Raw genomic sequence first — 288,358 nt, forward strand, 5'->3', positions numbered from 1 at the left:
TCTTTAGGTATGTAAATAGCAAAAGAATAGTTAAGACCAAAATTGGGCTATTGAAGACAGAAACGGGTGAATTTATTATGGAGAACAAGGAAATGGCAGATGAGTTGAACGGGTACTTCGGATCTGTCTTCACTGGGGAAGACACAAACAATCTCCCAGATGTAATAGTGGCCAAAGGAACTAGGGTAAAGGATGAACTGAAGGAAATTTATATTAGGCCAGAAACAGTGTTGGATAGACTATTGAGTCTGAAGGCTGATAAGTCCCCGGGACCTGCTGGTCTGCATCCCAGGGTACTTAAAGAGGTGGCTCTAGAAATCGTGGACGCATTGGTGATCATTTTCCAATGTTCTATAGATTCTGGAACAGTTCCTTCTGATTGGAGGGTGGCTAATGTTGTCCCACTTTTCAAGAAAGGAGGGAGAGAGAAAACAGGGAATTATAGACCGGTTAGCCTGACGTCAGTGGTGGGAAAGATACTGGAGTCAATTATAAAATAGGAAATTACGACACATTTGGATAGCAGTAGAAGGATCAGTCCGAGTCAGCATGGATTTATGAAGGGAAAATCATGCTTAACTATTCTTCTGGAGTTTTTTGAGGATGTAACTATGAAAATGGACAAGGGAGAGCCAGTGGATGTAGTGTACCTGGACTTCCAGAAAGCTTTTGATAAAGTCCCACATAGGAGATTAGTAGGCAAAATTAGGGCATATGGTATTGGAGCAGAGTACTGACATGGATTGAAAATTGGCTGGCGGACAGGAAACAAAGAGTTGTGATTAACGGGTCTCTTTCGGAATGGCAAGTGGGGTACTTGCAAGGTTCGGTGCTGGGACCGCAGCTGTTTACAATATATGTTAATGACTTAGATGAAGGGATTAAAAGTAACATTAGCAAATTTGCTGATGACACAAAGCTGGGTGGCAGTGTGAAATGTCAGGAGGATGTTATGAGAATGTAGGATGACTTGAACAGGTTGGGTGAGTGGGCAAATGTATGGCAGATGCAGTTTAATGTGGATAAATGTGAGGTTATCCACTTTGGTGGCAAGAACAGGAAGGCAGATTACTATCTAAATGGAGTCAAGTTAGGAAAAGGGGAAGTACAACAAGATCTAGGTGTTCTTGTACATCAGTCAATGGAAGCAAGCATGCAGGTACAGCAGGCAGTGAAGAAAGCTAATAGCATGCTGGCTTTTATAATTTGAGTATAGGAGTAAAGAGGTCCTTCTGCAGCTGTACAGGGCCCTGGTGAGACCTCACCTGGAGTATTGTGTGCAGTTTTGGTCTCCAAATTTGAGGAAGGACATTCTTGCTATTGAGGGAGTGCAGCATAGGTTCACAAGGTTAATTCCCGGAATGGCGGAACTGTCATATGTTGAAAGATTGGAGCGACTGGGCTTGTATACACTGGAAGTTAGAAGGATGAGAGGGGATCTGATTGAAACATAGAAGATTATTAAGGGATTGGACACACTGGAGGCAGGAAGCATGTTCCCACTGATGGGTGAGTCCAGAACTAGAGGCCGCAGTTTAAGAATAAGGGGTAGGCCATTTAGAACAGAGATGCGGAAAAACTTTTTCACCCAGAGAGTGGTGGATATGTGGAATGCTCTGCCCCAGAAGGCAGCAGAGGCCAAGTCTCTGGATGCATTCAAGAGAGAGTTAGATAGAGCTCTTATAGACAGTGGGGTCAAGGGATATGGGGAGAGGGCAGGAACAGAGTACTGATTGTGTATGATCAGCCATGATCACAGTGAATGGCGGTGCTGGCTGGAAGGGCCGAATGGCCTACTCCTGCACCTACTGTCTATTGTCTCTCCATCAAAATGTCTTTTGCAGGAGATGTCGGAGCGTCAAAGTAAAATTAAAAGATATCCATTTTTAGGTTTGGTTAATATCTGGGCTGTGAAATTGAAACTGATTGAGTAAGACATAGCTGACCAAATTTGCTTGCCACCCATTCCTTTTTGGCTTTTGCCAGAACCAGAAGAAGACCTATTCCTCCTTTTCCAGCTTCAAGGAAGCAGAGCAATTTCAACAGCGTTGATCATAAATGAATATTTAAATAATGGGGATCTTATCTGAAGATTTTTACCGATGGCTCAGTGGACCCAGAGAGCAGTACAGCAGGATTTGGGATGTATGTGTCTCAACTTGGAGTTGAAATTGGTCACTGGGTCTCAGATGGTGTTTCTGTCTTTGCGGCAGAATTATTAGCAATCCTCTGGGCCTTATGTGGATAGAAGACTCTCGACCACGCAGGGTTATCATCTGTTCGGATTCTGCTGCTGCCTTAGAGGCTATAAAAGGGAATAAATCAAAAGCTTGTCCTGACATAGTTATCTCTTAGTTTTGTTTAGAGAAGGGAAGATGGATTGTGAAGTCAGATTTACATGGATACCTGGGGTGGAGGGAAATGAAATTATGGATGGCATTGCAAAGTCTTCCCTACAGAGCTGGCAAGTAGGAATTAGAGTACCCCTAGGCAGAGCAGAATTGAGAAGCAGGATAAAGAAAGGCATAAAGAAGAAGTGGCAGGAGGATTGGAAAAATGAATTAAAGGGAAGGCATTTCTTTTCTAGTCACCCACTAGTTAAGAAGGTCTCAGACTGTTACTCTTTAAATCGTAGAGATATTGTGAAATTAACAAGACTTAGGTTGGGGCATTGTGGGCTAAACTATTATTTAAAGATAATAGGAAAACATCCTACTGGATAATGTGACAGTTCAGCATGTTTTTCTGAGTTGTAATTGATATAAAATTGAAAGAAGCATATTGTTCAAGAGGCTGACTTAAGTGTATTTTGTTTTTCTATTAAATCTTTGGCCACCAAGAGAACCACCATCTGATTGAAGAGTTTATTATTCCGTTTTTACGTGCAACTAGTTTATATTTGAGAATTTGAGTTTCTTGAAATTCTATGATTAATTATATGTCCTGCAGAGGGCAGTAATACACCTAGATGCATCTAAGCTGTTGGACATGGAAGAGGAAGCGTATTCTTGGCGACCATCCGTTCAGGCGCATGCGTGTTGATATATATTGCCGGCTCTACCTCATCAAGGGCGGCACTATTTGTTTCTAAGGTTTATTTGCTGTGCCTTGGGGTTTATATTTTCCTCCAGAATGACATAGAAAATAAGTGCAGGAGTAGGCCATTCAGCCCTTCCAGCCTGCACCGCCATTCAGTATGATCATGGCCGATCATCCAACTCAGAACCCTGTACCTGCTTTCTCTCCATACCCCCAATCCCTTTAGCCACAAGGGCTCTTAATATATCCTAAGGGCTCTAACTCCCTCTTAAATATATCCAATGAACTGGCCGACTGTTTCCTGAGGCAGAGAATTCCACAGATTCACCACTCTCTGTGTGAAGAAGTTTTTTTCTCATCTCGGTCCTAAAAGGTTTCCCCTTTATCCTTAAACTGTGATTCCTTGTTCTGGACTTCCCCAACATCATTAACAATCTTCCTGCATCTAGCCTGTCCAATCCCTTTAGAATTTTATGTGTCTCAATAAGATCCCCCCTCAATCTACTAAATTCCAGTGAGTATAAGCCTAGTCGAACCAGTCTTTCTTCATATGAAAGTCCTGCCATCCCAGGAATCAATCTGGTGAATCTCCTTCGTACTCTCTCTATGACAAGAATGTCTTTCCTCAGATTAGGGGACAAAAACTGCACAAAATACTCCAGGTGTAATCTCATCAAGGCCTTGTACAACTGCAGTAGAACCTCCCTGCTCCTGTACTCAAATCCTCTTGCTATGAATGCCAACATACCATTCGCCTTTTTCACTGCCTGCTGTACCTGCATGCCCACTTTCAATGACTGGTGTACAGTGACACCCAGGTCTCGTTGCACCTCCCCTTTTCCTAATTGGCCACCAAATAATCTGTTTTCCTGTTCTTGCCACCGAAGTGGATAACCTCACATTTATCCACATTAAAATGACAAATTAACACGTTTCAGCAATTCTCGGAAGTTCTGTTTGAAGATCTGGTGCTTTAACAAATTACTTTATAAGTTGAAACAACACACACAAAATGATGGTGGAACACAGCAGGCCAGGCAGCATTTTAAGTGTGTTGTTTGAATTTCCAGCACATGCAGATTTCCTCGTGTTTACTTTGTAAGTTGGCTCAGTTGCAGCGGTTCATGGTTACAGGTAAAAATTGGTAAACTAAATATGATAAGATGGTTTATTGTTGACACTTGTACCAAGGTACTTTGAACAACTTGTCTTGCATACTGATGAAGGGTTTCAGCCCGAAACATCGTCACTACCTCCTCCCATAGATGCTGTCTGGCCTGCTGAGTTCTGCCAGCATTTTGTGTTTTTATTTATTTCCAGCACCTGCAGATTCACTCGTGTTGTCTTGCATACTGTTCAATTTATTATAATGGAGTAATGAAATGGTGTAAAGCAAACCTTTAATTATAACACATTAGTCTGCATCACAGAGCAAATACAGTACAGGTAGACAGTAAACTGCAAAATCATATTGATGTACACTGAGAGGTCAAGTCGATTTTATTGTACTATGTATTTATGTACTTAAATATTGTACTATTTAACACTCATAACAGGATAGAAGTCATGATTGAGCCTGGTGGTACCTGCTTTCATATCTTCTTCATGGGAGATGCTCTAACCTGCATCTCCACCATTTCTCAGACATTCACACTCACCCCATCTTCCCGCTTGTCTTTACCTACCACCCTATCAAGCTCTGCATCCAACACATCATTCCCCGGATGTTTGGAGTGGGTGGAAGTTTTCATTGTGTTGGCTGCTTTTCTGAGCAGCAAAACATGTAGGCAGAGTCCATGGTGGGGAGGTTGGTTTCCATGATGTGCTGAGTTGTGTTTGCAACTCTCTTCAGTTTCTTGAAGTAGTTGTTGTACCAAACTATTAATGTATTTGGTCCATTTCTGACACCTCTCTCCACTTTCTTGATCTCTGGCTTCAGCATGGGAGACAAACTTTCTACCAATATCCCTCATAAACCCACCAATTCCCATGGCAATCTTGACTATACCTCTGTCTGTAAAAATACCATTCCATTTTCTCAGTTCCTTCTTTACCACGTCTGTACCCAGGATGTGGCTTTCTTTTCCAGGACATCAGAGAAGTCCTCCTTCAAAGAATGGGGGTTCCATTCCTCCACCATTGATGCTGCCCTCACCTGCACCTCCACCATTTCCCAAACATCCACACTCTGCCCATCTTCCCACTTACCCTTGCCTACCAAATAGAACTTTACCTCCCCCCCCAACTCTTTGTTTTCTGCTGCATTTGCTTCCACTGGCACTTACCCTGACAAGTGGCAGAAGTGCTACACATGCCCATTCACCTTCTCCCTCACCTTTATTCAGGGCACCAACCAGTCCTTCCAGGTGAGTTAACACTTCACCTGTGAGAGTTGTCTGCTGCATCCAGTGCTCCTGATGTGGCCTTCTCTACACCGGTGAAACCCGACGTAGATTGTGGGCCAGTTTGTTGAGCACCTCAGCTCAACCTGCAAAAAGTGGATATTCCTAGTGGCCAATCATTTCAATTCTTATCCCCGTTCCCATTCCAACATGTCAGTTCATGGCCTCCTTTTCTGCCACGTTGAAGGCACTCTCAGGTTGGAGGGAAAATGGCTCATATTCTGTGTAAGTAGCCTCCAACTTGAAGGCATGAAATGTCAATTTCTCAACTTCCAGTACTTTTTTTCCTCCTCCTCTTCTTTTCCTCACTCTTCTCCTCACCTACGTATCATCTCCCCTGGTGCTGTTCTTCCTTCCCTTTCTCCAATGATCCACTCTCCTCTCCAATCAGATTCCTCCTTCTCTAGCCCTTTGCCTTTTCCAGCTATCTCCTCCCAGCTTCTTACTTCAAATGTCCCTCCCACAGCCACCCAGCTTCACCTATCAGCATCTAGCTAGTCCTCCATCCCTTCTCCACACCACCTTATTCAGGCATTTTCACCCTCCCTTTCCAGCCATGATGAAGGGTCTTGGTCCAAAATGTCATCTGTTCATTCATTTCCATACATGCTGCCTGACATGCTGAGTTCCTCCAGCAATTAGTATGTATTGCTCTGCATTTCCAATATTTGTTGAACCTCTTTTATTTATGAATCTGGATAGGATGTTTTCTGTGGTGCATTGATAAAATATTTTGAGGGTCAAAGGACCAAGTTCTTCCTTCTGAGGAAGAAGATGATGAACAAAATTGGCTTTTATTTGTCACATGTATGTAGAGGCGTACAGTGAAATGTTTTATTTGCATCAACAACCAACAGTCTGAGGATGTGTTTGGGACAGACTTTAAGTGTCACCATGCCAACTTAGCATGCCCATAGTTTACTAACTGTAATCTGTAAGACCATAAGATATAGGACCAGAACTAGGCCATTTGGCCCAACAAGTCTACTATGCCAATTCATCATGGCTGATCCATTTTTCCTTTCAGCCCCAATCACTTGCCTTCTCCCTGTTTCCCTTCATGCTTTGACCAATCAAGAATCTATCAACCTCTGCCTTAAATAAACATACAGCCTTGGCTTCCACAGCTGCCTGTGGCAAAGAGTTCCACAGATTCACCGCTTCCTGGCTAAAGAAATTCCTCCTCATCCTTTTATTATGGAGATATCCCTCTATTCTGAGGCTGTGTCCTCTTGTCTTTGACTCTCCCACCATAGGGAACATCCTCTCCACATCCACTCTATCAAGGCCTTTCACCATTCGATAGGTTTCAATTCATTTTTCTGAATTCCAGTGAATACAGGCCCAAAGCCATCAAACGCTCTTAATATAACAAGCTGTTAGATCCTGGAATCATTTTAATGAACCTCCTTTGAACCTTCTCCGGTTTCAGTACAACTTTTCTAAGATAAAGGGTCCAAAACTGTACACAATACACCAAGTGAAGCTTCACAAGTGTTTTCTAAGTATCAATATTACATCTTTGCTTTTATATTCTAGACCTCTTGAAATGGATGCAAACATCAAATTTGCCTTCCTCATCACAGATTCAACCTGTAAGTTAACCTTTAGGGAATTCTGCACAAGGACTCTCAAGTCCCTTTGTGCCTCAGATTTTTGCATTTCCCCTCTATTTAGAAAATCGTCGACCCTTTCATTTCTTCTACCAAAGTGCATGATCATACACTCCCCCACACTGTATTCCATCTGCCATTTTTTGCCCATTCTAATCTAAGTCCTTCTGTAGCCTCTTTACTTCCTCAAATCTACCTGCCCCTCCAACTATCTTTGTATTGTCTGCAAACTTAGCAATAAAGCCATTAATTTTCCCATCCTAATCATTGACATATAGCGTAAAATAATCACTCCCAACACAAACCTCCATGGAACACCACTAACCACCTGCAGCCAAATTGAAAAGGCTCCCTTTATTCCCACACCTTGCCTCCTGCCAATCAGTCACTACTTTATCCATGCTAGAATCTTTCCTGTAATACTACGGGCTCTTAGCTTGTTCAGCAGCCTCGTGTGGCACCAGAGCACTGGAGGAAGCCCACGTGGTCATGAGGAGAATGCACAAACTCTTTACAGACGGTGGTGGGAATTGAACCTCAATCTTCTGATCGCTGGAGCAGTAAACTGTTACACTAACAGCTATGCTAACCGTGCCACCTGGAAGTACAGCTGGTGAGTTTTCTTGGCTGTGGTGTTACAATGATTGGACCAGGACAGGGCTATTGGCAATGTTCACTGCTAGAAAATTGAATCTCTCACTCTTCTTGTCCTCAGCACTGTTGATGTATTTAGAAATATTTGCATTGCTCTCCCCTCCCCCTTCCTGAAGTGATGCAGCCTTGCATTAATAGAGCTCTGTCACATCCTATAGAGGGCAGCCCAGGGATAGCTGTGCTCTATTATGTGGAAAATGAAAAGTATCCGTAGATACCGATGCTGACTGTAGCTCATATCAAGAACTTTAGTTGCAGTACATGCTTAAGTGGTCATTTACATAGGCTTCCTGATTCTCAGCCTCTACACGGAGCTAAACTTCTGCTGAGATAGCATGAACAATGAAGAAAGGACACCTTAGAGATATTTTTTAGCCATTTAAAAAATGGCTGGAGCATAATCAATGCCACAAATTTGTGTGCAGCATGCTGTTACAGAGCCATGACAATAGTAAATCTATTTATTATAGGAATTGAAGGAGTGTCTAATTTGAATGCATGAAATAGCTTTGAAGAGTAAGGAAAATTAATCAGTCAAAATGTATTTGGAAAATGGAGTTCTAATTATCCATTGACTTGTATCCCTTTGTTCCATATAAGATGGGCTGTGTATTACTGAGTACAATCCTCCAGTACTGCTCTGATATCCAGTAAATCCCATTAGCTTTGAGATAGATTATATTTCACTACCTGCCATCACTGATACAAACTATTGGAGCCGGAACCAAGATTGGGAACAGTGGGGAGGGTTGGGAGAAATGGTCAGTAATACTGACTGGTGTGAGAGTGTGCAATGTGTTTGCCCATGTTGAAATTTCTTCATATCTGTGAAGGACTGGACTGCTGATGATCATTGCAGCCTTAGTGGTCTCTGCAGAGTCTGTATTCCATGCAGCTGAATAGAATTTGGTGTATTTGCCAGGGCAGTAGTATCTTCTGTACATTGGCTGGACCTTTTGGATGCCATTTTTAACTCCCCTTCCCATTTCCAGGCTAACCTGTTAGTCCCACTGCCAGGACAAGACCAAACACATACCTCTTCCTCTCCCATCTATCCTTTATTCCCATCCTCACATGTTATACCTATAGGCTTTCAACCTCTGCCTCATCCCTCCCTGTACTGTCATCTCCCATCTATAATCTCAATCCTGTTGTTAACCCAAAATGCCGACTATCCCTTTGCCTGCACAGCTGCTGTTTCTCAAGCAATTTGCTTTTTATTCTTGATTACTGCACCTGAAGTCTCCTGTGTCTCCATCATTCACCATGTATGATTTTGATATATGCATCAAAATGAAAATCACCATACTACAAAAATACATTTATAGGACAAAGCTACATTTATTGAATGAAGATACATCTCAAACATTGCATGATATGTACAATTTACTGTGCACACAAGTTTCAATATTGCAGTCTTCAGGTAAAAGAATTAGACATTATCTACTGAATATAATATAACCAGTTTAAATTGTAAGTTTATTGATATGCATTGAGAGACATTCTAAAGATCAAGAGACTTATAAAAACTATAAACAGCCAAGTTACCACATTGAAACATTGCAGTTACGATTTTGTAAACACTGTTTAAGTTCTTGCAAAATACATGTTTGCTGCAGCTTTATTAGAAACCACAGAAGTCAGTGGATTACTCAACAGTTACAGATTGGGAGTTTGCACACCAGCAGTACCATACTTGCACATTGACAGTATTAAAATTCAGTATATGATTAAGAGTTATATGTGGAAGTGGTGTATTCAGTTGAAATGTAACTAGAGAATTTTTAAACAACTATTCCCCATTGTACCACAGGCAAGAACAGCAGCAACAAGCATAATATTGCTTTTTGGATATCAGTAGGACTATCTAAAGCAAGGCTGCAAGGTTATGAAATTAAACTTTTAGCATCTGTAGTTACATTTTCCACTTTTCACCTGATTGAAAAGTCTATTCCATTTTCAAATTGTTCTGAATGAAGTTCAAAAATGGGAAATGAGGATAATTTTTAACATATCCAATGAATTACCTGATTATTTAATACATACTTTAAATAGATCACATGGTTTATGGTGTTTTTATTTACTACATTTGAATATATAGACGTGCAGCCAACTGCCTATTTAGCACAATTTCATCAAAAACCTGAACATATACTTGCATCATGGAAAACCAAACAAATGTATTAAAATTATCTGAACATGGGTCAGGTTTGGGAAAAACAAAGAATAGTTATAGTTCCTGATCTTATATAGAATTGAGTCTTATTCAGTAGTCCTGTTCCACCATCTGTCACAGTCTTGGTTTTACTCAGATTAATAAATCCTTTGTGAAATGTATTCTTTGATAAACAAAACTACAGTCTAACTAAATCACAAGTAGGCACAAATAAGTTACATAAATGTACATATAATGACAGAAATATATTATAAAATTAACTTTGATAGGTATTTTACAAATTTTTAGATGGGATGGGTAGGGTATAGGCTAAGTGTGCTTGTTGTGTATTAGGAATGACTACTTTTGGATTTTGAATAAAAATTCAAGTTTTAGTAAAATATAGTTTACCTTTGAAGTAAGTTTAATCTTGGAAATGTGAAAGGACATTGCATGCAGGGTCATACAGTAAATTAAGAACAAAATATAATTTTGCAGTTGGTGTTATGAATTTTTATATGGAAATATCTGTTGATAAATATGGCTTAATTGTCAAGCAACAAACTTTACATCACAATAGTAATTTGCTATTTTTATTCTCCAGATAGTGATGGAATATAGGCAAATTGAGCTTTTGGGCTTCAATATTTAGTAGCAGAATTTCAAGGTACCTGTGGCATCTGAGTCAATATAGTAAAGCATATATGCTGTTTATTTTCCTCAAATCTACCTTGCAAATAGAGCAATTCATTTCCACTAACAGTTCTGTCAGTGAACCTGTTAATTTAGTTCCTATCATTTGTTGCATCTTTGAACTTATTAGGTACCATCCAGTTTTAGTCACAAAGGCCAAAAATATAATTTATCCCATTAATAGAATTAAATCCACTGTGATCAAAACAGAGTGCACAATATTAGTCGAATAAACTACTTGATAGATTCCATAATAACTATTAGACACAAGCTGCACAACAATTGCAACCCTTTTGTTTTAAAATATACAGTATAACTACAACTATTGCAAAGGAAACTGCCAGTTTGATTGTGTTACTCAGAGATTCTGATCCAACTTAGTGACAAATTTTGACAATCTAGTCAAAACAACTATATAATCGTGTTAAGAAATAAATCTGTTTCACTTTCACTGTGCAGCAATTGTAATAATCCTGTTCATGAGTACAAAGATCTTTTAACCACACAATCGGGTGCAGCAAGATAAACAAAAGCACAAATATTTTTTTAAATCAGCAAGTATTTTACATAGTAATGTCTCCTCCTTTACGACAAAAGTAGTAAAATCTTGAGGCATTAAAATGAATGCCAAAATGAATCTGTTGTATAGGATGAAAACAATAAAACACACAGAGCTATGTGACTGTTACAAATTTTAACCCTGATGCAAAGTTATCACAGGACAGATTTGAACAAGGTTTCTCAGGTGGGTTTAGGATTATACATTTTACTTTAACCAGAGTGATTCACATTGATTAAATAACTCATGAATGATATCACTTAAAGCCTTAGCACTTCTCCTTGCACAAGTCATTTTAACTACATCTTAGACCAGGTCATTTCCTAAAATGCCATTCACTTTGTTATCCAGGAAATAATTTTGAACTTGGACCCTTAACAAAATATTGTAATAATCTGTCGACCATTCAAAACTATTACCAATATTTTAAAGCTAATACTGATCTTGTACAAGAGATACCAGGTGTTTAATAGTATTTCAAACACAACATATTGCACATGTAATGTCCCAATAAAGAACTCAATTTGCAAATAAATCAGCCTGCCTTGTTAGAATACCTTTCATCTTTCAGTGAAGTCTTGCTTTGATAAAAAGGCAGTTGCCTCCGAATTAAATGGCAGGATTGGTATGATGGCATTTGATCTCTGAGGTATAGGAGGTGGTGCTCTTCGAGCTGGTGCAGGTATTGATGCACCAGAAGCTGTGCTACTTTTGTTCCAGTCATTGCCAAACCCGAAATCTGTACCTGGAAATAATTCTTCTGTGCTCTTTTGTGACAAACTGCTAATATTTTCATTCCATAGGTTCTGGGTATCAATTTTTTTTGTATCTGTTGATAAGTTTCTTTCTTTTACACCGAAGTCATTATCCTCAAAGGTCACCCACCCACTAATTTGCATTTTGTCATTTGTAAGTTTGCTTTGAAGGGTATTGTCATCTGCGAAAGGATTTGATGAAAAGGCAGTTTTGCCAATTTCCACTGCAGAAGTCATTGTGTTAGTGGATAGAACAGGGTAACTACTGCTACTTTGCACAGACAGCTGTGACGCAACAGGTTTCTGAACAGTATTTTGAGCATCAGTCCTAAATGGATTGTAACTGACTTTTCCAGTGAAAGGATTTGTGCTGGAGGCATTTCCATCAACTGAGAAGTTGAAAGCAGGTGGAGAGACTCGGAAGTTCTCCTGTGATTTACTTCGGGGAGGAATAGGAGGTGCAAATGGCATGCAATCAGGCAGTCTTGATACAATGGGTTGGATGGATTGTTGCTGGCACAAAGTCGGAGATATAGAAGCAAATGCTGGCCGCATTCTGGTGTTTCCACTTGATAACTGGGTCGTTGTCCAAGGGTCAGCAAGCCGGTCAAGTGAAAAGTCAGCAAAAGGGTCAACGGTGGATGTTTCTCCATTGTTAATTCCATTAATATTGGCTTTAAGCTATAATAAAAAAAAACATAATTACTTCATTCCAACCAAAATGAGAACAAGGCTAACATTTAAGTTTCTAAAAATTATGACTGCGACTGACATCTACAAGTCCCTCCCTACACTATAGCCAACAAATACATAGCAGCAAGAGTTGCTTTTCCTTCCTCTCTTTAGAAGGGGACTTCATGTGGTACTATTTCACTGCAATGTAGCCAATGTTATAAATTACTGTACTTGTGACAGTAATTTTAAGTCCTTTTGATTATTTCTGTTTGTCTACTATTCAGACCAAAACCCATCACTTCTTTTTTCCTGTTTTCTTTCCTGATTTCCCTCCCTGTACCATCTGTTACCTCTGCTGGTATGCTCACTTTCCCCAATTCCAAATCTTCACTCACTTTCAGCCTTCCTAAAACTTACCCTCTGTGCTGTTTTGATGTTCCCAAAGGACCCTCTGGAACATCTGACACGCTACTTCACAGCAGCAACAGTACATGTCATCTGTTGAGGCCTTGTAAACCTTTTCATTTCTGTCCACCAATCCACCACCATGTCATTCATTACAAGGCCTCTCCACATTTGGCTTCAAGCTGTCTTCTTTAGCATCCATATGTTTAAGAATTGCATTGGTGTTTGTTCTTGATGGAATCTTGGCAAATAAGCTACAAGCTTCGTAGTTTGCCCTATTATCAGTAGTAGTACTCAGCACCAAATCACTTGATCCCTCTGAATCAATAGAGGTAAATACAAATGGGCGCCTAAGTTATGAATACATTTAGCACTGGTGTTCAGAGAATAACTTCTCCTTGTTCCTCACACCTATCTAAACACCTTAGCATGTTTCTCACTTTTTCACTCCTTTCCTCACTTATGAATCAGTACTGAGCAATTTTCATTGTGTTAATTGCATGCAAACTTGTGTCTTTTCTAAATTCACTGAAATTCAATATAATTTCAATCCCTTCTCCAAGCATTGTTAGAATATTCACAGCCATCCTCCTCGATCCTGCCATCTTTAAGAACCTGCTGTTTCTTTATGAATCATGTCAGATTCCCTTGTACCCCTCAATTCACAATCATCTTTTATGTCTGGTATATTTCAAATCACTCGGCATTTCAAAGGCGGTTGGCTCACTAATAGAGAAAGCTTGGAGACAGTGTGTGAGGGAGGATAGGCAAGTGCTAGAGAAGGGACGCACTCAGATTGACCATTTGAAATGTGTCTATTTTAACGCAAGGACTATTGTGAAAAAAGCGGTTGAGCTTCGAGCATGGATCAGTACTTGGAGTTACGATGTAGTGGCCGTTACAGAGAGTTGGATGGCTCAGGGACAGGAATGGGTACTTCAAATACCAGGTTTTAGATGTTTCAGAAAGGACAGGGAAGGGGCAAAAGAGGTGGGGGTGTGGCACTGTTGATCAGAGATAGTGTCACGGCTGCAGAAAAGGTGGACACCATGGAGGGATTGTCTACGGAGTCTGTGGGTGGAGGTTAGGAACAACAAGGGGTCAATAACTTTAATCGGTTTTTTTATAGGCTGCTCAATACTGTAGTAACAGAGATATTGAGGAGCAGATAGAGAAACAGATCCTGGAAAGGTGTAATAATAAGAGTTGTTGTGACGGCAGATTTTACTTTCCCAAATATTGATTGGCATCTCCCTAGAGTAAGCAGCAAGGAGTTTAGATGGGGTGGAGTTTGTTAGGCGGGGGATATTGGTGTGGAGTTCTGCAGAGGTACATTCCAATGAGACAGGGAAGTTATGGTTGGGTACAGGAACTGTGGTGTACAAAGACTGTAATAAATCTAGTCAAAAAGAAAAGCTTACAAAAGGTTCTGAGAACTAAGTAATGTTAGAGATCTAGAAGATTATAAGGTTAATAGGAAGGAGCTTAAGTAGGAAATTAGGAGACAGAAGGGGCCGTGAAAAGGCCTTGGCAGGGAGGATTAAGGAAAACCCCAAGGCATTTTACAAGTATGTGAAGAGCAAGAGGATAAGATGTGAAAGAATAGGACCTGTCAAGTGTGACGGTGGGAAAGTGTGTACGGAGAACCAGAGGAAATAGCAAAGGTACTTAATGAATACTTCAGTATTAGCTATGGAAAAGGATCTTGGTGATTCTAGTGATGACTTGCAGAGGACTGAAGAGCTTGAGCATGTAGATATTAAGAAAAAGAATGTGCTGGAGCTTTTGGAAACCATCAAGTTGGATAAATCACTGGGATTGGATGAGATGTACCCTAGGCTACTGTGGGAGGTGAGCGAGGAGATTTCTTAGCCTCTGGCAATGATCTTTGCATCATCAATAGGGACAGGAGAGGTTCCGGAGAATTGGAGGGTTGCGGATGTTGTTCCTTTATTCAAGAAAGGGAGTAGAGATAGGCCAGGAAATTATAGACCTGTGAGTCTTACTACAGTGGTTGGTAAGTTGATGGAGAAGATCCTGAGAGGCAGGATTTATGAACATTTGGAGAGGTATAATATGATTAGGAATAGTCAGCATGGCTTTGTCAAGGGCAGGTCATGCCTTATGAGCCTGATTGAATTTTTTGAGGATTTGACTAAACACATTGAAGAGCAGTAGACGTAGTGTATATGGATTCCAACAGGCATTTGATAAGGTACCCCATGCAAAGCTTATTGAGAAAGGGGACATTGCTTTGTGGATCCAGAACTGGCTTGCCCACAGAAGGCAAAGAGTGGTTGTAAATGGGTCATATTCTGCATGGAGGTCTGTGAACAGTGGTGTGCCTCAGGGATCTGTTCCAGGACCCTTACTCTTAATGATGTTTATAAATGACCTGGATGAGGAAGTGGAGGGATGAGTTAGTAAATTTGTTGATACACAAAGGTTGGAGGTGTTGTGGATAGTGTGGAGGGCTGTCAGAGGTTAGTTATTGATAGGATGCAAAACTGGGCTGAGAAGTGGCAGATGGAGTTCAACCCAAAAAAGTGTGAAGTGGTTCATTCTGGTAGATCAAATATGATGGCAGTATATAGTATTAATGGTTAGACTTTTGGCAGTATGGAGGATCAGAAGGATCTTGGGGTCCGAGTCCTTAGGGCGCTCAAAACAGCTGCGCAGGTTGACTCTGATTAAGAAGGCATACGACGCATTGGCCTTCATCAATCGTGGAATTGAATTTAGGAGCCGAGAGGTAATGGTGCAGCTCTACAGGACCCTGGTCAGACCCCATTTGGAGTACTGTGCTCAGTTCTGGTCGCCTCACTACTGGAAGGTTGTGGAACCACAGAAAGGGTGCAGAGGAGATTTACAAGGATGTTGCCTGGATTGGGGAGCATGCTTATGAAAACGGGTTGAGTGAACTCAGCCTTTTCTCCTTGGAGCGATGGAGGATGAGAGGTGACCTGATAGAAGTGTATAAGATGATGAGAGGTATTGATCGTGTGGATGGTCAGAGGCTTTTTCCCAGGGCTGAAATGGTTGCAACTAGGGGACACAGGTTTAAGGTGCTGGGGAGTAGGTACAGAAGAGATGTCAGGGATTTTTTTACGCAGAGAGTGGTGAGTGCGTGGAATGGGCTGCTGGCAATGGTGGTGGAGGTGGATACCATAGGGTCTTTTAAGAGACTTCTGGGTAGGTACATAGAGCTTAGAAAAATAGAGGGCTATGGGTAAGCCTAGTAATTTGTAAGGTAGGGAGATGTTCAGCACAACTTTGTGGGCTGAAGGGCCTGTATTGTGTTGTAGGTTTTCTATGTTTCAAAGTACCAAGTATCAAACCTTTATCGCTCACAACACTATAATATTTCCTAAACTTCTACTTTATTTGATATATCCGTTAACTACACCTTCATGCCATAGTCTCCATTAAAATTATATTCTCATTCTCAAATAAGAGAAAATCTGCAGATTCTGGAAATCCAAGCAACATACACAAAATGCTGGAGGAACTCAGCAGGCAGTATCTATGGACAAGAGTAAACAAGTAGACAGAGTGGGTTTCTGTCCGAAACGTTGACAGCTTACTCTTTTCCATTGATGCTGCCTGGCCTGCTGAGTTCCTCCAACATTTTGTGTGTGTTGCTCTCTCATTTCAGTAGTTTCCCCAGTATAATCTGTACCTCCACTTCTAGGAAATCCAAAAGATGACCATCCAAATATTATTGGTGAAAAAAAGATTGAGCTATTCATTATCAGAATTGTCTGCAAGCAATGAACCACTAACCCTGCTTTCCTTTGGAAAATCTCCTTACTATACCAGAATTGTCCTGGAATACAAATAAATGCCAGCTTCTCTTCGCCACTACAAAGTAAAATTATCACTCTTTATCACTGTGACCATCCCATCATCATTTCACTCCTTTCCCTAGTCCAGAAATCAAATATTTCTGTGGCCTCAGAGATATTTCTGAACATTCTGAAGGAGAAGGGAGAATAGCTGGAGGTTTAGGTATGCATACTAGCATCAGAGGTAGAAAGAGAGTTGACATTTTCAGGGTGAAATTAGGGAGTTAGGCACACATTTACAAAACACCAGCTTAAGGGTTGTAATCCTGGTAATATTCCTGTGCTTAAAGGTAGCTATAGAAGGACAGATGAAAGTATGTCAAAGGAACTGGTGCAGGAGAGAGAGGCTTTAGGGACTTGGATAAATAGGATTGTTTCTGGGGCAGATGTGTCTTGTATAAGGAGGACTGTTACATCTAAAATAAAAAGAGACCAATATCAACTGCAGGGTGATTTACTCGTTCTACTTGAGGGGTTTCACTAATTTCGCAGAGGGAGGGAAACCCAATAGCAATATGGCAGTTGGAGTGAGTGACTTAAATGTAGAGGATAAATCAAACGAGTCCATTTGGCAGACTGGATAAATACAGGCTAAGTCCACTGTAGGCCTAACTGCATTATCTTCAATGGAAGAGCTTCAAGGGGAAGTTCGAAAAGCTTTGAGCATGATTAAGCAAAGCAGTATTACCACAATGATAGAAAACTGTTTGAGTAAAGTACAGGGCTAGAAAGTTAATGTTACACTGTGCAGAAGTTTTGGGCATGACAGAAGCTGATGCAACAACAATGGGAAAATTGGCACTGAGTAAGAAGCACATCACAGCAGTATGTAGGAAGGATCAAAAATCAGGTTGGTTATCATTAACATATTTCATTAAATTCATTGCAGCAGCATTAAAGTGAAGGAGAAATAAATAGTGCAACAGTTGAGTAATGAGGTAGTGTTCATGGCTTCATGAACTGTTCAGAAATCTTATGGTGGATGAGTAGAATGCATTCTCAAAACATTGAGTCAAGTGAGCAGCTTTAAGTTCTTGGGTGTCAACATTTCAGGATTGATCGAGGGCTCAGCAAGTTAATGCAATCATGAAGAAGGCATGCCAGCACCTCTACTTCATTAGGAATGTCACCAAAGACTTTTGTAAACTTGTTCAGATGTGGAGAGCATTCCGATAGGCTGCATCACAAGCTGGTACGAAGCCTCTGATGCACAACATCACAAAAGGCTGCAGCCAGTTCCATTCTGGGTACAACCTTCCCCTCCACTGAGGACATCATCAAGAAGTGGTGCCTCAAGAAGGTGCCATCCACCATTAAATGCCTTCACCATTGGTGCATGCCCTCTTCACATTACTACTATTAGGGAGAAGGTACATGAAAAAGAGAGGTGATTACTTTGATCTTATACTATAGTCCTCTCAATAATCAGTGGGAATTCGAGGAACAGCTATGCAAACAAATTCTAGAAAGGTGTAAAAAGAAGTAAGGATTATTACATTGAGATACAGTGTGGAATAGGCCATTCCGGCCCTTTGAGCCGCACCACCCAACAACCCCCAATTTAACCCTAGCCTAATCACAGGACAATTAACCTACGAACCGGTCCATCTTCAGACTGTGGGAGGTAACAGCAGCACCTGGAGGTAACTCATGCATTCCTTGGGGAGGATGTACCCAGTCCTTGCAGATGATGCTGGAATTGAACTCTGAACACCAATACCTCGAGCTATAAATTGCGTCCTACTAACTGCTAGTCTACTGTGGTGCCCAAATATTGACTGGAATTGCCTCAGTGTATAGGTCTTAGATGGGGCAGAATATAGTAAGCATGCCCGAGACAGTCTGAGGTTCTATGCAGATAGTACCATCAAAGAAATGGCTGTACTTGACCTTATCTTAGGAAATGAAACTGAGCAGGGAATGGAAGCATCATTTGGAGAACACTTTGGAAATAGTAATCCCAATTCTAAGGTTCAAGGTAGTTATGGAAAGAGATGAGGTTGGTCCTCAATTTGGGAAGATTGATTTTTTTCAGGTTACAATTGAGAATCCGGCTAAAGTAAATTTGGAGCAAACGCTTGTGGATACAATGACATCGTCGAGCGGGCAGCGGAGTCCGTGGAAGCAGAGTCCTGGGCTTTGGCTAAGTGGGCTTCGGCGTAAGGGGACTTCGGTAAGGCTGTGTGATTGCTCGCTGAGGGGAAGAAGGTAAGGTCGCTAGGTGCTTTTTAGACATTCTATTAATTCAGTTCAGGTATGGGGGAGACAGTCAGAGCAGTGGTGTGCTCCGTATGCAGTATGTGGGAAGTCAGGGTCAACACAGTTGTCCCTGATGACCACACCTGCAAGAGGTGTGTCCAGCTGCAGCTCCTATCAGCCCGAGTTAGGGAGTTGGAGCTGGAGCTGGATGAACTATTCGGGAGGCAGAGGCAGAGATAGATAGGAGTTATCAGGAGGTAGTCACACCAAAGAACCAAGATTTAGGCAGATGGGTGACGGTCCAGAGAGGCAGGGGGAGCAGGCAGAGAGAGCAGAGCACCCCTGCGGCCATTCCCATTAACAATAAGTATACCGTACTGGATACTGTTGATGGGGATGACCTACCAGGAATGAGTTGCAGTGGTCCTGCCTCTGGCACAGAGGTTGAACCCTCAACTAGAAAGGGGAGGAGGGAAGAGAAGAGAGCGATAGTTTTAGGGGACTCTATAGTTAGGGGGGCAGATAGGAGATTTTGTGGGCAGATCGGGAGTCTCGGATGGTATGTTGCCTCCCTGGTGCCAGGGTCCGGGACATCTCAGATCGGGTGCAGGCTATTCTTGAGAATGAGGGCATGAACCCAGATGTAGTGGTCCATGTAGGGACCAACGATGTAGGTAAGGTGAGTGAGGGGGTCCTGCTTAGAGAGTTCAGGGAGTTAGGAGTGAAGCTGAAAGGCAGGACCTCCAGGGTGACAATCTCGGGATTGCTACCTGTGCCACGTGCGAGTGAGGCGAAGAATAGAATGATTATGCACATTAATACGAGGCTGAGAGCATGGTGCAGGAAGGAAGGGTTCAGGTTTTTGGATAATTGGTCTTTGTTCCAGGGACATTGGGATCTGTTTCGAAGGGACAGTCTACATCTGAACTGGAGGGGTACTAGCATTCTAGCATTCTTGCAGGAGTGTTTGCCAGTGCTGCTCGGGGGGGGGGGGGGGGTTTAAACTAGATGTGCAGGGGGCAGGGATCCAGATCCAGAGGGTTGGTCAGAAGGAGCATGGGATTAAATGTGTAGAAGGTTTGGGTAATCTTGAGAAGGTCATCAAAATTCAGGGTGCAATTAGCCCGATGGAAGTTCAAGGAGCTGGGTTAGGTACAGTAGACAGTCTTTTAAGCAAAGAGAGGAGGAATGGGCTAAGAATTCTATACTTGAATGCACGTAGTGTCAGAAATAAGGCAGATGAGCTTGAAGCTCAGATGAAAATGGGGAACTACGATATCGTTGGGATAACGGAGACATGGCTGCAAGGGGATCAGGCCTGGGAATTGAGTGTACCAGGGTATACGTGCTATCGTAGAGACAGAAATATGGGAAGAGGGGGTGGGGTGGCCCTGTTGGTAAGGAATGAGATTCAGTCCTTAGCAAGAGGTGACTTGGGAACAGGGGAAGTAGAGTCTGTGTGGATTGAGCTGAGGAACAGCAAGGGTAAAAAGACCCTAATGGGTGTTGTGTACAGGCCCCCAAACAGTAGCGTGGATATTGGGTACAAGTTGATTAGGGAGTTAACATTGGCATGTGCTAAAGGTAATGTAGTCGTTATGGGAGATTTCAACATGCAGGTGAACTGGGAGAATCAGGTAGGTGCTGGACCCCAGGATAGGGAGTTTGTGGAGTGTCTAAGGGATGTATTTTTGGAACAGCTTGTGCTTGAGCCAACCAGGAACGAGGCTATTTTGGACTTGGTGATGTGTAATGAACAGGAATTGATAAGTGATCTTGAAGTAAAGGAGCCATTAGGAAGTAGTGATCATAACATGATAAGTTTTTATCTACAATTTGAGAGGGATAAGGGCAGATCAGAGGTGTCAGTGTTGCAATTAAATAAAGGAGACTACGGAGCCATGAGGGAAGAGCTGGCCAAAGTTAAATGGGCGGATGCCCTGGCAGGAAAGACAGTGGATCAGCAGTGGCAGATATTCTTGGGCATAATACAAAAGATGCAAAAGCAGTTCATTCCAATGAGAAGGAAGGATTCAAAGAGGGGGAAGGGACCACAGTGGTTGACAAAGGAAGTCAGAGATTGTATAGCATTAAAGAAAAAGAAGTATGACAGGGCTAAGATGAGTGGGAATACAGATGATTGGGAAAGTTTTAAGGAGCAGCAGATCTTAACTAAAAAAGCAATACGGAGAGAAAAAATCAGGTATGAGCTCAGTCTAGCCAGGAATATAAAAGGGGATAGCAAAAGCTTTTTTAGCTATGTGAAGAGAAAGAAGATAGTTAACAATGTTGGCCCCTTGAAGAATGAATTGGGAGAAATTGTTATGGGAAACAGGGAAATGGCAACAGAATTTAATGCGTACTTTACCAGGGAGGACACAAGCAATCTCCCAGATGTATGGATGGGCCAGGGTCATAAGATATCAGAGGAATTGAGACAGATTGACATTAGGAAAGAAACTGTGATGAGTAGACTGGTAGGACTGAAGGCTAATAAATCCCCAGGTCCAGATGGTCTGCATCCGAGGGTTCTAAAAGAGGTGGCTCAGGAAATTGTGGATGCATTGGTAATCATTTTCCAATGTTCCTTAGATTCAGGATCAGTTCCTGAAGGTTGGAGAGTGGCTAATGTTATCCCACTTTTCAAGAAGGGAGGGAAGGAGAAAACGGAGAACTATCGCCCTGTTAGCCTAACGTCAGTCGTGGGGAAGATGCTTGAGTCCATTATTAAGAACGAAATAGTGGCACATCTAGATGGCAGAAATAGGATTAGGCCGAGCCAGCATGGATTTACCAAGGGCAAATCATGCTTGACTAATCTGTTGGAGTTTTTTGAGCATGTAACAAGGATGTTAGACGAGGGTAAGCCAGTGGATGATGTATACCTAGATTTTCAGAAGGCATTCGATAAGGTGCCACATAGGAGATTGGTGAGTAAAATCAGAGCTCATGGCATTGGGGGCAGGGTTTCAACATGGATAGAAAACTGGTTGGCAGATAGAAAGCAAAGGGTAGCAGTGAATGGGTGTTTCTTGGACTGGCTGGAGGTGACTAGTGGGGTACCACAGGGCTCTGTATTGGTACCACAGCTCTTTACGATTTATGTCAATGATTTAGATGAGGGCATTGAAAACTATATCAGCAAGTTTGCTGACGATACTAAACTGGGTGGCAGTGTGACATGCGAAGAGGACGTTAGGAGCATACAGGGAGACTTGGATAGGCTGGGTGAGTGGGCAGGTACTTGGCAGATGTCATTCAATGTGAATAAATGTGAAGTTATCCACTTTGGAAGCAGGAACAAGAGGGCAGAGTATTGTCTGAACGGTGTAGAGTTAGGTAAGGGAGAAATGCAAAGAGACCTAGGAGTCCTAGTTCACCAGTCAATGAAGGTGAATGAGCAAGTGCAACAAGCAGTGAAGAGGGCAAATGGAATGTTGGCCTTTGTTACAAGGGGAATTGAATACAAAAGCAAGGATGTCCTTTTGCATTTGTACAGGGCCCTGGTGAGACCACACCTGGAATATTGTGTACAGTTTTGGTCTCCAGGTTTAAGGAAGGACATTCTGGCAGTTGAGGAAGTGCAGCGTAGATTCACTAGGTTGATTCCTGGGATGGCAGGGCTGTCTTATGCAGAGAGATTGGAGAGATTGGGCTTGTACATGCTGGAATTGAGGAGATTGAGAGGGGATCTGATTGAAACGTTTAAGATAATTAAAGGATTTGATAGGATTGAGGCAGGAAATATGTTCCAGATGTTGGGAGAGTCCAGTACCAGAGGGCATGGATTGAGAATAAGAGGTCAGTTATTGAAAACAGAGTTGAGGAAAAGCTTCTTCTCCCAGAGAGTTGTGCAGGTGTGGAATGCACTACCTCGGAAGACGGTGGAGGCCAATTCTCTGGATGCTTTCAAGAAGGAGCTAGATAGATATCTGATGGATAGGGGAATCAAGGGATATGGGGACAAGGCAGGGACTGGGTATTGATAGTGAATGATCAGCCATGATCTCAGAATGGTGGTGCAGACTCGAGGGGCCGAACGGTCTACTTCTGCACCTATTGTCTATTGTCTATCTAACAAGTAGCACTTAATTTTTCCCCAAAAGTTCAGGGACAGCATTTCCAACAAGGGAGAGAATAATAAATGGCAAGATTAGGGAACCTTGGATGGCAAAGGTTACTGAAGGTTTGCTCAGGAAAATAAATTAAGCATATGACATATAGGTAATTACAATCAGATGAACCCCTGAGGAATATAGTGTAAGAGAGCAATTAAAAAAGGAAATTAGGAGGGCATAAAAAGGTAACGAATATCCTTGGTAAGTAAGATTAAGAATCCCAAGACATTGTTAGTATGTCAAAGCAAAGAGACAGCAAGAGAAAGAGTGGTCCTTCTTTGGAATCAGAGGATAGGTGGAGCCAGGGGATTTGGAAGAAGTCTTAAATGAATACTACTTGTCTGGAGAAGGATAGTGAGTTCAGCAAGGAGTATGCTGATTATCTGAATGCACATAATTATTAAGGTGGAAGTGTTAGATGTCATGGAATGGATAAGGGTGAATAAATCTCAAGGGCAACAAGGGAAGAGATCTCTTGGGCCCTGTTGAATATTTTTGCATCTTTAGCAATCCTTCAGTTTTTTGCTACTCGTATGTGGCTAATGCTATTCCTTTATTTAATAATGCTAGGTGAATACAGGTCAGTAAGACTTGGTTCAATGGTAGAGAAATTATTGGAGAAAATTCTAATGGACAGGTTATACATACATTTGGAAAGGTAAGGACTACTTGGGAATAGCCAGCATAGATTTCAGAAGAGGAAATCCTGCCTCTAATTTGATTTTTTTTTAGGAGGTTAACAAAGGAGTTTGTTGAAGGTAGGTTGGTAGATGTTGTCTATATGGAATTTAGTAAAGTAATTGATAAAGTCCCATATAGTAGGCTAGGCAAGAAGATTAATGCACAAGAGATCCAAAGGAAGCTATCTCATTAGATGTAAAATTAACTTGGTAATAGGAGGCAGAGGAAATTGGTGAAGGGATACTATTCCTGATTGGAAGTGTGTGACAAGGGATTGGGACACTCTGTTTGTGCTGTATATAAATGACAGGTGTAAATGAAGGAGGTGTGATTAACAAATTTGTGGACAACAAAAAAATTGAATTGATAGCCTTAGGTCCAACACCACCAGGTTCAGGAATAGTTATTACCCTACAACTATCAAGCTCCTGAACTGGGTGGATAACTTCATTCACCAATAATCATGTTCTCAGTATTATTTTTATTTGCACAGTTCGTCTTTTGCTTATTGTTTCACTATTTGTCTCTCTTTGCTTATGTATATTTTTTAATAAAATGTATTTCTTTTTGTGTGAATGCCTGTAAGAAAATGAATCTCAAGGTAGTATACTGTAACATATACGTACTCTAATAATGAATTTATTTTGAACTTGAAGAATGTTTGTGCAAGGATAGAGCAAGACATAGACGGAATTTATTCCTGACTAGTATGAAGTGATACATTTTAGGGAAATTAGATAAAGACAGGCTACTTACAGATAGATATTAAAGAATGTTGATGAACAGATATTAGAGGTTCAAGTATATATTCTTTGACAGTGGCAATATGGGAGAAATACAGTGACAAATAAGGAAAATGGTATGCTTGCCTTCAAACGTTAGTGTTATATTTCACTCAAGTTTACACAATACTGACTAGACTACCTTAGGAGCATTATGTACCACCCAAAGGAAAGGTGGTTATGCTGGAGAGTACAGAATGGTGCCTGATATTGGTGGACTACTTCTATGGGAAGCTAAGGAGGCTGAGGTGATTTGGTTAAAACTGTATATAAAATAAAATAATTATATATAAAATGAGAATTCTAGATTAGATTGTTGGAATCCTTCACAGTTGGGACATCAAAATCACAAAGGCATAGGATTAAGGTGAGAAGAAAGGATTTTAAAGGGCCTCTGAAGGGTGTGTTTTCCATATATAGAGTAATTGAAATGTGGAATGTACTGCCAGCGAAGCTGGTGAACCAGATACAATTACTATATGTAAGATGCACTTAGATATATGCTTAATAAGCAAGGCAGAGAAGGATACAGTCCTAATGAGGGCAATTAGGATTAATGTAGATGGGTAAAAAGGCCAAAGAGCTCATTTTTACATTGTACATCTGACATTACCCATAAATCTCTTCTACTTTTACAGCTATCTCTGTGCTATGAAGCACTAACCATCCATGTATATCTGATGATCTAGACTATCTCCAAGTATACTTAAGCATTTTAAATAGTCAGTTTGTTTCCACTATAGCTATGCAATTCTATATTTGTTAACATCCTTAATTCCTACTAGCCTTCAAGCCTACTTTGCATTCTTAATACTCAAATAATAATCTTTGCCTTCGTTTATGCCTTAAATTATGAAATTCCTTTTCTAAACTGCTCTCAGCTTTTCTTTTTTCCTTGAACATGCTTTTTAAAAGCAAGCTTTTAATCACCTATTTGCACAATTTTGAAATTTGTATAATTATCAGATAAATAAGGATGCTTTACTGCATTAACAAAAGTTGCAGTGTTACCAAATTAAGTGACAACTGAAGAGAAAGTCTCTTCTCATTCCTTACCCATGTTGTAATTTGTCTCTTGAACCGGAATATTACTGTTAGTTTTTGTCTCATTTGGGAAATTACCAATAGTACTATCATTCTCTTTCAGACCTTTTTCTCAGCATCAGAAAAAGCTGAAATTTTTATGTAATGAACTAATGCCAACAGGATATTAAAATGGATTGTGCTATTTCAATTTGATTGGAATCCTTTAACATACACAGGAAAGTTGGATACTATGAACCTAAATAAGGAGAGGGCTCTAAATCCAAGAAAAAGAAAAGCAGAAAGGTCGAGGTATTGTCAACCAAGCATGTCTAGATTTTAGAAAAGCAGGACTAACGCGTTATGGGAAACAAAACAAAAATTATGGAATTCAATGGGATGAATATTCCAGTAGTGACTGAAATGATGTTGATTAGAAGATACTCAGTTGAAAAACATTCATAACATTGTGTTATAATACATTTTTGAGTTAGACATAAGCTCAATCCCTGGAGGCCAATTCTGAAAAATAAAATCTTTGAACCAATATTTTATCTAATATAATGAGAGTAAAGTTATTAAGTATGTCCCAAGCATGTTTGGTATAATTTGGAAGTATCAATTGGCAGTAGTGTAGAATTTTAAAAAAAGCTTATGCTTGCATTTTATTTTGTTCTTTAATTTCAGAAGATACTTTGCTGCTCCAACTTGATATATCAATTGGGAGATAACGTTTTTGATTGGAGAGGTGGAATAATATACATCTGCCATTAAAGGAGGCTTAAGTAAAATGCTAACCCATGGGATAAATTGAAGGTTCAAATTTCAAGTTGTATATAATTTATTTCCAAAATTTACAAATTTAGAATGCACTGTATGTAACTTTGCATTATTGATCTGGTATTAAAAATTCAATTGTACTTTTAAACAAAGGCTTTGTTGCATTTTTAGATAAGAAACTCTGGTTAAAATGTTTATCTTTAAACATGAAATCATGCATAGTAATTGAGTTCATTTTCTCATGGAGAGATGCTTTTGAGTATTTTCTACTGTTCCATGTAAACTAAAAGCAATGAGTTTCATAACTAAATCTAACATACATGAATTTTACAAAAAAGCATTGTAATTACTCCACAAAATAAAAAGTTCACTTCACGAGACTGGTATAATTGCTGATGTATGAGGTTTCAGAATTCATACATCAGAAATATAGTGAATAAATGATTAGACCACATAGAAAATTGTAAATTAATTCAATACCTTTCACCCTGATGATTGTTCCTGCTTGTGAGAAAGAGACAGTATATATAAGAAAGAGGAAAACAAAGTCATTATCCACTGGACAGCTACTGCTTTAAGTCGAGTCACAGGTTTCCTTGACAATTTTTTTCCAATATTTTATAGTTGCATCATACACCAAAATGAATATCTTTTGAAGATACACATTATGAACAAAGTTTAACTAAACACAAACATAATGTGGTGTGCTTTGGTAGGGAGTTATCATCTCCCTTAGAAAAGAAGTGCAGAAGGAAAAGAGGCATTAGACATATATTCAGAAATCATTACATGGTAAGAAAACTACCAAAGGTAATAACATTACACTGCAGTTCATTCCTAGTAGGTTAAAATTGAAGAAAGCAGTTGTACTGTATTTCATGAGAATGAGCTAGACCATACTACTTAGTGCTGTCACCATATTACAGAGGCACAAGAAAAGGTATGTATGTTAATTTCAAGGATACACCAGAACTGAGTGATTACATTATCAAGAAAGATAAAATGGGGATCATCAACATAAGATGGCAGGCTAATAAATCCAATTAAAAAGGAAAAAAATCTAGGATCTCTTTAACCAGAGATTGGTTGGAATGTGATTTCTCCTCTACAAGTGACATAAATACATTTAAAGGAAAATTCAGTTCGTACTTGAGCATCCAAACACCAGATTCATCCTATTAACCCAAATGTCTTGTTTCAGTATTGGGAAGTTAAGGATAAACGATTTATTCTAATTCCACCAATGTAAGTGACTACATTTTTCTATCATTTTCCTCAAGGCAACTCCAATATATCCACGGAAGCCAGTAGGCCTCTGATAATTTACCCAAGCAATCTACATAAGAAAAATTGCAGAGGGCTTCATACTTGAGTACCTTTTAAGCTCGCTGGATAGCAGTCAAATTCAGAAAGACCATTCAAATCCAACTCTTTATTGAGAAAACTGAGGAATCACCAGTAAAATGCAGGTTAAGAATTACTAAATTCCTATCACTAGGAAAAAATTTGAAGTAAAATATCAAACAATTGGAGACTAAAGGATATGCAATGTAAATTTATACATAGTCGTATCTAAAACTTGTTTAAAATATTGAAACAATTACAAAGCCAGAGATCTGAGATAAAAAATACAATACTGGAAATGCTCAGCAGGTTAGGCAGCATTAGTGGAGAGAGAAACGAAGTTGAATCTGGTCAATGCTCTTCTCTCCATGGACTTAACCTGATCTGAGGAGTATTTGGTTTTAACATAAGTCAGTTTCCCCTTATTGCCTCATCCCCTAACAAGTGGTCTCTTATGTAACTATTCCCTTTGAGACAGATTTGGTTTTCAAACATACAAAAAATTCTCAATTTTGCATGTGAAGTAAATTGACCATTCTAAAATATTTTGATCTGTAAGATACAGGCAGAATTTCTGCTACATTCTTTATCGGTAAATTTTTTATCTGAACAAAGTTATCCTCTTTTGCAGTCTGCTCATTTTTGCTTCCATGAATACTTGTGATGGTTACTGCATTTCTACCCCGTCTCCTTGGGTATGTAACCTAGGTTGCCCAACACTGTCCATTTTCTCTTCCCTTTTTTTTTAGAAATGTCAGAAAATAGGCAAAGTTTAACTTGGTTTTCTTGACAAGTGAATTAAAATAATGCCTTGTTAATCCATAGTGTAGAATATTGGTACATTAATAAGATGCATGTTACCCAATGTGTAATGAATAGTTTATCATTCTGCTCCATAGTATCAATAACAAAAGGAACTTCACAACAACCACGAGCAAATTTTGTAAAACACAAACACACACTCTCTTTAGTTGGTCTGTCTGCCTCAGAAGTCAACACAAATTGTATGGAATACAGACTAATTCTGTCAAGGCATACATTTACCCCAGGAGCTCAGAAATCAGAGCTCACGATCCCAGAATACTGTTGTGATTTAAGCAACTGAACCTGTTCTTTATTACCAAAGAACAGTAATCCATTTACTTGTATGCAAAGCCAAATGCCCAGTGTATGGTTGGCAGGGTTACTTCAGATGAATAGAAAACTCCACTGCCAGAAAAAAGTCTGCTCCTTCCACAATATAGTAATACCTGTTTGCTCACTTGCCATGGAATACTTCTGTGGCTCAGCAAATGTGTTTCTGAAATATGGTACTACTTTAGTTCTATTTTGCATCTGTCACCACACCTCATAAAATTCACTTAGCGAAACATCACCAGTTCATCCTCCCACAAGATTCCTGACCTCCCAAGATTTAGTGACAGTCAAATATTTCATGGTACATGATAAAAGCTTCACTCTGGTGACATATTAGGAATAGTAGCTCTAAATCAGTTATTTAAAAAAAACATTAAAACTATTTCAATTACCGGAATGAAAGTGATAAACGACAGGAACTAAAGAAAATTTAGTGGATCATCCAGAGGGCTCATCAACTAGCCTTGAAGAAGCAGCCAACAATAAAAATCAGCACTGCTGCAGTCTCCTGTGCCTATTCGCTTGCCAGCATTTCAAATCCGAGGCTTGGGAATTGCCAGTGGCTCTTATTCACGAGGCTTATACCTGTCTGCACTACGTTGAAGTGTCCATGCCACTTGGAACTCAGAATATGATTATAAATGAGACTTGCCAAATAAATGTACTGCCTGTGGAACATGTAAGGAAATGTTGAGTTTCCTCTATCCATGCATCACCATCAGGTATCCTTGAAGACCTTGATCTACCCACACCCTACCATTATATGTAATGTTACTAGGGCACAATTCCTCATTTCTTAGTCTATTTATTTATTACATTGGTGCATGGTAATCAGCCCTCCAGTAATTATCACTGGTTTTGTATAGGAATCTTTTAGATGAGAAATTATGCAAACATGCTATTTCCTTCCACTTTAAAGTTGTAATCTTGTACAAAATTAAAATCAGCGTTAGTAACTTTTTCTGTTAAGAACAGAATAAACTGAAATACCAGAAATACAAAATAACTGAAATGCTCTGCAATTATTTCACAGATCTGTTCATCACTGCCTTTAATCACACAAGATGAAGAAAAACATACAAAGTTCTATGCAAAATTATTTTTGTTTATAATCACTAAATCAGTGTTATTTAATTAATACCACTGTTTCCACTTACCTGCACTGCAGTAACAGGTTCTACTGGCAGGTTTTGAGCAGATTTGCTGCGGGGTGGAGCTTGTGGTGCAAGATGATCTACATTATGAAAAGGGGGCGGTGTCTGAGAAATGGGTTTCAAACCAGCTGGTTTAAGAGGTTCTTGCAGCTTCTGGGAACTTATTGAGGAGGGTTGAGATGGAAGTGGAGTAGCAATCTTTGGCTTGAGTGGTTCTGGCAGGAGCATTGGCCCTAATTGACAAAGAATTAGATGACATTCACTTTTCATGCATTTAAAGATCCCTCAACATCAGGCGTTCCCAACCTGAGGTCCACGGACCTCTCTATTAATGGTAGGGCTCCATGGTATAAAGGTTGGGAACACCTGCTCTACACATACACATTGGCAGATCAAAGTTTCTTAATGACCACATTCATATTAATCAGGATCTCTGATCTGAGGATTAGAAAGAAGCGTGGCCAGTACTTTCCCAATTAACTTTACTTAAACATTTTTCAAAATTGTACTTTATTTTTCTTAAAAGCAAAAACAAACCACTGAATGTTAAAGATATTATAAACACTTACAAAACCTCATAGACTTTGACATTTAAGGCACCTTACCAGTTCCTGGAGCAATCTTTCACTAATTTTTCCTGTAACCACTCCTTCCACCAGATTGTACCATCCAGCTATACTAAGGGAAATTTAGTGGCCAATTAACCAATCCACCTGCCCTTGGAATAATTGGAGGAAATTAAGCATTTTGGAATCCCATGTAGTTACAATAACAATTTGCCATCTCCACACAGAGAACACGACAGATCAGGGCTAAACCTGAATTACTGTAAGGCAACAGCTTTACCAGCTGAACCAAAGTACTGCCCAACCCCCCCCCCCGGCTCATGTGTACTTAATTATATTATTTTTTTAATCTCATCTACCCTCTATACAGTTAAAACTTTAAATATCAATATTTTATAGGAAGGGATAGAATATAGATCCTAACCCTATAAGATGCAAGAAAAATAAATGTGAGGAATACTTTTTGGTACAACTAGTGGTTATGATCAGGCATTCACAATACATAAGGGTTGTGTAAACAAAGTGATTCAGCCATCAAATGATAATTGGGCAAACATTTAAGTGATATCAATATACAGGACTCGGGTGCTGGGGAGAAAAGCAGGGGAACTGGAACTAACAGGAGCTGGCAGAGTTTGAGTCTGGCTTTCCATAGTAGTTCTAAGTACAAACCTTTTAGAGGCTCTGGTTTGCTCAGAACGTCTGAGAGTGGTAGTCCTACAGCTGGTTTGATAGGCACCTGATTTACTGGTGCACTGATTACACCAGCACGTGGTGGTATATTCTGTAATGAAAAAGAATTGATAATGGAACCAAAAGCTTCAAGTAATTTAACTTGGCAAATACTCTTGTCACAATACATGCACAATTCCATTTGAATATTAGACTATAATGATGAATATACCGGTCTGGAAGCTGCACCAGCTCCTGAACTAGTGACTGCATGTGGAGGTGGTTGACCACGACCTGCAGAGAAAAGGAAAAACACTGGGTAGTACAAAATGGTATTTACTTTTGTCCCTGCATTTAAAGATATTCCAGATGAGATAGAAGTTTACCTTCTGGTTCTTTCCTGCCTTGTGCTGGGCTCTTTGGCACTATGCAGCATAAAATGGAATTGAGCAAATTTCACAATATTTCAGTAACGTGCAGATTTACATTCAACACCAAAGAATATTCCAAGTTTCAACTTTATTCAATAATCATATTATTCTCTTATTGAAACAACTCAGGCAATCAATTTTCAAGCAATAGGAGAAATGCTACATAAATTGACAACACTATGCTTAGACAGAGTAGAAATGATTTGAACAATTTCCCCATGGAATAAAATTAATAACAGCACTGTTGTGAGTGACCTGAGGTTGATTTTGTGTGTACTGTATATATGTAATCAATGTTCCCTCTAATTTGTAATGACCAGTGTGGGCAAAAATCTTGTGCTGTGCAATTTTTTGTCCAGTTACAAGTGTTCACTGAACAACTTCTTCAAAAAAGCAGTATAAATAAGCCAGTTCTAAATCTGAAGACAAATCATCGCAAGCTCTACATTGACCACACCTTCTGCATCAGAAACCAGAAAAGGAAATGTGATTGTGTATGATCGCAAAATATACTTAACATGCTAATAAGATAGAGGGTGACAACCTTTCGCTCACAGTTTAAAGTCCTTTGTGTGCTTGTAGTAAAAGATGTATGCACACACACCTCAGAGGGAACATGTATGTAAATATCATTAAGTTCATGGAGTATCTTTAAGAAATGTGTCTGTTTCATTGTACCATGTTTGAATCCTCACTTTGGATATAGAATAAAAAGTTGAGGGCACAAGATATAGGAGTAGAAACAGGCCATGGTGCCCCACTATTTTTCTTGTATTTTTATTTACAGATACAGCACAGTAACAGGCTCTTCTGGCTCAACAAGCCCGCAACTCCTAATTACACCAATGTGACCAATTAACCTACTAACTTGTCTTTGGTGTGTGGGAGGAAACTGGTGCACCCAGAGGAAATCCATGCGGTCACAGTAGAGTGTACAAACTCCTTACAGGCAGCGGCAGTACTGAACCTGGTTCACCAGCACTGTAATAGCATTACACTACTGACAACGCTACCATGCCTGTGCTGCCCCAATGAATAAGCTCATACCTGATTTGAACTTGGCCTAAGGTACACTTTCCCACTTGTTCATTCCTTGTGTATGCATATAATTAAAACATATATCCATCTCAAGCACTGTAAATTATTTCAAAGATTACCAGCCCTCTGAAGAGATTCCTCTCTTCACTTAAATGCATGATTCCCTAACTATGTAACCATACTTCTTGACTTCATATCTTCCAATGAGTGGAAATATTCTCTTAGCATTAATCCAGTAAAATTCCTCAACATCTTATGCTTTTCAATACGATCATCTCATTTACCTAATCTCCATTAAGTTACTGTATAAACCAATTTTTAATCCTCTTGTACTGCAGCATTCTTTAGCCTCTGTACTATAAAAACCTACTATCTTTCTAACAGTTCTGAGTAATACTTTGCCTAATTTTTATTCATTCACATTGTATCTTCTTTTTGCAGATTCTTTGCATGAGAACATCTAAATCAGGTACAGGAGAATACTTTATCCCTCAGCCTACATCCAGCATTTACTAAGATCATGGCTGATCTGACTGCAACCTCAGTGGCACATTCCTGACTACCTGTGGTAACCTTTCAACCTTTCCCTGTGATACAAGGGAAGAGCCAACACTGCATCAGGATTGAGTGTGCAGTGGGGAGATAGCCAGTATAAAGAGGTGCGGGGAAGTGGGGGGAACAAGAACTGGCAGGTGATAGGTGGAACCAGGAAAGGAGGGGATGATGTGGTAGAAACAAACACTTGAAGGTATTAAATCAGATATGGGAGGGATGATGGGCAGATGGAAACAGGGGATAAGGAGGCCCAATGGGTTAAGTATGTGGGTTAAAGAGAACCAAAGAATGATTTTGAAATTAAATATCAAGTATCCTTTCACAGGTGCTACCTGATTGACTAAGTTTTAGTAGCAGTTTTTTTGCTTCAGGTTCCAGCGCCTGTCAGTCTCTTGTGTCTTCCTCAGGATATTCGATTATACTCTTCTGAATGCCAATACATACCATTTTCCCCTCCCCTGTCCCCTCTTATTCTATTCCTAACTCTAGATTCTTACCTCTTCTGACTTGCCTATCACATCTCAGCCTTTCCTCTATAGTGTACTATACAAACAGATTGCTTCCTCTCCAGTCCTTTACCTTTCCCACCCACCTGGCTTCACCTGTCATCACTTAGTTATCCTTCTTCCCCTCCTCCTTCCCCACCTTTTGCTCTGGCATCTTCCCCCTTCCTTTCCAGTCCTGAAAAAGGGTCTTGGCCTGAAATGTCAACTGTTCATTTCCATACCTGACCTGCTGAGTTCCTCCAGCATTTGTATCTTTTGAATAGATACAAGCCAAGTATGTCCAATCAACCTGCTCATTCCAGGTATTATAAACATGAGATACTGCAGATATTGGAAGTATGGAGTAACACACAAAATGCTGGAGGAACTCAACTAGTTAGGGAGCACTTATGGAGAAGAATACAGTCGATTTTTTCGGACTGAGATCCTTCATCAGGACTGGAATCGAAGGAGGAAGCACCCCAGGTTCATTCCAGGTATTACCTTTGTTAACCACCTCAGAGCTGATTCCAATCATTTGCTAAATAAAGTGATAATTACTGTAATCGCCAAAGCACTATATAACTGAAACAAAACCCTCCTATTTCGTTAGTGAATTCTCTAACATAAAATGGGGAAGATTTCCAGAATATTGGATCTACTTGCATACCAGCATTTCTTGAATCATGCACTCTGCAGCTCTGAGGCCTGCAATCTTAATAATGATTTTCTATCATTTGTGCCAAAATGAACAAATTTATTAACATTCCTCATTATAATCCAGTTGTCAGATATTTTCCCACTTGCCTAAACTATTTAATCACTTTGAAGCTTCATTATGTTCTTTCCCCAACCTATTTTCCCCATGTATTTTTGTGTCATCAGCTAATTTCCCAACCACATTTTTGGTATCTTTATCCAGGTAATTTATATAATTTGTTTAAAAACACACCAGCTCCAACACTGAATATTACACCTTCCGAATCTGAAGAAGATACAATGATTCCTACTTCTAAATCAGAGAATTTTGGAAAATTTTCTCCTCCTGCAATTTGCTGTTTTTGTACATCAAGAAAATTTGGCTGCAATATACGCCACCCTTCAATATAATTCTCAATGACTCTCTAAGCCATTAATATGGATCATAAATTGGAAAAACAATTGTGCTGTCCCATTAATTTTATTGGTAGTGTATAGTAATCAGGCAAGAACAACTTAAGACAAATTGTGAGTGATTTTCAGCTAATATCCTTTTCTTGAAGGACTATCTGCTGGTCTGAGAGAAATTATCCAACAATTGTTAGAGGCAGAAAAATAGAAAATAAAAAAGCATTTGAATTGGTATAATAACTTTTGGCATTCCACTTATAATGTCCTAAAGCACTTCATTTTAAGTATAGTTGCTGTTCTAGAGTGAACATGATAGTCAATTTGTGCAGACCAAGCTCTCACAAACAACACCGTGGCAATGACTAGTTCACATGTTTTTGTGAGGTTGGTTAAAAATAAAAATTGGTCAGAAATTGGTCAAGAGTAGCTTGCCAGATAAATGGAAGCAGAGGGAGAGTTGAGTATTGGACAGAAAGGCAGGCAGAGGAATTGAAAAGGAGCAAACAATGGAGAAGGAGTGAATATTTCTGTAACCACCTTTAGGAAGCAAATAAAATTGCTGCATTGCATTTTAAACAAAGAGTTAAAATTTACTACATATACACTTGTTTGTATAAATGCTGTTCTGCTACTTCACTTCAGAAAGTTACTAGAGAAAATTTTCAAAGGAACACAAGCTGATGAAGTCCCCTTGACAAAGTAATCACAGCAAACTACATGCAGATACCCATTATTTATTATGTAATTTTTTATTCAAAATTGCAAACAAAATTACTTCATTTAACTCTAATAATTTACACAAGTTATGTCATAGACAAGAGTTACCTTCCATTTCCTTTCTAGCTAACCCTGGACTGACAGGTGCCCCAGGACCTTATGAGGGGAAAAGAAAGAAAATATATTCTCTACATAATAACCATCACAGTAGACACAGCAAGAGTAGAAAATACAAAGCAAGAAATTGAAAAACTTTGCTGAAGAGCCATATACCTAGTAGCTGGTTTAGCCACTTAGATTTATGAAAGCCGAATGCAGAGCTAGCCTTGTAGCACTGTTTGTGGAACAGAGTTACCTGTGGACAATTACCGAAGTCACTATCAATTTAAGCAGAATTAAGCACAAATGGGGAATGATCTACTTTGTAGTTTATTGATAATATTACCATGGTTACATTAATTTTGTTGTCTTTTTGTGATTGTGCAGTTCAGTAAATGTGGTGCAATGCCAATTGACTACAATTACAAAATAACAGTATAATATTAATTGAGACAGTGTTCCTGCAAACCAAAGTGAATGGATTAGCTCTGAATGTACTGTACAGGAGTTGAAAATAATACTAAAAGGTAGCCTTTGATAGGAAATTTTAAAAAATAACAGATTTCAAGACAATCAAGAAAGAGGGTTAAATGACATCCATTGCTTTGTCTTAGTCTCACAAGGCAAAAAATACACAAAGCAAAAAATGTAAACTATCCCTGTGTAGTGAAAACAATTCAGTGGTACTGACTCTTCCTTCAATCAATTTTTATAGTATTTTTTCCAAGTGCAAAGGAAAAATAAAGTAATAACTTTACTCAAGGGTTTACATTAACGTAAGATAAAAAAAAACTATATAGCACATCATGCAGGGATTACTGTTATATATAACCGGAGGTTAAGATTTAAGGAAGTATCAAATATCATAATTTTTACCTTTCAGCTCTTTCCTAGTGGCTGCTGGACTTCTCGCTCCTTCACGAAGCAATACAATTATAGTGCAGAGAAGGCCATTAGTATGTATGAAGCAAACATGAGCTTAGTGTTAGTGTACACAAATGTATGTGCATGCACACTATGGTTTATTTAGTTAGAAACATGTTCCTACCAATAAGCTATATAAATTGTTTTTCATTGATTAAGTAGTTTAATAAGGCTGTTAACAAAGATAAAACACTGATGCTAGAAATTTGAAACAGTCTGGAAACACTGAAAAGGACAGTATCTGGGAAAGGAGAAGCAGGATCAACATATCTGGTCAAAGCATCAGAACTGGGAAAGAGATAAAACATTTAGTCTTAAGTTGTAGAGAGTATAGAGGTAGGATGGAAAGGTTAAGGTAAATACACTATGAAGTGCAAAGCTGTAAGAAGTATCCATCAAGTAAGGCTTTCTACAAAGTAATCCAAGAGAATGGCCTGATGAGCATCCTGTTATGTGCTCCTTTACAAAATCAATATGAAACTTGAACTTACAGAATCTATCCTACTGCTAAGACTCTTGAATGGCCTCTATATACTATGAAGAACTTGTGATCTCTCAATCAACTTCATCATGCCACTTATTGTGTCTTTATTTATCTACCTGCACTTCACTTTCTCTGTGACATAACTTCATATTCTGCATTTTTTTAAAAATTGTTTTTCCCTTTCTACTTTCTTGATGTACTTGTGTTTGGAATGATCTGCATGGGTGGCATGGAAACCTGTTTTTCACCTTATCTCTACATGTCACAATAATAAACCAATTAAATAAGGATTTTCAATACACGGGGAAATCACATATACGTTGTTGTTTATGTAATGAAATTGTATTGGTTTAAAAAGAAAACAAACTGCAGATTTGTACTTAATTGAAGTTGCAGACATTGTTATAATGTCTACAAGTATTCAACCCACAAGATACTATATTTCTGAAGATGACCACCAAGTATTACAGGCTTTCTCACTTCTCCCTCACATTGTAACCCAGACATAGCTAACAAAAATTAGTGGACTGTAGCGGTGTGCTTCACGCAGCGCTAAAATTACGACACGGAGTCGGTAACTGCAGTCGAAGGAAAAACTTTATTCGAAATCTTCAGCCTCACTTTTAAGCCTCCCTCAACCTGCCCCCCATGGCGCAGAGGCTCCAAAGCTCTGTGCTCCCAAACCCCCGCAGGCCATCTAATTGTGAGTCGGTTCGGACGTGCCAGGAAATGGGTCGCCACATAACCCCCCCCCCCAGAACCGGCAATACACCACCCCCCAATGTCCATAGTCTGGGCCAGAACCTGCTTGGGAGGTCGGCCTCTGCGCCGAGGTGCCGGAAACTCGGCCGGTTGCGCCAGGTCCACATGGGCCGGTTTGAGGCGGTCCACTGTGAAAACCTCCTCTTTCCCCCCAACGTCCAGCACGAACGTGGACCCGTTGTTCGGGAGCACCATAAACGGCCCCTCGTCTGGCCGCTGCAGTGGTGGCCTATGCCCGCCCCTTCGTACAAACACAAACTTACAGTTCTGTAGGTCTTTGGGTACGCAGTTCGGGTGCCGCCCGTGCTGTGAAGTGGGTATGGGGGCCAGGTTACCGAGCTTCTCGCGTAGTCTGCCCAGGACTGCTGCGGGATCTTCCTCTTGCCCCCTTGGGGCTGGTAGGAACTCCCCGGGGACGACCAGGGGTGCGCCGTATACCAACTCGGCCGACGAGGCGTGCAGGTCGTCCTTGGGCGCTGTGCGGATGCCGAGTAGGACCCAGGGAAGCTCGTCCGCCCAGTTGGCTCCTCGCAGGCGGGCCATGAGGGCCGACTTCAGGTGACGGTGGAAACGCTCCACTAGCCCGTTCGACTGTGGGTGGTAGGCAGTGGTGTGGTGCAGCTGAGTCCCCAAAAGGCTGGCCATAGCTGACCACAGGCTGGAGGTGAACTGGGCGCCTCTGTCGGAGGTAATGTGGGCTGGTACACCAAAGCGAGATATCCAGGTGGCGATCAGGGCTCGGGCGCAAGATTCGGGGGTGGTGTCGGTGAGCGGGACCGCCTCTGGCCATCTTGTGAACCGGTCCACAATAGTCAGGAGGTGCTGCGCTCCTCGCGACACTGGCAGGGGGCCCCCAATATCCACATGAATGTGGTCGAAACTCCGGTGGGCGGGATGGAACTGCTGCGGTGGGGCTTTGGTGTGCCGCTGCACCTTGGCCGTCTGGCAGTGCATGCACGTTTTGGCCCATTCACTGACCTGTTTGCAGAGTCCGTGCCAAACAAACCTGCTGGAAACCATCCGGACAGTTGTCCGGATGGAGGGATGCGCCAAGTTATGAATGGAGTTGAAAACGCAGCACCGCCAGGCTGTCGGGACGACTGGACGGGGCTGGCCGGTGGCGACGTCACAGAGTAGGGTTCTCTCACCCGGGCCCACGGGGAGGTCCTGGAGCTGCAAACCGGAGACTGTGGTTCTGTAACTCGGAATCTCCTCATCCGCCTGCTGCGCCTCTGCCAGTGCCTCAAAGTCTACCCCTTGGGAAAGGGCATGAACGGTAGGGCGAGAGAGCGCATCCGCCACGACATTGTCCTTACCCGAGACGTGCCGGACATCCATCGTGTATTCAGAGATGTAGGACAGGTGGCGTTGCTGGCGGGACGACCAGGGGTCGGACGCTTTCGTAAACGCAAAGGTAAGCGGTTTGTGGTCCGTGAACGCGGTGAAGGGCCGACCTTCTAGGAAGTACCTGAAATGCCGGATTGCCAGGTAGAGCGCCAACAGTTCCCGGTCGAAAGCACTGTATTTGAGCTCGGGTGGTCGCAGGTGTTTGCTGAAAAACGCCAGGGGTTGCCAGCGACCTGCGATGAGTTGCTCCAGCACCCCACCGTCTGCCGTGTTTGATGCGTCCACTGTGAGGGCGGTAGGGGCGTCCATTCTGGGATGTACTAGCATTGCGGCATTCGCCAAAGCTTCCTTCGTTTGAACGAAAGCGGCGGCGGACTCCTCGTCCCAGGTAATGTCCTTGCTCGGACCCGACATCAGGGCGAACAGGGGGCGCATGATCCGGGCAGCTGAAGGGAGGAAGCGGCGGTAGAAATTGACCATACCTACGAATTCCTGAAGGCCTTTGATCGTGGTGGGTCGGGGAAAGAGGCGGACCGCATTTACCTTAGCGGGGAGAGGGGTTGCCCCGTCTTTAGTAATCCTGTGGCCCAGGAAGTCAATGGTATCGAGTCCGAACTGGCATTTGGCGGGGTTGATTGTAAGACCGTACTCACTCAGTCGGGCGCAGAGTTGACGGAGGTGGGACAGATGCTCCTGATGACTGCTGCTGGCTATGAGGATGTCATCCAAATAGATGAACGCGAAGTCCAGGTCCCGTCCCACCGCGTCCATTAACCGCTGGAACGTCTGTGCGGCATTCTTCAGGCCGAACGGCATGCGGAGGAACTCGAAAAGGCCAAACGGGGTGATGAGAGCCGTTTTGGGGACGCCGTCAGGATGCATCGGGATTTGATGGTACCCTCGGACGAGGTCTACCTTGGAGAAGATCCGTGCGCCGTGCAGGTTTGCTGCAAAGTCCTGAATGTGCGGCACAGGGTAGCGGTCCAGTGTGGTAGCCTCGTTCAGCCTGCAGTAGTCGCCGCACGGTCTCCAGCCTCCCGTCGCTTTGGGCACCATGTGCAGGGGGGAGGCCCATGGGCTGTCGGACCGCCGGATGATCCCCAATTCCTCCATCCTCTGGAACTCCTCCTTCGCCAGTCGGAGCTTGTCCGGGGGAAGCCGCCGAGCGCGGGCGTGGAGGGGTGGTCCCTGGGTCGGGATGTGGTGCTGTACGCCGTGCCTGGGCATGGCCGCTGTGAACTGCGGTGCCAGAACCGATGGGAAATCCGCCAGGACCCTGGTGAAGTCGTTGTCGGACAACGTGATGGAGCCGAGGTGAGGGGCTGGCAACTGGGCTGCACCCAGGGAGAACGTCTGAAAGGTCTCGGCGTGTACCAGTCTCTTCCTGGGCAGGTCGACCAGTAGGCTGTGAGCCCGCAAAAAATCCGCACCCAGAAGCGGTTGGGCTACGGCGGCCAGTGTGAAGTCCCACGTGAACTGGCTGGAGCCGAACTGTAGCTGCACCTGACGGGTGCCATAGGTCCTTACTGTGCTGCCATTCACGGCCCTCAGGGGGGGACCCGGTGCACTGCTGCGGGTGTCGTAACTCGTCGGAGGTAAAACGCTGACCTCAGCCCCAGTATCGACCAAAAACCGGCGTCCCGACCTTCTATCCCACACATACAGGAGGCTATCCCGATGGCCAGCCGCCGTAGCCATCAGCGGCGGCTGGCCCTGGCGTTTCCCGGGAACTTGCAGGGCGGGCGACAACGGCGGGCTTCTGCGCCCCACCGCTGGTGGTAGAAGCACCAGTGTTCATTGGGCCGGGGGTTGGTGGGCTCTGCGGCCGGGCCTGGACTGGTTTGCTGCCGGGAGCTTGGCTGGGAGATCTGTGCGATGGACGCCCCGCTCACCTTTTTGGCGTTCCACAGCAAGTCCGCCCGGGCTGCCACCTTCCACGGGTCACTGAAATCCGCGTCGGACAGCAGCAGGCGTATGTCCTCGGGCAGCTGCTCCAGGAATGCCTGCTCAAACATGAGGGAGGGTGTGTGTGTGTCGGCGAGAGACAACATCTCATTCATTAAAGCCGATGGAGGTCTGTCGCCCAAGCCATCCAGGTGCAGTAAACGGGCAGCCCACTCGCACCGTGAGAGTCTGAAAGTCCTGAGGAGCAGGGCTTTGAATTCCGTGTACTTGCCGTCTGCCGGGGGCGACTGTACGAACTCCGCGACCTGGGCCGCTGTGTCCTGGTCGAGGGAGCTCACCACGTAGTAGTAGCGGGAGTCTTCTGAGGTGATCTGGCGAACGTGGAATTGGGCTTTGGCTTGCTGGAACCATAGGTTCGGGCGCTGTGTCCAGAAACCCGGCAGTTTCAACAAAACCGCATGAACAGAGGCGGCGTCGGTCATTTCTGGTCCAAAAATCATTTGGACCGTCGGGGTCACCAATTGTAGCGGTGTGCTACACGCAGCGCTAAAATTATGACACGGAGTCGGTAACTGCAGTCGAAGGAAAAACTTTATTCGAAATCTTCAGCCTCACTTTTAAGCCTCCCTCAACCTGCCCCCCATGGCGCAGAGGCTCCAAAGCTCTGTGCTCGCAAACCCCCGCAGGCCATCTAATTGTGAGTCGGTTCGGATGTGCCAGGAAATGGGTCGCCACAGGACAGCATTAAATCAAAAATGAGTCAAAGTTGTTTGAAATATTAACAAACTTGGTTATTGTGACCAATTTAGAAATCTGCAAAAACACCCTTACAGATTAAGAGTAAAGGCAGAGTAGGACAGTAAATATGCAAGAAATATAACAATGGGTAAAAGAAATCTACAAGATTGTTTCCAAAAACAAAAGTAAGATTATTTAAGACTGACTGGGATGCCTTAGAAGGGAAGTTATAATTGGGAAGAAAGAAATGGTAGAGTTAGAAACTGGTACTTTGGTTCTACCTTCACAACAGGACACAAACAACTTCCTAGAATTGGTTGGGAAAGAAATACTTAAGAAAAGGAGGAATTCAAGGAAATTAATGAGGCTTTTTGAAGTACTCTTAACTTTAAAACTCGGATAATCTGCATCCAAAAGAAATAGCCATTAAAAAAAAAAGTTAGTTGAGATCATCCAAAATCTGATAAATTATGAAACAATACCTGCAGATTAAAGGAGGACTATTTTAAAAAGGAGTCAGAAAGGAACTATAAACTAGTTAGTTTAGCATCATTAGAAGTGAAATTGCTAGTCTAATAGCAAGGCATATAATATAGAAAGTGTCATTGGGATTAAACACAATTACCAAGAATTTGTGAAATGGAAATTGTGTTTGACAAACTTACTTGAGTTTTGAGGCTATAACGAGTACTATAAACGGAAAACCAGTGGAGGTGGTGCATTTGGATTTACAGAAGGTCTTTGAAGTTCCACAAATAATTGGTGTGCAAAATTAAAACATGGACAAGTGGTAGTAGTACACTCTTATAGACTGAAAACAGTGTGGGAGTAAATGCCTTTCTCAGGATGGTATGCAGTGATGAGTTTGGGATACTGCAGAGATTCTTGTTCGATCCCATAAATTCAAAGATTCTCTATATCATTAATTTAGAAAAGGAAATATTTCTAAATTTAATAATATAAAAGTTGAGATTACATATAAAATTATATAAATAATATAAAAATTGAAATTGTGAGGAAAATGCGAAGAGGATAAAAGATGATCTAGACATTTTGAATAAGTTAGTAAGTATGATGTAAGTAACTGAACTCAAATCACTTTGAGATCAGGAATCTCAGCTTTTTAAATGGTGATGACTGAGAAACTGATTTAAAACACAAGTTACTGAAAGTAAACATGCAGGTATAATAAGCAGTTAAGACAAAGGGTAGTTTATCCTTATTAAAAGAAGTTTTGAGTACAAGACCAATGATGTCTTTCTGCAAATATGCAGGATCTCAGTGAGATTGCACCAAGAGTACTTTGCATAGTTTTAGTCTTCTTGCACAAGAAAGGATACAATTTGGTAAATGCAACAAAAGTTCACCAGTAATTGGCATGAATTTCATACAAGAAACTGCATCTCCAGATCTAGTCTTACCTTTGCAATAAATAACATTCTGTCTTTCTAGTCACTTGTAGAACTTCCATTCTAGGTTTTTGTAAACATGTACAAGAACATCTCTAAATCCCCCTACATTTCAGAACTCTGATCTGTCAGTATTAAGAAAGGTTTCTTAACTTTACCTGCCAAAAATGAACAATTTTGCATTTTTCTATATTGTACTCCATTTATCAGATTTTTTTTCACTCATGTTTGGAAAAAGTTCAAAGTTAATATAGTAAAGAATAAATTAAGGAAGACAATTGCAGATAAATGTGGTGGGCAGAATGGAGAATGGGTAAGAAATAACTATCTACCTGTAGGAGGAGGAGGCCTTTGTGGTGGGACAGGTCTTGAAGGAGGAACTGCAGGACGTGGTGGTGGTGGCCGTTTTGGTTCCAGAGTCTGACAACTTTCCTTCTGTGCTGGGACTTGTTGGAACTCTGAAAAAGCTAACAATAAAATAATATCTCATTATTTCTTAGTACAAAACTGGATACAGTCCTGGGTATTATCATAGTAGAAATGGTAAAATCAACTGTAATAAAACCCCAGGCAACTAATTGCAGAGAAAAACTAGTAGACCACTCAGCCCTTCCATACTGTTCTTCAATTCAATGTTAATATCTGATTATCCAAATTAAATACTTTGTTTCTGCTTTCTCCCCAGAACCTTTGATTTCTTTGGCTTGAAGAACAACATCTAATCCCACCTGCCTGAACATATTTAATAATTTAACATTAACTGTGATTAAGAATTCCAGAGGTTCACTACTTTCTGGGAGTTTTTTCATATCTTAGTGTTAAATGGCCTATCTTATACCCCTAGTCTGTGTCCACTGAATTCCCAGCCATCAGGAACATCTTACAATCCAGTCCTGTCCTCAAATAAAGAGGTCCTAACTGCACACAATATTCAAGGTATAATCTCACAAAAGTCCTTGCTGTACATGGCAGCAAGACCTTCCTGCTGCGGGACTCAAATCCTTACTTTTTGCTGGGCAACGTACCATTTGTTGCCTTAATTGCTACTGTTCCTGCATGTTTAAGTTCAATATTTAGTGCACAAGGGACAGCCAATTCTCATGATACTGCCCTTTTCTTATCTATCAGTTATCAGTTATTTCTGAAAACACTACATTCTAGATTCTTCAAGTAGCTAGAGAATTAAAGTAAATTTGCTCCTTTTCCCCCCTTAAAATTAGCTGGAATACCACATTTTAAATAGCAGGTAGCCTACTAAACATGTGTCCTGCCTGGTGGCGCAATAATATCAGCGCCAGACTCCAGAGTTCAAATCCAAGTCGGGTGGAGTGTCGAACTAGCAACTTGGACTCGTAAAATCAAGAATAGCTTGCTACGGAAGCACCGTCATGACGATGCCCCGATTACTCCACTGCCGAGTTAAGGGGTATTCTTCTTCTTCTTCTACTAAACAAGTGCATTTTAAACTCAATGTGTTTATATAGCTTTTTAGATGTTATAATTTAAAGATATATCTGCCTTGTTTTGGGGTTTCATCAATTAGTGTAGAAAAAATGTTGATTTTAAAAGGGTAGAATTATTTAACAGATAATAGAAATAGTTAAAAGATATGATTATCAGTAGTTTAAATGAATAAAGTGAGGAAGATCTAGGGATCATACCATATTTTGCCAGAACCAGGTTGGATACAAGGTAGTGTTTTTTAAATTGCTCAACAACATTAGTTAAGAGTGTAATTTGATACATAAATATAAAAAGGTAGCAGGTATTAATTTTTAGGGGGAGAGATTTTAAGTAATTTTCATATAGAATATACAAATCAACTTGAGTGAAATTTCTTATATAAATGGAATTGGAGTGGAGACTCTCATATTTTACTCCCTATTTTGATGTGGATTTTTTTCTATGCTTTCATAAGGTTAGGCATTAAGGGAACCAGGCACTATGGAGTTATATATGGAGTCATCTGACCTGCTGAGTCCCTCCAGTGTTTTGTGTGTGCTGTTTGAATTTCTGGCATCTGCAGACATTCTCATCTTTATACTACTACTACTACTACTGCAAAGTCTCTTCCAAGGATGCCTACCCTGAAGAAGTTCAAATTTTCCCTTCAGCACACCCTCTCTCACTGCTCCCCCAATGTGCTCTCCCCTCTGCTGCTCTCTAATGAAGGTTCTCTCTTTCCCATTGATATTGTCTGACCCACTGAGTTCCTCCAGCATTTGGAATGTCTTGCGAGGATTTCCAGCATCTGCAGATTTTCTCATCAACATGGAGTTAGTTCACAAAAGTGGCACTTCGATAAAAGATGAACCATGATCTTATCTGAATTGTGAATCGGACAAAACAGGCTGAATAGCCTACTATTTCTTTACTCTCTATAGCATAAGAAGGATATTTGAAACATGTTGTCTCAAGAGCAGTGAAAATCTTGATGAAATAGATAGTCTTTACCTTCCTGTAATTTCTAAATCCATCTACAAGTTTGCAAGTGACACCAAATATCAAATGATGATGAATCCACACGGTAGGCTTATTCAAAAAGTCAGAAGGCATGGGATCCAGGGAACTTTAGCCAGGTGGATTCAGAATTGGCTTGCCTGCAGAAAGCAGAGGGTCATGGTGGGGGGAGTACATTCGGATTAGGGGGTTTCACTAGTTGTGTCCCAGTAGGATCGGCTCTGGGACCTCTACTTTTCATGATTTTTATTAACGACCTGGGTGTGGGGGTAGAAGGGTGGGTTGGCAAGTTTGTAGACGACACAAAGGTTGGTGGTGTTGTGGATAGTGTAGAGGATTGTTGAAGGTTACAGAGAGACATTGATAGGATGCAGAAGTGGGCTGAGAAGTGACAGATGGAGTTCAACCCAGAGAAGTGTGAGGTGGTACACTTTGGAAGGACAAACTCCAAGTCAGAATACTAAGTAAATGACAGGAAACTTGGGAGTGTGGAGGAGCAGAGGGATCCGGGGGTACATGTCCACAGATCCCTGAAAGTTGCCACACAGGAAGACAGGGTAGTTAAGAAAGCTTATGGGGTATTAGCTTTCATAAGTCGAGGGATAGAGTTTAAGAGTCGCAGGGTAATGATGCAGTGCTATAAAACTCTGGTTAGGCCACACTTGGAACACTGTGTCCAGTTCTGGTCACCTCGCAATAGGAATGATGTGGAAGCATTGGAAAGGGTACAGAGGAGATTTTCCAGGATGCTGCCTGGTTTAGAGAGTATGGATTATGATCAGAGATTAAGAGAGCTAGAGCTTTACTCTCTGGAGAGAAGGGAGATGAGAGGAGACATGATAAAGGTATACAAGACATTAAGTGGAATAGATAAAGTGGACAGCCAGCACCTTTTCCCCAGGGCACCACTGCTCAATACAAGAGGACATGGCTTTAAGGTAAGGGATGGGAAGTTCAAGGGGGATACCAGAGGAAGGTTTTTTTACTCAGAGAGTGATTGGTGCGTGAAGAGCACTGCCTGAGTCAGTGGTGGAGGCAGATACACTAGTGAAATTTAAGAGACTACTAGACAGGTATATGGAGGAATTTAAGGTGGGGGGGTTATATGGGAGGCAGGGTTTAAGGATCAGCACAACATCGTGGGCCGAAGGACCTCTACTGTGCAGTATTGTTCTATGTTCTATCATAGCACTGAAGGAAATAAAGAGCTTTGTAACAAGGAGTCATCACAACATTCTTTTCCCTCAATGTCTTGTTGACCAGAATTTGTTTCGGTTATTGACTTGCTCTGCCCGAGATCACAGGAAATTGCAGAGTTCTGTGCGCATCTCAATACATCACAGAAAGCAAAGGAAGCCTCGTGCAGAACTGGGAGTGACAGATTTAAGATAGGAGCTGTTGCAGGATTTTGGCATTTGTTGACGGCGCAGTCACAATTCATTAGCAAGGGCAAATAAAAATACAGTAGGGCCACAGTTAGACCACAGTTAGAGTGGGGAGGCTTTGGTTCATCAGGCCTCGGTGACACCAGGCTTGGCAGAGGCAAGTATATAGCTAGATATAGCTGTATAATATATAATATAATATATAGCAAGTATATATTAGTGTATAGCTAGAGCAGTGAGAATTGCTTCGGAGCTGTGTTATGTTCATTGTGTGACATGTGGGAATTCTGGGAGACCTCCAGTCTCCTGGGTAATCACTTCTGCATCAAGAAGCTACTCAGAGAATGTGTTAAGAACTGGAGCTGAAGCTTGATGACCTTTGGTTCATATGGGAAACTGAGCTGGTGATGAATAGGAGCTACAGGGAGGTAGTCACCCCTAAGCTGCAAAGTGGGTGTCTGTCAGGACAGGAAAGTGAAATGGGCAGCCAATACTGAGTACCCCTGTGGCTGTGCCCCTCAATAATAAGTATATCTGCATTTTGAATACTGGTGACCTACCAAAGGGAGCAACAGTGACTGGTCTCTAGAACTGTGGCTCAGATGGAGGACTTCATAATTAGAGGAGAAGAAACAAGATTCTGCGGACTTGATAGAAACACCTGGATGGTTATTGCTTCCATCAGGAATGTCTTGGATTAGGTCCACAACATTCTAAAAGGGAAGGGTGAGTAGCCAGAAGTCTTGTTACATAATGGCACCAATCACACCAGTACGAAAAGCGAGGAGGTCCTGAAGAGAGGATATAGGGAAAGCTGAAAAGCAGGACCTCAGGAGTAGCAATCTCTGAATTTCTACCTATGCCACATGCCATGGAGGGTAAGAATAGAATGAGTTGGCAGATGAATATGTGGCTGGGAAAATGGAGCAGGTGCAGGATTTCAGATTTCTGGATCATTGAGATCTCTTCTGGGGAAGATGTGACCTCTACTAAAGGGACGGGTTACACCTGAACCTGAGGGGGACCAATATCACTGCAGGCAGGTTTGCTAGAGCTATTGGGGAGGATATAATTTGGCAGGGGGATGAGAACCAGAGTGATAGGGCTGTTAGTTTACAAGAAAGGACGGCAGATGTTAGGACAAAATTGCAGTCAGTGGGATAAGTTGCAGTGTAAAAGTGGTACAAAATCAAAGGGTGATGGATACAGCACTGAAAGTGTTGTATTTGAATGCCCACGGTGTACAGAATAAGGTAGATAGATGAATAGAGATTGGCAGATGTGTGTTTTGGAACACTGAGTTGAAGCTGAAAGAAGATTAGAGTTGGGAGCTTAACATCCAGGAATACGCATTGTATCAAAAGGACAGGCAGGTAGACAGAGGGGTGCCGTGGTTTTGTTGGTAAAAAAAAATTAAATCAAATCCTTAGAAAGAGGTGACATGGGACTGAAAGATGTAGGACCTTTGTGGGTAGAGGTAAGAAACTGCAAGGGTAAAAAGTCCCTGATGGGAGTTATATACAGGCCTCTGAACAGTATCCACGATGTGGACTACAAATTACAAAAGGAAACAGAAATAGCATGTCAAAAGGGCAATGTTGTGATTGTCATGAGGGATTTCAATATGCAGGTTGATTGGGAAAATCAGATTGGTGCTGGATCCCAATAGAGAGAATTTGTACAAAGCCTACAAGGTGGCTTTTCAGAGGAACTTGAGGCTGAGCCCATTAAGGGATCAACTTTTCTAGAGTGGGTGTTGTGTAATGAACCAGATTTGATTAAGGATCTTAAGGTAAAGGAACCCTTAAGAGAGAGTAATTATGATAGAATTCACCCTGTGATTTGAGAGGGACAAGCTAAAGTCAGATGTATCAGTAATACAGTGAAGTAAAGGGAATTACAGACACATCAGAGAGGAGCTGACCTAAGTTGAATGGAAGGAACACTTGCAGGATTGATGCCAAAACAGCATTACTGGGAGCAATTCAGAAGGTGCAGGATAGATGCTTTCAATAAGGAAGAAGTACGCTAAAGGCAAGATGATGGAAACGTGGCTGACAAGGAACGTCAAAACCAGCAAAAAAACAAAAGCAAGGCATATAATAGAGCAAATACTAGTGGGAAGTTAAGGGATTGGGGAACTTTTAAAAGCCAACAGTAGACAACTAAAACTGCCATAAGGGGTAAAAGATGAAACATGAAAGGTAATCTAGCAATGATATCAAAAAGGATACCCGAAGTGTTTTTCAGATATTTAAAGAATAGAGAGATGAGACTAGACATTGAACTGCTGGAAAATGACAGTGAAGAGATAATAATGAGGAACGTTTGACCACTCTTGGACTGTACTCCTTGGAGTTTAGAAGAATGAGGGGGGACCTCATAGAAACATTTCGAATGTTGAAAGGCATGGACAGAGTAGATGTTGCAAAGTTGTTTCCCATGGTGGGGGAAACCCTAGTACGAGAGGACATGACTTGAGGATTGCAGGGCGCCCATTCAGAACAGAGATGCGAAATAATTTTTTTACCCAGAGGGTGGTGAATCTATGGAATTTGTTGCCACAGGCAGCAGTGGAGGCCAAGTCATTGGGTGTATTTAAGGCAGAGATGGATAGATATCTGAGTAGTCAGGGCATCAAAGGTTATGGTGAGAAGGCAGAGGAATGAAACTAAAGGAGAGATTGGATCAGCTCATGATGAAATGGCAGAGCAGACTCGATGGGCCAAATGGCCGACTTCTGCTCCTTTCTCTTATTGTCTTATGGTCTAATGGGGGACAAGGAAATAGCAGATAAACTGAGTAAGTACTCTGTATCAGTCTTCACTGTGCAAGACACTAGCAGTATGATGGAAATTGGAATGTATCAGAGGGCAGAGATGAGTGCAGTTGCTGTTACTAGCAGGAATGTGCTTGGGAAACTGAAAGGTCCAAAGGTAGATGTCACCTGCACCAGATGGACTACATCGCAGGGCTCTGAAAGGGAGATTGTGGAGGCATTAGTAATGATCAATAGTTCAGGCATGGTTCTGGATGACTGGAAAATTGCAAATGTCACTCCACCCTTCAAGAAAGGAAAGGAAATTATAGGCCAGTTAGCCTGACCTCAGTGGTTGGGAAGATGTTGGAATCAACTGTTAAGGATGTGGTTTCAGGGTGCTTGGAGATGGATGATAAAATAGGCCAAAGGCAGCATGGTTTCCTTAAGGGAAAACCTTACCTGACAAATCTGTTGGAATTCTTTGAGAAAATAACAAGCGGGATAGACAAAGGAGAATCAGTGGATATTGTGTACTTGGATTTTCAGAAAGCCTTTGACAAGGTGCCGCTCATGGTATTACAAGAAAGATACCATTATGGATAGAGTATTGGCCGACTGGCAGGAGGCAAAGAATGGGAACAAAGGGAGCATTTTCAAGTAGTGTTGAGGAAGCAGGGTGGCTGTAAAAGGACGTGGACAGATTAGGAGAAGGGGCAAAAAGTGGTAGATGGAATAGTGTCAAGAAGCATAATGGTCATGCACTTTGGGAGAAGGAATAAAAACAATTCATGTTCTAAATGGAGAGAAAATTAAAATATCCAAGGTGCAAAGGACTTGGGAGTCCTCATGCAGGATTCCCTAAAGGTTAATTTGCAGGTTGAGATGGTGGTGAGAAAGGCAAATGCAGTGTTCAAGAGACTGGAATATAAAAGCAAGGATATAATGCTGAGGCATTAGAAGGCATTGGTCAGACCATACTTGGAGTGTAGTGAGCAGTTTTGGGCTCTTTTTCTAAGAAAAGATGTGCTGGCATTGGAGAGGGTTCAAAGGAGGTTCATGAGAATTATTCTGGGAATGAAAGACATCATATGAATCAGAATCAGGTTTAATATCATTGGCATTATGTCGTAACATACTTTATCTTTGCAATAGCACTCCAATGCAATACGTAATACTAGAAGACTGAGTATAAAATAATTAAGTGTGTATAAAATAAGTAGTGCAAGAATAGAAATTAAAAAGAGTAGTGATGTAGTATTCATGTCTATTCAGAAATCAGATGATTGATTCTCCTTATAGTTACTGTTCTATAGATGTGCTAAGTCTGTCCGCAGGGAAAAGAACCTCAGGTTTTATGTGGTGACATGTATGTACTCTGATAATACATTTTACTTTGAACATTTGAACAGCAGAGGGGAAGAAGCTGTTCCTTAATCGTTAAGTATGTGCCTTTTTCCTGATGGTACCAATGAAAATAATGTATGACCTGAGTGATGGACGTCCTTAATGATAGACATCACCTTTTTCAGGCATTGCTCTTTGAAGGTATACTTGATACTATGCAGGCTAGTGCCCATGTAGGAGCTGACTAAGTTTACAACTCTCTGAAGTGATCGACTGCTCTGCACCTTTACTCAGTGGAATTCAGAAGAATGAGGAAGGATCTCATTGAAACCTATTGAATGTTGAAAGGCCAAGATAGAGTGAATGTGGAGAGGATGTTTCCTATGGTGGGGGAGTTTAGGACCAGAGGGGCCAGCTTTGGAATGTAGGGATGTCCTTTTAGAATGGAGATAAGGAAAATTTCTTTAGCCAGAGGGCGGGGAATCTATGAAGTTTGTTGGCACAGGCAGTTGTTTAGGCCAGGCCACTGGGTGTATTTAAAGCAGAGGTTGATAAGTTCTTGATTAGTCAGGGTGTGAAAGGTTATGTGCGGGGTGAAGGCAGGAGAATGAGGTTGGGAGCGAAATGGATCAGCCGTGATGAAATCGTGGAGCACACTCAATGGGCCAAATGGTCTAATTCTGCTCCTATGTCTTATGAACATTCCTCTCCCCCACCCCTGTTGGGCAGAAGATACAACAGTCTGAAAGCACATACCACAAGGCTCAAGGACAGTTCTATCCTCCTGTTATAAGATTACTAAATGACCCCCTTTATGACAAGACTGACTATCTACCTTATCACTGCCTTTCATCCTATTCTATTCCTGTAATGCACTTCCTCTATAACTGTGACACTATTCTCCATTGTTTTTCCTTCACTTGTATCAATGCACTGAAGTGATTAAATTATCTGTATGGAGGATGTGCAAAACAAATGTTTTCACTGTACCGCAGTAAATGTGCCAGTAATAAACCAATTTACCAAATTTGCTTCATAATATTAATGCAGAGTATTGTTTACCATTGTGCATTAATAGTGTGTACTGAATAATGGTAACAACTGAAAGAATTGGTAAACCTATAATTAAATTGTAACACACACAAAATGCTGGTGGAACACAGCAGGCCAGACAGCATCTATAAGGAGAAGCACTGTCGACGTTTTGTCAGGACTAACTGAAAGGAGAGATACTTTGAAAGTAGTGGGGGAGAGGGGGAAATGCGAAATGATGGGAGAAGACTGGAGGGGGTGGGATGAAGCTAAGGGCTGGAAAGGTGATTGGCGAAAGTGATACAGAGCTGGAGAAGGGAAAGGATCATGGGACGGGAGGCCTCGGGAGAAAGAAAGGGGGAGGGGGGAGCACCAGAGGGAGATGGAGAACAAGGCAGGGTGATGGGCAGAGAGAGAGAAAAAAAAACAAATAACTAAATATGTCAGGGATGGGGTAAGAAGGGGAAGAGGGGCATTAACCGAAGTTAGAGAAGTCAATGTTCATGCCATCAGGTTGGAGGCTACCCAGCTGGTATATAAGGTGTTGTTCCTCCAACCTGAGTGTGGATTCATCTTGACAGTAGAGGAGGCCATGGATAGACATATCAGAATGGGACATGGAATCAAAATGTGTGGCCACTGGGAGATCCTGCTTTCTCTGGCGGACCGAGCATAGGTGTTCAGCGAAACGGTCTCCCAGTCTGCGTCGGGTCTCACCAATATATAAAAGGCCACACTGGGAGCACCAGACGCAGTATACCACACCAGCCGACTCACAGGTGAAGTGTCGCCTCACCTGGAAGGATTGTTTGGGGCCCTGAATGGTGGTGAGAGAGGAAGTATAAGGGCAGGTGTAGCACTTGTTCCGCTTACAAGGATAAGTGCCTGGAGGGAGATCGGTGGGAAGGGATGGGGGGGGGGGGGGGGGGGGACAGTGGACAAGGAAGTCGCGTAGGGAGAGATCCCTGCGGAAAGCACAAGGGGGGGGAGGGAAAGATGTGCTTGGTAGTGGGATCCCATTGGAGGTGGCGGAAGTTATGGAGAATTATACGTTGGACCTGGAGACTGGTGGGGTGGTAGGTAAGGACAAGGGGAACCCTATCCCGAGTGGGGTGGCAGGCAGATGGGGTGAGGGCAGATGTGCGGAAAATGGGAGAGATGCGTTTGAGAGCAGAGTTGATGGTGGAAGAAGGGAAGCCCCTTTGTTTAAAAAAGGAAGACATCTCTTTCATCCTGGAATGAAAAGCCTCATCCTGAGAGCAGATGCGGCGGAGACGGAGGAATTGTGAGAAGGGGACAGCATTTTTGCAAGAGGCAGGGTGGGAAGAGGAATAGTCCAGGTAGCTGTGAGTCTGTAGGCTTACAGTAGGTATCAGTAGATAAGCCATCTCCAGAGATGGAGACAGAAAGATCAAGAAAGGGGAGGGAGGTGTCAGAAATGGACCAGGTAAATTTGAGGGCAGGGTGAAAGTTGGAGGCAAAGTTAATGAAGTCAACGAGCTCAGCATGCATGCAGGAGGCAGCACCAATGCAGTCATCGATGTAGTGAAGGAAAAGAGGGGGACGGATACCATTATAGAGTTGGAACATGGACTGTTCCACAAAGCCAACAAAAAGGCAGGCATAACTGGGACCCATGTGGGTGCCCATGGCAACACCCTTGGTTTGAAGGAAGTGGGAGGAGCCAAAGGAGAAATTATTGAGAGTAAGAACTAATTCCACTAGATGGAGGAGAGTGGTGGTAGAGGGGAATTGGTTAGGTCTGGAATCCAAAAAGAAGCGCAGCGCTTTGAGACCGTCCAGGTGGGGGATGGAGGTATATAGGGACTGGACGTCCATGGTGAAAATAAGGCGGTGGGGTCCAGGGAACTTAAAATCATTGAAAAAATTCAAAGCGTGAGAAGTGTCATGAACATAGGTGGGAAGAGATTGAACAAGGGGGGGATAAGACAGTGTCAAAGTATGCAGAAATAAGTTCAGTGGGGCAGGAGCAAGCTGAGACAATAGGTCTATCTGGACAGGCAGGTTTGTGGATCTTAGGTAGGAGGTAGAAACGGGAAGTGCGGGGTGTGGGAACTATGAGGTTGGTGGCAGTGGATGGGAGATCCCCATTAAATTAAACTAAATTGTAACACTGTCACCATCAATCAAAATGAAGGTGATTTCCTTGACAGATAATTACAAGAGTCAGGTTACTTTCCAGTCCATCTAGTTTTAAATTTATAACATGTTGATATTCATGATAAACCTTTACCTTGATGTGACTGTTCTTGTGGTAACGTGGAAGCTCTTGGAGTTGCTCGACTTGGTCTGCTAGGCAGTGACGGTGGAAGCACCTCTGGTATTGTGGGTGATGGACAGGGACTTGTCCTGGGAGTAGAACCAGGAGAAGTCCCTGAACCTGAACTAGAAAGAGGCTGCAAATGCTGAGGGATTTCATATACTTCAGCACTATAGTCATCCACATCACCTACATTAAAACAATGCAAAAGACTTGATAGGCAATACAAAAAAAAAAGTGTAATAGGTGGATTTTAAAGTGAACTAAACTTAACTGTTTCTGGCATTGTTCAATATCTGGCTCTACATATTTCTGTTCAAAAGCAAATTTTTTTTGGTTTAAATTTATAGATTTGATTCCCAGATATTGATATGTGATTTTTTTAATGTAGCTGCAAATCCAAAAACATTTACTAATAAGTTACAACTTGTAATTATTAGCTACCTTTCTGATTTTTTTAAAAATCAGAATATGATAAACATATAAACAAAATAAAAGGATCTAGTGCTTTCCTGGTGTTAACGAATAAACTCTTCTCAGGCTTCCAGCCGGGTACAAGTATCAATTTTTACTGGTGTTCCAATGACAAATTCTGCAATCTTCATCAGGGATGATGCCTGGGCATGTTTAGTCAGGTGGTACTTAATACCCCGTCATCTCTCCCTTTTGATTGGATGATTATTAACCAATTAGGTTCCTGCTGTTCCCCCTCATTTACAATCTAATTCCAGTTCTTATTTGCAGCGAGACCTTCGTCTGTTAAAATTCTTTTCATCTAGTTTTATTTCAATGGCTTCTTTCACCAGGTGGTCCCAAAAGCCATTAGTACAACACATTAGATTGTGCAGTTGAAGTCAATCCCACGGCCATTATGATTGCAATGGGAGTCCAAGAAGAGTTTAAATATATAAACAGTCAATATCTGACTGATACTTGCCTGTGGATCATTAATTTATTTGTAGCCAACTGACTACACATTTAATAAAGTTGACTGAAAAGGTTAACAAATTTACAAACATGACAAAAGGTCACTTGATAAATTTAATAATCTGATTTTAAAACAACTTAATACTAAGGCACCAGAATTTTTTTCTACATACCTTCCATATCATAGTCAGCAGTAACAACTGTATCCTCTCCCAGCAGAGTAGAACTAGCAGAGACCGGTAAACCAAGGCCAATTCTTTCAAGATTAATTTCTTCCTCCAATTTACTGCTCCAATCTGGATTCCTTAGACAGATGGCAATTTTCCTGCCCAAAACCTGCATGGATACAATGATTTTTTTCCCTTCGTAATCTTTAACTTCAACTTGTATTCTGTGATTCTGGTCAATTGGTTATTTCATCCAGCATTATTCAGAAAACACCTACTTATTCTAATAGCAAGATTTAGGAAAATATAAATTTATTTTTTATGATTGATAAAAATATTTTCCAAATACTAGTCTTCTGCTCTTTTCTTTTCAACGATTGATTGTTCGTCTACTATGCCCTACCATTTGCTATGTATGCCTGTGTCTGATATTCTTTTTCTACATTTTTTTCTCTGATAGTCTGCCTGGTTCTATTACTCTCGCTGCTTAACTCTTTGTTACTGCTCTTACAGGTTTCTATCTTACCCAAAAACTAATCCCATTTTTGCTTAAATATCCCACAGATTGAAAGGTAGCAAAAGTAACACCACTGTTTAAGAATGGAAACAGGGGGAAAATGATGAACTACAGGCCAGTTAGCCTGACATCAACAGAAATGAAATTGCTAGAATACACAGTGGGAGTGGAATCACAAACATAAAAACATTTGCAGATGCTGGAAATCCAAAGCAACACACACAAAATGCTGGAGGAACTCAGCAAGCCAGGCAACATCTATGGAAAATGGTAAACAGTCAACCTTACAGGCTGAGACTTTTCATCGGGTCTGGAAAGGAAGGGGAGAAAAATACACAGTGGATTCCGGATAATTGGACCATCAGTTGAGCTTATTTCAGATAACTCTTAAAGAACAAAAACTAATTGAGAAAATAGCTGGGATTCTCTTTGTTTATTTGGAACACTGTAGCGCTTAATTGGGACTGAAGACTGTTGTTGAATAGTTTCAAACTAGTATCAGTCGCAGGCACTTGACTGGCCACTAGGCACTACACTGCTTAGACTGAACAGTTTTTAAATAGCATTAGTTGCGTGTGTTTGTATTCAAAAATCAGCTGGTGAGAAATAAGCAATAAAACAACTCAGAACCATTTTGCTCACTGCAGTTTCAAACATTCAGGCTTGGAGATGCCAAAAATAGCTGGGTGTGAAAATGAAATGATTTCACTACTTCAACAAGTTAGGCATTATGAAGAATTTGAAGGTGTCAACAGTTTCACAATGAAAATGAAGATTTGGAGGATGCAATCGTTGAAAGCATTGTATGAAGGCAGTCCATTATCTGCACCAGATGTCAGCGCATTTACAGTTGATCGAAAGAACGTGACAGATGAATTCTTTCATCTGCTTCAATTGCTTCATTTAAGAAAGCAATTCAGATTTATAGTACCGTAGAGGTTTTGAAAGTATTCTAACTTGTTCTGTATTCTATTGTTACTCAGTTAAACAATAGTTTGTCTTTTTTATACCTTTTAACCATTTCCATTAAACCAGCTAATTGGGCCAAAATGTACAATGTGTTCCAATTAACCAGAATCACTGTATATCAAAGTTTGAAGAAGTGAAAACAATAGATGGAACATGACATCCATAAATGCAAGGTCATCCACTTTTAGGAAGAAAAAAAATTTTCCCCCCAAGTTCAGAGGTTTTTTGGTATCTTGGTACATGATTCATTGCCATTGTGCATAGAATACCAAACTCTGCCTGCTGTAAAGCTTAAATTGCTAAATTAACTTTTCTATTTCTACAGCATTTTGTCTAAAATAACCAATAATGAAGCAGAAAGGTTTTTTTTTAAATATTTAGACCAGCGCAGAAGAAAGTACAGCAACAGCTTCCTTATTAGGACATTTGCTTACCTCAGTACCACTTAACTTCTGTACTGCAAGAGCAGAACTGCCTTCTAAGAACGTCACCCACATTTTGTCTTCTACAAACCTAAGGGGAAAAAAAAAGTGTTTCTGCAATCACATGTAATGTATGCATTATTCAAACAGGGAAGGCTAAATTCTGGTGACATTAGTTGCAACAATGATTAGCTGTAATACATCATATTGTATTTAAGACAATTAAGACAATAATTTTCAAGTTCATTTGAAGTTGCAATAATCACATTCTAATGCTGACACAAATTATATCCAAAATCCCATTTGAGTATCCTAGTTTGAATATTATTCCCTGTACTGTTCTTCAAAATGCTATCAGAAGGTACACTTGATGCAATATTTGCACAGATCCTGAATGTGTAATGTTGATTAAGCAAAATTACTGAACACCTTTTTGCAGAGGATGAATTAACGAATATTTTCAGACATTGGTTTTATTGAAACCAAGTTCTGGATTTGAATATAACAGCATTGTTCAATAAAGCCAAAAACACAAGAATAAATTGTGTTTTGTTTTAGTTATGTTATAGTACAGAAAAATTCCATCAGAATTTAAGTAAAAGCTTGTATTTTTCTTCTATAACACGAGTGAATCTGCAGATGCTAGAAATAAATAAAAAACATGAAATGCTGGCAGAACTCAGCAGGCCAGATGGCATCTATGGGAGGAGGTAATAACGTTTCGGGCCGAAACGTCGTTATTACCTCCTCCCGTAGATGCTGTCTGGCCTGCTGAGTTCTGCCAGCATTTCATATTTTTCTTCTACTTGAGCTACTCTGCTTAATTTAACTCCCTGGTTCTTTTCCTATTCTTAAACTTCTAGATTCTAACAATATTTATATAAAGCCTTTACTAAAAACTACCTATCAGACTTTCTGCACAGATTTTATTCTGATTGCAATGGGATTACCACTCCTAATTGCCAACCATGTTTCTGTACACTTCTTACTAGTACAACATTAGATCCAGCAGTGATACCATCTTCAATTAAAAGAACAGTCAACAAAGGCAGGAACAAAAACAATTAATATATGGGGGAGAATCTGGAAGCATACATTTTCAACCTCCAGATTTTGGTGAAAAGAGAGAAATTAAGTATATTAGTAGAATAAGATTTATATCCCTGTGGCACAAGATTTATCTCCTTGCTTCCAATGTATCTAACATAACAGAATTTTGTTTCATTTATTCCACTCTCATTCTTCCAACTTCTACAGAATGCAAATCAAGACAGCCTAATCTCTCTCCACAAGATGATTCCACCATTCCAGGAATCAGTTCAACCCTCACAGTACTCCCTTAAATGGCAATGATATCCATTATTAAAAAAGGAGACCAAACTGCACACAATATTTTAAGCATGACCTCACCAATGCCCTGTATAGTAGCAATTTGTCCTTGCTTCTCTCCTCCTATCATCCTGCTACAAAGGCCAACACACTCTTTGCTGCATCTGTGCGTTTTCACTGCTGTACAAGAATGCACAAGTCTCTTTGCAGATAAACAAGAGATTCTGCAGATGCTTGAAAATCCAGTTATTCTTTGTTGACAAACACTCCCCCAAAATAATGTCACTTAAATAATACACCTCCATTCAGTTTTCTTACAAAAGTGGGTACTTTCACACCTTTGCCATATTTTTGCCCTGTCACTTAAACTAAGTCACCCAGAAACATCATTTGTATTTTCCTACAAGTCCCCACTTAGGTTAATGTCATTGTCTACACAGCTTACAAACTAAAAAGTGTCTAATAATATTTAAAAAGAACTTGGTCAGGTACATGGACAGGAAAAATTTGGAGGTATATAAGCCAACCATAGGCTAGCTCAGGAAATCATCTTGGTCAGCATGGAAAAGTTGGACTTAAAGTGCCTGTACAGATTGTTTGGCCAAATAACCTCATCAAGAGATTCTGAACACTATAGGACAGCACTGATGGACTGGTATTTCATATTCTGTAACCGTGCTCCCTTGCCTCCAGCAGTACGAAATAGAGATGTATAATTCTACTTCTTATTTGGAACTGTGTGTCTTTAAAACCATAAAACATTACAAACTACTCAACACAGAGAAAATCAAAATCAGGTTTAACTATCACTGGCATATGTCATGATATTTGTTAACTTAGAGGCAGCAGTATAATGCAATATATAATAATATTAAAAACAAGTAAATCAATCACAGTAAGTATATATGAACATCAAATAGTTAAATTAGAAATAGTACAAAAACAGAAATAATAATAGTGAGGTAGTGTCATGGGTTCAATATCCATTTGGGAATCAGAAGGCAGAGGGGAAGAAACTGTTCCCGAATTGCTGAGTGTGTGCCTTCAGGCTTCTGTACACCGCTTCCAAAAAGAGCATTGAAATCTCCCACAGCAGATAAAATGGATTGCACTTAGCTGCGAGATATTCCACATTTGGTGAGCAGAATTGGAACGTCACCAACACATTAGTACACCACGAGGAGTTGATCACGAGGCATACACCTCCACGTCTGCTTTTGAGAGACTTGACAGTCTTATCCTGATGGTGTATAGTGAATCTGAATTGCTGCATCAAGTACGGAAGAGGTTAACCAAGATTCCGTAAAACAAAATATGCGGTCCTAAAATCCCTCTGAAACATCACCCTAACTCTGAGATCATCAATTTTATTTACCAGGGATTGTACGTTTGCCAGCAAGATAGTCTGTACTGGTAGTCAAAAACTTAGTTATTTTTTATATAAACGCACTTGTAACCCCAAGAGACACATTTCTGATGAGGTCTACCTAGCGAGGATATAGTATGGTCAGTCAATTTTAAGCAGCGATAGATTGTTCAATCGCATTAAAACATCTTTATTAACTGTACAGACTTCAGATGCAGTTGTGATTATCAGCTGTAGCAGGCTGAAACATGAGTAGTGAATTGTATACATTGAGATGTGCCGCCTTGAGCTCACCCTTTTGAAAGCGCTCCATATGACATCTTTCAGAAGGAATTAAATTTATGCCTAGCACAATGCTTTGACAGCTTGGGTGTTCCGGGGGTCAGGGTTTAATTTTGGCTCCATCTGTAAGGAGTCTCCGTATATCCTTCCTGTGGATTGCATGAGTTTTCCCCAGGTGCTCCAGTTTCCTCCAACAGTCCAAAGATCTACCAGCTAGTTAAGTGGTCATTGTTCTGTGATTAGGTTAGAGTTAATCAGGATTGTGAGGTTGCTGGGGCAGTGTGGCTCAAAGGGCCTACTCTGCATTTTATTGCTAAATAAAATAAAAATAAATAAGTAGGTAGAGAAACAAACCGGCACAAGACATAGGTGGTTACCTTATCAAAATAACATCACCATACGCAGCAAACTGTTGAAGCAAATGGTCTATCAAATTATCATCAAAGCAATTCTGGTCCGAGGAGGAGCTAGTCAGTGACACTACCACTGTGCCATCCGGTGGTCCTTGCAGAGCAATAACATCCTTGTAAACTTTCTGTCGTGCATCGGGATCAATGTCAAATATGTCTATATCAATTATGGCAACCACAGGCCTAAGTAAAATAAAAATAATATTATATATAATTTGTAAAGTATTGACAAAGGAAATTCAACCTGGGATAACTACAATGAAGCAAGCTCTTATTGATCACCTCTCCCCCAATCCATGCACAACTACACAGATGTATGTTGCATTCATTGAGAGGTTCTGAAGACCATAGAACAGCATTGCTGGATTGGCATGTACTTCACATACTGTAACCAAGTTCCTTTGCCTCTAGCTGTATGGAATAAAATTTTATAATTCACAAGCATTTTGTCCAATTAAAAATATAGTTTAAGCTGTGTTTACAACCCCTATATGTCACAATATAATCTGCAAACTTAAAGCATTTCACTAAGGTAAAAGAAAAGTTCTATCAGCTGAGGTTAAAAGGAAGTAACTCTTTAGAATTTCTTTCCTGATATTAAATTCGTGACAGCCACAAAATTAAGGCAGCTTTCATGTTCTGTTATATGACTGATCACAAATGTTTTCATTATTGGACTATCCAAGAGCACTGGTAGAATGTAGTGCAGTAAATCCTTAAGAGTTTCTTTATGTTACAGTCACCCATATTAAATGTCTATTTTAAAAATATAATCACTTCTTAATTCACAAATAGAATGTGTTCATAAGTAGTTTGTTAAGCAAAATTTTGGAAATCAAAGTTTGGATGAAATCCATCACTTTGGTACAGTCTACTCCAATTCTCTGAGAGTAGTATGCTTTTCCTTCCAGTGAAAAATAGCTGTCAGTTGTATACCTGTATCCCAAGGAGTCAATTTTGTTATGTTGAAAATTCATTAAAACATTCATAAATTCTCTAATCATCATCCATAATTTACAAATGACCATTGGTCAGGCAGCCATTTAAAAATTAGTGTTACTTATGGGTGTACAGCTTGCTAAAACTGGAGATCCTTACTCACTTCACTTGTGACATTTTTTTTAAGATCAAATTTCAAGTTACTTCAGCACGCAAATGGTTGGTGTACCTATGATCTGATGTTTTTAATTCTGCTCGTCCATAATAAACTAATGTTCCAGGGCTCCAAGAATTAGTTAGCTTAGATTCATCCTTAATACTTGAATTCAGCAAATCCAGGTCTTCAGCTATAAAGAAGCAGAAATAATTAATATGGTTTAAAATTTCTCACTACAAACACCTGCATAATAATAGTCAGTGATGCTGGAATTCAGTAGATAGCTTTTCAAATTTGAACTGGAGGTTTACCTCAAACACCAGATTCACAAATTTATTTGTTCAACCTATGATTTAACCAAACAGAATAATTCTGTATTCCCTCTGGATACTTGAGTTCGTACGAAGCACTGGCCAGGGAACTGGGGTTATATTGGAGCATCATAATATACATTATGAAATAACTGCAAAAAGCATAATTTTGGAGTGGGAGGATTCAAGTATAAAGAATATTCTGTAATTTTCCCAATGATGCCCAGGAATGAAGGAAGTAGTAAGTGTCTTGCAAGGAAACTGGTTATCATACCTGATTTGTCAACAGGCCACTTTCGTCTTTTCCAAAGAACTCGATCTGTCCAAGCTGGTGTCCGACATTTTTCACTTGTATCATAATCATCAGAGAACAGATCATATTTGTAAGTTGGAGCAAAACTTATCCTACCTTCCAGAAAATCTCGGAAAATCTACAAAAGAGAAAAAAACAAAGGTTATTTAACTGTGAAACGGATGAAGCATTCACTTTCCACTTCAGAATTATAAGACAGACTGCAGAAAATTTAAATTGAAACTATAAATATAACTACAAGAGTATTATAAAATTTCCAGTGAACCCAGAGAGTTTAAAGTGAGTGTGGAAACCCGGGTAAGTCAACAATTGGGATTTCCAAACAAGTGTTTTACTTTAAATCTTATTGTATGAACAAGGTTAATGTAAACAAAAATTGATCCTTTAGGGCAGAAAAAGGATAATTTATATTTTTGTTCTGACTTCTGAAGAGAATACACATAGCTTACCAGGAATATTAGGAAGGCAGGAGGCAAGTGGAAAGAAGCAGTAAAAGTAAAATAAAAACTTGAGAAGTAAGTTGTATTAGAGGCTATAAATAGAAATGAAGGCTAATCCCCAGGGCCTGATATGCTACAGCATTCTAGAGTATCAGAAGATGGAGTAGTGGGTGCATTTGTTGTCAGCTTCTAACGTTCCTTAGCATATGACAAATGCAACTCCACTATTTAAAAAAAGATGGAAAGAGAAAACAGGGAATTAAGGATCTGATAGCTGGGAAAATGCTCCAGTCTATTACAAAAGACATGATAAAAGAACACTTAGAAAATCTCAACAATAGTAGACAATTCAACCTGAATTTATAAAACGGTAATTGCTATTGAAATCAACAGGATTTTTTAAATTGAGGATATAAGAGGAGAACTAGCACACATAATAGATCTGTATTCCCTTGTACAGTGGTCTCTCAAGTAAACTCGTAGGTGCTGCAAGGAGTTACAAAAGCAAATAGGATGTTGCCTTTAATTGAAAGAGGTTTTGAAGTTTGGGTGTTGACAAAACCACGTATTTTATGTAATTTATCTAAGAAGGGATATATCTGCAATAGACATAATGCAGCTTAGTTTCTGAGAAGGTAGGTCTGCTGTATGAGGATAGATTGGGTAGATTATGCTTATGTTCACTACAGCTTAGAAGAATGAGAGGGATTTTAATTACAATGCAAACATCAGACTGGTTTGGACAAATTTGATGCAGAAAGAATGTTTTCCTTGGCAGGGAATCTTGAATAAAAAGTTGAAGTCCCATGATATAGAGCATATCACTTAGGGCTGAAATGAAGAAAGATTGGACGAAACTATGGAATTTGTCACGATAGAAAGCTGCAGAGGCCAAATTGTTGAATATATACAAGATATGTAGACGGATTTCTAGACAGACAAAGCATTAAGGGATATGAGAAGTAAAAAGGAATTGGGCTTTGAGATATACAGTCATCCAGCCATGAATGAATTTTCCGGCAGAGCAGGCTTGAGAGGCCGAAAAGGCCCATCCTGCCTTTATTTTTCTATGTTTCTCTGAATGTGACGTTGTAGGCTAACTATGGGTTTTTGGGGACTAAATGGGGATCAGTAAAAGAATACCCATGTATGTTTGCTTTGTCAAATGTGCAGAGGCTTGCTTGATGAAGAATAAAAAACAAAGTTTGTTTATTAAAACAGTTTTGATTTTCTTTTAATGGTCAACATGGAAAAACATGAAAATTGCTTAAATTTCTCCTGGAGGTTTAATGGACTAACTGGAAACTTACAATATTCCATAAGAGTAAAAACTTAAGATGAGTTGAAACAAAAGTGGCAGTATTATGTTCCATAACCTCTGAGATAAACTTACACATATTTGGCACATGTTTGAAATTAACCTAATTTTGCAATGATTTGTATATTTTTAAATTCTGCTACAATTTGTCAACTTCAGTTTCAGACTTCTTAATATCCTTAAGCCAGCTGGAAGTCTTTCACCACACAACAGCAATTTACGCAAGCCAAAATAAAATGCTTTTCAACTTAAGCTACCTTTCATGATACATTAATGATCCTGATGGCAAGCTTAATTCTTGGTAATCCATGTGAAATTACAAGATAGATCAAAAACTACTATTTCTAACTGCACCACTCCCCCTTCTCCATAAACACCATGCCAGGATCAATGGTTATTCGACAAAACAAATCTACTGCAATTACACCTTGTCCACGATAAGCAAGCTATGCAGTATTGATAAATTTTAAACATATTTTTAAGAAACTTCAATCTTACATGTCCAGCATTCTTCTGATTAATAAGTTGATCCCCTGACAGAAGAGAGTCCCAATTCTGTTGTCTTATCAGCTCTTTTACTTCTTCATTTGGAAGATCAATGCGGTAATTGAAATCCCCACACCAAAATATATAATCATGAGAAAACAATAATCTGCCCTACAGAAAGTGAAAAGAAGATGATTTTAAACTATATTCAAAATTAACCACAAAAGAACATTTTTTTTCTGGTCTCCAAGGATAGTTAAACACTATCTTGGTTGGTAATTTTTGCTAACTGGATTTTGGATTTACTTCATTGACTTCAACAAATTTCACCAAAATAACCTCTTGCCGCGTTCCACAATCCATCTCATCCTCCAGGTTTCCGCCATCAAGAATTCAATTCAGCTCAGTTCATTCTACATGGCATTAAGAAAAAGAGCGCACAGAATGCATAAGTATCATTTGGCCCAAGACCCAAGTTGCAGTGCACAAGGCAGCCAGCCTCCAAACAGGACTGTTCCTGTACATGCCCAAACACAAAAATGATAGAGTGTTAAATTGGACAGCTATTCTTGTTCACATAAAGCAGGATGTTCAAATTAGCTACATTAAAATAATGGAAGATGTCACTGATGTTTTCAAGCAGCCAATAGTGACTTAGTTCTAAATTCCAGAGGTGAAGCAAAAGTGACTGCAGCTGATATATCCTTAAGCAATCCTAGAATAATTGATGTCATGGAGAGGAATCATTAGCCCCATAACATTATTTATAGTAAGTTATTTCTTGGCCCTCTGTACAAAAAAAGTGAGTACTGGAAATGTCAATGATTGAAGAATTTCCAATTCAATTAGCTACTACTTAGGAAATCACATAGCCCTTAGCTGCATGCAGCAGTACTTCAGAAATAATATTCAGTCTTGACTGTTAGTAACACTTAAACCAAATTGATACCAAGCAATGACCATCATCAAGTGCCTCCTCAAGTGACTGCCTCCTGTCACATTCTTGGCATTGCCTATGGCACGGCTCCACTATTAACACATTGAGAGTTTAGAATTGATCAGAAATATGAATACATATACATTGCAGCCACAATAATAGATCAGAATTTAGGTGTTCAGAGCAGAAGGAATATCTCAAATATGCTGACCCCAAAGCTCAGCATCTACAAGGTAGTCCAAAACCATTAAACAAAGTTAGCATCAGAACAAGTTGTTGCCCTAACATATCAGTGCAGTAAAATTGCAGTACTGAAGGATCAAGTGGATGCCCTGCAGTAATTCAAAATGCCATATTTATTGTTAGAAGGACCAAGGCAAGAGGGACACGGGTATACCATCACTAAAATTTTCCATCATAAGCCAGCCAACTATATAAAAGAAAATGGTAGAAAGAATCAGCAAGTCAGGTAGCACCTTTGGAAGAAGAAACCAAGTTAATATTTCAGATCAAAGATGCTATATCAGAACTACTGGTGGAGGAAGAAAACAAGTTAGGTTTAAGTTGCAGAGAGATAGCAATATGTGTGTATATACATGTTTGTTTCTGTTGGATGGAGAGGGTCTTTGACTTGAAACATCAACTCTGTCCCTTTCCACTCTAACTCATGAATGCTTCCTGTTTCAGTTCCAAATTTTTAGCATCTGCAGTTTTTCAATTTAAAAAAATATTACTTTTCTTAAGTAAAATCATGGAACAAATTAACAATTATGAGAATATAATTACCACAGTGTGGCACAAGTTCAAGGCAGCCAATAATGACCATCTTGAAAGCAGATAAGAATGAGATCTACTATATGTGCTTGTCTCCCAGTACACATTACTATACATTCCCTTCTCATAAAATAATGGTTTTATTTTTAAGAATTATTAAGGATGTGCCCTTCACTGACTAGGTCAGCACATACAGTGCCTATAAAAAAAAATTCACCCCCCCCCCAAGGAAATTTTCATGTTTTATTGTTTTATAAAATCAAGTCACAGTGGATTTAATTTGGCTTTTTGACACTGATCAACAAAAATACACTCTTTTGTCTCACAAAGAAAACATCTCTACGATTGCATAAGTATTCACCACCCAAATCATCACTGCACAGTCAATTGGTTTTAGAAGTCACATAATAGGATAAATGGAGATTTATTTTATGAGGCCTGTTTGCAGTCAAGTTGTTTCAATTGACTGTATTAAAAATACACCTATATCTGGAAGGTCCAACTGCTGATGAGTCAGTACCCTGGCAAAAACTACACCATGAAGCCAAAAGAACACTCCAGGCAACTACACAAAAAGGTTATTGAAAAGCACAATTCAGGAGATGGATAAAAGAAAATGACCAAGTCACTGAATATCCCTTGGAGTACAGTTAAATCAATCATCAAAAAATGGAAAGAATATGGCACAGCTGTAAATCTGCTTAGAACAAGCTGCCCATAAAAACTGAGTGACCATGCAAGAAGGGGACTAGTGAGGGAAGCCACCAAGAGATCTATGACAACTTGGGAGGAGTTACAACTTCAGTGGTTGAGATAGGAGAGACAATACATACACCATCTGTTGCCCAGGTGCTTTACCAGTCACAGCTTTATGGGAGAGTGACAAAGAGAAAGCCACTGTTGAAAAAAAATTCCCTATATGAAATCTCGGCTACAGTTTGTTAGAAAGCATGCAGGAGACTCTGAGGTCAGATGAAAGAAGGTTCATCGAAAATTGAGCTTTTTGGCCATCAGACTAAATGCTATGTTTAGCATAAGCCAAAGACTGCATATCAGAAACACACCATCCCTAGCGTGAAGCATGGTGGTGACTGCATCGTGCTGTGGGGACGCTTCACTGCAGCAGGCCCTGGAACACTTGTGAAGGTAGAGGGTAAAATGAATGCAGCAAAATACAGGGAAATCCTGGAGGAAAACCTGATGCAGTCTGCAAGAGAACTGTGAATTGGGGAGAAGATTTGTTTTCCAGCAAGACAATGACCACAAACATAAAGCCAAAGCTACACAGGAGTGACTTAAAAACAACAAAGTTAATGTCCTGGAATGGCAAAGTCAGAGTCTAGATCTCAATCCAATTGAGAATTTGTGGCTGGACTTGAAAAGGGCTGTTCTCTCATGATCCCCATGCTTGAGCAGTTTTATAAAGAATGGGGAAAAATTGCAGAGTCCAGATGTGCAAAGCTGATAGAGACCCATACAATGCAGACTCAAGGCTGTAATTTCTGCCAAAGGACAAACTATTAAATACTGACTTGAAGGGAGTGAATACTTATGCAATCAATTATTTTGTTCTTTATTTGTAATTAATTTGTAATCACTTTGCAGAAATCTGTTTTTCACTTTGACATGAAAGAGTCTTTCTGTTGATCTGTGTCAAAAAAAGCCAAATTAGATCCACTGTGATTCAATGTCGTAAAATATGAAAACTTCCAAGTGGGGGGGGGGGGGGGGTGAATACTTGTTAAAGCCACTGTATTTTCTAACATGGACTGCCTAAGGAAAGTCAATTTTATAAACTGCAATATTTCTTTCGACCGGCTTTGAAGAAAATGAGTCCTAGTTCAGACATTGATTTAAATCTCTCCTATATTTTTAAATAGGATGCCAATGAGATTTCACATGTCTTAATATAGTTATTGTTTATCTCTCAGTAGGCAGAATAAAGATTGTGCAATCTTATAACATAATTGTTTATGGAAACATGCTATGTAAAACTGGCTACCATGGTTTGAAAGCTCATGTGTACAAAGATGCAAAGAGTAGTGGGAGACTGGAGGATTGGAAAAACATTTAAAAAGCAACAGAGAACAACTAAACAAAAAATAAGGAAAGGGAAGATAGAGTATGAAAGTAAATTAGTACAAAATATAAAAACAGGTAGCAAAAGTTTTTATAAATATATAAAGCGGAAGAGGGTGGCTAAAGTCAGCATAGGTACCTTGGAAGACGAGAAGGGGAAATTGATATTCGGTGATAAGGAAATGGCTGAGGCATTGAACAACTATTTTGTGTCGGTCTTCACTGTGGAGGACATGTCTAATATGCCACAGATGGATGTTACAGACAAAATGGGAGGTGAGGACCTCAATAAAATCAGTCATGAAAGAGATAGTGATGAGCAAACTAGAGGGCCTGAAAGTAGATAAGTCCCCTGGTCCTGATGGAATGCATCCCAGGGTGCTGAAGGAATTGGTGGAGGTTATAGTAGACGCGTTGGTAATCATTTATCAAACCCCGCCAGACTCTGGGCAGGTACCAGCGGATTGGAAGACAGCAAAGGTCATGCCACTTTTTAAAAAGAGAATGTAGGCAAAAGACGGGCAACTATAGGCCAGTTAGCTTAACATCTGTAGTCGGGAAAATGCTTGAAGCTGTCAATAAGGAAGAAACAGCAAAACATTTAGAAAGGAGTAGTTCCATTAGACAGACACAGCATGGATTCAGAAAGGGCAGGTCCTGTTTGACAAACTTACCGGAGTTCTTTGAGGACATAATGAGTGCAGTGGATAAAGGGGAACAAGTGGATGTCATATACTTGAACTTCCGGAAGGTGTTTGATAAGGTGCCACACAAGAGACTTATAATAAGATACGGATGCATGGAGTCAGAGGAAGTGTATTGGCATGGATAGTGGATTGGTTAACCAACAGAAGGCAGAGAGTTGGTATAAATGGGTGCTTCTCCGGTTGGCAATCGGTGGTGAGTGGGGTGCCGCACGGGTTGGTGCTGGGCCCGCAACTGTTTACCAGTTACATTGATAATTTGGGAGGGGGACTGAGTGTAGCATAGCAAAATTTGCTGATGATACTAAACTGAGTGGAAAAGCAAATTGTACAGAGGATGTGGAGAGTCTGCAGAGGGATATAGATAGGTTAGAGTGGGTCTAGCAGATGGAATACAACGTTGGTAAATGCGAGATTATCCACTTTGGAAGGAATAATAGAAGAGCAGATTATTATTTAAATAGTGAAAGATTGCAGCATGCTGTTGTGCAGAGGGACTTGGGAGTGTTTGTTCACAAATCGCAAAAAGTTGGCTTGCAGGTACAACAGGTTATTAAGAAGGCAAACGGAATGTTGGCCTTCATTCCTGGAGGGATTGACTTCAAGAGCAGGGAGGTCATGCTGCAACTATACAGGGTACTGGTGAGGCCGCACCTGGAGTACTGTGTGCATTTCTGGTCTCCATACTTGAGGAAGGATATACTGACTTTGGAGGCAGTGCAAAGGAGGTTCACCAGACTGATTCCAGAGATAAAGGGGTTAACCTATGAGGAGAGATCGAGTCGCCTGGGACTATACTCTCTGGAATAGTAAGGGAATTAAGGGTTATGGGGCAAAGGCAGGTAGATGGAGCTAAGTTTATGGACAGATCAGCCATAATTTTATTGAGTGGCAGGCTCGATGAGCCGGATGACCTACTCCTGCTCCTATTTCTTATGTTCGTATGTACTCTAGCACTACAAAGGTTTGGAAAGTGCTGAGGGACTTTGTGCAGTTGTGAAATACATATACAAATGTTCCTTTCTTTAAAGATTAAAGTTATTTCTTAAAATTTTTTGGAGGTCCATATTGGTTTACATTTTAACACCTAATGTATTATGCAAACCTGCCAAGTATTTTTTTACAGGAACTAATCTAGCTTTTTTAATGTGGTTGAAGACATTTGCAATTTTAAAAAATGGCGATCATACCATTGGAAAACTCAGTTTACGAGCTATTTCAACGTAATCTTCATTCCGTTCCTTGACCTGTGATTGTCCTGCAGCAAAATGGGCACAAACAAAGCAAAGGCTGGTGGTATAGAACAACATGTGGACAGCAACTGCTCCTTTGTTACCAGTAGCTCCTCCCATTCCCGTCTTCACAGTGTCCACTGCTACATCCCTGAAACAGAATGCCATCACAGCGATTAGCAAAACCTAACAGCCTACTCCAATTATATTTATTTGAACAAAATAGCTTGATATCAAGGATGTTTCTTGAAATTTTATGTTATCATTATACACAACTGTCTAGCAACACAGTTTCCACCAAGGTATTAACTTCTAAAATCTTAGTATTTTAGAAATTCTGTGCTCGAAGCAATGGATAATTATGTTTTTCCCTTCATTTAGCCTTGGTCATAATCAGGTTACGTTAAGGTATAACAAAAGAAGAATCAGAATCAGGTTTAATATCACCAGCATATGTCATGAAATTCATTGTTATCCGGCAGCATTACATTGTAATGTATAACAACAAAAACTGTAAATTACATTGAGTGTGCACATATACTAAAAAAAAAGTTAAATTAAAATAACTAGAGCAGAACCGAAAAAAAAGTATTGAGATAGCGTTCATAGGTTCAATGTCCATTTGGAAATCTGAAAGCAAAGGGGAAGAAGCCATTCCTGAATCATTGAGTGTGTGCTTTCAGGCTCCTATACCTCCTCCGTGATGGTACCAATGAGAAAGGGCATGTCCTGAGGGTCCTTAATGATGGATGCTGCCTCTTTGAGGTATCACTCTTTGAAGGTGTCCTACATGCTGAGGAGGCTAGCGCCCATGTTGGAGCTGATGATGAATACATTCTGATAGAGTTTGAAATTCTACTCATTCTGGTTTAATACTGTACATAAGCCATAATCTGTGATGAGCATCTGTTATCAGACAATGTCTTATTTTCTTTATTAACCTTCAATTGCCTATGCTCTCCAAAATTACCAATGTCATGCCAAGTTTTGCTAAATTAACAACATCTTCATGTAATGGGAAATAAGATTAAAACTATTCAGCTGCTTTTCATATTAGTTTTAAAACCATTTTTGATCCTAATTGTAGAAGTGGAAGACCAGCATTTAACCCAAGCAACCAGCCAGTCTTTTAAGATAGTTATTTATATTTACAATCAAAAAGAAATGGATACAAGAACATAACATCTACAAATTTAATCATTTTCAAAAAGTCGGTAACCAATCAAACACTGAATTCTGAAGTAAAAGTAAAACAGAAACAGAAATGCACACGTCAATGCATTGACTAAATATAAATGTCTCAATTTCAGTTCAAACACTAGAAGTATACAGACAATACTGATGGCCAGAGGTATGACACTTTGGAAAGGAGCACCAAAGATATGATGGGCAAAGCCGTGAGAAAGCAGAGAGGAGGAACCAGAGTTGAGTAGAAAAGAGGCAGCAAGGGGGGCAGTGAGAGAGCAGCAAAACATGACCGAAATGATCAACATCTGATTGCATACAGTTCGGTTAATAAAGTTAAACTTTAAATTAGTTAATTTGTTAAACAGATCAATTAGATTCCTGGAAACTAGGAATTAAGGGATATGGGGATAGTGCAGGAAAATGGTGCCGAGGCAGAAGATCATCAATAATTGTCATGAATAGTGGAGCAGGCTCAAAAAGGGCCAAATAGCATATTTCTGCTCTTATTTGATCTGTAGGGTTTAAAGAGACAATTAAAAAAGCAATAGCAAAAAAGCAATTAAAAAAGCTTGGCTTATTACTGCATTACTAAATAGATTGTTTTTGGTTTTTATAGACAATTACTGTAATGTAACTTTTGACATTTATGTAACATTTAATGGGGAAGAGCAAAATCAGGCTAGTGGTTTAACTGTACTTCCACTCCTACATAGCCAAGGATTACTGCTATCCTTGTCATTTTTGTTCTTTGCTGAACTTGCAACTTAACACCCATTAAATCTTAAGCTCTCCAACCACCACATCCCTACTGTAACACTATCACAGTTTACTTGCTGCTGAAGTCATCTTATGATTCTACTAGTTGAAACAAGAGTAAATTGTTCACGTTTAGACAAGTTGTAATTTTTTTCCCCTGCCAAATTACAGTATCGGATCATCTTAGCATTTTTTGTAGTTAATAAAAAATATGAGCTAATAGCATATTTCCTTAATCAAATTATACTGAAAAAATAAACTTACCTGATAAATGCAGCATGTTGTGGTCGGATAAAAATAAATAGGCAAACACCCACAAGTTGCTCAGAAGCTAAAAGAACATACTTGCAGTCCCTGGAGATACTCTTCTGAATCTCAGCAGCCCATAATTTCTGATTGGTAGTGCTGTCAAAGAGTTGTAAGCAATGATACATAATATATACAGATGTTTTTAAACATATACATAATGAAGGAGAACTTGGGAGATCAAAGACAGCTGATTGACAACAACGTAACCAAAGTTCTGACTTCAGTATAACTGAAGTTTTACTCTTTCTCTCACCACAGATACTGCCAAACAGTTTGTGTACTTTTTGATATCTTTTGTTTTTATTTCAGTATTATTATAGTGGTGTGGAAGAACTAAAGGAAAATTTAGAAACAGGAAGATAAAGTCAAGGAAGTATTTTTAAAGTTTGTTCATGCAATATACTGTAGGTGACTGAGACAAAAATCTTATTGCTCATCTCTTACTGCCTTTGTAGCATGATGATGGCTTTTCTCGTGTGTCGTTATCATGGCAAGTTCAGGGATACAACAAAAATAATTTTACAACAAGATAGAATGTTTAGGGGTATACAAAATATGTTGGGAATTTAAGAGTCTCCCAAAAACAAAGTCTTCATATTTTAAGGATCTAAATTAAAAGTACTCATGCAATGTAGGCAACATAAAAAAAATAATTTTAAATTGTTATATTTAAAGCCAAAAAAAAACAAATTGTACAATAAGTTGTACAAATAAAAAAACAAATTGAACATATATATTCAGTGGCAATGAATCATTTTCCAATCCAAACATGCCATTCTAAAATAATTAAGTAAAATAATCAAAATTATTTAAAACTCTGTTTAACCATATCACTCAAGAAGTACTTTCGTAGTACGGTTAAATCAGCTCATTTCAGTAACAAGAAAACTTAAAATGACAAATATCAAAGTATTATTACCTACCTTGCACTTACAATATTTCCTGCATTCAGCTCAACCATTTCTTCAAATCCAATAGCAAATATGTCTACAGGTTTGCCTCCCCTATCTGAAATTAAATTAAAAGAAAATAAATACTCTTCAACGAGTGAAGCTCCCTAACATTGGGGAAATATAAAGATGCCAAGTGAAAGAGACTAAATTTGGAGAGGGCACCAATGGCTAGTTGGAACATGAAAGTTCTGATGAAAGAAAGAACATAAATAGATCATAATAGTAACGGATGAAAATGTCAGTGAGCTGATTAATAGGTTTGCAGATGACACAAGAATTGCTGGAGTTGTGAAATAAGGAAGATTATCAAAGAAGACAGCAGGATAAAAATCAGTTGGAAGTACTGCTGGAAAAATGGCAGATGGAATTTAATCCACAGAGTGGCATATGCCTGGAATATACTACCAAGGGAATCAGTGATAGAAATATTTAAGAGACATTTAGTCAGAAGACTACAGCAAAGTAACAGGTCTTTTGGCCTATCTAGTCCATGCCAAAGTATAAACCAACCTATTCGCATCAATCTGAATCCATTTCATACCCCTCCCACTTACGTACCTATCCAAATTTCGACCCCGTATCAACCACTTTCACTGCAGCTCATTCCACAATCTCACCAACCACTGAGTGAAGAAGTTTCTCCTTCTTAAACATTTCACCTTTCACTATTAATCCATGGCCTCGAGTTCTAGTCTCACCCAACCTCAGTGGAAAAAGCCTGCTTACATTTACCCAATCTATACCCCTCATTATTGTGTATACCTCTATCAAATCTCCCTCATTCTTCTACGTTCTAGGAAATAAAGTCCTAACCTATTCAATCTTTCCCGATTAATTAGGTTCACAAGTTGTGGCAACATCCTTCCAAATTTCCCCTGTACTTTTTCAACCTTATTTACATCTTTAGGTTATATCTATAGGTTGGTGATCAAAACTGCATACAATACTCATCTTATCAAACTTCATACTTACTTCATCATATTTCTTAATACAAACTTCATCATACATCTTATCCAACTTTAAATATAACATTGGAATTCCTGTACTCAGTACTTTGATTAATGAAGGCCAATGTGCCAATAGATATTTTAACCAGTGATGACACTTTCAAGCAATTATGGATCTGTATTCTCAGATCCCTCTGTACTACCACACTCCTCACTGGCCTATCGGTCACCATGCAAGTCCTATCCTGGTTTGTCCTCCAAAACACTTCCCACTTGTCTGTGTTAAATTCCATCTGCTATTTTTCAGCCTATTTCATTAGCTGTCCCAGATCTCACTGTAAGCTTTGATAGTCTTCTTTGCTCTCCACTATACCCACAATTTAGTGTCATCACAAATTTGCTCATCCAGTTTACCACATTATCATCCAGATCATTAACAAAGACGACAAACATCAGACCTAGCACCAATCTCTGCAATACACAATTATACAGACCTCCAGACAGAGAAACAACCACCACCTACCACTCTCTGGCTTACCCCGCGCAGGCCGTGTCTGATCCAATTTATTACCTCATCCTGAATGCCAAGCAACTGAACCTTCTTGACAAACTTCCCATGTGGGATCTGGTCAAAGGCCTTGCTAAGGTTCATGTAGACAACATCCACTATCTTGTCTTCATCAACTTTCCTGGTCATTTATTCAAAAAACTCTGTAAGATTGATTAGACATGACCTACCACACACAAAGTCACATTGACTATCTGCAATCAGTCCTTATACAAATGCTATACAGTCGGCCCTCCCCATCCGTGGGGGATCGGTTCCGACACCCCCCCCCCCCCCCCCCCACGGATACCAAAAAAAGTGAATGTTCAAGTCGGTGGGCTTTAGGGCCCAGTGGAGCTCTGGACCTTATTTAACCTTTCTTGGGGCGATGGACTTTAGGACCCAGTGGAGATCGGGACCCGCCGCCCACAGTGTTTCTGTTCCGGAAAACAATCACAATTGAAAGTAAAGTGGAAATAATAAGGCGATCGAAAAGAGGTAAAACACCATCAGTCATTGGAAAAGCGTTAGGTTACAGTCGGTCAACGATCGGAACAACTTTAAAGGATAAAGTGAGAATAATAGAGAAATGAAAGCTACAAGTATTACTAAGCAATGCAGTGGTTTAATTATTGAAATACATATGTTTCTTAAGTGTTTTATATGCATAGAAAGATAAAATATATACTATATGCTAAGACAAATGTTTGACTAACTGACGCTAAATAATACCGGATGTACCTGTTCCGACATAGAGAACTTCCATTTTTTTAAATTCCCAATCTGTGGTAACCTATGCACATCCTCCCATATACTTTAAATCATCTCTAGATTACTTATAATATGTAATACAAAGTAAATGCTATGTAAATAGTTGTTATACTGTATTGTTTAGGGAATAATGACAAGAAAAAAAGTCTGTAAAAACACAAAATGCTGGCAGAACTCAGCATGCCAGACAGCAGCTATGGGAGGAGGTAGTGACGACGTTTCAGGCCAAAACCCTTCATCAGGAGTCTGTACAAAAAAGGCTGTACATGCTCAAACAACAAATGCTGGAGGACCGACTGTATATTCAGTCCCTTAGATAAGCAGGCAGAAAATGAAGGGATATGTGCAGGAATTGTGGCTGTACAATTACATTCACAATGTGATTACATTCAAATTTCTGCATATTAAAGAATGCTGAAATAGGAGACTGATCACAATCCAACCTTTCAGAACACAGCGCAGGAGCAGATCCTTTGTTTCACGTGTCTGTGCTGGCCATAATGGTGAATTAAACTAATCCCGTAAGCCTGCACATGATCTATATCCCTTCACCCCTATTTCATGTCTGCCTACTATCTCCTAAATGTTGCTACTGTATCTGCTTCCCCCATTTGCCCTGGTAGTGAGTACCTGCAATATGTTCACTCTTTCAGATCCATAATCTCATCTCCCCATCCACTGATTGTCCTGCCACAGCTACACTAGATGCAATTCACTGCAACCAATTAATCTATCAACCAGCATGTTTGATAACTTGCCCATTCATCTCCTCCCTCACCTACATTGAGGCCCGAAATAGGTCTTTCCAGGTGAGACAACACTTCTCATGTGAACCTGTTGGGGCCTTCTACTGTATGTAGTGCTTCTGATGAGACCAAATGGAGATTGGGAGACCGCTTTGTCGAGCACCTCTAGTCCATCCGCAAAAAGCAGAATTTCCTGGTGGCAAACCATTTTAATTCGTAGCCCCATTCTCATTCTAATACGTCTGTCAATGGCCTCCTCTTCTGCCATGATGAAGCCACTCTCAGTTTGGAGGAGCAATACTCCATATTCCGTCTCGGTAGCCTCCAACTTGATGGCACAAACATCAATTTCTCCAACTTCCCGTAATTTTCCCCCTCCCCCTTCCCTCTTCTTCAATTTCCCATTCTAGCCTCTTGTCTCTTCCCCTTCCTTTCCTGATGAGGGTCTCAGCCTGACTGTTTATTTATTTCCGTAGAGACTACCTGACCTGCTGAGTTCCTCCAGCATTTTGCATGTGTTGTTCTAGATTTCCAGCATCTGCAGGAACTCTTATGTTTAAGAAACCATACTGTTTGATTCCTTTCAATAATACTATATTACAGCATTAAAATTATTTTAAAAAAATGTACACTATAAAATTCAGTTGAAGTTACCAAATAATCATACTAAATGCAAGATTTTACCTTGGAATTCTTGAGTATTTGCTTTTTTTGGCGCATCCAACAGCCAGTCATTCAGAGTTTGATTCTTGAAAGCAATACTGCGAAATTGCTTTCCACCGTTCACATTCCAGGTTCCAACACTGACTCTGATACGTTTTGGTTTTGTATATTTATGATAGTTTTCACACATGCCATGCAAGACTTGGGGTGAAGCTGTAAAGTTAGAAGACAATGTTCTTTTAGAAACATGTAATTATACATATTTATCCAGCTTCCAAATCCTGAGCTAGGACTACAGCATTATCTATTTTAAGATTAAAATAAATTTAGAATGGTTCTGACTTGTACAGTTCACTCTTTTGCCTTCACACAAGTTAGGATTTTAATCAGATAGGAGGGGCAAAGACTGGAGAGCATCATACATTAAACATGCAAATTCAATGCCTTAATCATGACTCAATTGCAATTTTCACCCAAAGTCTGTCAGTAAAGATTAAATTGCATGAAATGCATGGAAGTCCTGGATCACTGGGTTTCCGTTTGCTCTCTAACATTATTATCCTTTCTTACTTTCCTTGAGCAAGTATCTGGCTGCTCCAGTATTGCCTAGAAGTATAAGTCTTTGATGCACCCAGGTTTCTAAAATCTATCATTTGATGATGGTATCAAATAATTCTGATTCTAATAGTTCAATAATAGAAACAAATCAATGAATACAGTATATTTACAGCAGTCTATATGACCAGTCTAAACTGCTTGTACAGTAATTTCAATCCCAAATTTTTTAAAACAATTTAGCTCTGTAGAACAACTAGTCATATAGTTTAAATGATTTCACTGAAAATTGAATATTGTGGCGACCCACTTTCTGCGCAGGCGAACCGGCTCACAAATAGCCTGCACACGGGTGGAGAATTAGGTAATGCACCCCTGACGTCATTTCCGCCCGGAGAGGGCGGGCGCTAGGGATTAAATGCCAGCGCCGCGAAGTTTGAATAAACTAGTCTCAAAACGACTTACCGACTTGCGTGTCGTCTCTAGCCCTGTATGTAGTACATCGCTACATTGGTGACCCTGATGGTCCAAACGGGATTTGGACCAAAGATGACCGGCTCTTCATCTGTTTACGCAGTTTAACTGCCGACTTTCTGGACGCTGCAACCACGCGTGTGGTTTAGCCAAGCAGAAGCCCAGTTCCAGATTCGGCAGGTAGCTCCTGATTCCACGCGTTACTATCACGTGGTGAGCACCCTTGACCAGGAGACGGCCGCCCAGGTTGCAGATGCATTCAAAGCGCTGCTCATTGGGACCTTTGGCCTCTCACGGCGTGAGCTGGGTGCCTGCCTGCTTCACCTGGACGGTTTGGGAGGCAGACTGCCGTCAGCATTGATGAACGAGATGCTGGCCCTGGCTGATGGACACAAACCCTGCCTCATGTTCGAGCAAGCGTTCCTAGAGCAACTGCCCAAGGACATACATCTGCTGCTGGCCGACGCAGATTTCAGCGACCCTCGTAAGGTGGCGGCCCGGGCAGACGTGCTGTAGAAAACCAAGAGGGAGAGCGTGGCATCCGTTGGTCAGATTACCAGGCCACGCGCCCAACAGCAGACCAGACCAGGCCCGGCAAGGGGGCGCACACAACACAGAGGCAGGAGTGAGGAGGCCAGTGAACAGTGGTGTTTCTACCACCAGCGGTGGGGCACAGAAGCCCGACGTTGTCGCCCACCCTGCAAGGGCCAGGGCCAGCTGCCGCTAATGACTATGGTGGCTGGCCACCAGGACAGCCGCTTGTACGCCTGGGACGAGCAGTTGGGACGCCACTTCTTGGTCGACACCGGAGTGGAAATCAGTGTCTTGCCCCCAACGGGGTATGACACCCGCAACAGGGAGCCAGGACCCACCCTGAGGGCCACAAATGGCAGCACGATACAGACCTACGGCACCCGTACAGTGCAGCTGCAGTTCGGCGCCAGCCAGTTCACGTGGGACTTCACACTGGCCGCCGTGGCCCAACCAGTCCTGGTGGCAGACTTCTTGCGAGCTCACAGCCTGCTGGTCAACTTGCAAAGGAAAAGACTGGTACATGCCGAGACTTTCCAGACGTTCCCCCTGGTTGAAGCCAAGTTGCCGGCCCCACACCTGGACTCCATCACGCTGTCAGACAACAAATTCACCAGAATCCTGGTGGAATTTCCATCGATTCTGGCACTGCAGTTCACGCCAGCCATGCCCAGACACGGGGTTCAGCACCACATCCCAACCAAGGGACCACCCTTTCACGCCCGTGCTGGAAGGCTACCCCTGGAAAAGCTCCGGCTGGCGAAGGAGGAGTTCAAGAGGATGGAGGAATTGGGGATCATACGGAGATCCGACAGCCCATGGGCCTCCCCCCTGCACATGGTGCCCAAAGCAGCTGGGGGTTAGAGACCATGCGGTGACTACTGCAGACTGAACGAGGCTACCACTCCAGACCACTACCCCATGCCACACATACAGGACTTTGCAGCAAACCTGCACGGAGGCAAGAAACTTTTCCAAAGTAGACCTCGTCCGGGGGTACCATCAAATCCTGGTGCACCCTGAAGACATCCCCAAAACTGCTCTCATCACCCCGTTCGGCCTGTTCGAGTTCCTCCGAATGCCGCTCAGCCTGAAGAATGCCGCACAGACGTTCCAGCGGCTAATGGATGCAGTGGGACGCAACCTGGACTTTACGTTCATCTATTTGGACGACATCCTTATAGCCAGCAGTAGTCATCAGGAGCATCTGTCCCACCTCCGCCAGCTCTACTCCCGCCTGCCTGATTTCGGCCTCACGATCAACCCGGCCAAATGCCAGTTTGGTCTCGATACCATCGACTTCCTGGGCCACAGGATTACCAAAGACGGGGCAACACCTCTACGTCAAGGTAGACGCGATCTGCCACTTTGCCTGGCCCAACACGATCAAAGGCCTGCAGGAGTTCGTTGGTATGGTGAACTTCTACCACCGTTTCCTCCCCTCAGCAGCCCATATCATGCGCCCTTTGTACACCCTGATGTCGGGTAAAGGCAAGGACATTACTTGGGACGGGGAGGCCGCGGCCACTTTCGTTAAAGCCAAGGAAGCCTTGGCAGATGGTGCACCCCAGAACGGACGTTCCGACCACCCTCACAGAGGATGCGTCTGACACAGCAGTCGGTGGGGTGCTGGAGCAACTCATCGAGGGGCGCTGGCAACCCCTGGCGTTCTTCAGCAAGCACCTACGACCACCCAAACTCAAGTACAGTGCTTTCGACCGGGAGCTGTTGGCACTGTATCTGGCAATCCGGCATCTCAGGTACTTCTTAGAAGGCAGGCCGTTCACCGCGTTCACGGACCACAAACCGCTGACCTTCGCATTCACGAAGCTGTCCGATCCCTGGTCGGCTCACCAGCAGCGACATCTGTCCTACGTATCCGAGTACATGACGGACATCCAGAATGTCTCGGGAAAGGACAACGTTGTGGCGGATGCACTCTCCAGACCAGCTGTCCAGGCCCCGTCCCTGGGGGTGGACTATGCAGCACTGGCGGAGGCGCAGCAGGCAGACGACAAGATGCCCAGCTACAGGACTGCAGTCTCGGGTTTGCAGCTGCAGGACTTCCTCGTAGGCCCAGGTGAAAGGACCCTCCTGTGCGACGTGGCTACCGGCCAACCTCGCCCCATCGTCCCGGCAGCCTGGAAGCGGTGAGTTTTCGACTCCATACATGGTTTGGTGCACCTATCTGTCAGGACAACCGTCCGGCTGGTCTCCAGCAAGTTCACGTGGCACAGACTTCGCAAGCAGGTCAGTGAATGAGCCAGAACATGCGCACAGTGCCAAACAACCAAGGTGCAGCGGCACACTAAAGCCCCACCGCAGCAGTTCGAACCCACCCACCGGAGGTTCAACCATATTCACGTGGATATCGTGAGCCCCCTACCAATGTCCTGAGGAGCGCAGTACCTCCTAACTATGGTAGACCGGTTCACGAGGTGGCCAGAGGCGGTCCCGCTCACTGACACATCTGCCGATTCCTGTGCCCGGGCACTGATTGCAACCTGGGTAGCACGCTTCGGGGCACTGGCCCACATTACCTCCGACAGAGGCGCCCAGTTCACCTCCAGCCTGTTGGGAACGGAGCTACACCACACTACTGCCTACCACCCACAGTTGAACAGACTAGTGGAACGCTTCCACCGTCACTTGAAGTCGGCTCTCATGGCCCACCTGAGAGGACCTAACTAGGTGGACGAGCTTCCCTGGGTCCTGCTTGGAATTCGCACAGCACCCAAAGAGGATCTGCACGCCTCGTCAGCCGAGTTGGTGTATGGCGCACCCCCGGCCGTCCCGGGAGAGTTCGTACCAGCCCCAAGGGGGCAAGAGGAAGAGCCCGCAGCAGTCCTGGACAGACTACGCAAAAGGCTTGGCAACCTGGCCCCCGTGCTGACTTCACAGCACAGACTGACCCCGACCCTTGTACCCAAAGACCTGCAGAACTGTAAGTTTGTGTTTGTACGAAGGGGCGGACACCGGGCACCACTACAGCGGCCGTACGAGGAGCAGTTCAAGGTGATCAACAACAACGGGTCCACGTACGTTCTGGACATTGGCGGGAAAGAGAAGGTTTTCACGGTGGACTGACTCAAACCAGCCCATGTGGACTTGGCGCAGCCGGTCGAGGTTCAGGCACCGCGGCACAGAGGTAGACCTCCCAAACAGTGGCTGTTCCAGTCTGTGGACATTGAGGGGTGTATCGCTGGTTCTGGGGGGGGGGGGGGGGGGTTATGTGGCGACCCACTTTCTGCGCAGGCGATCCGGCTCACAAATAGCCAGCACGCGGGGGGAGACTTTGGTAATGCACCTCTGACGACATTTCCACCCGGAGAGGGTGGGCGCTAGGGATTAAATACCAGCGCCGTGAAGTTTTAATAAACTAGACTCGAAACGACTTACCGACTGCGTGTCATTGTCTCTAGCTCTGTATGTTGCACATCGCTACAATATGATGTTTTTAAATTCTACCCATATTCAATCCAGACCAATAGCAGATATTATAAGGACATTTAGCTTACTAAGTGCATTTGGCTTTCTACGAATACTGACTCTCAATCTGAACTTACTTTCAGAATTTTAGATGCAACAGAGCTATATGAATGCTTTATCTGCATCATTGGATTAACTTTGTGAGGCATGTAACTAATTGAAGGCCTCATAAACAGAAGTTATTTCAGACTCTGAAGTTACCAATAATGTGAATGTAAATTCATCTGCTCTATGCATCAGAGTTATTTTTAAGGAAGATTTTGCCTACAGTTTTTTTTTGTTATTACATGGTAGCTCCAATTCAGTGAAATTATAACTTCTGCTGTTAGTTCACTGCCCTCATTCTAGTGAATCAGGGCAAGATGTGTATTTTAATTAGACTTCTGCAATGGTTTTCATATTTTCCCAGATAAATTGCAAACCATATTTGCAAATTCAATCATTTCCACTTTCCTCACAGCATACTTATTGGCACTCCCAATCTCAAATTGAAAGTGTCAATTCTCTGCCCCTCAACTCATACTAACAAATCTTTGCTCTTCTCTTCCATTTGTTATTAGCCTTTTTCTGCTTCCTTCTCAACCCACCCTTTCACTTTTGCCTTTTGTGTACTATAATCCTCTCCTATACTTCACAAGTCTCGTGAGAAGTAATGGGGACTCCAAGGAATATTTGCATGTAACTCTTGGATACTCTGCACTTGCTTCTGATGATAGGAAATGATTCTAGTATTACATACAGAGTGTTAAAAAAGGAAGGTTCTACACACAATATGTATGCCAGATACATCATGAACTTCTGCCATCATGGGAAAATGATAAATCAGAATGCCCCCCCATCCAATATCTTAAGCAAATTTAAATGTTCACTGAGCAATTAAATGTATTTTTGTGAATAGGTATCAAATTAATGCCTTCAGTACAATTTTCTAAGAGACGACTTTTCTTGTATTTGTGTCTAAAAGTTCACTTTTTTTGCAGTATCAATTAATGGTAGGATTTGAGTCATGTAATCTAGAGCAAGAATACTCATTTAAAAAGATCAGAAATGTCCACTGTTACACAATAAACACAAGTTATCTTAGAACAATACAGAATGACAACTACATGGGTTACTTTTGCAAATAATGCAATTAGTAAAAGGCAGCATTTTTTTAAGAAAAGAGACATCTGATTTTTGCTGTTGTTATTTCAGAAAGATTTAGGCAAAGCACTATACCTGATTGAAGTGTCAATTCTGGAACTGCAGCCACAGCAAAAGGAGAAGAAGAAAAAAGCATTAAACGCACTTATGCACATCAAGCTTTTTCATAAATAAAAAGAAACCTCAACATGCATTACACAGCAGACGTTATACATTTGAACACATGGTACAACTTAGGTCTTCACACATTCATTGTTGTATAATCACATTAATTAATTGTATTTAAGTAGATCATACAGTTGATTTTAGACTGTATAACAAAGGATCTTTATTTTACTGATCTTCTACAGAATGTTAAAATGAAAAAAAAATTGTTTTAGCATGCCCTTCAAATGCCAATTATGATCTTGTGTTCAATGTGGTTATCAACAGAATCTAAACTTAGGGAGACATTAGTGCTGAGAAAACAATAATTTTGCCAGATTTTTCACAGATGTTAGAAGCACCAAGACACTATTTGATTCCGATATAATGACAGGAAAAGGCAACAGAAAGGGAACACAAAAATACTCAGAAACTATTAAGACGGTTTTAACAGTTTCTTTTTCCACAGATGTTGTCCCACATCCTGAGTGTCTCCAGAATTTTGTTTTCGGTTAAATCTATCAAAAAGCATACCATCCGTTCAGATTTCCACCAGACACAAACTAAATCTGAATTGGGTTAAGTCTCTGATGGAGTGAAATCCTCATATTTTCAGTCTGAAACCACCAGTGAATTTTACTTTCTAGTTTTTCCCACCAAAATGTTCCTACACATCTGGAAGACATTGATTCATTGCACAGACACACAGACATCTGCAAATACCGAACCTCCTGTAGCTTACCCAGGTGACTGTTATTTGTCATGTGGCTCACTGTATGTTCAACAATCAGTAACTTATTACCAAGTACAATATCCATGATCCGGATGTTTGCACAACATCAGAAATCTCCTCAAATCTCAAGTGACTTCCTGAACGGGAATGTATTATTTTTTTAAAAACAGGAATCTAACTGAATAGGAATTCTCACTAAACATAGTAAGTACTGACCATTATAAGCTGGACCTAGAGATAATATCAAGTAATACAAGATGGGCTCCTATTGTTATTGATAAACATGCCAATAAACCGCAAAGCTGTTGAGCTTTACTACTACTAATTTTAACAGCTTTTTTAACCCCCAGTTTGAAGCAATTCTTTTATATGTGTAAGACAAACAAAACATAAAAAGTAAAAACAAACAAAACATAAAAAGTAAACACAAAATCCACAGAAGTCAAAAAGTTTATTTTAAAAATCCAAGGATGGTATTAGCAATTTCATGTCTAGAAAACAAACCATGAACAACCCGTTGTTCTGCCTACTTTACACACTGCACAGGAAAAAAACAGAACATGTGATTAGATGGTGCCTTATCATGCCCTTGAAATATCCCAATATGCTTTATAGGTCAGGATTTTTGTTTTGAAATATAATCAAACTGCTATGTGGATAAGCAATGGCTAGTTTTGCAAACATGCTGTCCCCACTGATGAGAAATTAATGAATGGTATCTTGGGATCTATTAGATCCACTTGAAGAGGCACACTGTACCTTGAATTAATAGCTCGTGGCATTAACAACACTTCCAGTGCCAAAGCCTCATTCAGCATTGCATGAAGTGTCACCCAGCATTATGTATTTAAATCCACACTGGGGCTTGATCAGAGAACCCTGAGTTAGAGATGAAATTGTTACGAATTCAGTCAAGATTACACTGAATTACAAATGGAACCTTGTAAAGTAACTAAAATGTTTTAAAAATAATTCTTTTTCATTATTGGTTATGAAATGGAACTTCCTATAATCCCTTCCTCCCCTTTTAAAACTAAAACAATTGGGCTAGCTTACATGATCCAAAGCTTCAGTGAGCAAATTTCAAGTTCTTAAAGATTTAACAGGAATTTTCCAGTTAAAAACCCAAGACTAAATTGCTTAATTCTAGGAAATCTAGTTCTGCAATTTAATTATATATATATCCATAAAACATTTGCAGACAAAATTCAAATATACATTCAGTGGAGAAGATATCTCCTAACCCTGATTCTCTCAGCCATCTGCCCATGAATCATACCATCTTCTGATAAGAGGCTAAAAGTCCACACTAATTCAAGGCGGGGGGACAGTAGTATAGAGTCAACAACAAGAGCACAGCCACATGCAGAAAATCTGCCCCATTATTTAAAGAAATATTTAAATTTTAATGTTCAATATTAACAGTAAAACAGGAAAGGAAAATAAACAAAAATGTGTTACAGCTATTAAATGTTCATTTGTAAAGGGATGTTTCACAAAGCATTTGACCAGTATTTCTCCAGTATTATTTCTAGGGCCCACCCTGTGCCACCAAAGTGAAAGGGGAAGGGGGAGCTGTTCTGACAACAAAGATTTTTGCAGGATTGGCTCTACCTCCTGTTTTTGGAGTGACTATACTAACCACCTCCCAAATCATACAGAATTATATTTTCTTATATTGCCTTTCTGTTACGTATTGTAGTTTTGGTTTTCATTTACAGGCCTCAGTTTCTGTCCTATACCCCTCCCAATCTCTTTCCAGCTCCCTAATCATTGACCCCATTTCCCATAACAATCCTACACCAACCCCTACAATACTTGTCCACTGTCATCCTTCTCCTTCCTTACAAAATCCTCACCTCTTGGCACTCTCCATCACAATAAGAGATTGCAGAAGCAAATCCTACAAAATGTGCATACAAGGCTGGGACCTGCCAGCTCCATTGAACATACAACCACAGATATCATGCACTAGAGATATCAGTTTTATACAGCCTTGATCAAAAACAACTCCCCTTGCAGTGCTATTTGCACTGAAGAATTTCTAGACCAAAGACCTGTAAAAAGATATTTAACAAAACTTAACATGTGCAAATACTAATCTATGTTAGAGTGCAATTATATCTATGTTAGAGTGCAATTCAAGGCTATTCTCAGAAAAAAAGGATCATATCTATGAAAGGAACTAAAATGGATAAATGTACTTAATCTCTTGGAACTAGCAATGGGAGTCCAAGAATCTGGGTGGTCCATCTGGCTTGGAATCTAGTAATATCAAAACACATGTCTTATCTCACCGCTCAAGTTGACAATGCCTTGTAGAATCACGCTGGCTGCCCTAATAATTTGACTCACAAGAAAACAGTAAGGTTGCTACATAAGCACAGAACCCCTTTACTTTGCCTGGTGTCCAAGAATGACAGAATGGAATGCAAAAAAATATATTAACCGGTTGACAACTTCTTCTAAGGCAATGCCCCACAATCAAAGATGACTTACTTCCATTGTTTCAGTGGGTTCTAAAGTACTAAAAAGGCTAATGTGGGAATCGGTCTTCTATACAGATGCAACAGAAAGTATCTAATGGCACATTAAATAGATGGTTAGTTTGTGAGATGGCAACCTCCTTCTGCCATTGCTAAACACCATTTCATCAGGATAACTGACTTGACTTTTTCTACAACTAAGATCAAATCCATCTTTTTTTTTGTTTCCTTGCCAAGTCCCCAGTGGCTAAATGATAATTAAAATATATATGTAGACGGGTATCAAGCACTGTTTAAAATGGCCCAAGAAGAATGCGTAAACAGATGTAGTCTCAGGATTATGGGTAGACTCAGTATTCAAATAGCAGTGATTTTTTTGAAATTATCTTTACCTTGTCTAAAATATCTAATTTCCTTGAATATAATCAAGGCTGACACTGTCAGATTTCTGGTCTCCAAGAAAATCAGTGAATAAGGGCTCATATCAGAAACTGCTTTGCTCAAGGATCATCCACAATCTTACTGAAAGCAGCCACAATGAATCACATGACCCAATGTCAATCATACTTGTACAATACAGGGTTTGCAGAGGTACAAGCCAAACTCCACCCAACAGTAGGGCAAGTTTGCAGAAACTCCAGATTTACAATCCAGATACTTCCAAGTGTCATTCTCAGGAATCACATTTATTATTGCCATGCAAAACCAAATACTGATACTTCAAGTCACAAAAATATTATAATTCTTAATGCCTCACTGGACCCTTGCTGCTTTCTCACCATTTTCCTCTCTGCCCCACTTACAATGTTTATGCTATTTCATTTTTATTTGGCAATTATCTCATCTTAGCTTTTTCACAGCACCTAGCCTTCATCTGATTGGTAAGAAGAAGTGAGCCTATGGATGGCACTCCACAAGTTGCAGATTATATTGTTTTGTGTATTGAAGTGAAATAATTTCTAATATCAAAGAAGAATCAAAGCACTTTCACATATAAATTTAAGGTCTAATACCAGTTTGCATTACATGCCATAAGTGAATTCAAAATAATTTGAATGTCATTGCATGCATTGATAAAGTAAATCTTACCATGTAAAGAACTGGTCGTTAGGAGAGCTCGAGCTTTGTCTGCCAAGTCACTGTTCAGCGTATTACCAAGTAGCAAGATGTCAATAGCTTCCTGCTTGGAGCTATCAAAGAAATTATTCTGAATGGTTCTTGTCACTGAGCGAGCTCCATCCTTAAACTTTCCACCCTAGAAGAAAAAGTTAATACATCACTATGAATAATTAAATGTTACTTAACTTACTAAATCTGCCATTGACATTAGCTCAATATACTCTGTACTTTAATGTGTTACATTACATGAAGAATCTTTGATGTAAAAATATGCTTTGCAAATACATGTTGTTAGGTGAATTTTCCATTAACTTAGATTCATACACACAGACACGGGCCCTTCAATTTATTTAGTCCATGCAAATCACTGCATCCTTCTTGCCAGTCTCAATTTTCTATGTTGGGCCCATAAATAGCCAAGCCTTTCCTCTCTATCTATCTATCCAATGCCTCTTAAATGTTGCAGTTATACCTGCCTCAACTACTTCATCTGGCAACTCATTGCTGGTACTCACTACCATCCCATGTAACAAAAAGAATATTAACTTTCAGGTCTCTTTTTAATTTCTCTTATCTTGTATTTGTGCCCCCTAGTTTTGGACAGCACAACCCTGGAGAAAAGACCATCTACCCATATTATCTATACCCCTCATGATTTTATAAACCTCTATAAGGTCAACCCTCATTTTCTCTACTTTGCAAGGAATAAAGATCCAATGCGCCCAACCTCTCTCTATAGCACACACACACACACTCCCTAGTCTAGGCAGCATCCTTGTAAATCTCTTTTGCACCCACTCCAGCTCAACATTGTCTGTCCTATAAAAAGCTGACCAAAACAGTAACATCATACTTCAAATGCGGTCTAACCAACAACTTATGACAGCACCTGGAGTATTGGGTACACTTTTGGTCAGCCTTTTATAAGAAAGACAAGCTGGAAAGGGTGCAGAAGATGCAGAAGACTGAAATACAATATCTCTACTCCTAAATTTGATGTCTTGACTGACAAAGACCAGCATGCCAAATGCCATCTGCACCATGCTGCCTACTTGAATAGCCACTTTCAGCAAATTAGAGCATTCATACACTCAGGCCACCCTGTTCCACAACACTTGTCAACAATCTCCATACATTGTATAGCTCCTACCCTGGTGTGACTGCCCAAAATGCATCACATCACACTTAGACAAGTTGAAAGCTATTTGCCATTCCTCATCCCATCTCCCTACCTGATCAAGATTTCTTTTAATTCAGTATCATCAACAAACTTGCTAATTGTGCCATGTACATTCACAACCAAATCATTTACATATATAATACAAAACAGAGGTCCCAACAATATCCTCCCCCAGGCACCGGCCACCAGTCAGAGAACTGACCTTCAACCACCACACTCTGCTTCCTATCTTTGAGCCAATTCCAAACTCACCTTACTAACACCCCTTGAATCCCACACAACCTGGTTCTAACATTTAACTGTCATTCATTCTTTGGGGCACTCCTCTGTTTTTGTGGATGGTTGCGAAGAAAAAGAATTTCAGGATGTATATTGTAAACATTTCTTTGACATTAAATGTATCTTTGAAACCTAACAGATCAACAGGATCTTGTCAAAGGCTTTGCTAAAGTCCATAACTTCCCATCCACTGCCCTGATTTCTTTTATCCCCTCAGTTACCTCTTCAAAAAACTCCAAAATAATTGTCAGATATGCCCTCACACACACAAGACCATGATTATTCCTGGAATTGTATTACTGTCACATATTGAGATACAGTGAAAATATTGTCTTGCATACAGTTAATACAGAGCAAACCATTAAATGGTACATTGAGGTATTAAAAGGTAAAACAACAAAGTAATGCAAAATGAAGAATAATAGCTACAGAGAAAGCATGGTGCAAGTAGACAACAAGATGCAAGAGCATAACAAGGTAGATTCTGATTGGGCCATGATTACCCAAATGATGGTAGATCTGATATCTTTATGCTTCTGATATACTTAACTCACCATTAGGCCAACACCCAGAGAAAGCAATAATCAAGAAAGGAAAAATAGATCAATTACTGAATAATCTACACTCATAAATTTTTATGTATAGTACATTTAAACATTGTCATAAAATACTAAGGGAGTACCTTTCACTGAAAATGAAATCAAAGTTCAAAGTTTTGCTTAGAGTGAAACAATGCAAAGTTCTTAATGCTGTAGTGATTTTCTGCCAAGTATGCGTGTGAAAAGGTTAATTAGCAGGAACATTCTTATCTGCAACAACTTTTGAATTTGAAATTGTTACACAGGTTTTCTGTAAAGTCAATACAAATATTTGTTTGAATTTTAACATCTTATCATGGCACAGAATTGGCTTCATAAAATCTAAAGAAGAACATAACCTAATGGCACTTCCCCAAATACCAACAGAAGAAATACTTAAATAAGAGCCCTTCACACTTGTGAAGTATGGCAAAGTATATCCTCAAAAAGCAGTAATGGTGTAAACATATGACAATGCATCAGAAACACAGGAGTAGAGATTGACAGAAGAGATACTTCTCAAAGGTCCACTGAATTTCATATGCCTAATAGGCATACAATCGTTTAAAATTAGGAGGGGGAAATAAAGGTACATTGCACAGAAATTCCAACATGACACATTGAAAAATAGAAAACCTTGGGGAAACAATAGTTGCAGAAATTTCACCGTCAGAGAAAGAGACAGCCCTTGTGGAGCTACAGCTGAGAGCTCTGTACAATGTGCTGCAAGCTAACAAAGGATGGAAAGATTTGGTATGAGTGAACCAAAAAGAATGGTTCATGACAATATATATCAGGATCATCATCAGAGATTCTGCAGACGCTGGAAATCCACAGTAACACGCACAAAATGCTGGAGAAACTTAGCAGGTCAGGCAGCATCTATGGAAAGGAAATGTCAACTGTTTATTCTATTTCATACATGCTGCTTGACCTGCTTGACATTCAGCATTTTGTGTGTGTGTTACAAATATCAGGAAATTTGAAAGTATACTTCATGAGCCAAGTTCAGAACTAAAGAACAATCGTCTCTGAAGCACTTCCTCAAACTCAATTATCATGAAGTAATCATTATAAGTATCTGCATGTGGCTTTAGAGTACAATTAGGATCTCATCCAGAGCATTTGGAGGAGAAGGGGGAGCAGCCAGATGTCTTGGTACATATTGATACCAAAGACATGGGTAGGAAAAGCAAAGAAGTCCTGAAGAGAGAATTTAGACAGCTGGGCAGAAAACTGAGAAGCAGGACCTCCAGGGTAACAATTTCTGGATTGCTACCTATGCCACTTGCCAGTGAGGGTAGAAACAGGATGATTTGGCAGAAAAATAAGTGGCTGAGCTGGTACAAGGGACGGCTTCAGTTTCTTGGATCATTGGGATCCCTTTTAGGGGAGGTATAATCTGTACACAAGGGATGGGTTGCACCTGAACCCGAGGAGGACCAATATTCTAGTGGGCCAGTTTGTTGGACCTGATGGGGAGGGTTTAAACTAGTACAACACAGGGAGATGGGAACCAGAGTGAAGGGACTCAGGGTAAGATGGAGGGTAAAATAACAAAGATAGTGTGTAGTCAGACTGTCAGGAAGAGCAGGCAGATGATAGGACATAACTGTAGCCAGCAGGGTGAATATCAGTAGATTAGGGATGCAGAATTAAAAAGGTAACAAATACAATACTCAATGCACAGAGTATAAGAAATAAAGTGGATGATCTTGTAACACAATTACAGATTGTCAGGTATGACATTGTGGCCATCACCGAATCGTAGCTGAAGGATGGCTGTAGTTGGGAGCTGAATGTTCAAGGTTACACATTGTATTGAAGGGATAGGAAGGTAGGCAGAGGGGATGGCATGGCTCTGCTAGTAAAGAATGTCATTAAATCAGTAGAAAGATGTGACATAGGATCAGAAGAAGTTGAATCTTTGTGGGTTGAGTTTTTAAGAAACTACAAGGATAAAAGGACCCTGATGGCAGTTATATACAGGCCTCCAAACAGCAATTGGGATGTGGACTACAGAATGCAAAGGGGAAATAGAAAAGATGTGTCCATAGGGCAATGTTATAATAGTCATGGGAGAATTTAACATGTAGGTAGACTGGAAAAATCAAGTTGGTAATGAGCCTACAAGGGGATGAACTATATTGGATTAGGTGTTACGTAATGAACTGGGGGTGATTATGAGGCTTAAGGTGAAGGAACATTTAGGAGGCAGTGATCACAATATGATTGAGTTCAACTTGAAATCTGATAGGAAGAAAATAAAGTCTGATGTAGCAGTACTTCAGTGGAGTAACGCAAATTATAGTGGTATAAGAGAGGAGATGGCCAAAGTAAATTTGAAGGAGATGCTGACAGGGATGACAGCAGAGCAGCATTGGATTGAGTCTCAGGGAAGAATGAGGAAAGGGGAGGATAGATGTATTCCAAAAAGAAAGAAATATTCAAATGGCAAAATAGTTCAACCGTGACTGATGAGGGAAGTTAAGGCTAATGTAAAAGCAAAGGAGAGGGCATACAATGAAGCAAAAATTACAGGGAAGATAGTGGGAAGAAAAAGCAAAGCTTTTAAAAACATACAGAAAGCAGTAAAAGAATCATGAAGATGGATAGGATGAAACATGAAAGGAAGCTAGCAAACAATGTTAAGGTGGATAAAACTTTTTCAAGTCCATAAAAAAATAAAAGAGATTGAAGTGGATATAGGACCACCAGAAAATGAGGCCGGAGAAATAATAATAGGGAACAAAGAGATGGCATATGAACTAAATGAGTACAATACATCAATTTTCACTGTGGAAGACACTAACAATGTGCCATTTCAAGAGGTCTAGAAATGTGATGCTGAGGCTTTATAAGGAACAGGTGGGGCCTCTCCTTGAGTATTGTGCTTTATCTAAGAAGAGATGTGCTGGTTCAGAGGAGGTTCACAATGATGATTCCAGGAATGAAAGAGTTATCATATGAGGAATGTTTGATGACTCTGAGCCTGTATTCACTGGAATTTGGAAGGATCAGGAGGAGTTTCATTGAAGCCTTTCAAATGTTGAAAGGCCAAAGACAAAGTAGGTGTGGAAACAATGTTTCCCATGGTGGGAGAGTCTAGGACAAGAGGGCACAGCCTCCGGATAGAGGGGTGTCCATTTAGAACAGAGATGCAGAGAAATTTCTTTTGCCAGAGAGTGGTGAATTTGTGGAATTTGTTACCACAGGCAACTGTGGTTGCCAGGTCTTTGGGTGTACTTATGCTGGAGATTGATAAGTTCTTGACTGGCCATGGTATCAAAGGTTACGAGGAAAAGGGTGAGGAATTGGGCTGAGGAAAGAAATAAAGGATCAGGCATGACTGAATGGCAGAGCAGACTCGATGGGCCAAATGGCCTAATTCTGCTCCTAGATCTTATAGGATCAAGACTGGATTTGCAAATTAACTGACATCACAGTGAATACAAATAAAGTAGATAGCAGAAATAAATAAAGCAGATCAAGACAAAGGCTGGTAGATATTAGTTCAGGTCTAATTTACACACTTAGTTCCTCTCAAGATGTGAGCACAGGAAACTCAAAATATTCCTTAAGGTGGAGGAATAGATTCATCATTATTTCATATACTTGTTGAGCACTCCTTTTCCAAAAATCCAAAAAATTTTTTAAGTGCTGACATGACGCTACAAGTAGAAATTGCACAAAGTGCTGGGAAGATCCCCAGGTGATGCATGGGTCTCTGCACACCACAGGTAGCTCTGAGAAGTGACCTCACACACCCTGAGTGAGGCCCTGTTTTGCACCAGTTGTTTTCAACAATCATCATAGCCAGATCTTCATGCATTACTGACAGTGGTTATCAAGTGTTTTGCACTTATTCTCTACTCTGTGCTGTGAAGATATTGTTGGAAATGTTAAAAAGGTATGCAGTTACTCCTATGTGTAATAGTGAAAAGAAAAATTAGGAAGAATGTATGTTTATGTATAAAACAGAAAGTCAAAATGTTGGGAAAACTTGACAAGGGTGTAAGTGTGAAGCATCTGTCAGAGGAATGTGATGTTGGAATGACCACCATCTACAACCTGAAGAAACAGAAGGACAAACTGTTAATGTTCTATGCTAAGAGTAATGAATGGAATTTAAAGAATAATACAAAAACACTGCATAAAGCGAAAAATGAAGATCTCATCATGTATTGAAAGAACAGATTCATCAGCATCAGAGTGAACATATGCCACTTAACAGTATGCTGATCATCAAACAAGCAAAGATCTATCAGGATGAACGGAAAATTGAAGGTAATTGTGAATATTCAGCGGGCTGCCTGCAGAAGTTTAAGAAAAGGCAAGGCATTAAATTTTTTTAAAGATTTATAGTGATAAAGCATCTGCTGGTCACAAAATAGCAGAGATTAATTAGATTCAATCTTGTTCTTCTATTTTACATAAAGTTGCTGTGCAGCTCTTGTTACCCTGCACACATTATATTGTCATTATATTAAAGGTGTGTAATAATTTTTACTGTTAAGTACATATGCCTGATGAACAAGTGTAAGACAAAGACTGCTTACCGGTAATTCAGAATCAGGAATGATGGCAATGCCAAGCAGCCACTGACTGCCCACCTGGGCAAACAAGGTAGTGATAGCTTACCTTTCTGATTGTTCAATGTACATATTATTGTTACATGCACAAGATTATTAAAAATATTATATAAATCTACCTTCAGGGTATATGTATAAGCTGTATATGTAATGTAAATGGATTTTGTGTTTCGACTCTGTTCCCATCCCCAAGCAATCTCATTATATAGAATCAAATATTCCAAAATCTGAAAAAAATCTGAAATCCAAAATACATCCAGCCCGAAGCATTTTAAATAAGGTGTGCTCAACCTGTACTAAAAACCTTTATAAGCTGTAAAACTTTGAAGCTTTTGTATTGCATTGGTTTACTATTGTCATATGCAGCAAAATTCAACATAAAGCATTTATTTCACATGCCATCCAGATAGATCGTGCCACACATGATTACATCAAAAGAAAAAACAGGATGCAGAATATACTGTTGCAGTTACAGAGGAAGTGCACTGCAGGAAGACAAATACATGCAAGGGCCATTATAAATTAGATTGGGAGATCAAGAGTTCACCTGAAAAGCCTAGTTCAATAAACCAGATAATATGCTAAAATAGTGCATGAGAAAGCAGGTGTAGCCCTAACTTTCCTTGAGAAGGCAACTCAAATGTTCCGGAAAAACAGAAATAATCCACCAACTCATGTCAATATTCTCAGGTAATCCTCATATTGCTTGATTACTGCTCAAAATGTATATATAGAGTGGTATTAACAGACTCTGGAATATAGAATTCCAAAAAGTTACAACTCTTGAGACCATCTACTTTGCCCTCAAATTATAACCTTTAATCTCAGGATTCAATCTGGTGAATCCATGACACACTGTCTTTAAGTCAAGACCATACTTTCTTTCATACAGAAGCCAAATTATCATCGCTTATTAATGCATCGCTTATTAATAAACCTTCTGCAAATACAATAACAAGCCAATGCTCTTGAACCCCATTTTTCGCAATAAAGTTCACCCTCCTAATTTCTGACTGTGTAGTAATTGCTTGATTTGTAAATGTTCAATTTATGACTTTTTGCTAAAATGTTATGGCTTGAGGTATTTTTTTAATCTATATAATCATTTTTATTCCACTGAATAGCATATCACACTGTGCACAAAGGCCCTTAATACGTTTCACTTGGCTTTCCTGATTTATTAAATTGTGCTTAGCAGAACAGTTTTTCCAGAATGCATCCCCTTCATAAATTAAAGATCTTTTTTATTTATATTCCTCCAACATAGTGAATTACTTCAGTTTTCTAAATTGTGCTCCCACTCTTTTATACATGATTATACATTTATACATGCACACACATTCTTGTTTACTCACTAACAGGATATAATGTGATTCAAATGTCACAGAAAAGAAACAGTAAGTACGAAAAAAAACTGCACATTCCAGATAGATGAACATCATGTTTTAATATGGAAAATGCTAGTCAAAGGAAATAAACTAAGAATTCTCTACAAAACCATTCCCTCCACTGGTAAAAACTTTACCACGAGGAAAGGTCTGAACCAGCCTTTGGTCAATTCTTCTAATATCCTGATCATAAAGAATTTCCATTTTGCCTAATTACAATTCTGTTAAGTAGATAAACATATGTCTATGTTAAAAATGTGGTGAAGTAAAAGGTAAAAAAGTTAAAATACCAAATGTGTCAGATGTCAAGTTTTATGTAAAGCAATTTTTACTTTTGAAACAGAGAGCACAGTAGATTTTTGCAGAATAATTAGAAAAAAAATCTTTTGTATCAATCAATGGTAACACAATTTCATTACTTTTAAATTTTCCAGGGCCACGTACAATAATTTATACTATACCTTTGCTTTTCCTTCCAGTGCTCCAGTTCCAGCATAGATTTTACTTATTGAATCACCACACATTGACCACATGGAACGAAAAACCTCCTGAAATCTAGTGATCATCTGTTGCTTCTCAGCTAGCCCTAGAATTTCTAACTGCTTGTGAAGCATCTGTTGAGAAAATGAAGAATGTGGGAGGGCATAAACAGTCAAAATGCATTTTTTTTAATCAATTTGAATTAAACATTTAACATGATTTATTATTGCAGACTATTTTAGGTTCCTAAGCAGTTATCCAAGATTGTACAGTACTGTGCAAAAGTTTATAATCTATAAACATAGGCACTCTAGCTGTATATACGTGCCCAAGACCTTTGCACAGTATTGTATTTGTCAACGTGGAGCGGAGAGCATCTTGGTAAATCTGGGAGGAGCAAAAGATGTCACGAATGGCGAGGGTAAAGCTCCACATAAGGGGTGTGAAACAGGCAACACAGAAGGAGTACCAGGGGTGGAAGGGGTGGTGGTGTGGGTGTAGTCACACCCAGGCCTGAGTCGCCAGGCAAGGTTACTTGGTTCCAAACAATTGGTTTATTGATCATTTTGGAATGTCTCTCTGGTGCTTCCTGCCCCCTCCCCTCTCCTTTCCCCTTTTCCCAACCATGATTCCTCTCTCCCTGCCCCCTTCCCACTCTCAGTCCACAACAGAGATCCATATCAGAATCTGGTTTATCACTCACATGTCATGAAATTTGTTTTGTTTTGCGGCAGCAGTACAGTGCGATAGATAAAATTACTACTGTACTGTGTGTACTGTCTTAGGCACATATATACAGCTAAGGTGCCAAGACTTTTGCACAATGCTGTACAATGGTTGTCATTACAAATGCAGTACAAATATTTATTCCTTCCCTACATTTCATGACCATAAAACATTGCACTTCATGTTCATAAAACTGTGCAGGATCTAAAAGTTATTAACTTTTATCATGAATACCAGAATTTTCATTGCAATTCCAGACTCACATCAGGTAATGTTTCGGGTCACGCAAATATCGAATAATAAAATCTGTAGCAGTTTAGATTTTGTGCTATTGGTTATAGACTCAACCACCAAATACTGGATTTTGTCAAATAATTGCATAATTTATTTATTCACAAGGCCTAATTTTATTATCCACCGCAAACTGAGTCTGTGTGGTTTGAACTGAGTCTGAACTGAGTGGTTTACTAGCCCATTGCAGAGAACATTTAAGAAACAACCACAATGATGTTAGGTATAGAACACTTGACAAGTTCTCCACCTAGCAATTAACTGTTTCTGCTGCAATAGCATCCTGGGTCTGAAGTGAAGCATTTAGTGACAGAAATTAAGAAAACTGGTAGTTATACTTATTTAATGGAATGCATTAGAAGAATAAACAACCACAACTTGAAACATACCTCCAATCCAAAGAAAGCTTGCACACTGTTTGTTCTGTCTAAGCAATCAAGACAATTGGTTCTGATAGCACCAGTCTGGCACCTGTGGGAAAACATCTTATGCTCAAATTAAAATGGTTTAATATCCCTTTCAGAAATACTAACTCAAACTTCAATGGTAAAATGAGCTCACCTCTGAACTCCACGGGAATCACAATAAAAAAAGTCACATTCTTCCAGAAATGTCTCTAGTTTGGGTTTCAGCACAGTTATAAGTCTGTCTGTCTTTCCACCCTTTACCTGCTGGTGGTAGTCAAAATTCACCATTGGAACATCTGCAGCATGTTCAGATGCCTTCAAATGACTCTAGTAAAAAAACAATTTAAAGTTTGTAGAATGGTGCATACTTTTCATTTAACATCAGAAGAGAAGAAAACCAAAACATAGGAAGGTGTTTAATACTAACCGAGGTTACCCAAAAGCAGAAGATATTTCTTCAGCTCCAGCCCTTTATCTTTCCACCCACCTGGCTTCATCCATCACCTTCCTGCTAGTCCACCTTTCCCTTCCCCAACTTCTTTACTCTGGCATCTTCTCCCTTCCTTTCCAGTCCTGAAGAAGGATCCCAGCGCAAGATGTCAACTGTTTATTCATTTCCATAGATGCTGCCTGACCTGCTGAGTTCCTCTAGCATTTTATGTGTGTTGTTATAGAAGATATATTCTTTTCATTTCTGACGAAGGGTCTCGGCCCGAAATGTTGACTGCTTGTTTCAACGGATGCTGCCCGACCTGCTGAGTTCATCCAGCTTGTTTGTACGTCTTGATTTGACCACAGCATCTGCAGTGTACTTTGTGTTTACTATCCTTTTCATTTCCTGTCCTCGCAAAACACAAATTCTTTTCCTAGATACACACTGCATTAATCACCAGGTTAACATAATAAATAGCCCAACTACATTCTCACTTAATGTACAAATAGATTGACATCATGTGAATAGTAAAAACCTCCTGCAAAAGTTGTGAAATAAGCCATATAGATTTGTCCGGAGCCGCGTCTCAAAATAGGCACCCGTATCCAAACTAAGTAATTGCATTTCGTCTGCACTAACATCCATGGAAAATCACAAAGTGTGTGAAAGGGACCACTAGTTTGTACTTGATGCTTTTTCATTCCTGTCTGAGCTGAATATACATATCACAAGGTGTTTGGACACAGACAGGTTTTTCCACAGAGACACAAGGATTTTTTCCCCCCGACTTTTGTTTACATTAGAGATTTGGTAACTCAACAGAAGTCGATCAAAGATTCTCTAATCAAAATAGATCAACAGTTCCTTGCCAATCAAATGACGCAATGGAACCACAAACACTGTTTATAATTTACTGCAAGAAACTTTGGGAAACCAGAAAGGTTTTAGGAGAGAATTAAGGAAATTTGTTCAACAGGCTTGAAAGCAGGTCAATTTTTTCCTTGAAATACACATATTTAAAGTCACCATTTAAAATGAAGGTATTTAAGGAAGCAGCATAAATGTTTTCAAATTTCATTTGAAGATTTTGAACGAAGATACCAAACAACATTTAATTTCCTGAAAATAGGAGCATTGAGAAATTTATTTTTACATCAAGTTTAGTCACTTACCTGGAATGCTTTACTAAGCATGTGCTCTCCTTCTTTCATTCCTAGTAAATTGATTATAGTTTGCTTCCCATATAGCTTTTTCAGTGTTCTAAAATGTCTGTAAAAATTTAGTAGGTATATTTTGGGAAATGGAGATCTGAAAGACTAATAATCAATATACATTCTAAAGCAAGCAATTGTTTTTGAAAAACATTAATTGTTACTATTGCTCAACTGATAGTAGTAATTACTGCTAAATGCAACTTCAATACCTGTCAAAAGCTGGTGCATTAGCTTCAAACCCCCTGGACATCCGAACACGATGCGACCCAACCTAAAGCACACAAAGTAAACGATAGTTATGCAAATATTAAAAGGAAACTGCTGAAAGAAAGTTGATTAGCAAGAAAAAAAAAGTATGAATTAAATAAATGTTAAGTTGAATACATTTTTATCTAAATAAAAGAAAAACAACAGTAAAAATAGTTACGCCTTTTGAAATCTGGCTATTGAATAACCAACATAATTTTGGTACACTATTATTCTAACCCTAATCTTGATATTCTTTAACAGGCCATTATTGGGTTTAAGTTCTAATAGTCACTGCAGTAATTAAACAATGCCAGCAGTAAACACAGGTCACTTCAAAGCAAATCACATTTAGCAACATTCAAAGTTAAGATTACAACTATATTACAACATGATGGTTTTAAATATTAACTTCTACAATGAAGTACACATCTATTGCAATGGATGATCTCTGCTGGAGCAGTAGCGAGGATATTATGATCAGATAATGTCCATGGGTTAGAGATGGGAGAAAAGGAAACCTCACAAAAGTTATTACCTGGATGCAAAATACACATTCATCATTGAGATTAAGCTATAAGGTTTACTAAAGTCAGGCATGTTGTCAGCATTCAAAGATAAAGCTCATCCATGCGACACTGACAAAGGGTCCACAAAAACAAAGAGAAACAAGAATAAATAAACTAAAATAATAATCAACATTTTTCTCTAAAAATGTAGAAAGAATGGCAAGATATTAAGTCAGGCCAGTGCAACCCATTACTTGGAATTAATTACATTCATCTTTTCTACAGTAAAAGAACGTCTATTAGTAAACACATCCTTTGACGTAATAATGGCCTCTTACTGTAACATTAAATTTAAATCAGGTAATATCAAAGACCATTAGTTGGGAATGAAAGCAAATATGTTCATACAAGTCATAACCCAGTACTGGCAGATAACTAAAATGTCCTCTGAATTCATTGCAGAAAAATGTAGACTACAGATGTGAATTATAAAGAAATTTTAAAAGGCCAACCTGAAGGCCTGGTTGCTCCCAGAACAATGGGATGGAACCACGGATTTGAATAAAAGAAGACACACAGTCATCCAAGAATATCACCTTTGAAAAATAAAAGTAAAACATTACTGATTGGAGTGGATGATAAAAGTTTTAAAACACCAATAATGACTTTTTCATCATTTGCACAGAGCCTCTTAAAATATATAGATTAAATAAATATTTCACGACAAATAAAAAAAAGCAGAAGGTACAGATAAATGTATACATAATTAACAGAAAATGCTGGAATATCTCAGTTAAGACACATACACATAGCTTATGCAGAAACAGAGTTTGTTTCAGTTGGTGACCTTTTAGTTTTAATGAAGGATAACTGACATGGAATATTTTGTTCCCTTCAGATGTTAGTGGAGCTATTGTGTATTCCCAGGATTTTAAAAGAAATATCCAATATATTGGTTATACCACTAGATGGAAATATCCAATTTATGGTTAAATTTGATATTGCCTTCCCTGTTATATGCTTATTATTGTTTGTATTACCAGGAACAGTGGAAAAAAAGAGGAGATGAAGGAAATGGAATACAGATCAGATTGGCTGGGGGGCGGGGATTCTTATGAGCCCACCCTGACAATTTCAAAAACTACATCCATGTATCTAAATCCTCCAGGGTTGGGAAATAAAAAGGCACTGAAGAAAGTACAAAAAAAATTCTTATGTATGACCCTAGAACAGAGCTTTAAGAAAAGGATGAACAGGTTGTTATTTACTGTAGAATAAAGTGAACGCAACAATTGTCTTAACAGAAACCTTTAAAATTGTGAAGCAATTTGATCATGTGGACAAGAAACTAAATTTCCATTTCTGATAGAATTTCAGTGTTGTGGCCAAAAATATCAATAAGACATTCCTTGTCCAACAAAGAATCAGAGAAATTTATTTATTTATTCAGGGAATGTTTAATTGGTAGCTTTGACCTGAAGACAATCTACTAACCCAAATGAGTAATAGGAGATTCAATAAAATAGTGCTGAACTAATCAAAATTACAGGAGTTTCTGCAGGTGTTGCAAATCCAGAGCAACTCACACAACATGCTGGAGAAACTCAGCAAGTCAGGACCTGCTGAATTCCTCCAGCATTTTGTATGTATTGCACTGACCTCATCAATGCTGATTTCATTCTATGCCCCTTGATTCTCTCAACACACAAAATCTATCAGTGTAGTTATATTCTATTCAACAGGCTCAGCAAAATGGGAAAGTCCAAAGAATCACAGCCTACTCAAATGAAGGAGTTTTACTTCTCTCCATGACATTTCATTGCCTATGATATTCTGTCCTAGCCCCAAGTTCATTGAAGAATGTTATACATTTTAATATACAGTAAAGTTTCAGAAGATCAGGACATTGATGGATGTTCATCTTAATCACATAACAACCTCTTAATTCACTTTGGTTTTTAGAAATGACTTTGCAGGACAACAATTTTTCCAGTGAATCCACTGAGTTAATGGAAGCAAAGAAATCAGCATCTTAAAGGGAATTCAGAGAGCCAAACACTGAACCATTCAGATTTCTGAATAATAGGACAGGTATATTATATTGAATGTAAACGCCTTTTATTTACTCTCTCCTCATAGAAGGACATTCTCACTCCATAAAACAATCTGGTAGTAGATTAAGTGAAGAGGGCAGATGGAGTCTTGTATGGAGAATCAACACTAGCGTAGGCAGGTTGCAGGTTGCACTGAGTAACCTTTTTCTGTCATGTAAAATGCTAATATATTTTTAGCTAAGTAATTCAGAGCGGAACATTACATGAAGAAGAGAAATCCCCACTCCCTGCAGTTTAGTTTAAGGTAATAAGTGGCAAGGATTTGCTTAAAGAGTTTGGACATCTTGGAAGTGTAACATGAGTTTCCCAGTGACCACGTGGGTTTCCTTCAGTACTCCGGTTTCCTCCCACAGTCAAAAGGCGTACTGGTCAGTAGGTTCATTGATCATCGTAAATTGTCCTGTGATTAGGCTAGGGTTAAATTGGGGAATTGCTGGGTATTGAGGATCAAAGGGCCAGAATGGCCTACTCTATGCTGTATGTCAATAAATAAAACAGTTTATCATATTTGTAATGTTATGGGGGGGGGGGGGAGGGAAATACTAATGACCAACTCAACAACTACAAATTATTAATTTGAGATCTCACCACAAATTTAATCTGGGTAAATGGTTGTGATATATTCCAAAACAGTACAGCTCTGAAAACATGGAGCAAGATTTGATCACCTTCAGTCATAACTGTTCTACAGTTTACTATCATGTTTATAAATCAGATTACTTTTATACATTTGTATCTTTATAGTTCTACAAATTCTTTATTTTTCCTGTGAATAGGTTATTTTGTTTGCCATGAGATAACATGCTACACCTCAAACAAGAACCTTCAAAAGAAAGGAACACCTCAATAAGTATTGTACCTGTTCTGTTTCAACAAAGTTAGCTACTTGTCCGTCATCATTAGTTCCCCGCACGTTAAATCTTGTTCCCGCTCTTTCACAGCTGAGACGTGAAATTAAACAAGCTTTCGCTTGTTTGTGAGCAGCATAGATGGTCCTAATTTCCACTCCTCCACACATAAGTCTCAATACCCATTCATCACAATTCACATCATAATGCTTCAAGTGCAAATGCAATGCCTGGTTCCTAAAGGATATAGAAGATGAATTTATGAAGGTAATTTTTTGATTAAGTGTGATAATTCTAGAACAAAATATTAGAAGAGCATTTAATTCTAAAAATGCATCTTAGAAGTAATGTGTTGAGTACAGTGCAACACATTAAAATTTACATCATTATAAATTTGCCTGGAAATCATGCTGTGAAAATCATAGGTTGTAAACACAAAGGATCAATTAGCAAATGCAAATATATCTTGCATTTTTATATAATACAATATATTTTTTAAGTTTTACAGTTATTTGAAAGGACAATGGACCAAGTATTATAGATTAGTGGCTTTCAAAACAGAGTTCTACAGATTACTTTCAAAGGGTCCAGGAAAGCTGACTTTGCAAGAAACTAGGCTAAATCAGCAGCTTAAATGTTACCACAGTTTGGATTAGGATAAATGGCATGACACCCAATTAAAAATAAATACATTACGGTTCTAAACATTTCAATGCACTGCTTTGTTTAACCCATCTCAGCATATTCTCCAAGCAAGTATTTGTACCAAAGGTAGAAAGTAGAGTTGAGGTCAACCTCTGTCTTTTAGATTTGTGATAAAGGAAGGTGCAGGAAAATGGATGGGAGCTGGAATAAGACAACTTCTACTCTGCTATAATATATTTTTTCTTTTGCAGTCCACTATCTTCATAAATTGACTGTATCAGTTAGCAAGCTGGCAAGTGGATGAGAAAATGAATTTTTCAAGCACAAAAGCCAGAGTATTTTCAAGTCCTGGGACTAATGGGCTTAGAAGGCAGAGACTCAGGAAGGATGGAGTCTTGTTTCACTAAAGACAAACCAGGTCCAATAATTGTGGTTGGAAATGCAGTAAATGGAAGGCATTGATAGTATTTTTTTTGGTGGAGGACAAGGAGGAATACATTTCAATCCTACTAAATTGTACACAAACAATAAAACAAATGATGGTTTTGGCAAAGCAAGGAAAGAATTTCCAGACTTGTACCTGACCTTTGTTCCCAGTTAACAAGAATTTGGAAGCAGTCATTAATTTATTCTACTATTCCTTTACCAGCTGCCACTAACAGACATGTTTTGTTTCACTACTATGCAGTTCAGTGGTAGAGCCTGTGCTTGGCATGTTTGAAGCACCGGGTTCCGTTACCTCCAATCAAGGTGTTGAAAGTTATTTTAAAAAGGCCTCCTTGGGTATAGAGTCATTCAGCAAGATATTATTTATCACAATACCAATCTCAAGGTCCCTTTACATACATAGTTTTTCAACTTGAAAATTTTGTTAAACAGTTCTGTAATTTAAAGAGGTTAAAATTTACTAAGTACACCAATCTTTATTATGATGTTATGCTACATTAGTTTTATGGAACAACACAACTGCCAACTCACCAAAAGAAACGATTATCTGTTGTATGTTCTTGCATTCTACGATGAGCATTCAAGCTCAAGTCCAGACTAACACCACTGGGGGACCAAGCAAAGTAGAAGCTTCCCGAATTCAACACTTTTCGTACTTCAGAGATGCGTTCCTCATCCAAAGGCTCGTTTCGAAGAGAAATGAACTCAGTAGAAGTGACTCTGAAGACTTCAGAGTCCTGTATCTTTCCCACTGACATACAGCCAGTTACCAGCACAAGGTAATGCAACATATTGTCATCTATGAAAAAGAGACTCATGACTGTAAACAAGAAAATAGCTGCATCTGAAAACCTTATTGCCCATACACAACACAAGTCACACCAGTTGGAATTTTTTCAAATTAAATCATCAAACATTCCAGATGATAGATAAAAGCAGAAGAGCTTACCTAAGACTGGATAATATTTGTTAAAGGGTAAATGCCATTGCAGCAATATTGAAACTAACTGTAACTAAAATTCTACTCACAATCAAGGTTACTTACTAAGATTCAACTGAGCCACTTAGGCTACTTACCTAGATTCAACCTCAAAACACCCAAAAGGCCATAAGCATCAAGGAGCTTGGTATACATGCTTTTGATAGACTCCTTCTCAGCTGATGCTGTAGGAAGCAAAACAAAATTCTAAGTCAGAGAGCAAGAAACTGCCAACATAGTTTGCAGATCATTGTCATTAAAAAAAATCTTTGCCCATATTGGCTCCTAAGCAAATATTAGAGACAAAATGAATGAGAAAACTAATTAAAACAAATGATACTACAAGGATTAGAAAGGCAAGAAGTTCAAGAGGAAAGAAATGGGAGTGTGGCAGAAAAGCCACATCAGAAATGTGCAAAGTTCAAAGTTCTAAGAAAATTTTATCAAAGTACATACATGCACCATATACGCCCTGATATTCATTTTCTTGTGGGAATTCATAGTAAATACTAAGAAACATAATAGAATCAATGAAAACGCACAAACAGAAACCAATAAACAACCAATATGCAAAAGACAACAAACTGTGCAAAGACAAAAAGAAAATTAATAGATAAGCAATGAATATTGAGAACAAGAGTTCTTAAAATACCCTATTGATTCCTCCTCCACCACTACTGCCGACAGCCCATTCCGCACATTCACCACCCTCTGCGTAAAAAAAACCTACCCCTGAAACCCCTTCAAAGGTTTGAACGGGGGCACAACTGCACAACCGCATGCAGGTCGACCAGTAAGAACAGCGGGAAGAATTCAAAAAGAAGACAGCGTTACAGAGCGTGCGTCGGAGTAGAGAGAGACAGAGTAGGAAGGCTTTGGCTCAGAAGGGCTTAGGCGATAAGGGGTTGAGACGAGGTACGTTATCGTTATGAGACGTTATGAGACAATGTACGTTAAAAGTGAATCCAAAAGTTGTGGAACCAGTTCAGTGTTGGGGTGAGAGCATGATAGTTGTGGGGTAATAACTGTTCCTGAACCTAGTGGCAGTATGGTTCCTGTACCTCCTTCCTGGTGCAGCAGCAAGTACACAGCATGTCCTGATAGTGGGGGTCCTTAATGATATTGCTGCTTTCCTGTGACAGTGTTCCTTGGACATGTGCTCAGTAATGGGGAGGGCTTCACCTGTGATGGACTGGGATGGACTACTTTTTGTAGATTTTTCCCCATTCAAGGGCATTAGTGTTTCTACACCAGGCTGTGATTCAACTTGCCACCACACATCTATAGAAGTCGGTCAAAGTTTTAGATGACATGCCAAATCTGCTTAAACTTCTAAGAAAGTAGAGATGCTGCCGTGCTTTCTTTGTAATGGGAGTTACATGTTGGACCCAGGACAGATCCTCTGAAATATGATACCCTAACCTGATACACTAAAAATGGGTAAAACAAAATAGAACTGAGTGCTCCCTGACGCAAGTAATTAAATTTAGAACATTTTGGAGCTTTGCAGGATGGATGAGAAGACATGAACTGAGAAATCGAATTTGAAAGATGAAAAAAAATTAAGGGTGTAGTTAGTGAAAATCAACTAATGTTGTGGATGTGGAAATATATGCTCCAAATATAATTCACCTTAGCTCCATGTCAAACAAGGCTATACTCTAACAGATGATCTGGATAATCTTAGTATGTAGCTGGTTAGAGATATCGTCTCAGTACCAAACAGGTTATAAAATTCTATTCTTATTACATACCTAACAGAAATTCGGACTCACTTGTTTCAGGCAGCCAGATAACATGTTGCTTGACATAGAGTTAAGGATAGGTAGGACATTATCAGTATAAATAAAGAAGCTCTTATGAATGAAATAATTACATCAATACGTAATTTTTTCATTCATCCCAAATCAAAGGACTGAAAGGACATCCCAAAAGGATAAGAAAGGCAAAATAATTTTAGTATCTTTTTGATCAAAGATATTTTGGATTTTTAGTATCAGATTTAGCATTAGTGCTAAACAACATCTTTTAGACAAAAGACCTGAGCACATAATCCAAACAAATATCATTATTAGGAGAACTAAATTGGAAATTGCATTTTATGTTTGAAATGACAAAGTGAGGCTCTATCTGAATCAAAAAAACATAGGATACTAACTGAAAAATAAGTGTTCCCTGTATGTTTCTTTAATCCTCAATCAAAAGTCAAAATGAAATTTGATCATTTGTAGCAATTCTAGGTCCCCCTTACTACATATTTTCTTGTTACCATTTACTTGTATGACAATTACACTAAATTTTAATAGTATTTAAATAAATTCAGACCATTTTCAAGCACACACATTATTTTTCTTTAATTTTCAGTGTTTGGAAAATTTTGTGCAAGAAGTTGACTGATGTTCAGAAGTCAATATTCATAGATAGAACGCATTAAATCAAGCCTACCAAACAAATCCTACCAGAGTTTCAAACTACCAAAATTCCTAGGAGTTAAAATCACCAATAGCCTGTCCTGGTCTATCCGTGTAGACACCACAGCCAAGAAGAGCCTTCGATCTACATCATTATGATTTTGCACTTTATCGTCTACCTGCACCGCACTCTCTCTAGCTGTTACACTTTATTCCGCATTATGTTTTTGTTTTACCTTATACTATCCTCAATGCACTGCATAATGAATCCATCTGTATAAACAGTACGAAAGTCAGGCTTTTCACTGTACCTCAGTACATGTGACAGCAATAAACCAACACCAATTCCAAGAAAGCTCTCTAATGCCTCAACTTACTCAGTTTTTCTGCATTACCTTGTGTCTGGGAAGAAGTTTCCTGTATGGCAGGAGGTACACAGTGCGAAATGATGCATTGCCAATGCTGTTACAAGCAAACAGCATTTATACGAATAGCAAGTTGACTTCCAGTATCTTAATGAGTGAAGAAAAGAAATATTCTCATACTATAAATATGAAATTTGAGTGGAATAAATTGAATTACTAATTCCTCTCTCATTATTAGGCGTATGCCATGAGACAGCAATTAACTGCAAGATAGTACACAGTGAAGAAAGACAGACACTGAGCAGCTGACTTCCACACACGTAACCTGTATAAAGGATAGAGGCAAAGGAGGAAAGAGTTTAGACTATGACTACGGCAAATAAACCTGGACAGAAAAAAGTTAAAGTGTCATTCCATCACACTATTTACAGAGGAAAAAACTGCAACACGCAATTAGGCCTTCATATAGTGTATGACAACAGAAAATTCACTTGATGTGTTTACAAGTACATCATAAACAATCTAGAAATGAAATGCATTACTGTTATCAGTTACTTCCTTATAATAAAGAGTAAGCAGGATTCTATAATACTTTCCTAATGGAGCCAAGACTGTAAGCAGAGAAGTGGAGTTTCATATATAAAAAGGCTCACTCATCGGAAATCTAATTGCTTGTACGATCTCAGAGATCATATTGACAACAGTGAGAAACAGAGACAGGAGTACACAGCTGGGCCCCATATCTTCACCACCCTTCAATAACATTACACCTGATGTTTTACCTCAATATCACTTTCCTGCATTAACCCCATATCCCTTGATTCCCTAGTCTTGGTCAAACTGACTGAATGAGCCTCCAGAGCTTTTTTGGCCAGAGAATTCCTAAAATTCACTGCTTTCTGGGTGAAGAAATTCCTTCTTCTCTCCACCCTGAATGGTCAATTTTGTTCAACCAAGCCAAAAGAAACAGAATCAGAATCAGGTTTACTATCACCGGCATGTGTCGTGAAATTTGTTAACTTAGCAGCAGCAGTTCCATGCAATGCATGATAATATAGAAAGAATAAATAAATAGCACTAAGTATAATACCTATATTGAATAATTAAAAATAGTGTAAAAACAGAAGTAATATATATATTTAAAATATTTGTGGTAGTGTTCTCGGGTTCATTGTCTATTTTAGGAATTGTATGGCAAAGGGGAAGAAGCTGTTTCTGAATCGCTGAGTGTGTGCCTTCAGGCTACTGTACTTCCTTCCTGACTTTAACAATAAGAAGAGGGCATGTTCTGGGTGATGGGGATCCTTAATAATGGACGTTGCCTTTCTGAGGACGTTGCTCTTTGAAGACGTTTTGGGTACTATGGAGGCTAGTACCCAAGATGAAGGTGACTAATTTTACAACTTTGTGTTGCTTCATTCAGTCCTGTGTACCCAAAGGAAAATTGGCTGGTGCAAGGATGTTGATTAGGTACATTAAAATCAAAAACTTACAAAAATTAGTGAAAACAGTGAAAAGAAAACTGCCAATATTTACAAAAACATGTCTACCAAAAAAACACAACAGTAGCTCCATACTTTGTCGATATGAACTCCTGGCAGCCCCGATCTCTCTCACCGAGGGCAATGAGCTCCTTTTTATTTGGCACTAGCACATACTGTACCATCTTTAATTACCAACAAAGTTAACTTTAAGCTGCACAAGAATTAGAATATGATGCACCACACAATATAGTTATAATCCTATTACAAAATAAACAAAGTATCTACCTTAAATACAATATACAAACAACATACACACACTTACACATCCCCATTACTAAAGGAATAGAAAATTCCATCATAAATGGCAGGAAAGGCACCAGGAGGCCAACCCGAGTGCATCAAGTTGGCTTAGGACCCATTACGAGAATATACCGAGGAAGACATTGAAGTGCATACACTCAGCACAATTATAGCAGAATGACGTGTACGTGTGTGTGTGTGTGTGTGTGTGGGGGGGGGGGGGTGTGTGTGTGTGTGTAAAGGGTAAAAATGAGTATGAGTTAGGAGTACATTTACCAAGTGCTCTCTATCACACAACCCATCAAAATCAAATAAGTACTGTAAAAACAAAAATACGTGTTATCAAAGTACAACAGCAAACAAATTGATGCCATGGGATGGGGGAAGTACAGGTGAATCTCTGAAGGTGGAAACCCAGAAGATTCTAGAGAGCTACAGTATGGAGTTATTGTAGTATACCAAGAAATGTCACAGCTATACTTTTAAGTACTTTAGAACACTATAGTTCATCAATAGCATGGATAAGTTACACCATAGGAGCAGCATCAATAGATTTCAATACAAGCAATAATTTCAAATTAGCAACTCACTGATGACTATACAAAAACTGAACATGAAGTAGTAAAAGCAGAAGTGCAAAATTTTGCAAGAAGGAAGCCAAAAGAAGACAAATTACTTTAGACCGTAACACCATAAGATACAAGAGCAAAATTAAACCATTTGGCCCATCAAGTCTGCTCCACCATTCAATCATGCTAATCCTTTTTTCCTTCCTCAACCTCACTCCCCAGCCTTCTCCCCATAACCTTTGATGCCATTGTCTATCAAGGACCTATCAAACTCCACCTTAAATATGCTAAATGACCTGGCCTCCACAGTGCCTGTGGTAACAAATTCACTACCCTCTGGATAAAGCAATTTCTCCATATTTCTGTTTTAAATGGTTGCCACACTATCCTGAGGCTGTGTCCTCTTGTCCTAGAATCTCCCACCATGGGAAACATCCTTTCCACATCTACTCTGTCTAAGCCTTTCAACATTCAAAAGGTTTCAATAAGATCCCCCTTCATCCTTCTAAACTCTAGTGAATAGTCCCAAAGCCGTCGAACATTCCTCATGTGATTACCCTTTCATTCCCAGAATCATCCTTGTGAACCTCCTCTGAACCCTCTCCGATGCCAGCACATCATTTCTTAGAAAGATGAGGAGCCCAAAACCGTTCACAATACTCAAGATGATGCCTCACCTGTGCCTTATAAAGTGTCGGCATCGCATCCCTACTCATATTCTAGACTTCTTGAAATAAATGTTAACATTGCATTTGCTTTCCTCACCATTGACTGAACCTGCAAGGTAACCTTTAGGGTGTTCTGCACAAGGACTCCCAAGTCCAGACGATAACCTCATCCTTAACAATTGACTCCAACATCTTCATCAAGGAAGAAATACTGTATATTAAAAAAAGTGAGGTAGTGTCCAAAGTTTCAAAGATCATTTAGGAATCAGATGGCAGAGGGGAGAAAGCTGTTCATGAATTGCTGAGTGTGTACCTTCAGGCTTCTGTATCTCCCACCTGATGGTAACAGTGAGAAAAGGGCATGCCCTGGATGCTGGAGGCCCTTAATAGTGGACGCTGACTTTCTGAGAAACCCCTTTCTAAAGACGTCTTGGATACTTTGTAAGCCAGTACCCAAGCTGGAGCTGACTATATTTACAAACTTCTGCAGCTTCTTTCAGTCCTGTGCAGTAGCCCCTCCACACCAAACAGTGATGCAGCCTGTCAGAATGCTCTCCACGGTGCAACTATAAAAGTTTTTGAGTGTATTTGTTGACATGCCAAATCACTTAAAACTCCTAATAAAGTATAGCAGCTGTCTTGCCTTCTTTATGCTGAGACCAGGTTAGATCTTCAGAGATCTTTACACCCAGGAACTTGAAGCTGCTCACTCTCTCCACTTCTGATCGCTTTATGAAGATTGGTATGTGTTCCCTCTTCTTACCCTTCCTGAAGTCCACAATCAGCTCCTTCGTCTTACTGACATTGAGTGCCAGGTTGTTGCTGCTGCACCATTCCACTAGTTGACATATCTCACTCCTGTAAGGCTTCTCGTCACCACTTGAGATTCTACCAACAATGGTTATATTGTCAGCAAATTTGTAGATGGTGTTTGAGCTATGCCTAGCCACACAGTCACGTGTATACAGAGAGTAGAGCAGTGGGCTAAGCACATATCCCTGAGGTGCACTAGTGTTGATTGTCAGCGAAGAGGGTATGTTATCACCAAACCACACACACTATGGTCTTCCAGTTAGGAAGTCAAGGATCCAATTACATAGGGAGGGACAGAGGCCCAGGTTCTGCAACTTCTCAATTAGGATGGTCAATTAGGAGGTCTTAGGATAGTCTGCATTACAACAAAGGAAGTACTGAATGTCTTAAAACATATGAAATTAGGTAAATCTCCAGGGCCTGATTATGTATGTCCAAGAACACTGTGGGAAGTTAGAGAAGAAATATTCACACAGAGGATGGTGGGTATATGGGAAAAAGCTGTCAAAGGAAGTGGTAGACGAAGGTAAAATTACAATGTTTAAAGGACATTTGGACAAGTACATTGATAAGGAAAGGTTTAGTGCAGTATTTTTTTAATGCCATAGACCAACACCAACAAGCAAGTGGTTCATGGACCCCAGGTTGGGAACCTGGAGTTTAGAGGGACAAGACCAAATTGAGGCAGATAAGACCAGCTCAGGAAAACATCTTGGTCAGCAGGACATTGGGCTGAAGGAGCTACCTCCATGCTGTGTAACTCTTAAGACTTTATTTTGCTCAGACAAAAATTGCATACTGATAGTTGAGTAGCCATTTATAATTCTGACTCCACATCTGTTCAATTAAATGATGAGAAGATTTGACAGAATATATCATTCACTTAGCAAGTCGCTAAGCCATGAGAGGGCAGAAGTAAAGGAGAGAAGAACTTATTTTATTCCTCCATACAGAATTGTCAGTATCTTGAACATTTCACCTGGGAATCTGGGGTTCGGGGCTAGGAGTAAGACAAATCAATATCGTGGATGAAGTATTTATTTGTTATAGACAAAAAAGAATGGTGTGGGACTGGGTATTATCACTTTATCCAGGAGCCAACCTAGATGCAGCAAGTTGAAAGGTTTCCTTTTTGCTGTATGCTTATATCTTTCAGGAATTTACCATTTCTCTTTTTTTTGCCTCTTAAAAATTGACACTAATTTTATGGCAAACTTTATCAGAATTTAAAAATAAGTTCAGTGATACAATCGTTTCCTTCTTCAATGATTTCCAGATCAGTACAATTCCACATTAGTGGTTTTACACGCACAAGAATGGAAATAGCAATAAACAAATATAATTGTTTAAGTGCCCTCAAGATTATCCATCTCAATCTCAATCATTTTTGCCACTTAGCTCTGACTTTGAACTCTATCCCTACCCTTAGGATTAAGCTTCACATATAGAACTAAGATCATAGAGCAAGTTAACATTTTGATGTATTTATCAAAAATCCTTTCATAGTCCAGCTGCTACAAGCTGTCCATGACTGTACACAATAATTATACTTAAAATACAAAGATATTACAACTATATAATACTTAAAACAGGATTTATTTTTATTTGTCTTTCATAACCAATTATTTTTGAAGAGCAGTAATTGTAACGTCAAGAACAGCAACAGCATATTGCACACAGCAAGAACAGAAGCAGCAACTGAAATGAATTACCATTTGCCATTTTTGGCGAAAGTGGCAGAAGGAGGATTTGACCCAAATCCAAAAAGAGTTTTCTGACCTTTCTGAAATACCTCATAGGATTGTTGATTTCATCTGAACAGTTGGATGTCTCAAATGATGGGTGGCACATCTGACAATGTGACATTTCTTTAGTAATGCAATGTGGATAATACTTAAGAGGATGTGATATTTACTTAGAAACAAGTAGTGCAGACCAAAATAACAAGCCAGAAGAAAGACCAAACATATTACAAGTACATTTCTCACCACCAAAAAAAAAGATGCAGCTGGAAAAGAGTGGATTTTGTGGAATCATTCAGAAGGGGAAGTCTGTTTAACCTATAACCCAATGATCGTTCTATTTATTAATGATGTTGACTGGCTGTTATCATCAATCACTTCAAAATCTGTTACCTTTCCAAATTAATCCTTAATTTGACTCAACCTCAATGCTAGCCTAATAGCAGAAAATAATTAAAAAGAGAAAAGGGATAAAAATATATTTTACATTAAAGGTAAAGTGCAAATAAAACATTTAATTACTTCAATTATTTCTACAGAAATGTTAAGCTTTTGTTAAAAACAGGTAAGTGGAAACCTATCAACTTGAGGACAGTCTTAGGGTTTAACCCAGGTGGAGTGAAATCTTTTAGAAACAAAAACGTGAGATAAAAAGTAATGGTTATATGAATGAGGATGAATTAATTAATGAAATCAGTATTGATTGCCTATGGAGAATTATATCTAACTAATCAACTGAATCTTTTATGGAAATAACAAAGAATTATTAACAGTGTTGCTGTTAATATGGTATATATGAACATCCAAAGGACACAAAGGACATTATGACTACATAATCACCAGCAAGCTTCCAGACTAAAAGAGATAATGGTATTATGGGAAAAAACGGCCCGAAAACAGAACCATGGCAAACAGTTTCTTTACAGACCAGAGGAAGGGTGCATTTCATCTTTTCCTGATATTTATGAATGACAGTGTGCAAGAGCTAATTTTTTTTAATTTCAGACAATAAATTAGAAATACAGTCAGTGGTCACTTTATGAGATACCTTCTATACTTAGAAAAGAGGCCACTTAGTGTATGTTTGTGGTCTTCTGCTCCAGTAGCCCATCCACTTCAAGGGTTGGGGTGTTGTGCATTCAGAAATGCTCTTCTGCACACCACCTTTGTAACGCATGGTTATTTGAGTTACCGTCCCTTCCAGTCTTTCCATTCTCCTCTGACCTCTCTCAATAACAAGATATCTTTGTCCACAGAACTGCCACTCACCAGATGTTTCTTTTGTTTCTCGCACCAATCTCCGTAAACTCTACAAATGGTTGTGCATGAAACTCCTAGAGATTAGCAGTTTTGCACATATTCAGACTACCCCATATGGCATCAACAATCATTCTACAGTCAAGTCACTTAGATCACATTTCTTCCCCATTCTAATGTTTAGTATGAACAACAATGGAACCTCCTGATCATGTTTGCATACTTTTATGCACTGAGTTGCTGCCATGTGATAGGTTGATTAGATATTTGCATTAATAAGCAGATATACATATGTACCTAACAAAGTGGCCACCAAGTGTAGATCGTGGAGGAGGATAATGATAGAACACAAACAAATTGGGGGAAAAATACACTTTAGTAGAAAAAAAAACAAGTACAGTTTAAAATAGTATCAGACAGGTTGATATTCCTTGACTATTGAATATTACTGACATTAATACATAAACACACTTTAAAATTCACTTTACATTGCTGTAGAGTACATTTAAATATTAGATGCAAATCCTGACACCAACCCTTTCATAGTGACATATTTATTCCTCATGAAAGGCAGCGCACAAATTCATGTGGAGTTAGCATCAAGTACATTCATTCCTTGGTAAGACAAAAGCTACGTCCTAACCAAGACAGTTATTTTCACAGATGCATCTTTCCATTGTCACAGATTAGTCCCAGAAATAGAGTTGATAAACCTCTTAAATCCCATGGTTTCAGAAAAATAATGAAGAACAGCTTAGTAACTTCATAAGGTGTTCAAAAAAAGATCCTGGAGGACATATAGGAGCGAGATATACCAGCTAGTTGAGCGGAGTTGCAGCAACAACTTTGCACTCAACGTCAGTAAGACCAAAGAGGCGATTATGGACTTCAGAAAAACAAGGACAAGGGATCAAGAATCAATCCTCAGAGGGATCAGAAGTGGAGAGAGTGAGCAATTTCAAATTCCTGTGTGTTAAGATCTCTGAGGATCGAACCTAGTCCCAACATATCGACGCAGCTATGATAAAGGTAAGACAGTGGCTATGTTTCAGCAAGAGCTTGAGGAGATTTGGTTTGTCACCTAAAACACTTGAAAACTTCTACAAGTGTACCGTGGAGAGTATTCTGGTACGCTGTATCACTGTCTGGTACGAGAGGGCTACCACACAGGAAAGAAGCTACAGAAAGTTGTAAAATTAGTCAACTCCATCATCGGTACTTGCCTCCATAGTACCCAAGACATCTTCAAGGAGCCGTTCCTCAGAAAGACGGCACCTATTATTAAGGACTCTCCCCATGTCAACCAAGACATGCCCTCTTCTCGTTGTTACCGTCAGGAAAGAGGTACAGAAGCCTGAAGGCACACACTCAGTGATTCGGGAACAGCTCCTTCCTCTCTGCCATAAAATTATACTTATTACAAATCTTAATTCTACAGAAATGAGTGAAGTGATTGTCACTAGTCAGGAATGGGACAAATTTATCAACTTATTTAAAGAACGAAAGTAAATTTGATGAGCCAAATGACCTCCTTCTGTAGAATTTATTGGGTGGTGTCCCATAATCATAACCCATCTCCTATGATAGAAACAATGACAATTCTTACACCATGAGCATCTGTAACAAACAAGGAAAAGGGATAGTTCCTTTTGGAATTCAGTTCTTATTTCCTACAATATCCATCTGTACCAACAATAGGTAGTGATTAAGAAACATTTCAAGAATTGCAGAAAGCCATTTGGCTCTATGCCAATTCCCCATAAATCCCATCTATCAAATATTTCTCTTCACTATTAATATGATCTCATTTTGAAAATTATTATTAAAACTGCTTCTGACACCTATGCAGGAAGAGCATTCCAGATAAATCACCACATTCAGAAAATGCATGCTGCCTCTGGTTCTCTTGCTAATTACCTTGTATCTGACTCACTGATTACTGACTGTGTTGCCAATGAAAATAAATTTTCCTTACTCACTTTAGCATGTTGAATTGTTCCAGAAAATTTCACAACAATCTTTACTCAGAGGATGGCAATCTAATTCTCTAACCTCACTATGGAAATACAGGTTTTCATTCAATTACATCCTTGTAACTATTTTTATACTTTTGTAAAGCATAATGACCAAATCTGGGAACAATCAACATTTTAAATAAGTTGAGAATAACCTTTGCCTTTGTACTCTATGCTTATTGATAAACCAAGGAAACCACTAGCTAAAACTTGACCTGAAACCTCAAATGAGCACTTCCCTCCACAGCAGCTGCCTGACCCACTAACAAGTTCAAGTTTAATCATCATTCAGCCATTCACGAATACCCATGAATACAACCTAATGAAACACTTACTCCAAGGCCGAGATGCAAAACACAGTATCAACAGTCATACACAACACAAATCACATAAAGCACACGCAAGCTATCAAGCACATACAAGATATCAGTAAAATACGGTCACACATAAAATATAGCCTAAGACCTTCAGTCCATGAATGTCGCAGCAGTCTGCAGTCAAACACAATACAGTTCGTCTTCTGCTGAGCAAACACTGGAGAGCAGCACCAACTCCAGCTGGAATGCCCTGCTACAATGCCCCCCAGAACCCTAGAGAAGCACAACAACTCTAACGCCTCTCCCAGGAATGGCTGTAAACAGAGAACACTGTGGGTTGAGGCCTTGTCCTCACTACAACTAAAGCCACACCGCTCCCCTGCTATCTGTCCTTGCCATTCTCCAATAAATCAGTGAATTGAACTTGCAGCATTCCACATCAACAATGTGCAACAGGGTCTTGCGATCACAAGAAAAGTGACTAAGATAATCACTCACTTTTAGACTGCAAACCATCTTTGTGCACCGACTCCTCCAAAGCCTCTCTGATGCAAGCAGTAGCATGATCCACACCAAGCCCATCTCTTTCAATTTCTCTGCCAAAAAGTAACTTGCTGATGGGGTGGACTTGCCGTACTTTAAATTCTTAATGTCGAGTAGAATCTTGCAATCGTAAAAGAAAGACAACACCTTTGGTGGGCCCCGTAGAAGCCACCACCACTGAGTGCGTCATTATTTTACTGGAATTTCATCTGGCAATCTGATTATTGCTCCAGATTGCAGCATCTGCAATCTCTTATTTCCATAAACCTTTTAAAAGCAGCCTTCTCAACTCCCCCATCTGCCTTCATAGACACATATATGCACCTCAGATCTTTGTTACTGTACACCTTTTTATTTTATCACTTACGCTGGCTCATCACATTCTTCCAACCAAAATTACTAATTTCAGAATTCGTTGCAGCTTTTTAACAACTGCACATCATACAACTGAAGTAAAGGATATTTTTAAGGAAAACTGTTAACAACACGATGTTTTGAAAAAACTAACCTTGTTTCTGCAACAGCACTACTGCATTCTCAACCGAGCAAACTAAAGATGCTTTTTTCATTAGATGTACACTTTCTGAAGGTCTAGCTGAATCAGCTCAGCAAATATCACATGACATGCAGACATCAGATTCAGTAGACAAGGTGAAAATCTCCAGATAGCACAATTAAATCTCTTGGACTCTCCAGCCAACCCTGTTTTAATACTTATGTTAATTCTCCTCTCACAACCAGGTTGAAATTGAGATGAGTCATTGGGTTTCTGCAGCTGCAGTGCTCAAGAGGCTTACCAAGGAAATGAGACAAGTAAAATCAGTTCTGTGTATAGATTTTGTCTCTCTTCCCCCAACTAGTAAATTCCCAACTTCCCTTTGGATTTCAAGATAAAGTGAAATGAAGAACAGCAAGATCATCCATCGAATGTACTTTGCTGACTGAAGTGTTTTACAACACTGAAAAGAACGTGAAAAACATTAATACAAATGAAGCTTTGGTTTTGTGTTTTTTTTATACAAACCCATCAAACTACACTCACACAAGCAGCACATAATAACAAACAATGTTTATATTCAAACAGAAACTTTCGAAAATAAATTCTGAAAAAGATAACAAAGGAGAGGATAGGACCACTCAAGGATAAAGGCAGGAACATTTGTTTGGATGCAGAGGTTCTGGGTGAGGTTCTTAATGAATACTTTACATCAATACTTACCAAAAAGAAACACATGGAGGATAAGAAGATTAGTGTTGAGAGTATTGATATGCTAGGGCACTTCAAGGTAAAGGAGGAGGTAGTGTTAGGTCTCTTAAAGAGCATTAAGTTGGATTGTCCCCAGGGCCTGATGGGATATCCCCCAGTTTATTGATAGAGACAAGAGAAGAGATTGTTGGTGCTTTGACCAATATCTTTGAGTCCTCTCAACAGGCAAGGTTCCCGAGGACTGGCAAGTAACTAGTGTTCCATTATTCAAGAAGAAAACCCGAGATAATCTTGGAAATTATAAATTTTTGAGTCTCATATCAATGGTATGGAATTAAAGGAGAGAATGCTTAGGGATAGGATTTATGAGTATTTGAAAAATCATGGCCTAATTAGGGAAAGCCAGCATGGCGTGATACAAATTATAAAATACACTCTGCCTTCGGACATAGTTGCCAAAGTGCATCTACTTTGTATTCCATGCACTCTCCTGTATATCTTCACATTAATAACATTATCTTTCCATTATTTTAAAACACCTGTAGATTTAGTTCATTGAAGCTGACAGCAGCATTATAATGTTTCTAACTGTAAGGTCTATAACTTGCCATGCATCAAGCTCCGAATTCAGACATAAAACAATCTTGACACTTTTTTGCAAGCACAGATAATTGGTGGAAATTAAGCCCACAAAGCTTACATTTCCTAAATAATCTAGGACAATGGGCAATATCAGATAAGACTAGGCTCCTTTGAATGGAAATGAGAAGAAATGCATTCACTCAGCATTTGGAATTCCATTCTAAGATCAGTTTGCAAACTTAATCATTGCCATAGTGTTCATTCAAAACACAGGCTGACAGATTCTTGAACATTAAAGAAAGCAAGAGATATGGGAAAAGAGCTGGAAAATGGGACGAGACCATGATCAACAGGGCAGGCTAAAATGGCCCCCCTCCTGCTTTTATTTCTTATGCCATTACATTCATGAGACAAGTGTACTTTTCCACGAGATCCTCAGGTGAAATAACTAGTCAGTGCAACGAGAAAGTGGTTAAGGGTAAAATACACAAGGTTATTCCTCCCTTTTGCATGGAGCAATTTGCATAAAGCCTGAAGTACAAATGATTTGACAGCGCCAAAATTCCAATAAAATCACAATCCAAAAAGACAGTAACTTCATAATCAAATGAAAAACAAAAAATATTAATCCAACTATTGATCGTAAATATATATATATAAGTATTAGCTTCTAGGGAGAAAGAGAACCCTTTGAAGCATTACAATACTCAATTTTTAATTCACAACTCTTCAGTTGTCAAAGAAACATCACTAACAATCAAAATATCACCGTTCCTAGCTACGAAATTATTCACTGACAGTAACACCCAAAATCGAAAGTGGTTTCACTTATTACTTACAAAGAATAGCCACAGCTCCAGATTCAAACATCAAACAATCTTCTCGGTTTCGGGTCTCTACAATTACACTATAAGGACTCTGTGGTGGATCCAGTTTGTGATAGATACGATATCCTTTGCTAAATGCCATCTTCTCCAGTAACCTGTCGATAGAGATAAGAGATATCGCAGATCGGACAGCGGTCTTCAGAAACGACATGAGCAGACATCGTCACAACCACGTTACAATTTTTAAAGGCCAAGTCTAAGCTCTTCACCGTCATTTTGCACATTTCATATGCCTTACAAAAAATGCATTATTTAAACAAGTCACGTCTCCTAATCTCCCTCCATTGAAACGTTGTACACATTAAATATTAACAGATTTCTTAAACGTGATCGATCATTTCCGAAATCGGTTGTCTCTCAAGGGCAAATCACAGCTGTCAACATGCAGTCAATAGGAAGAATTTTGGAAACTGACTGTCAGTAAGTAGTCAGCTAAATCAAAGGAAACAAATGCCTTCCGAAGACCGAAACCTTCCGAGGACGGGGTTAATTCGGTTTGCTACTGTCGAGGCCTGTCAAGTCGACAGAGGGAACCCCCACCGGACAGCAACCGAGCAAACACGATAAGCAGAGCAAATAATTTCCGGCAGTAACAATGTGGGAGGAGATCTGGTCTCGGCAGGGCTGCATCCCCTCCCTCGACCGCCCCTCAGGATCTGAATGCCCGACTCACCAATAACAAACGTGACACCGAACCTATGGACACTGCGCCCACACCCACTGCCCACTGAGACGGCGGCGGCGGTACTTCCTCCTACCGACTCAAACGCCGCAGCGACCTCCGCTCCTCCGCCGTCACTTCCTGGAAACCGATTGTCAATCAACCCCGTCTCCCTAAGCGTCCCCGCCTTTTCCGGGACTGGGACTAATGGCGGCGTTAATTGTGGGATGTTTGGGAATCATCTCTACTTCGAACTTGTGACGTCTGCTTCACTTTCACAGCTCCAGGGCCATTTGTTCCAGGGCACATTGTTTTTTTCCAGTGATGAAAAATTGGAAGCTTTTTTTAAAAAAAATTCTCCGCGTGAAAATTTTATTTCCACATTTAAAGTGAGGAAATTGAAAACAGCACAATAACTTGCTGCTGGAGGTAATCTCACGACCCTGTGGGAACTTTTGCGCTAACACTCAATATGTTGCTGTCATTGAAATAATACCAGCTGGTTTGTGGAAAGGTACTCAACAACAGCAAAAGAGGTTGTGAAAAGATCAGTACGGATGGCATGCGTCTCCCGGTGGCCACTCATTTCCATTCTGAATTGTCTGCCCGTGGCCGCCTCTGCCGCCACGATGGGTTGGAGGAGCAACATCTCATATTCCGTCTTCTTGGTAGCCTCCAACCCGATGGCGTGAATCTCATTGTCATTAATTTCCCCCCCCCCTCCTTTTCCATTCCCCATTCTGGTGTCCCTCTCACCGCTTCTCCCTTGCCCATCACCTCTCTCTAGTTCTGCACCTCCTTCCCTTTCATCCGTGGTCCACTGTCCTGTCTACCTTCTTTAGCACCCATCTCTTACTTCATCCACCTGCCTTCTCCCTCACCTCTCACTTGCCTGCTTGTACTCCTTCCCTTCCCCCAATTTTGTTATTCTGGCTTCTGCCCGTATCCATTCCAGTCCTGATGAAGGGATCAGCCCAAAATGTTAAATATTTATCTCCCACCTTAGAAGCTCCTGACTTTCTGTGTTCCTCCAATATTTTGTGTGTGTTGCTGAAGTTTTTCACTGTACCTAGGTATATGTGACAATAATAACAATTTGCCAATTACACATTTGACCACCTCAAATGAATTGCAATTTAGTGCTGTTTTGGATTGAATGGTGCTGGTATGTTAATCACTGACAATTAATACATGTACAACATTAAAGTTCCTTTGATAACACTTTCCTATTTTATACCACTAATTTTGGCACCACTTCTAAACAATTTTGGAATTTGCTGTCATTGCTCAAATCTGTAATGAGAACAAACTTCACTCCTTCTGGGGCTGCTGACAGTAGCTCACCAGAGACCTCTGTACAGGGCCAGTCTTTCAAGTTGTCACTAAGTGTAAGCATCTTTGAAGATCCTTTCTCTCCCAGAGATGAGGTCTTTGGACTAATGTTGGCATTTCCGTAGCACTGTTGGTTTTATGGGGCAGCTTTGATAGCCCCATGCCCGAATCATTTTGCAGCTGGACTTGATGGAATTAATCAGAACTAAATTATGGTGAAAATACTCAGCAGGTCAGGCAGCATTTGTTGAAAGAGAGAGAATTGGCATTTCAGTTTGAAGATCCCTCATCAAAGCATCTGGATATTATGAGCAAAATACTCATCTCAAAGTGATTTTGACAGAGAATGAAATCGAAGGCAATGCACACTAAACACCAGAAGAACTCAACAGGTCAGGCAGCATCAACTGTACCCTTCCATAGATATTTAAGGCCTTGACCATTCTTCAGATCCATCTGAATATCAACTGTTTACTGTCTTTCATAGATGCTGTGTGGTCTGCTAAATTCCTCTAGCATTTTGTGTATGTTGTTTTGTAATCTTGCAAACTGCATTCTGTTAGTGTATCAAAATAATTGTTTTATCCTCAAGTGTTACAGGCAATGGCTAAATGGATAACAATAGATTGTAGATAACACAGGGCCACAGGCAGTGATGAAATTCTCCATGCCTTTGTGAATATAACAATTTCTAAGTAAATTTCAGCTTGTCAAGGCAACCAGACAGCAAACAATCTAGTGGAGAAACTGACATCTGAGAGGTGTGATGAATTGTTGACTGTCACAGAATTCCATACATTTCAATTTTGTAAGCTCTGGTGAATGTATTTCATCAGTTTGGCTTGTCTGAACTTTTCTCAGAAAAACAAAAAGCCCATTCCATATATTCCTACAGTAAACATTCTCCATATTGTTTCCAATGTACTTGCATCATTCCATTAATGGAGAAACCAGTCTTGTGGACCAGTCCAACTGTGGTCTCTATTATCTTTGTAAGTGAAATATGACCTTAATTTTGTATTCCTCTCACAATAAACAGTAACATTTGGTTTGTCGATCACCTGCCGATTTATCAGCCTTATTTGACCATAAGGATGGAGTGATAACAATATATTTTTCTTTCTGCTTACTAATTTTAGTATATTCAGCAAATTTGCTCTGAGAGTGTCCTTATGACTAGGAGCAGGCGTTTCAAACCTCTAAGTGTATGCTTGCTCACAGAGCATTCCCAGTCCTCCACTAGAATTCTCTGCAACCTATTCTCTCAATATGCTCAGCAATCTGACCACCAACCTACACTTGGATCAGCTTTACATTAGCCTTTTAATCTATCAACACAGGCTTCTGTGGCATGTGAAGGATGCCAGAACATCTGGAGAAGCCCACACAGTTGCAGGAAGAACATGAAAACACCACTCAGGTAGTGTTAGGAAGCAGAATTGAAGCTGGGGTCATTGAAACTGTGATACAACAGCTTTACAGCTGTGCCGCTATGCTGCCATCAGTAAAGCATCAGCACAAGTATCTCTCTAGAAGAACTATAAAAGCTATAGTTAGGTTAATCAGACCATTTGGCCCATTGAGTCTACTCCATCCATTCTATCATGGCTGATTTATTATTCCCCTCAACCCCATTCTGCCTTCTTTCTGTAATGTTCAACACCCTTACTAAATCAGGAACCTATCAACTTCCACTTTAGATGTGCCCAATGACTTTGCCTTCGCAGCCATCTGTGGAAATGAATACCATAGATTCACCTCCCTCTGGCTAAAGAAATTCGTCCTCTGGTCCATTCTGAGGCTGTACCCTCTGGTTCTCGACTCCTCTACTAGAGGAAACATCTTTACCACAGCCACTCTATTTAGGATTTTCAATATTTGATAGGTGTCAAAGAGATTGCCCTCTCTGTTCTAATAAACTCCATCGAGTACAGGCCCAGGACCATCAAACACTCCTCATCCTGTCATTCTGGGATGATTCTCGTGAACCTCCTCTAGAGCTTCTCCAATGCCAGCACTTCCTTTCTTAGATATGGTGCCCAAATCAACACGATATTCCAAGTGCAGCCTGACAAATGCCTTATAGAGCCTCAGCTTTAAATGTCATTGCCTAAACTGCTGTGCTAAATTGTCAGCTAAAATGGTAGCAAATAGCAGACAGCAAAAATACTAACATTGCCCTGCACCTGAAAAGCAAGTCTTAGCTGTAATCAGCTTTTGAAATTCTTATGTTGGTGAGGCTGGGATTAGTTGTGGGATTTACTGTATAAATCAAAAGCTTGCAATTTTCATTGGCTCTGCAGAATAGTGGTCAAGAATAAGAATTCTCACATTGATCCCACATGGTGCTTGGAGTTTCACAGTTCACTAACAGGCTGAATGTCCCATTGACTTGAATTCATCAATGCCTGGTCTGTTTCTTTGATCAATGCTGTTGTTGCAAAACCAAACAATCCTCATAAAGAAAATTGCCTCTCTCTCATCCCAGTAACATCGTAAATGGTAAAACTGCCATATAGAACACAGAACAATACAGCACAGTATTGTCCCTTCAGCCCACAATGTTGTGCTGGCCTTTTAATCTACCCTAAAATCAATCCAACCTTTCCTTATATATACCCTCCATTTTCTATCATCCATGTGTCTGTCTAAGAGTTACATAAATACTCCTAATGTTTCTGCCTCTACACAACCCATGGCAGCATATTCCGCGTGCCCACCACTCTATGTCTGTTTCTGGGGAAAACAATTAGAAGTAAATTTGGGGAGTTTACGGGAAAGGAATTAAAAGAGGAAATACTAGGCCACTTTGTAGGAAGATAAAAAAAGGGAAAAGTGTCATTGCATTTAGAAATGTGTATCCAGATAACACCATTTTGGGAAGAAAGGAGAGATAAGATTCAAAATCAGGTTTAATATTGTTATATGTTGTGAACTTTGTTAACTTTGTAGCAGCAGTACAAAGCAATACATGATAAATATAGCAAAAAAACTGGATTACAGTAAATATATATATAGTAGTTGTTAAAATAAGTAGTGCAAAAGTAGAAACAAAGAGAAGTAGTGAGATAGTGTTTGTGGGTTCAATGTCCATTTAAAAATCAGAAGAAGCTGTCCTGAATTGCTGAGTGTGTGCCTTCAGGCTTCTGTACCTCCTTCCTGATATTCTATGTGGTGTGGATCCTTAATGATGGATGGCACCTTCTTGAAGCATCGTTCTTTGAGGATGTTTTGGATACTATGGAAGCTTTCATAGAACTTACTTTAATCTCGTGCAGTAGCCCCCATACCAAAAGATGCAGCTAGTCAGAATGCTCTCCACCATACAGCTGTAGAAGTTTGAGTGTGTTCGGTGACAAACCAAATCTCCTCAACGGTTTGAGGAAGAAACTATATCAGTACCTTTCAAAGGATACTTAAAAAAAACACAATTCCAGGAAGAACATACTTATTCCAAATTGTTCTTGTAGATGTTTTTATTAGGGAATAAAATGTTGCTAAAAATGCAAGCTTTATTGACCATTCCTTTGTAATTGAGTGGTGTGTGGCCAAGTGGTTAAGGTGTTGAACTAGCAATCTGAAGGTCGAGAGTTTGAGTCCCAGCTGAGGCAGTGTGTTGTATCCTTGAGCAAAGCACTTAAGCAAACATTGCTCCAGTCTACCCAGCTGAAGATGGGTACTGGCAAAATGCTGTGGGTTAACCTTGCGATAGACTGGCATCCTATCCGGGGAGAGTCTCGTACTCTCAGTCGCTTCACGCCACGGAAACTAGCATAAGCACCGGCCTGATGAGACTATAAGGCTTGGGACAGGCTTTAATTTTAACTTCAACTTTGTAATTGTGGCAGGGGTCAAGAAGTGTACATTATGGGTCAGTATTGAGTGGGGTGGTAAGCAGTATTTCATTTCATTTATTTAAACCAATTCAACAGTTTAATCAGAATCAGGTTTAATATCACTAGCATATGACTTGAAATTTGTTTTGTGGCAGCAGTACAGTGCAAAATATAATATTTTTGCTTAAAAACCTATAAATTACAATAAATACAGCACATTCCAGTTAATTGGGGCTGCTTTTATTTAGGACAACTCTTAAAGAACAAAAACCATTCAGGGTAACAGTCAGGATTCCTTTTGTTTATTTCAGACACTATGCCGCATAATTGGGACAGGAGACTTGCAGAATAGTTTCCAGTTAACATCAGTCACATGTACTTACATGACTGTCAGACACTACATCATACTTGGAGGGAACAATTTTTAAATAGCAGCTGTGGGTGTTTGTGTTCAAAAAGCAGTGATTTTTGTCACTGATAGTTCACGGGAAATAAGCAGTAAGACAATTCAGAACTGTTTTGCTCACTGTGATTTCAAGCATTCAGGCTTGGAGATGCCAGAAATGGCTGGGAGTGAAAATTAATTCAGAATCAGAGTCAGGTTTAATATCACTGGCATTTATCATGAAATTTACTAACTTAGCAGCTATACAATGCAATACATTATAAATATAGAAAAGAAGAATTTCAGTAACTGTATATATGTATATTAAATAGTTAAATTAAGAATAAAAGTGCAAAACCAGAAATTAAAAAGTGAGGTAATGTTCATGGACGCCAATGATTTCACTACTTCAACAGGATAGTAAATACAAAGAATTTGAAGGTATCAACAGTCATCTTGAACATTACAATAAAAGTTATGATTTGGAAGACGCAGCCATTGAAAGCATTGTAAGAAGATGGTCCATTTCTACACCAGATGTCCACACTGATTTTGTTCTTTTACAGCCAATCAAAAGAATATGGTAGTGTATACTGAATGAATTCCTCTATTAATAATTGTTAGGAACCAATACACCATTTTATACTACTGTAGTACTATTGATAACTTCCTAATTTTCTATACCTTTTTAACTAATTCCATGAAATTTTGGCTAATTGGGGCAGCCATTTAATTGGGCCCAAATATATATACACACACATAATATATACAAGATATATATTTTTAATAGTGCAAAAAGAGGTAGAAAAAATTAATATTGAGGTACTGTTAATGAGTTCGATGTCCATTCATAAATCTGATAGCAGAAGGGAAGAAGACTGAGTATATGTTCAGCTCCTGTACCTGCTCTCGATTGTAACAGAAGGCTTGCCATAGGTATTGGGGGTCCTTAATGATGGAATGTGCCTTCTGAGTTTATGGCTTCCCAGAAGTTTTTCCAATGCTGTACTGTGGCCCCTCCATAAGCAGACGGTGATGCAGCCAATTGGAATGCTCTCCAGAACACATCTGTAGAAATCTGTGAGAGTCTTTGGTGACATACCAATTCTTCTAAAACTCCTAATGAATATAGCCACTGTCGTACCTTCTTTGTAATTGCATCAATGTGCTAAGCCCAGAGATGTTGACACTCAGGATTTTGAAACTGCTCTCTCTTTCCACTGCTGGTTCCATAATCAATTCCTTTGTCTTGCTGATGTTGAGTGCAAGGTGGTTTCAACACCACTCAACCATCTGATTTATCTCACTCCTGTACATTTCCTTGTAACCATCTGAAATTCTGTCAAGAGTAGTTGTGTCATCAGCAAATTTATAGATAGCATTTGAGCTGTGCCTAGCCACACTTTCATGGTTGTAGAGAGAGTAGAATAGTTGGCTAAGCATGCATTCTTGAGATGTGCCAGTGCTTATTGTCAGCCAGAATGAAATGTTATTTCCGATTGGCACTGATTGGTCTCCCGGTGAGGAATTCAAGAATCTAGTTGCAGAGAGAGGTAATTACGCCCAGGTTTTGGAGCTTGTTGATTATAACTGAGGGTAACATTGTGTTGACTGCTGAGCTGTAACCATTAAGCAGCAGCCTGCTGTAGGTATGCGATACTCCAGGTGATCAGGGCTGAGTGGAGAGCCCTGAAAGAGAAAGAAAAATGGAAGGTTATGGGGTAGTGTGGGTTTAGTGTGGGTTTTTTTAAGGATTATATGGGTCAGCACAACATGGAAGGCTAAAAGGCCTGTACTGTGCTGTACCCAATTTCCCTCAGGATCTATAAAGTATGTCTGTCTGTCTGTTCTATGGTTCTATGGTAGCCTAGTGAGATTGCATCTGCTCTAGATCTAATGTGGCAATAAGCAAATTGCAGTGAGTCCAGGCCCTTGCTTAGGCAAGAGTTGATTCTGGCGATGACCCACATCTCAAAGCACTTCATCACAGCAGATGTGAGTACAGCTAGGCGATAGTTATCGAGGCACATTTTTAGGGGTGGGGGGGATCATTCAGTATAGGCAAAAATCTGTAACCCTCTCACTATAGACTCATAATGAGTCAGCTAGTACTGTGAATGCAAACTAACAGTAACATAATGCATGGAAATAACAATAAAAGGCCATGTCCAATAAATAAACCCACCCAGGATGAATATGATTCAGGTAAGCACAAAGCATAAAAGATTGAATGTCCCTTTAAGGGAAAGTAGGATTATATGAATACACACCCATGCAAATTTACTGTTCACCAGGGAGCTATAATTTAATTCACAGATTAGATTAAAATATTTTGTCAATACAATTTTGAACTATAACAAACACAATAAAAAGGACCCATTTCATGTATTAATTAGCCTATAGTGTGTATATAATCATTGGAGATCATTGCTGCATAATCAAACCATGGGTAGGATGAGTGAGGGGGTCCTGCCTAGTGAGTTCAGGGAGTTAGGTGCAAAGCTGAAGGGCAGGACCTCCAGGGTAACAATCTCAGGATTGCTACCTGTGCCACGTGCGAGTGAGGCAAGGAACAGAAGGATTATAAAGATTACTACGTGGCTGAGAGGATGGTGCAGGAGGGAGGGCTTCAGGTTTTTAGATAATTGGGCCTTGTTCCAGGGAAGGTGGGATCTGTTCCAACAGGACGGTTTACACCTGAACTGGAGCGGTACTAAAATTCTTGCAGGAAAGTTGCAGCTTGGAGGGGTTTAAACTAAATTTGCAGGGGTCAGGGATCCAGAATGTGACAGAGGATAGTGAGATGAAGAATAAAGGACAGGTGGGGACTACACGGTTCCGGAATATTAAGTGTGTAGTAGTTAAAGGTGAGGCAGAACAAGTGATAAGGAGGACACATGTACAGAGGGATGGTCTGACGAAACATGGAGTTAAATGTGCAGAAAGAATAAGTAAATTTAGGAAGGACAACAAAATTCAAGGGGCATATAGCCCGATGGGAGTTCGGGGAGCTGGATTAAACACAATAGGCAGCGATTTTAAGAGAGAGAGGAGAAATGCGCTAAAAATTCTATATCTGAATGCACAAAGTGTCAGAATTAAGGCAGATGAGCTTGAAGCTCAGGTGCAAATGGTAACTATGATGTTGTTGAGATAACGGAGACATGGCTGCAGGGAGATCAGACCTGGGAAATGAATGTACAAGGGGATACGTGCTACCATAGGGACAGAAATGTGGGCAGAGGGGGTGGGGTGGCCCTGTTGGTGAGGAATCAGATTCAGTCCTTTGCAAGGGGGGGACATAGGATCAGGAGAAGTAGAGTCTGTGTGGATAGAACTGAGGAACAGTAAGGGCAAAAAGACCCTAATGGGTGTTGTCTACAGGCCCCCAAACAGTAGCATGGATATTGGGTGCAAGTTGAATAGGGAGTTAACGTTGGCATGTGGTGAAGGTAATGTCGCAGTAGTTATGGGGGAATTCAACATGCAGGTGAACTGGGAGAATCAGGTTGGTACTGGACCCCAGGATAGGGAGTTTGTAGAGTGCCTACGGGATGCTTTCTTGGAACAGCTTGTACAAGAGCTGACCAGGGACAAGACTATTCTGGATTTAGTGTTATGTAGTGAACAGGATTTGATAAGCGATCTTGAAGTAAAGGAGCCATTAGGAGGTAGTTACCATAATATGATAAGTTTTTATCTGCAAGTTGAGAAGGATAAAGGCAGATCGGAGGTGTCAGTGTTGCAGTTGAACAAAGGAGACTATGGTGCCATGAGGGAGGAGCTGGCCAAGGTTAAATGGATGGATATCCTAGCAGAAAAGTCAGTGGAACAGCAATGGCAGGTATTCTTGGGAATAATGCACAAGGTGCAAAATCAGTTCATCCCCCGGAGAAGGAAGGATTCAAAGGGGGGGGGGGAAGGGGCCACAGTGGTTGACAAAGGAAGTCAGAGGTTCCATAGCATTAAAAAAAAGGAAGCATGACATAGCTAAGGTGAGTGAGAGGACAGACGATTGGGAAATTTTTAAGGAACAACAGAACTTAACTAAAAAGGCAATACGGGGAGAAAAAATGAGGTACGAACGCAAGCTAGCCAGGAATATAAAGGAGGATAGCAAAAGCTTTTTTAGGTATGTGAAGAGAAAGAAGATAGTTAAGAACAATGTTGGGCCCTTGAAGAATGAATTGGGTGAAATTGTTATGGGAAACAGAGAAATGGCAGAAGAATTTAATAAGTACTTTAGATTTGTCTTCACTAGGGAAGACACAAGCAATCTCCCAGATGTATGGATGGGCCAAGGACATAGAGTAACAGAGGAAATGAAACAGATTGACATTAGGAAGGAAACAGTGATGAGTAGACTGATGGGACTGAAGGCTAACAAATCCCCAGGTCCAGATGGTCTGCATCCTAGGGTACTAAAGGAGGTGGTTCTGGAAATTGCGGATGCATTGTTAATCGTTTTCCAATGTTCCTTAGATTCAGGACCATTTCCTGAGGATTGGAGAATGGCTAATGTTATCCCACTTTTTAAGAAAGGAGGGAGGGAGAAAACAGAGAACTATTGTCCTGTCAGCCTAACATCAGTAGTGGGAAAGATGCTAGAGTCCATTATAAAAGATGAAATAGTGGCATATCTAGATAGCAGTGATAGGATTGCGCTGAGCCAGCACGGATTTACCAAGGACAAATCATGCTTGACTAATCTATTGGAGTTTTTCGAGGATGTAACCAGAAAGTTAGATGGGGGAGATCCAGTGGATGTAGTGTACCTCGATGTTCAGAAGGCATTTGATAAGGTTCCACATAGGAGATTGGTGGGTAAAATCAGAGCTCATGGCATTGGGGAAAAGATATTGACATGGATAGAAAACTGGTTGGCAGATAGAAAGCAAAGGTTAGCGGTGAATGGGTGTTTCTCGGAATGGCAGGTGGTGACCAGTGGGGTACCACAGGGCTCGGTATTGGAACCACAGCTGTTTACGATTTACATCAACGATTTAGATGAAGGCATTGAGAATAACATCAGCAAGTTTGCTGATGATACTAAGCTGGGTGGCAGTGTGACATGTGATGAGGATGTTAGGAGAATTCAGGATGACTTGGATAGGCTGGGTGAGTGGGCAGATACTTGGCAGATGACGTTTAATTTGAATAAGTGTGAGGTTATCCACTTTGGGAGTAAGAACAGGAAGGCAGATTATTATCTGAATGGTGTAGAGTTAGCTAAGGGAGAATACAAAGAGATCTCGGAGTCCTTATTCATCAGTTACTGAAGGTGAATGAGCAAGTGCAGCAGGCAGTGAAGAAGGCTAATGGAATGTTGGCCTTTATTACAAAGGGAATTGAGTACAAGAGCAAGGAAATCCTTTTGGATTTGTACAGGGCTCTGTTGAGACCACACCTGGAGTATTGTGTACAGTTTTGGTCTCCAGGGTTAAGGAAGGACATCCTGGCTGTAGAGGAAGTGCAGCGTAGATTCACAAGGTTAATTCCTGGGATGTCCGGACTGTCTTATGCAGAGAGGTTAGAGAGACTGGGCTTGTATACGCTGAAATTAAGGAGATTGAGAGGGGATCTGTTTGCAACATATTATTAAGGGATTGGACAAGATAGAGGCAGGGAATATGTTCCAGATGCTGGGAGAGTCCAGTACCAGAGGGCATGGTTTAAGAATAAGGGGTAGGTCATTTAGGACAGAGTTAATGAAAAACTTCTTCTCCTAGAGAGTTGTGGGGGTGTGGGATGCACTGCCTCAGAAGGCAGTGGAGGCCAATTCTCTGGATGCTTTCAAGAAGGAGCTAGATAGGTATCTTATGGATAGGGGAATCAAGGGATATGGGGACAAGGCAGGAACCGGGTGTTGATAGTAGATGATCAGCCATGATCTCAGAACGGTGGTGCAGGCTCGAAGGGCCGAATTGTCTACTTCTGCACCTATTGTCTATTGTCTATAATTCTGCCAGAAACACAGTCCAAGTGAAGCATAAATAAATATCCAAGGACAAACGTCAAACTGGCTCCAAGGTTATGTGATAACTAGCTAACTAAAAGTTATCCGCACATTCTCTATGAGACTATTGTCTGTAAGAGGATTTTCCAACAGTGGTATAGAACCATAGAACATTACAGCACAGAAACAGGCCTCTTGGCCCTTCTTGGCTGTGCCGAACCATTTTTCTGCCTAGTCCCACTCACCTACAACTTGCCCATATCCCTCCATACACCTCTCATCCATGTACCATCCAAGTTTTTCTTAAAGGTTAAAAGTGAGCCTGCATTTACCACTTCATCTGACAGCTCATTCCACACTCCCACCACTCTCTGTGTGAAGAAGCCCCCCTAATGTTCCCTTTAAACTTTTCCCCCTTCACCCTTAACCCATGTCCTCTGGTTTTTTTTCTCCCCTAGCCTCAGTGGAAAAAAGCCTGCTTGCGTTCACTCTATCTATACCCATCGTAATTTTATATACCTATGTCAAGTCTCACCTCATTCTTCTACGCTTCAGGGAATAAAGTCCTAACCTATTCAACCTTTCTCGGTAACTCAGTTTCTCAAGTCCCTATCTTTCCTTTCAAATGAGTTCATGTTCTTCTGCTGTTTGTTGGCAATTTCCATTTTCCCTCTTTCTCCTTCCTCCAAAACACCTGCACACTCTCTCCAGAAAATGGCTACCCTGATCTCTCGAGCATGTTCTAGGACATCTTATTGGACAAAATGTTAACAAGACAAATTGGCTATTTCAACAAGCCTAACTCGATCAACTGAATTACTATTTTAAACAGCAAAAAATGAAATACCCAATTGTACAATGTAATTAAAGGAAAACATTGTATTTTGAGAAAATCTGCAGAAAATGAAATACCCAACAGCATAACTGTATTAATACAATAAAGCATGGTCTTAAACCAGGGTAGTATGACCATATCCTGGAAGCCTGCAGTGCAACTCAAGGTTCCATGTTCAGCTTAAATTTGTAAGTTTGTAATCCCACTATCTATGTATTAATCTTATCATGTTGATATTAATAATAATAAAAAGATTGAAAAAGAAAGAAAAGAAACCCACGGAAGTAAGAAGTTGCTCGATTTGTTTTTAAGGACATTTAAACCCCCCCCCCCCCAACACAATTACTCATCTATCTTTTATATTTGAAATGGCTCCAGGAGAAGACAAAAAGTTGCTTCAAAAATATTTGTTTCATTTCACCCTCCAGACTACTCCACTCCACTCCACTCTGTTCTAGAACAGATTGACTTGGAGTGTTCCAAATCAGGAACATTGTCAAAGAAAACTTATGAACATTTTTAACTTCTAGTGGTATCTTGTCTTTATATAACCCTTTGTGTTTTTATTGATTCAGAAGGATTCTGTCTGTAAAGAAATATTTTGTTTTTCTTAGATTTCCTTTTTAATTTCTTGATTGATTCACTCTTGTGTATTTTCAGTTCTCTACATCCTTTTTAATTTTTTTGGTCAAAACTATCAAGAAATAAACTGGAAATGTTCGACATTCTGACCAGATCAGACAGCATTTAAGAAGAGAGGCAACATTTCCTGGCAGTGAAAATGTTACTTCATTGAAGCTTCAGAGCATCAATTTCATTTTTTTTTAAGTTGCTTCATTTAAATTCACTTGCAGATCACTGTTTCATTATCTTTGAAGTTTCTGCCATACCCAATTTCAATGTTTAACCAATATTTGTAGAAAGGAAATTTTCAGAGAATCAAGTTTAAAATTTGGTTTGTTCTTTGCTGCCACTTTTTACTGAGAAAGGAATATTGCACTGTTGCATTCAATACATAATCCAGGTTCAGAAATTAGAGCTAAGGTATTGAAGAAGGGTCTCAGCTCTAAACGTCCATTTATTTCAATGGACGCTGCCTGACCCGCTGAGTTCCTCCAGTACTTTGTGTGTATTCCTTTGGATTTCCAGCAGTTAGTCCTGACGAAGGGTCTCGGCCCAAAATGTCAGCAGTGCTTCTTCCTATAGATGCTGCCTGGCCTGCTGCGTTCCAGCAGCATTTTGTGTGTGTTGCTTGAATTTCCAGCATCTGCAGATTTCCTCATGTTTGCCTGTTAGAGAATAGTTGTTTTTACTTTCAATATACTGCTTAATCGACTCATACTAGACAGTAGAGACACCAGGCAGGATAGCGGAATGCTCCTCTTGCGGGATGTGGGAAGGCAGGGAGACCTCCAGCGTCCCTGATGACTACAACTGTGAGAAGTGCACCCAGCTCCAGCTTCTAACAATCTGCATTAAGGAGTTGGAGCTGGAACTGGATGAACACTGGGGGGAGGGGGGGTGATAAGACATATAGAGAGGTAGTTACAGCCAAAGCAACATGTACAACAAACTGGAGGAAATCAACAGATCGGGCAGCATCCGTGGAAACGTTTCCATGAATCCTGCCCACCCTGCTGAGTTCCTCCAGCTTGTTGTACGTGTTGCTTTGCCCCCCCCAACATCTGCCGTGTACTTTGTAGTTACAGCCAAGGTGCAGGACACAGGAAACTGGGTGACAGTCAGGAAGGGGAAAGGGGTTAAGGAGCCAGTGCAGAGTACCCCTGTGGCCATCCCCCTCAACAACAGGGGTACCACTTTGGATACCATTGGAGGGTGTGGGGGTGACCTAAAAGAGGAAAGACGCAGTGGTTGGGTCTCTGGCACTGAGTGTGCCTCTATGACTCAGAAGGGAAGGGTGAAGAAAAAGGCACACTGTGGTCATAGGGGATTTGTTAGTTAGGGGAATGAACAGGAGGTTCTGTGGGTGACAATGAGATTCTCGGATGCTAGGGTCCAGGATATCTCAGGTCAAGACCTCAGCATTCTGAAGTGGGAAGGTGAACAGCCAGAAGTTGTGGTCCATGTAAGTACCAATGACGAGGTTCTGCATCGGGAGTTCAGGGAGTTAGGTGCTAAGTTAAAGGGCAGGACCTCCAGGGTCATGATCTCTGGATTGCTATCCATGCCTTGTGCTAGTGAGGCCAGCACAAAGAAGATTATGCAGTTTAATACATTGCTAAGGAGTCAGTGTAGGAGGGAGGGCACAAGATTTTTGGATCATTAGGCTCTCTTCCAGGGAAGGTGGGAGCTATAAGTAGGGATGGTTTGCACATGAACTGGAGGGGGATTATATCCTAGCAGGAAGGTTTGTTAATGCTGCATGGTGAAGTTCGAACTAGAGTTGCAGAAAGATGGGAATCAGAGTGCCAGAACAGTTAGTGAAGAGGTTGTGGAAGAAGCTGTTGATAAGACCTTAGACAAAGTTAGGAATCAAAACATTGAGCATGGTACCACTAGTGTTCTGACCTGCATATATTTCAATGCAAGAAATATCGTAGAAAAGGCAGATGATGGTGCTGAAGATGAGGTAGCTGACTTACAAACAGAGGCAATGTGTTTTGAGGAGAGGCTGTTGATAGGGCAAAATTGCAGGCAACAGGATGAATTTCAACATAAAAGGCAGACAAAATTGAAAAGGGTGAATGCAGGACTAAAGGTGTTATATTTGAATGCGCATAGTCTATGGAATAAGGTAGATGAACTTGCAGCACAGTTGCAGATTGGCAGGTATGATATTGTAGGCATCACTGGATCATGGCTGAAAGAAGATTATAGCTGGGACTAGAATATAAAAGCAAGGATGTAATTTTGAGACTTTACAAAGCACTGATTAGGTCTCACTTGGAGTATTGTGAGCAGTATCTTAGAAAGGATGTGCTGACACTGGAAAGGTTCAAAGGAGGTTCACAAAAATGATTCCAGGATTGAATGGGTTTTCATATGGAGAGCATATGATGGCTCTGGGTCTGTATTCACTAGAATTCAGAAGAATGAGGGGTGACCTCATTGAAACCTATCAAATGATGTAAGGTCTTGATAGAGTGGATGTGGAGAGGATATTTCCTATGGTGGGAGAGTCTAAGACCAGAGGATAAGGCCGCAGAATAGAAGGCCATCGTCTTAGGATAGAGATGAGGAGGAGTTTCTTTAGCCAAAGAGTGGTGTATCTACAGAATTCTTTGCCACAGGAAGCTGTGGAGGCCAATTATTTATGTATATTTAAGGCAGAGGATGATAGATTCTTGATTGGTCAGGCAATGAAAGAGATTAAGGCTGAGAGGAAAATTGGATTAGACATAATGAAATGACATAGCAGACTCAATGAGCCAAATGGCCCAATTTTGCTCCTATATCTTATGGTCTTAAGTCACTCAGATTTAAAAGAATTTCATGAAATAACAGAGATTAAGCATGGTATTAAACATGAAAAGGATTAGACCATGAGATCATCACATAGGAGCAGAACTAGCCCATTCAGTCTATTGGGTCAGCTCCGCCATTTCATCATGGCTGATTTATTATCCTTCACAATCCCATTCACCTGCTTTCTCCTACCTTAGGTGCCCTTACTAATCAAGAAACTATCAATCTCCATTTTAAATATAATTTAAGATGGGGGGTTATATGGGAGGCAGGGTTTGAAGGTTGGCACAACATTGTGGGCCGAAGGGCCTGTAATGTGCTGTCTTATTCTATGTTCTAATATACTTAATGACTTGGCCTCTACTACTGCCTGTGGCAATTAATTCCAGATTCACTACCATTTGGCTAAAAAAATTCTTCCTTACCTCTGTTGTAAATGGACATTCCTTAATTCTGAGGCCCTCTTCTTACCTTCTATAGGAAACATCCACTCCATCCAGACCTTTCACTATTCAATAGGTTTCAATGAGATTGCTCTCATCGTTCTAAACTCAGGCCCAGAGCCATCAAATGCTTCTCATGTTAACCCTTTCATTCCCTGAACATTTCTCGTAAACTCACTCTTGAAGAAGGGGCTGAAAACTACTCACAATTTTCCAAGTGCTGTCTGACCAATGCCTGAGCATTATATCCTTTCTCTTATATTCTAGTCCTCTCGAAATGAATGTTAACATCGTGTTTTGCCTTCCTTACCACCGTCTCAACCTAGATGTTCACCTTTAAGGAATCCTTATCTTGTTAAGCAGCCTCATCTGCGGCACCTTGTCTTGGCCTTCTGAAAATCCAAGTAAACAACATGCACTGGCTCTCCTTTGTCTATCCTGCTGTTATTTCCTCAAAAAATTCCAATAGATTTATCAGGCAAGATTTCCCCTTAAGGAAGCCATACCAAATTTGGCCTATTTTATCAAGAACACCAAAACCTTATCCTTAGTAATGGACTCCAGCATCTTTCCAACTACTGAATTCAGGCTAACCAGCCTATAATTTCAAACAAGAAAAAATTTGCAGATGCTGGGATCCCAAACAACACACACAAAATGCTGGAAAAACTCAGCAGGTGAGGCAGCATCTATGGAAAAGAGTACAGCTGACATTTCAGGCCAAGACCCTTCAGCAGGACTGCGCCTTCTGAATTATCCTCTGAAACACCAGCCACTGCTGTTGTACTGTCATCCCTGCTAGTATCCCTTTCTAATCAATTTTGGCCAGTTCCTCTCTCATACCTCTGTAATTCCTTTAATTCCGCTGTAATAGTGATATATCTAGCTTTAACTTCTCCCTCTCAAACTGTAGGGTGAATTCTATCATATTATGATCACTGCCTCCTAAGGGTTCCTTTACCTTTAGCTCCCTAATCAACTGAAACAGCTTGACTGTTTCAAAATAACTAACTTGTTTTACTGAAAAAATATTACTCAATTCAGATTTTGTCATGATTCTTTTGGTATTGAGGCCCTCTGTTGGTTGGGATCAACCATGGACGTTGTGTCCCAGCTGTCTATGTTTGTCGAGTATCGTTCAGCTAGGTATTCTATTATACAAACACAAATTGCAACCAATTCAGAGTGGATCACATTATGAACACATGTATTATTTTACTTACCTCCAAACATTGTGCTGGAGAACAGTTTCCAATCTTATGTTTCAACCAAGAGACTTCTATACATTTTTTTCAAGTGAACAGTAATTAGGTTGTTTCATTTGATAACATTACATTCCTGCATTATCTTTTACTTATCTTGCTTTCACATTAGTTCTTTTAGAAGCTCTATCCTATACTGTTTATCTGTTGCCACAAAACAACTCACCTGTCCTAAAAAGCAGCTTCCTCCCATAAAACACATCAAGTTATGTAAGTTTTCCCATGCAAACAAGCAAAGCACCTTGAAGCTCCATTTTGCCGCATTACCTTTTACCAAAGTTACAAATTCATAAAGGCTTCAGGGTTACAGATCTGTTTCCACAACATGATATGCAGTCCAGGGCAGTATGATATGGAGAGCAAGCTGTTGCCCTGTAGCGGGCTCCCCCCCTCCATGCAGTTGATGAATCCAAAGGAACGACAGAGACCAACACAGTTTGGCTCCGGTGGTGTCGCAGGAGTCACCAGTCAACACTGAACTCAATGTAGCACTGTCTTAGAGACTCCAGCTCCAAAGTCCCTAAGACAGCGGAGGTTTGAGATCAGAGTTTTCCTCCCCTAGCTGAGCTGCCAGTAGAAACAGTTCTGTTGGGTTTAATAGCTAAGACTCACATGGAGACCAGGCACTAACATGGTTGTGTCGCGGTGACAGATTTATCTATAAATTAGTATTATGTATATTTGATCGATATAACGACTTACTTCAGGAAAATGCTTAATGATGTATTTATGTAAATACTGTCCTATGGCTTAAAAGATCAACTGTCTGACTTCTCACCTATTTTATGGGCTTGACCAGTTTTTATACAGACTTGCGTATTGTTAACGGACTATCGATTTTAGATTAAGGTTATTTTTTACGTATTGCCAGTTTTTATGTCTATGTCTTAAGGCATGCCTAGCTACCCAGCCAGTTTTTCTGTCTAAGTGACTAATTAGTGGCTAAGTTAACCGCAAGATGTACCCACCTGACGAGAGTAGCTGTGTTGTGTTTCCTGCTTCTAGCTCTTTAAATATTGTAAACTCAGAGCACTGACAGACTTCTGAAGCTGCAGAATCTCCTCAGCTGACAGCACTCACAGCTGTTCTACAGAACTATCTGTCAGGACTCTTGGTGAGTAGTATGAATTATATTGTGTTATATTATATTAGAAGTGGAACTTTTTAATTATATCTGATTGTACCTATTTGCCTGAGTAATTCACTTAAGTAAAAGTTTTATTATGGGTTAATACCATATTTTGGGGAGTTTGTTAAAAGTGAAGTGTGATTGTAAGAAGAAGCTCAAGAATCTCACCTTCTGAGCCTACTGGAGGTTCACAACCCTTTATCGACCATACTTTGCTCTCAGCCCAATATACTTAGCTGACTCTTAGGATAAGTTGCCTAACTCTATTTTACTCAGGATACGGTTCCGGGATAGAGGCAAATCTTAATTGGCTTACAGGTAAGCTCTAGAACCCAGATAGTATTCCAGTCAGCCAACTTGTTATAGTATTTAGGATTAGTCTCCGAGAACCCAACTCCGTATTGAGAGAACTATATCTCCTAACCGTCACAGTTGTCTGAGGCTATTTGGGATGCACACCATTGGGAGCATCTAACAGGAAGTGGGAGTTTAACCCCACTACCACCCCTAGCTATGGCAGTCTTAAGGAACTGATTCTCCTGGTATTGTTGTGCGATTCACCAGATTTGTTGACTTTCTTCAAATTGCTAGTCTAATCCCAAACCCGGCAGGCCATCATTTAAAACTTTGATTACCACCGGTGCCTCATTATTGTTCATCTCCTAGTGAGGTCCTGATCTGGGTTGAGCGTAGGTTGAATCGTGGAAAAGATTTCAGAATGTACAAAAGCAAGTGGTTTTAGATGCAATTCCCTTAATGCCCACAACCTTTGTATCAGTTAGTCATTTCTGTTTGAACTATGCAAATGAATGAAAATTCTAGCCTTGCATTTATTAACTACTCTCAGTGGCCACTTTATCAGGCACTGTATCCCCTTCATTTCAAGATTCAATGTGTTGTGGATTTAGAGATGATCTTCTGCACACCACTGTTGTGATGCATGGTTACTTGAATCACTGTTGCCTCCTGTCAGCTGGTACCAGTCTGGCCATTCTTCCTTGACCTCTCTCGTTAGCAAGAACTGCCACTCACTGAATGTCTTTTCTCTTTCACACATTTCACTGTAAGCTCAAGAGACTGTTGTATGTGAAAATCCCAGTCGATCAGCAGTTTCTAAGATACTTAAACCACCCCCCCCCCCCACCAATCTGGCACCAACAGTCATTCCACAGTTAAAGTCACCTACATCACATTTCTTCCCCATTCTGATGTTTGATCTAAACAACAACTGAACCTCTTGACTATGTCTTCATGCTTTTATGCATTGACTTGCTGCCACATGGTTGGCTGATTAGGTATTTGCATTAAAGAGCAGGGATACTGATGAAGCCTAATAAAGTGGCTACTGAGGGTATATTTAATATTATGGGTAATTGTTTAATTACAAATATACTCAAAAGTATTATTGAATGAGTTATTTATATAAATTCAGTATTCACTATATTTAGTGAAGATGTTAGCCTTTAAATTTATCGTTGACTTTCTCTTATCATATAACCATATAACAATTACAGCACGGAAACAGGCCATCTCGGCCCTTCTTGTCCGTGCCGAAAACTTACTCTCACCTAGTCCCACTGTCCCATACTTAGCTCATAGCCCTCCATTCCTTTCCTGTCCATATACCTATCCAATTTTTTTTTTAAATGACAATATCAAACCTGCCTTTACCAGATATAAGTACTTCTGGAAGCTCCTTCTGAGTAAAGAAGATCCCCCTCGTGTTACCCCTAAACTTTTGCCCCCTAACTCTCAACTCATGTCCTCTTGTTTGAATCTCCCCTAATCTCAATTAAAAAAGCCTATTCACGTCAACTCTATCTATCCCCCTCATAATTTTAAATACCTCTATCAAGTCTCCCCTCAACTTTCTACGCTCCAAAGAATAAAGACCTAACTTGTTCAACCTTTCTCTGTAACTTAGGTGCTGAAACCCAGGTAACATTCTAGTAAATCTCCTCTGTACTCTCTCTATTTTGTCGACATCTTTCCTATAATTCGGTGACCAGAACTGTAAACAATACTCCAAATTTGGCCTCACCAATGCCTTGTACAATTTTAACTCCTATACTCCCAACTCCTATACTCAATGCTCTGATTTATAAAGGCCAACGTACCAAAAGCCTTCTTCACCACCCTATCCACATGAGATCCCAAAATTATTTAATCAAAATCTCTATGGGAGTGATTTTGACTTTCTTCAGTTCTTTTATTTATTAATTTTACAGGATTTGGTTGTCACTTGGCAATGCTGGCACTTATTGTTTCTGAGAGCACTTCTTAAACACTACAGTCCTTGTGCTGAAAATACTCCCGTTGAGGAAAGTGTTTAGATTTAGGTCCAGCTGTGGTATAGGAATGCTGAGAGTTCAGGGTCCCATCATTGGCTAATCCGAGGATCAAAACCAAAGACTAGAGCCCAAAGCTTGATCAGTAGTCAGGAAGTTGGAGCCTGATGCTCAAAACCTGAAGCTGGAGGTCTGTTCTGGAGTTGAAGGATTGTCCATGTGTATGTGGGTGGGAAGAAAGGGACTCGATTTGTTGTTTTGTGTCTTGATGCGTTGTTTTACTGAGATTTGCAGGCATGCTACATTGGCAGTGAAATGTGTGGCAACGTCTGCAGGCTCATCACTAGGTAGAGTTGTTAGTCAACGCAAATTACACATTTCACTGAATGCTCAATGTGCCTGTGATAATGAATAAGAATCTAAAATGATATTTACAAGTTAGTATGGTATCACAGAGAACACTTGGTAAACACACACTTTGCACACGTGCATTTACACATACACAGACATTGTCTCGTCATTGCACTGGGTGTACGCACTTCAGTGTCTTCCCTGATAGGTTCTCATAAATGATTCTAAATTGATGCACTCGGTTTGGCTTTATGGTGCCACTCCAGCCATACACGCGGAATATTCCATCTCTTTGGTAGTGTGTAAATGCGTATATGTTGTTTGTATACTGTATTTAAGGTCCATACTTCTGTTTGTTTTGTAATTTGATTGTAACTACATTGTGGGGTGCATCATATTCTGATTCAAATGTAGTCCTAAGGTAACTGTGGATACTTAAAGTGGGCATGTCCTGGTGCTTTAAAAAAAACAGGGTTAGAGGAGAGAGAGAGAGAGAGAGAGAGATTGATTGATTGAGAGTGAGATTCACACTGGACAAAAATAGCATGGAGCTATTATTGTGTTTTCTGCTAGATGCCTTTTGTAAATATTGGCTGTTCATTTTTTCAATACTTTCACTGATTTTTGTCGCTCCTAATTAACATCCTTGCACTAAAGTGCTTAGCAACTCCAGCCATTTTTTTAATATCATAACCCACATTTCTAACATATGGTGTGTGACTTGGAGTGGAACACACAGGCAGTGGTGTTTCCATACACATGAAGTTTTCATCCTTTTTGACAGCAAAAGTTACAAATTTGTAAGTTCAGTCAGAGTAGCCTAGTCATGTGGTCACAGTGTATTTTTGTAGGTGGTATAAAGGTACAAGTGGTAGCTATTGTGGAAGAAATTAATGTTTAGAGTAGTGGACGGTGTGGTCATACAAGTAGGCTGCTTTTTCCTAGATGGTGTCAAATCTCTTGAATGTTATTGAAACTGGAAGTAGAGAGTATTTGACTTATGGCTTGTCAGGAGGCGAGTCGCTGAGCACAGGTATCCAGACTCCAGTTTGACCTTGTAGCTGGTACTTTAATAACTTGTCCATTTGAGTTTGTGGCCATTGTCTGGAACTTTTGTAGCACAAATATTGTTTGCCAATTATTAGAACGTCCTTAAGCATTTTCCACATCTTTGTACCTTTTCTAACTCCACAAAAATGTTGAATCTTTGAAAAGTACAAACATATAATAGTGATAGGACATGTGTTTAAGTAAGCCATGAACTCTTATGGAAGATATTTTAAAATGTACTCATCTTGCGGTCCCCAAGGAAATAGTTTGAAAGTGATTTTCAAAATTTTCACTCAGCCATCGTTCACCACACAATTATACCCACATAGGCCAGGTACAGAGGGTCTGCCGCAGGAGTTCAGACAGAGATGAGGACTTGGGCAGCAAGCTGCGGAGACTCCACCTCTATAATGTTTTGATAGATTTTGACAGAAGATAATGCTGGAGGCTGGAGCTTTGCTTTGATTTGATTTTAATTTAATCAGGCTTTATATATCCATAACATCCAGAGACATTTAAAGCTATTAAAAGTAATGTAAGTCATTTGTAAACATAAAATTTTTAGAAACTGTAGTACTATCTGTCATCGGACATGCAGCAGACCAACAACGTCACCCCAGATTTGGCCCACCAGCTAAACTTTTTCAGTGAAGTACCTGACCTTGACTGAAGGTGGAGCAATTAGTCTTGTGACCAGATAAAGATGAGAAAATGAAAATTTTTTAAAAACGTGAACGTTTTTACCATTGTTTATCTAAATCAACAAAAATTTTAACAACAAAGTGTTAATGGTGCTTTTGCAACACTTTGCAATCTCTTGAAAATTCCTTAATACAAGCAGATGAGATATAAAAAATGCACAGATTTGGATGCATTTCATTTATCTTAAGGAGCACCTTACCTCCTTTGGTAAAGACATATCTCCACCCCCGGCATTACAGCACATAAATTCCACTATTCAAGAAAGTGTGTGTTTGTGGCGGTGGGGAAGGAATGGGTGGAGAGGAAGGTTGAGTCTGAAAGAAGGAAAATATGAGCTATTTGGCCTATCATCTTTATTTGGGGAAATGTGGCATTTCTTACTAGCAGGACATTTAGAAAATCATAAGATAGTCAAAGAGAGTCAACATAATTATGAGAAGAGGAAAAATCACATTTGACAAATTTCTTTGAGATTGTAACCATTAGGATGAATAAATGTATATTTATATACTGATAAATGAAATAGTGGGATAATTATAGACCATAAATACACTAATACATTTTATTTCCAACAAAAACATTCAATAGAACATAAAAATATACAGCTTCTAATGAACCGAATCAAACACATGGTAAATGACTTAATGGAATAAATGTAGAATGTAAATATTCTAGGACAAGTACAGGTTCAAACTAGGCTAAATAGGTACAGGTACCTCTAGTTAAGTTGCATTATGTCTGACAAACAAAGTTAAATACTCTACAGGTACCTGATCGGCCAGGAACAGGATTCTCAAGTTATGAAGCAGCACTACGACAGACGGCGTTTTTAAAGACTTCTTCAAGTGTCATTTGTCTCATTAACATAGGTTTATGTCTAAGCAATCTCTCTTTAACTGAGTAAACTGCCATAATCTCTTGTTCACTGATAAATGCACATTGTTCAAAGTGCTGCCATGTCACACCTGAGTGATGTCAGCTGTTGGCATGCCAAACAAGCCTTGTTACAACACTCTCCACACTCCACGAAAAAGTCTTTGGTTTTCGGAGCTTTTTGGATTTCAGAATTTCGGATAAGGGATTGTGGACCTGTATTTGAATTTCCAGAACAACTTGCTGTTCAAGAGCTCACAGAGTTATTGGTAATATATTGATATATAATTACTCTTTTACAATGAACATTAAGAAGCCTTAGTTCCAAACCTGAGACAAATAGCTAGAAACCTGCATACAGAGGAGCTGCTTTGCTCCAGAATCAAGCTGTATCCTGCCTCTGATTATATATCTCTATTTTTTAACATCATTGTGAAATGGAAATATACTATATTTGCTTTCATTTTGGTCACAACTCAAGTTTCAATGAAATTAATATTGAAATAAAGCTTGTTTAGAGTACTTAAAATATTCAAAGTTGCAATTAATTGTATTGGTCTGCGATCAGAACCCTGCATAATGGAGCCCTGTGATAAATTCCACAGGATTTTCAGAAACTCCTTTAGGAACTTCATTGTTATATCATAACAGCAACCATGCAAATAGGACCCATCTGCACCCACTACACAATACTCCCCTCCAGACTAATATCCAAATTCAAAAGCCTGAATGTATTGGAGAATTATAATATGAGGCAAGGATGAGCATATGCAATTACAAAACTATTAGCAAAAATATAAAACTTTACTTATAATGCTCAAAGCAAAGCACAAAACAGCTACATTTTTCATCTTATCCTTCTGGGATCAATAAAGTGTAACAATCTAAATAGGAAAGGTTCAAAACATCAAACAAATCTGTTATTAAATATATTAATATACTATAAAATATTTACAGTTAAGTATGAACAATAAGACAATTAAGTTTCATGTAGTAACAAAAACAGTTCAAACTCTCCACTTTTTCCTTAAAATTACCATTTAGTTATATCCACAAGAATCTTTTTAGCAATCTTTTCCCCTCCATTAAGAGATTCCCAATACTCAGTTCCTAAAAAAAGAAGGAAATCTGATATTTGATGTCCTACAAAAGCTGGAATTGCGGACTCTATATCATTCATGTACATCATTGTATGCAAAGTGACTCAAAAACAGGAAACTGGCACTGGCACTCTTGGAAGTTCCCTTTCCCTGATACTTCACATTTGTGAATGTGCTCTTTGGCCTCTGCCCAAGTTGTTAAGAAATTGAGTATGGTGACATTGAACAAGGCGTTGAAACATTTGTTGAACGAAGTCACTCTGTAATTCAGTCAGCTCACTTACTTAGAACTCACTGAATTGCATATAAAGACTTTTTATGATTTTGAGTGCCTGCAACACGTGAAGTCAGCAAATGCTGGAAAAGCTCAGCAGGTCAGGTACCATCAGAGAGGGAAAGAGGAGTAACACTCCAAGTCATTGATCTTTTATTAATGATTTGTTCATTCTTAACCTGTTCCAATTCTGATGCAGGTTTGCAGTCCGTAAACAAATATTTTTGATTCTGTCTTTGTGTCTATAGCAGGACCAATGTCAATAAAAATATAATCAAGAAGTACAGTTACTGGAAATATGATATAAAACCAGAAAAAAACAGAAAATACAAGTGAAACTCAGTAAGTCAAACAACTTTCGTGGAGAGAGAAATACATTATAGAAAGATATTTAATGCTGAAGACGTAACTTAGAAAGCAAAATCATGATGCTTTGACATTTTGCTATGCTCCTTAGCCTACATTCCTTCAGCAAATTTCAAGTTCAGCTAAAACATAAATTTCAAAAACTGAACTCATTAACAATGATGAGATTTCTGATTGTCACACTATTGTAAGTAGATTGTGTTACAGACACATATAAATAAATAGCTAAACCCAAGTACATTTCTGTTTTAAATAAAGGAGACACAAGAGTCTGCAGGTACTGAAACTTAGAGGAAAAAAAAACAAACCACAAGAGGAGCTCAGTGGGTCAAGCATCATCTGTGGAGGCAGAGGAAATATCATTTCCAAGATCGAGACCACCCCACCCATCTCTATTTCTATTTCTCCCATTTATTTTCTTCAGTCATTTTCACAAATGCAATGAAGTGTTAGCGTTTTCACTTCTTCTGGTTTGTCAATGGCCTAGCTGCTGCTGCATCGCACTTACAGCAAAGAACCTAAGAATACAGAGACTTATTTATTTCATCCATGATTTTCATGCTGCAGAATTCAGCGGTAAAATAAATTGCTGCTAGTGTTAATACTACAATCATTACATGCAGCATTAAAATTACATACAAGTGGAACCAGAACTAAAATGACAAGAAAGTTGTAAAGAATATTGACATTTCAAGTTACAACATTCAAAGACGTTATATGAATTGCAACATCCGCGGAGTCTAAATGGCCCAGTATTAGAATTCAAAACGTGCATAAGCTTCCCTCAGTTTATCTGTTATCTGAAAAGGAAAGAAGATTTTGCATCAGAAATTTATGTTACTGGTGAACCTCCGACCATGTTTGCCAAGAGATAACATTTTGTATTTGAAATGATCCTCCTGTGATCTTGCATTTATTTTTTGTCTCCTTTTCTTTCAATTTCTTTTTCTGCCATTCCTTGTTAACCAATTGCAGCAATATGGAGAAAAGCTGAACAATCGATCTCTTTCAGTCTGCCACATCAAAGCCTCATATGTTCCGAAATGTATTTTACACGAGGAAAGGCTGGTCTTTTAACAGTTGCACAGGTGCATTGAGTGCAAAGGTAATCAAATATGTCCAGAGCTACAGCAAGGTCCAGAGAGAGAGAAAAGACACAGGGAAGAAAGGCCAGGGTGCATGTCAGGCCGCAGATGAAAGCAATTGATGGAGAGATGGCTGAAGCCTGCCTTTGCATGTCAGAAGTAGAAAACTGCTGTCAATAGCAAAATGTCTGGTCAGTAATTAATGTGTTTGGTTGTTGATCAATAGACGGTGGGAGTTGTTGAATGTAGGGCTCAGATTATGTGATCAGTGAGTGGCTGCAGGTAGCCAGGTGATCAATATTTTGGGGTGGAGGGCACTGATGCTATTATGGAGTGAGGACAAACTAAAGAAAGGCAACTGAGTAAATCGCATTTTGCGGACCACAGTACTGAAACTTGTTTCCTAGGGCCAGCTTAGGACATACTCCAGATACTGTGGAATGAAAACCACATTTAAGTCTTTGACATTTTTTTTAGTATTTTTTTCCATGGGCTTAATATGGGACGATGGGACTAGCTCACTGGGCAACACAGTTAGCATGGACGAGATGGGTTGAAGGGTCTGTTTCTATGACCTTATAATTTATCTTTCAATTCAATATGATTAATAGGTCAAAAACATGGTGCTATGCAATCTAATTTCTGTACAAACGTAGCCATCTTACAGTCCAATATATGCATGAGTTCAAGCATGTCACTCAAGCTCCATTATCTGTGTGAACTCGAATATGCCAAACTTGAAAATTTTTCTGTGATATATATATACTGTTCATTAAAGTCAACTCCAATGGACTGGGCAGATGAGATCAATGGAGAGATCCAACAGCCAGGACGGCAGTTCTGCAACGCTTCATGGAGAGCAAAGGGCATGACAGGGCACAGAAGTCATGGTCATCAACTACAATCAAGGAAGACTCCAGTTGTGACATCACAGGTCAAGGTCAAAAGAGTGTGGAACTGCCCCAGTGCAATAACTTTTCCACTTTAAAAAAATGCTCTCACGTAGCTTTCTACACGATGGATGTCGGACACAATGGACAACCAATCAAGCAAATCATACTTATCATATTGTTATACTAGTTCACATATTATAACTAAATAATGCAATAGATTTTTGTGGCTGCAGAAATATTACAATCAACCACCTTGCAATTTCCAGCACTGTATGGGATTAGCTCCAGTATCAGGAGTTCATGTTGCTGCACACTTATCTTTTTGCTGATGATAGAATATATAAAAGGTAAAGAAGATTCATAATCAATAATTCATGACAATTATCACATAGCCATTCGTATGGTGAAATGTTTACCTTATTATACATCTGAACCTGTTCATAGAGAAAATGTTGAACTGCTATTTTGTAGTCACTGGTAAGTTCATGGTTAAAATGATTGATTTCAGCTGCAATCACAAGAATGAACAAATGCACAGTTATTGAAATATAGGTTCACAATTGAAGCTATTTAATAAATATTTCTTATTTATGAATGAGTGTCTGTTGGTTTTCACTGCTTAGACAATGCAATGGCTTGTAGAGACAATCACTTCTTCCTTATAGAATAGTTTTCTGAAAGAAATAAAGCCACTAATGATTCTTATAGAGTGAGGCTAATATAAAAGAAACTATTGATCACTATATTTAACTTATTCTTTTCTCTGTTTTATTTGTGCTACAATGGTGACAGATATCAACTTCATTAGTATATTGCTTGGGGAAATTCCTGTAATAGCTAGTGTGAATAATCAGAACTATATGAGCAATGATGATCATTAATAATCTGTTTTAAAATTTTATCTTTATACATTTGGCCCATCCATTACTTCTCCTGTATTACTGAAGGTGATACAGATTTCACCTATTGGGTCAGTCATAATTTCTCAGGAATTCCATTAGCCAAGCATTAGCCAAGCCAAACAGTTTGGTCCAAGAACATAGAGAACTCTCAGATCTTTCCTAGGCAGGATCCAAGAAATGAATGGCGAACAGAAGGAATGTATACGAATATGTCAAGTAACACCTGGAGCGGATCGCTCACTGCAATGACAGGAGTTATTTGAATTTGCTACCTTTTAAGTACTTAACTAAGCGAGGGTTCAGGAATACCAAGTATAGACTGAAATCCAGCCTTCCACTTCACTTCACTCAGCTTCTCATTCCACAGAGGCTGCATGTCTTGCTGAATATCTTGAGCAATTCCTGATTTTATTTCTACTGCAGTTAAATAACGGCTTGTGAAGACCTGTTCTTTTTCATGATCTCCTCAGCTCTTAAACTGGGAAATCTGACCAGGTAACACTGCAACAATTGAACTTAAATACTTTACTTTAAATGTATTTAACTTTGTATTCAAAGGTGTATTTTTCAGCGGAATCAGAATCAGGTTTATTATCACTGGGATGTGGCTTAAAATTTGTTAACTTAGCAGCAGCAGCTCAATGCAATGCATAATCTAGCAGAGAGAGAAAAATAATAATAATAAAGTAAAATATAGTAATAAATAAACAAGTAAATCAATTACGTATATTGAATATTTTTTTTAAATGTGTAAAAACAGAAATACTGTGTATTAAAAAAAGTGAGGTAGTGTCCAAAGCTTCAATGTCCATTTAGGAATCAGATGGCGCAGGGGAAGAAGCTGTTCCTGAATCACCCAGTGTGTGCCTCCAGCACTCTGTATCTCCTACCTGATGGTAACAGTGAGAAAAGGGCATGCCCTGGGTGCTAGAGGTCCTTAATAATGGACGCTGCCTTTCTGAGACACCGCTCCCTAAAGATTCTTTTAATTTAATTTTAATTCTTTTATCTTTCTTCAAAACCCCGATGTATTTTAAATGGCACAGACATCTGGTCCTTGCCTCTGATGTCAATTGTTTTCATGTTACGCACTTCATTAAAATGGAAACAGTGTGCCCCTTGTAAAATAATCCTAACTCAGAGAATCAGAACACTGGGGTACAAGGACCATTTATGAAAAGTGATCTCAAAACTCTGGGCTGACCATCTAGAGCTTTATTCAGGAGTGCTGCTCTTTTATAGATGGTGGCATTTGGTAGAGATGTTAACCCCATCTTCTCTTTCAGGTGAACATAAAATAGGCTATGCACTATCATAATGGGAAACAGAAATATGACTCAAAAGAACACTGTATGGCCCCCACCTGGACCTGTGTGTGTGTGTTCTTGCCAAGCTAAGACATTAGAATTGACTATTAAGTAGAAAGGATCAGAAGGCTTAGATCTGAAAGAAAACAGACCTTCAATAGCTGAAGACACAACTCCAGCTCTGAAAACAACAGCTTCTTTTTCTTTCAATGTGACTTTGTTGGTGTGTGCAAGCTTTTCATATTCATGAGCCTTTTCCAGAGCTCCCTGAAAAGATAAACAAGTGCATTTTTTTTTCAGTTAAAGGTCTGAAAAACACAGCAGAATTTCTATCAAGCATGCTGTCTTAAAAGCTTTTCTGTCTAAAAATATCTTATACAGCTATACCAAAAATCTATGTACTTTACAGATTGGAAATTATGCAAAAGAACAACAGATGCTGTTATAACTGCAGCAGAACTTCGGACTTGGAGACATAAATTGGAATACTGGGTAAACCATTCCCTTGTCTCTTCTTTTACACTGCAACGGGAGGTCACCTAACACACTGGAGCAGTGCTCAATGCATGAATACTGTATTAGAATCAGACTAGAGTCAGAGTGGTGGACACAACCTCCGGCTATCCTTCCTCTGATAGTAAAATTGTCAAGCAGGACAGTCAAGCCCGCACTAAATTTAGATTTTGCATCACAAAATATATTAACCTCATGACTGCATTTCACTTCAAATGAAAAAAAACCTGACATTTAAAAAAAACACACAAAACTGCAAATACACTGACAACATATTTCCTTTATTACAGAAGTGACCATAGAACAATCTGGGAATTCAGATCCATAATTCCTTGAAAGTGGCCTCACAGGTACAGAGGGTTATAAAGAAAGCTTTTGAAAAATTGACCTTCATTAATCAAAGTACTGAGTACAGGAGCTGGGATGTTATGTTGAAATTGTATTAGATGCTGATGAGGTCTAATTTGGAGTACTGTGTCCAGTTTTGGTCACCTACCTACAGAAAAGATGTCAATAAGATTGAAAGCATGAAGGGAACATTTATAAGGATGTTGCCAGGACTAGGAAGACCTGAATTACAGCAAAAGGTTGAATAGGACTTTATTCTCTAGAACATAGAAATATAAGGGGAGATTTGATAGAGGTTTACAAAATTATGAGGAGTATAGATAGAGTAAATGCAAGCAGGCACTTTCCACTGAGGTTGGCAAGACTACAACTAGAGGTCATGCATTAACAGCGAAAGGTGAAATGTTTGAGGGGAACATGAGAGGGAACCTCTTCACTCAGGCAATGGTGAGAGTGTGAAATGAGCTGCCAGTACAAATGCTGGATACCAGTTCAATTTCATCATTTAGGAGAAATTTGCATAGATATGGAGAGTTATGGTCCGGATGCAGTTTGATGGGACTAGGCAGATTAATGGTTTGGCATGGTCTAGATGGGCCAAAGGTCTTGTTTCTGTGCTCCAGGGTTCTATGATTTTATGCCTTCATTTCAAAAGACATTGGCTGCTAAATGCTAAATGCTTCTGGACAAATTGAGGTTATGAACGTTGGCAAATAAATACAAGAACTGTTTCCTTCTTTCAAGCTGACAGAGAAACTAAACTGATAACCCAAAGCAAATTGAAGACATTCAAGTTTTGACTTAATATAACACAGTGCCCTAGAAATCTGTATGCACAGCGACTGTTGAAGTGCACGTAAGAGCTAAAGCAGCATCAGATCGGTAAAGACCCCAAAGAAAACAATGAACATCCAAACTAAGTGATAGGCCTAGAAACAATTGAGTGTAATGGACTAAATGCTTGCCCAGTTCCCAAAATATAAGCCAGTATCAGCAGCAGTCACACTAGAAAAAACAAATCTTCCTGCAATCTAACTTCATATACTTGTAAGGATGACATGTAAGGATATAATCAACAGCGGAAATTTTAAACATTTACCTGAATCTGGGACTGAGAGGCTGGCATCTAAAGCTATCATGCAACACAATTTTCTCTGCTGCTGCTGCACCCCCAGTGCCACTTCTTTCCAGCTTCTACTATCTCCCAACTACATCATGTTCACCTCTCATTTGATTTCCATTTCAGTCATCAAAGAGCAATTGATCAACAAATGCCATTTTGATGTAAGTGTATCCCATGAGAGAAACAACTAGAACCTAACTACTTGTCCCCCTTAGAAATGTCCTTTGGTCATGTTCAAAGCTGTTAGCTGCAGACATTTTAAACAATGCAGTATTGAAGGTCACCTTAATCAGTATGTCAACAAAACATATAGCCATACTTATTAAAATGAAATTGTAAAATATGAGAAAAGCAAACAAAGTGTTATCTAAAAATCTTACATGTCAAAGCAAACAGTGCATTTTTTAATCAAAATGATAATGCACTTTAACTTATAGTTATGTAGGTTTGGGGGTTTGGGAGGATGGTTTATTTGTTACTAAAGGGTGAATCCCATTGAGCTGGTATGAAAGTGATTGTGAGCACAATTATCCCATTTTTCATACTGTGATATCTGCATGCACTTTTCTTGAATGAAAAGGCATTATTAAACAAGCCAATAAAAAGCAGCATCACTTGGTGCCTGGCTTGTACTTATTCAGTCTATGAAGAGTTTGCATCAGTCGTAGGAGGGAGAATTCCTCTTGTGAGGGGGCAGGAGTATTTCGCTTTGGATTCTGTGAGCATTAGAGAGAAGCATATCTGAATAAGCTTTAAACTGCCTTGTTTCATTTTTAAAGCCTGCCTCGTTTTTAACCACTCGGCTTCACGAATGGATCCCGATGGGAAGAAGATCCTCATTCTGCGCTGCATGGAGCTACTGCTGAGCTTAGCCTGTTTTGTTCTCATCATCCTGAAAGCTTCAGCTGACTTTGAATGGACAATCCTCTGTCTTTTCTGTGGCGTACTATGCACAACAATGAGCAGCATTATGCTCTTCCTGGAGAATGGCACCAGTAAGGACCAGTGTCGTCATCTGTCACATATCACAGAAGTGTGCATTTTCAGCCTTGCTTCTGCCTTCACTACAGAGGCTCTTGTCCAAGTTATCAGTGTTATTGAGATGGGAATGCTATTGCAACCTGGCCAGTATTATTTTAAACCTCCTCCAACTTGGCAGACTGACTTTCACTTTAAGCTAGCCTTAACAGTATCCATTTGTTTGGTTTCTTTGTTGTACTGGATGGATCATCATCACACCAGATACCGAATTAGGCAACGAGGGCTTATTACTGTCACTCCAAAATCAATGTACGGCGTGAAACTAACATTCTCTTTGATTTTGCTGTTCTTGTTGTGGCACTCTGAAGAAAAGGGAATTTTTTCAACGGTGTGCCTTTACTTAACAGCTCACATTATTTCAGTATTCAAGGCTACTACATTTATGATTCCTTTAGACGTGCCCACAATAAAAATCAGATCAGCAATTGTCTGTGTAAATATAGTGCTATTTTTCATTTATGGCAAAACCTTATTAGTGTGGTCTAAACGTGTTATGATGCAATGTAGTAATGAGGCATATGTAAAAAGTTGTGTAAAGCAAGATATTGATGTATTGTGTATGTTTTCCTTTTATAATTTTTGTGCTGAAGGTGTTACCTTCACAATACTTTCAAGTTTTAACTCATTGTTGCTCATTTATGAATTAATATACCTAGTTAACTTCCATGAAAGTAATATGAATAATGTTATGCAAGATGGACCTGTGTAATGCAGTCCTTTTAAAATATCTTTGGTGAGCTGATGCAAATAACTTATTTGCTCTACTTATTTATTCTACAGAACTTAAAGTACAAGTAAAGATCAGCAAAAAATGTAGTAAGCTTCTCATGCAACTAATAGGCTTACACTAACAAATTCATTCATGTATTTATAAAGAATATCTCACAACTTAAACTGGAGTAAAAGTGGTTCTCTTCCAGAAGTAAGGTTATTAAAATAAGCTATCAAATCAGTTTAACTGGTTGTTAATGCAAAGTAAAACTAAGTTTGAAAATAAATTTCAATTTTCTTTTTCAAAATCGTTTTCTAGAGTTTTCTGTATTTTACCTGTTCCATTCAAATCAGGACCTGATTCATAATGTAATTCTCTTTAGATTAAGGGTGCATCCCTCCCTTTTTTTCTTTTGCATTTAAATACCTTACTTCCAGCTTCTTACAGTTAAGATCTATGGGTTTTTTTTTAATGTGTAAACATATTATAGTTTAGGTAGTAGGCAATATACCTTCTTTTTATAAATACAGCTCTGTGGCGATACAGTTCTGATTAACTTTTTTTATATATCGTAAGGTTGGCTTGGAGTTGGATAGTGGGAGGGTGGGGTGGTAACTAACTTTACACGATTCTACTATGGGTGCTTTGCTTAATTGTTATGAAGTGTACTTTGATGTGTTTGTTTTGCACTGTATAAACCTCTTTTTTTTGTTTTGTTGCATTGTAAAAACTCATCAAAAATTTTTTAAAAAAGGAAAGAATAATGTAATTCTTAACTTCAACCCTTTCACTTCAAAGATACAGCTAACAGGAGGAAAGGCCTCCGAGAACATTCCCATCCTCAGCGATGGCAGGGCCCTGCATGTAAGTGGCAAAGACAGAGCCAAAGCACTTTCATGCTCTGCCTGAGGTGCTAAGTGGATAATCCATCTTGGTTTTCTCCAGTAGACCCCAGTGTCAGAGAAGCAGTGTTAGTGACTTCAATTCACTCCTCTTGATATCAAGAAAGGACTGAGAGAGCTGGATACAGCCAAGGTTATGGGAGCAGATCACTCCCAGCCACAGTATAGAAGACTTGCATCCTTGTTCGAACTGAGCTGAGTGACAAGCTATCCAATACAAATAAAGCTCTGATGCCTACCCAGAAATGTGGAAAATTCTCTTGTTCACAAAAAAATCAGAGCAAATTGAATCCGGTTAATTATCACCTAGTAGATTCACACCCATCAATAAGGTGAAGGACTGTAATCAACAGTACTGCCAAGCTGCACAGTCACTAACCAACTGCTGCCAGGTGACCAGTGATGCACCATCAATAATTCACACTGAGACGTAAGGCGAGATATCAGCTTTTATTGACTGGAAGAAGGAACCAGGAATGAGCGTCCATCATACTATGACCTGGAGACTGAGGCCGAGTGTCAGGCCTCAGATCGCCTTTATACAGGGGCCTGTGGGAGGAGCCACAGGAGCAGTCAGCAGGGGGCGTGTCCAGATAGGCACATAGTTCACCACAACCAGTCTAGGGTTTTCTTGGACCACTCATTCCTAGACTTCATCAAAACAGTCCCACATGGGAGGTTGGCCAAGAAGGTTCAGTCTCTTGGCATTCAGGATGAGGTAGTAAATTGGATTTAACATTGGCTTCGCGGGAGAAGCCAGAAAGTGGTAGTAGATGGTTGCTTCTCTAACTGGAGGCTTGTAATTGGTGCTGGGTCCATTGCTGTTTATCATCTATATCAATGATCCGGATGATGATGTGGTAAACTATGGTCCAGGTGCAGATTGTTGGGACTAGGCCAAATAATAGTTCAGCATGGATTAGAAGGGCCAAAGAGTCCGTTTCTGTGTTGTAGTATTCTATGACTCTAACATTGACCAAATTCCGGATGCGAGGCGAGAATGGCTGTCTGGATATCACAGCAACAATTGACTGAACATAAAATCATGGTACCTGGGTGAAACTAATAAGTGGCAGGAAGGGGGAACACTCCAGTGGTCATAGACCACACAGAGGAAGACATTGATATGTTGGCAATCAATCATCCCAGTCCTGCCTGGCCTATCAGCTTTGGAGCAATAGAACCAATCATCTTCAGTGGCTTATCATTGGACTTGCTGCTATCATAAGACCAGAAGTGTAGCTATTTGTTCCATTCACAGCTCCTCTTAAAATGAGGCAAAACTCAGGTAAATCCCAGTCATGGGTTGATAAGTGGCAAGTAACTTGTGGGCTGAAAAGTTAAGTGCCAGGCAATAACTGTTCTCAGCTTTTCTGCACAGAGAGTGCATGTTTTACCAGAAGAGATGGTAGAGTCAGGTGCAATCACAATGCTTAAGAGACACATAGACAAGCATTTAAATCGGTAAGGCATAGTAGGATACAGTCCTAGTGCAGGCATATGGGATTAGTTTATATTCAAATTAGGTCAAATATTAGAAAATATGTACATATCATTATCACTGGCATATGTTGTGAAATCTGTTGTCGTTGTGGCAGAAGAATTAGAATCAGAAACATAGAAATATAGAAAACCTACAGCACAATACAGGCCCTTCAGCCCACAAGGCTGTGCCGAATATTTCCTTACCTTAGAAATTACCTAGGGTTACCCATAGCCCTCTGTCAGGTTTATTATCATCAGCTTGTATCGTGAGATTTATTAACAGCAGCAGCAGTACAAAGCAATGCATTATAACATAGAAAGGAACGAATAAATAAATAAATTACTGTATAGATATATGTGTATACTGAATAGATTTAAAATAATGCAAAAATAGAAATAATTTTTAAAAAGTGAGGTAGTCTTCATGAGTTCAATGTCCATTTAGGAATCGTATGGCAGTGGGAAGAAGCTGTTCCTGAATTGCTGAGTGTGTGCCTTCAGGCTTCTGTACCTCCTTCCTGCTGGTAACAGTGAGAAAAGGGCATGCTCTGTGTGATGGGGGTCATTAATAATAGGTGTCACCTTCCTGTGGCATCGCTCCTTGAAGATGTCTTGGGTACTACAGAGGCTAGTACCCCAAATGAAGCTGTCTAATTTTATGACTTTCTGCAGCTTCTATCAGTCCTGTGCAGTAGCACCCTGCCCCCTCCCCGTACCAGACAGCAATGCAGCCTGTCAGAATGCTCTCCACGGTAATAATAATAGAGTAAAAAAATGTGAATTCAGAAATCCGATGGCAAAGTGGAAGAAATTATTCTTGAGTCACTGAGAGTCTGCCACCAGGCTTCTTTATCTCCTTCCTGATGGTAGCAGTGAGAACAGGGCATGTCCTGGATGATGGGATTCCTTAATGATGGATGCTGCCTTTTTGAATCATTGCTCCTTGAAGATGTCAATGTGGGAACTCCTTCACAGAAATGATCACTATAGGTGAAGATGGTAGCTCATTCATCAATCATCACTTTCTCAAGGCTGCTTGCTGTAGGTGTGGGAGATAAATTGTGTCCTTGAAACTGATGCTCAAATCCCAAAAAAACTGAATAAACAAAAGAGAATCTTACATAAAGAAAAATAGAGTAAGATGGCCCTCTATTGAAACCCTGCTTCAAACACAGTCTGCTACAATCTTCTTCCTGTTCCTCTAAGTGAAGGTTGAGAAATCTGTCTACCTTAAATTTCTTAAACTAACATTTTTTTTTAAATTGGATATCCAAAAGCCCCATTCATCCTGTGTGATCACATTTATTTAAATTAAATGAGGCCTCTTATTGTTTTATTGAAAAATTTATCAACATTTATTTATTTATAGCCCAAACAAAAAGATTAGATTAGATTTAATCAAACTTGATTAGATTTTGGGACAAGTAACTGAGCAGCAGGAGAAGTGCACATTATGAATTAACAGAGCAATAAAAAAATGCTGGATCAACTCAGCAGGTCAGGCAACATCTATGAAAGGGAATAAACAGTCACATTTCGGGCTGAGATCCTTTCCCAGGTCCTGATGAAGGGTCTTAGTCTGAAGCGCCAACTCTTTTTTCCTCTCGATCGATGCTACCCGACCTGCTGAGTTCCTCCAGCATTTTATGTGTTGCTTTGGATTTTCAGCATCCACAGAATCTCTTGTGTCTATAAATAACACTTTTTACCTTCTTGTCATGGTCACCAAAGATTGTATCTGGATGATAGGACTGCATATTTTCCTAAGCTGTTCTTGTTGTTTTGAGAGTGCACATTGAGTTGCACAAAGCTATGTTTCTACATTTTGATACTCTCCCACTATATTTGGTTGGCTAGTTCATCACATTCTTTGTGTTACGCTAAATCTCTTATTATCTAGCAAAGACTGTCACTTTTCAAAATGCTTACTGCAGAAGATCTGAATGTGCTCTTTAAAATGCCCTCAAGCCAATTGTTGATGGCAAACTTGAATAAGATGGATGACAACACAGAATTTAGTTCTTTTAGCTTTCAAGAGAAATAGATTCACTGGGGCAACTATTTACTCACAAAGATTTTGCTATATCACAATTTCTGGCAGATGGTTGTCCAGTGATCCCTGCTAGAAACTGAGCTGCAATTATATTTTCATATATTATAATTACTGTACAAGTGCTATATTTCAAAACAGTCATGAACTAACCTTAAGGACGTTTAGAATATCAGGGAAACAAGTCAGCATCCCTTTGTACTCTTTATTGATCTCAATCAGGCTGTGAAAATCCTTTTTTGGCTGCAAGACAAATCAGAAATATACCAGGTACTTCTAGTGGTGCCATTAAATAGTTCAAAGGCCATTAATTTTACAAAAAGCAAAGTTTAATATAAATTATGAATAAATCATTTAAAAATAATTAGATTGTTAGAATAATGTACCTGTTCGAAATGAAGATTCCCAATGTCAGTGTAAGTTTTTCCAACAAATGATAAAGCATTTTCAATTGAGCCTTTCCCTTTTGAAAAATGATAAAACATTTACACTCTGTTACATTTAGCATTCGCACTGCAGCATTCAACAATACTTTAATGCTACATTCATTTAATATACACTTGCTATCGCATTTATTCTAAGCATGTAAGGTCTCATTTTCTTGGCTACAATTTCCATCTCCAGCTTATAGGACAGCTATAATGTGGTCATGCATGGAAATGTAATTGCTGTATTTGTAGTGTGTAAATATGTACAATTAATTAAAAGAAATGTTTAAATTTGATATAACCTAGTTAATATTTCATAAGCTCTATTTGACTGCCTGCCAGTCAAATGGAATTCATTTGCTGTGATGTCAATGCAAAATAGCATCACATGCTTCTATATCAATTCTCTTTTATCTTTGGATTTGGTCTGCACTGTATCTGTTATTAGGACCTTCAATAGCAGCAGGCAGATGAAATAGGTCCAATGGAGAAGATCATATTTGTAGTTTTAAATTGCTCTTCTAGAAATGCCCAAATCCCAGCATGTTTGCAACCTGTATTCAAACTGCAATCAACTAACTGAGTAGTGGAAAAATCAGAGTGATTATATCAATTACCATTACCACTGTGCAACATCACATGCCAGCTGTTCATAAACCTGTAACACCAAGATCTTGCACCACTGTTGCAATATTATTGGACCAACACAGGTCATGACCAAGATAGATCTCATTTAATTTGTTGTAGGACTAAAACAGATCTAGCTTCAATTGGGAATTTTACAACAGAATAGCTATAGTAACACTTAACTAATGATATTCTTTTCCAAACGCACAGCTCCTTCTGCTCTGCAAATGTGACTCCCTTGTAGATTAACAATCTGTCTTCCTTGCTTTTGAATATATTCAATGAATCAGCCTACAAAGCTCCCTGAAGCAGAGAATTTTAAAGATATGTAAAAGTTAGGTTCCAGAGCCAGTGATGTTTGACAGTAAAAGTTAACAAGGTGAGAAAAAGTTCAGGTTTGAATTGTCAGTTGTGATTTGTTCTGCTATTATTAATGAGCCAAAGGCAGTAACTTCGTGCAGTACGCGTCAACCCCCTCCTGCACATGCAAAAAACAAATCGTCGGGATGGGGGGGGGGGTTATGTTCTTATTGCGTTTGCGCAATGTGTTTTTTGAGCATGGAGAGGGGGATATTGATGTACTTTTTTGAATGAACTCCATGGTTTTCTTTGTTACATGGCTGTCTGGAGAAGATGCATCTCAGAGTTGCATACTACATGCATACATTGATAATAAATATACTTTGAACATTGATTGGACAGCCACATACGAAGCCTCTGAAGAAATAACATGTTTAATCGTGAATGGAAGGTCAGTGGCCTGAAGATGCTGAATAACTTCAAATCCAGAGGACTACAGGCTGACAAATGCCATCAATATTGCTCAGATTGCACAGTCGTAACTCTGCATCAAATGTGCACAGTTCCCTGGAGATAGTGATTGACTTATGTTCCAACTTCTGTTAGTTTCCATACTTCCCAATATTATTGAGATAATGTTAATGTTTTTTAATGTGGAAACAAATACAAAATAATTGTTCAAAGTTTTTGCCATTTTAAAATTTCTCTTTGTTAACTTCCATTCTCTTCCTCTAGAAACAACATTTACCTTAGGTTTTTTTCCCTCTCTCATAGTATTCATTCTTTATTTTATCATGAATATTCCAACTAAAGTCTATCGATCTTAATTAACATCAAATTATGCCACTTTTACCAATCTGTTTCCAGTATGCAGTTTGCAGGTCACTGATATCTTGAAGCACCCTAACTGGAATGGCAAGATTAGCCAGTGATTATAGCTTAATGCGCAGAAATATTTACATATACGTAGTATGTTGTAGGATGTTTACAGACAATTTAATTAGCAAATTTGAATCCACACTGTACTAACACATGAAAAGATATGCTTTGGCAATCTAGGCAGGGAGAGATAGAATGCTAACAGTAAACTGTGATGACATATAACCAAGGGTTAGAGTGAAAGCAACTGAAACAGCCGTAGAAAGATGAATCAAATCTGTCGACTAATGCGAAAGAAATGAGCAAGAACTATTGAAAGGTGCGAGAAGAGGCCTTTCCCTAGAAACTCAGAACATTTCATGTGATACACAAGTGAATTTTCATCTCTCGTCACACGGGCAGAGGCTCTTCCGGGGAAGTGTAGTGTGGTCTTCATTGTTGCTGTAACATGAGTACAATGATCTCAATTGATTGGCAATGCATAACTGACAACACTCCCCTGATATTCTATCCTAAATAAATTGTTCTGGGGGCAACTCTGTTTTCCAGAAGAGCCCCAGACATTAACATTTTTAAGGACTCAAGGTCTGTGTACCGGTCCCAAGGGCAAAGCAGTTCCAAAGTGGCCCCACAAATTGAAGCAGTGGTACCTGTTGAGAACTGCATGCAATGAGCACGATAATATTGCTCCACCTCAGTACAAGTTGTAGTGCATTTAAGAATTCCCAACTGAAATAAATAATTAGTCTTTGACATATTTAAACACAGAAATTAGGATGTGGTTGCTTCATATCATGACCACAGCTCGTATGTTGTAAGAAAAGGAGAGAAATTTAATATATTTGAAAGCCCAGCAGGTAGTAAAAACAAATTCAAAGCCAAAAGCATCTAAGGTTCACCCTAAAGCATATGGATTACATGCTATTTTTGATGCTTGATGTACCTCACACAAAATGCTGGAGGAACTCAACATCTATGGAAACAAATAAACAGTTGACCTTTCAGCCCAACAGCCTCCTTCAGGGGCGAGGGCAAAGAGGCTAGCTGGAAGGGGATAAGTGAAGCCAGATGGGTGGAAAAGGTCAAGTGGTGGAGAAGAAGAAATTTGATAGGAGAGAGACCATGGGAGAAAGGTCCCCTCCTCCCACCTGTTTTGTTCTGGTGACTTCCACCTTCTTTATCAGACCTAAAGAAGGGTTGGTCTTAAACCTCTACTATTTATTCATTTCCCTAGATGTTGCCTGACTTGCTGAGTTCCTCCAACATTTTGTTTGTGATGCTTTGGATTTCCAACATCTGCAGACTTCCTCGTGCTTGATGTATCTGTTTAAGCTACTGCAAAGGTTCTTATTTGAAATTAAATATGTCAATGTTTACTTTACCATGAAAGGAGTTTTTGCCAAATGATGCTGCCAAATCCAAGAAAGCTTTTCCTATTTTGGTATATTCAGACTTCAATGCTGAAAGAACAGATTTTTCAAAAAAGACATTGTAAAATTTATTTTAACACAACATGAAGCAACCCAAAGGATATTGTCATTGATACAGTTTTCCTAATATTTTAGTGTAATGGATTAATCCAAATATTCACAGCTGTATCTACCCTTTAGTTGTGAATGCACTCAGTGGCCGGAGGATGCTGTATGACTTCAAGTCCAGAGGTCTACAGGCTGACTAATACGTTCAGTTTGCCATACACTATTTCCTAGTGATACCAGTTGATTTACCTTCCACCTTATATGTTGTCCCCATATTTTCTCATATTAGTGAGATAGTTTTGGTGACTTCTACTGTAAAAGCAGAGAAAATGTTTGATCAAGGTCTCTGCCATTTCTTTATTTCCCATTATTAATTTCCACGGTCTTCATCTGGAAACATTTACCTTAGTTTCTCTCTCTCATAGTATTCTTTATTCTGTCAGGAAAATTCCAGCTGAAGTGTATCAATCACACTAAGCATCAGATTATGCTGTGTGTGACTGTCCATTTCCACTATGCAAAGTGTTTGCAGTTCACTCACACCTTGGAAAGCCCAAACTAGAATGACAAGGGTACCAAGTGTGTATAATTTACCACACAAGTAGCCAGTGGTTACTTGAACTATAATTTAACCACTGAGGCACCAATCAGAAATATGTGATTTAGAAGCCTCAGCCAAAAGGTTATTGTTGTTTTGTTGCTTGTCTAATGGAACCAGCAAGAGGATCTTTATTGATGGCTCTTACTTGAATAGCAGTGATCCAACTGCTTTCAATAAGCATCAGTATTTAGTTTGCCACTTTACTGGAAGGAACTTACTTTCACAAAATATAGCTGGAAGCAAGCCTCTGATAGAGGTAGACATGAAGAAGGAGATCTGGAAATTAACTGTCAAGGGGCAGCTATTAAATACTCAAAAGTCAAGACAGAGTGGACATGGGAGAGGTTGTTTCCTATAGTAGGGGAGTCTAGGACCAGAGGATACAGTCGTAGAATACAAGAACATCCATTTAGAACAGAGATGAGGAGGAATTTCACAGCCAGAGGCTGGTAAACCTGTGGAATTCATTGACACAGATGGCTGAGGAGGCTAAGTCTTTGGATATATTTAAAGTAGAGGTTGACGGGTTCTTGATTAGTAAGGGTGTTAAAGGTTATTGGAAGGAAGCTTGAGAGGGATAATACATCAGCCATGATGGAATAGTGGTGTCGACTCAATGGGCTGAATGGCTTAGTTCAGCTTCTCTACCTTATGGTCTTATGGCAGGGTGATTTTTTGGCTGTAATATATGGGAATGCAGAATATGTGCTGAAAGTTTTAAATGAAATGCTCAGCTGAAAATTTAGCACCGTTCTAGTAAGAGATGTTAAATCAAGATCTTCCAAGGGAGGTTGTGTGACCTTCTTTGGTTATAAAGGGTTCACATTCAGACAATGTGCTTGAAAGAAATTTGTGTGCCTTCCTTTCCCCCCAATATAAACAAGTAATAAGCTAGACATTGATGCCATTATGCTCCCTCACAAACATTCTCTACAGTATGATTGCTATTGCTAATATCTATAGTATTAATTATGGAAATTTTAGAATTAGACATACTGTTTTTATGGATAGTGATTCTATCCAAGTAGTACCATTTCTGAACTGTTATTGATAATACCTATGGGACAAATTAAAGCATACATAAATTGTATTAATTATGATCAGAACATAGTTCTACCCATTTCCTATAAAGTTCAAACAATTAACAAATACCTGACACCTTTATGGTAATTCTTCCACATTCTAGTATATTTGAAAAGCATTTCTTATAGGATTCTACAATCAATGGCCACTTTATTAGGTACCTCCTGTATCTAACAAAATGGCCACTGAATGTATATTTGTGGTCTTCTGCTGTTGTAGACCATACACTTCAAGGCTCAATGTGTTGTACGTTCAGAGGTGCTCTTCTGCACACCACTGTTGTAACGTGGAGTTATCTGAGTTACTGTCACCTTTCTGTCAGCTTGAACCTGTCTAGCCATTCTTCTCTGACATCTCACGGCATTTTCACCCACGTAACTACTGTTCACTGAATGTTCCTTTTTTATTTTGCAAACCTTTCTCTGTAAACTCTAGAGACTGTTGCGCATTAAAATGCCAGGATATCAGCAGCTTCTGAGATACTCAAACCACCCCATCTGGCAGCAACAATCATTCCATGGTCAAAGTCACTTAAATCACATTTCTTCCCCATTCTGAACAGCAACGGGACCTCTTGACCATGTCTGTATGTTTTCATGTGTTGAGTTGCTGCACACAATTGGCTGATTAGATTCTTGCACAAACGACCAAGTGTTTAAGTATACAGAATAAAGTGACCCCTCAGTGTAATCGAATGCTATTGATTGCAAGTTCCAATATATTTTATATCCATCCAAGTACTAAATGATTTTATGCTGAACAATAGGTCAACTATATTTAAGAAATGCACCATATTTGTGGTGAATATGTTAAGGCTGACTGGAAGTAATTAAGAAAACGCTACCAATTGGAGAAAGACACCAATCAGAGTGGAAATTGGGAAGGACACTACTTACTTGGTTCTATCAAGTAATCAAGGTCTTTAAAATTATGGTAGCTTATTTGTGGGGACATAGAGGCCATGTATTGGTGTGGGGGAATTCCTATCTTTATAAATCTAGTAGAGAGCTCAAGAGGAACTTGTAGATGAGAAGTCATGGCCACTTGGAGTAATTGAGGAAAATAAGCTCTGTGGCTGGCCAGTGATCACTGGGGATGGATAACGGGTCACATCACTGTGAACGACCAGAAAGGATGAGGGGAGGGGTCCCCCCATTCCCCCCCACCCAACGTTAGCAGATCCCTGGATCAGAGATCTGCTCAGGCAGGAGGCATGAGGGCTGGAGACCCCCTAGGCTGGCAAGATGGCAACCCTGGAGTTCACAGTTCTGTCATCGGTGAATCCTGGGGAGAGAACCGAAGATCAAAGCCCAGAAGTCGAAGACTGAAGTCTAAATTTGAGTCAGCAAGTCTGGAAAGCAAGGCCCAGTGGCCAACACCCTGGGTCTGCACATCTGTGAATTCAATGGGGAACTCAGGAGCCTGATGTCTGGGAGTCTGCAAGGCCGCAGGAGGAAAGGACGCACTCTTTCCTAGGGTTTAAATCCTTCTCGGTGCGAGAGTGAGCGGAAAGGTGCTTGTTTTGTTGTTGTGTTGTTAGTCTGTTGTTCTGTTGACCATTGTGGGCATGCTATGTGGCATCCTGGCGATACTTGTGTGCTGCGCCCAGGTTGTGTTGGTTATTAACACAAACATTGCAACTCGCTCTATGCTTCAATGTACATGTGATACATAAATGAATCTGAAACCAGATATATCCCAGTTATTGACCCATTTACATGGAGTGCAACCACAAAGAAACCACAACCCATTATCAAAGATTCTGACCATCCAGGCCATGCCTTAGATCCCACTCCATCAGGTTTAGTAACAGTCATTACATTAGGTTCCTGAACCAGTGTGGATAACTTCAATCACCATTACTCTGAAATGATTCTATGACCCACAGACTCATTTTCAAGGACTCTTTACACATCATTGTTGGTATTATTTGTTTATTTTCACAGTCTCTCTTCTTCTGCATATTGGTTATTTTTCAGTTTTTATGTATTGTTTTTCATAAAATTATTGTATATTTTCCTGTAAATGCCTGCAAGAAAATCAACCTCAAGGTAGTTCTGCTAATGTATACACACTTTAATAACAAATGTACTTGAAACTTTGAACTAAAGATATGTCTTTTACTTTTGCCATGCATTAATATACATACTTCCAGGACACCGAGCCAGGTGCTCTTCTGTCACTGCTACGAGATTTCTGACACTTTCTCCCATACTCTTGGCAAAGGTCAAATATTTTTCTGCATCTTCTCTTTAAATTAAAAGAGAAAAAAAATCTATTAACAACTATAAAGAGCTGGCCAATCACATTAACATTGTAAAATATATAAAATTGTAAGCCACACACAAAAAGTTGAGGAAATTGGCAGGTCAGGCAGCATCTATGGAGGGAAATAGCCAGTTGACGTTTCAGGTTGAGATCCTTTATCAGGATTGGAAAGACGAAGTGGAGAGAGTCAGTATATAAAGGTGGGGGGAGCTAAAGAGAGCAGATGATGCAGGTGAAGGAGGTGATAGGCCGGTGGGAAAGAGGAGAGTGGGACTGACATAATAAGTTTAGAGGTGATAGGTGGAAGTGACAAAGGGCTGAAAAAGGTGAAATCTGATTGGAGAGAACAGTATACCATGGAATAAAAGGAAGGGGTTAAGGAGGGGAACCAGTAGGAGGAAGGTGATGAACAGATTGAGAGGGGGCAGAGGCTAATGAGATGGCCTGATGGGAACCAGTGGGATAAGTGCAAAGAAGGAGGAAGGGGAGGGCTTACTGGAAGTTCAAAAAATTGATGTTCCCTTTACTACATGGTCCACTTTCCTCTTCAGTCAGATTCCAAATATTTTCTAGATGTAAACAGAATAAACCTACCCATCCAGCAGCTTAAATTCTGATGATGGCATGATTTCAGAGAATATCATTCCTCTAACTGCTTCATCTTTCTCTGCAATTCTTTTACCAATTTTCCATTCCTGGAGGGAACAATGCTACAATCTTAAACATTCATGAAATATGTACAGGAATAACTCAGAACCTACACAGATGAATGATCAGTGTCCTCAAGGTTTAGAGGATACGATGGCACCTATGCACTGTAACATATCCAATGCTGTTGGTTGTTTTTTTATTAATTCAATACCTTCTTGATGTATAGTCATGCTTATCAAAGCAGTAGAATACTTTCTTATTGTTGGCATCCAATGTCATAATGAAATGCCGCAGTGTGACAGAGAGCACAGGACAGATGCAAAATGAATTTCTAATTCACACAGACACAGAGTTAAATTTAGGTTCTGGAAGTTTGGATTATAATGGATTAAATTTGGTCCTTCATTCCAGTTTCTCTCCATTTTGGCTTGTAACATAGCATTCGTTGCTTCAAATTCCGAAGTATGATAGCTCGGATTGAGTTTGAAGATTCTAAACATCATGCCCCCACTTCCATGGTACCAAATCCTTAAGGTATTATTGGCCACTTCAGTGCTATTTTTGGCTCTTCTTAAAGTAGCCTTCAAAACGTTAAGCATTTTCCACTTACGTTTTGTATTTGGTATCTGTCAATTTCTGGTATTTGTTATGCTGGTTCAGACTATCATGGGGTTTAATAGAAGTAAAGGCTAAATCCATGAAATGTGGTTAAGTTTGAAAACCAAGCATAAATATGTTTTCTCGGCTTAGCTTTCTTCAAAACAGTGACTGAAATACTCACAAACAAGGGAAAATCTAACAGATGCTGGAAATACACGCCACACACACAAAATGCTCGAGAAACTCAGCTGCCAGGCAGCATCTATAGAAAAGAGTACAGTCGACATTTCGGGCCGTGACCCTTCATCAGGACTCAAAAGGACTGAACACTCACTCACTTTTTCATCGTTTTTTCTGATAAAGTGTTGGAAAATTTCACTCTGGGAGATCACGGGGTGACGAGATATACGGTTGATCCAGATCTGCAGTCCACCCATGCGAGCCTGAATAAACTCTTCACTGAACCGCCCTGTAGATTGAAAACAATCAAGGATGAACTTACAAAGGCAAACCACACAGGGACTCAATGATCAAATGGCAGCCTAATCTGAGAATCAGATGTAACCCATTACATTGACTCTGACTGACCACACGGAAGCTTCGTGGTTAGTGCAACACTATTACAGTGCCAGCGTGGTGGCGAGGGTTTCCTCCCACATCCCGAAGATGTACTGTTAGGTTTAGCAAGTTGTGGCCATGCTGTTTTGGTGCTGGAAGCGTGGTGACACTTGCAGGCTACCAAGCAAAATCCTTGGTGATCTGATTTGACTCGTGCGACGCATTTCGCTGTATGTGACAAATAAGGCTAGCCGTTCTTTCTTTCAAAAAGGTTATTACAGACGTTCTCGTTGGGGCGAAGGAGGATGAGAGACGACTTGAGAGAGGTGCTCAAGATGATAAGGGGCACAGATTGAGAGGGCACCTAGAGGCTTTTTCCCGGGGGGAATGATCTCATATCGGGGACATAATTTTAAGGTGATTGGAGGGAAGTATAGGGGGATGGGAGAGACAACCTTTTTGCAAGAATGTGTTGAATGCAGAATTCCCTGCCAAGGGTGGTGATAGAAGCACATACACTAGGAGCGTTTAAGAACTCTTAGGTAGTGCATGGATAAAAGAAAATTGGAGTGCTAGGTAGGAGGGAAGGGTTAGATTGATCTTGGAGTCGGTTAAGATTTTGGCTCAACATTGTGGGCTGAAGGGCCTGTACTATGCTGTAATGTTCCGTTTTCTGTATTCTGGATAACTTACTAGCATTGATATAGGGTTAGTTAAGGGCAAAGATCAGAGAGTAGGGTAAACAGATTGTTTACTGGTTGGACGTTGACTACTTTACAGGGCACCAGAGGGATGATTTCTTAGCCTTCAACATTTCAAATGATTATTAATGCTTTGGATGAAAAGCAGGGTGCAGCACAGTCACACTTGCTGATGTTATGAAATTAGGTGTGTGCGTGAACAGTGAAGCTGATGTAAAGAGTCTGCAAGTGGACACAGACAAAATGAGCAAGTGGGAAAGAAGATGACAGATGTAGTACAATGTGGGAAAATGTGACATAAAAAGATTAGAAAGAAGCACTTATTTTAAATGGTGAGAATCTAGTGAATACTAGCAACACACACATAATGCTGGAGGAACTCAGCAGGCCAGGCAGCATCTATGGAAAAGAGTACAGTCAATATTGTTGTGCAGAGGACATTGACTCAATATTCATGAAAGTCAAGAGGTAAACATGAAAATTTGGTAAATGGTCAGAAAATCAGATGATATTTTGGACTTCATTGTAAAGTGGTTGGATTATAATAATAAGAGTCTTTCTGAGATACTACAGGGCTTTGGTGAGACATCATATGGAATAGAGGCATTGAGCCAACTGTATATGAGATGGCCCTTTCATCCACTGAGTGTTTGTCTACTGTTAACCAACATTTTGCAGAACTCATTCATTAACCCCATCTCCATTCTCCCCACATTCTCATCATCTCCTCCCAGATTCTACCACTTACGTACATCCTCGGCACGATTTACAGAAGCTCCTTATTTTGTTTTCCATATTTTCTGTTGCCTCTTCTCAAATTCTTTCAAAGTGCATCACCTCATATTTATCTATATTAAATTTCAACTGTTATGTAACAGCTTATTTCTAAAGCTTGACAATTTTCTCCTGAAGTTTGCATCTAATCTCCTCACTGTTTACACATTGTTTGCACAATTTATTCATGGATTCTAGGAATTCTTGGGGTGAGTGGGTGAACTGTATAAATGCAAGAATGATATCATACATAACTGAGCAGGAAACCGCAGTGGTATCAGTGATGCTCTGTATATTCCAACACTAGTTTCATACAACAGAAATGCACAATCAAGTGTTACCATTAATTCAATTATTTGGTATAAATTATATTAAAACTACAGTCTGAAGAGAATCATATCAAGGGAAACAGGTTCAAACTTAAATACACAAAACAAAGTGTATTAAGTCTGTAATCACTTATCTCCGACTGAAATGTGACTGAAATGTGTGACTGAAATGTGCTTTGTAGACGGGATGGGAACATAACTATCTCTGTGCTTCCTTGTTCTAAGAATCATCATGTCTGTGCTTGGGAAAGCCTGATATACTGTCCTGTGAACTAACACTTAAGAAACTGTATAACCACTCAAGGACATATAGCGCAACTTTGCTATTCTAATGATTTGTAGTTGAAGCTCCCTCCTTTTTCATATTTAAGTGCTTCTTGTCACACACGCCTGGGGTATAAATAAGAGTGTAATCCATTGTTGAGCAGAACCTTAGAACTCCACTTTAGGAGTCTGGGCTCTCCATGATATCATGTAATAAAACCCTTTACTCTGAAACAATTCTCTGAGTCGGCCTGATCTATTCTGTCTGCTGCTCCTGACATTTTTTTTCCACAACAATGGGAGACATTGAAATGAAAATAAGTACTTTCATCAGTCTTCATTGTGGAAGACACTAGCAGTATGCTGGAAGTTCAAGGGCATCAGGGGACAGAAGTAGGTGAAGTTGCCATTATTAGGGAGAAGCTTCTTAGGAATCTGAAAGGTCCAAAGATAGGTAAGTCTACTTGATCAGATAGCGTACACCCCAGGGTTCTGAAAGATGTGGCTGAAGTGATTGTGGAGGCATTAGTAGTGATCTTTCAAGAATCATGAAAGTCTGGAAAGCTTGTGGAAGACTGGAAAATTGCAAATGTTACTCCATTTTTCAAGAAGGGAGAGAGGCAGAAGAAAGAAAATTACAGGCCTGGTTGTCTGACCTCAATGGTTGGGAAGATGTTGGAGTCAAGAATGTGGTTCTGGGATACTTGGAGGCACATGATGAAAGAGGCTGTAGGCAACATAGTTTTCTCAAGGAAAATTCTTGTCTGACAAATCTATCGGAAATCTTTGAATAAATAACAAGCAGGATAGACGAAGGAGACTTGGTTGATGTTGTGTACATCAAGTCAAGCCAAGTCAACTTTTATTGCCATTTCAACCATAACTGCTGGTACAGTGCATAGTAAAAATGAGACAACGTTTTTCAGTGCCATGGTGTTACATGACACAGTACAAAAAAGCTAGACCGAACTACATAATATAAAAAACACTGAGAAAGCCACACTAGCCTACAGACCTACTCAGGACTGCATAAAGTGCACAAAAACAGTGCAGGCATTACAATAAATAATAAACAGGACAGTAGGGCAAGGTGTCAGTCCAGGCTTCGGGTATTGAGGAATCTGATAGCTTGGGGAAGAAACTGTTCCATAGTCTGGTCGTGAGAGCCCGAATGCTTCGGTGCCTTTTCCCAGACGGCAGGAGGGAGAAGAGATTGTATGGACGTGCATGGGGTCCTTTATAATGCTGTCAAGATGGACATGTCAAAGGTAAGTTTTTTACTCAGAGAGTGGTGAGTGTGTGGAATGGGCTGCCAGCAACGGTGGGGGAGGCGGATACAATAGGGTCTTTTTAGAGGCTTTTAGATAGGTACATGGAACTTAGTAAAGTAGAGGGCTATTTTAAGCCTAGTAATTTCTAAGGTAGGGACATGTTCAGCACATCTTTGTGGGCCGACGGGCCTGCATTGTGCTGTAGGCTTTCTATGTTTCTAAAAGCCATGGTATTACAAGAAAGATACTAGCATGGACAAAGGCGTTGCTGGATGGTAGGAGGCAAAGAGTGGGAATAAAGGGAGTTTTTTCTGTGTTGGGACCACTTCTTTTTACATTATATGTCAATGTCTTGGATGACGGAATTGATGGCTCTGATGCAAAGTTTGCAGATGGTAAGAAGATAGGTGGGAAGCAGGCAGTTTTGAGGAAGTAGAGAGGCTATAGAAGAGCTTAGACAGATTATGAGAATGGGGAAAGAGGTGGCATTTGGAAAACAGTGTCAGGAAGTGTACAATCATGCACTTTGGTAGGAGAAATAACAGGCTAGACTATTTTCTTTACAACCAGGTGGCAAGACCTCTAAAAAGGAATTCCAACCAGCTATGCTATCACCCCAATTTTGTTTGTCATGGGTATGAACCTCCTCGTATCAGCAGCAGCAGACATAACTTGAGGCCCAGTGCTGAATCCCGGCATCTGACAGCCTGTAATATGGGGGATCATGGATAACTTCACAGTAACCACTGTAACCCATGACCAAGCAAGGTGGGTATTGGAAACCCTGGACAATGTAGCTACCTGGGCTCGGATGGCTTCCAGCCCAGGAAATTCAGATGTATGATGATCAAAAAGGGCAAGGTTACTAGCAAATTCAGTCTTCAAGTACAGGGAGCAGTCATTCCATAGAGGCCAACCCAGTAAAATGTCTTGGAAAGTGGTTTAATGCAGCAATGAAGGACAGTGCCAACATCACCGATACTGTAAGGTAGATTGAAGAATGGCTGAAGAAGATTGACAAAACACAGACTCCCTAGTAAATTTAAGACATGGTTGTAGCAACATGGTCTCCTACCAAGGCTGCTTTAACTTTTCACAGTATATGAGTTCCCCTTGATGTCCTGTAGAAGGCATCAAGAGGAAAGTCAACATGCACCTGTGGAAGTGGCTGGGGATTTCCTCACCCCCCCCCAACCCCCACAACTTGTCTTCAGTGGCACTCTACATAAGATCAGATCAACTACAGCTCCCATTGTCATCAGTCATGGAGGAGTTCAAGGTGGCCAGTTTAGAGCTGTGTTAACACTGAGGGGCCACGATGACAATCTAATAAATCAAGCAGGAGTCAGAACAAAATCGGGCCGAAAGTGGGCCGCCAACTTGGCTATAGACCAGGCAGTGAGCTCCCTGCAATTGAGAGACATCATCGGCAACCCATGCCTGGGAGGACAAGGCCTCGGCTCAGCACACTTCTAATAATGGGGATATTATTAAAATGCAAATGCAAGGGATAGGTGTGACATGGTCTAGGCAGAGGTATGGAACCTTGAGGACCAAAGGCAGGTATCAAAAGCAGTGGAGTTGGGCTCACTGGGCACCTGGATGAAATGGGATCTTCCCAAACATAAGATCACTTGGGCAGAGCTTTGGAGACTGGAGCCCTTCCACATTTCTTTCCTCCTGCGGTCTGCGTATGGCACTCTCCCTACACCACCACAGCTGCACATGTGGGGTCTGAGAGAGGACCCTATCTACAAGCTTTGTGGTCAGTGGGGTTCACTGGCACACATACTGTCAGGATACAAAACAGCTTTAACACAAGGACGGTATAGGTGGCACCACGACAAGGTCCTGCTGTCCCTTGCTGACACACTGGAGTGGGAGAGGTGCAAAAAGAGACCAGCTGGCAGAGAGGCAAACAGGGCAGTCATTTCCATTAAGGAGAGGGCCACACCAGTAACATCAAAGAGGCCTAAATCCAATCCGCTGCAAAACTGCCAAATCGTGGGAGCTCAGGGTCAATGTGGGGAGGAAGTTGCAGTTCCTGGAGGTAGTGCAGACCAGACATTGTACTGTGGTCCACCAAAGACAAGAAAATCATCCTAGTGGAGCTCACGGTACCATGGGAGGATGGATGCAAGGAAGCTCGCAAGAGGAAAGCACTGAAGTACCAGTCCTTAGTACAGGGATGCAGGGACAAAGGATGGTTGACATGGCTATTCCCCTTGGAGATCGGCTGTAGAGGGTTCCCAGCAGGGTCCGCATGGAGGTCACTGTCTGCACTGGGCTTTGATGAAAAGAGCACGAACCAAGCAGCTTAAACATAGAAACATAGAAAATAGGTGCAGGAGTTGGCCATTCGGCCCCAAGCCTGCACCACCATTCAATATGAGCATGGTTGATCATCCAACTCAGAACCCTGTACCTGCTTTCTCTCCATACCCCCTGATCCCTTTAGCCACAAGGGCCATATCTAACCTCCTCTTAAATATAGCCAATGAACTGGCCTCAACTGTTTCCTGTGGCAGAGAATTCCACAGATTCACCACTCGCTGTGTGAAGAAGTTTCTCCTCATCTCGGTCCTAAAAGGCTTCCCCTTTATCCTTAAACTGTGACCCCTCATTCTGGACTTCCCCAACATCGGAAACAATCTTCCTGCATCTAGCCTGTCAAATCCCTTTAGAATTTTATACGTTTCAATAAGATCCCCCCTCAATCTTCTAAATTCCAGTGAGTATAAGCCCAGTTGATCTAGTCTTTCTTCATATGAAATTCCTGCCATTCCAGGAATCAATCTGGTGAACCTTCTTTGTACTCCCTCTATGGCAAGAATGTCTTTCCTCAGATTAGGGGACCAAAACTACACAAAACTGCCTTGTACAACTGCAGTAGAACCTCCCTGCTCCTGTACTCAGATCCTCTTGCTATGAATGCCAACATACCATTCGCCTTTTTCACTGCCTGCTGTACCTGCATGCCCACCTTCAATGACTGGTGTACAATGACACCCAGGTCTCGTTGCACCTCCCCTTTTCCTAATTGGCCACAATTCAGATAATAATCTGTTTTCCTGTTCTTGCTACCGAAGTGGATAACCTCACATTTATCCACATTAAATTGCATCTGCTATGAACTTGCCCACTCACCTAACCTATCCAAATCACCCTGCATCCTCTTAGCATCCTCCTCACAGCTAACACTGCCGCCCAGCTTCGTGTCATCCGCAAACTTGGAGATGCTGCATTTAATTCCCTCATCTAAATCATTAATATATATTGTAAACAACTGGGGTCCCAGCACTGAGCCTTGCAGTACCCCACTAGTCACTGCCTGCCATTCTGAAAAGGACCTGTTTATTCCCACTCTTTGTTTCCTGTCTGCCAACCAATTCTCTATCCACATCAATACCATACCCCCAATACCGTGTGCTTTAAGTTTGCACACTAATCTCCTGTGTGGGACCTTGTCAAAAGCCTTTTGAAAATCCAAATATACCACATCCACTGGTTCTCCCCTATCCACTCTACTAGTTACATCCTCAAAAAATTCTATAAGATTCGTCAGACATGGTTTTCCTATCACAAATTCATGCTGACTTTGTCTGATGATTTCACTGCTTTCCAAACGTGCTGTTATCACATCTTTGATAACCGACTCTAGCATTTTCCCCACGACCGATGTCAGGCTAACCTGTCTATAATTCCCCGGTCTCTCTCTCCCTCCTTTTTTAAAAAGTGGGGTTACATTAGCCACCCTCCAATCCTCAGGAACTAATCCAGAATCTAAAGAGTTTTGAAAAATTATCACTAATGCATCCACTATTTCTTGGGCTACTTCCATAAGCACTCTGGGATGCAGACCATCTGGCCCTGGGGATTTATCTGCCTTTAATCCCTTCAGTTTACCTAACACCACTTCCCTACTAACATGTATTTCCCTCAATTCCTCCATCTCACTAGACCTTTTTTCCCTTTCCTAATTAAGCCCTTTGTCCTCCTCTGCTGGACTCTGAACTTCTCCCAGCCCTCAGGTCTGCCGCTTTTTCTGGCTAATTTGTATGTTTCTTCCTTGGACTTGATACTATCCCTAATTTCCCTTGTCAGCCACGAGTGCACTACATTCCCTGGTTTACTCTTTTGCCAAACTGGAATGAACAATTGTAGTTCATCCATGCGATCTTTAAATGCTTGCCATTGCATATCCACCGTCAACCCTTTAAATATCTTTTGCCAGTCTATCTTAGCTAATTCATGTCTCATACCTTCAAAGTTTCCCTTCAGAACCTTTGTTTCTGAATTAACTATGTCATTCTCCATCTTAATGAAGAATTCCACCATATTATGGTCACTCTTACCCAAGGGGCCTCGCACGACAAGATTGCTAACTAACCCTTCCTCATTGCTCAATACCCAGTCTAGAATGGCCTGCTCTCTAGTTGGTTCCTCAACATGTTGGTTCAGAAAACCATCCTGCATACATTCCAAGAAATCCTCTTCCTCAGCACCCTTACCAATTTGGTTCACCCAATCTATATGTAGCTCGCAGGATGGGGGAGGAAGCAGAAAGAGCCTTTTGCTGGATATGGAGCAGGCGAGAGGAGTTGAGCTGGAAGTTGGGAGCAGATGGGCAGTGACTTGGGTACCACTGCTGACCCACCAACTGGAGAGTGTAGTAGTTAAGGGTAGAAACACTCTATGAAGGTTGGGCAATCTATGAAAGGGTGTCCTTTTAGAATGGTGATGAGGAGGAATTTCTTTACCCAGAGAGTGGTGTATCTATGGAATTTGTATCACTGGTGGCTATGGAGGCCGTCTTTATGTGTATTTAAAGCAGAGGTTGGCAGGTTCTTGATTGGTCAGGGTATGACGGGATATGGGGAGAAGTCAGGAAATTGGGGCAGAGAAGGGGAAAATGTATCAGCCATAATAAAATGGTGCAGAAGCCTTGATGGGCCAAATGGCCTAATTCTGCATCTATATCTTATGATCTAAATTGATGCAAACAGGTCAGGCAGCTTTGGTGGAAAGAGAAACAGTTAATGTTTGAGCTCCAGGACCCTTTCTTTTTCTGCAGTAGTTACAGCCTTTTCTGTTTGCATTTCAAATTTCCACAATCTGCAGCTTATTTTTTGATTTTCCTAAACACATAGACTCTGAGCGTGGAAATTATTAAGAAAACGATGTGTCTTATTTCCAAATGTAAGTACATTTCCTATTAATCCTTCTTTTAACAAATGATTTCATTTAATTAAATATTTATATTTTGGGGGCTTGGAAAATAGATACTGAGGGGATGCCAGGGGTAAGTTCTTCACACAGAGAGCGGTGGGTGTGTGACAGAGAGACTGCCGGCAGTGGTGATGGAAGCAATAGGGTCTTTTAAGAGACTCTTAGATAGGTACAGGAGCTTAGAAAAATTGAGGGCTCTGCGCTAGGGAAATTCTAGGCAGTCTCTAGAGTAGGTTACATGGTTGGCACAACATTGTGGGCCGAAGGGCCTGTAATGTTTTGTAAATTTCTATGTTCTATCTTGTAAATGTTAACATATTTCTAAACTGTCTTGAACGTCAGAGCCATTCTATTGGAAGATAACTTTGCAGATCACTTGCAGCTTTAACAGAAGCTAGAAAGTGCACTTGTAACTTCGCTGATTCATAAATCCTGCCCAGTCACTCCTGCTTGAGGCCTTATTGCCACTTAAACCTTATGCCTATCTTAAGGAAGCCGAGACTTAGCAAGAGCAGCTTTTGGCATCTGTTCCAACAACATTCTGACAACCTTTCTTTGTACACTTACATTTATCTATTCTGTGCAGCAATGTGGATAAATACAATTTTCTTCTGTATCCTCCACCTCCATATTTTGCTTATTCATTCAGTTTGTCTATACCCCTTTGAAAGCTCCTCCCCGTTCACAATCTCATTAATCCCTTTATTTATTCTCACAGGTTTAGTTTTGACAATTACCTTTGCCTACATTGATTTTCCCTGGCACAATGGGCAAGATTAATTATACATAATCACTGTCACAGCAATTCTAACCATATCTGTACAGATTTAGTTAAAAGGAATGTTTAAAAATGAAAAATACAGACAGAAACATCAGGAGAAACTGTTCTTCGGTATTATTCTGTTGTTGTTATCAATTCCCTTGCTTCTTGGTCATTTAATTACTAGTAGTGTTGGAGAGTTGAGGCCTTTTAGATTATAATGTACATCATCAATACAAATTAGCAATGTGAACTGGCCACCCATAACAGTCCATAAGACCATAAGATACAGGAACAGAATTAGGCCATTTGGCCCTTGGCTGATTTATTATTCCCTTCGTCCCACTCTCCTGCCTTCTCCCCATAACCGATGCTCTAACTAATCAAGAACCTAACAAACTCCATTTTATATATACCCACAGACTTAGCCACAACTCCCATCTGTGGAAATAAATTCACCATCACCTGGCTAAAGAAGTATCTCCTCATCTCTGTTCTGATGGAATATCCTTCTATTCTGAGGCTGTGCCCTCTGCTTCATGACTCTCCCACAGTTGGAAACATCCTCTGCACATCCACTATATTCAAGCCTTTCCGTATTTGGTTGGTTTCAATGAGATCTCCCCTCGTCCTTCTAAACTCCATAGCCATCAAACACGCCTCGAATATTAACCCTTTCATTCCTTGGATCATTCTCGCAAACCTCCTTTAAATTTTCTCCATCACCAGCACATCCTATCTTAGATGAGGGGTCCAAAACTGCTAACAAATACCCACATAGCCCTGGATTTCTCTTTCATCTATATACCTATCTAAGAGGTTCATTAGTGTTCCTGATGTACCTGCCTTTACTACCACCCCTAGAAGTGCATTCTAACCACCTACCACTCTGCATTTAAAACCTTCCTCTGACATCTCCCCTATACTTTCCTCCAAGCATCTTAAAATTATGACCCCTCGTATTAGTCACGCAGTGTGAAATGTAGCAGACCCAATACTGACCCCAGGGAACACAAGCAGCCAACCAGAAAAGTCTTTGCCTTCTGCAATTGTGCTAATCTTCTATCCATACTAGTACCTTGCCTGTAATAACATGGGAACCTATTTTGTTTAGCAGCCTTTCACAAAAGCCTTGTGAAAAACAAAGTAAACAACATCCACTGACTGCCTTTTGTTTAACCTGCCTGTTCATGCAGTTGGGCAAGATCATTCCCTTGAGTTTAATTTCAACCATGTTAAGTGGTCCACTGGTCAAATCAACATTGAGCACATTCTTTTTCTTTTGAAACTACAATATTGGTAAACTTCAATGTTGCTCATGGCCAGATGCTATTTCACAAACAATATTCCCCTACAATGAATAGTATATAATTCTGTTGCAAATATATACTGTAGTCATGTCACTTTAACATGATTGTGTGTGAATACAACTCAGCTCAACTGGAGTCCAATCAAATAAAGTCAACAAAAGCAGGTTATATTCTCAATTTTTTGACCCAGGTATGTAAGCATTACAAGTAAATCTGATTATTTTCAAGTTGCTGTGATTGCAGAGATAACATTAATGGTAGTCAACTATAAAACAATGCAAATTTATTTTTAACCAATGCTTACATGGAACGTCTTTTTCTGGAAGTAGAGGGATTGGGATTGCTGAACCAAACTTCTCTAATAGTCGACCGTACAGCCAATCAAAATGCTTGTATCGATGGTAAACTGATACAGTTGTGTCCTAAAAATAATGGCAAGTTAACTTTAAAACTGATAATGTAAGCAAAAGTTCTTGTCAGGAAATAAGGTAATGTGAAATCCAGGAATTTTGATTGGAAAAATAGTTCTGAACAATTTAATGCACTGTTCAAAAAATACAGTAAGATCTCTTTCTGAATTGTGATTTCATCATCTACATTAAGGCAAAATTTTAGTATTAGGACTAACCGTTTAAACATATGACCATTTATGCTATGGACCACTAGTTCCATCTAATTTTTATATGTCTATAAATCTGGAAAAACACTGAACCAAACATTAATAGTTTTATATTTACATGGCAAGAAACCAAAGGTAACTGGTGTTGTCATGCACGCTTGTTATCCACCTTGTTGGGAGAGGTCGTTCATTGATTCTATTATGGCTGTTGGATCTACTGAGCATGCCCGCAAGTAAATGAATCTCAGGGTTACATGTGGTGACATTTATGTATTTTTTTAGTTTTCTATTTTGTTGTACCAAGAGCTTTTTATTATGTTGGACCAAAACTTAAGAGATAATCCAGGTAATGATTATATGATGATGTTGTTATTTTACATTCATATCTTCCCTGTTTACAACATACCAACATCATACAGCTTTGCTGAGGTAACAGATACAACAGCATTGTGGATTTGTTACTGGGCTGGGACTAAATGATCAGGACATGAATGATCAACCTGGCTGTATTAAAACCCAACCCCAACTCTAATTGATCACTGAAGATTATTGTGTTGGTGCCTTTCTCCTGGCCTGATCAAATCTTTCTTATATATTATTGTCCAGAATCCAGACCAAGACTCGACACATGTTCCCACTTGACTCAATATTGCAGAATCTCTATATGTGTCCACATTTTAATATCATGTCACTGTATAGCATCCTTGGGGGTATTTATATCTTTTTCCCTTTCTACTTGACATCCCTGGAATGAATGGAAAGACTGATCTGATGAGATTATTTGTTCCTAAGCCTTTGTAAAAGTCATTCTGTTAACAGGCCACCTTTATTCCCTTGCCATGACAGCCCTGTAAGTGGAGTTCCAGTGAACTAACCTTAACTGGGGGTTAAGAGTGAAAGGTGAAATGTTTAAAGGGAAACTTCTTCACTTAGAGGGCTGTGAGAGTGCAGCATAAAAGTGAGCTCGATTTCAATGTTTAAGTGAAGTTTTGATGGGTACATGGATGGTAGGGGTATGGAGGGCTATGGTTCTGGTGCAGGTCAATGGGACTAGGCAGTTTAAATGGTTTGGTATGGACTAGATGGGCCAAAGGGCCTTTTCTGTGCTGTACTTTTCTATGACTCTGTTTTACTAATCCCTCTCACAATATATCCCGCCATGGTCAAAGATCTTTTCCCCTCTACATCTATAATTGCCTGTTCCTGTAATCCTTTTAGAACCTTGCCATTTGGTTTATATTATCTTTCCATCCTTCCTAAGCACTTAACTTTTAAAAGCATTTTCTACTAAGTGATTACAGTTTTAGGGGGAATATTGTTTTAGCATAAACTTACAATCCCATTGTTGGAAACACAGTGAGTAATAATGGAAGGACATTTATAATAGAGAAACTGTTCCCAATCTATTCCTCTTTGGAAAAGGAGTTAATCATTAAAATAATCATGCTAACTGTTTATCCACTATCTTTTCCAACAAAGGTTCCCTGTTCCAGTTTTCAGTTCATTATAAACCCTACCCGCCTCACAAAGATAGGATACTTACATTAGGTGTAATTTGGTAAGAAATAAATTTCTTCATGCCTGAATATTTGGTTTCCAGTTGAGGATTAGTTACAGAGCATTCCAGTGGCACTATTGGATAAACCCATGATGCTCCATGTTCATTGAACTAAGACAAAAGAAAAATCATGTTAATTTACAAACACGAGGAAATCTGCAGATGCTGGAAATTCAAACAACACACACAAAATGCTGGTGGAACACAGCAGGCCAGGCAGCATCTATAGGGAGAAGCGCTGTCGACGTTTCGGGCCGACGAAGGGTCTCAGCCCGAAACGTCGACAGTGCTTCTCCTTATAGATGCTGCCTGTCCTGCTGTGTTCCACCAGTATTTTGTGTGTGTGTTGTTATCATGTTAATTTAATTTGTTTCACATAAATTAATGATTATTCAGACAGGCTGTAAACAAATATAATTATATATTATTTTCTATGTTATTGAAAGTACACAATATGTAGAAGCATGAACATAATTGAAGGTAATTTAACAGTGTGTACTATTTGAAGAAATACTGAAGTATAATGTTCTGCTATTGAGTTACTTTAATCCAGTCAATCGATAATTGATCAAATAGGTAGAGTTCAGCAATTTTAAAAGATCCATTTAAAAGCATTCTCTTGCTCTTCAAAATAGTTACAGAACATTACAGCACAATGCAGGCTCTTCAGCTCATGATATCATGCTAGCATTTTAACCCAATCGAAGATTAATCTACTCGGCCCAGGGGGTGGTGTAATGGCATCAGCACTAAATTTCAAGGCAGATGGCCCTGAGTTTGAACCTGGCCAGGACCCAACCTGCAGCGGTAACTGTGAGAAAGAAAGGCTTGGCAATCTACTTCTGTGTCTTGCCACGAGAACCCTATGGATAACTAAACTACGCTTTGTTTTGCCGTGAGTTGACAACGACTCAACGGCACTCAACTACAAGATCAATCTAATCCTTCCCTCCTATATAGCCCTCCTTTTTTGTATTATCCATGTGCCCCATCTAAAATTGTCCCTAATGTATCCGCCACTATCAACCCCCGCCCCCCCCCCCCATGGCAGCACATTACATGCAGCCGCCACTTTCTTTGTGAGAAAAAAACTTACCACTGCCATCCCCGAATACCTTACTCCAATCACCTTAAAATGATGCATCCTCGGGTTAGTCATTTCTGCTTCAGGGAATAAGTCTCTGGCTATCCACTTGATCTATGTCTCTTATCATCTTATGATGTGGATTATGAGTGCTTTAATTCAGAGAACAGTGGTAGTTTATGGCATGAAATCATGTTGAATTCCTTGCTCATCCCTGCATTCCTGCTGACACTAATCAACATAAAATTGGCCTGGTGTTTAAAAACAGCTTCTAGGTTATTTTGGTCTGTATTTCACTTTAGACAACAGCTACCTTTAATCCAGTGATACTCAACTTGATAGGAGCGAGAGCTTTCAGCCTCAGTCCCAAATGGCTGAAAGTCAACAGTGCTACCAGCAGTAGAATGCAACATCTTTGGCTGGGCTACTTACTTAAATGTGGAACCTATGAGTGTGCATTTTCATTTAGCAAACACTTGCACAAACTGAGTAACTGAGATCTCAGATGTTTCTGAATTCAAGATACATAAAAATAGATCTCTGTCCCCCTTTCTGTTGTGAACTCTTATTGGACAGTAGTTGTTGCCACAATCCACAATATTCTCTCCTTTGTAACTCACAAAGGTTACACTGAGGAGAAAAAAAAACGCCCTTCTTTTTTGAATTCATCTTGATTCTTGCCCACAAGCAGTTTGATCATCTTTCTCTCAGATATTATCATGTGCACAAACTTAACAATGGACATTGAAGGATTGTGTATTAAAATAACAAATTAACAACTATGATGATGACGTTCTACTTACTACTAGTTGAATTTTTGTGGTTGTCTTTACAGTTTTTCCAGAAATGAAGGGCTCAGCTTCTGTTTTTGTAACCTGATACAACCTACAAGAAAGCCATAAGCATATTAAGGTAAGACCCAAACTGCACCCAGACCCTTTAGTCTGTTTATATCAAGGAATTACTTTTCCTTTGTGCACAATACGAGGACAATGACGCATTAGTTATGTCTAACTGATAATTTTCTTTGAACACCACATACTCTGCATGTGGAGTGTAATTAAGAAGACAACTAAACCAGCAGTGTTTCCTCTGCTAGATACCTTATACCTGAGGATGTCTTAGAAAATTTGGTTTCATCTTTGATAAAGAAGGACTTGGGAACAATGATGAAAATTTATAACAATACAGATTTATGCACAAAAGGCATTTTAATCATATTAGATAATTGGATATGTTACTGTAGAACAGCAACAGCCTGTTATCTTAGCCTTTATTAATCTCATAAATTAAAAGGCTTTAATGGATAGAAAGCTGGCTAAACAGATGCGTAATGAGTGGGTGTTTTTTGAGCCGGAAGGAAACATAGAAAGGAGTTGGTACTGCTTCTCAGTAATGCTTAATACTCGCATTGACAATGTCATCATGGTGATAGAAAGGAAGTTGGATAAGGACTGGAAAATGTTAAAAAAAAAGAAAAGGGATATCAGGAAAAGAGCATGGAATGGGACTAACCGAATTGCATTTGGAAAGAACAGGCATGTACTTAATAGGCTGAATAGCCTCTTTCCCTCCCATAACCATGCTATGATTCTGAAAGCAATACAAAGCCACTTTATTGAAGTATTACCTGACAATGTTTGTCACAAAGTCACACAAGAAGATATTTGTGGAATTTGATTGGGACCCCTGCTCTTGTGATTTTTATAAATGACTTGTATGTGGAAATGGAAAGGTTGGTTAGTAAGATTGCAAATGATACAAAGGTTTGAGCGTTATAGATAGTATAGAAGTTTGTCATAAACTTATAAGTGAAGCAAGACCTAGAAATTTCAAACAGGATCCTATTTCAACTCAAAAGGCAAATTCTTCTCTCTTTGACCACAATGACTCCTACCCCAGCTGGGTAGATCAAATGATACAAGGTCCTACTGAAAATCAGAAATGTTGATTTCTTTGTCTCATCACCTCAAGAGCAAACCTTTACAATGCAAAGTAAAAATTTACCTATTAGATCTTTTAGACGACTGTGTGTTACTGCCTCCCTTATCCTCTGGTTCAGTGGTAATTAATTCATAGTCTTGGTCAATCGATTCTGTGTAAAAATGGCAAATGCCTTCAGACACATTGTTACATTCAAACTTCAAATAATTCTGTTCCAAATCTTCTCATCTGAAGCCTTGTATGATTCATGTAATGCCATACTGAAGTCTGCATTTATTCCAAGTATGCTGGTGATTCAAAGCTGAATGACAGTGTGGGCTCTGAAGAGGATGCAGAAGGGCTTCACGGGAATGGGGAAAGACTAAGTGAGTAGGCAAGGGCAAGGCACATGTACTAGAACATGAAAAAACATAGGGTCATCCATTTTATTTGAGAAAATGGAAAATTGGAGCACTTTTTAAAATGCAAGGTTGAAAAGTATTGATTTTTGGTGCGTTGTATAGACTAATAATTGAACATTAACATCCAATTACAGCTATCAATTGAGTAGGCAACCAAACCTTGGTCTGTAAGGCAAGAGTATTTAAGTGTAAGAGTGAAAACATATTGGTTTACTTGTAATGGACCCCTGTAAGATTGCATTAGGAATATAATGTACCTGTCTGGTCTCCCAAATGAAGGAAGGATAAACTTATGGGAATACGAAGAAGAGCAACCAGTTTGATTCCTGATATGTGATGGAGAAAACAGAAACTGGGCCTGCTGCTCACTGAGGTTTGGAAGAATGAAGGATAAACTCACAGCAATATAGAAAATTATAATAGGGATTGGTCGGGGGAGATGCAAAGATGATATTACCCAGGCTGGAGGTCTAGAAGCAGAGACCATTGTTATAAAACAAGGGATTAGACATTAAGGATCAAGATGAGAAGACATTTCCTCACCCAGAGGGTAGAAAATCCTTGAAATTATCTGTCCAAAAGCATTGCTGATTATACTCAAAACAGAATTACAGATCTTTAGATATTTTCAGAATCGAGGGTTTAGTGCATGTAAATGACATTGAGATAAAAGGGAATAGTGAACTTATTGAATAGCAGAGAGGTTGTAAGGTGCCAAGAGGCTTTTGTGCCTTATGTACTTATTATCCCTGGAACTGTTCCACAGGAAAGAAAATTATTAAATGTGTTTGAATTAATGAGTCCAATTTGGCCTCATAATGGGCCACCAAATATCTACATTGCACAATTGTACTATTTTTCTGGAACATCCTGAAGGTGAATATGAAATATAGACTAGTCATTTGCTGTTCCTCCCCCACTTCTGGTGGCTGGCTGAAAAAATAGACAGTAGCAACCAAATGTGACTCAATGTTTGTGTCATGCAATTTGCAGTTATATACCTGAAGGAAAATATCTTAAGCTACTTCTTGGCAGCATTTTCAATCAAGCTTTAGCATCAAACCACTCAGATGAGCAACAAACAAAGGTCACGTGCATCATAGAACATCCCACGTACTCTTAAAAAGAATAACCTCTTCAGCTGTCAACATGATAGATTTTGCAAGAAGAAAGGGGTGGCTAATTTGTAGAATTATGTAGATGATGTAGGAATAGAAAGATCTGGATATAGATCTCTGAAGGTGAAAAGACAACTGGACCGAGCAGCTAACAAAGGAAAATGGAACCTGAGTTTCATGAGCAGAAAAGGTACAAAAGAGAGAAACTTCACAGAACACTGGTGAGGCCACTGAAGTATTGTATAATATTGATCAAACCATTGTAAGACAGATGCAAAGCTCCAGCGCAGGTACAAAATAAGATTTACTAAAGTAGTCCCAGAGAAGAGGAAACATTTATGAAGTAACTTTAGTGAAACTGTGGCTGTTCCTTTCAGATCAGAGAAGACTGAGAAATAAAGATGTATAATATCATGGGTAAATAGAAAGGAACTCTCCCCATGAACAGAAATTCAAGGACAAGAGGACAAAATGACAAATCATCGAGGATGATCCAAGAAAAAGTGTTTATTCATTGTGTATAAACAATGTTCCACCGAAAATGTGGTGGATGCTGATTTACAAAAAAGAATAGTATAAATATGTGTAGGTAAACATTTCCTACAGAGAGAAAGAGGGGTATGGGATTGACTAGATTACTGTACACAGAATCAGTTCAAAACTCTTCAGTCCTACAATTATTCAGAATAGAAGAGGACACGGAAATAAATTGATGAGGAAATGCATCAAGTATTTTTTGGAAGGATCTAGGGAATATTTATTATGAAATTGAATGCTCCAATTTAGCACGAGAGGCAGCAAATTGTGATATGAATTACAATGACATTATTCTATTCTGTCATTCTTTTATCAAGTATAGGATATTTGTCACTCCAGTTACTCCTTATATAATATAAAGAGTGAGAAGAAACAAATTTCCCAAAGGTAAACATCAGCAAAATCAAAGCCTGGTGGTTTGTTAAATAAAATTCCTGTTGAACACTGATCTACTGCCTGCTTTTCCCCACCTTTGGCCTGTAACTACTTACTTTCAGCTCTGAAATGTTATTCAGTTCTGTTTTTACTTCTCAATTCCTGTGTGTTGAACAAATGAAATTCTCCAGCTTTCTACTCACCTTCTTGTTTCTACTTTCCATTGAGTCAAAAACATCTATTGAACAGAAGTCAAAATTGCACAATGATGATAATCCTGCTACCTCAAGCCTTGCCAAATTCCACTTTAGTCCCCACGTAGGCTTCATCCTTACACCACTCCATCCTTATATTCCTGAATATACCCTTCACTGTCATCATCCTGACCCACTTTATTTCCTGCTTCCCCAACAATTCTATCTCCAGCTTCACCATCATCAACAAGTCCTACCAATTCTCCCCTCAGTATCTGCAGGTGTTTTGTAAATTGACTTTTCCTTGACCAAGCTTTCCCTGCACAGTTAACTGGCTATTTACAACCCAATGATTGTGCATTTCTGAACACTTTGGGTGCTATAGCAAGGTAAGTTGGTGCAAGTTATACAAAATTACTTGTGATAGTCTCAAAGACTGTGTGGCTATGTTCAGAAACATCAAACACCAGTCTTTGTAACTACACAATGAAGCAACTCGCATCAAAAAGATGAAAAAGTAATCAACTGACATTAAAAGAAACTCATGAATATAAGAATCCAAATACATACCTGAAGTGTCTGAATAGCTGCTAGATTTCTTTGATCCGAGCTATTAAAAGAAGAATGATGAGAAACCTTGTTCACAGGCTATTATATCAAGTAGGAAAAATATATTTTATAGTTAAGCACTGACAGTATAGGTCAAAGAAATCTTTGGTGATCTACACTGTTATGAAACATCATAGTTACATTTATACGAATTCTAAGAATAAATTTTTAAAAACTATCACTTGCAAAGGACTAGATTTATTTTATTTGCTTTATTTTTCAATGCAGAGTCAGGAGATTATCCTGCAGTCATGGCACAAAATTTAGTTTTTTTTTGTTTTTCGCTTTTAGAGATACTGTACTGTCGATAAAAGAAATTAAGATTTAAATAGATTTTTGTTGGAAGAGGAAGTTAGTCACTTCCTGAAATATTTGAAAAAAATGTATCTATATTGTGCATCAAAGTTCAAGGTAAATTTTTTATCAAAGTACATTATGTCACCATATTCAACCCCTGAGATTCATTTCCTTGCAGGCATACTCAATAAATCCATAACAGAATAATAATCATAATAGAATCAATGAAAGACCACACCAACTTGGGTATTCAACCAGTGTGCAGAAGTCAACAAACTGTGCAAACACACAAAGAAACAAATAATAATAATAATAATAAGTAAATAAACAAAAGGGAACATGAGATGAAGAGTCCTTGAAAGTGAGTCTATAGGATGTGGGAACATTTCAATGATGGGACTAGTGAAGTTGAGTGAAGTTATCCCCTTTGGTTCAAGAGCCTGATGGTTTAGGTGTACTAACTGTTCCTGAACCTGATGGTGTGACCCTGAGGCTCCTGTACCACCTTCCTGATGGCAACAGTGAGAAGATAGCATGACCTGGGTAATGGGAACCCCTGATGATGGATGCTGCTTTTCCTGTGACATCTCTTTATGTAGATGTAGTCAATGGTGGGGAGGGCTTATCCACTACTGTTTGTACTTTGTGCATCAAGGGTACTGTTTAAGAGCAATGATTTCTGTGCAACCCAATGACCATGACTGAACCAAGTTGTCAAAGAAACATTGAGTAAACAATGTAGGAGGGGGTGGTGGAGGTCGTGTTGGGACAGAAACAGAATAGTCCTGAAATAAAATATTCAGGTCCTTATAATAACATTTCAGTCCATTCTATGACATTCTGTATGCAACACCACTACAGCATTTATTACTGCCTGTGTAGATTGACTTTCAAAACAAATTTTTCCCTTTACACAATTCATCTCATTCAAAGTGAACCTGAGGCTACAATGATGCATTTCTTTGGCTTAGAATTAATAAATATTAACAACTGTTTACAACTTTATGCCACATGCACCGTGAGGTGAACCGTTGGGAGCTAGGACTGTAGCAGTGTTGGTGAAATTCACAAGTGAGCCTGCTGCACATGAAGTATTCTGCAGCTGATCAAATAACATGACAGTTAGTTGCAGTATGATGACACAAATCCAACGTAGTGTATTGTTTATATATTAGCTTACTGAATACAGTAAAAGACATAGTTGCACCCCAAAACAATCTTGAGCTCCCACTGTGCATTAGTCCAACAAGTGTAAAAATAATGATACAGAATCCCCTTAATTGTCATTGTCCATCTTAACATACCTCAACTGTATCTAGTTCTTCATAATTCGAGTCAATGTCACAGGTTTCGTCAGTCTCAGGATGTGACACAGCGCCCATCAGCAACTAGAAAGATTTTAAAATAATGGAATTTAGATATTGTACAAGATATTAAGAGGAATAGATAGAATGGACAGCCAATACCTCTCCCCCAGGGGACCACTGCTCAATACAAGAGGACATGGCTTTAAGGTAAGGGGTGGGAAGTTCAAGAGGGATATTAGAGGAAGGTTTTTCACTCAGGGAGTGGTAGGTGCGTGGAATGCACTGCCTGAGTCAGTGGTGGAGGCAGATACACTAGTGAAGTTTAAGAGACTACTAGAAAGGACTCCTACATGGAGGAATTTAAGGTGGGGGATTATATGGGAGGCAGGGTTTAAGGGTCAGCACAACATTGTGGGCTGAAGGGCCTGTACTGTGTTGTACTATTTTATGTTCTATGTTGAATAAGTAGTTGCAGTTTTACTTACAAATTTATAAGTTTCAATTATCATTGTTTCCTAAAAAAAAATATGTAAAACTAAAATCAGTTTGTGATAAGTCATAAAATGTTATTGCAACCAGGATGGGACAAATTCATGATTCTCTTGCATTTCTTTGTTCTACTGTGAATGCCTGCAAGAAAATGAATCTCATTTGGAGACATATCTGTACTTTGATAATAAACTTACTTTGAACTCAAATAGTCGCTACTTTTCTTGTACAGGTATACATTCTTCCAGTGCGATGGTGGTGCATGCAGATGCAGGAGCCTCACAGGGGCCAAACAAGCATGCTCTTTTCTTTGTTACATTTTCTTTACTATCATAAGACTATAATGAACTCCAGTATGGGTCCAGATGGTCTACTGCATCAGTGAGCTGCTTGTTGTTTGGCGTAGTAGCTGACTGAGGTGTCGTAGGAGCCGGCTGGTGGTTCGGAGAAGGGGAGTGCACTTGGTGGACCACGGGAGTCAGATTGGGTTCAGAGCAGCTGAACTGGAGGCAAACCATGCTGCTACCTGCTACTCAAATGCGGTGTGCAAAGAAACCATGAGTGACTATCTTGGATGTTTTTCTTGCAATCACAGGACCTTATTAGACATTAATTGCTGCAGGCCTTTTTCCCTTAATTGGTGATGAGACAGGTAGTGAGGCAGCAGCAAAGCCTAGTTATAGTGAGCACTAGGTCTCAAGCCATAGGCTTGCCTACTGATGCAGTCTAGATGAGGAGACACCGGAGGTGGTGTAGCACGGCATCCATGCTCGTTTGTGGGTGGCCTCTCCCGTCAGTGCTGCCCTCCAGTGTTTGATCGGTGGAATAACAGGTTCGATTGCCAGGAGCCATCATTGTCTGGGACTTGTTACTCAGGGTCTTGGGGTAAAAATGTATTTTCTAATGTGACTATGTTTTCTTTTCCTTTCTCACTATTTTGAATGCACGTGTATGTATTTTCACACTGGTCCCAGAGGAACTTGGAGGCACATGATAAAATAGGCCATAAGTCAGCATGCTTTCCTCACAGGAAAATCTTGCCTGACAGATCTCTTGGAATTCTTTGAAGAAATAACAACCAGGATAGACAAAGGAGAATCTGTTGATGTTGTGTGCTTGGATTTTCAGAAGGCCTTTGACAAGACTACTTAACAAGCTACAAGCCCATGGGATTACTGGAAAGATTCTAGCATGGATAAAGCAATGGCTGCTTAGCAGGAGGCATAGAGTGGGAATAAAGGGAGCTTTTTCTGGCAGGCTGCTGGTGACTAATGGGATTCCACAGGGTCTGTGTTGTGACCAATTTTTTTATGTTATATCTCAGTGACTTGGATGATGGAATTGTTAGCATTGTTGAAAAGCTTGCAGACAATATGAAAATAGGTGGAGGGGCAGGTAGTCTTGTGGAACTAGACAGGCTACAGAGGGACTTACACAGATTAGGAGAATGGACAAAGAAATGGCAGATGGAATACAGTGTCGAAGTGTATGGTCATGCACTTTGGTAGAAGAAATGAAAGCGTTGACTATTTTCTAAATGGAGAGAAAATTTTGAAAAAAACTGAGGTGCAAAGGGACTTGGGGGACCTCGTGCAGGATTCCCTAAAGCTTAATTTACAGGTTGAGTCTGTGGCGAGGAAGGCAAATGCAATGTTAGCATTCATTTCAAGAGGTCCAAAATATAAAAGCAAGGATATAATGTTGAGAATGGAATGTTCCTCATTTGGAACATTGTGAGCAGTTTTGGGCCCCTTATTTTAGAAAGGATGTGCTGACACTGGAAAGGTTCAAAGGAGGTTCACAAAAATGATTCCAGGATTGAATGGCTTGTCATATGAAGAGCATTTGATGGCTCTGGGCCTGTATTCACTGGAATTCAGAAGAATGATGGGTGACCTATCAAGTGGATGTGGAGAGGATGTTTCCTATGGTGGAAGAGTCTTAGACTAGATGACACAGCCTCAGAATAGAGGGGTGTCCTTTTAGAACAGAGATGAGGAGGAATTTCTTCAGCCAGAGAGTGGTGAATCTGTGGAATTCTTTGCCACAGGCAGCTGTGGAGGTCAAATCTTTCTATGTATATTTAAGGCAAAGGTTGATAGATAACTTGATTGGACAGAGCATGAAGGGATATGGGTAAAGTCAGGAGATTGGGGCTGAAAGAAAAATCATCAGCCATGATGAAAGGCAGAGCAGACTCAATGGGCCAAATGGCCTAATTCTTATCCTATGGAACACTGTCTCATTTGGCTGTATCCAAGTATAGTTGAATGATAATTAAACTTGATTTGATTTGAATGGTGTCTACATTGATGAGCAGTCCAATATTATTAGGATCAAATTTCATTAACATTCAGAAATATTTTTAAAAGCTATTAACAAATTAACGATAAATTTTATTTGAAAATATTAACTGTGAAAACTGAATTAAGTTTTAAAGGACATAAAACAAACCATAATTATTTCTGTAAAGGAATTGTAGTTTCCCTTTGAATTACTTCTTCAGAATACTGCAATCCCCATTGAATTTATTGGTCTTGGCTTTGACAGCAGAACATCCAGTGTAAATACTGAGAACCCATATAGAATGGAGCTCCACCACAGGACTTCATTGGATGGGAAACTGAAGGAATGTACCCTGATAAAAAGAAAAACTCTGGAAATACACTGTAGGTCAGAGAGCAACTGTGGGAGGTGCAGAGTTGATGTTTGAGGCCAACAACCCAAGATCTTGATTTAGGGTATGATAAGATTAAATATTATTTATCCCAAAGGAAATTATTGTTGCAAGTTTGCTCAGTCAGAAAAATATATTTTTTAAAATACAAAAATGTAAGCATTGAGATACGAAAAGAATACAAAATGTGCACTAAAAAGTTGTAGTGCAAAATACAAATGTGAAATGAAACCATATACTTAAGGAGGAGGAATTGTAGAGTCTTATATCCACAGGGGAAAAGAATATCCTGTGGTGTTCCGTGGTGCACATCAGTGGAATCGGTCTGTTACTAAAGGTGCTCCTCAGTTTGTCCAGTCTGTCATGGAGGGGTGAAAGGGATTGTCCATAATGTTCCATAGCTTCTGCAGCATTCTCCTCTCAGACACAACCACCAGAGAATCCCGTTTCACCCCCAGATCAGAACCAGCCGTCCTGATGAGCTCATCGATCTCCTTGCGTCAGCTGCTCTGACCCTGCTGCCTCAGCAGACCACAGCGTAGAACAGACTGCTGGCCACCACAGAGTCGTAGGATATCTGCAGCATAGTACTGCAGACGTTGAATGACTGGAGCCTCCTCAGGAAGTACAGTCATCTCTGTCCCTTCTTGTACAGAACTTCTGCTTTTTCAGTCCAGTCCAGGTGAGTTCCCAGGTATTTGTAGTCTTGGATGATTTCCACATCCGTTCCCTTGACGGAGATGGGAATGCAGGGTGCTGTCACCTTTCTGAAGTCCACCGCACCACCAAGCAGTTCTAACTGTGAGCTTCCAGCATTTTTGTTTTCATGGCTTTCATCTTGACTCGGATGTTAATTATGCAACAAGGTAGAGGTTGTACAAAAAGGAGTAAAAGCAGAGAGAACATAAGAGAGGTTTACGGTATAATCTCCACCCTATCGCTGGCCAGATGATCCTCTTGCTCCTCCTGCTATATCTGCAACTTTTAACCAAGCTTCATTTCTAATTTTTCCTAGCTCTGCTGAAAGGTCATTGATCTAAAATATTATCCTTGTTTCATTCTCCACGTATGCTGCCTGACCTGTTGGATACCTCCAGCATTAGAAACATAAAAACACAAAAAATAGGTGCAGGAGTAGGCCATTCAGTCCTTTGAGCCTGCACTGCCATTCAGTATGATCATGGCAGATCATCCAACTCAGAACCCTGTACCTGCTTTCTCTCCATACCCCCTGATCCCCTTAGCCACAAGGGCCAAATCTAACTTCCTCTTAAATATAGCCAATGAACCGGCCTCAACTGTTTCCTGTGGCAGAGAATTCCACAGATTCACCACTCTCTGTGTGAAGAAGTTTCTCCTCATGTTACTCCTAAAAGGCTTCCCCTTTATCCTTAAACTGTGACTCCTCGTTCTGGACTTCACCAACATTGGAAACAATCTTCCTGCATCTAGCCTGCCCAATCCCTTTAGAATTTTATACATTTCAATAAGATCCCCCCTCAATCTTCTAAATTCTAATGAGTATAAGCCTAGTCGATCCAGTCTTTCTTCATATGAAAGACCTGCCATCCCAGGAATCAATCTGGTGAACCTTCTTTGTACTCCCTCTATGGCAAGAATGTCTTTCCTCAGATTAGGGGACCAAAACTGCATAGAATACTCTAGGTGCGGTCTCACCAAGGCCTTGTACAACTGCAGTAGAACCTCCCTGCTCCTGTACTCAAATCCTTTTGCTATGAATGCCAACATACCGTTTGCCTTTTTCACCGCCTGCTGTACCTGCATGCCCACCTTCAATGACTGGTGTACAATGACACCCAGGTCTCGTTGCACCTCCCCTTTTCCTAATCGGCCACCGTTCAGATAATAATCTGTTTTCCTGTTCTTGCAACCAAAGTGGATAACCTCACATTTATGCCATGAATTTGCCCACTCACCTAACCTATCCAAGTCACCCTGTCCATTGTCTACCTTTGTTTCAGATTTCCAAAGTCTGCATTTCATTTTCGAGGGAATGTGCTATTGTGGAAAAGATGTTGTGTTTCTATGAACATTTAGATCCCAGAACTTCCACCAAGCTGGTCTCAGGGAATTTTCTCCTTTTTGTAAATACAAGAGATTCTGCAGATGCTAGAAACTTTGAGTAACACACACAAAGTGCTGAATAAACTCAGCGGTTTCGGCAGCATCTGTGGAGAGGAATAAACATTTGACATTTTGGGTCAAAACACCTTATCAATGTCCCTTTCTTATCATTTTAACCAACCAGATTTGGAAAATAACATTAAATGAGAACCACACCTTTGTAATTCATTACTTTTTTTTACTGATTGTGAATTAAACATTCACATTTTGTGCAAACCTTTACAAAGGCTTTCTCTTCCTTCCTTGCCCAAATTATCTGTAGATTGGAACTTCACCTGTTCCAAGCCTCACTACTGTTACCCTTGGGTCTCATTGACAAGCTGGCCATTAGCTCAAACACAGAAACGGAATTCAAGGCCTCCACGCAGTTTGATGGGACAAGTAGCACGCTTGGCATATCAAACGTGGGAGAGCATACCAGATAAAGAAATATATAAGGGGGTGACTGCGAGAGAAAAAAGAGCTAGAGTTGGTGATACAAAATGAAGAAATTAAATGGGTTTAGAGGCAGGAAAGGGACATCAAGAACAAAGTAGCCAATTGAAATCAAACGTTTATTAGAAACAAGAAGAATGTGCAAAGCCAACAGGATTTGAAATGATTAAAAGGTGATTGTTGAAAGGGAATGCATTAGAAAAACTGAGCTTACACATAGCTTTATGGAAGTGAGAAGCAGAGTCTCAGTTCCCACTTTCATATTTCTGTGATGAATGTCATGTCAATCCACAGATTATTTTTAGTAATGATTGTAAAACAATAAAGGGGAATCAACTTAATCATTTATTTTATTTACTTAGAGATGCAGTGTGAACTAAGACCATCGGGCCCTTCCGGCCTTGCTGCCAGTAACCCTCGATTTCACCATAGCCTAATCACAGGACAATTTACAATGACCGATCAACCTACTCATCGGTACATCTTTGGGTTCTGGGAGGAAGCCAGAGCATCCAGAGGAAACCCACATATTCCACAGGGAGGACATACAAACTCCTGATGGAAAATGCCAAGATTGAAATGTAATTAATTAAATTTGTAAACCTCCTTTAATTCAATTTAACTCATCTTTAGCTTGCATCTGCTGAAAACACTTTTCTAAAATCTCCACAGCTGTTTTAATGAACTTACCTAATAATGAAACAAATAACTGCTCTGTGACTTGGTGCGTGCAAGTGATTTCATTTTCACTATTTGCTGGTATTCTGCAGAAGTGGAACAAACCATGGACAAACTACTGAAATGTGTTTCATTTGGTCAGATCAGAACATTTAGGTAATAAGGTAAATTAAAAGCAATTAAATGTATTGGGGCTTTTACTGAGTTAAGTTTTAAATTTATAATGAAGTTAGTTGATGATAAATTGAGGTTAACCTGCTTGGCATCTTACCTCCACATTATTTCCAGGGGACAGTCCATGCTCTCCATTAAAACTGATGTTTTCATACCACCCATTGTCATTATCCTGAGGAAACAATTGCATCAGCTGAGAGGATAAGTTTTGTGTTGTCTTTAAACATTGCTTCCAACAAACATCACCTTCAGAATGCAAACTGTATTTCGATAATATAGAAAATGGATAATGTATATTTTTAAAACTGGATTCTGTTCCCAGTATTAAAGACGTAGAAGTGGAAGTTCAGTATCATTTTGATCAGTGTTTGGTTTGGAAGTGGTGTCAAACTCTGATATTAAAACTTGAAATAGCTTTATTCAAGAGATTCAAAGTATGCCCGGCAGCTCTTAGACAATTACTAGTCACACTAACAAGGCCTTTTGTTTTAATGGAAGCTCCCTTTGGGAAAACTCTGTCCAGAAACATAAGATTTGTTTTTTCTTGACATAAATTGGATGAAGTCAGAAGAGTCAAGTTTCTGAATGTTTACATGACTCATGACACCCATGAGTCAATCTCCTGAATAGTAATTTTAGGTTGCCAGAGTATTTAGAAACAAATTTTTTGTCCCTTTTGGCTGGGTTGGGGAAGCGTTATGATGACTAACTGGAATACTTGATCTTAATTTTTTCACCATATTATTGGGGTAAAATGGAAGATTGCAGGAAATACCTTTGAGATTATGTATGAAGAATACAGGAGAAATTAAAGAATGCAGGTTTCCGCATTACACCTGAACACTGCAAATGAAGGGTTATTGAGGCTGGACTTCAGTTCAGATGAGAGGCAGTCAGTAATCTAATTGTGTTGCTCAACATCTGCAAGATCTCTAATGTCAGAAATGGAAGCTTTGGAAATGGTACAGAGGAGATTTACCAGGATGCTGCCTAGTTTAGAGAGTATGCATTATGATCAGAGATTAACAGAGCTAGGGCTTTATTCTTTGGAGAGAAGGAGGAGGAGAGGAGACATGATAGTATACAAGATATTAAGAGGAATAGATAGAGTGGACAGCCAGTGTCTCTTTCCCAGGACACCACTGATCAATACAAGAGGACATGACTTTAAGGTGAGGGGTGGAAAGTTCAAGGGAGATATTAGAGGAAGGTTTTTTACTCAGAGAGTGGTTGGCACGTGGAATGCACTGCCTGAGTCAGTGGTGGAGGCAGATACACTAGTGAAATTTAAGAGACTACTAGACAGGTATATGGAGGAATTTAGGGTGGGGGGTTATATGGGAAGCAGGGTTTAAGGGTCGGCACAATATTGTGGGCCAAAGGACCTGTACAGTTCTGTATTGTTCTGTGTTCTATGAACCAGAGGCCATATAACTGCAAAGGTTACACGGATGCAATGATGGCATTGGCAAAATTGGTCATTTTGCTTTTTATATTACAATCAGGAAGGCAAGCAGTGATAACATCTTCCAATCAGAGTTTAGATTTACCTTTATTATTGGTTTCCCATTGGTGTTAGTCATAAATGGCCAAAAGCACATAGCTGTGGCTTGATCAGGTTCTAGTCCTTTAATATGTGGCAGATCGGTGATCACAGTTAACTATATTCCGGCAACTCCTGGCAATACTTTTCTTTGTAAATGGCTACAGAAAGTGGTGGATGCAGCCTGGCCCATCACAAGCCAAGCCCTCCCCACTGTTACATGGAGTGCAGCCACAAGAAAGCAACATCCAGCATCAAAGATGCTCACCATCCAGACCATGCTGTCTTCTCAGGACTATCATTGAGCAAGAGGTATAGAAGCCTTAGGTCCTGCTGTACCAGATTCAGGGACAGCTAATACTCTATAACCATCAGGCTCCTGAACAGGCATCAATATCTTCAATCACCATTACCCTGAACCGATGCTACAACCTATAGGCTCATTTTCAAGGACTCTTTTACAACTCTTGGTCTAAGTATCATTCATTTTTCATTTGCATAGTTTGTCTTCCTTTGCACATTGGTTATTTTGTCTTTATGTATAGTTTTTTGTAAATTCTACTGTATTTCTTTATTTTCCCATAAATGTTTGCAAGTGTAACACCCTGGTTAACATTCTTACTGCTGTGCTGTAGCACATGAAAATGAATCTCAAGGTAGTATATGGTAATATAAATGTACTTGGATAATACATCTTTCTTTGAACTTTAAATGAAGGTTCTCAAAACTTACAGATCTCAGTTTAGCTTGGAGACAGAGGCTCACACACAGATTGCCAATGCAATAAACAGCAAATAAGAGCAAGCAGTCTTCAATTAACAGACTGCAGATGTCCTCAAAAAGCTCTGTTAATTCTCTTAAGTTTACTATAGTTTTTCTCCATAATCCACAGAGCTAAGTCTTAAAGACACCACGAGGATCAAGTGGAAGAAGATGATGATACAGATCCAAAAGGATAATAAGGAAGAACATGGTCATGACTAGCCACTAGATTCCCGAGGTAGAAATCTCAATTTGAAATGCGGCATTGTAGCACAGTAGTTTTACAGTGCCATTGATCAGATAATTGGGTTTGATTCCTGCCGCTGCCTATAAGGAGCTTGTATGTTCTCCTGGGACCCCGTGGGTTTCCTCCGAGTGCTCTGATTTCCTCCCACATTCTAAAGATGTATGGATCAGAGTTAGCAAGTTTTGGGCATCCAATGTTGGTGCCAGAAGCAGTACGACACTGTGGACTCTCTCAAGCATATCCTCAGAGTTTGCTAGTCATTGGTGCAAACGATGCATTTCTTTGTATGTTTCAACAAATGAAGTTCATCTTTCTCTCTCCCTCTTGCTATTAGGGAAAACCTGCAATGACAACCAAATTGCAATTCCCCTTTAAATGGTGTTAGTTTCTTTTAAATAGATTCCTGGTGGTCCTGATTCTATTGTGTAGGTGACCAAGCTATTCCCATAATACTAATAACCCTATATTTGAAGATGACAACTCTGATCATTTTCATTTCCCAGTGACATCCTGGCTACCTGACCTGAGCTGCACTTTCAACATCCATAGTGGGCTTGAATGTGGGACCAAGATTACAATACACATTGATGTGAAACGAGAAGACTCTATTAACCATTTAAACCTATTTCTGCTGATGGATATTTTGCTATTAATCTCTTTTAATTGACTTATTTAAGAAAGCCAAAACATTGCAACATATTTTCCTAATACAGATAAAGCTGAAATAGTCTGCTTTAAAACGGGGCCAGGTCTAATTACAATGGCATTAGGGAGAAACTAGGGACCGTAAATTGGGAAGAGATATTCTCAAATAAATGCACACTTGCATGGGGTTCTGGATAGGTTTGTCTCACTAAGGTAGGAAGTGAATAATTGGGTAAAGGAAGCATGACTGACAAGAGCTGGAACATATAGTTAATAGGAAGAAGGAAGCATACTTAAGGATTAGGAAGCAAAAATCAGGCAGGGGTCTTGAGGGGTATAAAGTAGCCAGTAAGGAGCTTCAGAAAATATTTATGTCAGCTAGAAGGGGAAATGAGAGTACAATTGCTAGTTGTGTTAAGGAGATTCCCAGGCAATCTACATATGTGAAGAAAAAGAAGATGACTAGAGTAAAGGGAGTATCTCTCAGGGATAAAGGGGAAATATGCCTGGAGGCAGAGAAGGTAGGGATGGACCCTCATGAATGTTTTGCTTCAGAGTTCACCAGGGAGGGGGACTCTAATGAATACGAATCAGCGTAGGACAGGCTACAGAGCTGGAGGATGTTGAGGTTAACAAAGAGATAGCGATGGAGCTTCTAAAAAATATTAGTATAGATAAATCCTAGGGCCAGGAATATATCCCGGTTAATATAGGAACTGAGGGAAGAGAATGCTGGGGCATTGACAATGATCTTTCCATCCTCCCTCATCACAGGAGTGGAACCAAAGGATTGGAGGATGGCAAATTTTGTCTTGTTGTTCAAGAGAGATAATAGGAGTAATCCTGGGAAATATAAACCAGTGAGTCTTACCTCAGTGCTGGGAAAAGTATTGGAGAGTATTCTTAGGGAGAGAATTCATGAGAATTTGGAGAAGTATAGTCTTAGTATATAATTGTTTTGTGAAGGGCAGGTTGTGTCTCATCACCCTACTTCAGATTTTGGAAGAGGTGATGAAGGTAGAGCATTGAATGTGGTGCATATGGATGTGGGTGTTAAGGTTCCTCATGTTATATTCATCCAGAAGGTCATGAGGCAGGGTATCCATGGAAACCTGGCTGCATGGATTTGGCATTGGCTTGCTCACAGAATGCAGAGGGTGGTAGTAGATAGAATATACTGTATATTCTGCCTGGAGTTGGGTGACCACTGGTATTCCACAGCGATCTGTTCTGGGACCTCTGCAATTTGTGAGTTTTATAAATGACTTGGATGAGGAAGTGGAAAGTTGTGTTAGTAAATTTGCAGATAGCATAAAGGTTGAAAGTATTGTGGATAGTGTAGAATATTGTCATAGATTATAACAGACATACACAGGATGCAGAGTTGAGTGAAGAAAGTGGAGGTCAATACAAAAAAGTTTGAAGTGATATGCCTTGGAAGATCAAACTTGAAGGCAGAGTACAAGGTTAATGGAATGACTTTCAGTAGTGTGAAGGAACAGAAGGATCTTGAGGTCCTGTCTATAGGTCCCTCAAAGTTGTCATACTAGTTGATAAGGTGGTTAATAAAGTGTATGTTGTGTTGGCCTTCATTAGTTGTGGGATTAAGTTCAAGATCCGAGAGATAATGTTGCAGCTCTGAAATTCTGGGCAGACCATACTTAGGGTATTGTGTTCAGTTTTGGTCACCTCATTGTAGGAAAGATATGAAAGATTTAGAGAGGGTGCAGAGGAGATTTACCCGGATGCTGTCTGGATGAGAGAAAATGTCTTACAAGAATAAGTTGAATGAACTAGGTCTTTTCTCTTTGGAGTGAAGGAGGATAAGAGGAAACTTGTAAGAGGTATATGACATTATAAGAGGCGTAGATAGATTAGACAGCCAACATCATTTTTCCAGAGGCCACTTGTTTAATGTGAGTGGAAGAAAATTTAGGGGAGATGTCAGAGGTAGGATTCAGAGGTGAGAAACTTTGTCATATGGTGCGAGCAGAATCATCTGCAGCTTAATGTGAAAAAGACCAAGGAGCTGGTGGTGGACCTGAGGAGGGCTAAGGCACCGGTGACCCCTGTTTCCATCCAAGGGGTCAGTGTGGACATAGTGGAGGATTACAAATACCTGGGGATATGAATGGACAATAAACTGGACTGGTCAAAGAACACTGAGGCTGTCTACAAGAAGGGTCAGAGCTGTCTCTACTTCCTGAGCAGACTGAGGTCCTTTAACATCTGCCGGTTGATGCTGAGGATGTTCTAGAAGTCTGTGGTGGCCAGTGCTATCATGTTTGCTGTTGTGTGCTGGGGCAGCAGGCTGAGGGTAGCTGACACCAACAGAATCAACAAACTCATTCGTAACGCCAGTGATGTTGTGGGGGTGGAACTGGACTCTCTGACGGTGGTGTCTGAAAAGTTGTTGCTGTCCGAGTTGTATGCCATCTTGGACAATGTTTCCCATCCACTCCATAATGCATTGGTTAGGCACAGAAGTACATTTTGCCAGAGACTGATTCCACCGAGATGCAACACTGAGCATCATAGGAAGTCATTCCTGCCTGTGGCCATCAAACTTTACAACTCCTCCCTCAGAGTGTCAGACACCCTAAGCCAATAGGCTGGTCCTGGACTTATTTCCATTTGGTATAATTTACTTTTTATTTATTTATGGTTTTATATTGCTATATTTCTACACTATTCTCGGTTGGTGTGACTGTAACGAAACCCAATTTCCCTTGGGATCAATAAAGTATGTCCGTCTGTCTGTTTATGCAGAGAGTGTTAAGTGCCTGGAGCACACTGTGGGGGGTGGTGATAGAGGCTGATAAAACAGAGACATTTAAAGGAGTCTTAGAATGAGAAAAAATGTTAAAAAGTGGACAGTTATGAAGTTAGATTGATCATAAAAGAGTTTTATATATATTACGGTGTAAGAGTCTTATACTAAAATGCAATTGACTCTACCCTTTAAATGATCATAATGTACGACTGAGATGGGAAGGCAAAAGTTCTAAATGGAAGTAAAAAGCCAACTTCCAAGATGAAAGAACTTTGGTAGTTCTGAATAACAAGAATTTGGAAAGAATTAGTCCAATAGAATTATCATTGTAGAAAAACAATTGTAAGTATACAGAATGATAGATGACAATTTTCCACAATGTTATTGAACATGTAGGGAAAATACAGGACCCTGGCAACCATACTGCTGAATTCTTGTTCATGAAGGACCAGAGATGTTGGAGGCAACATTACTGACAGATGTGAAGAGATTTGACTGCCTATCCTTCACTCCACCTAATTTTCTCCATTGCCTTCACTGGAGGATAATAAATTTTTTCCAGGTATCAATACAATGTTACAAGAATTTCATCTCCAGTAAGTGTTCACACTGCTAATGCAACAGCCACTAGTGAATTTACACACCTCAGCAAATAGTTAAGAGTTTGATCCCTTAGATGGATGAATGAAAATTGGTTCTTACTTCATTTGAGACACTAAGGCATAGACTGCATTTAATAATAGTTTTACAAGAGAGGAGTGTTACTACACTGGTTGTCCATATTCATGTTGATTAATTAGAAAAGCTGAAGACTTGAAATGTCTTGATAACTCATGAAGGAGGTGTCACCTATTACTAATAACTTTACACTGACATGACATTATTTTCATACGCATTCATTTGTCTGATAATTGCTGAAGATTCTTTAGCTGGTTCAAAGTTCAAAGTAAAATTATTATCAAAGTACATACACGTCACTACATACAACCCTGAGATTCTTCTTCTGTGGGCATACTTAGCAAATCTATATAAGTGTAACCGTAAACTATAAAAATCAGGACCTGTAAAAAAACTGTGCAAGTGCAGATGTAAATAAATAGCAATAAATAACAAACATGAAATAACAATATAACAGAGTCCTTAAATGAGTGTAGTTATCCCCTTTTGTTCAAGAGCCTGATGGTTGAGGAGCAGTAACTGCTCCAGAACCTGGTGGTGCAAGTCCTGAGGCTCCCGTACCTTCTACCTGATGGCAGCAGCCAGAAAAGAATATGGCCTGGGTGGTGAGCATCTTTGATGATGGATGCTGCTTTTCAAGGGCAATGTTTCATGTAGATCTGCCCTTATGTTTGGGAGGGATTTACCTGCAATGTGCTAGGCCAAATCCACTACCTTTTGTAGGATTTTCCAGTCAAAGGCATTGGTGTTCCCATACCGGGCCATAGTGCAGCCAGTCAGCACACTTCCCACCACACATCTATAGAAGTTTGCCAAGGTTTTCGATGACATGCCGAACCTCCGCAGACTCCTGAGGAAGGAGAGGCGCTGTCGTGCTACCTTCGCAATAATATTTATAAAATGGGTCCAGGACAGGTCCTCTGAGAGAGGGACACCCAGGAATTTAAAGTTACTGACCCTCTCCTCCTCTGATGATTACTGGCTCATTTCCTTCTCCTGCAGTTTACAATCAGTTCCTTGATCTTACTGACATTGAGTAAGAGGTTGTTGTTATTACACCACTCAGCCAAGTTTCCAGTCTTCCACCTGAGTGCCAATTCAACACCCCCCTTGATACAGCCCATAACTGTGGTGTCATCAGCAAACCTGTATATGGTGTTGGAGATGCACTTAGCCACACAGTCACAGGTGTAAAGTGAGTAGAGCAGTGGGCTAAGTACACATCACTGCAATGCTCCTGTGCAGATGGAGATGTTTTTGTCAGTCTCAACTAACTGGGGTCTACAAGAGAGAAATCCAGGATCCAATTGCACAAGGCGGTATTGAAGCCCAGGTCTTGGAGTTTACTGATTAGTTTTGAGGGGATTATGGTGTTAAATGCTGATCTGTAATCGATAAAAAGCATCCTGATATATGCATCTTTGCTTTCAGGGTTATGTGAAGAGCCAACGAGATAGCATCTGCTATAGACCTTTTGCTTTGGAAGGCAAATTGGAGCAAACCCAAGATGCCATTCAGACAGGAGCTGATATGCTTCCACACCAGCCTCTCAAAATACTTCATCACAGTGGATGTAAGTGCCACTGATTGATAGTTGTTTAGACAGGTTACTACGGTCCTCTTGAGCACCAGTACGATTGAAGCCTGCTTGAAGCAGGTGGGTACCACACACTGCCAGAGCAAGAGGTTGAAGATATCTGTGACTACCCCAGCCAGTTAATAACTATAATAACCCCTCCTGGTATTAGAGTTAGTGCACCCTCTTTACAACATTTGAAGTAGCACTGAACTATAGCCGAAGTAAAGAAAGTGAGTTATGTCCAAAGACCCCAGTTTCCTGAACTGCCTTATTTCACTGAAGTTCAATGTGAAAATAGAAATGGCAAAATAGTTCCTAATTCTGCTTCAGCTTCCTGTGGAAGACTGTTAGATTAAGATTTGCTTGTATTTGAGCTTAGATTGAAGACCATGAGAAGGGAGAAACTCAATGATTGAATGATGCAGCAGACCCAATGGTCTGAATGGTCTACTTCTGCTCCTATGTCATACTGTCTTCAGTTCTCATTTGTAAATAGATTCCTGGGATTGTGCTGGCAATTATCTGATGACGACAGGTTTAGCGGAATATGCCTTTTTCGTTTTTCATTCTTCTAAGCTCAGTAGTGTAATGTACAAACATTTTCAGAGTTTACAGAGTTAGGAGCAGGAATGATATTATCCATAGCTAGAAGAGGCCATGGTACCAAATAAACAGTTGGCCATCCAGGACTGAAATATGACTTTTCTTCTCTGCAGTGTATCTTTGGAATTCTCTACTTACGAGCGCTGTCCCCTTAAAGCTGTGCAGGTGCATGGTCGTACAGTAACGGAAATGTTCCTGCATACATAGTCTTTGTTGCAAAGCAGCTGGAATTCTCTTCTATATAATATTAATATAATTTTGAAATCTATGTTAACATACTTGAGTAATACCCCATAATTAATTGTTATAACCTTTCCTTGAAACGTTTTAGAGCTTCAATGTACAGTACTTGCATTGTCAGCATTTCAAGTTACAATACTGCTACAAATTGTAACAATAATCACAAAATGGAAGTTGGTAACTCATTGTTAATAAACTGCTGGCCTGCTGAATGCGAACGCTGTCAAAACATTTTACTTTTGCTATTGTGCCTGTTTACTTATGTTCTGAGTTGTGGCTTGTATTTGTTTGATGTGCATATTGCAAAAACAAAACATTTAAAATGCTAACACAAGGAAATCTGCAGATGCTGGAAATTCAAACACCACACACAAAATGCTGGTAGAACACAGCAGGCTTGGCAGCATCTATAGGGAGAAGCGCTGTCGACGTTTCAGGCCGAGACGTCGACAGCACTTCTCCCTATAGATGCTGCCTGGCCTGCTGTGTTCCACCAGCATTTTGTGTGTGACATTTAAAATGCTGCTCAGTTTTCAGGCCCTGTAAAAATTTCCCTGCTCAGAGCAATGGTTGGTCCATGCAACTGTAAAAAAAAGTTAGAGGGAACATTACCCATGAGGAATATGGAAGCTCATTCACTGACTTTATTCAAAGCAACAACTGATAGATTTCTGAATATTAAAGTAATGAAGACATGTTAAGCTAGTATAGAAATTGGGGCCGAGATTAAATATTAGCCTGGATTTTACTGAATTGTAGAACAAGTGTGAAGACCTGAATAGACCTGCCTTTGCTTAGATCTATACATTCACTTTCATTCTACATCTCCTAATTATTGAGATGTAAAATACTGCAAATTGTTTCTCTTGTCCCTGTATACTCTGTTTATGATGAATATTCTCGTCATGATTTTGATTAACCCTCAGATCCCTTGCAGCTTTCTTTGTTCCAAGCAGAACAACTCCAATGTCTTCAGTTTATCCAGACAACTAATGCTTCAAGCCTAGAATAATTTTAGTAAATCTCAGTGGAGCCATCATTACAACCTTTATGTCCTTCCTAAAGCATAACACCCTAAACTGAATGAATTACTGTGATTGCAGCTGAACCATTGTTAACAAGTGCTCATTGTGACTTCCTTCTTCTTGTACTCCAGGCCCCTGTGTATAAATCCTATGGTCTTATATACTTTAATAACTGCTTTCTCAGCCTGTCTTTTCAATAAGATATCCACACGTATCCACAAATTTCTTGGTGTTCACCTGGTGGAGAATCTCGCCTGGTCCCTCAACACCAGCTCCATAGCCAAGAAAGCCCAGCAGCTGAGAAAAGTCCATCTCCCACCCCCCATCCTCACCACATTCTACAGGGGTTGTATTGAGAGCATCCTGAGCAGCTGTATCACAGCCTGGTTTGGGAATTGCACCATCTCAGATCGCAAGACTGTGCAGTGGATAGTGAGGTCAGATGAGAAGATCATCGGGGTCTCTCTTCCGGCCATTACAGACTTTTACACCACTTGCTTCACCTGCAAAGCTTACAGCATTATGAAGGACCCCACACACCCCTGATACAAACTCTTCTCCCTCCTGCCGGCTGGGAAAAGGTACTGAAGCATTCAGGCTCTCACGACCAGACTGTGTAACAGGTTCTTCCCCCAAGCTATCAGACTCCTCAATACCCAGAGTCTAGACTGACATCTACATCATTTATTATATTGAAATTTGTCCTCTACTGTGCCTGTTGTCTTGTTTATTATTTATTTATTAATTATTGTACAGCGCTGCACTGTTTTGTGCACTTTATGTAGTCCTGTGTAGGTCTGTAGTCTAGTGTCGTTTTTGTGTTGTTTTATGTAGTCTAGTGTAGCCTAGAGTTATCTCACATAGTCTAGTGTAGCTTTGTGTTGTTGTTTCATGTAGCACCAGGGTCCAGGAAGAACATTGTTTCATTTTTACTGTGTACTGTACCAGCAGTTTATGGTCAAAATGACAATAAAAAGCGACTTGACTTGACTTGAAATCCCTCTATTCTTCTACTCCTTCCAGAATTGTGCCTCTAGGTTTATTTTTCACTTCTCATTCTACCAAGATGTTGCAATTTGTGTTTCTCAACCTTAATTTCACTTCCCCATTCCACATACCTGTCACAATTGCCTGAACTCAAGCACTTTCTTTTTCACAGTTCTTGGTTCACGGGTAGATTTCTTTTTTGATCCTGATCAGCTTTCACGCCCTCCTCTTTGCATTGTAACAGTTCTATTCTAGCATCAGATGAGTAAGTATTTTGATCAGTGAAGGATCTTTAAAAGCGAACATTTAAGCCTCCATCACGTTTAACCTATGCTTTAAATAGGACAGAAATGAGGCATTGTATATTAATTATTTCCTTGAGAGTAGGCTAAGCAATTGGGCCCTGCCTGGAAATTGCTTAAACTATCTATCATTTATTGCTCATTCCTGATCATATCTGAGAAGTGGTGTTAATTATTGCCATTGGTCGGTGAGTGAAAGTTTACATTATAAAGTCTGACTGGGGAAGAAAACAACAAAGTTATTTTCATTCTTAGGTTTGAATAATATAGCACAAAACCATATCCTTCCACTCATCTTGAAAGAACTGCGGTATCACAGTTCCAGTTACCGATCCTGATCTCTGCTGTCTCCCTGTGACCCTTCCTCCCAGTAGTCCAGTATTAGAGTATGGGGACAATAAAATGAGATGAGTGCGACTGGAAGCTTGATAGTTAGAGAGCCATAGTGATTTCCATTTAAAATTGAACTTAAACAAAAAATACAGTAAATATTTAACGCTCAGTGTAGCCTTATTCATTTCGGAATGTGGGTCCGATTGTCGCTTAAATTCACACTATTAAAAATACGTTTTTAGTACGCATTATGCGCCGATATGTATCGCATTAAATCATTTCTCGCCAAATTTGTTCAGCCATACCGTGTCTGTACACAAGGGAATTATTTGTTCTCACACTTAAAGACTAATAGGGCAATGGCGTAACTGTATCAGGAACAGAAACAGAATCCCAGTAACTTTGTTCAACAACTTCACCTCCGATCATTTCACACCAGCGTTTCTTCTGATGCAGGATGAGAGGCTTGAAACATCCTGCTCATTAACTAGCTGGAGGGTTCCATTCACAAAAATTCTTAATTACTCTGAACATTCACCGCAACATGCTCCAGTCAAGTCGGCGGAATGAAAGTAAGTTTCCTAAATTATAGAAAGCTAATTCGTGCCGGCAGATTTGTGCCTACCTTCGAGGACATTCTTTCCGGGTGCCCCGAGAATGTAACTTTTAACAATGAACTTTATATGCAGCGGAGCAATGTAGTTCGATCACCGCGCACATCGGGGCTCATCAGCAACGGCGCGTCATTCGGTGAACTTTCTCTTCTCTTTTGTCAAAATTCAGTGTTCTCCCCAATAAAGGAAGGATCTACCATCCCCTGCTGGAGATGAATCGGTACCGTCTCACAGGATACAGTCCGACTGACTGATCATCGATGGAGTTAAATATCCTACTTTGAACGAATTCGGCATCAGCTATATGTGTAACTTATATTGTGGTAAGAAGTAAACAGGTTACTTACAGTAGATTGTTCCGATACAATATATTATGGTCCAAAAGCAAAATACTGCAGATACAGGAAATCTGAAACAAACACAGTGTTACATCCGATAGAAAATGACTAAATGCGCGCCCTGAAATGTTAACTTGTTTCTTTCTCGATGGATCTGTAGATAGTTTTCGGCATTTCCTGTTTTCGGAACTGTAACTGTATCTGTTCTGTTTCATTCAGGGTTCCACCTTTTGAAACGCGGAAAGACAAACAGGAAGACGAAGTGAAAACATCGATATTGCACGTACTGACTTAATATAAACATTTGAAATATTGTGTTATTTTACGAACTGCGTGCACTGTCAGATTCTAATAAGCGAAATTTACACTTTTTCACCTTATCGCCCGTCTGAACACTAAAAGAAAATATTTATGAATATTTAGTTATCATAGACCGACATACTTTATTATTTCTTTGCTGATTGCGTTCCATCTCATCTCTTCCTCTGTTGCTGTTGTTATCTTTATTTCACTGTTTTTTGCAAAACTGGAATGAACTTCTTAGGAATCCGCGGAACTGTATTTAGTGCCTTCATGAGAAGAGGAAATGGGACGATTTGTTTTAAAATGACACTGCTGTTAACGGTCTGACATTTCTTCCCATTTACCGTGCCTTTAAAAAATAAAATAAGCCTAAGTTGTCACCAGGGCTGTGTTAATGGGAGTAGCAAAGCAGATTTTGAAATTAACCGAGGGAAATAAAATCCGGTCAAGATTTGTGGTCGTACCACCGTAAGTTGAAATATTTTAAAGTTTTTTGTATGGGGCAAAGGCATTAAAGGCACACTTGCCTTAATGGGGAATGTAACTTTATGTAAACTGATTTCGTATCTCGCTCTCCTCACCTGATCACTGCATGGGTACATGGCCATGCAGTGACTGAAATGCTCCCGCGCACATATTTTTTGCATAAAGACAGGCAAAGAAAAGGGTTACCATATAACCATATAACAATCACAGCATGGAAACAGGCCATCTTGGCCCTCCTAGTCCGTGCCAAACTTAATCTCACCTAGTCCCACCTACCCGCACTCAGCCCATAACCCCTCCACTCCTTTCCTGTCCATATACCTATCCAATTTTACCTTAAATGACACAACTGAACTGGCCTCTACTACTTCTACAGGAAGCTCATTCCACACAGCTATCACTCACTGAGTAAAGAAATACCCCCTCGTGTTTCCTTTAAACTTCTGCCCCCTAACTCTCAAATCATGTCCTCTTGTTTGAATCTCCCCTACTCTCAATGGAAACAGCCTATTCACATCAACTCTATCTATCCCTCTCAAAATTTTAAATACCTCGATCAAATCCCCCCTCACCCTTCTACGCTCCAATGAATAGAGACCTAACTTATTCATCCTTTCTTTGTAACTTAAGTGCTGAAACCCAGGTAACATCCTAGTAAATCGTCTCTGCACTCTCTCTAATTTATTGATATCTTTCCTATAATTTGGTGACCAGAACTGCACACAATATTCCAAATTTGGCCTTACCAATGCCTTGTACAATTTTAACATTACATCCCAACTTCTGTACTCAATGCTTTGATTTATAAAGGCCAGCATTCCAAAAGCCTTCTTCACCACCCTATCTACATGAGACTCCACCTTCAGGGAACTATACACTGTTATTCCTAGATCTCTCTGTTCCTCTGCATTCCTCAATGCCCTACCATTTACCCTGTATGTTCTATTTGGATTATTTCTGCCGAAATGTAGAACCTCACACTTCTCAGCATTAAACTCCATCTGCCAACGTTCAGCCCATTCTTCTAACCGGCATAAATCTCCCTGCAAGCTTTGAAAACCCACCTCATTGTCCACAACACCTCCTACCTTAGTATCATCAGCATACTTACTAATCTAATTTACCACCCCATCATCCAGTTCATTTATGTATATTATAAACAACATTGGGCCCAAAACAGATCCCTGAGGCACCCCGCTAGTCACCGGCCTCCATCCCGATAAACAATTATCCACCACTACTCTCTGGCATCTCCCATCTAGCCACTGTTGAATCCATTTTATTACTCCAGCATTAATACCTAACGACTGAACCTTCATAACTAACCTTCCATGTGGAACTTCCATTACAAAACGTGAAAGATTTTCTTTGTTGTACTGTATTTCATTAAACCTTTCAATTAATAAATTCAAAAATATGTGATCTTTCAAAATTCAGCCGAAATATTCATAGTATGCATATTACAAAGAAATTGAAGTGCAACACAGTTCTCAGGCTGTGTAAACATTTCTTTCAACACACACACAATGCTGTCGATGTGTCAGGCCAAGACAGTGCTTCTCCCTATAGATGCTGCCTGACCTGCTGTGTTCCACCAGCATTTTGTGTGTGTTGTTTGAATTTCCAGCATCTGCAGATTTCCTGTAAACATTTCCTACTCAGACACAGCTGTAAAAACAAATTAGAGGGAACGCTGCTCCTGATCTAAGCACCCATCACTCAATTTGAAGTTTTCACTCTGCAGCTTTTTAAAGAGCTGCTAAAGTTTTGAAAATAACCTTACTCTCAACTACTGATCCAATTCTCTATTAAATATTCCACACAACCACAGCAACATAGTATTTAGTAAAACACTTTTATAAAACTAGGGATATGGGTTCAATTCCCGTTGTTGGAGCTTGTACATTTTTTCTGTGACTGCATGGGTTTCCTCCAGGTTCTCCAATTTCCTCCAACAATCCTAAATTGACGTAGAGGTCAATAGGTTAATTGTTCACATCATTGTAATTGCACAGCAAGGCTCATGGGGATGAAAATTAACCCCACTTCCTCCATGAGCAGCATATTCAACATTATCACCTCTTTAGAAAAAAAATGTTAAAAATAACTTTGCCTTCTACATTGATATTATAGTTCTGTTCTGATATTTTGATACAGTTTGGTATATTCTCCCCTTTAAGAAATAAAGAGTAAGAATAACTTTTAGTTCCACAGCAAACCATCAGACATATCCTCACTTAACACATTAGCGAGAGGCTTTTAAATAGGAAATAGATGCTTTTAAATTTACTATCAAGTTTTTGAAAATTGCCAGTTTATAAAAAGTTTATGATCATTTTTCTGCATATTATATTGTGTACTAAAAAGCATACAAGTTAATATTTTCCTATCTGTTATCCAAGGTCAGAAAACAAATTTATAGTATGCATATTGTTTTACAAACAGGACAATTGTTTAATATATCATTTTTGGATAAGTATGTCCCAAGGTTTACAATGCATTACTAAAATTGAGAACAAAGTAATTGCAATTTTGTAGGTTACTTTTGTTGAACTTGAGGGGGAATTTTCAATATTTAGGGATAAAAAACTAGGCAGTTTTGTAATCTTGGAAAAAGTGATAAAATAGGACTAGGTAGAGAGATTTTAGAAAACGAGAAACCAATGGGCAGGAAGATGGTGTAGTTGTCATGTTTGGATTAATAAACTACGTTTAGAGCTGAAGCTTGGTTTAAAAAATACGGTAGAGGTAGAGTGGTGTTTTGTGCATTATAAGAATGTAAGTGAGCTCACCAAACCATTGCATTCTGTTTAACCAGATTCATAGAAACACAGAAACAATGCAGGTGCAAGCCGTTTACTCCTATCAACTTGGTCCACAGGCCCATAGAATCATAGCTGATCCTTTACCTTCATACTGTAATCATTCTCTCTATATATAATATGCAGATACCTTTTGTGTTTACAAATCAACTGATCTTCATTGGGCAGCACGTCCTTTGTGCCAATTCCACAGGGCCACTATGATCTGAATGAAGAAATCTTTCCTCATTCTGACAAGTGTTCTGAAATTACAAATGTTACATTTTCTTTTGATCCTAACTACTAATGTGTTGTGAATAGCTGGAGCTTAAGCACAAATTCTTCTAATACTCTCTGTCACCACCTACCATTCTCAAAAAGACTATTTATTCCTACTGTTTTCTATCTGTCAAACAATTTTCAATATTTTTCAATTACCCTCAATCCATAGACTTAACTTTTTCTCATGAACCTCACCTGTGGGATTCTATCAAAGTTCTTTCTAAAATCTAAATACACCACATCCACTGCTTCTTATTTATCTACTCTACCAGTTATTCAAAAAAATTAATTGGTCTGTCAAACAAAATTTCCCTTTCATAAATTAATGTTCACTTTGACTAATGTAACAGATATTTTCTGGTTTTCTGGTAATCGTAACTTTTATGATAGAATCCAGAATATCCCCCATAACAATGATCAGTTCTTCGCTCTCATCTTCTTTCTCCCTTTTTCATGGTTATGCTACATTTGCTGGTTGCAAACGTTTCCAAAATCTGCAGAACTTTGGAAAATGATAACCAATGGCCACCTCCTTCAGTACTGTCAGGCACTGGGAGTTTATTAGCCTGTGGTCCTTTTAATTTCAATAAGATCTTTTCCTACTAATACTAATTTCCTTTAATTCCTCCTTTTAAAAAAAATCTGACTTTTGATCCCTTGTATTTCTGGGGAGTTATTTGTATCCTTCCAAAATATTAAAGTGCTCTTTTTCTCTGTTCCCCCTTTGTAACTTACCCTGCTTCTGATCGTGAGGGAATGGGACTTGCAGTTTTTTTTATAAACATAGATAGAAAGCTTTTACAATGCACTTATCATCCTTGCAAGTTTACTCAATGCTCTAATTTTTCTTACTTAATCTAATCTCTTAGGTCATTTTGATGAATTCAATTCAAAACCATTAGGATTGTTTCTATTTATAGCAACTTTATATGACTGCACTTTGGGTTCAATACAACCCTTAGCTTTTGTTAAGCCATATTTTTCTCACTTCTCCATTTACTTTTGCACAAGACTGGAATCTATAACATTGCAATTCCTGTATTCATTCCTAAAATGCTGGCCATTGTTTGCCAATTGTTAGGCCTTTCAATCAAGAGCTCTAATCTATAATAGCCAACGTACACTATGTACCTTTGTGGCTTCCTTTTTTAGACTTGTTTGCTAAAGGTTGAACCACTCTTTCCAAATGAATTATTTCATGGAATGGTCATTCTTCCAAAAGCGTGATAATTTACTATTCTCATCTCATTGCACAACTGCCAGGCTAGGATAATCTGTTCCTGTCGTGGTTACTTGAAATAACCAGGAGACGCAGACAATTCTTTGAGAAATTTAAATCTTTATTTGCAAACAAAGGCTGAGGCAATCAATGAACTTGTCACTGAAAGCCCACCGAGCTCCATTGTACAGCATTCTTTATAGTATTTTTTTTTATCTCAGTTACATTTTTGGTTTTATTAGCATACCCAATCAATTTTTAATTGCATATCATCTATTCATTAACTAATCAATCACTCTTGCCTAGCTCTCGGTGCGCCACCAGTATTTCTTTCCAGTTCGCATTGGGGCCCCATTCCTGGCTAAGGTTATTTTTCCAGACAACCTCCCTCACATTACATTTCTTGCTCGTACCATCCTGTCTGCCACCGTTACCTCTTACTAAACAAAGGCTGAGTGTAATACATGGAGTACAATTCAGCTAATAGTGCTGCTAGCTAAACAGGTGTTCTGTAATTGCCACAGTATGCAGCTAAGAGAGTACAAAGTATCTAGTTAAAACAATACATAGCAAAATGTGTCTAGTAAAATAATACATAGTAATATTCAGTACCTAAAAGTGATTACATAGTATAGTAAATAGCTAGTACATAGTGATTATATTTCAGGTATATATAATGATTATGTCAGGTATATTTCTCAATATTCCTTGGTTGGTTTTTAAATGCACTGATTTATAGAAAGCATTCTGTTAAGTCTCTAGGAATTCATCCTCTACAATAAATTACAGTGACCTATTACCACCGTACCCTTGCTCCACGCATCTCTAATGAACAGCTTGATGCCATCTCTACATTATATGGGTGAGCAATAGACAACTTTCATCAGTCTTTCCTGCCCTTGCTGCTTCTTAACTCAAGCTGACCAATTCTACATCATGAAGTCAATAGCCTTCCCCCTCAATAATACTCTGATTTCCTCACTTATTAACAGTGCCAGGGAGCATCTATGTAAATGAATAAACAGGTGATGTTTCAGGCTGAGACCCTTCATCAGGACTGAGAAGGAAGGGGCAAGATGCTACAATAAGATGGGGGGAGAGAAAGTGGACAGCTAGAAGGTGATAGGTGAAGCCATATGGGTGAGGAAGGGGGATGAAGTAAGATGCTGGGAGGTGATCAATGGAAAAGGTAAAGGGCTGGAGAAGACAGAATCTGATAGGAGAGTGGACCATGGGAGACAGTGAAGGAGGAAGGGCACTGGAGGATGTGACAGACATGTGAGGAGAAGAGAGGGAAGGGGGAGGGGAAATGACTGAAAGTTAGAGAAATGAATTTTCATGTCATCAGGTTGGAGGCTACCTAGGCAGAATATGAAGTGCTGCTCCTCCAGCCTGAGAGTGGCCTCATTGTGGCAGAAAAGGAGACCAAAGACTGACATGTTGGAATGGGATTGGGGATAGGAATTAAAATGGTTGGTTAGCAGGAAATACTGTTTTTTGCAAATGGAGTGTAGGTGCTCTACAAAGCGGTCCCCCAATCTACATCGGATCTCACCAGTGTAGAGGCTGCACTGAGAGCACCAGATACAGTAGATGTCTCCACAGATTTACAGGTGAGGTGTTGCCTCACCTGAAGGACTGTTTTGGGCCCTGAAAGGAGGTAAGCAAGGAAGTGAAGGGACAGGTATATCACTTCTGCCACTTGCGGGAGTAGGTGCCAGGAGGGAGATTAGTGGGGAAGTACGAATGGGCAAGGGAATCATGGAGAGAAAGATCCCTGTGAAAAGCAGAGAAAATGTGTGTCTGGTGGAAGGCTGCTGTTGAAGCTAGTGGAGAATATGTTGGAAGTGGAGGCTCGTAGGGTGGCAGGTGAGGACAAGCGAAACTCTACCCCTGTTAAGGCAGTGAGAAGATGAGGTGAGTGTGGAGATACTGGAAATGGAGGAGATGTGGGTGAGGGCAGCATCAATGGTGGAGGAAGGACAATTCTATTCTTTGACTGAAGTTTTCTTGGTGAGACTCAATGTAGATTGGGGGATCGCTTTGTCAAGCATCTCCACTTCATCTGCAAAATTCAGAATTTCCCCATGGCTAACTATTTTAACTTCTACCCCTATTGCCATTCAACAAGTTGGTCCATGGCCACCTCTTTGACCATGGTGAGGCCACTCAGGCTGGAGGAGCAACACCTCATATACCATCTAGGTAGCCTCCAATCTGATGGCATGTACATTAATTTCTCCAACTTCCCATAATTTTCCCCCTCCCCTCTTCAATTCCCCATTCTGCCCTCTTACCTCACCTGCCTATCATCTCCATCTGATGCCTTTCTTTCCCTTTCTCCCCATGGTCCACTATCCTCTCCTAACTTCTTACTTCACTCCCCTTCCCCAATCCACCTGGTTTCAACTATCACATTGTAACTTGTGCTTTTTCCCTTCCACCCCACCATCCCCACGACATTCTGGTATCTTTCTCCTTCCTGCCGACTGGTCTCAGCCCAAAACATCAACTGTTTATTCATTTCCATTGATGCTGCCTGACCTGCTGAGTTGCTCTAGCATTTTGTATGTATTTCTCTGGGTTTCCAGCATCTTCAGAACCTCTCATGTTTAATATTGAATATCCTTGTTTATTCATGTTCCCGGTCTTGGCCACACCGCAGTCATGTTTCCATAATGGCAATGAGATCACTTTATTTATCTCATTATGAAAGCTTTGTGCTTTCAGATAACAGCTTTGTATTTGTCTTAAAATTTTTAGATACCCTAGTGTTATCTTTTTCCATCCTTGTGTGCAGGTCTTATTATTATGTTTTAATTTAACAGGATGTCTATGCCGTATGTTCCTTATACAATTTGGTTACCTATACCCTAATCACCTTCCTGTACTAATTTTTTTTATATCATTTTTCATTAGCATTCTACATTTCTGTCCACCAGAAACAAACCTCACCCCCCACAACATCCAGCTTGAAGTCCCATACAAAATCATAAGATATAGCAGCGGCATTAGGCAATTTAGCCCATCGAGTCCATTCTGCCACTTCATTATGGCCGATCCATTTTTCATTCTAGTCCCAATCTCCTGCTTTCACCACCATATCCCTTCATGCCTCAACTGATCAAGAATCTATCACCCTCAGTCTAAATATACACTGAGACTTGGCCTCCACAGCTGCCTATAGCAAAAATCTATCAAGGCCTTTCAACATTTGATAGGTTTTGATGAAGACCCCCTCAATCTTCTAAATTCCAGTCAGTAGATGGCCCGAACCATCAAAAGATCCTTGTGACAAGCCGTTCAATCCCAAAGTCATTTTCAGGGCCCACACTGCTCACAATACTCCAAGTGAGGCCTCACCAGTGCTTTATAAACCCTTAATATTACATCCTTCCCTTTATATTCTAGTCCTCTTGAAATGAACGCTAACATTACATCTGCCTTCCTCACCACAGACTTAACCTGCAAATTAACCTTTAGGGAATCCTGCACAAGGAGTCACAAGTCCCTTTGCAACTCATATTTTTGAATTTTCTCTCAATTTAGAAAATAGTCAATCCTTTCATTTTTCCTATCAATTTGCATGACCATAAACTTCCCAACCCTGTATTCCATCTGCCACTTCTTTGCCCATTCTCCTGATTGGTTTAAGTCCTTCTGTAACCTCTACTTCCTCAAAACTAACTGTCCTTCCACCTATCTTTGTATCATCTGCAAATTTGGCCAGAAAGTCATTAATTCCATCATCCAAGTCATTGACATATAATGTAAAAAGTAGCTGTCCCACTACAGACAGCTGTAGAACACCACTCATCACTGGCAGTCAATCAGAAAAGGCTCCCTTTATTTCCACTTTGTTCAATGTTCTATCCATGCTAGTATCTTTCCTGTAATACCATAGAATCTTTACTTGTTAAGCAGCCTAATGTGTGGCATCTTATGGAAATCCAGGATTACAACATCCACTGATTCTCCTTTGTCTATCCTGCTTGATGGATATTGAAATTTCTTCAGATTTTCCTTTAAGGAAACCATGCTAACTGCAGCCCATTTTATCATGTGCCTCCAAGTACCCTGAAACCACATTCTTAACAATCAACACCAACATTTTCCCAACCATTGAGGCCAGACTAATTGATCTATAATTTCCTTTCTTCCGCCTCTCTCCCTTCTTGAAAAATGGAGTGACATTTGCAATGTTCCTGTCTTCTGGAACCATTCCAGAATATAACAATTCTTGGAAGATTATTACTAATGCCTTCACGATCACACCTCTTTTAGAACCCAGGATGTACACCATCTGGTCCAAGTGACTTATCTACCTTCAGACCTTTCAGTTTCCCTAAGAACCTTCTCCCTAGTAATGGTAACTCACACATTTCATGACCCCTGATACTTGAATATAATTGGCTAGCCAACCTTGGTATTCCATCCTTTTCTCCTTAGTGACTTTCTTAGTTGTCTTCTGTTGGTTTTTAAAGCTTCCTAACCCTCGCTAATTTTTCCTCTATTATATGCCCTCTCTTTGGCTTTGACTTCTATTGTCAGCCACAGTTGTGTCCTCTTGCCTTTAGAATACTTCTTCCTCTTTGGGATGTACACATCTTATGCCTTCTGAATTGTTCCCAGAAATTCCAGTCATTGCAGACATCACCCCTGCTAGCGTTCTTTTCAATTTTGGCCACCTCCTCGCTCATTACTTGGGAATTCCCTTTACGTTACTGTAATAACGATACATCTGACTTTAGCATCTCCTTTTCAAATTTCAGGGTGAATTTGTTCATATTGCAATCACTTGTCCCTAAGGGTTCTTTTACTTTAAGCTCTCTAAATTCAGTTTCATTGCACTATACCCAATCCAGAATAGCTAATCCTCTAGTGGGCTCAACCACAAGCTGCTCTAAAAATCCATCTTATAGCCATTCTAGAAACTCCCCCTCTTGGGATCCAGCAACAACCTGATTTTCCCAAGCTACGTGCATATTGAAACACCCCATGATTATTGTAACATTGTCATTTCGGCATGCATTTTCTATCTCCCGTTGTGATTTGTAGACCTCATCTTTACTATTGTTTGGGTCTGTGTATATAACTTCCGCAAGGGTCTTTTTTCCCCTTGCAGTTCCTTAGCTCACCCACAACAATGCAACACCTTCTGACCCTGTGTCACCTCTAATGATTAAATTTCATTTGCTACCAACAGAGCCATGCCACACTGTCTACCTGCCTTTTCTTTCAATACAATGTGCATCCTTTGATGTTAAGCATGTGGCTATAATCTTCTGTCAGCCACGATCCAGTGATGCCCACATCATACATGCCAACCTGTAACTGTGCTACAAGTTCATCTACCTTGGTCTGTATTTGTCCACCTTTTAGATTACAGCTCATCCTGTTGACTACAATTTTGCTCTATCATCAGCATCTCCTTGCCAAGTCTCACCACATACTGCCTCTGTTTGTAAATCACTACCTCTTCCTCAGCACTATCACTCTGGTTCCCAGCCTCCCTGCCAAATTAGTTTAAACTGTCTTGAAGAGCTCTAGCAAACCTGCCCATAAGGATAATGGACTACCTCAGGTTCAGGTGTAACCCGTCTCTTTTGTGCAAGTCGCACCTTCCCCAGAAGAGATCCCAATGATCCATAAATCTGAACCACTGCCCCTTGCAGCAGTTCCTCAGTCATGCATTCACTTACCAAACTACCCTATTCTTACCCTCACTGGTGTGTGGCATGGGCAGCAAACCAGAGTTTACTACCCTGGACTCCTTTTTCAGCTTTATACCTAACACCCTAAAATCTCTCATCAGGAGCTCCTCACCTTTCCTACCCATGTCATTTGTGCCACTATGCACCAAGACTTCTGGCTACTCACCTTCCCCTTTAGAATGAGATTGGCCTGATTCAAGAGATCCCTGATTCTGGGACCAGGGAGGCAACCTAGCTTTTTGGTATCTCTATCTTGCCCACAGAATCTCATTTCTGAGATTTTGTGATTCACTTGAATTCTGATACCAGTGTTTTAAAAGGGTAGTCTATTCAAACAGAATTGCTTTTTTTTTCTCAATACTGACATTACTGCCTTATGAATTGAATAACAATAATATTCATGTCATTCATCCTCTTAGCACTGTGCCAGCTTGCTTGTAGCTTCAGTAATAATCCAAGAGGTATCTTGTGATTCTGCCTTTGAATTAAGTTCTTAGCTATTCCAATTTCTTATTGGCTCACTTTTCTTGCATTACATGAGTTGGTATCTATACGGACCTTAAGTTGATTTCCCCTCTCACAGCATCACAAGTGGCACATCCTGCAGCCCAAACACACCTCCTATCCTGGCACTGGGTAGGCAACATAGCTTTTAGGGCTCTTGCTTTGATTGCTAAAGAAGGAAACCTAAAAGAACCCATAAATAAAAGACTGACAAATACCCAATGTGCAGGAAAAAAACCCAAATCATGCAAACAGTAAACACAAGCAAATAGGGCTCTTAAGTCCACAGAGTCCATCCCCAGACCCTTGGTTCAGCGCAGAGCCGAACAGTGAGCTGAATCAGCCTGTCCCTCACCTCGTGCTCCAACATCCTGACCCAAGTTGTTGTCCAAACATCCGGTTCAGTTGCTTTGGTATGGTCTGGCTCTGGGGTCTGTTGTCATAACTCAACCTGTACCCAGCCTTTCCAATTCAGTCTGGCGCTTAAATAGATCGGGTCTTCCTCGCCTCGATTCTACCAGTCCAAAGGGAAGTTACAGACTATTGTTGGCGATAATTGTTTAACACAAAAAGAGTGATTAACAAAGTATTTAGTGTTTTTTCTTGTTTCATCGGCCACCAGTCAGAAGTGGCTGAGATTCACCAGTGCCATCTTAAACTGGAATAAACAGTGCCCATGCCCCTAACTTTACTGTCCACTACTACAGCCACTTTTTCTTTGCAGTTTCTATTGCTTACTTACAAAGGAAATCTGATGCTACTTTGATTTATGCATTATTTTCCCCATATTTCCGACATCTGTGGCACATCGAAGGGTGTACTAAATTAATGGTGATGGCATTTCTGGGGGGACACAGTTATTAGGCATTCAAGAAGGCATTCTAGTGTCTATTAATCTTCTCAGTTTTGAAAATTATGCAGAACTTTCCAGGGGCCTAGATTACTGGGTTATTCAAGTGCAAGTGGTGACAGATTATATATGACTGAAATGGTTTATGCAGATATCTTCATTACATTCTTTATCCCAATTATGATGCAAGACAACATGAAAGCAATGACACAGTGGAACATAAGGGGAGGAAAAGGAGAAAATCTGCTTCCGTTGGGAAGCACTTCTTAAATAAATCTAACAAACAGCTGTCAAAAATCTATGCAAAAAGCTGCATGAGCAAACAAATATCACAATTTCAATACAACGAATAGCCTGTTTATTATATTCTTAAAACAAAACATATGGAATTCATCATGTACTAAATTAAACAAGTGCAACCCAATGATACTTGAAGATTATCTGAAGGTTGAACTTGTATTTTCACAGTCTGTTCCAGTGCTTGCTTAGATGTAACCTTCTTGAGTCATAGTCCACAAATATTTGCATGGCAAAAAAAACAAACTCTTGTTAATTCATTTGCTTCTTATAACCTGAATCAGCAGATATTCAAAAAAGTAGAAATCCAGTCAAGATGGATAAAAAAAAATTACATTCTTGATTTGTTGTGCAAGGGTTCGTGACTGAAGAAGAGTTTTTCAGTTTAGCTGTACCTTCAAGCACAATAGAGATGGAAAATATTAAATATCAAACAATTGTAATTTGACGCCATCCATTTTCTTTTACAAAGCCGCTGTACATATATACAAAATCATACAAATGGTAGGAATGTTCATGTTTCTGTCCATAATCTCATTTCCCATCAAGTAGCGCTTTGATGTCCTTCACACCATATTCATTTGCCATGGCTGTTGCATGATCTAAAGCATGGATGACAGCCAGAAACTTAATCACTTGTTTTATACTCTCCCTGCAAAGTAAATCAGATTGAAAAAAAATTACATTCATACAGTAAAAAAACAAAATTATTGTACAGTACCTTCAAACCACTCAACTGTGATTATAGGAAAGTAGATAAAAATGCTTACTCTTGTCTCCTAACATTCAATATCTTTCACAGCACACTGCAAATCTATTGCACTGATATTTTGACATAAGCAAATTAACTTCTCATATTAATTTTCTGTTATTTTATAACTTGGCACTTCCCTACACCCATCTAATAGAGTCACCTGCTGCAAAACATAAGTTCTGTAAAAAAATACCTGTAGCTTATCTGAAAACATTACACATGCCATTCATTTAGGAAATACTTCATTTTTAATTTTGTAAAAGACTTCGGAAGTACTTTATGCTGTAAACTGATATTTCCACAAAGAATTTATCAAAGTTATGTGACTTGAAGGAAAAAAATTATGCATGGTACATGAATATAGCTGTGAGTAACAGATCATGTTGCTGCAACCACATACTTAATTTGTAAACTCAGTTGCGTTCAATGTGGAGCTGTCTGGCGACAATTAAATACCTACTTGCCTACAAATAGACGTGACCAAAAGCCATGAAACATGCCACACGTTTGATAAACTGGTTGAAAATGAAAATAAGAAAAGTGGAAGATTTGGGATGTGCAGACATATCTAATTTGTATCAAGTCACTTTTCCCTTAGATGGGTTTTAATGAAATCACATTACACAAACAGTGTCCTAAAGACAAGGAAGCTGCTTCATGCCCCTAGTTATGGAACAGTCAGTTTTTCTTAGAAATTGCTTCAGATATGGCTGTTAATGAGGTTGCCAAATTGAATTTTTTTTTTTCTGAGCAACTTTTTTACCTGGCTGTACGCTTCTCCACATCTGAGCATCCAAGGCTCAACCTATAAATCGTGTTGGCCAAGTGAACAAGGTAACAGCAGAAATTTTCCATCTGTGGGATACTCTTATCTCCTTTTAGGTTGGTAAACCAGCTCTTTGGTAAACAAGTGATCAACTGTAAAACAAAAGTAGCAACATGAAACATGTTTTGCTTTTTGCCTCCAAGGTCTATATAAATTCAATTATTAGTGATCTTTCAAGTACACACAGACATGTGTTACACTTTATACTGTATATGAGGCAATATGCATGCAAAGTCCCTTTCTGAAAACCTCCATTGGTTACCCCCAGATCATCTGTATTCCTGAAAGTTCTGAACAAACGGATCCAATTTGCCTCAAAACACCAGTAGCTGTCCCACTGTAACATGCTAACTGATCATCACTAATCAATATCTCTTCAGATGTGTTGTGCCTAGAACCATCAACAGTACCCTTGTCAAGGGCAACTCTATGGGTTCCAGTTCATGTAGGTGTGAAGGGTAATGAGAGGGTGGATGTGTTGGCAAAGAGGGCGTCAAAGAAAGAAAATATGGAAATGCACATTAGTATCAGCAAAGCAGAGACTAATTTGGGGAAAAATCATCCAAATGTGGCAAGAAAGATGGCACATGTTCTCTCAGGTAGCAGTGAAAGCTCCCATGGCAATGACGAGTAGGAAAATTCTACCCGACTAGAACAATTACTGGGTTATCCATTAACTTAGTGGTCACCAACCTTTTTAAGCCCAACATCCCCTACTTTGGCCTCAGTAAAAGGCAAGATCGACCCTACATCAACACGCATGTGCAACAGGGCAGAAAAGACTGGAAGTAAAACCCGGCAACCCGGAAGTAGAAATAATATATAAACATCAGGGGGTACCCATCTTTTTTTTGCACTGCAGATCGGTTTAATATTGATAATATTCTTGCGGACCGGCCAACGGGGGTGGGGTGTTAAACACGACCAGAAAACAGCGATACTCGAAGCAGGTTCCTTATGTCCAGTCTATTCTAGTTTTCGCGGCTCTTGGCTTCTGTCCTGCTTGCTCACGTTTTATCCGCTGAGTAAACTCAGCCGGTTCGTCATTAAGTGCTGGGTGCTTGGACTCGGGGTACTGAAGCAGTTTTGAGACATTGTCTCATTAGACAATCTCCGGGCCCGAACTCAGCCTCCCGCCGGCCGCCAGATGCCTTGGCCAGGTGCGGCTGGTCATGGATGGGGTGAGAAGACAAGTTCAGGCTGGACGTCCCCGTACTGGGGCCGCGGCCAACCGAGCGGGGAGTACGACAGAGCGCCCGCCCGCTCCCCTTGTAGCATCTACCAGCCGACAAGTGTTTGTTTCAGTAGATCGCAGTGTGGTAGCTGCTCTGATACTTACGAAACGCTGAGTCTGAATTAGATCGTCTGCGAATATTTTAGCACCGGGTTCCCCACGAACATTCGGTGTGCTAAACAGGTTCAGAGGCAGCGCTCCAGGACAGTAGCGACGGCACTTCCCACTGGCTGCCTGAGGCCAACCGGTGATCCCTGGTGCGAGGGTATCACTGCCTTTAGTCCCTTGATGACTTCAAGTGGGTTCAGGTTCAACAGTGGGCTGACAGGGAATGAGGAAAAGTGCAACTGACTCGTATCATTTCCTTGCGGCCCGGTGGTTGGGGACCAGTGAATTAGAGTGTGTAGTGCGGGAGAGCTATACACATGCACACTGGACAGAAAGAGCGGAACTAAAACGCCGCAACCCGGAAACAATCTCTCAACAGTATTTGTGTATTTACTTTTCCTTTTTTGTCAGGATCAACTGCGAAAGTCTCAAAGATCAACTAGTCAATTGCAATCTACGGGTTGGCGACCCACTACCTTAATTGATAAAAGCAGAACCCATCACTTTCTACAGATCTTCGATGTGCAAAGACTACTACTATGATTTCTTACATAAAAAAGGAATGTTTAGATATTTCAATGACAGAAAAATACTTTGGGACATTGTACAATTTGAATGCAAGTTCTTTAAGTAGAACAAAGAATAATATAGAAACATAGAAAATAGGCGCAGGAGTAGGCCATTCGGTCCTTCAAGCCTGCACCGCCATTCAGTATGATCATGGCTGATCATCCAAATCAGAACGCTGAACCTGCTTTCTCTCCATATCCCGATCCCTTTAGCCACAAGGGCCATATCTAACTTCCTCTTAAATATAGCCAATGAACCGACCTCTGTTTCCTGTGGCAGAGAATTCTACAGATTCACCACTCTCTGTGTGAGAGAATGTAGCACAAGAATAGGCCCTTTAGCCAAACTAATTAAGACACAGGCACCTAATTAAAGCACCCCCTTCTGCCAGGACGTGACTCATATCCCTCCATTTTCTGTTTATTCCAAGAGCCTCTTAAACACCTCTATCGTATCAACCCAACAAGCACCACCACCTTTTGCCATGCAGTTCAGGCACTCATCACTCTCAGTACAAAAAATCTGGCCCTGCACATTTGTTTGCATATTTCCTCCTTTCACCTTACATGTGTGCCATCTAGTTTGAACGTGGTCAAGAAATGATACAGGCCATTTACTTTATCCAAGACTCTCCTATTTTATAAACTTCTGGTAGGTTCTTCCAAGCATCTTGGAGAACATGCCAGAAATCTTCGGCAGACTTTGGTAGCCTTCCTGCTTTTGTCTATCCCAGGTAATCCCAGACAGCCTCGATGATGTTCCTCTAAGGGGACCACTACCTTGTTGTAGGGTTTGGAAGCTTGCATGCCTCAATGTCCTGGAGAGCTATGTAGGCTGGAGTTAGGGCTTGTGCTTTGACTCTCAGTAGGGTCACTCATGCCAAACAGGTCAAAGGGTAGAGACCAGACCAAGTGGTCTACTGGTCCTCCAGGTTTGGGGGTTCAGCTCAGTGTTAACAAACTTGACAGGTTAAAAAAAAAAGTTTTGGAAACAGCAATGAAGAATCCTATATCTGTGTGCGATGATATTCCTGAGTCTCCACCTGGGATTTGTATGACTGAGAATAGTGAAAACTGAGAGGAAGCTGGTGGCATGATGAAGAAAGCCCTGAACACTGCCAAGACCAAGATTGTTTTTTGGAGGGCATAAACCATGTACAACACTGGCAAGCTAGCATAAATAACTGCAGAAATGTGTCATTACAACCTATAAATACTGAGTGTTAGTGAAAGCAGATGGACAGGATCTGGCAGACTAAAGGCAGCAACTGGTGAAACAGTTTTATACACAGAAAGGGATGATGGTCAGCATCATGATAGTGTAGCTGTCACTTTGAAGACAGACATTGAGTAGAGCTCGGAGTGGAAACCAATCAACAGTAGGCTGAAGGGATTCAAACTGAAAGGGAAGTAAGTGAATGTGAGTGTGTTCCAGTGCTATGTTCCAACCAACGCCTGTTGGGGCACCCTTTGAGAGAATGGTAGTGCAGTCTGATGTGATATGCTTTGGAAATTAAAGAAGAAAAACTCAGTTTATTAAAAGAAGACGGACGCATAGCAAGGCAAATATAGCTCCTCCTCGTTTAACGAAGGACACTTTCGATGGCAAAATTTCTGGTTGATCTGCCACCCTTGTGCCTTTTGTTGTCATTCTGGAAACGTGCAGTCCATTCATCCACTGTCTCTTCATCTCGTCTGCTGTCTATTCTTTGTCTCTGATCCTGGAGACGTGCATTTCTCTGCTCCTTTGTCTCTTCCTCTCTTCTCCTCCTGTGTTTGTTTTTTGTCATTCTGGAGGCGTGCAGCCCTTTCATCTCTTCTGCAGTTTGTTCTTTGTCTCTGATGCTGGCGTCGTGCAGCCCTGGCCTCATCAAATACTTGTTCTCTCCCTCTCCTTGCTACTTCCCGACGACGTTTGGCGTCATCTCTTGACCATAATGTCCCCCTTCTTTTTCCATGCGGCATAATTAGGCTGACCATTTTTTTTACCCTAATGCTGGATAGAAGATATGAACCAGTAACACCAAAGCCTCCAGGATGTTGATTATTCTTGATGATGTGGTTGGCGCTCTCCTGAATGTATGAGATATAGTCCCAATCTTGCACATGCTGAAGGTGATTAGCAGAATGTGACCGCTCGAAATAGAGCTGCCCTGTCCTTTTGCTCTGCTTGGTGTCGCTGCTGTGAGCATCCTGAGGTGTTGCTGAGGCTGGCTGTGCACATGCATCGTGGTGTCGTGCAGTGGTTTCCATTAAAGCTGGAATCGGATCGGGTTGTGGAAAGCGGGTCCTGTTCATTGATGAATGAGCAATTTTATACGAATATGTAACCCTGAACTTTGTATGCATTCTGTAAGTTAGCGCATTTTAAGTCGATTTAGTCAAAAAAGGTGCCGCTGTAATGCACTGTTTGGGCTAATTGGAGGTCACAAACAGTCTGTCACTGGATCGAACTCGGGAACTTCCGTTCACAAGCACGGCGCTGAAACATATGTTCTTAAGCATTTTATATGCATAGAAAAGTAAAATATATACTTTATACTAAGACAAATGTTTGACGCTAAATAATACTGGATGTACCTGTTCCGACTTACTTAGTAAGAGAACTTTGATTTTTTCCGATCCAGATAATGCACGCACATCCTCCAATATACTTTAAATAATCTCTAGATTACTTATAACACCTAATACAATGTAAATGCTATGTAAAATAGTTGTTATACTGTATTGTTTAGGGAATAATGACAAGAAAAAAGTCTCTACATGCTCAAACAACAAGTGCTGGAAGAGCACTTCTGGGTTTTTGCGATTCGCGGTTGCTTGAATTCGCGGATAAGGAGGGCCGACTGTATACAGATGAAGAAAAGGATGTCTTCAACAGCTGGAATTGAAGGTAGAGTTAATATGCCATGACATAATCACTGTCACGGGAGATCTAAATGCCAAAGTGGGAAATAACAACTCACGCTTCACTAGGGACATGGGCACACATGGATGTGGAATGATGAATAACAAAAGTGAAAGACTGGTGGAATTCTGTGCCATGAACAACCTGGTCATAGGAGAAACACTCTTCCCACACTGAAATCCACAAACTGACATGGTGCTTACCCAATGGACACCACAAGAACTAGACTGACCATTTAATGATCATGATATACGGAGACGATCTTTGCAGGATGTAAGGTTGAAGAGAGGAGCAGATCAGATCACTTGTTATTCACCACCTTGTTGTAGCAGTGATGTAACTCAAGCTGAGAAGCACTGGGATCAGAACACATATACAAAGACATTTTGATGTTGAAAAACTCAAGAACATCACAGTGTGAGATCTGCCTTCACCATTCAGCTTAAGAACAGATTCCAGGCTTTGCCAGATCTTGATGAGGATGTGCCAGTAGACAGGATTGACACAATGTGGTAATAAATTGCCTCAGTTTTCAAGGAGAGCAGCGAGGTTTGTCTAGGATACAGAGCTGGTAAAAACAAAGAATGGATACAACAGGAAAAGTAGACAGCCTTAGAAGACAGACAGGAGGCAGCAGAAGACATTGACATCAACACATATTCACCCAAGAAAGATTATTGCTGCGATTAAATCATTAAAGAGCAGCAAAGCTCCTGGACATGGCAATTTGAGCGCCAAACAGTTCATAGCTAAACCAAAAGTTGTAGCAGCCATCTAGTAACCACTGTTTATTACAACCTGGGAATGGGGACAAGTACCCAAGAACTGGACAAAGGGAGTAATTGTTAGGATCCCCAAGAAAGGGGCACCAAGGGATTGCAACGACTGGTGTGACATCACACTTTCGTCAAGGCCCAGAAAAACTCTTTACCGAAGTCATTGTCTAATGGTTACAGATGCTGACGATATGTGCTTGAGGAACAAGCAAGCAAGTTTCAGGAGGAACAGAGGCTGTCGACCAGATCTTCACGCTGCATAACATCATAGAACAGTGCACAGAGTGGCAAAGAAAACTGTATGTGAATTTCGTGGACTTTGAAAAGGCCTTTGTTAGCATCCAGAGCTTTTGGACAGCCTCTGGCAAATTCTCAGATCATATGGGATCCCTTCCAAAATGGTCCAGCTTATCCAGAGTTTCCATGTTAATTTCACAGCTGGGGACTGCAATTTGAGCTTTGAAGTCAAGAAGAGAGTCAGATAAGTCTGTGTGATGCTGGCGATATCACCTAACCTGATGATGACTGGGTTAGGAGGCAAACAATGAAAAGTAAGCAGAGAGGCAATAGATGGACTCTATTCTCAACTTTAGAAGACTTTGCCGATGATATCGCCTTATTATCACTTATATACCAGCACAGGCAAGAGAAAACTTAGCGCCTGCGTAACTATGGTGGACAGGTTGGACTCAGCGTCAGCCAGAGAGAGACTGAGACCATAACCCTCAATGTAGAGTCTTTCTCCCACCCCTTAACCTCATCGAGGCATATGGCATCAGCTTGCCCTGCACTAGCAGATTCACCTACCTAGGCAGCATCATTTGGCAGAATGGTGGGACTAAGGATGGCATCCAGTGCAGACTCAGCAAAGCTAGAAGTGTCTTCAGATCTAAGAGCAACAAATGAGGATCAACCACTCAGAGCGTCCACACCAAAGTGAACTGGACCAGAGCCATGTTCTGTACGCTCTCTTGTACAGGTCAGAATACTGGCACACAATAGAGAACAACCTTGCCAAGCTGTCATCATTTCACATCATGAGCCTTTGGAAGATACTCCATATTTTCTGACCAAAGATCTCCAACCACAACATACTGCTTTAGTGTCATCAAGAGGACATAGCCACAATCATGAGGAAATGTTGGAGATGGATTGGGCACGCGATGAGAAACCAACACCATCAAGACAGCAATTCACTGGATCCCTGAAGGATGGACGAAACTCAGGAGACCAAAGTCAAAGTGGCACTGTTCCGTAGAGGTTGAAATGAGGACCCTAAACCACACTTGGGGTACAATAGAGAAGACAGCCAAGCACAGACAGATGGAGCACCTTCATTGCTCTCCCAAACACTAATGGCATAACGGGCAAAAACCAAATTGATGAGGTTGAGATCAGGGCTCTGTGGAGGCCATAAAAATCTGTTGCAGAACTCCTTGTTCTTCTTTTCGCTGAAGATAGTTCTTTATGACCTTGGCCATATGTGGGATCACTGTCCTGCTGCAGAGTGAATTTGGGACCGATCATTCACCTTCCTGATGGTACTGTGTGATGGATGAGAATGTTTGTACTTCTCAGCATTGAGGGTTTCATTAATTCTGATCAGATCACCAAACCTGCAGGGAACCTCCACTGTGCTTCACTGTTGGCTGCAGACACTCATCTATGTAGCACTGTCCAGCTCTTCTGTGAACAAACTGCCTCCTGTATAAACCAAAAATTTCAACTTTTGACTTATCAGTAAGAGTATTTGGTGCTATTGTTCAGCACCCCAGTCTTTGTGTTTTTGTGCATAAATGAGTCTCTTGGTTTTGTTTCTACTTCTTTGGAGGAATGGCTTTTTGACAGCAACTCTTCCATGAAGATCACTTCTGACAAGACTTCTCTGAATTTCAGAGGGAAGTACTTGGACTTCAAAGATTTCTGGGAGTTCAAAGGTGATACAGAATGTATGTCAGTTACATGCATCTCTCATCTGCTGCACTCATGGCTGCTTTTCTGGTCCACAACCATGGCCATTTCTTTGTGCTTCTCCAGAAGAGGACGGACATTACATCTTGAAGCTCATATCTACTGTGAAATTTCTGCTTGGGAGAGACCTTGTTGATGCAGGATGGCCTCCTTGTATCTTGTTGCTATGGTCGCTCTTGCCATAATACAAGAATTGATGATTTGAAGGTTAAACTGTCACATCTGCCACACACTCACCTTTTAGTTTGGTTGTCCTTTGTCCAATTTGATACCTTCTACACACATTTTTGTTTCAGTTAATTAGATAAGATCATTTAACTTTTTATGTCATTGATCATTAGCATCTGATTTTTAATCTTTATACAATACCTACAAAGTAATCCAAACTTTTATCTGAAAAGTGGCCTATTACTTAATAAACTACTTCCTTTAATGAAACAGAAAAAATTCTCTGTACCATTAATTTTGTGGGGAAATAAATGTTTGGAAATCTATAATTTGTTCTTTTCTGCTGACACAGTAATGCAGAAGACAAAATAAACATCTAAATCAAAACTTACATTTAATAAAATCTAGGATGACCAAGACTTGCACAGTACTGTATAGCTGGAAAAGAACCAACTCTGAAATTTTGTCCTTGCACACTTCACAATATCCAACTTCTGGTGCAAAGATTAGAATTCGTCTAGTATCTCTCATTGAAATAACCAGCGAGGCATAACTACATAACATTTCAATATCTGGGTTTAAAAAGTTGGGGAACTTTTTCAACCTGTTCTTTGGCTACTTACACTTTGACATTTTCTCAGGCTGTCATCGCCTGGGTCTGAGTTCTGTAGAGCGAGAAGAAGGTGGCGATTTAACAGACTATCGATTGTTAGTTCTTGCAATACGCGATTTGAGATTATGCCAGTCCATTGCAAGATGTTGTCCAATAACTGGAAAAGTAATATAGAATTTTCTTTTAAAGTTTCAGCTTAATTTATTTTGCTGCAAGAATTCTATTTTTGTTGCCTGCATCTACTGGTAATTTTAATAATTTCACCTTTAACATATTATATAAGATAGCACCATGCTTTGCAGCTAATGGAACGTGTCTTCATAAATATCCAAATATTTTCCTTTCAATAGGAAACATTATTATTCAACTTTCTACTCATCCAAGTACAAATCTTAAACATTCCATTTAGTTAAAACAAAATATCAACTGTAACAATGAATTTTCATTTATGCATCTCTTCCCAAATCGGAGAAAGGATTCCATTGTATTAATAAGTAGAAACCAACTCAAAAAGTTGACTGTTTTGCCCTCCATTCATGCTACCTGACATGCTGAGTTCCTTCAGCATTTTGCATGTGCTGCTTAAGATTTCCAGTATTTGCAGAATCACATGTCAATATGAAAAATGTTACTTTCAAACTCTCACCTTAAGTGCTGACCAAAATTGTCGTTGAAAAAACAGGTAAGGCCCTGAATTCTTGTTTTCCAGCATACTAAAAAAAAAATTAATAATTTCATTGATGACATCTAAAAAATAAGGATAAGGCATACAATATTTAATTTGAAATAGATTTTAAAACATTTGTGCAGGATTAGAGTAAATAGGTGGTTGAAGTCAGTGCAGTCACAATACTATTTATCTTTAACTCTATGACAATGTGTTGACCTCATGATTAAATGTGGAGAGGATAGCTCTCAGAGGTGGTCACTTCTTTCACTTCCTGTAATTAATGAAAGCAGTTGTAAGGAAAGCAGATGTGGCAGACAAAAAGTCAGGACAAAAACTTCCGATGGATCCAACCTCATTATCGGCTGAGGTATAAAATTAAAAGCTAATTTGCATCCTAAGATGACAATGCATTTTCTATACCCAACTTTTGCAGGAAGTTTCGACTAGGCACTGACACAGTATAAATGAAGTTAATACTCTATAATGGCACACCAAGCCTAGGTCAAGTCTGTTAATCAACACATCACACAATGGGCAGATGTTAACACCTGACCATGGTATCAATCTTGAAGGTATCACCCACTAAAGTACTCCTGATCTGGTTCTTTGCCAGTATCACATTTTGCTGTTGGTACTGTCAATCCAGAATTGATACCAGAAATTAATCCTCCCATTCAGAGTCCAATTCTTCATCGGTTCTGGTGTCACTTCATAGAATACACAACCTGAATACAGTATAGCAAGTCGATGTTAAATTTGGGCAGATTTCCTATTATTCATTCATTTTTCAAGATCTGGTTATTCCCAGCAAGGCCTGTATTTATTGCCCCTGAATGAGGTTGTGGTGGGCTACCCTTTTGAACTGCTGAAATTTTTCTGTTGAATGTGACCACTGGATGGAGACTTTCAGGATTTACACCCACTAATGAACAAATGGTTGCATATTTCAGTTCAGGGTGGTGGTACTTGTAGATGTCTGAAGCAGTTATCTTCCTTGATGGATAATGCTACAGGTTAGGTGAGGTGCTGCTGGACTAAACAAGACAATGCACCAGTGGTAGAAAAAAATTAATGTTTAGTTGGTAAATGGGGCAGGAATTAAACAGGCTGCTTTGCCCTGGAGGGAATCAAACTTTGTAACTGCTCTAAGAATTGCAATCATCCCAGAAAGTGCAGAATATTCCATTACTCTCATGGCATGCCTTGTAGATGGTAGAAAAGGTTTGCGATGCGAGCCCAGGAAATTGTAGTCACAATATTTATGTGACTGATTCAACTGAGTTTTTGGTCATGTTGATCCTCAGGATATTGATGGTGGGGGACTTGGTGACAGTAATACCTTGAATGCCAAAGCCAGTTGGTTAGTTTCTCTCTATTGCACATGGTCATTGTCTTGATACTATTTTTATACAAATATTACTTATTACTTAGCATGCCTAGAAGATGCCTACGCCTTGCTGCAGATGAATACATACATTTGCATTTGCTGACGATTTATGAATGGTTTGAACATTGTGCAAGCACTACTGCATCAGATGTAACCCAGTGATAATGAAGGCCAGTGATGACCATGCCGAGAAATTCTTGCAATGATGCCCTGAGGCCGACTTCCTACAACCATAGCCATTCTCCTCTGCACAACATGCGATTACAATCAAGAGTATTTTCCTTTTGATACACATTCAGGTGTTGCCTTGATGTTAAAGACAGTCAAGCTCACCTCAGCTTACTTATCCATACTTGGACCAAAGCAGTGTTGTGGTCTGGACCAATGTGATCCTGATGAAACTACAAATTGGGCACCAGTAAGGTTATTGCTTTAAGTCGATAGGTGCTGCTTGAGAGCACCAATGACGACACTTAGCTGACAATTCAGTACAGACTGATTGGATAGCAATTAGCTGCAGTGTATTTGTCTGTTATTGATAAAATCTGGCTAACCTGTCATCTTTTCAGTTAGATGTCAATGTTGTAACTAGAATAGCTTGGATAGATGCATGATGTTTTTGAGTGCAAGCTTTCAGTGCTACATCTGGAATGCTGTCCATTGCTGCATCCAACATTGTACTTCCAGCTGTTTCTTGATCTTGCATGCAGAAAATCAAATTGGTTGAAGACAGCATCTCCCTTCAGCATCGCCTGCCAAAAATGCTTCAAGTTTTATCTTTTGCACTCACATGCTTGGAACAACTACTGTTGAGGACAGGAATGTTTTAGGAGCTTCCTTCTCCACCTGTTGGCTATTCAATTTTTATGACTGCCTGAGGTCAATTGGAGAAATGAAAGAGCAATCTTCAATTGCTTAAAAGGGACGTAACGTTTTGAAAGTGGCAGAACTATTTAAACTACAAAGCAAGTATTGATCAAAGCATTTTAGTTTCAATAAGTACCCCTACAGTTAAGAGCCAACTTGTAATAGGTTTAGTGAAGGAGTTCAAACAACAACAACAACAAAAAACTATTCAAATGGCTGTTCGACAAAATACTAATATTTTCAGATAAAAATTGGAACACAAGAAATTCTCACAAAATCAGTTTTATTGTTAACAAATTGATTTTGGGGAAGGCTGTGGGGAAAATTAAAAAGGCAACTAATTTTAGATATTCATAGCGCACAAAATATGAGTCTCTAGTAGAAGTGGTACTGTGGAACAAGTGGTAGAGGCAGGTTCGATATTGTCATTTAAAGTAAAATTGGATCGGTATATGGACAGGAAAGGAATGGAGGATTATGGTCTGAGTGCGGGCCAGTGGGACTAGGTGAGAGTTAGCGTTCGGCAGGGACTCAAAGGGCCAAGATGGCCTGTTTCCATGCTGTAATTGTTATATGGTTATAAAATGTTTAGATTATGCAAATAACACAAAAAGCTCTGATATGTTAAAAATTAAAGCTCTCTCCACTCTAGAAGAAAGGACTAAACACCATGAAAGAAAAACACCCAAATTTTCTTCTACACATCAAATAGCAGTAAGACGCATACATTTACAAGCTCTCGTCATTTCTATCCTGTTAACATTGCTCCATTACAATTATCATTAGAATAAGTTAAGATGGCATCATTTATTCATTGATGTAACCTACAGCCTAGGTTTAACAAATATCACAAGTGCACTTTCATTTTAAAAGTGTACAACATAGAACATTTCACCATCAGTTACAAGGATATTTCTGGGAATGAAGGGGTTAACATATGAGGCACATTTGGCAGCTTTGGGCCTGTATTCACTGGAATTTAGAAGAATGTGGGGGAATCTCATTGAAACCTACTGACTGCTGAAAGAACTAGATAGGGTGGATGTGGAAAGGATGTTTCCTATGGTGGGGGTTCCCAGAACTAGAGGGCACAACCTCAAAATGGAGGGGTGACCTTTTAGAACAGAGGCAAGGATTTTTTTTAAGCCAGAGGATTATTGATATGAGGAGGAGGAAAAAAGTAGTCCATGAGCCAGTCCTCATCAGGAGATCAGACGTGGAGAGGTCAGCAATTTTAAATTCCTCCGTGTTACCATTTCAGATGATCTGTCTGGGCCCAACACACCAAGACCAATTATGAAGAAAGCATAGCAGCACCTCCACGTCTGGTGGAGAGTATATTGACTGGTTGGATCACAACCTGGTATGCAAAACAATGCTCTTGAACAGAAAATCTCACAAAAAAAAGTGATATGGGCTAGTCATTCCTGGGTAAAGGCCTCCCCAACCATTGAGCACATCTACACAAATCACTGTCGCAGGAAAGCAGCGTTATCAGGGACCCTGACCACCCAGGTCATGCTCTCTTCTCACTGCTGCTATCAGGATGGTGGTACAGGAGCCTCAGGACTCACACCACCAGGTTCAGGAACAGTTATTAACCCTCAACTATCAGGCTCTTGAACTACTGGGGATAACTTCATTCTCCCACAATTCTGAACTGATCCCACCATCTATGAACTCACTTTCAAGGATTCTTTATTTCATGTTCTAGATATCTATTGCTTATTTGTTATTACTTTTTTTTTAAAGATGTATTTGCACAACTTGTTGTCTTTTGCACATTGGTTGTTTGTCCACCCTGTCAGGTGTGGTTTTTCATCGATTCTATTATGGTTCTTGGATTTACTGGGTATGCCCGCAAAGAAAATGAACTTCAGTGTTGTATACGGTGATTTATATGTACTTTCACAATAAATTAACATTGAACTTTGAAATACATAAAATAAAGAAACACATACCTTTTTGGATAAAGTGGTACATACACATCTTCATCCACTGATTTTCGAATTCTCAAGATGATGATCTTTAATAAATTCTGAGAGAATATTTTCTTATTAATTTTAAAAGGGAGATCACAACAGACCAACATTTTATATATAGTGAAAAAACAGGCAACTTTAGTAACTGAATGGCCATAAAAATAGTATCTCCCCTTTTAAGGTTCAGTTAGAAGATCCCACAGAACTCAAGGATGAAATATTTTGATATTCTTTTCTCAATTCATGTGTAATGCCCTGGTTAAAATATTCGCTGCTGCACTGAGGTATTTTTTTTAATTTTAGCTATTTTCTGCAAAAGCAGTGTGTCCTGCTGGTAAAAGCGTTTTGGCGTTGCGTACAGATAAGGAGCCATGTTGTCCAACTTAGGAGTGTTGCGTCAGCCAATCAGGATTGTCTGGGTACATGTTGTAACACAGCAATACATTCAACTACTTCTGAAATGAGCTCCAACATTTATGTGCACATTGGACTGCTTTAACTGTAATGCACCATTTTATCTCTATCTTTTCCTGTTAACTGAAGTTGAAAATTGTCAAGTATATTTTCTTTATAATTTTATGCTGGTGTATGATCTGTCATTTCTTGGTGACTTACAGTCGTGTGCAATCAGTATTTACACATTCACTACAATCAATTTTCCTTAATCACAACATCCCAACTTTCCTGTTTGGTTCAACCACAAATCTTATCAAATCCTATCTGTATGTTGTTAGTGAAAGTTGGCCTTCTCACTGCTGAGTCATGCAGCTGTTGGCAGAGTTAGCTAACAAGCCAAGTTTGCATATGAACCCCAGTGAGAAGACTACACATGAAAACTGGCATATGAGCATATTTCCAATGTCAGTGTTGCCAAAAGCAAACAATTCTTCTCCATACAAAGTAAACTGCCGTGCCCACCCAAAAATCAATCTCAAATTTTCACAGCTTAATGTTTAGTTTCTTTCAAAAACTGATAATTGAGAATAGTAGAGCACTATCAGAAAGGATTCACTCCTCTGGAAACATGGAAACAGAAAGGATAGCTGGATAACTAGTGTGTTTCTTAAAGATGATTTCTAAAACCCCTTCAAAAATAGTAGCTTTTATTCTAGCTGATACTTAAAATTTACACAGAAATCACAGAACAAAACACCAGAGAATAAAGTCATTTAGCCTAGGGTATCCATGATGGCTCTTTGGTAGAACTATCCAACTAAGCCCATTCACTTACTCTTGCCTCAGTTTGTTTATTTTATACCTTAATGTACCTATCCCATTCACTATGGAAGACTACTTCTCAAACAGTTCCTTCAAATAAACAATCCTGTGTAAAAATACTGTTGAATCTGATTCTCTGGCCAGCTTTGAACTACTGAATCCCTGTCAACAAAAAAATTCTATTTTTATTTACCCAAAATAATCATGACCTTGACACTTCAATGATTAAATTATCATAATTTACATTCAAATGGACTGTAAATAATAGAAAAAAAGTTGAACGCAACCAAAATGGAAACAAAATGTAAGACAGCATACCTGTGCATATTTATTTTCTCCATTTACAACAGAAGGATATCCTTCAATTAATTTCAGTAATAACTTGACTAGCCGGGATGTCTGAGATGTGGACAGAGGATCCCAAACGTTTTCTGCTAGTCCTATAGCAAGAGTTGAAAAATATTCAGTAATGCCTCAGATTTTTCTCATTCATTTTCTTAGGCTTGATATCATATTGAGCTCATGTGAACTAGCTAACAAATTCCGTCACACTTGCTGATGAGAACAAATAACAGAGACACATTCTTCCTGCATTATCACCCTTTGTCCCAGTTATTTTTATAGTAAATTTTGCACAAACATAGCAATCATGAATCAACAATCTGCTAGAGGAACTCAACAGGTTGAGTAGATTCTGTGCAAGGAAAGCAACCGTTGATGTTTTGATTTGAAACCCTGCATTACCATTTAAATACCCAGCCTTAGAAAGAAGCAAGAATTTTATACAAGCAAAGGCAGCTCATTAGTGTATATTTCATATACACCAAATATTTTGTTTGGAATATTTCTATGTATGTTCAAAAAACAATACCAGAAAAATAGATCACCAATTATGAAATAGTTAAACTAATTGTAGCAAATTATTATGAAATAGTAATATGTCTAACCATATGCTGGAATGATTTGATATATATGCCACAACAGAAATTTTGGCAAATAAGAGAATATTAATTAATGTCATGAGTCTATTAAAAAATAGTTACCTGTCAGTTTTGGCAAGACCACTTTTTCAACAATTGCAGGTAATAAGTATGTGTCAACATCATCCATCTGTGGATTTTCCCCTTCTTCACATCCATAAAACAGTAAAGATTCAAACCAGAGCATACTTTCAAAGTCACGACAATTTGGCTGTTAGAAAGATGTGTAATACATTTAGCTCTTAAAGACAACACACTAACAATCTGTAAAATAGTAGTTCCACAATGTGATTGTTACACTTTGCATTTAAAGAGTCTTGTGTTCAAATAGTACCTTCTGCAACATGACAGAATCCCAAAATGCTTTATAGCCAATGCATATATGAAGTGTAGTCACCTGCTATAACACAAGCAACTTGCAAGGCAAGCTCCCAGACAATAATGATAATTAACAAATTATTTGTATTAGCTAAGCAAATTAAGGAATAACCACTGGTAGAACATTCTTTTTCAAAATAGTAACATAATAACTTTTCCATCCACTTTAGAGCATCTCATAGCATTTTTGCAACACCCCAAAAAAGAACTTAAAACTTCTGCACTCACCTCTTCCAGAATCTCCTAACTCCCAAAGGCATTTAAAATTTTTAATTTCACAGTCAAAGTATTGCAATTCTCATTACATTTTTAAGATCTGTGTTTTAGAATTACATGTGCAAACTTACTTTATCAAGCTTTCAATAGACAGTTGAACAAAACATTAAGAGACCAATCATACAGGGTTGGAAAAATCATGAGCAGTTTCACTCATGCTTTCAAATTCAAACAGGAAGATAGAGTGACAATAATACAGAAGACAAGGAAGAACAAGCTAGCATGAAGGGGAAAAAATAAATTATGTTGGGGGGCAGGGGAGGATAGAGAAAGATTTTAGGATTAGTCTAGGGATGGGAAGGGAAGCTTGATAAGACGACAGACAGGAGAGATGGAAGGGTAAAATGATAGGAGGGCAAATACTAGGGCAGTAGAAGGTGAAATCTGAGAAAGGGGGAGACAAATAGGGAGGGGTGGCATCACAACTTTAATAAAAAAAAGTTTAGTGCAGCTATTCCAGATTTATTCTAATAATTTACATCACTGGAATTTTTCACTCTTCATCTGTCTTTTTCCTCTAATCAACAGAGAATATACTTGCATTGATTAGAAAATATATTACTCATCCAAAGTATTTTTATTCCATTCTAGTCAGACACACTTCATTTTACAGGACAACACAGATAAGCTGTTCTCTGCCGGTGTCGTTTGCTAGTCAACCTCTTGCGACTACTAAAGTAAAAGAAATTTGGTCACCGAGTAACTCTTTATCCCACTGATGGGAATGCCAAGATGGGGAAAATTGAATTCACAAAGCCAGCATTCAAAACTCTAATTCTTTGAAAAGCATTGACCACATTTATAAACTATTTATAAACTATTATCAGGTCTCACCTACAAAAGGAGCAACAAAGTATAAACTATTTATAAACTATTATCAGGTCTCACCTACAAAAGGAGCAACAAAGTAGGTGACACAGCATTTACTTGGAGATAAGGAACTGTCAACAATTTGGGTGAAACTCAGCATCAGGACTCACCTCAAGAGGATTCCATTTGATGAGTTGTAATCTAATAAGTGGATTGAGGAGTTTTGGAAGGCAGAGGCCAATATATGCATCTTTGTAATGTGTGTAATACAATTGCCGCCAGACTTCAAATCGGTTTTTGATTGAATCAAGTGTACAGAAATCATCCAAAACATCTTCAAATACTTTCCTGGATTCACTAACAATGCGATCTACAAAAGATATTAGAATTTTGTGTTTTCATTTAACATTTTTTTCTGCATTAGATTCACCTTAACACGTAATTCAGTGTCAATGCTTTTAAATCATTTAACAGTATTAGACAGTACAGACTTGTTGACATCTTGAGAAGAGAAATACACAACCAGATGGATTCTGATTCTCCCTTTGCAGTTGTTGTTAACAAGATTTAAAAAGGTTCAACACATTGACCTGATTATATTACAACATTACTGACTGAAGAATGGGAAACTGAAAAAGAAAGCAGGTTTAGAAATCCAAAATTGAAAATGAAAATGCTGTGAATTTGTAGGAAGATAGATAGTAGTTCTGAAGAGGGAACAAAGAGAATGCCTGGAAAAGCAGGAAGATTAAGGTTGTCCAGCTGACAAAATTTTTTTTTTTTGGTAGCATCTAATGGTGGAAAATTAATGCTTGTTAATCAGAGTTGATCTGTCTGCAGGAATCTTAATAATCAAGGATGGGTAATGGAAGAAAAAAAGTGCTGGACCAGTGTGATGCAGACAAAGCTGTTGCTGGCCATCTATTTCATGAACTCAACAACACACACAAAATGCTGGTAGAACACAGCAGGCAAGGCAGCATCTATAGGAAGAAGCGCTGTCGACATTTCAGGCCGTGACCCTTCCTATTTCATGAACTCTCCAACTTGTAACATTAACTCTGGCTAGTTTTAGGTCAAACATTAGTAACGTTATCTTTCTACCCAGAGGGCCATCTGATCTGTAGAAGACTGCCAACACTCTGTTTTATTTAAGATTTCCAGCAACAGCTGAGTTCTGCATCTCACAGTCCACAATACATATTTACAACCTCTTACTAATTACCCCTCCCAGTTATAGCCCCCTAAAAGATCAACAAACAGTAACTAGCATTCAATTGTCTTTTTTAGACACAACTGAGAGCAATTGTATCACCAGGATAATCCAAACCTTCACCTTCACACAGACCCTCCATTCTTTCCACTCTTCCTCTACTCAGCAGCTTAAAGCACACTCTTCCAGTTCTGATGAAAGTCTACTGGCCTGATTTATTATCTGCTTCTGCTTTGCCAATCATCTTCATTTTGTGTCTTCTGGTTCCTGACCTTCTACAAACAGGAATAGTTTGACTAATTACCCTGTCTTTATTCCTTCAGATTTTACATACCCGTTTTACAACCTTCTGTTTTAAAACCTGATTCTACAGTTTATCCACATAACTAAATCATCAATTCTTTGGAATTATTTTGGTAATTCTTTTCTGCACTCTAAAGTGTGAAGGCCTCAATATAGGATTCTCAGCACTGGATCCAATACTCCAATATTTTATAGAATAAGATTCAGTGAATTTGCTTTTGAATTCTATGCTTCTGTTGACAGAGCCCAGGATCCATATGCTTCTTGACATGTCTTATCAGGAAAAAGGCAAGAAAAGCTTGTAGCTGCTAGAATTTAAAAGAGTGACATGATTTGACAAAAACATACAAAAACCCTAAGAGGTCTTAACAAGAAGGATCTGATAGTGTTTAAAAATAACAAATCACCCATTTAAAACAGAGGAAAAGCATCCTTCCCTCTCACAGTATTGAGTTTATTTTAAAAGATTTGTTTCCTCAAAGGGCAGTGGAAAGAATTCCTTTAATATTTTAAGGTAAAGTAGGTAAAGACTTAATTAGCAAGATGACAACCTGGAGACAGGAATGGGGAGTTAAGATTATAGTCAGGTCAGCCACAGCCATGGCCTATTACCATTCCCTTTGCTGCTTCTAAGCTTGGAATCATTTGCAAATTTTGAAGCTGTGCTGAATCACTGGTGTCCTTGTTAACACAGAACATAGAATAGTACAGCACAGTACAGGCTCTTCAGCCCACAATGTTGTGCCAACCCTTAAACCCTGCCTCCCATATAACCCCCGACCTTAAATTCCTCCATATACCTGTCTAGTAATCTCTTAAAGCACTGAAGTGTTGAGCACTACTTGGATGACTTGTACACAAACTACCTGCAAGTTGAACTATCTTTGGTCAAACTATTCCACAAAAGAAACAAAATTCATCATTGAAATGGCTCAAAAATGTCATACTTTGTATCTAGAGTCAGAGGTACACAGCATGGAAAAAAAGCCTTTTGGCTCAAGTCACCCATGCCTACCAGGTAGTCTAACTGAGCTAGTCCTATCTGACTGCATTGGCCCATATCCTTCAAAACACTTCCTATCATATACTTTTCCAAATGTCTTTTAAACATCATTATTGTAACCTCGCTAGCACTTCCAGAGGCAACTCATTCCATATATGCACCACCCCATTTGAAAAAGTTGATCTGCAGGTGCATTTAAATCTTCATACTTTAAACCTATACCCTCTATCTGTGTCTCCAAACCTGGGGGAAAAACTCCCTACATTCATGGCCTACCACCCTCATAACTTTATAAACCCTGCAGCCTTCTAGGCTCCAAAGAAAAATGCCCTAGCCTATTCAGCTTTCCTCAAAACCCAAATCCTCTAATCTCAATAACATCCTTGCAAGTCTTCTTTGCACCTTTTCCAGTTTATTGATATCCTTCCTATAGCACAGTGAACAGAACTGTACATAGCACTCCAAATGCAGCCATACCTATATCTTGTATATATGTAAAATAATGATACAACTCCTGCACTCAATATCATGACCTATGAAGGGAAATGTGCCAAAAGCCATCTTCAGCACAGTCTACCCATCCCACTTTCAAGAAACTGGCTATTTCCAGGTCACTCTGTACTACAAAACACCAACTATCTTATTATTCCCAGAATAAAAATATGAATTTCCTCCATAAGGTGCACTTTGTTAGCAATTTACTAGTTTAGTTTTCCTTGATTTATCAAATATATTAGCTTATTTCTCAAGCAGCATACCATTTTCCATATTAAAGCTTGTGATGTCTGTGGATGTCTCTTCATCATCACTTGATAACCCTTCATGGTGTTCACTCATCTTGCCTGCTTGCTCTCTGGCCAACCTTCGACGGGCTCTAAAATAATAAACAGTTAATTATTGATAACTTTATAATGCTATTTTCTTCTGAGTGAAATATTTTCTTGTAAAGCTATAAAATATAATTGCTTCACTGTCATGCTTATTAACTGTGCTAAATACTATCAACTTGTGTTTTAATTTGCAATGAGGACAAAATCTAACTCACTAGATCCAAGTGCATGCATATTCTGCTACACAACTATTGTCAGTGAATATCTTAATACAACGCAAACTAAAATAAAAATTACAACAAAGGTGGAATCACTATAGAAAATGAAAGTGACAAAACACTCAGGCAGGAAATAGTAATGGACAATGAAGCCACATGCATTTAAAAAGCATCTGCATTTTAAGATGCAAAATGATTGACTGAGCATGCAATCATACCTGCGGGCCTCTCTCTCTGCAATCCTTCGCTGTTTGGCATTTTCTTGATATAAAGCACGGTCACGACCAAATGCATCTAGGCTTGGTGTCATAGCTGTTTTGCCTGAAAATATAAAGTTTACAATTACCAAAAAGTCATCTTAAAAAGATACTAAGTAAAACAATCTTTATTTACATTGAACACAATTTGAACCTACTGGGACCCACACCATTAGGAATTTGTAAACTGAGTAAGAAATTAATGCAACCAGCAATAAAATCAGTTTGAAACCAGCAAGAGAGTAAAATTACATAGTAAAAATACAGTTATTGCTAAAAGATGATTGAATTCTTGTCAGCATACAAATTTGCAGAAAATGTAATAATCTACCAATTAATCAATTTACAAGTCTAAGTAGCAAAAATTAGAAAGTGTTATGAAATTTGCATGTTGTTCTTAGAAATATTTTATTGAGGTCGGCTGTGAGATACGTAGAAAACTTGAGACATTTTACTCCCAGTTGAACCACCATTGGTAGACCTTCAATTTTTATATATATATAAAAAAAAAACATAAACACACACGCACAGACACTTGAGTGTGAGGCAGCATTTAATGGCTGAGTTAAAATGAACATAGGGCTTTTTTGCATTTTAGTGGAACTGTGCTGATGGAGATCAGCAGATCATGCAGCCACTAGAAACTGTCAAGCTCTTCCACGAGTTTCTTCCAGTTCAAATCATAACCTAACAAAATGGGGAATGATAAGAATGAACTCTCATGTAGCAAACACAAATAAATCCTTAAAACTATTTTTCCCTAACTGAATTTTAGGAATACTTATGAGTTTCAATTTATCTGCAGAAACCATATCTGATCCAAAGCAAAAATGGTCCATCTGTCATGTAACAGTACCACAGATAATGATCATAATTTGGCTATGTAATCAGAAGACATTACTTCCTCCAAATAAGCTATATAGTTCTTCTTTTTTCTACTAAATTAAATATATCAAATGATTCCCATGGCAACTTGAAACCACTCTGCTAGATTAATATGCATTCTTATTAATCTAATGTATTACAGTGAACAAGGCTGTTCAATGAATAATAAAAACCTTCAAGATGGACTGACTTGAATGGCTTGAATATTCCGATGATTCATCTTTAATATCATCTTGCCGTCTCTGGACAAACCGGGTAGCCCGCTGTTTCAGCAGCTGGTGCATGGCAGTTTCAAGCTCATTAACCAGGGGTACCTGAAAAATATAACATACAACGTAATACCTGGGCCCTTCATAAGAGGCCCTGGTCAGCACGAATTACACCATGGAAACAGTTTTAAATTCCAGCTAGTCCCTGCATATCTTCAACCAAAGTGCCCAAAGCACTGATGAAACAGGATTTAGTTAAGGTTCATTAACTTTCTCGACGAGTCAATTTCCACTCAGTCTGCTGCCAAATATTTAGTCAAATGTTAAATGAAAATCAACATGACTTTTTTTTTTATATAAAGTACTTAATGGAAACCACAATTTTGCAGATTAACAGGTACAGTATTTCATGCATTCATTTTTAACACAATCTTTTGACAAAGAAATGCCAGTAGACATGCATGAAAAAAGCAGGTTAAAGCAAATGGAAAAACTTTTCATCTTGAATTTCTTACAGTATTCCAGTTCACCTACTGTATAAACAGCTTCAGTACTCATATGTACGGATAAAGCTGTCCGAGTCACTAAGGCATGTTATGCATCTCTACATTTTAGAATCACAAGCTTATACACACCCAAGCACTTTTGTGCTTATTTGCAATGCACAGGCTCATTGCCATGTGTAATTGTGAAAATTCAAAGTTTAGTCATTAACAAAAATCATTTACTGAATTTTTTTGGCTATGGCCTCTGGTTATGAAGGATTTCAGAGTTCTGGTGGTTACCTAAATTTCACAGAAATTCCACATAAATCTCTTGCTGCAACTACTACTATCCTTTGCCACTGAATTCTACAAGCAGTCCAACAGTGGAACCCGGTAATTCTGAAATAATAGGGTGGGGAAGTGGTGGAAGCAGATATAATATTGAACAAACTTTTAAACAGGCACATGAATGAGGATGGGATGGGGAATATAAATCATGTGCAGGTAGGTGAGATTAATTTACACTGACACATTAGTCAGCACAAACATCGGAATCTGAAAGATTTTCCTGTGCGCTGTTCTGTGTTAAAAGACATGCTGAAGATGAAGGTTTTGCTAAGTGCTACAATATTTAGATAGCTGGCACCTCAATGACCAAAAATAACAATTCAGATTCAATGCCGTCAATATAAAAAATGTCTTGAAATGATGCAGCCATAACCAATTCCTTTGAAATTATATGATCTTAAAGATAAACAGCATTGCCAACTATAACCCAATTGTTATAATTGTGGACAGTACCATGAAGCAAGGCTTGCTAGTCTGCAAAAGACAAACAGACTAAAAACATAAATAAATACCAGAATTTAAGTAACATTACATGTATAAAGACCTTCCGTATAAATATATTTTAAAATCTTTGCACCACTTTAATAATGCGTGATAGATCAGTTTATTGTACACCATGAAACAATATTAAATTTAATTACAATTAGCAGTGTTTGAGGACTGCAAAATTGTCAAGAACACAAAGTGATGATTCCAAGAAGTAGAAACATATTACATTACTGTTGAAATGCAATTGACAAAAAGATTTTTTTAATTAACATGCTTGGAACTGTAGATTTCCCTGTGCTTCAAGGGGACAAATAAATAACAAAGTCTCTTTAAAAATAAGAATCCAGCTGGCATTGCTTCTCAAGAAATTAAAAATAAATTAATATTTTAAACTTTGCTTTCAATCTCATCCCCACACCCAAAGGGGAAGCTATTTTGATGATGAATGCAAAAAAAATGACTAGTAAGGTAAGCATTTCCTTTTACCATAGGCATATACTGCTTCTCTTCAAGTCAATACTTACATACTTTTAAGTATACACTCAGTGACTACTTTATACTGCAGTCATGCAGATATCTAATCAGCCAATCATGTGGTAGCATCTTAATGCATAAATGCATGCAGACATGTTCAAGAGGTTTGGCTGTCATCTAGACCAAATCTCAGAATAGGGAAGAAATGTGATCTAGGTGACTTTGACTATGGAATCACAGCTGGTGCCAAACACTGTAGTGTGAGTATCTCCTGGGATTTTCACTCACAACAGTCTCTAGAGTTTACAGAGAATGGTACAAAAAAATAGCCAGTGAGCGGCAGTTCTGTGGGGAAAAACATTATTAATGAGAGAGGTCAGAGGAGAATGACTGAACTGGTTGAAGCTGACAGGAAGGCAACAGTAGTCCCAATGACCATGTTGTTACTAACAGTGGTGTTTAGAAGATCATCCTTCAACTCATAACAAGTCGAACTTTGAAGTGGGTGAAGGATGGCAGCAGAAGACCTCAATGGATCCACTCATATACCTAATAAAGTGGCCACTGAATGCATTTCATTCTCCCTAAGGTAACTGGTAGCAAAAACTCTTATTTTAAATGTATTAGATATCTCTAGCATTAATCATCATTGATTATTGCCATAACCTGTAACCTGGGAAGTTCATGGATACTTTTATCCTCAGGATGTTCTGAAGCATTTCTTGGCCAGAATTACCTTTGAAATTAAATCACCTATAACTTCAGTTGTGAAATGTGAATGGACGATCAGTTATTTAATTCCGTAGCTAGGGCTTAAATACACAATGGACACCATTTGTGTTATCAACAGTAAAGGCCTCCTAGGTTGCCAGCCAAAACTAAGTATCTTTTCACATAACCCTTTGTAGTCCAGTAATCAATAGAATACTACATTGAATTACACACACAAGATGTTGGAGGAACTCAGCAGGTCAGGCAGCATCTGTGGAAATGAACAAACAGTCAGCATTTAGGACCATGACTCTTCTTCAGGACTCAATAGCATGATGTGTTGTCCTGAAGAAAGGGTCTCAGCTTGAAATGTCAGCTGCTTATTTGTTTCCATAGATGCTGCCTGACCTGCAGAGTTCCTCTAGCATTTTGCATGTGCTGCTTTAGATTCCTAGCATCTGCAGACTTTCTCTATTTTGATTGAATAGCTGTGCCCATTACAGACTCAGATTCAAACTTCCACAGCAAAACTTGAATTAAAAATATTTTACATTAATTAAATCTAAGCTTGTTAATTATTTCACCATCTTGCAACAACTTGTAATTTACCTCACCAACTCATTCATTATGGTTTAATAAGTCTGCTTCCTCCTCCAATTGTGAACCTTAAGCAGTAATTATTTGACCTTCCAAAACTGTCTACAACTCTACTTTGTAAGGATTCAAGTTAGTTACTATACTGGAGATTAAATATTCCTCTAAAGCAGGGGTTCCCAACCTGGGGTCCACAGACCCCATGGTTAATGGTAGCAGTCCATGGCATAAAAAAAAGTTGAGAACACCTGCTCTAAAGCTTGCACATCTACATTTGAACCAGTAAGTACCTTATTATCTTCTCTCGTAATAATGCAATTTTCTAAGTCATTATTCAGCATCTGTATTAAACTCTCAATAAGTGGTAAATCACCCATGAAATAAAGGTACGGGACAGCTGAATGTTACTTCATTTTAGTTCTGGGTTCTCAAAATAGATAATGGATTCCATTTAATTAGCCCATTGCTTATTTGTGATAACTCTTAATAACAAAAATTAATGTGAAAAAAAAAGCCAGAATTCCCATTGTTTATTTGGAATGCAATGCCGTTTATTTGGGGTAGGAAACTGTTGAACAGTTTCTAACTAGTGTCAGTCGCATGCACTTGCATGGCTGTTAGTCACTATGCCATGCTTAGAGTGAGCAGTTTTTAAATAGTGTCAGTTTTGTGTGTTTGGCTTCAAAAAGCAGCAATTTCAGTCATTAATGTTTGGTGAGAAATAAGCAGCAAGATAATTCAGAACTGTATTGCTCACTGCAGTTTCAAGCATTCAGGGTTTGGAGATGCCAAAAAAGGCTAGGAATGAAAATGAAATTATTTTACTACTTTAGCAAGTTACGAACTATGAAGAATTAAAAGGTATCAACTTTCATCTTGAATGTTGTAATGAAAGGGAAGATTTGGAGGGTGCAATCGTTGACAGAATATGAAGGTAGTCTATTATTTGCACTACGGGTCTGCGCTAATCTTGTTCATTTACAGTCCAAAGAATGGGACACAGATGAGCTCTTCATCCAATCGGGTTTACACTCTCCTGACTAACAAATCAGGAGAGACTGACTTTGGCGGAGGGGGAGAGGGTATAAATACCACTGGACTGGACATGCCCTGGCATCATCCCTGATGAAGATGGCAGAGCTTGTCATTGAATCATCCATCATAATTGATACTCGTACCCAGCTAGAAGCCCGAGAAAGTACGCCAGGAAAGCACTTGATTTTCAAGTGGTACTTTGAGGTGGAAGAGGTTGAAGGGGAGACATACGTGGGAAGGAAAATAGGAGACATTTCCTAAAGCAAAAATATACACAGCAAAGGGCAAAGCTATCAACTAAGGGGGAAAGAGGTTTTAGAGTGGATCTGAGGAAGAACTTTTCATCCAGATGGTGGTTGGAATCCAGAACTCTGAATGATGTTATATTTAGGGACACTCACAATATTCAGGTAATATCCAAATGGGCACTTGACTATCAATACAAAGGTGGCTAAAGACTAAAAATTCTGGTAAATAGGATTAGTATAGTTAGAGCAACACGGAAAGGTGCTGGAAGAACTTCAGTGGGTCAGGCAGCATCCATGGACAGAATCCACAGATGCTGCCTGTCCATTGAGCTCCAAGTTTCCAGAATCTGCAACCTGTATCTCCATACACACTTGATGGTTAGCATGGGCATGACAGGACTCTGGGACTCGATGGCTAAAATTCAGAAAGGACATTCAGCATACAATTTCAGATTGATAAAAGTTTAGTTTCTACAGGCTACAATTACCAACTATTTTACTACATTAGGCAAGTTTGCTTTATTGTGTTTACAGAGATGTTCAGAGAGGAACAGTGAACTTTGTTCATTATCATGAAAGCTTTAAGAAAAGTTAAAGAAAATGGAACACCCCCCCCCTTCCAATATGAAACTATAAAAATGACCCAAAATGAACGTATCCTTGTTGTACCCAATGGAAAATGATATACTGCTTTTAACTTATCAGAAAATATGGAAAATAGAATTAGGAGCAACAGAAATATACACTAAGGAAATAAATGAATAACCAAATGATACTCTTGGGGCAACACTAGGCTGAGATATTATGAGAAACCATGGAATGAGATAAAAAAGAGTTTGTTAGCTTAAATGGTAATTATACACTCCCAAATATCACATTCTATGGACAACTATAAACGTGCTGATGAAGAGTTGCCTACTTCCAAAGAATGGATTAAGTTTCAAAACAAAATAGTTTAAATTTAAAAATTAACTTAGAGCTAGATCAAGATTTCCAATTTGACAACTGACACCTAAGCTGAAACTGGTAAAAAAAACACTAAATGATTCTCGGAGCGCATCAATACAAATACTTGACCAGTGACACATGAAATTAAAGCCAAGACTAAGACAAGACACATCTTGAGTTTAAAGTTAAAACAAAATTTTAACTGTTATTCTTTTAGTCTTCACTGGAAGTGAATCTCATCTTAGCAATATCAGGTACAAGAAAAGCTCTTGTAATTGGACAGAAATGATGGGGTCAGGGTACATCAACTTCTCCCTGTTTTACTGCTACACAATTTGCACATCTTCACTGTTCACTTCTTCCAAAGAATGTATTGAGAGTTCTCACCACACTACTGACAAATGGCAATTTTTCCACCGGAGGTATTTTTGCCATCACATGATCTAGAACTCTATGTGGCTCCAAATGCTAGAATGTGATTACTAAAAACAAAAACTCCAAAGTTCATGAAGATTTCTAGATGCAAGTAAACAGCCAGTAATTTTACAATACAATCAGTCAGCACACAACATGCAACGCTACAAGAATTCAAACGAGCTATTACTCGCCTAACTCGCGCAAAAGAACTGAAGAACTGAAAAACAGAAGTTTAGTTTAAGTCAACCAATTGTTAACACCCACCCCTCTCCAAGATTTAATATGGAGATTCACAAGACACCGTGAAAACAAAGGAACAGTTGAATGACAAAACAATGTAACTTGTACTTTGTGCATGACCTTAAGAAAAGGCCTGGTTCTGTACAGTATGTGCTCCCAGAGGACAATCAAGAATGGCTAGAAACAAATGTAATGATATTTAACCTGTTAATGCTTCATACTCTGGAATTATATTTCTCAGGAAGTTGAAACCAAGCTCTACAAAGCTGAATATCACTGGCTATGCCTATAGAGATTACTAATCACAAAACATTGACATGCAGCTGCCTGCCTCTGAAGTGATTAAACAGCTTTGTCATGGAGAAGATTTTCATCCCTTTTATTTCTCCTCTGTCAAATTCATCTCTTCTTTACTCTTACCAAGGTTGCTCTACGCATTGCAGGCCATTCACCAATGACCCCTGAGTTAGGTGTTTGGAGCTATGGCAGCAATTTCTTCTTTTGCAAGTAACTAGCTTCCAGGTGCATTTTCACCACAATAACAACCCAAGTGGATTTCAGATACATGCTTGTTCACTAAGGTTCAGCACATTTGTTTTGTGTTATACAGTGATTAGATTATAAACAAATCATTAATATTAATTAACTTGGATATTAAATAAGAACCTCCTACATACTATTATCGCCCTGCGGTATTTTATCTTACAATCATATGGAATGCACAATATACAATAGAAACCCTTCAACATCAGGGAATAGAAAGTAATTTTGAAAAAAAAAGATGAGACTTGTAGTCTAAATAACTTCTTGGACAGCATTTCACTTTTACAGATAAAAACATTGTCTACTTTTAAATCACGGTGAAAAAGTTAAACACCAAAAGTGAATGTCTAAGTTTACAAAATACAAGATAATTAGTGAAATCATAACTTCAACAGTTTTTGCACCCCAATGCAGGTAATCACTCTTAATTGATCTGTCACTAGCTTTAAATGCTGAGGAAAACCTACCTAGTTATTTTTCTTCAACATGTATATATTGAAATGCATAGTATTAATGTTATGTGAATGGAATATGGTGGATGGCAGCTGGAATATCAATTACTCAAATCAAGAAATTGCAAATACAGTCTACCATCAGTTTACTCCATCAGTACAGTAGCGCCTGTGGTGAGGACCCTTAATACATAGCACATGAAAGTTGTTTTCTTTTTACTTACAAGCAGGAAGTCCATAAACAACTACTTCAACTTACCTTTTCGTTGAAACACTCAAGCAAGTCTCGGACATACCCTCGCATTTCTTGAAAGAATCTATACCGTCCATTATCATCGGTGATGCCTTCAAGTCTTTCTATTGTTTTAGAAGAGTTTTCCAGATCTTCATGAAGTTTATCCAGTCTGTGTTGATTTGTTTTGTGCACTTCTTTCATTGAGTCCAACCTAACAACAACAGCAATCCATGGAAGTTATTTTAAGCATTGATTTTAAGGAACAAATAGGAATGCTTTATATACCACAAAATAAAATTTGAGCATCAAATCTCTATATCACATTTCATTTTGTATCAATAGTGACATACCATTGTTACTTAAGTAATATTGATATTAATAAATCTATCTGCTGTTATACTGATTTGAGATGACAAGTTGAAAGATGAAATCATAACCATCAAATCCTAAGGTAATTGCAAGCATACACAACTGCCCTGATTCCAGACGTACAGATCACATAATTCATTGCAAGTTTATGGAGAGCTCTAGTTATTCCCGATAAATTTTTAATGTTTGTAAGCAAGGCAGCTACATGTGACCATGTGACTTCAAATAATTAAACCTCTAGTTTAGTTTATAAAAAGCTCTAAAGTCCAATAAACTTCTAAAATTTGATTTAATACCATCATGATTTATATTCTATTAGCTGTCAGGTCCAAGGAGAGGAACAGATTGTTATGGAGGAAACTGGTTTGTGGCAGTGCAGAAACAGCTGAACAACTTGATGTGTTCAATCAAACTTTTATATTATATTAACTAATTATAGATTTAAGTCCATTTTAGGCATGAAACATTTCCCCTTACTATTACTTTCCATTCTATTTTTTTTAAATTCAATTAGAGAAACTGATCCATAAGTATCTCTTGGATAATGCTGATGGAAAAGATACCAGAAAGTAAAGAAAATAATCAATTTATAAGATTAAAATGATTTAATGGGCACATGAGAATTGCCATTGATTACAAATTCTGGATATAATTCTTTTCTCATACAGCATTAAGTAAAGAGCTTTGAATTAACCCAAGTGGACTCAATTGGTTAAAAGCAACAATCTTAAACATAGCTATACTTTTATGGTTCTTAAAATGTCTACATTGATGAGTTTGTTTACTGCAGCCATTATTTGTGTTCTTTCTAAATGTTGACATTAACTTTCTGTTGAGAGTTTGATCAGAATCTGATGAAATTCCAATGTACTATACCTATATTCTGTTTACAGATTTCAACCTCTTTCGATATTCTTCCCTACTGGAATAAAAAACCCTCATCATCACACTTACCACACATTTAGTTTAAGACTGGAGCTGCAAAGAGGTAAGATGTCTATCAAAATTACTTCAGGATTAGTAAGCGTTGTTTTCCCTTTTAGTGGGCCTCATAAATAATTTGTACAAATTTTATCATTAGCAATAAAGTAACAGCAGCAGCCTTTGAAATGAACAATCTTTCTACCAAATTCAACATAACTGGTCAAGTAAACTTGTACTTTACAGTATAAAAATGTAATAAATTTTCAGTCAATTAAATCTTGCCTTATGTCACCATTGCACAAGATCTCTAAGATCCAGCTCTTTAAAAGTTAGTGGGTACAGTTTCAGAAGTGCAAATATGATATTGCATTCTTAAAACACAGACTGTAGTCATACAGTCATGACCGATGTCGTGTTCCAAGACGACATCGAGTACTGGCTGATGTCTTCTTATGTAGAATGTGTGCTGTTTAGTAAATGTCCCACGACACATTTCTGTCACTTCTTCACCAGGCTGCTTTGCGCCTGAAGGATAGAAAGCTACAGCACAGGTCTCAGAAGCCTGTTTGAGAGAGCTGGTCTGCCCTACCTGTCTTTAAGGCGTTTCTTTACCAAATCAATAGTAACAGGAGGCATCTCATTAATGGAAGGTTTGAAAGGAATAGCATTATCTGTCTTGATAGACTTGGACTCTGTTGCTCCATAGGCATTATATGTGTAAGAAAGGTTGTATGAAGAACCATATGGAATAGCCTGGTAACTGTTCTGGTAGTACATGTTAGCCGAATCTGTAGGATGGTTGCTTGGCACCTATACAGAAAGATAAAGCTGTAAACTTCTTTCAAAAAGTTAAATACCTGAATAGACAAAAGACATTTTGCTTCAAATTGAACAAATGTAAAAAAAATAAATTATCTCAAAATTTTAAAGTAAATATTTACTGTAGATTCATTGACTAAGTTTGACAAGTACTTGCTAGGATTGCACATAATAGGAACAATTAGGGAGCAAAAGAATATTAATTATTACAATCTACAGTTACTTAACATCTCACACATATACCATAAAATATGCATATGTCTTTCTTTTCCAGGAATTTTTTAAAATGCATTGGCACATATAGGTTTCAATGAGATGCTTGTAATCCACCAAAATGTTATAAGAAGTTTTGAGATTCAAAATAATATTTTGTATTAAATGTATTGTGAAGAATTAGACTATGATTGGACCTATGATATTAACCATAGGATATGGATTGACAGACTATCAAACAGGACTGCAATATTTAGGTGGTGACAAATAAATGGTTGCAATGTCATTCACTTTCAAAAGAATATTTACAGAATTATTCAAAAAAGGTTAATTGAAAATAATCTTAATTACTTACACCTTGTTTATATAGCAAGAAGTTACCTGAGGGACACTAATTCCTTTCCTGATTTGCTCCTGTTCCCACATCTTTAATTCTTCATCCTGATCTGTTGTGTCAAGTGCTTCATCATCACTTCCTTCAATCCCTGTTCTCACACAGAAATAGGTGCAAATTACTACCAGAACTACTACATTACACCAGGACACTAGACTCAGAAACAGCTATTTCCTTCAAACCCGTCAACATGTTCAACTCCCCCACCACCATTACATAAACGTCACCTAACTTCACTTTATGTATACACAATCAGTCTAGGTATGTAACAGTTATTTGTATATTTTTTATAGGGTTGGTTTTGTATGTATAGTTAGGTTTTTATTGTGTTCTTCAAGATTATTATGTTTTTTCAATGCTGCTTTGAGTCCAGAGTAACAGTCATTTAATTTTCCTCTACAATAACATAAACAATCTTGAAAAACACTGAAGTCCTTCTTGAACCCATGCTAAATTGAATTGAAAAGTTGAGCATTATTGTTATTGTAATATATTCCAAAAAGGTAACAAATGGAATTCACAAATCACTACCCAGAATTCAAGATACTGATGTGTAAATAAAGGAAATAAACAAACTTTTTTTTTCATCTTGCAGATCTTGACACATGCAGATAACATAACATACTGCAATTTTTAAAAAATTGCAATATGGTCCATTTTCTAGAAAAGCAATTTCCCTGTTACACTGATGTTGTTTATACTGCAGCATTTAATAACTGGGAATCGCCATATATTTGACACAATCATCTAATAAAATCGACACAAAATTTAACATCACAGATTTCCTGTATATTTTGACCATTTGTGGTTATTTTCCTTTAGTTGAAATAAACAGATGAAAAAATTTATCTTTCTATCAATATCGAAAACTATTGAAAAGAGTAAGTCTTTTAGTGATACAAGTGTCACTTGGGCCAATAAAAGTGAAATTTAAGCGGAGCAGCCATTGTTGGAGTAGACAATTAGCATGGGGAACTGAAGCTCTGGCTCAAGAGTTTCAACAATTACTGGTCTAGTTTTTAATCAAAAAGTTGTTTTAGTTAATGTTTATGCTCCAAATACTGATTGTCCTGAATTTTTTAAATGCTTATTTACATCCTTTCCTAATCTGAATCAATATAGACTGATAATGGGTGGGGATTTTAACTGTTGTTTAAACCCTGTGATGGATAGATCCAAGCCCACCCAAACTCTTCCAAATAAATCGGCTTCTCTTATTAACTCTTTTATGATTGATTCAGCTATTTGTGAAATTTGGTGTTTTCTACACCCTAATGACAAAGAGTTTTCATACTTTTCCCATGTTTATCATAATTACTCAAGAATTGATTACTTTTTCATTGATCACCATTTACTCACAGATGTTACTGATTGTAAATATGACTGTATTACCATATCTGATCATGTACCTCTGAAGTTATCTATTAAAATAACGGATTCATATATCAATGCTAAATTTTGGAGGTTTAATCCTATTTTATTGCAGGATTTAGACTTTGTTAACTTTATTAAACGACAAATTGATTTGTTTTTCTCAACAAATTCTACAGCAGAGATCTCTAGTGGAATTTTGTGGGATACTTTTAAAGCATATATTCATGGACAGATTATTTCATACTCTGCTGGAGTTAGGAAACGAACTAATTCTAAAATATTAACATTAGTTGATAAAATCAAAGCAATTGATAAGATTTATTCAATGACCCCTAGTAAAGAACTTTATAAAGAAAGAGTGGAACTTCAAATGGAACATAGTTTATTATTATCCTCTTCAATTGAAAGTCAGTTAATTAAATCAAAAACTCAATCCTATATGCACGGAGATAAGTCTGGTAAATTACTGGCTAATCAATTGAAAACTGTTTCGGATAAACGACAGATTACTAGGATTCGTAAACAAGATGGTACTCTGACGATCGACCACAAAGAGATAAATAGAGCCTTTCAAGATTTTTATAACTCCTTATATCAATCAGAATTCACTAAGGACTCTTCTATAATAAATGAATTTTTAAGGAAATTGAATATTCCAAAAGTAACTGTTGAGGATAACTTAATTTTAGATACACCTATTACGGAGTCTGAAATAGAAAGGGCTATTTTTTTAATGAATTCTGGTAAAGCTTCTGGTCCAGATGGTTTTCCCGTAGAATTTTTAAAATCTTTTTCTTCTATACTTTCTCCTTGGCTTTGTAAAATTTTTAAAGATGCATTAAGTGTAGGTAAATTTCCACAATCTTTTTATGAAGCTTCTATTTCTTTAATTCTTAAAAAAGATGAAGACCCTACTGAATGTGCATCCTATCGGCCTATATCCTTATTAAATACGGATTTTAAGATTTTCAGTAAAATTTTGGCTATTAGATTAGAAATATACTACCTCAAATTATTTCTGAAGATCAGACTGGATTTATTAAAAATCGCTATTCATCTTTTAACATTAGAAAATTAATTAATATTATTTATACTTCTTCATCTAAAATACCAGAATGTGTTATTTCTTTAGATGCTGAAAAAGCATTTGATAGAGTTGAATGGCCATATTTATTTACTACAATGCAACAATTTAATTTTAGTTCAAAATTTATATCATGGATTAAATTAATATACCATAAACCTTTAGCTTCGGTTTTTACCAATAATCAAAGATCCCCTTTTTTTCAGCTATTTCGTGGTACAAGGCAAGGTTGCCCTTTAAGTCCTTTACTATTTGACATTGCTTTAGAACCGTTGGCTATAGCTATTCGTGAATCACCTAATATTCTGGGTATTACCCGTGGGGAGAGGACATATAAAGTATCATTATACGCTGATGATTTGTTATTATATATATCTGACCCTGAAAGATCTATCCCTGCTATTTCGTCTTTGCTTGCTCAATTTAGTAATTTTTCTGGTTATAAATTGAATTTTAACAAGAGTGAACTATTTCCATTAAATATGCAAGTTCCAATTTATAAACATTTACCATATAAAATTGTTACAGATTATTTTACTTACCTAGGTATTAAAATTACTAAAAAACATAAAGATTTATTTAAGGTTAACTTTTTACCTTTAATTGATCAAATTAAGCAACTTGTTATTTGTTGGTCTCCACTATCTTTATCATTGGTTGGTAGAGTTAATGCTATTAAGATGATGATACTACCTAAATTCTTATATTTATTTCAAGCATTACCAATTTTTATTCCTAAAGCTTTTTTTGATACTATTGACTCTAAAATATCTTCTTACTTGTGGCAGAACAAAAATCCTAGATTGGGTAAAAAATATTTACAGAAGCCTAAGAAGGAGGGCGGCTTGGCTTTACCAAACTTAAGATTTTACTATTGGGCAGTCAATATACGGTATTTAATATTGACACAAGTAATATGGACACAAGAATGGACTATAGCTACTTGCCCACAATGGGTAAATTTGGAATGTAAATCTGTGCAAGATTTTTCACTGATTTCAATCTTAGGATCTTCACTTCCTTTTTCTTTATTCAAATTGAATAAACAGATAACTAATCCTATAGTCAGATATACATTACTAATTTGGTTTCAATTTCGTAAATTTTTTGGTTTGAATAAATTTATTTTATCATGTCCTTTAATATCTAATTATTTTTTTCGGCCTTCATCTATGGATCAAGCTTTTCTTTTATGGAAAACAAAAGGTATAACATGTTTTCGTGATCTGTTTCTGGATGATAACATTATGTCCTTTGAACAGCTATCTAATAAATATAATTTACCTAAAACCCATTTTTTTAGATATTTGCAAGTTAGAAATTTTTTGTATAATGAGTTACAGTCTTTTTTGAAAGAATATCCATTGGACATTACAGATAGAATTTTAGCCCTTATTCCTTATCAAAAGAGTTCAGTAGCCATCATTTATATGATCATGAATTTAGTTAGATGTATCAGAAAAAATTAAGAAGGAATGGCAAGAAGAGTTGCATTGTCCTATATCTACTGAGCAATGGGAAAAAATTTTATTATTGGTAAATTCGTCCTCTATTTGTGCTAAACATGCCCTAATACAATTTAAGGTTGTACATAGAGCTCATATGTCTAAGGATAAACTGGCTCGATTTTATTCTCATCTTAACTCAACCTGCGACAGATGTCATTCTGATGTTGTTTCATTGACTCATATGTTCTGGTCTTGTCCTTGTTTCCAAAATTATTGGAAAGATATTTTCAGTATTATTTCAAGAGTTTTAGATATTAATTTTCAACCGCATCCTCTTACTGCAATTTTCGGTTTACCAATGACAGATAATAATCGTTTATCCACTTCATCTCAACGAATGATTGCATTTGTTACATTAATGGCTAGAAGATCTATTTTATTGAATTGGAAAGAAATTAATCCTCCAACTGTATTTCAGTGGTTTTCTCAAACTATTTGTTGAGTTTAGAAAAAATTAGAAGTGTGGTTTTTGATCCTTCAGTTAAATTTGAAGAAACTTGGAGACCTTTTACTCAACATTTTTACATGAGTTGAATTGTCTTTTCCTAAACATTACTTATATTATCCTTAATTAATTGGATGGAGGTTCGGAGTTATTGGCACTACTGTATATGTACTTAATATTATTCAATGGCCCATGTTGGTTAGTGTTTTTATTCTTTTTTTTGGGGGGGGGGTTCTTTTTTTTTCTCTTTTTACTTCTTTGTTCATTAATGTTCTGAGTTTGAGAGGTTATATATTTTTATTATTATATATCTGAATGTCATTTAAACTATTATGTACTCTCAAACATTTTGTAATAATGTTTCATTTGTTTGTTTAAAACTAATAAAAAGATTTAAAAAAAAAGAAAAAGAAAGAGTTTCAACAAGAGTTGTCTAGCTTGAGGTTTCTGTCAAGTTTCCACTTCTTTATTACTGCCTAGCTAGAGCAGCGACACTGGTGTACTCCTTTTGCAAGATGTGGGAGATCTCACAGTATCTCAGACTGCTACATCAGGTGCAGCTTCTTACAGACCATGTTAGGAAGCTGGAGCTGGATGACCTATGGTTCATTTGGAAGAATGAGAGTTGATAGGAAACAGGGAAGTCCTCATGCCCAAGTTCAGGAGGCAGGCAGCTGGATAACTGTCAGGAAAGGGAAAGGGTATGGGCAAACAGTGCGAAGTACCCCTGTGGTTGTTACCCTCAATAACAAGTACACTGCTTTGGATACTGTGGGTGTGGGGGATGGGGGGGGGGGCAATGATCTACCAGGGGAAAGCTGCAGTGACCAGGTCTGTGACACTGAGGCTCAGAAGAGAAGGTGAAGGGGGAAGAAGAGGAGAGCTGTAGTGATATGGGATTGAATTATTAGGAGAACAAACAGGAGATTCTGCGAACGTGAAGGAGACTCCCAGATGGTACGTTGCCTACCAGGGATGGCTCAGATGGGGTGCACAGCTTTCTTAAAGAGGCAGGTGAGCAGCCAGAAGTTGTGGTAGACATTGGTTTATTATTGTCACATACACTAACGAAAAACTCACGCATATTGTCTGCACAGATCATTGCTTTGTAACAGTGTATTGAAGGTAGTATGATGTAAATCAGTAACAATGAGAATAAAGTGCTACAGTTACAGAGAAAGTGCAGTGCAGGCAGACAGACAACCAGGCGCAAGGACAAACAAGGTAGACTGTGACATCAAGAATCCACTTGCCGAACTGTGCCCACAAACCCCTGCGGTTTCTTACAGTCACAGGCAGAGCTGTTGCCGTACCAAGCCATTATACATCCATATAGAATGTTTTGTGATGCTTTGATAAAAATTGGTGAAGGTCAAAGATGGCATGCCAAATTTCTTGTGCCTCCCGAGGAAGTAGAGGTGCTGGTGAGTTTAATTGGCCACATTGTCTGCATGGTTGGCCCAGGAAAGGCCATTAGCGATGCTCATTCCTGGGCACTTGAAGCTCAAACCCTCTCGACCTCAGTGCCATTAATATAAACAGGATTGTGTACACCATCACCCTTCTTGAAGTCAATGACTAGCTGTTTTGTTTTGCTGACACTGAGAAAAAGTGTGTCTTCAAAGCAGGTGGGAATCTCAGAATGAAGCAGGAAATGGTTAAAAATGTCTGCAAATATCCCCACAAGCTGATGTCTACACTAAGGACACCATCCAGGCATGGTGCTTTCCGCAGTTCATTCTTTAGGTGTGGGTTCAGGTACATTGGGGGATGTACCTGAACCCACCCAGAGTGGGTGGTGACATTACAATCCCCTTCTGTTCAAAATGTGTATAGAATGTTTTGAGCTTATTAGGAATGGATACCTTGTGTTGTCAGCAATGCTGCCCAACTTCTTTTTGTAGCCTATAATAACATGCAAGCCCTGCTACAACTGATGGTTGAAATTCGTCCGATTTGAATGCCAAAGTCCTGAATTTCAGTAAGGAGTTCATCCATGGTTTCCATTGGGCAAAAACTAAGTTACCCTCTTTGGTACACAGGAACTGCTAGAACAGCGTCTTGCTGTGAGATTTGATATTCAAATACTGAGAAGTTGTTGGCCTTACAAGCCAAGTGTGCACGACAGTTGCATAGACTATTAAAAATTGTTCATTCCAGTAAGCTTTCTACAATGCAAGTATTAGTTCCATTAAAATGTCTCATGTTCTTCCGAATCTTTAAGAGTTCAAGATTAAAAAATAAACTTATAAAATCCTTTTATTTTGTTTTAATCTCCCAATCTTAGTTCTATTTTTTTTCTATTTCTTTATTTTACTTTCTATATATCATTGTCATTGACTTAACTAATCATATTTTCTGATTTAGACTCCGTATGGTATGATAAAAATTCTTCAATGTGATTAGTAAAGGAAATTCATAGTTACTGATTCTGTTCACAGGCCTCAAATCTTCTGTTGACAAATCAAATTACCACATGCTTCAGTGCTGAAACCATTTAAAAGTTCTGGGGAAGTGTACTGACAGTTGACACAGCTTTGACTGCAAAAGCCTAAAGCATTAAATTGACTTCTTGTGCATGATTATCACAAAGAAAATTACTGACCTATTTCTTCAGCAATCTTTTGTCTTTGTGTTTTCTCTTTTACTGAGAAAACAATTCTGCGTTTTTCATCGTCATCATCACTAGCATCATTCTCATCCTCACGTACAAGTCGGTTTGTGCTTGTCTCAATTTCTACAGCTGGACAATCCCCAAGCTCACGAGCCATCTGTCTCCTCTTGCGAGCAGCATGAATAAAAGCAGCATCTGGAATTTCTCCTACAAGAAACTCCCAAATCAGCTAATTGGATAAATGCTTATGAAACTGCATTTAAGTTCATTAAAAAAAAGCTTCTACTTGCATACTAGGAAGGCATACAAAGCATTGTTCAGATAATTTAAATCATTAACATTACTTTAACAATACAATTTTGCCTATAGATTATTGATCCTTTATTATTTAATATGTTTAATATAAATATATAATATTCAGCAAATGATTAAAAAATTAAAGTCTGTTTAAAGGCATGGACATGTTATGAACAAATTTAATTCTTAATAGACAGATTTTATATTGCATTATAGAAAGACAATTTTATAAAGATTGGAAATAAAAATGCTATTATTCAGCTTCTTTTAGGAAATTATTAGTTTACAGAACATTTTATCTGAAATTTCAATTTACTGACAAACAAAATATATCACACATTGAAACCTGGGTATTTGGATACTGGATGTCAAAATGATAGTCCGTAGAAATGTTTCAAGTATACATATTTCGCACCTGGTCGAAGTGTATTCAGTGTAGAGAGCGTATTACCAAACGCTCCCACAGTTTTGGATTTGCCTTCTTCATCCTGTTCATCGCTATCGACTTCCATCTCCTCCTCTCCTTTATCACTCTGGCAATCATCCTGTGCAGGTTCCTTCACCAAAATAGGTTTCTCTGCAGTAATAACTGTCAAGGAAGTTAGAAGCCTTGAACACACGAGAATCGAACATTAATTGTGCATCTCAACATACAGGATATTAACCAGAGTTAAGGATGGGGAGGGTGGTGAAGAGTGGGAGACAGGTGGTCGAGAGGAGTCAGATAATGGTGGTTGTAAAGGAAAAAAATAATTTCAAACTATTGAAAAATAATCAGATACCAATGGTGTCTAATTCTACAACATCATGAAAATACAGTATGCAACAAAGATATTAATTTTGGTATTTTGTGTTATTGCTACGCAATATTCACACTTATGCCAAAATCTAACATGCACATTCACCTTTTAGAGCAAATACTTAATAAAACATTAAGAAACAAAGCAGTTACTAAATGGATCATACCATAAAGCATTTTTTCTTATTGGTGCTGTTAAGTAATGGTTTTCCTGTATTATCTAAAATATGCAATTATCTGCCCCAAGCAGAGATTTGACAATTAATTAGAATACAAATTGTAAAGCAGCATTCAGTCTGGATTTCAAGCAGCTTACTCAGGTAGGAAGAATCCATAACTAATTTTGTCTCACATTCCCTCCTTTCCATTACTTCAGCAGCACGTTCCTCAAAATCTTAGCAGCCCTTCTGTTTTTTTTACAAATTGGATCCACATTTTTAAATCATGAAAGATGATATTCAGATATTCTTCTAGTTTATTTGGTACCAAACACACCCTGATCAGGTAGAGACAACACTTCTTCAAGGCCATAATGTCAGCATCTTGGTGGATCTAAAAACTTACTACTAAATTAATGAGCTTGAAAATGGGAATTTATCAATTTATACTTTGCCATAGTTTTTATGCCAAGTATCATCAAGAAAACAAAGCACATATTGGATTTAAAGAACGATAATTACAGATTTAGAGAGATTTAGTAAAGAACTTTTAGAGCATGCGGAGCAGACAATAGTGAGGCAAATAAAATTGATGATGTGGAAGGAGTCAGATTTGGTCCTTAGTTTTCAGAGAACTATAAAATAGGGAAGAGATTAGGGCTTGGAAGGATTTAAACACAAGAAAGATAAATACAATGAGACATAAAATGATGCAAATAGAAATGATAGTTTCAAGTTGTGAAGATGCATGACCAGAGATCATCGTAATTATTCACCAAGCAAAAAAACGTTTCACAGATCATCAAAATTATGATGACCGAATGTGATTTGGTGTGTGTTAAGAGTCAGATATCATTGTCTAGGATGCGATGAAGTTTATCAAGGGCATGGGAAACAAGTCAAAAGAACACTGAAACAGTTATTAGAAAACATGAATTTGGTAAAAATAAAATTTCTCTCAGAATACATACTTTTTCTGGAATACACTGTGTTTAAATAGATCCGAGAAGCAAAATTTCATGATTTGTGGCTTGCAGAAGCAACCAAATTAATATATACCAATCTGTGGTGTTCCAATACTAGCTAAAGAATTATAAAACTCATAACATCTATAATGTTACTACTTACTTGAACCCTGAGAGTTTCCTTCAGTTTTTGCCAGGGATTTTTCCAGATCCTCCTTGTACTCTTTCTTGAGTTTATTTACTATCTTTTTACTGTAATTTGATTTCTTCACTTTAAAGACCTCTTCTTCTGTCGAAGGAAATAAAACATAAAACATGAATGTGGCAATTTACAAACATCAATTCTCCAAACAGAAAATATACTAATTTTAGAATCTGACCTTTTAAAAAAAAATTAATTTTCATAGTCCAACGATGACAAGCAAAAACAAAACCAGCAAAGAAGGTGTGACTTTCGAGTGATATAAAACCAGTTGTCAGGCACAAAACAAATGATGTACTCTAAACACAGAATTAAATTTTATAGCTACATTAGCCACTCTCCCAAAGTGTTTAGTAAGGCATGACATTTTTTTCCTTGAAGACCACATTCGATATAATGCAGAACACACTGTTCTGATGCTAATTTGAAACTTTGCACCTTTAAAATAAGGAATGGACAAAAAATACTGGAAATGCCAAGAAATATTTAAGGAGAAAAATTTTAAAATATTAGGAAATACCTTTTGCTTTAAACTATTACCTGCAACTACTGTCTTTCTGAATATTCTGGTTGCATTTTAGATTTCTCATCTGCATAATTTTGCCTTTTCGAACAGTTAAACACTGGATTGTATTAGTGCTTAAATTTAATATATTAACTTCCTCCTTGTTATAAAAAATTCTAATGTTACACACAATCTGTTTTCTGTCATATGTTTGCTTTTAATAATTTTCTTAAATTATGCCAATAATTCTACTGTTGAAGATTTAAGGTCTAAAACAGAAGGTGTTAGGAACATTCAATAAAGCTTAGACCATTTGATGAAAGAACTACTCAGTATTTTAGATTTGTTAAAAGAGGAAATATTACCAATGGTAAAAAGATTTAAACAAGCACAAAGGTATGAGAGGTGCCATGAGAAGGGAGGTTTGAAAGGGATGCAAGTTTTATTAGAAGGCAATAGCAAGAATGATTAAATCAACAGCAGAGTGCCCATGTTTACTGGTGATGTACCAAAACTCCTCAAACTCATAATGAAGTACAGCCAAGGGGGTGCCTCCTTTGTGACTGCATCAATGTGGTGAGCCCAGGAAATACCCTCTGAGATGCTGATGCCCAGGAACTTCAAGTTCAAGTTTACTGCCATTCAACTGTATACCACCAAACAAAACATCCTCCTCCAGACAGAGCTGCACAACACAGTACTTATAATTCAACATACACCAAAGTAATTATCAACACAAATAGTAAGGTACATATTCAGGTTAAAAAGTAAACAGTATAACTCTACTGACACTTGATGAGACCTCGGTGGTGGCAGGGAGTTGAGCAATCTTATGGCTTGGGTGAAGAAGTTATTTCCAATCCTAACAGTTCTTGTCCTCCAGCCTTGGGGGTCAGAGATTGTTGGACAGACAGGAGGGATCACTGACAATGCTAAGGGCCCTGTGTACACTTCTGAAAATTATCTCTAATGAGTGGCAGAGAGACCCCGATAATCCTCTCTGTAGTCGTTGCAATGCGTTCTAGGGACTTGCAACCAGATGCCTTTCAATTCCCATACCAGTCGTTGATACAGCTGGTCAGGACACTCTTAATGGTACTCCTGTAAAAAATGATTAAAATGGGGGTGGGGGAAGGCAGCCTCACTCACCTCAATCTTCATTTGAATCTACACACACAAAATAGTGGAAGAACTCCGCAGGGTAGACAGCATCTATAGAAAAGAATACAGTCGACGTTTCGGGTTGAGATCCTCCAACATTTTGTGTGAGTTGATGGATTTCCAGCATCTGCAGATTTTCTCTTGTTTGTGATTGGTTCACATGAAGCTGCTCACCTCTCAATGAGGACTGGTGTGTGTCCTGACTACCTATTCCTGAAATCTATAAATAGTTCCTTGTCATAGAAAAGCAGCATCCATCAAAGATCCTCACCACCCAGGCCATGCTTTTCTCTCTGCTGGCATCAATTAGAAGGTACAAGTCTCTCAGGACTTGGACCACCAGGTTCAGGAACAGTCACTACCACTCACCCATCAGGCTCTTGAACAAAAAAGAACTACACTCATTCTACCTCAAGTGTACCCATAACTGATGGTCCATCTTGTTATTTCATGCCCGTTATTTATATGTGCATTTGCACAGTTTGTTGTCCATTTATCCTCATTACAGTTACTGTTCTATAGATGTTCCCGCACAGGGTTGTATGTAGTGATATGTATGTGACCTTATAATAAATGTTACTTTGTACTTGTCTTGTTGACAATGATTCCAAGGCTGATATTGTGACACCACTTATCCAGTGGATTTATCTCATTATGCAAGTCTCATTCCCATCTGAGATTTTTACCAATTTAACAATGGTGTCATCAGTGAATTTGGATGCCTTTTGAGTTGGACTTAGCCACACGATCATGCGTGTAGAGGGAGTAGGACAGTCGGTTAAGCACGCATCCCTGAGATGTGTTATGTTGACAGTCAGCGAGGAGAAGCTATTGCTGATTACTTTTGGACTAAATGACATGCGCCCTGAGAATACGGTTGACTGTTCTTATTAAATATAAAACAAAATTAAATAATAAACGCCATGATATACTGTTGTTTTATCAGATTAAACTCTCTCACTCCTGGCATTTTGTTTTGTTGCAGTTGTCCTTTGTGGTTGCAGCCTCGTTCCAGGAAGACGACAACCTTTTACTTGAGAAGTTCAGCCTCAGATTGTTGCCTCCAGCCAGCTGACCCAAATTACAGAGTGGCTGGCTTTAGGGCATCAAGTATGTTGCCTGAGAAGCCTTGGTGAGATATTAATTCCTGAGCTTGTGATATTCTAAAACTTGTACACCTCCTAGAGAAATGGCTAGACAATTATACAAAGATTTCCTGGCAGACACCAAAATTGTATTAATCTTTGAAACAAATGATGAGCGATGATAAATCATATGCGTTTAGATGGTGTTGCTGTTATTCTTCTCAATTTGTGGAGGCTCTGATCACAATGAGAAAGTCAGAAAGGCTGGGGTGTGAAGATAAGGTTGCATATCTCTACTGCTATTGAAGAAAGGAATTTATGTAGGCCACATCTCTGTTCAATTAGGACAGCCTTCTGTTCAGTCAAGGCATCTTTCTGTGTATGCAGAATAATTTGCTGACTTGCAGCATGTCTGCATTTACAGTGAATGGAATAGTCCATCATGTGTGACCACAATCCGCTCGTGAGTGGAATCTTTGCAGATATCTTGCTGTTGCCCTCTTAAACAAAGCACCAACATTATTGAATCAATTGTCTTTCTTTTCACTATGAAATTTTAAGGAGACACCCAAGCAATTCTTGTAGAGTGATGTAACAAAATGCAAAGTGAATCCCTACCAGTTGAAGACTAACTTATACATAATATCACAGGGAAAATGGAAGAACATCTGTGTGAGATACCACGTAAATTGAGACAGTAAGTCAGAAAGAAGATTTCAACTGTGGTGAAGCCACTGACCTGGAGGTAATAAAAAAATAAAAATGTTCAGTAACAAGATGTGCATTGGGTTGAATAATGGAAATTTAACAGCAACAGTAAGAGGTTGGGGAACTTTGAACGAACTTACAAATCATTTTTAACTGAAAATATGTAGAGTGTATTCATTTATAGTATATATGTTTTTGAAATTATTAGGAGCGACATAAGCAAAAGCAAAGCTTTCTAAATGTGCCAAATTTCTGAAGTATAATAAACTCTAACATTTAATGATCATTTCAAACTTCACTTGCTACTAGCTTCCAAAACCCTTTGCGAGTTACAGATCAAATTATCTTGCAAAATAGTGTGTTGTGCCATTAGCACCAGCATAATCTTAAAATCAAAAGGACTGCAGTTTGAAAAGGTAAATCCCAATCTTCTTGAGTAGGAATTGTAAAATTTTGTTATAGCCACTTACACAATTATCTGTAACCGTTAAGTACAGTATATTTACAATGCCTTGCAAACCCCTCATGGCTGCGAATCTGAGCCCCAAGACTGAATGCGGTGACTGCTCACCTTCTTCTTCATCTTGGAAGCTGAGTAACGCCGCCCGGGGCGCCTCCTTTTCTCGGTTTCTTTTCTTGTCTTTGCCAGGGAGTTTGGTAGCACTGGAGGCGGGCGCAGTTTTGGCGAAGCCGAGGCCTGACGCGGCTTTGAAAGTGTCGAGGAGCGGCGCGGTTTTGACAAGACCGACGCCAGCCGCAGGTTTGGGGGCGACCAGGCCCTGCAGGGGTTGGACAGGATCTAGGCCCGGCGAGAACTTGACAGAGCCGAGCCCCGGGGCGCAGAGGACCGGTTTGGGGGGTAGCAGTAGGCCGACGCCAGGTTCGCAGATACCCAGGGCTGGCGGCGGCTCGCCACTCTTCTCGTGGCTGTTGTTGATGAGCGCGGCCTCGGCTCCCCCGGCGACTGCCGGTTCCTGGCTGGATCCATCCTCCCGCTCTTCCTCTTCAGAATCGTTCCGCCGCCTAAAGTTTCTACGTGATTTCTTAAACATTGTCGCAGTGAAATGAAGGGCTGCGGCGGGCAGCGATGTACCCTCAAGTAGCCGGCGGAGGGGCCGATCCCCAACCACAGCGCCCCCTGGCATCCGGGCCGAATCCCAACCACAGCGCCCCCCAGCGTCCGGGCAGAATCCCAACCACAGCGCCCCCCGGCGTCCGGGCCGAGTTCCAGCTGCAGCGCACCACACACCCTTCCCCGGAGTTCGAACCGACATCCAGCTGCAGCGCCCCCAGAAGTCCGGGCCGATTTCCATTCCTGATGAAGAGTCTCGGCCCGAAACGTTGGCTACTCTTTTCCCACGGATGCTGCCTGGCCTGCTGAGTTCTTCCAGAGGTGTGTACGTATTCTTTGATCCACAGCATCTGCAGTTGTATTTTTGTGTTTCCATTACAGCGAGCCCCCACACCCGCCCCCGGAGTCCGAACCGACATCCAGCTGCAGCGCCCCCCGGAGGCCGGGCTGAGTCCGAGACGGAGGGCTTTGCAGCGTTCCCCGAAGTCCAGGATGAGTGGCGTCCTGCTCCCAGAGTCTGGAATGACTCCTGCCCACCTTCCTAGAGTCAGCATTGAAAGCGGGATAGCATAGCAATGGGTTACCCATAGGTCCTCAGCGTACCGTTCTGGTTGATAGGGCAAATTTGAAACCTGTAAAATGTGCTTGATAAAGCAGATGGGTGTGTGGATTGTATGACGGTGCTTCTTCCGAAGAGATTTGAAGTTCTCGTGCCTCTTCTCTAAAACAACTTTATGAGGGCAGCGACATTTTAAAGACACTCTACAGATACTTTCAATCTAAAAGCCATAGTTAAAAAGGTCAGAGTGTACACGTGTTGCAGCTTCCTGCGTGCTCGTGGGATATTCATGCAGTGGAAGTTGTCACCATGCCTCTAGGTGAATGGAATCCCTCCTGGAATTTGGGGCCAAATACATGCAATTACGATGTTGAGAAGGAGGTAAAAGTGGGGAGGAGTTGCATCGCTAATCGGATAATTTTGCAGCTGCACTCAGAGGGAATATAATAGAGGGCCCCCATTTATTGAATCAATATGGCTAAAACTCAAAATGAAAACGGTGCTATCACTACGATGGGTGATACCAGAGTCCTCCCAATAGCTGCTGCTTCAATGAGAAACAGTTGTACATGCAGAAAAGGGAAGCTGAAAAAACAACAGGGTTGTTGTAGTGGATAATTTTACTTCCCACAGGATTGACTAGGGCTTCTCTGTGCAAGAGGGTTAGTTGAGGTACATTTTGTTTGGTGCATTCACAGAAAGTTCTTGAAACATGATATGAATAGTCCAGTTAGAGGAGAAGCTATAGTAGACCTTATATATATGAACTTGGTCAGGTGGGAAAACATTTGTGTTTATTTATTTAGTGATAAAAGCATGGAGTAGGTCCTCCTGGCCTGTTGAGCCAGCAACCAGGGGACAATTTATAATGACCAATTAACCTGCCCTGTGGGTCTTTGGACTGTAGGAGGAAACTGGAGGACCCGGGGGAAAACCCACACAGTCTGTGGGGAGGACAGAAAGGTGCTTCCTACAGAACGGTGCTGGAGTCGAACTCCAAACTCTGAAGTGGCCCGAGTTTTAATAGTGTTGAGTTAACTGCTATGATACAGTGGCAGCCAGGGAACAGTGATCACAATTCCTTGAATCTTAAGATAGCAATGAGAAAGGATAAATATGGATCTTGGGACAGGGCAAATAATGAGAGTGTTAGGCAGGGACTGGGGGGGCTAATTGGACATGACTGTTTTGGGGTAAATCTACATCTGACATGTGGAAGTTGTTTTAATGTCAATTGCATTGAGTACACAATGGGTTTGTTGTAATTAGAAGGACGGACATGGATGGTGAGATGAAGGTCTCCTGGATGTTGAGAGAGGTGGTGAACTAATCAAGATAAAAAAGGAAGCTAAAATCAAATAGAACTGGAGTATAAATAACCTAGAAAAGAACTCTAGAAGGGAATTCAGAAAGCTGGAGGGCCACCAGAAGTCCTTAGCAAGAAGGATTAAAGTGAATTCTAAGGCATTCTCTGCACACATCAAGAGCAACTAGGGAGCAGGTAGGATAAAGAAGGGAGCATGTGCTTGGATGCGGAAAATGCGGGTAAAGTCCTAAATGAGTATTTTGCATCAGTATCTGCCAAGGAGAAGAACATAAAGGATAGTTAGATCAGTGTGGGTTATAATAATATGCTAGGGCAGGGGTTCCCAACCTTGTTTATGCCATTGACTCCGATCATTAACTGAGGGGACCATGGACCCCAGAATGGGAACCCTGTTCAAGGTGGTGCCTTTGGTCGATGTCTGCTGGATAGATCATGAACCCATTTTTTCACTTCTTTTATACCTGTTATGTTTGTTTCTCATCTTGAATGTGATTCTGGAACTGTTGGAGCCAGTATTTTGCTGTTTGGAGACCGTTTGGGTGCTTCTGCTCTCTGCAGTCTCTGAGATTCCGGGAGGGAGAGGCAGCTTGAGAAGGCTGCAGGATGGCGTGTGAGCTGATGTTTTACTCCATTTCTCCGATTAATGGTTCCATTATTGGCTGATTAAAGTGATGAGGGTGATTGAAACATCAAGGTGTGTGCAGAAGTTTGGAGATGGTTTGGGTATTCCAATGCTCTGCAGACTCCGAGAGGATTCCAAGAGGCAAGATATGTGAACCTTGGCAAACAAGTGAGAACCTGCAAATGCTGGAAATCCAAGCAACATGTCCAAAATGCTGGAGGAACTCAGCTGGCCAGGTAGCAGCTATAGGAAAGCGCACAATTGACGACTCGGGCTGAGTCCCTTCAGCAGGTGTTGAAGTGAATGCAGAGGGTAAGTGTCAGCTTCCTGTCTTGATCGGTTGCTTCATACTGGAGAGGGAAAGGCCTGCATTTGTGCCCGGGCCTGGAGAGTATTGTCCAGGTTTTTTTCAGTGTTTTGGATTTGGTCTTTGGACTTTAGACTATTTTTCAGTCTTATAGTTATAAGATTGTGTTTTTTCTCACCTGATCTTGTTTCTTTTTTTGGGGCGTGGGGAATTCTGGGGTCTATTTTGTTTTTTTTTGTGTGGGAGGAGGGATTTAGGAGCCTGATCTGTTTTGTTCATCTTTTTGTGCGGCTAGAGGGATTTTAGGGTTGATGCACCTGTTCTGTTTTTGTTCACTTTGTGTGCAGGAGGAGGGATTTGGGGGTAGATGAGTCTGATCTGTTTTGTTTGTTTGTGCGGGGGGTGGGTTGGGGGGGGGGGTTGACGAGCCGGTTCCATTTTTGTTTGTTTTTTGTGCGGGAGGTGGGTTTTGGGGGTTGATGAACATGCTTCTTTTCTTTCTCTTTTTTTGGTTTCATGGCTACCCAAAGAATTGAACAATTTCAGAGTTGAATACTTTGATAATAAATGAACCTTTGAACTCCTGCATTAGGGCATTTTGAGATAAAGAAAGAGACAGCATTAGGTCTCTTGAAGAATATTATGACAGATGTCCCCTGGGCCTGATGGAATATATCCCAAGAGAAGAGATTTCAGGGTTCTTCACCAAAATCATGCTTCTCCTTTGTTTAAGAAAGGAAACGGATAATCCTGGAAATTATAGACTATTGAGTGCCACGTCAGTGATAGGGAAACTAATAGAGAAGATTCTTATGAATTCTTCTGATCAAGATGGCTCTGAGCTGCAATGTCCATGGAAGTCATGGATTCACTTTAGTTAATTCTTAGGTTTGTAGAAATAGTTTTGGGGGCAGTGCAGGAGTTAGTATGACCATGGAGCACTTTGAGCCCTGACTTCTGGATTTGCAAGGACCTCTGACCCTGGTGACCTGGGGAGGGGTCACTGGCCCTTGTGACTCCCAAGCCACATGGACCTCTGATTTGGGACTTGCTGTTCTCCTCTGTGCTTGCCGACACAGCCTCTGGGATTGCTGACCCTTGACCACAGAGTGCTCTAACCGGGACTCCAAACACCCACTCCTTCCTCATCCCTGTCCCTAAACCCTAACCTGACATCTTTTCTGTCCCCAAAACCATCACTAAGAACAAAAAAAGTCTGAGCTGTTAAGGGTCTTGCTACTAACTTTGCACTTTCCCTTTACACTTGATCTCTGAACCTGTAATGCTCATATTAAACTTCATCTGCCATTTCTCTGCTAATATCTGCAGCTGATCTATATTCTGCTGTAACCTTTGGCAACATTCTACAAAATGCAAAACACCACCAATTTCTGTGTTATCTGCCAACTTACTGAATTGCCCTTCCACATATGTTACAAAACAGCAGTGGTTCCAGAACATAAATCTACAGCATGTTACAGGCCCTTCGGCCCACAATGTTGTGCCAACCATGTAACCTACTCTAGAGATGGCCTAGAATTTCCCTAGCGCAGAGCCCTCAATTTTTCTAAGCTCCATTTACCTATCTAAGAGTCTCTTAAAAGACCCTATTTTAGCTACCCCTGCAGAACACCACTAGTAATGGACCACCAGAATAAACGCTACCCTCTATCTTATGTGGAAAAACTAATTCTGCACCTGAATGGCAGTCACCGTGCATCTTAATCCTCTGGATGATCCATCCATGAGGGACCTTGTGTGCAGAGAGGGGGAGCTTAAAGCCATCATCAGTTTTTTCACTGACAATTTAAGGCTGTGCAGCAGTGAGTGAAAAACAGCCCAACACATCGCCAGCACCAGCCTACCCGTCGTCAAGGACATGTGCTGGAAAAAGATCAGCAATATCATGAAGGCTCACGCCCTCTCTGCTCATGGACTGTTTTTCATGGACTCCCAGCAGGGTGGAGGCTGCACAGTATCCACGCTAGGACCACTAGACTCAAGAACAGTTACTTTCCCCAATCTATCAGGCTGATCAACATCTCCCCTCATAAACCCGCCCCACCATATCCCCACCGCCATGACTTTATCATTTCTGTTCAGAGTCTCTTTATGTACAGATGCTCCAGCAGGCTCCTAATAAAGTGGCTACTGTTACGAAGGATGAAAAGCTCTGATGGGCAGAAGGGTGCAAGGTTGCCCATGTCCCCCTCCCCCGGGAGAATTACAAACCGTTGCTGTTGCCAGGCTGTTAATGAGAGAGAAAGAGATGGAACAAAACAATCTGGGACTGGAACATTTGCTTCAGACAAGGGCGAGATAACACCGGGGGAGAGAGACCATATTATGACTCCTGTAAGACTTACGGTTCCGGAGAGGGCTGTTTACTTGGTACTATTCTGTTCATCAAAATTCCTCAGTGGACAGCCGGAGTGGGCTGGTTTGATGGGCTAAGCCATTCAAAACTGATTGACACCTGAGACCCCGTGAGTCGGGATGAAAGTGAGGTCTGGGGAGACGCACCAAGAGACACACTAGTGAGCACTGCTTAAGTGTTGGAACCCATAAGAAAAGTGTGGGGCATCGGAGACCGAACGAAGGATTGGTCAATTTTAACTCACAGTGTTTATAGCGAGGCCAGTGGGGGCTTGTGTGTGTGTCCACCCTTGCCTGGGTGACGAGTCCACCATAGAAGAACAGTCTAGCTAAAGGACAGAGGGGTCATACCTGAATGGCCATTACATCACATCGACCAACAACTACCTCAGCCTGTATGAAATGAACTGAACTTTATACTCACATATGACAATTTATTATCCCCTAGACAACGATAGAGCTTGTTTATTATTGATTATTATTATACCCACACTTTTAGGTTTAGTATTGCTAACGTGTATTATCTGTATATTTGCATTGTTGATATTGATTTGTATATTTTACTAATAAACACTGTTTTGAAAATAGTACCAGACTCCAACGGATACTTCTATTTTTGCTGGTAAGACACTTGTTTACGGGGTACGTAACACTACTGAGTGTATGTTTGTGGGTCATCTTTTGCTGTAGCCCATCCACATCAAGATTCAAGGTGTTGTGCATTCAGAGATGCTCTTCTGCACACCACTGTTGTAACGTGAAGTAATCTGAGTTACTGTTGCCTTCCTGTCAGGTTGAATGAATCTGGCCGTTCTCCTCTGACATGTCTCACTAATGAGGCATTTTCTCCCACAGAACTGCCATTTGCTGGATATTTTTTGTTTGTTGCACCGTTCTCTGCAAACTCTTGAGATTGTTGTGCATGAAAATCCCAGGAGATCAGCAGTTTCTAAGATACTCAAACCATCCCGTCTAGAAGCGATAATCATTCCATGGTCAAAGTCACTTAGATAGAACACATTTCTTCCCCATTCTGATGTTTGGTCTGAGCAACAACTGAACCTCTTGACCATGTCTCCATAAGCATTGACTTGCTGCCACATGGTTGGTTGATTAGACATTTGCATTAACAAGCTGGTGTACAGATATACCTAACGAAGTGGCCACTGAGTACGTATAAGCTATTCTTATATATTTGTATTTACTGTGTTTTTATGGTGTTCTTTATACTTATTGTGTTCTTTTAAATGCTACATTGGATCCAGAGTAACAGTAATTTTGTTCTCCTTTACAGCTGTGTATTGAAGAATGATAATAAACGACATAGTAAATGGTCTTTACACTCATTATCCATAAGACACAGGTACCATCTTGATCCAACTTTAAAACATTACCCTTTGTCAATAAGGATTCATGGTAGATTTGTTATCATGTCCCAGCAAAAGGAGACACAAATGATGAAAATCTGCATCACCTTCGATGTCCCAGTTCGGAGGAAAAGAGTGTTTCTTAAACTGGCCATGAGATGGCACCAGATTCTCATTCATTGGAGGTTCCACTTTCACTGATCCTGTCAATACCCAGGCACACGGTGGGCGGTCATTTCAAAATAATTACCGTTTTGTCCTGTGCATTCCACCCCCCTCTAACCCATCAATAGCTTGTTGAGAAGCAAAGCCACCAGCCTTCACTGATATCAGTTAACCTTATGTATTTTCAATTGATGTCTGAAATCAGGATAGATAAAATTGCACAGACTCCAAAGAAAACAGGTATTTGGAATTCTGCCTCCAAAAAGGTGATGCTTGATGCTGATCCAACTGAGATGTGTGGAACAGAAAAGTCACCCTGTTGTGAGTAACGTATTTCCAAACAAAATATGATGAAACTCTGGATAGTTTCTGTTGAACTGATCTTATAAAATAGTAGAATTTGTAGTGCAGTTCTGTAAATAAATATAGATCCGTTATAAATGTGTGGTCCCAATGCATGAGGCTGAAACTCCGAAGGATGTTCTTAAAAAGTCAATCCATTTCTGAACTTTTAAGAGAACTCCTACACTGAAATGTTATTTTAATCACAATTAAGTTGGACAACTGAGACCTGATGTAGGGTCCCTCCATAGTGATCTCCTTCCTGACACTTAACCTTGCAAGCAGGGGCAAGTGCTACACCTGCCCCCCCCCCACCACCATTCATCCCCCCCAAGCAGTCCTTCCAGGTAGGTCAATGCTTCACCTGTGAGTCTATCAGATCTACTATATTCAGTGCTCAAGGTGCAGCCTCCTCTACATCTGTGAGTCCTTTGCTCTGACCACCATACCAGGTAGGACTTCTGGCGGCTACCTGTTTTAGTTCCTCTTCCCATTCCCATTCTGATGTTTCAGCATATGTCCTCCTCTGCTGCCACAATGAAGCCACCTTCGGGTTGGAGGAGCAACACATATTCTGTTTGTGAAGCATAAACACTGATTATTCTAACTTCTGATAATCTTCCCCTTCTCTCTTTTTCCATTCCCCATTCTGTCTCCCCTCTTACTTCCTCCTTTCTTCTCACTTGCCAATTACCTCTCTCTGGTGCCCTTCCTCCTTTATCTTATGGTCCACTCACTCTCCACTCCTATCGGGTTCCTTCTTCTTAAGCCCTTTAACTTTCTCACCTATTGCCTCCCAGACTCTCACATCATTCCCCATCCCCCATTCACACAGTTTCTCCCTCACCTATCACCTTCCAGCTCCTCCTCCCCACTTTCTAATTCTGGCTTTTCCCCCTTCCTTTCTAGGCCGGATGAAGAGCTTAGGCACAAAACACCGTGTATTCTTCCCCTCCTGACCTGCTGAGTTCCTCCGGTATATTTTCTGTGTTGCTCAGGAGTTCTAGCATCTGCAGAATCTCTTGTATTACTTGTTACCTTTGTGTTGTGTTGTGTCAGGGGAGTGAGATTCTCTTGGATTTTCTTGGACTCTGTCTCTCTCTCTCTCTGCCCTGTTCAAAGTTAAACGTACATTTACTTTCAACCTTGAGATTCGTCTCCTTTACAGGTGGCCACAAATCAAAGAAACTCAAAAGAACCGATTAAGAGAATAGTCAAACAGCCCACGTGTACAGAGAGAGGAGGGAGAAAACAAATCATGCAAACAATATAAACAAGCAAGTAGTGTTCTGAACTGAAGTTCCCAAAGAGAGCCTGACCACAGACCCGTAGGTCAGCGAGAGCCGAGTAAACGTCACGGAGCAGCAAGTCGAACTGGCCTGTCCTTCGCCTCGGGTCCGGACATGGTGACTTTTTCAGTTTGCCCCGGCACCTAAGTCATGGTCCAAACATCGGGTTCAGTCGCTTTGATACCCCGCCTGCTTGAGTTGGCCTTTACCTGACATTTCCGATTTGGCCCGACGCTTTAAACATCGTCCAAACATTGGAGATTTGCTGTGCGAGTAAAGACTTTTATATTTCCCAGTTACTGTTACCATGAGGCTCAGTTTTAGTCTATCGCAATAGGCAGCATCTTTGAAAGATCCCATCCTTTTCAAGTACTACCATCATTAAGCACCACAGTGAGTTAAATACAGAAGTTATTTGTAATGCTCAGGGGGTCATGACATCTTTGAGAGTTACCATTTCAGGCTAAGATCTTTAATCAATGATCATCATATCCCTACGCTCTCTACAGATGGCTGCACCAAGGTGTCGGTAGTTGCTCTCTACCAGTGGCTGATGTTATCGAAATTCGAAGATCTATGTCACTATTGGTGTGGGCAGTAGTTCATATTGGTCTCCTTCAGTTTTTCGGTGTTTTCTTTCTTGCTGCTGATTGGCATATTGGGGTTTGATGCCTTTGTTGCCATTTTTTGGGTGGGCAATGTTAGTTTTTTTGTGCGAGGGAGGGGTCGGAAATGTGGCACTTTTTGTGTGGGTGATCTATTAGTTTTTTTGTTTTTTTCTGTGAGGGAGGAGTTTGGGGTTTGCAAGCTTTTGTTTATTTCTTATGGGGGTGGTGTTGATGGCTTTTCTTTCAATGGCTTCCATGTTCTTTCTTGTTTGGTGGCCACCTGGAGAAGACAAATCTCAGAATTATATTCTGCATACTTTGATAATAAAATGAATCTTTGAAACTTGGTTGCATTAGTATCGGAATATCCTTTAATCTTCTTAGGGAGTAGAAGCTTCCTCAATGTTCCAGAATATCCAGGTACAGTCATGACCATGGGGACTGTCTGCGTGGAGTTCGCACATTTTCCCTGTGATTTGATGTTGTGGTTTCCTCACATATCCTAAAGACATGCTATAAATTGTCTTTAGTATGTAGGTCAATGAAAGAATCTGGGGAGAGTTGATGAGAATGGGATTAGTGCAGGATCATTTTGAAGAAACTGGACTGTAAAAGCAAGGATGTAATGCTGAGGCTCAATAGACCATTGGTCATTGGAATATTGTGAACAATTTTGAGCCACTTATCTAAGGGTGGATGTGCTGGTAATGGAGAGGGTCCAGATGAAGTTCACGAGAATGAAAGATTTAATGTATGAGGAGCATTGATGGCTCTGGGCTTGTAGAATATCAAAAGGACTAATTAGAGTGGACATCGAGGAATGTTTCCTATACTTCAGGGTGGAATTAAGGTGGCAAATTAAAGGTAACTGGAAGCTCAAGTCCGCAATTACAATTTGCTTGTCACTTTAGCTCTCAGTAAACATTTTAAATGACACTGGGGGGCTGTCTCAGTGATAGGAAAATCTGGCTATAGATTTAGATAAAAAGATAGTTGTGTTGAAATAACTTGGCAGCACAAGGAAGCAGCAAGTAATATTAACTCCTCTACCATATGGAGGAAAATGAAATTTCTCTCTTTAAGTACAGAACCAGATTACGTCAAGCAGGTAGAAAATTGGCAACCAGTACAGAATCTGGCATCAGTATTTTGCAGGAGATTGAATTGCATCCTTTGAGAATCCATCACACTGGCTTCAAATTGCTCCCATGTGACAGCAAGCTCGTTGTGTATTTGGGTGAGATGTTGGGGACTGGAAGGGTAGTGTAGGGGAGAGGGAATGGCGAAAATGGTTTGGGCAGTGAGAAGAAATGCTGGTTGGTTTAAAGCACTAGGAAATGTTGAATTAGGAAGGAAATGTAGTAATTAATCAAGTAAATTAATTCCCTCTGGTCCTGTTTGAAAGTAACAGGTGCAGTTCTATTATTCTATGGTCCAATCTTCTCCTTTTGTCGAGAACTTGGTAATAACCTGATTTAATTTAACTTTTGCACATTTACCTTGCAGTAATAGTAAGCAATTTTTATCTATGAAAGTTGTTCAACAAAATGTATGATTTATGACGTTTGTGTTTATATGTAAGCAATACAGATGAGCTGTACTAGAGTGCCTAAGTGCAAAATTCATTCTATTTAAAATGGTCATAGCACAGGAGGAGGCTATTTGGTCTATTGAATTTATACTGGCTTTAAGAAGAGCAATCAAATGAGTCCGGTTCCTTGCTTGTTCCCCAGTGTCCTCTAAATTATTCCTAATCAATTTTGGTGCCTTTGCATACTTTACTTGTAATTACCAATTTTAAAAAAGGTGCTAAGCTGTTCTGCAATATAATTTAAAAGTGAATAAATTTTACAGATGTTATAATTTTCATTGTTGCAGAAATTCTATTCAACTGTTGATAAAATACTGAAATATATCCACCAAGCCTGGAATCCTTTCCCTAAAATAAATGAATTGATACATTTAAATTTCAAATAACTCATTGCATACTCTTAAGACCATAAATGCTTTACTTACAATTTAATAAACAACTTTCAATATGACATGTTATCATCTTGGGATTTTTGGAAAAATATATAATGAGGACAAAGATGAGGTTAAAGTATGAGGAGCATTTGATGGCTCTGGGCCTGTACTTGTTGGAGTTTAGTAGAATGGGGAGGCATTTTATTGAATCCTATTGAATATCGAAAGGACTAATTAGAGTGGATATGGAGAGAACGTTTCCTATACTTGGGGAGTCGAGGACCAGAGGATGCAGCCTCAGAATTAGACATTACTTTAGAACAGAGATGAAGATAAATTTCTTTAGCCAGGGAGTGGTGAATCTGTGAAATTAAATGTTACGGATAGCTACTGTATATTGAAAGCAGAAGTTGATATGCTGTTGATTAGTCATGGTATCATCAGTTATTGGGAGGAGGCAGGACAATGTGGTTGAGAGGGATAATTAATCAGTCATGATTGAATGGCTGAGCAAACTTAATGGGCTGAATGGTTTAATTATACTCCTATGTCTTCTGGTCTTATAAAAGATGTAAGTAGGTGATTGATGGTCAATATGGACTCAGTGGGCAGAAGGACTTCTGTATTGTATATTTTTAGGACTCTATGAGTATATGCCAATTACAGTACTCTCCCTGCCCCCTTCCCTCTCTCAGTTCATAATAGAGACCCATATCAGAATCAGGTCTATCATCACTCATAGTTCATGAAATTTGTTTTTATTTTGACCATATTACAGTGCAATACATAAAATCATAAAACTACTACTGTACTATGCAAAAGTCATAGGCACACTAGCTATATATATGTGTGCTTAAGACTTTTGCTCAGCATTGTATGAGTCTAATGTGAGTCAATATGATGCCTACATGATATAATTTCCCTGATGTTAGAAGGAAAACACAGGTTTGAATTCCATGGTTTTTATTTACACATTGACTCATACAACTAGTCAGTGACAGAATCTCAATAAATAATTGAATTATTTAGTTCTCTCAAATTAGTGACCCTCATCATAAACAAACTCTTATATCCTTGAATCCAGGCATTTTATTTAAGTTTACTGTTTTTTTTTATCTCTCCATGTGAAAAATGTAAGAGGTAATTATGGTTTGAGTAAAGCACCATATCCCACAGGTTGCTATTAGTAATTGGTGTCACAGGTGAAAGGAAAGAAAGAACTGAAGGTAATTTGAGTTAATCAAGTGCCGATCTGTAATGGACTGTTGATCGCCCTGGCATTCATTAGCTATAGCCCTCGATATTTTCCAATTAAAAGACAGTTTCCTTGGGAATAAGACACTTAGACAGATTAAAATACTTAATTAGAATGGAGCATGACTATTGTTCTTACAAAATTAATTTTATATGCTATTATTTAATAATGATGGGCAAACTTATAGAAGCAAATCAATAATGAATGCATTTTCAGCCAAGAGAAGATATAGTGTTTTATTTGAATGTGTATAGATGGTAGGGTGGCTTCAGGTTTCATAGCTCATTGCTAGCGCACAAGCTCATTGCAGTTTGCTTATTTGTAATTTTGAAGAGAAAGAAAGATTAGCTTTATTTGTCACATGTGCATCAAAATATACAGTGCAATGCACCATTTAGTATCATTGTTTGTGCTGAGCTGGGTACACACTTCTAGAATCGACATAGCATGCCCATAGCTCAGCAACCCTAACCGTACATACATCTTTGGAATGTGGGAAGAGACTGGAGCATGCAGAGGAAACCCACGTCATCATGTAGATAGCGGTGGGAATCGAACCCAATTAGTGATCACTGGTGCTACGAAGCGATTGTTTTAACTGCTACACTACTGTATTGCCCATAATTATTTGATGGGCTTTAATGTATTTTGTAATGAATAGATATATTTTATACTTTAATGATTACAGACATTTATTACAAGATCTTTCCTTAATAATAAAAAAAGATATAACGTGCAGGCAACCTTTTAACATACAATGTAATTTGTGAATTAAAGATCCCAGAAAAATATTTGAAACTCTGTCCAAGAATTTAAACACCAGAAAGGTAAAAACAACTCAAAATATAATGTTGTACCTGTTGTGTTTATAAAGTTATATGCAGTATTTAAAATATATTTTTTGGAAAAGTCGGCTGTTTTGTTTTAAGAAAGTTCAATGTTAGTTTTAAAGTGTGATCAGAGCAATTCTGTAATAAAATAACTTTTATTATTTCAGAGTGCAAAAATGTGGGTCTAATATGATTATGTTATCAATTATTTCCAGGTGCTCTATATTAATTTCATTCAGTGTTCAATTTAGACTTAATTAATCCAAAATATGAAAACAGCTCTCATGAAAGAGGATCAACAGAAAAAAGTTCTATCTCACTTATATAGCAAGGTGGCACTGAAACTGTAGGTTACCAGCTTTGCACAAGAATTAACAAAATTCTAAAAATTTCTGGAGTTGGGTAAACCTCTGATTAAAGCCATTATACAGACATAGATGTACCGTATGTGGTGGAAGTTCTTTATTCAAAATTCAAAACTTTAATTACTCCTCCATCAATATAAAGTTGAGAGACCTTTATTAGTGGCTGCTTTATTAGGTACCTCCTAGCTGCTGTTGCCCATCCACTTCAAGGTTTGACGTGTTGTGCATTCAAAGATGCTCTTCTGCACACCACTGTTGTAAATCATGGTTATCTGAGTTGCTGTCAGTTTGAGCCAGTCTGACCAATCTCCTGTGATGTCTGTCATTAACCAGGTGTTTTCACCCACAGAACAGCCACTCACAGGATTTTTTTAATGCTTTTCATACCATTCTCTGTAAACTATCGATACTGTTGTGCATGAAAAATTCCAGGAGATGTTTCTGAGATACTCAAAACACTCCGTCTGGCACCAACAATCGTCAATGTTACTAGATCACATTTGTTTCCCATTGTGATGTTTGGGCTGAACAACAACTGAACCTCTTGTCTGTATGCTTTTGTGCATTGAATTGCTGCCACATAATTGGTTGATTAAATATTTGCATTATTGAACAGGTTTACAGTGAACCTAGTAAAGTGGCCACAGTGTTTTTTGATCCAATGTAGGGAGGGGGCACTATAAATACAATATATAACCTACAAAATTGCAAAGTTCATAAACTAATCTTTTTTTTCTCCCATCCATTACCCAGCCCAGCAAACCATCTGTTCATCAATCCTACCCCCCCCCACCAATTGATGGCACTTGTTTGTAATCATTGACAACATCCCATTTTTTTTTAGTTTTCCCCATTGTGGTGTCCCTATCAGTGCTTCTCTTACCCTTGCTCACCCTCATGACTGACCCATCACCTCCCTCTATTTTCCCCCACCTTCATCCTTTCATTCCATGGTCCACTGTCCTCTCCCATCAGATTCCTTCCTTTTCAGTCCTTCCACCTATCACCCCTCCCCCACCCAACTCCCATTCTCATCACCTGGTCTTACCTATCCCCCGCCAGTTTGTACTCCCCCCCCCCCACTCACCCTACCACCTTATTCTGGCTCCTGCCCCATCCTTTCCAGTTCTAATGAAAAGTTGACTGCTTAATTCCCTCCACAGATGCTGCCCGGCCTGCTGTTCCTCCAGCGTTTTGTGTGTGTTGTTGATGACATTTGCTTTAAGTTTTCCTTTCCTGCACTATTCCATATGTTCCATATTTTTCCATATATCCTTAAGTGATAGAAGGAGGGTGCTTGATCAATGAAGTTCCATGAAGAAATTCCATTCCCCCATTAATTTTCCCTGTAATCTATTCTCCCTGTGTTCCCAACAACTACAGATTCTACCACTTACCTAAACAATAGGGGCAACATAGAATGACCAATTAATCTATCAGACTGCATGACTTTAGGGCGTGGGAGGAGGCAGAAGCATCTGGGGGAAATCTACTCCGGCACAGAGAAAATGTGCAGACTCTGCACGGGAGGTACCAGAGCTCGGAACGGAGCCTGGATCCCTGGCACGACAACAGCAAAACTGGACTTAACTGTGCCACCTACTTCTGCTTCCTATCATAACTTTAGGTAATTTTTGTTATTTTCTCAGTGTTAAACATTAAAATTCTTCTTTCGTTCCGTGGAAGAAAGAGCTTGCAGAAGAGAGGGAGTGAGCTGGTGCTCCAACGCAGTTATAATTCAGTTTTTAAGCGAGTGCAGAAGAGAGGGAGTGAGCCGTTAGATTTACTGAAAGAGATTGCTATTCAGTGCGGTAACTGCCGAGGCACGTCCTGTGGAGGAGGTCAGCAGTGCTAGGAATCTTTCCAGGTCCACCACATGAGAAACCTTCTGAGAGACAAGCATAGGTGAAAGTGTATACAAAAAAATTAAAGAAACTGGAATATGGATTTATTTATTTTTAACATGTCTTGTGATTTGAAATGGACATTAGGAAATTACGAAATTATCCATTTTACTCTATTACACCATTCAATCAAATTGGACAGATTATTGGAAGAATTTCTGTGTAATTTGATTACAGTTATCATTTTGAGTTACATCTTTCTGTTACATTCTATTTCATGCATGTTCATAAATTCATATTCATCATCAGATTCGACTCCAGTGCAAGAGTTAACTCGCTGCAAACTAATTTACTGGCACTAAAGGCAAATTCTTGCTGTTTAAATGCATGGTGTTCCCAAAACAGCACAAGTCAATGCTAATAAGGGGAAGAGAAGCTGCCAAAAAGATAGTCTCATCTGTCTGTTGTGCAATGATAAGCATTAACATCAGTGAAAGAATAACAGAAGCTGTGGCTGCTCAGCCTTCCACAGACACCTACTCAAGCAATACATCTTCTAATCAAAGCACGACAATAACATACAAGACAAAACTGACTGGATTCCAGTGTGGAAGTAATTGCTCAGTGATCAAATGAACAAGTGTCACCTCATTCTGAAAAGCGGCAACAAACAAGTTTCCTGTTGGTTTGAGTTGATTGAATGTTCTCTTTTTGCCTCTGTTCAATGAAAGACACAGATGCACATAAAGTCCACGCTTGGTTTGAAACACACAAAAAAAAAAGTAATCTGCACTTGTGGGACATGCAGCTTTTGTCCAAATAGACTGTTCCTGAATTGTGGTCCCAATGAAATCCAATGGGCTGTGAGTGCCATCTGTAACTTTTGAGGAGGTGGGCAATGGCAAGTCAGGCTTACAAATGGAGTCATCGATTTTAGGAAACTAAAGAGTTCACTTTCCCTATTATTCTCCACTGATTACCTTAGATCCTTAGCTTCTGTTGCATGTCCATAACATATATTAGGTTCTACTATCTTTAACTATATATCAGATTTAAGGAACAGTTTCATTACAATAAAAATATTTTCTTCATTAAATTTGCATAATATACCAGGTCAAAGGTACTGTCTGCTTCTAATAAATAAATAAATATATGTATATATTATCTTTATTTTTATTATTTCAAGTAACTAATCAAATCATTCATATTGACTGTGACTTCAGTATTTCCAACAGCAAAACAAGTATTTTCATTATTGCTGATCTAATAAAATCAGCAGCTGCTATGAAGATTCTGACTTACAAACATTACAAGTAACTTCCAAATACAGTATTGCCATCTATGCTTATCCATTCAAATGTATTTTGAAAATGTAATTATCGAAACACATTCTTACTTGCAACATTTGGCTACAACAGAGACTGATGATTTCTATTGAAAAGTAAAAGTAATTTATTTTATATTATGTGTGAGCAAAAGAATTTGGATGTTGGTAAAGAATATGGTGCAGTAAGGTATCAGATTTAGTTCCTGGTCAGAACACAGTTATAGAGTTGCAATGCACCAAAACAGCCCCTTTGGGCCACAGAGTATTTGCTGACTATAAAGTTCCTATTTACAACAACATACTCTTCCTGTGTTCCTATCTTTACCTCCCAGATTCTAACTCTCATCTCCACATTAAAGGTGGAGCCCTGCACTCCTTTGGGATGAGTAGATAATTAGCCTTTGCTGAGAAAGAGCTGAGCACTATAATTGACCTCAGGATATCAAACAGGAGAAAATGAAATCAAAGACACGGGAGTTCTGATGCAGGGTCTTTTGACCTGAAATGTTCACTATCTTTTCGCTTCCACAGATGCTGTCTGGCCCACTGAGTTCTTCCAGCAGCTTGATTTTTTTTTTGCTCAAGGAAAGAAATCATCCCATTTCTGACCCATTTCAAAAATTGCTCCTAATAGATATCAAATAAATGTTGGGATACAGGACAAACACGAGGAAATCTGCAGATGCTGGAAATTCAAGCATCACACACAAAATGCTGGTGGAACACAACAAGCCAGTCAGCATCTATTGGGAAAAGCACAGTCGACGTTTTGGGCCTACACTCTTTGTCAGGACTAACTGAAAGGAAAGATAGTAAGAGATTTGAAAGTGGGAGGGGGAAGGGAAAATGCAAAATGATAGGAGAAGACCGGAGGGGGTGGGGTGAAGCTGAGAGCCAAAAAGGTGATTGGCAAAAGTGATACAGAGCTGGAGAAGGGAAAGGATCATGGGACGGGAGGCCTAGGGAGAAAGAAAGGGGAAGGAGAGCACCAGAAGGAGATGGAGAACAGGCAGAGTGATGGGCAGAGAGAGAAAGAAAAAAAAGGGGAGGGGGAAAAAACAAAAAAGAAACTAAATATATCAGGGATGGGGTAAGAAGGGGAGGAGGGGCATTAACAGAAGTTAGAGAAGTCAATGTTCATGCCATCAGGTTGGAGGCTACCCAGCCAGTGTATAAGGTGTTGTTCCTCCAACCTGAGTGTGGCTTCATCTTGACAGTAGATGTAATAATAGCCCATGGAAGTCTATCACACTGTAATCATGAACAGGGTAAAACTGATGAAAGGTGAAAAATAGATATTCCATATCACAAGCAAGAAAAGGTAATAATCACAGATGCTGGAAATCCAAGCAACACACACAAAATGCCGGTGGGACTCAGCAGACCAGGCAGCATCAGTGGTAAAGAGTATAATTGATGTTTCAGGCCAAGAATTTTCATCAGAACTGGAGAGAAAAAGATGAAGAGTCCGAGTTAGAAGGAGGGGTGAGTGGAGGAAGAAACACAAGGTGTCAGGTGAAACTGGGAGGGAGGGAGGAATGAAATAAAGAGCCGGGAATTTGATTGGTGAAAGAGATACAGGGCAGAAGAAGGGGGATCTAATAGGAGAGGACAGAAGGCCATGGAAGAAAGAAAAAGGGGGAGGAGCACCAGTGGGAGGTGATAGGCAGGTAAGGAGATCGGAGAGGGAAAATGGAATGGGGAATTGTGAAGTGGTGGGGTGGGGGTGGAGGAACTACCATAATTTTGAGTAATCAATGTTTGTGCCATCAGGTTGGAGGCTATCAAAATGGAATACAAGGTGTTGCTCCTCCAACCTGAGTGTGGCCTCATCGTGACAGTAGAGGAGGCCATGGACTGACATGTCAGAATGGGAATGGGAAGTGGAATTAAAATGAGTGGCTACTGGGAGATCACGCTTTTTTCTAGCAGATGGAGTGTAGGTGCTCGACGAAGCAGTCTCCCAATCTACGTTGGGTCTCACTGATATACAGGAGGCTGCACCGTGAGCACTGGATACAGTAGATAACCCAAAAAGACTCACAGGTGAAGTCTCTTCTCACCTGGAAGGACCGTTTAGGGTCCTGAATGGTAATGAGGGAGGAGGTGTAGCACTTGTTCAGCTTTCGAGGGTAAGTGCCAGGAGGGAGATCAGTGAGGAGGGATGAATGGACAAGGGAGTTGAGTAGGGAGCGATCCCTGTGGAAAGCAGAAGGTGGGGGCGGGGAGAGAGGGAAAGATGTGCTTGGTGGTGGAATCCCATTGGAAATGACAGAAGTAATGGAAAATTATGTGCTGGATGCGGAGGCTGATAGGGTGGTAGGTGAGGACAAGAGGAACCCTATCCCTGGTGGGGAAGTGGGAGGATGGGGTGAGGGCAGATGTGTGTGAAATGCAAGTGATGTAGTTGAGGACAGCTTTGATGGTGAAGGAAACGAAAGAGGATATTTCCTTTGTTCTGGAATGAAAAGCTTCATCCTGAGAGCAGATACTGTGGAGGTGGAGATAACACACTTCTATTACATAACAATGCTATCTTGATTATTTTGTTAATATTATTATTCATCAAGATGAATCTTTTTCTACTCAGTAAGTGTGCTTTTTCTAGGCTTTCTTTGAACTCTTTGAATAAGCTTAGAGCATAAAACTATAAGACATAAGAACAGAATTAGATCATTTGGCCCATTGAATCTGCTCATCAATTTCATCATTGCTGAGTAATTTTCCCTCTCAAATCCATTCTCCAGCCTTTTCTCTATAACCGTTGATACCTTTACTAATCAAGAACCTATCAACCTCTGCTTTAAATATACCCAATGACATGGCTTCCACAGCGGTGGCAACGATTTCCACAGATTCTCCGTCCTTTAGCTAAAGAAGTTCCTCTTCCTCTCTGTTCTAAAGGGATGTCCTTTTATTCTAAGTCTTTACCTGTGGCCCTAGACTCATCCACTGTTGGAAACATCTTCTCCATGTCCACCCTGTCTAGGCTTTTCAATATTTGGTGAGATTCCAATGATATTCCTTGCCTCCCCATCCTTCTACAGCTAGTACACTCCAGTGTATTCTCCACACACTCATCACCTCCCCCCGGATCCCACCACTGCCTGCACCCTAAGGGGGCAATATACAGTAGCTGATGAACCACATCGTTGAGGGGTATGGGTGAAAGCTGGAGTATCCAGGGACTGAAACAGGGGGAGCATGCAAGCTCTGCATGTGAGACGGCATCCGAGGTCAGGACTGAACCTACGTTTCTGGTGCTGCAAGGCAGTAGCCCTGTCATTATTTCCTGGCGCACTGTTAAT

General features: G+C 39.6%; 3 protein-coding genes across 10 annotated transcripts; all 3 read right to left on the reverse strand.

Annotated features, from left to right (window-relative positions):
- Positions 1-9,029: 9,029 nt before the first annotated feature.
- On the reverse strand, positions 9,030-121,454 carry synj1 (synaptojanin 1). 7 transcript variants are annotated; one of them, XM_059968689.1, is made up of 32 exons: positions 121,341-121,454; positions 120,620-120,762; positions 105,606-105,692; positions 105,060-105,327; positions 103,448-103,673; positions 100,987-101,070; positions 99,929-99,990; positions 99,678-99,774; positions 98,227-98,399; positions 98,055-98,136; positions 96,630-96,782; positions 88,122-88,287; positions 83,745-83,768; positions 77,499-77,690; positions 73,774-73,858; positions 72,806-72,946; positions 70,556-70,748; positions 64,884-65,042; positions 62,589-62,745; positions 62,076-62,193; positions 60,875-61,090; positions 57,533-57,611; positions 55,619-55,781; positions 54,492-54,707; positions 43,588-43,722; positions 36,563-36,601; positions 35,696-35,743; positions 31,638-31,676; positions 31,484-31,545; positions 31,252-31,363; positions 30,017-30,246; positions 9,030-12,551 (listed from the first exon to the last, which is right to left on the reverse strand). In XM_059968689.1, exons 2-32 carry the CDS (start codon positions 120,747-120,749, stop codon positions 11,676-11,678), a joined length of 4,812 nt encoding a protein of 1,603 aa, XP_059824672.1. In that variant the 5' UTR covers positions 120,750-120,762; positions 121,341-121,454; the 3' UTR covers positions 9,030-11,675. The 7 variants fall into 7 exon arrangements, with proteins under 7 accessions (XP_059824672.1, XP_059824671.1, XP_059824673.1 ...); XM_059968688.1 differs by lacking the exon at positions 121,341-121,454 and adding an exon at positions 121,083-121,233; XM_059968690.1 differs by lacking the exons at positions 36,563-36,601; positions 121,341-121,454 and adding an exon at positions 121,083-121,233.
- A 22,944-nt stretch (positions 121,455-144,398) lies between these two features.
- LOC132393450 (sorting nexin-9-like) lies at positions 144,399-208,683 on the reverse strand. The gene is made up of 17 exons (XM_059968695.1): positions 208,392-208,683; positions 196,147-196,221; positions 189,449-189,532; positions 187,809-187,848; positions 184,677-184,764; positions 183,473-183,554; positions 181,571-181,696; positions 179,713-179,830; positions 168,551-168,681; positions 167,556-167,656; positions 166,843-166,943; positions 162,914-162,991; positions 159,684-159,760; positions 159,451-159,540; positions 151,276-151,390; positions 149,331-149,422; positions 144,399-147,736 (listed from the first exon to the last, which is right to left on the reverse strand). The coding sequence occupies exons 1-17, from the start codon at positions 208,401-208,403 to the stop codon at positions 147,692-147,694; spliced, it is 1,455 nt and encodes a 484-aa protein (XP_059824678.1). The 5' UTR covers positions 208,404-208,683; the 3' UTR covers positions 144,399-147,691.
- Positions 208,684-221,218: 12,535 nt separating this feature from the next.
- On the reverse strand, positions 221,219-268,605 carry paxbp1 (PAX3 and PAX7 binding protein 1). 2 transcript variants are annotated; one of them, XM_059968698.1, is made up of 18 exons: positions 268,002-268,605; positions 263,933-264,055; positions 262,263-262,436; positions 261,542-261,757; positions 254,513-254,616; positions 253,689-253,909; positions 251,831-252,017; positions 244,569-244,692; positions 243,455-243,557; positions 242,947-243,062; positions 239,840-240,039; positions 238,269-238,416; positions 237,544-237,665; positions 235,987-236,063; positions 231,748-231,814; positions 231,112-231,258; positions 222,692-222,846; positions 221,219-221,826 (listed from the first exon to the last, which is right to left on the reverse strand). In XM_059968698.1, exons 1-18 carry the CDS (start codon positions 268,573-268,575, stop codon positions 221,709-221,711), a joined length of 2,976 nt encoding a protein of 991 aa, XP_059824681.1. In that variant the 5' UTR covers positions 268,576-268,605; the 3' UTR covers positions 221,219-221,708. The 2 variants fall into 2 exon arrangements, with proteins under 2 accessions (XP_059824681.1, XP_059824680.1); XM_059968697.1 differs by having other exon boundaries at positions 263,933-264,058.
- Between the last annotated feature and the right edge of the window lie 19,753 nt (positions 268,606-288,358).

The sequence above is a fragment of the Hypanus sabinus genome, chromosome 4, assembly GCF_030144855.1.
Source record: "Hypanus sabinus isolate sHypSab1 chromosome 4, sHypSab1.hap1, whole genome shotgun sequence".
Taxonomy (NCBI): Eukaryota; Metazoa; Chordata; class Chondrichthyes; order Myliobatiformes; family Dasyatidae; genus Hypanus; species Hypanus sabinus.

What these genes read in the sequence shown, in the direction of transcription:
- synj1 (XM_059968689.1), bottom strand. Translation starts at nt 120,749, where the DNA reads ATGGCATTTAGCAAAGGATATCGTATCTATCACAAACTGGATCCACCA. An exon ending in AAGCTTTCTTTGGATTGGAG is followed by an intron (nt 96,783 to 98,054) that starts GTATGTTTCAAG and finishes TTTTCTCAACAG; the next exon opens with ATGCTTCACAAGCAGTTAGA. An exon ending in GTAAACTGAGTTTTCCAATG is followed by an intron (nt 65,043 to 70,555) that starts GTATGATCGCCA and finishes CACTTTCTGTAG; the next exon opens with GGCAGATTATTGTTTTCTCA.
- LOC132393450 (XM_059968695.1), bottom strand. An exon ending in CTTACCAAATTACACCTAAT is followed by an intron (nt 179,831 to 181,570) that starts GTAAGTATCCTA and finishes CATTATTTTTAG; the next exon opens with GACACAACTGTATCAGTTTA. An exon ending in CCTGGCTCGGTGTCCTGGAA is followed by an intron (nt 162,992 to 166,842) that starts GTATGTATATTA and finishes CTGTTCTTTCAG; the next exon opens with CATTGAAGTCTGAATATACC.
- paxbp1 (XM_059968697.1), bottom strand. Translation starts at nt 268,575, where the DNA reads ATGCCAGGGGGCGCTGTGGTTGGGGATCGGCCCCTCCGCCGGCTACTT. An exon ending in ACTGAATACACTTCGACCAG is followed by an intron (nt 261,758 to 262,262) that starts GTGCGAAATATG and finishes AGTTTCTTGTAG; the next exon opens with GAGAAATTCCAGATGCTGCT. An exon ending in AAGCTTTAATATGGAAAATG is followed by an intron (nt 240,040 to 242,946) that starts GTATGCTGCTTG and finishes TATCTTTTGTAG; the next exon opens with ATCGCATTGTTAGTGAATCC.